Below are 287,120 nucleotides of genomic sequence, written 5' to 3' on the forward strand. Positions count from 1 at the left end.
ATTTGGCACGACAAGAAAAAGCTGCAGTCTCAAAATGAGCAACAAGTCAGATAATTTAAAAAGTGGTGAAATAAATGTTAAGGTACTGAAAGCAACTGAGAGCTAAACTACTGGTTTTAAGGAAGAAACCAAAGTCGTATGTTTAAAATATATTACACTTACAAACAATTATCACTTCAAAAGTGCAAAGGAATGAGAAAACTGATTTTTAAAAAAGCCCAAACCAAACAAAAACAAAACCACAAACAAACAAACCCAAACACGTAACGTGAAGTGAAACTCCCAAATGAGATTAAACCAAAAATATTGATGGCCAGGTGAGGCAAGTTACTTTTGTGCAAATGCCAGGAAAAATGTAGGAATTTGAGCAGAGATTGTTTCAAGTGCTTTAAATGAGTAAAACAAAAGGAAGAGGATAATATTTTCTTGTTGTGGAAGAGGATAATATTTTCTTGTTGTGAAGAAAAATGAGAGTAACAGACCTTGTTAAACTTTGAAAAATATGAGATATACAGAAAGAAAGGGATCAACACTGGCAACAAAATGGGAAAACAAGATTATGAGTCAAATTCCTAGTGTTAGTTTTTAGTGTTTTCAGGGATAATCACAACATGATGAGTCCTAGAGAGACTTTTTTTCCTCCCAGACTAATTTTGCACCCTTTACCCCAGGCTGGAACTAGGTGAAGGCAGTGGTGTGCCAGCATCTCCCTCAAGTGACTGAACTCTGCATTTTCCCCAAGGTGAGTGCCATAGCTCTCGCAGTGCTTCAGTGCTGCTAAGTTGGATCAAGCGGTAGGACATCTTTGAAGATAGAAACCTGATCAACACGCTTTCCTCTGAAATAATAGATACTGATTACTGCCACCACAGCATACCAAACAAATGATTTTGACCTGAGTCTGTGTAGGAATTCCTTTGGGTTCTGAAGGGCAGAAGAACATAACAGTTCCCTCCCAGACCTCCCCATTATCTGTGTTTTGCTTTTCCCAGCAAAGCAAAGGAGCTCAGAAGGAAAGCATATGGAAATCAAAATTAAAACAGCAGAAAACAAAATTTCATAAAAATAAAAGTGATAAGCATCACATTGAATTCTACTGTAACAAATACTATTAACAGAAAGAGAACATGCCAACAATGTGTTGTATTAAATGCTGTGAATTTTGAGGATGACAAGATGTCTATAAATAAATTAAGAAAAACTATTTGTACTTGTTTAAATGGCCCTCACAATTTCCTTCCTGAGGTAAGTGAAGAAGCCAGTCATATCCTGTGTGAAAACCATGTACAAACTGTATTCTTCCAGAAATGAAGAAAAAAGGTGAAACCCCCTGAGCATTTTTTACATCATTTAGTTAAATTAGCCAGAGGACAAGGCAAAATCACTCTCAAGAAGAATAAGATGCCAACATTTGGAATAAACTCCATTCAACTTATTTTTATTATCTATAAATTGAGAAGATTTGTGGGTTTATGTCCTTAGGTTTTTATTAGGAAAAATAAAACGGGTGCATAAACAGAAAGAGTTTCTTATTCCTAACTGGAGTATTGAATTACTCCAATTTCTGTCTAGTTTTGATAGAACTTTTAGTCAATTAAAGCGAGCAGCAACAAGTGGCAACTCATACTAGGTGTTCTATTGAGTCTCAAAGAGCAGGAAACCCATCCATCCTAGCAAATTCATATTTTATTTCCTTTTTTTTTTATTTTATGGAAGAAAACTTCCAGAGTTTTCTCCTATAAAACAGAGTGCATGGACTTTTTAAGATAGGCATTTCTAAGAAACACACAGGTCAATATAATTGCACTTTGATTGATACACCTTAGGAACTGCCTTTCTGGAAGACTGGCTTTATTAAATCCAGTCTTTTTGTGTCCAAATGGCATTCAGTTAATAAAAAAAGCACTTTGCCTTGCCAAAGCTGACAGGGCAAGGACCTCTATTCATCAGTATTTTTCTCTTTAAAGCCACATTAACAGAGCTGGTCTTAGCCAGGATCCCCAAAGAGAAAACATGCAGGCCTTGTACATCTCATCCTTGGACAAAAGAGAATCAGGCAGTAGGAACCCAGAGTATGGCAACATGAGATTTTGATGGTGGTTCAGTTAAATAATCCATTAGTTCCCTTAGTCAGGTTCAGCACAATGTTTTTTGGGTGAAGGAAGGATTGAGTAAGCGAATACTTTTACAAGGGTGTTTTCCTTGGATATTTTTTAAGTGTCAATATCGAAACCTTTAAAATATAAAAGGCAAAGGTGTACCAAAATAAGATGAGAAGAAGCTTAAATGTGGACTGACTAGTTATTTTAGTGATTTCATTGATTTCTGATATTTACTTCTTTCTCAATGCCTAGGTAAGGACAGCAAAAATCGGTTTTGGCTTCTTACTCATGGTCCCAGTACCATGCCCACTATGACTGGCCTGTTATTATCAGGAAAAGAATGGGAGAAAAACAAATTAAGGAAAAGAACAGTTAATATACCTACCAGAAGACAACTCTGCTAACAAGAGAATTTATTTCCTACAAGGAAGAACCAGAAACAAAGTTTTTTCAAGATACTCAAGAAGGCACTGTAGAAATTAGCATGTATTTCAGTACTCAGGTAGGACAAACAGCTCATCTTCAACGTACATCATTAAGTGCTTTTGAATCAAATTTGGTAAACAATTTACCACCTTTTTTGTTAACAACACCTTAAAATAATTAATATTGGCATCTGACTACATTCTGAGTTTACAGAAAGCCCACTGCATTAGAACACAAAAGTATAGCAGCAGAATAAGGAGGGCTACTGCTTACTTAAAAGATTTATGGTACATCATGAAATTTAGGGTGCTATTTTGAAGTGCTATCTATTTTATTTTCATACACAAAAGAATACATGCATTTTAGAAATAATAATCCTAAATAGTCAATTAGAAATAATAATCCTAAATAGTCAAATCTTCAAAACAGAAGCCTGGGTCTACTTGATTTCATACAGCCAGGTAGTTTTGACATAATTGTCCTGCCACAAGAGGTGGATGTAGTTGGATCTAAGTGGCTCCAACATGCCCTCCCTCTTCTCCCCCGAAAGGCAGGAGCACAAAAATGAGAGAGATCTAAATTATTACCAATAGTTTTGCATATATAAATATATAATTCCTCAAGATGCCAATTTCTTTTACCAGCAAAACAGCACACTTTAGGACTGAGGTTAATAGGCAGCCAAATCGTTTCTCACCATATACTTTTGGAAAAAGACACTTGAGTCTGCCAGAACCACTCAGAACTTTCTATTAATAACATTCAGATCCTGCACAGATAACTCCATATAATTCTCTCTCTCCCATGATGTCCTTTCTAAATTTTACTAAACTTGTTTTTTCAGGAACAAAAATAAAAACTGGAGGTTTTTTTCTTTGCTTATTGTTTTGGTTTTTTAGATCAGATTAACATAGATAATATTTCAATGCTGGTACAAATATTACAAGGGTTTATAAAGTCTGCCAGAGTTTCTATATATTTTTGGTAGTGTAATAATGGAAAAACCCATATTTGGGGTTTCTACACTGCAAGCAGTAACTTATATACAATGTACTAAGTGGCAACATTTGTTTCCTGACAGCATATTGTATAGACACAGCCATCAGAATTTAGAGTTAATTCAGTGCTCAAATATGAAATACAACTGTGTTCTGCATCAGCAGTAAGTCCTTTACTTACCAAAGTTACTGATTCATGGCCATCAGTCCATTCTACTTATGATGCTCACAGGCTTCAGACTTTAAAACACATTGTTACAATTGCATATAGACACATAACTCAAGACTTGTAAGAAACCTGAAATTCCTCAGTGACCTCTCCATCAAGACTGAGTCACTTGGCATCTTCTAACATACTGGAGACCTGCTTATCAATTTATGCTCATTATTCAAGTAAAAAGGACTTAAGCACAGAGATAAGATGCAAGTATTTCACTGTTGTATTCAGGCTTTGAAAGTGTAAGACACACTGTGCTACAGGGAGAGTGCTCAGATTTCACTCCGGCTTCCATTTTTTCACTGTTGTTACCAAGTCTGCACTCATCTGTTTTGCAAGTGTTGACCTCACATTTCAAATCAAGCCAAGTTTGATCTGTGAGGTCGGCATATTCTTCACATAGGCATACTTCTATTGCTACTGAGATCGTTTGGGAAATAAAATCCACTACTACAAGTCATTAGTGTCTTTTCTGGGAGTCTTCTGAACAGCCCAATTCTCCATGGAAAGTAAATAGCCCATTAAATGAAGTGCATGTAAATGAAGTAAATGAAAAAGATCAATTATCCTTCTGGGAAAAGTTAAATTTTTGTATTCCGTTTAGTTTCCATTTATCCTCACCCTGTAAGGACAGAAGCCGTGACTCCTGGGGCAGAGGTGAATGCTTCAGTATGTTAAGCCTCTTTGCTAACTCTGAATTATTCTTTAGATATAAGCTCATTTTTTGTGTTATTAATGAAATTCTAGTTCAGAGGGTAGTGCCAAAGAGTGACAGATCTTCCAGTTAGAGCTCATGGTACATCTTTACTCCATCCCTGTATGAACTAATATTCTCTTCCTCCCCCTTTCTCTTCACTTGCATTCACCATAGAAGACGCCCCAAAAATCTCATCAGTGAAAGAACCACACTAAAGGCAAAACCAAGTAGGTGTCCTTCTAGCCTTGTATCATTCTGCTAAAAGTCACAGAGTCAAACCCATGTGGTTTCATGCATTTCTAATTTCAGGACAGCTCGAGGGCTGCACACTGACTTTGCCAATGAAGATTGTAGGTCAAGTGTTTTCAGCTCTTCCAGCCAACAAGAGATGAAGTGGAAAAGCAAATATCAGGGATAATGGGGTTTAAGTCTGCACAAATATTTACATCTGCAATATTCCGATAAGCTTTGCTGGCTGTGAGAAATCTGAAGAGCAAACAGACCAGGTCTTGGAGGAAACTCTACTCTCTCCAGTACAACAGATAAATGGTTCTGTATTTCTATCTTAGGAACAGCCTGCTTTCCTTTGGTGAAGGCAAACTGCTGTAGCTGTGACACTTGCATTCCATATATTGTATTAATGATTTTTCTTTGCAGAGTAAGTACCTTAAAAATCAAGATAATCTTGATTTTTTGCTCAACATCTCTAAACTGACATTTTAAAACAAATAAAATTGACAGCCACACATTATCTGCCATGTCTAAAGTGTCACTGCTCCATTCAAGCTCTCACCCAGAGTCCAGGCAATCTGAGCTCCATGGAAGTCTCTGAGCTCTTCTTGAGGCATTCATCAACTGATCTTGGTTATGCATTTCATTCCTTAAACCAAGGTCTCAATATTTTTCTGCAAGTGATAAAAACCCCTAAAGATTTCAATAAGGCTCTATGTGGAAAAAAAAATAAATTCTGCACTCAGAACTTATCAATACTTTAGTTCTTTTTCTTCTTTTGTTATTAACCTTCAGTACTAATGTATCTGCAATGTATTTTGATATATGTGCAGATCCCCAAAAAAGTACCAGGACTGGTACTTGCATCAGAATTGAAAATAAAACAAAATAGAAATATGGTTAATGCTTTTCTGTTCCAGCATCATTTCCTGAACATCAGAGTGTATTTCAGGATACCACTTTAATTTGTCAGTGTTCACTTTTTGTATGTCTTATGTTTAAAAGTAGCAACGCATCAGTACTACGTGGAAAGATTTTCTTAAATGAAATCTCTGTATATTGAATCCTCTGTTTTATATACCAAAAGAATTATATGACAAGCACTGCATAATAAATTTTAAACTATAACCTCTCAAAAGAAACAATATTGTGAGCAGCAAATTGAACAGAAGAACAAGGAGGTGTTCTCTGTTACTGCTTTTCTGTAGGTTAACACTAAGTACTTCATGTTTTCATAGCTTACATACCTCTTCCTAGCATTTCCTGGTGATATGAACAATTTTATGAAATTGTCCTTGAAAAATTGTTTAAAAAAAAAAAAACAGTTTAAAATCTCAAGTTGGCTGACACTAAATATAGAGCTTCCCAAGGCTGCAGCTGTGGAATTGCAGTCCCCTGGGGCACAGAAACCTCAGGGTAGCACCCAGATGTAGGATGTCGATTTCCCTGGAGGTTTTCATATTACCATTTGAAAAAAAACCCAAACAAACCACAGCAAACCAAACCTAAATTCTAAGATAAAAATTTCTGTCAATTACCATAGCTTGAAATATTTTTCTTCCTGACAAAAAGCATTATTGGTAAATAGCCTACTCAAAGAAACAGGGTCCACCATTGTAGTACAACCAAGAGCTCCTTATTTTTATCAATAGCCATGGCTGAGCAAGCAGAAGCTCCTTTTAGGAAAAGACACATGGACGCCAAATAGGAGTTGTTTGCACTTCTCCTTTCAGACTTCAACCAACACAGCACCACACCAGAAACCACAAAGGGCTTGCCTAAAGACTGGTAAAATAAATATACCAAGGAAAACTTTAGAAAGCAAAAAAAAAAAAAAAAAAAAAAAAAAGAGATGGCATTTCCTTCACAGCACCCCAAAACATTAAGACAATGCATCAGTAATCAGTTGATTCTGCTCATGATGCAAAAATAGAAACCAAAACATTTGCAGAGATGTTTGTTAGCACTCTGATTAGATGTTTGCAATTCTGCTTTGGGAATATTAAAAAGTGTTTCTAACAAATACTCACAAGACAAAATCCTTTTTAAAAGAAAATATTTTTTCCTGAATGGAAGAATCAAACAAGGAAGTGTCTTTTTTATTACCTCCTTCATGCAGAATTCTGAGCAACAGTATATTGCCTGTACTGGAAGTTCATTTAATTCTTTATCAACAAGATAGGCTAAAAAGGTTCGATTGTCATTTAAGGAATATAGCTCAGCAAATCACCTAGCACATGCACAAGTTCTTTAGTGGCACTGGTAGGGGTAGGAGAGGCATTTTAAAAATTAGGTAATAGGAACCCAAAGGAGCAGATAGACACCTAATTCCTGACCTTACAAACCCTGCTGACATACTAGATAAATTTCAGGAGTGCATTGACTATGAAAATTCTGTTTTACAAAAGTTACTGAAGGCTTTTGAGAAAGAGAAATTAGAAAATTTCTACTGGGGAAAGCACAAGGCATCTGCTTTTCTTGCAAAGGAAAGATCCCGACCATTCAACCATTTTAATGTGTAAGAACTGAATTTATAAGTGGAAAACACTCCAAACACTTATTGCAAAGTTGAAAATATAATTTTGATCTATTTGATTCATGTCTTCACCTACTTCAGCCAAACTGAAAGGTGCAGACTTGCACTGCACTTCAGTTGTCCCATTACAGGATATAGAGTGTCAATTCCATTTAGATATTCTCCACTTGCCAAGTCTGTGTTTTGTTCTGGGCAAGTGAAAACAAGATGAAAATAAAATTACTCTTTGGGAGTTGTGAAAGCCATAATACATATGTAGTCCAAAAGAAATCAGAGCAGCCACTCTCAGAAGGGGTTTCCTGTGAAGAATGTGAAGAACTATCCAATCTTTAAGACTTATAGGGATTAAGTGAGATTCCATTAATTAACTGCAGATGTGTCCCCTTGGTTATATTAGATAATCCAAGGCAAATACAGTCTGTATTTTTCATGACTCTGAATTTTTGGAAAAACTTAAATTTCACAATGCTCACAAAAATTGATTTTTGTGGACTTACTCTACCTGTACGTAACACCTGCCCAATACAAAAACAAGCAATATGCATTTCCCTCTTTAAATATAACAAAAAAAACCAAAACAAAACAAAACAAAAAAAAACAGAAAAAAGCAGTCAAGGAGTCACAGTGATGGGCACTAGAGAGCACAGCTCACAAACACACTTTGCCAAGTCTCCTCTCAGAGCAGCAGCTCAGGCTGCTCTAACTTACACAAAAGCTGTATCATCTCCTATGGAAAGCTTATCTCCCTGTAATGCCAAGGTTACAGGCTCCTGGACCACCCCTGCCACATTCTAGAGAGTTCAGCAGACATAGATTCTTTTTAAACAATCAGTTGTTTCCACCCTTCATCTAAACTAAAAATTAATTCCTATAATGCTTGCACAACAGCAGCAATTCCCATGTTTTCCTTGTTAGGTCTTACAGCTTAATTGCCACATGTTACCTGAGTAAATAGGCACAGATTTGAGGAAATAAGTCATATAAATGCATGCTTACCAGCTGGTGCAGAACGTGAGCAGTGAAGTTGAAAACCATGATGAAAATCAACACACGATTGACTGGCTTTGCCTTGCTGAAAATCTGGCTGAATGGAATCCCTTTTGCTCTCAACCTCATCTGACGAAATCTTACCCAGTTCAATTGTAACATCTGACATTTTGATACCTTCAGTAGATATTAAATTTAAAAACAAAAAAAAAAACTGAATGGAGAAGTGAGTTTTAGTTCAGCTTGCCCAAACTTACAGTCCGAAAATAACTTCCTATCATAAAGAAAATCATAAAAAACCAGATTGTAACAGTGCAAAAAGTTCAGGTTCTTTTTTGTTTTGTTTGTTGGTTTTTTGTTAAATCAATGACAGAGAAACTCTAAATTCTATTTCCATGAAGCTGTTCTTCCAGCTCTGGAGCATCTGACAAACATTGCAGCCTGTTTCTAAAACAGAAAACTGCTACTTCAAAAAGTTCTTCTGTTCTTGGAGTGACAACCACGTTATGAATAGCTGCCAGGAAAACAGCCGGGATAAGCAGGGACATTTGTATGCCTGCTAAATTGGGGACTTCCTAACTCTGAGAGTCCAACTCAGATTTTGTTCCCCAGCTGGGAGGGGCCAGCACCAACGGGAGCCAGAGCATCCCAGCCCGTGCTGGCACCTGTGCCTCGTCCCTTGCGCCACAAGTTGTCCCCAGTCAACACCCAAGTCACTGCATGGCACATGTGCAGGAGGATAAATTACCAAAAGCTATGTAATTCCTTGAAAATTAGTAAAAAATACATCACACTTTCTCTGCTTATTATTTTAGAGCATTGAGTATAAAAACATGTCTTTCTAAGAAAATATTAAGTAAAAGTAATATTAAGGAAAGTGGTTTCATCTTTCAAACTTGTTAATGATTACTTTTGTTTCCTTAAATGCAACTAAATCTCAACACAAGGCATGAAAATGATCCAGCTCTTTGTAACTTGTCCCAGCAGAGTCTGAGCACTCTGAAGTGCCAGAGGAGGAGCCCAGCTGGAGATGCTGAGCTGGCAGAGCAGCAGGCAGGGGCAAGGAGCTGCTCCAGGGCAGGCACGCTGCACTGAGGGACCTGGAAGCACACTGCCAGCTCCTGAATCCCTCAAGGACAGCAGAGCACACAGAGCATGGGTTAGTGATTGAAACAGGCACACAAGAAACACTGCCAGACCTGAGCTCCAGGAAAGGGGATGTGCAGTTGCCAGCCATTAGTTTGCTATCCTTTTCTTCTTTTCTCTTTGCACAGTGAAGAAGAGAAGAAAAAAGTGCCAAGAAAAACAAAAGATCTATGCAGCTATGCAACTTTTACTAAGCAGTCCCTTGTCCAGCAAAAGCAGGACAAATCCAAAATCTTAACTCACTTGAAAAACATTGCAATTAAACACAAGTCAGGTTTTAAACTCAGCTGCTGGTGGTGCTGTCCTAAATAATCTCAAGGCATGCAGGGAGCAGGTGGAGGCTGCATGTGCTTGCAGCAGAAACATATCCTCAAACAGGACCCAGTTATATTTTAAAAGAAATCAATAAATCTATTTACCAGCAGGATACTTCTTTAAATATTTAGGTTAAGGGGATTTCTATGAGATAATGGGACATGATTGCAGCTAGGAACCCAAGTGAGGTAAAGAGGCTAATACTAATAAATAGAAAAACATGGAAATGGGACTGTAAATTCAGTCAGAGGGGAAGCTTTCCAAGGAGACCTGAAATATGTGACAGTTTTGCTTTCATTTCACTTCAATGCACATCAGGGGCAGGAAAAGCTTGATGCAAGTGTCACTAAACAAAACTTTACAAAGGGTTATATAACAGGAAAAACAAGTGTGGTTTTTGGAAGGCAAACCCAGCATGGCTTACACCAAGAAAGGGAAAAGGCAAAAATATCAGACAAAAAACATTGCATTTTTTTTAATAGCCCTCCATTCCAGTTCTTCTTAAATATGTTAAGTCTACTTGTGCCATTTATGCTGGCTGAAGTAATCTTACTTTGTCTTCCAAAAGAAAGTTCCCCAAATGAAAATGTTGGCTGCAAATTTTCCAGAAATTTTACAGGAGGTAAAACCCCTATCAATTTATTAAAAAAAAATAAAATAAAATCCATAGCTTAAATTGCACTTCCCTGCTCATAAAAATTTAAAACACATATTTTACGTGGAGGTGCTACATAAAGGAGTCCAGTGTAGTAAAACTAGTGAAGAAAGAAGCAGCTTCATCCTCTAAAAGAACATCTCAAATGCCCAGAGGCTGGATCATTTCTTCGATATTCAGAGTCCCAAGAACTTTATCTTAGCTTTTGCTGGATTCTTCTAACTTTTCCTGGACATGTAAGCAATTTCACTTCCTGTACCAACCTTTACCTCAAGGGTTTGTGTTTCTCCAGTAACATCAATGTCAGTGTGATTTAATTTTTTTTCCATTACCATGCTGCTGTTAACTTCCTCTTCTAACTCTGGCAGCTTCATCCTCTAAAAGAAGAACATCTCAAATGCCCAGAGGCTGGATCATTTCTTCAATATTCAGAGTCCCAAGAACTTTATCTTAGCTTTTGCTGGATTCTTCTAACTTTTCCTGGACATGTAAGCAATTTCACTTCCTGTACCAACCTTTACCTCAAGGGTTTGTGTTTCTCCAGTAACATCAATGTCAGTGTGATTTAATTTTTTTTCCATTACCATGCTGCTGTTAACTTCCTCTTCTAACTCTGAATATATGAATTAGTCAATATGACTTGACTTCAGCCAAATTCTTGACTGAATATGTAATAAGTCAAGAGCAGTCTGTGACTGTGCCACACCAGGGTCACTCAAACCCAGGGCTAAACCAAGGGTGTTCTGTTCTGGGTAGGTGCAAAGGAGAAAATTCAACCCAAATATTCTCAACTACACAAAAGTTTACTGGTTAACTGTAGAAAATGAAGGAGCATTGGCAAAAGAGTAAAAACAACATAACATCACTTACCACAGCACAACTTCAGCCCACTGAACACAGAAAACCTTTAAACTCATTTGATGTTATGTTCTCTGAAAAGAGTTAGAAGAAGAACAAAGGGGCAGGAAAGACAGGAATTTTTTTTGCAGCTAATTTTGACATAACTTTTCCATTAACCTGAGTAGGAAATGCAGGCAAATTAAATCCTCCCCTTGGGCTACACAGGGCATGTTCCTGCCACTGCTCAGCCCCACCTAGCACAAAAGCTGGAGTGGGAGAGCTGCAAAAAGGGTGTCAGGGAGCTTGTGCACATTACAAGAACCCAAACCAGCATGTGCAAGGGTCTGCTGCTCAGGGCTGGAGAGCCCAGGGGTGGGATGCTGTTACTCAGCACCTGATGCTCCACTTGCACTTCCAGCACGACACCTGGAGTTTGGCAAGCCTTGGAAATACAAGAGGTGTTATGGGGCAGCAGGAAAGGCCCCCAGGCAGTGCTCCCTGCATCCCTCAGCTCCCAACATCAGGGCAATGTGTCAGACTGCACAGGTAACTCACACAGTTCTGTGCTACTCGCTGCTTGGGAACAAAAACTCAGACTTCTCTGACTTTCCAGTCTGATTTTTCAGCATTATTTAACCCGTTTGCACACAGTAACTGTTGAGTCAGTTATTACTATGAGTCACAGGTTGATGTGCTCATCAGTACAAGCAGTGACACTGAAGGAAACAGTCTCACTCATGCTGTGACATCCAACATGAGAATGGCAAAGGAAAACTGCTCCTAAACTTCAGGGGTTAAAATAGAAGAAAATAAACCCATGATTTTTCACTAAGTGTGAGACACTTTTCAACTATAACTGTTTCTCATAATAGTAATCAGTCAAGTGATTGGTTTCAAATGTTTATTAAACTAAATAATCAGGAATTTGCTATGGTAGCACTAACATTTTTTTTTATAGTGAGCTGTATTACTACTGAGTGTAAAAAAAACCCCACACTTTACCTTTCCGTAGTTGCAGAACTACCACAAGAACTGAGAAAAGCCTTTTTAAAGTATGAACTTCTGGAACTATATGTTTCCAAGATAGAAAAAACAGCTGAACAGCTGTAGATATAGGACATGATCTACTTTGTAGTAATCACAAAATCGTAGAATAGCCTGGGTTGGAAGGGAACCACACTTCCAACCCCCCTGCCGTGCACAGGGATACCTTGAACCAGACCAGGTTGCTCAGAGCTCCCTCCCAACCCAACCTTCAGCACTTCCATGGATGGGACAGCCTCAAATTCTCTGGGCAACCTGCCTCACCACCCTCTGAGTCAAGAATCCTTTCCATATATGTAACCCAAACCTGCTTTCTCTCAGCTGGAAGCCCTTCATCCCTGCTCTGTCCCTGCATGCCCTGCTTAGACACCCCATCTTCCCTGGAGGCTCCCTTCAGGTACTGGGAGGCTCCCCTTGGAGCCTTCTCTAATACAGGCTGAAAAAAACCAATTCTCTCAGCCTTTCAATTAGGCCTTAAAACCAGAGATTTCATCTGAATAATAAGGGAGATTAGGTTTTGATGCCATGCCCCTTATGTCAATTTGTCACCCCATATTCTCTGCCAGCAAATCATTACCAGCCAGTCCTAGCAGGCTGACAGAAGGGAACCTCATGGCTAGCAAAGATAAACAAAGCATATTGTTTCCTGTTTACAGTGGACACGAGCTTTATATAATTATCCCCCCAGTTAGCATTGACTGGGCAATTATCCTGGCAAACAGAGGCACATTGATGGCAGCCAGACAAAGGCATCTCAGAGCAGCTCCTTTGCCAGGCCACTGCAGCAGAGCCCCTCGGAATTCCTCAGTCCTGGCTGCCATCCCAGCACCATCCACGCTCCAACAAGGGCTGCACAGTCATGGGGGAGCAGCAAGGGAAACAGTTTTCCTAACCTGGCAGAATTTAACAGCACAAACATTTTTCCTCACCACAAAAGGAGTTGAAGTCTGGAGGGAAGAGTGTGCACAGACTGAGTATTTGCAGCAGAACAGAGTGCCTGGGGAGAGCAGTTTTGCTTTCCATCCTTCTGAAATGTTTCCATTAGATTTTCACCTCCTTCATCCAAGTGAAAGCTGCATTTCAGCAGTGGAATGGAAAAAAGAGAAAGCATTAAAACTGGCATGTCAAAGGACATATTTTTTCTTAACCCCAAATCCGTACAGCAGGAGCCTCAGATACCTGAATCTTTCTTGGCAACAATTCCACTTCAGTGAATTTACTCACTTTGTCAGGAGAATTGTGAACAGACAGAGCCCACAGTTCACACAAAACAAAGGAGTAACACAGCAGGGCCATTCCCAGGAGCGTTTCCAGCAGCCAGGGCTGCAGGGAGGGCACCAGGCTCTGCAGGGGCACTGCTGCATCTCCTGCCACACCACACCCAAACCAAGCCTGAGACACAGAAGGGGATTCCTGACAGCCAAGTGGAATACGGGACAAACCCTGAGTGCCACCCAACCCACACAGCCATACAGCACAATCACAGAAATGAAAGGAGCTATTCCAAACACTGCTTCTCAGGCAGTAAAGGCTGCTCTGAGGTGCACTGGTGCCTGCTGGTCCCCTGTTAACCCAGGGTTTCCAAGACAGCAGAAGTTGAGGTTTAAGTCATAATCTGGCCAATTCTTTTTAGCCTTAATGCTTTCTCTTGTGCACAAAGAAAAAGGATATTTCTCTTATTATCTGAACACAAATGAAAAGATGGTTTTGACTGTAGAACATCTCACACTAAACATTAAAATAGCTACTACCTTATGTACTTAAACCCCCAAATCTCTAGACAAAGATTCAACTTCTACAGCAAAACTGATCTTTAAAATTCCCACTACTGAAATAATTCAATATTTCAAACATGGTCCCTATAGCAATACCTACAACCAGTGTCTTGAAGGAAACCAGAGCTGCAAATATCTTGATTATCCAAATTCCAGATTTCCTAAGGTAAGTGAACAGCACTGTGAGATCTGGTGCTGTGCACTTGTGGACAATGCTTATTCCAGCCTGAATAATTCCACTGCCTTACTGAGGCATAAGTAAAGCTCCAGCAAAACAACCTCATGCCTCAACAGAATTTAAAAGGGTACAAATTCTTTGTTCAGTGGATCCAAGTTAAGGATGAAATCTAAAACTCAGTGATTTCTAGGAATTTAAGTTGCTTTTATTCTGGGGTTTTGGGTTTTTTTGGGTTTTTTTTTTTTGGTTTTTTTTTTCCATTCTGGACACTTGTAGCCACAGAAAGCTCTGTAATCCTCTTCTCACCCACTGCAAATAAACACTAAAGAAAGTTCACTTTAAGGAAACTCATTACATAGGCACATTTTTTTCCAGAAATAGAAGAAAGGTGTGACAAGATAGGATGGTATTTATCTTCTCCCTTTGTCTTTTTGTGTTTGATTTTTGGTGAAACTTCTGAAGGTAAAAAAAAGTATAGCAAAAGACAGGAAAAAATTTTTTTTTTGAATCTGCTTCAGTTAGCAAAATACACTGGAGAAAACAAGAGAAAGTATTTTCACACTTCCCACTTTTAAGCAGGAAACAAGCAGAGGGTGGATGCTTTTTAATGAATGTGATGCTGCTTTTACCTTCCTGCTCCCTGGAGACCTGTATCTTGGTTTTGACTGATAATAGCAGGTTTTCTGTTACTAACAAGGAGGTTCCCTGTCCTCCCCAGCTCATCTGGGCCTGCCCAAGGCACCTGGCCATGCACACACGAGAATACCTCCTCTGTGCTTCTCCTGAACTTCTTGAACTCCAGTCCCTGGGTGAGCCAGAGCAGAGTGAAATCCATTCTCATGGGGCCTCGGTTAAACCGCTCAGCTGAGTCCTTGCACAGGCAACCCTGTGCAGAAATACATAAAAAACAAAACCAAAAGCACCCTCAAACCCAACGAAAAACACATTCCTGTTTCTGCTGGCAGGCTTAGAAAGCAAGGCTAGAGGATGTTTCCAGCTGTAATCCCTTGCTTCACCGTCAGGCTCATCAGCACTACCCAAACACTGCCCGTGGCACCGTGGTGCATTTTGGCCAGCGCTGCTCAGTGCCTGCTCCTCCTCTGGGCTGCTCCACACTGGAATAGTGAAAGGTGAAATAAGTGCTCAAAGCCAGTGTTTCTGACTTCCACAAACCCAGTAATGATGCCACCCTCTGGTGGTGACACATTCCAGCAAGGAACAGAACTGAGAATTGCAAAGGAACACATCCAAGTTGGGTTTGCTGTAAAAAGAAAGTAAGAATGTGCCTATATTCCACCAGAATATCAACATTTTTATCTCTTGTTTCAATCTGGTACTGTAATGAGAGAGGCCAGAGCTGTAACAGGAGACGTGTCACATTATCTCTGTTGTGCTTTTCCCTGGAGCAGAGAAGCACATTATGTTTAATTGTACTCTAGAAATTTTAAGATTAGTGCACCAAAAAAAACCCCAACTAAGTAAGATGTCTTAAAAAACTTGTTATTTGTATTGTAAACAGCAATTATCACACATCCAAACTCCTGCAAGTATGATAACTCCACCTCACCAAACTAATGCATTCTTTAATCAAATTTGAGTTAGAGTAACGGTGAGAAAAGAGGCAAGTCTGTGAAAAAAGATGGGCAAATCTCAGCTCTTTGTATTTTCATCTGTATTTAAACAGAACCAGTTGCACCAAAAGAGTAACAAAGTGAGGAACAAGCAGCCAAGGACACGCAGGAGATGGTGGAGAGGGACCCTCCCCAAAGTCTTACTCTGCAGCTTCTCACTGAGGGTTTCAGTCCTCCATCGACCTTGAGGTGCATCCCTGTGAGATCCAAACCCAAACCAGCCACAAGTGCTGGGACTGCAGCATCAAACCAGTGCTGAGCAGTTTATTTGCAGAGACTGAAAAGTTTAATTAAATCCTGCCACATTCTCCAGGGTTCCAGGCCTCCACACCCACAGCTCCTTGAAGAGCTGCACATTCCCTGCATCCCTGTGCATTATGTAACACTATTCTCTGTGACTTCAGCACATTGCCTCAGGTCTCCCTTGCCTTCTAGTATTTCTACATCAGCAGCCTGAGTTTCTACCAATCCACAGCAACACAAAATGTACTTTCATTCTGGCATTTCGTCCTGTTTTCAAAAACGCTTTTAGGAATGAGTCCAAGATAAATCAATTTTCTCAAGTACTGAGCAGTTTCTGATTTTGAAAATCTTAGCACATTATTTAGATGGCCATCCATGAGCCCACAGGCAAGTTTTCAGTACTGTGAAACAAAGACACACACTCCTTTCAGCACCACCAATATTTGATCATTTAACAGCCTTATACATTTTGAAATTAAGTCCTTGAAATTTTTACTCTATCCTCAAGCACTCTTTAAACAAAGGGTGCCTACATTTACTGAGTGGAAAGGTGATAGGAAAAACTTCTTACAGTGAAAACTACAGAAACAAGGAAAACACCAGTTTAAATTTTGAGCCACAGCTGGCAATGAAAGGGTCAGCACCTTCAGTAGAAAGGAATCCCTCTTCCACTCCTTATGTTATTTATCAAACTAATTCCTGGACTTCACTTAAACAAGAGCACCATTTCTCCATTTTTTGTTTTGTTTGCCTCTAAATTCTGACTAGTTTAGCAACAGCTGGTTTAAGCAAGGCTGTTATGACCCTAAGTGCCTCTATTTTCTTTGTGGCTCCTTCACCCAACAACCAACTGCTCTTTCCATTACCCAAAACTTGGACACACTATATTGAGATTAAACAATCCCAGTCCTTTCAATTACTCCAGTCTAAAAGCAATCACTGTCCTCAGTCTTTGTGAACTTTACAACTTGTTGGATTTTTCTTGAAATGTGTCTCCTCTCAAAAGCCGAAGCCATGGAAAAAGAACTGAAACCAAAATCCATGTGATCAGTCAACCATAACACACGAGAGCCCAAAATAACAGGGGAGGCTGTGGCCATGTCTGACCTTCTGAACCTGGGACTGAAGCAAACAGCTCAAAATCACATCCTACATGGGGCATACTGCTCGTTTATTGTAGTTCAGAGGATCTCAGTCTCCTGAGCCTGGATTTAGAACTTCATGGACTTGCTTCAGATGCCAGAAACTCCTTTACATTTGGAACAAAATTTAAAAAGGTCACAGTTGAACTTCATTAGCTTATATGGTCAAAACCAATTTAAGCAGGCAGTTTCAATGGCTGCAGACATTGCCTCTATCTCCTACTACATTTCCACTCAAAAAGGAAGGAAGGTGCATGAGTGGATTTTCTGTTCTAAACCTCTTTAAACACGGAGTTATCAGGCTGACCTCAAAGTACCAGGGCACAAATTTTTATTTAAAATATATATGGCAATTCAACAAGAAGTTTCTTACAGAGGTGTTACCAGCCTGCTCAGATCTGCACCCAGCCCTTAAATAATAACAATCTCAATCAGTTACGCTCTGATCATCCCTGTAGAAACTGAGCACTTGTAGCTCTACAAATTACTGCTAACCAAACACACAGATTATGTTGCTGCTGACAAAGATATCAGAGCCCTTCATTTAGAGCCATATATGCAGGGCATTATGCCACCAGTATACCTACTGACACAAAATAGTGACTTTTGTGAAGCTAAAGGCTCCAGGAAATGCCAATAAACTGTAACTTCAGGCAACAAAGCTTTGGCAGCTTTGTTGGGTAACAGCCCCCTGCAAAATTACCCAAATTACATGTACAGTCACTCAGGAGGTTCAGTAGCTGTTACTGCTATGAGCTGAGCTAAAACTCTGTGCAACCTTTAGTATAATAGCTTAAGTACTATAGTATTTACATTAGTATAAATGCTGCCCTCAATCCAGCCTAAACACTCGAGTTACAAAATCAAACTGCAGACATGTCACCTTCACTCCAAAGAAAGCATATTCAGGTTTGCCCAGGAATTAACAGAGGTGTTTCCTGTGAAAGATTTTTACCAGGCTGTGCAACTGTGACACCAGGAAAGGAAAAAACAGGGGAGGAAAATCCTGATCCCCTTGCAGCTGAAAGTTCTTCTACAGCTGGCAGCAACCCAGACCAGATTTTCTTAATGAGTGAACAGACCTTTACTTAGTTTCATTGGAGTAAAGAGAGGAGCATTACAAGAACTATTTACAGTCGTTTTCTCTCTCACTCCTCATAGGAGTACAGACATCCTTGTATGCCCATCCTTACAGGCCTCCTGCAGCAGAAGCTAACAAAGATCTTGGCAGAGGTGGCCAAATCAATAGGTAAAAAATACCAAAATTGTGCAGTTTGCCATTCCCTACTGGACAAACAGTTACTGAAATAAGCATTTTTTTGAAAAAAACAGTTTTGACAACAAAGTGAGATGTGGCAGCCAGACCATAGGGAAAAGAAAAAGTCAAACATGAAGTAAATTCCTGCACATAGATGGGACAGAATGGCCAGAGCATGAACTGTTCCAGCAGTTGATTTTGGTATGGGATCCTACTCCTCTGTGCTACTTCCTCCAGGTCCACTTCTGCCAGAAATCCTGCTGGGCAGAGCCCAGCCTTTGCTCTGCCCAGACTCACTGAGCACCAGCAGAGATGGAAAGGAGCAGATGAAAAATATGAATCACCACTTGTCCCAGGCCTCACAAACAGAACCACATCAAGATACACTTCCCTTGCAGGACCTTATTTAAAATCCGAATCCATGGAAGCGGATGTTTCTCACTGTAACAGGGATGCTTCTATTTCTGTTGTTTGGGGTTTTATTATCATTCATCCAGAACACTGATTTATTTTGTTTGTTACAGCCACAAGAGAGAAGATGAACACAGGGGATGGAGAGTGGTTCAAACAGGGCTGGCCCCAAGTGAATTCAGCTTGTACCAATAGACTGTTTCACCACCCTGTACTCTCTCTGCTGTTGGCAGCATCCATAATGCTCTCATTACAACATTGTAAAATGTTATTTTGCAGAAATGTAACTCTGCAGGCAGGAAAAAGAACAGTTGCTGCAAAGTCTTTCTTCTAAAGTATTAAATTGTAATGACAAGTCCAATAATTTAAAATGATCAGGACAGAAATCCTTCAGCTCTGACATCTGCCCATTCCTATGACACAAAGGATTATCGTGATCTTTCAAAAAAAAAAAAATCTCTCTTCATCTGCCTACTGTCCCACCCTTTCAAACCACCAAGTAATGCACAAACACTTGTACAAACTGGGAGAGGAAACTGAACCAAGATCAACATCCTCAGTTTCAAAAAAGATGTTCCCTTGTGCTGTATTCACTTGCTTTTTGAATCCTGATGAAGTACAAAACAGAACAAGAAGCATAAGCTTTGCTGATCCTCAGTTTTTAACACTCAGGTTTAATTCAGGGCTTGAGCTAAAGGGCCTTAATTCAGAGCACTGAATTTTAGAACCACCAAGGCTGGAAAAGTCCTTTAAGATCAAGTCTGTCAACCTACTACCACCACTGTCACCTCTAAGCTATAACGCCCAGGAAGTTTTACCCGCACAAGATTTTAAACGCTGTCATTTATGATTTCAACAAAATATTGTAACTCCTCTGTATACTGTGCCCTCTTTCTAAAAATAGCTCGAGCTTCCTGTCTCAAAAATTGGCCTGGCTTCAGACACTGAAATAGGATAATTCAGAAAATTTCTCCTGCAGTCATCTGATACTTCAACAAGTGCTAGAGGGCAGCAAATAACAGTGCTACTCTTCACAATAATTCTGATTACAGCTATAGCCTATGAAATAAAAATTAACAAAAATGCAGATGCACAACGACTCTATTAACAAACAAAACCAAACGGAGCCTGGATGTTTGCAGTCTAATGAGACATGTAAAAATGTAGAATGAATCTGACATCTCCTCTGCACCATACAGACTTAACACATGGAGTATAATTTTTTGTATTTCGTGTGTATATTGATATAGAAAATACAGCCAGAGCCTTTGCCAGACATTGAACAGCTCCCCTCTGCTGCTTTTCATATTTGGAACCTCTTTAGATGTGCAGATTCACTCTTTTGTAAATATTTCAGCCAGTCACAAATATTCAGCAACAGAAAGAACAGTAAGGTCACATTTTTGCTTTCCATAGCAGTTTAGTCTTCCCACAACAGTTTTTGAAATATTTTGTGAAAATCAAGCCTCTAACAATGTAATTAAACATAAGCTCTCTTTCTGCTTTGATTAGATTAAAACATACAGATGAAGATTTAAGCACCTAGTGAGAGGAACCCTCCACAGAGTTCAGAAGTTGCCTCCTTAATCTGAAGGAACCTGGAGAAGTATTTTAAAGCACATACACCAACACAAAAGTTCATTCATAGGGAATATCTACAGGAAGCGTACTAGTTCCCTGAAATAGGAATGCAAAGGAAGCCCACAGCAGCATCTGAGCACACATGCAGCTCAGACCATGCCAGAGTAGCTGATATCTCAGAATTAATGTGCTGCACATTAATTGCTGCACCCCTCCCTTGCACTGGCCTAGGGACAACAGGAGAAAAGTCCTTTTCTTCCCCTGCCTTCCTATACCCTGCCTGGGCTATCAGGGCTTACCTGGAACAGGAGAAAGAGGAGATAAAATATTATTAGGAGGTTCAGAAGTCAACTGCAGGAGAGAAGGCCTGAAAGGTATGAGGTGTCCCAAAGATGAAACATTTGCATTCCAAAGCACTTGAGGAGAATGAGCTTCCAGCAATAAGAGAACCTAGAGATGTATCTGGGCTCAGAATTCAACTAAATCAAAGAAAAATCCCATTCATTGCCACCATAATTTTAATCTAAACACAATAGATTGAAAATGTCTTTAGAGCCAAACTCCTTGCTATTTTCCCAATGCACTGATAAGTGATATTTTAATTATTTGCTTCACAATCTTCTTATTACTTAAATCAACTTGAACAATTCCATACTGTAAAAAACTAAGGTTAATGGGAACAGTAACATCACCTTCTACTGGAGTCAATAACTGGGCAAACACCACAGACATTTAATTGATGCTAGGATTGTTTTGTTTGGTAGAATTGTTCTCAGATTCAAAAGTGCCCATCCCTTCTTAAAAAGCAAAATTAGTGCTATAGGGTATCATTATGTACTATATAGTAATTCTATATATGTACATTTTAGGTACCTAAATCCAGAGAAGGTTCTCAAATGCAGGGGTGGGGGAACAGGAGGTTTGCCAATTATGTTTTTTATGTCTTGTCTCCAGCTCTTTTTCAAGACTTGGTTTAGCAAGGATCATACCGTGTCCAGGATATTACAGAGCACAAAGACATCTAGCGAGGGAAAGACAAACTGCAAGCAGAATTGTTGTGTGTTATGTAAACTCAGCAGAGCTGGTTTAGTTATGAGATGCAGGCAGTCTGTGGGACCACGGCTGCAGGTCAATTATTACCTCAGGACTTTTCCCTGTGCATTTCCAGTTCTGACAGCTCCCAGGGAAAGAACTGCCTGCCCCAAAACCCTCCTGGTGCAGGATCCCACTGCAGTGCTCTGGGCTTGTATCAGGTGCTGGCTTTAGCCAAGAGCTCAGAGAAATCAAGCCCAAGTGCAGATCTGGGATCGAGTCCTGCCCATCAAACACAAACGTGTCACACCAGCTCAGAGAAATCAAGCACACTGCCTTTGCCCAAGTGCAGATCTGGGATCGAGTCCTGCCCATCAAACACAAACCTGGCACTGCATTTAAATTACAGTTCAGACACTGGGATGAGCCCCATGGCACAGCACGTCTAAACCATCCTTTCTGAAGGAAACACAAGCTTTCCACAACTTTGTTGACAAAGTATAACAATAATCTGGAATTACTTAATTCCTGATTCAATAAAAAGATCAAAATAATTTTTCTCCCTATGGCCCTGGCAAACACAGTTCAAAAAATTTGCCATCGTCAGCTTCAAATACATCAGAACTGCTTCTTGGTGCTCACAAAATAAAGAAGATTAGTTCAGAGCAGATCCCTTCATGTTCTGCCAGGAAAATGTATGTGGAAAATGACGTAGGAAAGATGTGACACCAACACAGGAATAAGGCTGGAGAAACAGAAACGTACTCCTTCAAACTGAAGCTGAAATTATCAAAGGAACACAACAAAAAATTGAGGATAAAAAGAAATTGATCAGTGTTTTGTAACAGGATCACTAAGTTGCAATGTTTGGAAATTATAAGAAACGTTCAAACACCTTGAAATTGAAAATTTAGGTCAGATTCACCGATTTATGTCATTTTCTTTATCAATTTCTCTTTTTTTCAACCTAAAATAAATAGTATTCACTTTTGTACACAATAAATAGCATATACTTCACATTCATATTTCCCTATCTTTCACTTAGAAAAATATAATCTTTAAAGTAGGAGAAATAGTACAAGGATTTATTTTTTTCCTTCAACAGCTTCAGGGGTAAAATAGGTGTTTTCCCTGTCTGCTGACATGTAGGCAGACCTTGCATTACCCATATGCTGGCTGTTTTTCTGGCCACACATTCTTGGTTTAGGACTCTGCTTAGGTTTTAATTGCTTACGTTTGATCGGGTATTTTCAGATTTCTTGGTATTTAAACTTTGCTTTTTGTGATGTTGTGAGAACATTTTGGATTAAAAAGCATGGGAATCCTATAAATATTGAGTTCAGACTGACTTCAGCTATCTAAGAGATTTTCTGCCTCACACTGATTAGGATTCTATCATTAGTTATTTTTACATATGAAATTACTTTTTTTACAAATATCTTGTGTTACAATCCAGCCAGAAACTCCCCAGCCAGAATTTTTCAGAAATTTCTAAACATCCCACTAGTTGCAACATGCCTGTATTTAAAAAGGTGTTTGCACAGCTTCTGGAGAGGAGGAGAAAAGAGAGTTAGGTAAGGAGGAGCATTAGTGAGTCACAGGCTGAGTGACAGTGAACACAAAATCAAAGGTTATATACTGGATATTTCACTGTCATGAAAGAACAGATTTTTAAAGTACATTAATTAGATTTAGTTTAGAAGATCGTGTTTTTTTTCCACACACCACAATCTCCAGTACTGCAGTATCATTACTACCCAGCACTCTGAAAATTTAAGCATACCCTCAATTCCCCACCTCACCACTCTCAACTGCACAGGCTCCAGAAGTCTCCTACAGGCTTCTTCACAAAAATCATCTTCCAGACGATTTGCAGGGAGTTTAATTTAACAGAGTAAAATTTCATGAGTATTATTTTTTGCTGTTGTTTGTTTTGTTGCGGCAGGCAACGCTGCTGGGGAGCAGATGCACAAGCCACACTGTCCATTGCTCTGTGACCCATTCTGGTCCTGCTCAAGTGACACTGGAGACTCCTCAGCACTGAGGATCCTCGTGCTCCTGGTGACTCTGTCCTACGCAAAACCTACACAGCCACATAGACAAAATTTGTCTTTTTAATTTCTGAGTTTCCCAGTTTTCTCCATCTGACAGAGTTAAATTAACTATGAGACACTAACAACTGAAATCCGACAGACAGGGGCAACTTATGTCTGGGAGGAACTGGAACCCACACAAACAGAAATTGAGTTTTGATTGGCCGGCAGGGCTGCTTACCAAAAAGCACAACAAGCATTAGTTGATGCACAGTAAACTGCTGGAACAGTAGTTTACAAATCACAACAATAAACCTTCCTTGATTTTCACAGCAGCTTTAGAGTTCATTCTTTGCTTGCTTTTAATGGAAGTGGGATTAAACCCAGGATTGTTAAGGAAAGACTACCCCAGGTAAGGCTCAGAAGGCAGCTGTGACAGTGACTGCGACAGACACGGCTCATCTCAAGACCCAGCAGCTGCTACAGAAGCCATGGGCTGCAAAGGCACAGGCTGGCCCCGTGGGGCTGGTGAAGCAGCAGACACCTCCAGAAGAGCAGTGGCACAGCATGGGGAATCCACACACTTCCATCATTCATCTGCCTTTCCCAAAAGCACTGCTGCAGCCTGAGCCTGCCAGCGGGGACTCCAGGTACAGACACAGTGGGAGCAGCTCACAAGGCAGGCGGCTGGAGCTAGGCAAGATGAAAGCCAACCCAAGTAACTTTTATTTTCCCTTTCCCTCCAATTTCTTGAGAGAAATTTTAGGAAAGGCTCATCAGATTTACACTGCTGAGCAACTTCTCAAAAATCTACCCATTTTGCCACACATTGTAAACTCACTACCCAAGGGAAAAAAAACCCAGCCTTTAAAAGCACTCTTGAGAGAACAGAGCACTGCAAGCAGTGATGTTACAAATCCAGCTACATTTGAAATCTGTGACAGGCTCTCATCCCTCCCCTCCCTTCTCCAGCAACAGGGAGAACTCGTTTATCCAGAAAGCTGGATTACAAACTCTGCCTCGAGCTGCCCTGAGTCAAGGTTTCATATTAGACTGGTTGAGCTGCTGCTGGTTTTTTGTCTTCTGGTTTTTGCTTTTGATTCCCCTAAAAAACTACTGAGGCAATCTGGGGTGGACTTAAAGTGCAGAAAAGTAATCTAAAAGTTATCTTTTGTAACTGGGAGTAGAGAGGAAAACTTTAAGTAATGACTTCCCTGTACATAGCAATTATTTGTGTGGTATAGCACACACATAATTAGTTATAATTTACTTTACTGCCAAGGTTTTTTCTGGGGCTTTGTTTTTGAAAGGGCAATCACTTCTGCCTTTTAATGTTAGTTCCAGACATTGTTTGAACTTGGTTTATGCTCTACCAGGTAAGTTCTTAGTATATTATTTTTAAAAGTTCACATTTCCAATTGGATTTAGTTGCCTAGCAGAGCACGCCTTTAATCATAATCAACACCAACAACATGGCAGCAAAGAAAGAAACAAAATCAAACCAAAGTCATGGAAAACAGGTCATGATCTGGTTCCTAGATAATATTTAATTGCATTTGCTCGAGACAGTGCCTTCCACGGAGATGTATCACTGGAGCACTCAAGCACTCCTTCACATGGCAGCCACTACCAAAAAGCCAGATTGTTTCAGACAATGGAATCTCCCCTCACAGGGCTGTGCAGAGCAGCCCAGCCTCCTACACCCTGGAAATGCACACATGTGCTCTGCACCTGGCAAGCCAATGTGCCATTTATGAAAGCTAGCACCTTTCAGACATGCTGTAACTTTGGCAGAGGGAAGTTACTCAACATGTCCTTGATCTAGCAAAGATGCAGATATATAACTTGTGAATTTTAAATCAAGTTGTGTGATTTCATTACAAGGCAGCATTTTTCACCCATTATATATTGTCTCAGTGCTAATTAAAGAGCATACTGTGTAATTCTGTGAACGATGCACAGCTAGACAAGAATTCTCTTTTGAGAACATAATTCAAAAGCTCATGAAAATTCAATTTACTTCCCCTTTGTGCTAAGAAACTGAAGTAATACTAAAACTTAGCCAAATGTTTTTCATACATTTAAATACACACACATATTAAGACTATGAGAGAAGTATGTATGAAATCTCTATGCAAATAAAAAAAGTAATTTCATATATGTTTCTACTCATGCAAAAGTCCAAGATAAAACAGAACAAAAATGCTTCACAGTATTAGCAGGCAGGAGAGAACAAACCAATCCCCAGACAGGCTTTGTAGATCATATCAGCTCATGAGGTGTGTCTTTTGCTTCCCAGTGATTTGGTCTAGCAAGTCTAGACCATAAATCCTCCTCGTACAGGAATTGCACAAAGTTTACAACTGAACACATGCAAAATTAAAAGCAAACAGTAGCAGAGTATTGCAATACTTGTGAAGTCAAAATGCCAATTAAATGTTTCTCTTCCTAGCCAGCCTCTCTGCGGAGCACACAGGAAACACAAGTGCAGGGCACAAACATGATTTACCATCCACACGTCCATGTCCTGCCAACCAGCTGTGTGCAGCAAAAGCTTAACTCAGACACCAAGGGACACACTTGTAAAAACAATGTTTTAGCATCAGGATCATTTTCACTAGCATCATCATTTCCCCACCTCAGGTATTTCCATTGAAATATCACTTCCCTGAAATACCATTCAAACTGCATCCAAACCCAACCTAAAATTTCCCACAGAGAGCCAAAGACTAAAATATTGTCCACTCAGCATTTAACACACAATTTAAAAAAAATCATAAATATGATTAAAAGATTTTTCACAGACCTTCTGGAAAAAAAAATCAGAACAGTATCTCTCTACAGTCACCTTGCTATTTTCATTAATTTCACCCATGGTGCTCAGGTGAGACAACATATTACCTCAGCTCTTTAATCCTTCTGCTGAAAGTATTTTATTTTGAGGCTACAAGTAGAAGTTCATGGATCAGAGACTGAAACTCACAGATCTTATTTTCTAGGCCACTGGCTCTGGAATTACTCTTACCTGTAAGCTATTTTAGAAAAACCACAACCATTGCAAGAGGAATGCCAAAGGTTTCAAGAGGAGAGAGGTCAAATTCTGTGAATCTATTGACAAGGACAATGCATGAACAACAAATCACTGGTCTAACTTAACTAGGCATGAAGCAGATGAACATTTTAAGGGGCTGTACCAACCATTTAAACTGTTTTACAAGATGATTATGCCTCAAAAGTCTCAAAGGCTTAAAGGTAAGCAGCAATGACACTTTTCAATAGTTTTGAAAGGCACCAAGTTGAAGCTTATTATCCTTACTCCTGTTTAAGCACTTTAATCCCGAAATCTTACACCTTTGAAGCAATATTAGAAGAACCCTAACAATTTTACATAGGAGGAACACACCCAGACCACCTGAAATAACAAAAAAGTATGGAGTTCTTTTTTCAAAGATCTGTTTATGTTGGAATCTTGTGAAACATGATCAGAACATCCACTACATTCAGGAAATTACATAAAATATTTTCAATTTTTAAAGCTGTTCAGCCTAACACAGAAGCAAAAATACTTCCCTGGTCAGCATTTAAGCATGAACTGTACAAATAAATCAAGAATAACATCAGCCTAAAAACCCAGTTAAGAAAAAAAAAAAATAGCAGCAGCAGCACCTAAATCCTAGAGTTTCTTCGAATTAAGTTTTCTGTAACATTTTGTATAAGTAGCTGATTAAAGCAGCATGAAAATACATTCTTCCTAAATTAATTTGGGTTATATTACCCACTTTCCCTCCACCAAGAATGAAATTAAGTTTTCTGTAACATTCTCCTTCCTGAGAAGAACTTGGATATGAAACAGAGCCAAGGTCTGAAAGGCATTTGAGTTTAAAGTAGGTACAAGGAGGTTCCACACAGGTTATGTCAGCTGCAATGGGCTGGAACACTACAAAGAGCCAGCCAGAAACTCCAGTGTTCATCTGTGGATCAGTGCAGCAGCTTTGGCACTTAGCTCTATAAATATCCCTGCCCAGATTCTGCTGCTGAGGGCACCACAAGCTCTTGGCATGCACATTTGGCTTGGGACACCTCTGACAAACTGCTTACACAGAGTGGCAGAGCAGAAAGTGCTGGGTGGGCACAGGAACTCCCTTCTCCCAGTGCATAAACTTCGATATTGAGTGAAATAAATAATGCAGCAGAGGCATCATACTGTGCCCAGTCACAGCTGCAGCCTCACCTGCCATCCCATCCCCCTTTCATCTTTGTTTCCTGCATCTGGCATGGAAATGGTTTTGCAGTTTTGTTACCTTTCCAGCCAGCAATGCAAAGCACAGCACTGCGAGGATTGCTGTGGGGACATGAACTCCAGCTCAGCCAGACCCCCAACCCATCCTACAGATCTGCCACTGCCTCCCCCAGTGCACTGTGAGCTATGCCCAGCCTGGCACAGATATCCTAACAGAGAGAGAAATCCCTTCAGACCAGTGGAAATCAACCATTGCTATCAACCCTTTAAACCAGTTACTCTAGTGCCATGATTTTATCTTCTAAAATCTGAGAAGGAATGGGGTAAGTTATTTGCCACAACAGCATAAAATTATAGCCTTCTGTGGCACACAATCTGAAATTATGTTACAAGGCCAGCCCATTTTATAGTATAGTTGATACCTTGTTGGAAAAAATCCAAACTTTATTTCTCTTCTTTAGCAGAATCATTATGTGGATTGAACTTGGGCCAATATGTGCATTCAGCAGCTATCTTGCCTTAACCTTTTGCTGTAATTAATTAGGACAGAATTGTCTTTACAATGGTATGGATAAGCTATAGCAAGGGCCTCATTCTATTTAGGGGTTCTAAGCCCACTAGTTCATTTTATTTCACTACAAGCAAATAAATCCAAAAAGAAATACAAAGCCATGAACATACATGCAGATAATTATGTCAACACACCTTACTGGTGGCCACATTCAGAGAATCTGTTAGAGAAAACACTAAAATAGCATATGACTCTTCAACTAAATCAGAGTCCCAAGAAATCTCTGTAAACTAATACAAAATTAATCATTTGGATTACAATCAAACACTGTCCCTTTATCTTAAACACTCACAAGCTTCACACAGCTCACCTAATATCAGGGCAAAGGCAGAGCCACAATGACACCCAAGGAGGCTTCAGGCACCTGCTGCTTATTCCTCTTCAGCCCCCTTCAGTGCCCTGCTGTTGTGCAGGTGCCCCTGTGTGCCCTCTGCTCCCTGCAGGGTTGGGCAGCACCCCTGGGCACTCCATGGCTCCTCACCTTCAATAGCATTCACCTGTGCTGCACAGCTGCAGCCCATTAGGGATCAATTAGGGATTAATTAGGGATCAGCCCCACTCCCAATCACCACCAGCTGAGTACCTACAATTCCCCTCTTTATGTTTTCTCTTCAATAAATGCCATGTCAACCATTCCCCTAACAGGGCCCTTGCAGAAGAAATATCAGATATGACACAAATTTCTCTTGTGCAGGCTCCACTGACTCTGGAACGTGTTTTGACATTGATTCACTCCCCAAACTTGCATTTCATACCATCAAAAATTCTCATACCTACGCTTCTAGAACACCGACAGTATCAATACCTGTACAACTTCATAAAGCAAGACACAAGAAAAACAGTTCCAGAATCCCACCCACAGCCACACAATTTCATAAAGTATCACACAAGAATAACAGAATTCCATCCACAGGCACAAAATTCCATAAAGTAACACACAGGAATAACAGAACTACAGAATTCCATCCACAGCCACACAACTCCATGAAGTAACACACAAGAATAAGACAGAATCCACAAGCCCCCATCCTAAGAGCTGCAATTCCCAAGCACAACACACACTTCGACGTGCCGAAGATAATGTGCAGTGTTCTGTGTGCTTCTACTTAACAGACTCACAGTTTGATGTTTCATGTATTTTACAGATGCCAGACTTCTCCTAAATGCATACAGTAAAATTAAGACTTTGTGAAAGTCTAAATGCAAACACAAAGCAAATAATCTATCAGTGCAACTATAAGGTGTTGCAGTCTCGTTAGCATTTTCCACTATCTAGAAAGAACAGACACAGGCATACTGTATACACTGATTCACCCAAAGTAATGGTACAAGTATTGTATTAGGTATAAACTTGACATGAGATAGTTCAGTATTTTTTACAACTTGCTCTGAAGAAATTAAAATATAACATTAAGCCTAGAACTAGATCAATAGAAAACTTACATTCCAGAATATGACTTGGTGTGTTTTCTTACCAAATAAATTCATAAAAGTGCAATATACTTTTTAATACTGTAACTTTTTAAGGATAACAAGGTATTTCTCAAAGTGATTCAACTACAACATAAAAAATAAGTCTTTTTATTTCTGCTTTTTCCTTTTCACCATTAAAAACAGAATTGTTGAGATTGGGATGGATCTATTGAAATGGTCTAGTCCAACTCTGTTGTTCAATAGAGGACCAACTGGAAAAGGTTTCTCAGGGCTATGTCCAGTCAGGTTTTGAGTATATCCAAGAATGGAAACTCCACACCACTGGCCAATTTTTTCCAGCATTTGATGACTCTTCCTGTTAACATTTTTGTCTCACGTTTAAATGGAATTTCCTGTATTTTGATTTCCACTCCCCGCCTCTTCTCCTCTCGCTGGGCACTACTGAGAAGGGTCTGCTCTCTCTCTCCAGCCATCAGGGATTTTTACAGACCTTGCTCAGAGACAGTACTGGACCTTCTCTCCTTCATGCTGAACAGTCACAGCTCCCTCAGCTTCTGTCTGTCAGGTGCTACAATCCTTTCATCACCTTTGTGGCCCTTCACTGAGCTTCCTCCAGAATGTCAGTGTCAGTCTTTTCCTGGCACATTCCTGCCCAGGAATGGGCCCAGCACCCCAAGTGTGGTCTCACAGTTGTGGTACAGGGGACAGACTCTTCCCCTGCAGCCCAGGAGGCTGCTGGCTGCACTGGCCACATCCATCAGCTGTCCAGGGGACTGAGGTGAGGCTGACTGCTGGCCTGCACCCCTGCACACACCCCTGCTGAAGGCTGGCTTGACACTCGCTTCCTTCTAGCTCTCAGGAACCTCCCCTTATCACCAGACCTCTCAAAGACCACTGAGAGTATCCTTACAGTGACATGTGCCACTTCCTCAGCTTTCTCAGGTGCACCCACAGGTTCATGCATGTCATCACTGGCACCAAACCTCACACCCCTGACCAGCTCTCCCTGGTTTGTACATCAGGGCCAGCAAAGAGCCTGTATCCATTCCTGGCAGCACTCCAGCTATCCCACTGTATCTCTGCAATCACAGTGACATGATAACCCTGGAGCTGAGGCACGCCAATTCCTTCTGCATTAAGCCAAGAACTGTTTTAAAAATTGTTACAAATTAAAACATGTGGTTACAAATTAATTTATCTTTAAAATAACTTAGTGAATACTGTTGCCCAAAAGAATAACTACACATACAAAAGAACTCCTTTAACAACAAGAGAGGAAAGGAAGAAATAACCCTGTGCATTTTATTGGCATCAAGGTACACTCCCATTACAATTAATCTTCTCCTTTTTTTTAAACTAAAATGCAATATAGAAAAAAAAACATTTAAAGCCTGATTGGTCAACTAGCAGTAAACACAAAACCTGCTCACAAAAATGGGGAAAAAAAAGACACAAAGCAATCTGCACTGGACACGTAACTACACAGAAGGTCACATTTATGGTCCGATTTGGTCAAGATTGTAAGGACATTTCTTCTGGACTATAACTTCTTTCTGCACAGGGATCCAGTACAAGGGTTACTCCTGGGCTTAGAAATCACCACTGGTAAAGCTGCACGTGGCTGACAAGATACAGGTCTCTGACTCTTCTTCATGGTGAGAACTCTGTCTTCCTTTGGGGGAGGCACATGTACCGGCTTCCAAGGAATGGGGTTACAATATGCTGGAGCTGGATACAAATTTCTATCAGCACTCCCTGAAACATTTAGAAAATACACATAACTGAGAAGGAGTATTTCCACTACAAGCTTGCCAATGCAAGCAGTTATAATAATTATCTGGACTAAATACAACACATTTTCAGAGAAAGGCAGCACAGGCACATCACATATTTAAAGTGACCCAAAATGATAACCATTCCACCTTTTTGTTTTTTACACAGTCACTGGTATATTCTTCACCTCTACTGAAATAATAAGCAAGTTGAATGCTCAGTCCTTTGTGTTCTTAAAAACTGTCAATGTCTACAAATTTGCTACTTTGTTTTACCCAGCCACATGATGCCTACACTTCAAAGTTTGTAATACGTTACACTGAATGACACAAGTGCGTAAACAAATATTTTTCAAAAATCATTTAAATAAATGATTGCAGCTGTCAGTATATAATGCAGGTCCAACCAAAACAGGAAGGCAAGGTATATCACTATATACAAATAAATGTAAGCAGAAGAATAAAGGTTGTTCACCTGCTTTATACCTGTCTCTTAAACATTCAGAGATTCCTGTCTCTTAAACATTCAGAGATCAGAATTTTGGTCTCAAAACTATTTCTGTTGCAAAGTCAAACAGAAGCAATTATTTTAGTTGCACAGAAAAATGTTTTCAAACAAAAATGGACCAGGATTACAGAAGCCAAGGAGGTGCAGTGCAGGTGAAAAGCATAATTTTAACTCAGAACACAGATTGATGCTCCTGTCTCCTTTTTCAGACAGGACTTCTGCCAGCTTCTAACTGTTCTTGTGTCTCAAAACCCCACCTCTTTTCTAAGGGGCATTCAGATGTGCTGACACACATCTTCTGTAACACAAAAACTAACTTGAAAATGACATAAATAATGTGATTCACAGGACCCAGTACTTTGTTCTAGAGATTCCTATGCTTGGTAAGAAAAATCAGATGAAATCATCCTTTGGTATGCCACATAATTATCTCAGAAATGTCATTTTCCTCTCAAACTAAAAAAAAAAAAGGCTAAGAAAAAGACACAAAAGGTCTCAATCTGTTTCCCTGACTTATAGCATGAGTAACCATTCCTATGTGCCAAAACTAGGTATTAGATGAGTGTCTCAAACAGCTTTTATTTTACACTAAAATACTAGAAGGAAGGAACCACAAACCCCCATCACTCCATACTTGTACTGTACATACAAACCTGTAGACCTCCCATGTGGGAAACCATAACCATTTAAAGCAGGTTGTGGTTTATTTCTAGCATTTTGCAGCCATTCCTTAAAGATTTTCTCTGATCTTGTTCTCTTCTCCTGTAGCTCAGCCTCCCGTTCTTTTTCTTTTTCCTAGAAATAAAAAATAAAAGGTACTCCTAGACAAAGCCCTGTACAACATATACACAATAGTAAATAATTTTTTGCCCATTTCCAGATTGCTGAATACAACTCAAATATTGCTTCAAATACAAGCATCTTGTCCTAACAATGGAAAATATGCATTTTTTGGTTTAAGACTGAAAAAAACCCCAACCCCCAACCTCCATGTTACTCCAGTGTTTCCCTAAAAAAAATATCAAATGCTATTAACAAAAATGCACTAATATGCATCTTACTTTGCTGACCATACCACAGTGCCTTTAATGCACTAACACTGTAACTCCTGATTTTTCTTCATGTACAACACTGCCATTTGATGTCCATATATTCAATGCCAGATTTGAATATATCAAATCTGAATCTGCAAGAAGTTGCAGATTAAGTAACTCCATCCATATAAATGATCAGTTCATTAACACCTTCTCTTTTTTCTTCTTTTCTGCCTCTTCAGCTCTCTTCTTCTCTAACCATTCTTTATACTTTACGTCAGCCTTTTCTTTTAACTGCATTTTTTCTAGTTCCCTTGTGGCTTTTTCTGCCATTTCTTTGTTCAGTTTTCGTTTTCTTTCTCTTCTTTCCTATGTGAAACACATCAAAGAAATAGAACAGAATTTTTTTAGTATATTTCAGTGAGCAATTATTTTGAGGAATACAGTAAATTTTTTTACACTATTACAAAGAAAATTACCATAAACATGAAAAAATATATGATGCTATAAGCTTTTTGAAATCAGGACCTATTCACTGCTAGATTCCAGGTATGATAGACATATAAACTTGTCAAAAAAGACGATAAAAATTTTACTTTCAGATCTCCACAGGTTTACTGCTCTGTTTTATTTATTCAGAGATTTTTAAACACTTTAGACACATCTCAATATTTCTGGGAATGAAATACATATGTTGCAATTCTCAACAGTGATGTGTTAGCTTTACTTGTCAGTGAATCTAGAGCAAACTACAGTTCCAAATGCAAGTCGGGTAAACTGCCCCCTTCTAAGAGTCACCGAGATATGCAGATTGTTCAGCACAGTTCAGCATAAATTAAACAATAAAAAAAAGTCACATAAAAATACAGTTCATATTTTGTGGCATTCTCTTCGGTATTTATACCCTTCCATTTATTCACACAGGGACTACTTTAATAAATCAATCACACAATTCTCCTCTTCAAATTATGAAAAGGAAAATGAGAAAACACATTCTGGGGTAAGCAAAATGATAACTTGAGGGTAAAGTGAAATTGCTGCCTGTATGATTTGGAACAGAGAAACACCAGAGGCGTCACTCACTTCTACATCTTTTCAGTGTGTGTGTATCCAACAACAGTGTTCTGAGGATCCTGCTCTAAGCAACAACCACATATCTACTGGCCTTTGCTTGATCTGGAGAGGGAGGTGTTTTCATTTAAAGAGTGACAATAGCTCTCATTTCTGTTCCTTGTAACCTTTATGAAGTGTCTGGAATCTTTACCTAAGGGTTTATTGTATAAAAGACATGAAAATAAATATAGGAGAAAACTGAAAGAAAAAAAAAAGAAAAAAAAAAAGGGCTACTTCCATACTTAGGGGAATGGTTCCATAATGCAAAACCATTATAAGCAAAAAGTAGACTACAAATCTGTCTAAATACTACAAAAGCAAGGCAGGGAAGCTTCTTAACTTATCTATTTTAAATCACAATACTTAGATGAGTCTAGCTACTCTCTAGGCTGACTCAAAGTTAAATTAGGTCCTCTGTAAACAATAACATGCCACACACACTACCATGAAAGCCACGACTATTGCTAAGTTTTACTCCCAGTGAGACATCCCTAAGACAGGGGGACTCCCTGCAGAATTGCAGACTTTATACACTGCCTAGAAATTTTTCTGCAGACAAACCAGAAATGCTTCCTCTTTCTCTCACAATCAGAACAGATTTTCCTTCATATAGTTAGTGTAGACCATATCCCCAGCTTTAGTAACCCATCCTCATTATAGAAGTCTATAAAAAATGCTATGAATGTGCATATTAATGTCCATGTTCTTCACTGCTACTTTTCCTTTCCTTCCATGTATATGTGAATATTGTTTATGCTTGGTGTTGTTTAGATTTTTAAAATTCTCTTTGATCTTGTGTTCAAAACAGTCACAATCTATTCACTAAACCCCAGTAAATTTACCTACACTGCTATATGGTTGTGGTATTACCTAAATTAAGGTATTGATTGTAAAACATTCAATTAGTCACTGCAAGAAAGGCTTGTTCTCCTGCCACCCTGGCCAAGCACATGATCAAGGAGAAAGGATACAAATCTACCCTGAAGGTTCAGTGCTCTGTGCTGTGATTCTATCAGGTCTGAGAACGCAATGAAGCCTGGCTTAGGTGAGTCCTTGGAAATCCCCCAGCCCACACACATCCCCTGTTCCACAAAGCTGTGATGGTGACTCTGCCCACAGCAGGTGTCTTCTGCCGAAAAATCAGACCCACACAGATGTGGTGAATGGTCAAAGGATTTTAAAATTTGAAGTAGTGTCCTGACAGAAGGTAAGAACACTAAATAATTTTCCATGCAGGGAAAAAACCCCTAATTGCTTTTGAAACAGAGGCACTATATCCAGCTGGAAGAAAACTATAAGAATATGTATTTCTGTATTTTCACATCACTGAGCAATCGAGAGGCTGGAATGAGCAAAGTGCAGAGGTGCTTTCTGTTCTGCATTTTCTGTGTAGACTGTCCCTGAGTGGAAGCATTTCCAGAAACTAATATGTGATTGATATTTTTAAGATACTTCTCAAAGCAGTCCTTTCCATCTTATGATCTGCAGAATGTGACATGTTTCTTTTCACAGACAAGAGTTCTACTTCACAGCTGTTTGCTGACATCTTAGCTAGCATATTCTAGCATCAGTTAATGCTGACCAATGGCAAAATACAGGAAAAGCCCACATTGCCAACATCAGAACATACATCCTAATTTACTTGTTTATCCTCACAATAATTGTGGACATTAACTACTTCTGGCACTCTTGGAAATCAGGGACATTCAAACAGCTGTAATTATCTTTTCAACTTTGCTCCATAACACAACTCAGTGACCAGGCCTAGCCCACATGAATACTTCTCTAATCTCTCTAGAATTTCCATGTGAAAACAACAAGAGGCTACAAAGGAGATCAGCAACAGCCTGAGTTGAAAATGGCTCTTGACAAGCTGGTTTATACCAATTTACTGCTCAAGTTCACAGTCAGGGCAGACCCCACTGCAGCCTAGGAACTGGAGAATTACTGCATCTTTCTCCCAAACTGTGTTCATTTCATGTGGGGACTCGATGCATGTGACAAGCACAAAGATTTAGTGTACTTGTTCCTGGAACACTCCTGGGATCTTCAGAAGAATATGGACTCCATGAATGCTGCTGAAATAATTGACCACTCATTCACCTGTCACACTGAATTCCTCTTCCAAAATGCTGTCTAAAACTCATTCTAACATTCAACATGAGAAATTAGTTCATTCTACTTACAGCAATCTAAAGGAGATTAAGATTCAGGTACAACTTAAAATTATAACCATGGCATTGGTCATGCATGACACCACAGAAAAATTCTGTGTAAAGACCTTTCAGGTCCAGAGAGCAAAAGACCCACAATATGGGAAAAAAAAAATCTGTAAGAAATTAAGCCCAGACTCAGGAAAAAAAAAAAAATAGATATGTAAAGACAGACTTAGGTATGTAAACAAAATTTTAGTTCTTAAATGCAGTTGGTTCTCATGACTGGAAAGCATTTCTACTAGCAGCTTCCCTCACAAAAACACTTCTTGAAAGGCTTCAGTCTTAAATAAGTGGACATCTTAGCATCTCTTTCAAGTCTAAACTGTCAGCAAAAAGCATAGTACATCAGGCTCTCCATTAGCAACCAGTGTTTGACTCAACAACAGTTCAGCTGTAAGAATATTAACCCAGACAGGAAAGATCTGGATTTCATCACCTTTCTGCCAGAGGAGATTCCAATTAGCATGTCCCCAAGCTGCAGGCTGGCATGACAGGATTCCCCACCCATTCTGTGGAAGTGCTACTATTCCTCACAAAATCATTAACAACCCATTGGATGAAAGACAGAGAGCATGAGCAAGCACAGCTTTTGAACTTGAAAGTCATGCTCAAGCTGTGGAACAATCTGTGCTCTGTATTAACCATGCTGAGATAAAAGAGACATTAAACAAAAAGCCTTTGGTGTAAGAGTTGGCACCTAGGTGTCTCTTCTGGAGGAACCAGCACACCAAAAAGGGAAGGCTGCTCCAAGAACACTGTCATTCATTACTGCACACTGTGTTGGTTCTAGGCTTTCATACACTCCTTAATGCTTTTTGCTTCTCATAAAGACTACCAGCCAACAGCATAGTAAATGGAAAGAACAAAATTTTCAATGAAAAAACATTCCAACAGAACTTTTCCATCCTGTACCTAGTTTCCATTACAAATTATATTTTTCAGTAAGTAAAGGGGACTTATTGAAAAGAAAAGAACAATAAAAACTGTTGAACATCCAAATTCCATCTTTAATGCCTGCTTGGTAATATTTACTTTTATAGAAAAAAATTGTTGCCTTATTCTCTATTCAACAATGCAGAAAGTATTAGAAATGCTACAGTCAATTTTAGATTGGTATTAGAATAATTGTTTTTTCCAATGGAAAATTCTAACTTCACTACTTGTGCAGTTACAACTTTGCTAGGTATCACATTACTACAGAATAAAGAATTACATGCAAACATTAAATACAGGGATGTTAACAAAATGAGTTTCAGAATTGCAGTTATTTTGCAATGCAAGTATTCCTCTTTGGGGATTTCTGTCACTGTTGCAAACACATGCACAACACATGTACTGGGTTTTGGTTTGGATGGAGTTAATTTTCTTCATAGCAGCTCCTGCTGTGCTATGTTTGGATTTGAGAAAAAAATATTGTTTGTGATAACAAGTTACCACTAAGCAGTGCTGATAAAGCTTCAAGACCTTTTCTGCCTCTCACCCCATGCCAGCAGGGCACAGTTGGGGGGCACACGAGGAGCTGGGAGGGGGCACAGCCAGAACTGACAGCCCCCAGCCCAAGGGAAATCCCAGACCATCCTGCTCAGCAAGAAAAGCTGGGGGAGCAAGGGGGGCTCTCAGCTGCCTCCTGGGGCTAACCCACAACAATAATAATATAAACATTTATATGTACACTCACGTATATATATGAATTGCGTACTCCAGGTACTTCTAAGTTCATGCTCTATTGACATTGTAAAAATGCAGCAGCTTTGCAGAGCCAGTAAAGGTGGATTAAATATGATTTCAAGATACCATATTAGATTGTACAAGGTAGAGTGCACTGCATCAGAGCTGCTTTGTTTTTTTTTTAATATGCAATCAAAAACCTGTTGTCATCAGGCCTGAGCTTTAATGCTAATATTTTATTCAGCAATAATTCCTAAGAGGTTCTGACTGTGATGACAGCGATAAAGAATTAAACTGTCATGGCAGTTTACAGGCTCTCCACATTTTATGCATTCACAAGGCATTTCACAAAAGCTTTTCATACTTTGATTTGCAATCTGCAATTCCACAATTATAGGTACCTTACTGAAATTACCTTACTAAAGTGTTCAGTCCCACAGCTGATGACAGGAATGAAAGAGACTTCACATCACAAATTCACATAAAACAGGAACTCAATACCAAACTTACTTGCTCAGCATTTACAACCATAGCCACTTCATTTTATCACTAAAGCTATCAGTAACTCAGAAATAAACATTTTAGTTACATTAAAAAATCATGTTATGTTCATTTTCCTTCTGGAATCAAAAGCATGCTTAGCATTATTTTATATTTAAAATATTTCAATTGATACTTGCTAAAAAGTTAACAGACAATTTACTGTTTACCCACAAATGGCTCAACTTTAAGAGGGAGAGAAAGTAAGACTATTTTTGTCCAGGAGGGATTCAGTATCTTACTGAAAATTGTAAAGGCATTATCAGGTCCAAGATAGTTCCTAAAAATTGGTTTTATTAAGCTTTTAATTCCTAGTGAGCTGAAAAATGTTGCCATGAACAAATATTTCTATGAACATATTTCATGGCTTCAATGTTCTTTGACAGCTCGTATTTCAAAACACTACTTCTAGCTCATTTACCACCTTTAAGAACCACAAAAGCTATTTACATAGAGGAACACTAAATAGCTAGGATTCCTTTACTTTCAAAAATAGTTTCTGCAAAATATATAGAACCATAAGAAAACCACAACAGCATATATTTTTTAATCTATATTAAATAATAAAAAAAACCCCAGTAGTGAACAAAAACAGTGCTCAAGCTTTGCTTCCTAACCTCACCCTAAAGGAGTATATTTAGCAGTTAAAGAGAGCATCACAACTAAAACCGCCATGTAAGAATACTGGCTTGACATACAGAAAACCAGAATTCTCTTATGCATGTACAAACATTTTACTTCTCTCACAAGCATCTCTCACATTCCCAGGACAAAGACAGTTCCAGCAGTGTCTCCTGGTGCTGGATGCTCGAGATGAAGGAAGAAGTTTCATGTGTGCTCACGTGTGCCCTCTTTTCTTTATCACTACAGTACTGAGCAATGGGACAGGACACAGCCTTGTGGGAATTACAAAGGTAAGGCCCCTGAAAGTACTGCCACTTCCAAATAAAGCACTTTCTGCACACAGGGCTCAGAACCAATAACTGAGCTCCAAAAAGGTGAGTGCCTAATGCAAATTTCAGTTAAAAAATACTGCAAGCTTTGCCCCAAGAAGCATCTTTGGATACTTCTATGAGGAAAATAAGTGTTTTAAAAACAGGAGATATGTATACACTCCCCAAAAAAAGGATATCAAATGTCAGTGCTCACGACTATTACCTCAACTACAGGTGAAATCTTGATGCACCTTTAAACATCTTAGTCACTGATTTGACATACTTGTCCTTCAGTCTGTATCCAAATCCACAAATAATCTTGCAGAAACTTGAGGTGGGACAGTCTACACAGCACAAATGTTAATATCCTATGGACAGCTAGGCTTTTAAATTCAGTCCATCCTTGATTTGAGTGTGGTTTATAGAAAAGACTAGCCAATGAATCGTCTGATTTAAATGAAAATCAGCTTACTTTTTTCTAACCACTTGCTCTAAGGATGACCCTATGCTTCCAAAACATCATTTGATAAAGTCCAGACACAAGCATTTTTTTTCTCCTGTCTTCTGGGCTGGTGCAATTACCATAAAAATAACCTCCTAATCCCACTGACAACAGAATATAAATTGTTAACCACTAAATCCACAGAGTTCCAAGGAAAACACAAATAAGTAGAAATTTATGGAAGCTGAAGGAGGTGGTAGGGGGAGTGAGGAGGAGGCAGAAGGAAAACTCTGGTTTTGAACTAAAACTATTTTAAGAGGCAGACCAACTTCTTCAAGCCAATGAATAGTTACAGACAACCAGAATTTAATTTTCATTTCAATTTCATTTTGGAAGAGGAAAATGGAATTGTATATGCTGAAAAATAAATCTACTTTTACCTGTGTACTTTAATTAGTAATACAAGTAATATGAAATTAATAGAGCAGGATAGGTTCTGCAGAGGGTTTCTGCCGATTATCCAACCAGCACTGAGACTAAGATGAATTAGGTTAGATCCAAATATATGTTAGTCTACTGCATCTAGGCTGAATTTGAAGGAGTTCTAAATGTAGGAGGTCTGCCCATCCCACCCAGCTAGTGTTGCTGAGATATTCTGGGTAAATTTTCATCTGCTTTTGCTCAGAAGCAGAAGTGAATGCAGTGAGCAGCTGGTATTGCTGCAGACCACAGGACTGAACACACGAAGTGGACACGCCTTGGGCTCCCATTGCTGCCACCCAGGGCAAGTGCTCACCTGCTGTGACAGAGCTGTCACACAGCCCCACTGAGATCAGCACTGTTTCTCACCCTGGACCCAGGCACTCCCTCCTGGGGAGAACTCAAAAGGAAATTCCTTACTGGCTGTAGGAATTCCCAATTGCTAACTGTGTCTTCTGACAGTTCCCTCAATCTGGCCCCACACCTCAGTTACCCCTCCTAAACCACATCCTGTGGTAAATACTCCTTGCCTGCCCATGGTGATATTTAACTAAATCCTTCTTCTGGTTCTGCCTGGTGTACAAAACATTGCACACAGTCAAGATGTACACTTACCCAAAAATGTTTGGGCACTGAACCTGGGAATTCTGGGTGCACTGAAGACCAAAATCCCTGCTTTCACCAGCAGAAGGCTACTGCATAAGATGCACACCCATTGTCAATTATGTGACTACTCAGAAAACAAATCCCCTTGTACCCCACAGGAAAAAAAAAAATCAACCTTGAAAAAATGTTTAGCTGCTTTGGCATGTTCTTATAATTTTCAATTAAAGCAGCCATTTACTCAGCTAACTGAAAACATGGCAAACAGACTGAGTAAATTTTACACAGGCTTACTCAAGCATGCCATGTACTAGAATATTTCCAGTCAAAGCAATATTTACCTCTTCTCTCTTTTTTAAGACCCATTCCTTGTGTTTCTCTTCAGCTATCCTTTTTCTTCTTTCCCATTCTTGATTTTGTTTCATTTCCTCGAGTTGTTTATTCATTTCCTAAGTACAAAAAAGTATACATTTCAAATCTGTGGTGACCATTTACAGCAATACTGGCAGTAGTGCTGCAGTTAAAGCAATGTAAGCATTAGATTTTGGTATATTTTCCTTCATTAAGATTTTAGAGCAGAAGAATGGCAGTGAACACAGAAATGCTATGAAATACAATTAATGAAAATGTATAATTTTTAGGATATTAACTAAAAAACATATTTTAATTAGGCTTTGGAAGCAATTAAATGCATCAAATAATTCCTCAGCTTACTGAAATGCCTTTTTAGTCAGCAGACTCTTAATTTGCAGCAGTACTTTCCTACAATATTTAAAATTTACACTGTGTACTGCTCTGCACTGTGAATGGTATGAAAAGCTAAGTGAGGTATTATTCACCTGTGATTTTTAGTACCAGAACTATTAGAACTTTAGGGCTTAACACAAGGCTTACTAAAGCCAAAATTATTGCAGATTCTAGCAAATTTTCAAACAGGAGTTTTAATTGGAAGGTGAGAAGAAATTTTCCAAGTATATTTATATAACATACAGTACATATGCAACCCCATTTGTATCTCTCCAGTGAAGTTAATAAAGAAAAAAAACTAAGGAGACAATTTGAGGTGTCCATCTTCTCCAAAAGTAACATTAACACAAAGTATTAATTTTCAATGAAAATTTATACCTTCGAACACAGATGGAATTATTTCCATGAAACTGATTTTTTGGTCCCTACACTGCAGTCAGTTTCAGAGAGAACCCCTTTCTTATGACACAGAATCTCAGTTCAGTAGGACATCAGTAGAAGCTTACAGAAAGCTCAAACACTCACAATACAGACATAGTTTGAAAATACAGTTGTTGCTGCATTGAGGCAAAGTTACCCCAAGTAACATCTCTCTTGAGTTCCAAGACACCTGTAGTGCAGGGATCCTGGTTTCTGTAGAAGTTTAGAACACTTTTATAATGCAAACAGAGCAACATTTTTTGGTATAAATATCACATATCTCATTCTCTTCTGGCATCCTACAAAAATGTTGATTATATTTTTCTCCCAAATATAAGGTTTTCGCTCTGTCTTGCTGCAGTTTAACATCTAATGTTTTCAAAATCTTACAAACTGTATGACTATTTTCTACATGGCCTTAAGCAATGCTTGTTCTACAACTGTTCTTAATACTTAGTTGAGAGACATCAGCCAGTTTACATTTACATTACCAATCCAGAATACAAATGGGAAGTCATGGAACATTTGGTGGACGTGGATTAAAGGATCAAAGCATATTCCTCAAGTTTAGCAAACTACTTTGGTGTACTGCTGACCTGTAAAATTCTGTTCCTGAGCCTTCCAGTGGTAGGTGTTTTATACACAACATGAGGTAGCCCACATAAACCTTTACAGATAATCCCAGAAAGGCCAGGAAAACATTCAAGGTCAAGCAGTTAATCAGTAACTAAAGTGAGAAATTATCTAATTTTGATGTGATTGCTCTAATCACTACGCAATACTTCCCATTTGATGTTCAACAATGGTGTAATTTAACCAACTGCAACTACAAACAGAGTAATCAGGAAAAGATAGGGTGCTCTCACTTAATTGAGAACCAGCCCTGGTTCTCAAGAACTACTCATCTGCAAGGGGCAAAAAGAAAGAATAAGGAAAAAAAATGCTGTAGTGGGGATCCCTTTCCTGGGAAAGGACACCAAACAGCTGTAAAATTATGTGCTAAGCAGGTAACAACATTGTTCCTCAGAACCAGCAGTGTAGCTTGGCACACTTAGAACCAGCACACATCCCATCTTCTTCTACAACCTACATGTAGGCCTATGCACCCATGATGAAAATCAAGGCAGTAATTACATAAATGTTTTAATCTTCTAACATCAAACCATGACCTGACAGATAAAAAAATATTATACAGCACCAGTTCAATGAAGCGTAACACGCAGCAAAAGAAAATGCACATAACATGAATCACACCAGCACTGACAAACACCAACTCTATGGAGGCCTAAAGCACTAAAAAAACAACTACTCATGTTTCTACAACCAAGGAAAAGAAAATCCTGTGTCTGCTCTCTTCTATTAGACTCAGAATCAGAAAAGCTGGATGTGGTCACCTCTGCAGCTCTGGCCTGTAAGCGGGCACGCAGCTCCTTCTCTTTGCCAATGAACCACTCTTCCCATGGTGAAAGGTTATCTTTCAAAGGTGACACTTTTCTCCCCACTGCTGTTTCAGAGTGTTCAGCCCTCCTGAATTAGAAAAAAGAAATGAAGAGAGTATTATCTATAATGTATTTCACTGAAAAGTTAGTGTTATTGTCTTGAAAAAGTACTTTTCTTTCATGGCATAATGTGACAACAATGATATAAGCTTTCTACTTGTTTACTAATCTCCCTAATGGATAAATGGCATTTATAATACACTCTGACCATCCCCCTCACAGTCTGCATTTTACTTACTAAATTCTAGCTTGTTAGTGATTTAGACTGTGGAACAGATTGGAACACTACCTTTTAGGAACTAAACTGAAAGAATACCTGTAACATCAGTGTCCCTTTGCTTCTCACAGATGGAAGCCAAGAAAGAACAGAGATTTAACATTAACATACTGTCTGTAGTCACAAGAAGCTCCTTGTAGCCAGTGGTCTTCAGCAAAAGCAAAGCAAAAGCAGACAATGTTATTTTCTTTGTTCAAGCCTTACACAGATGGATTCATGGTACCAAGAAACCTCAGCACTAAGAGTCTATTCATTACAAATCCATCTGTTCAATCCAGGAAGTTTTCCATCTTAAAACACTTTCACAGCAAATGTGCTGAAGAAATACAGCCAGCATCAACACTTGATGGTATTATACAAGGTTCTATTAGATGTTTAATAGGATATCTTACCTAAGTCACTCATAACTTCTTTACTCATGAATATTGCAGCAATCCTAGCCCCAGGTCACAAATATCTTATACAATATTCCATACATGTACTATTTCCTAAGTAACACAGTGCATTAGCGTCCAAGTCAGCTAAATCTGAAAACAGGTAAAGAGATTTCTTTAAAAGATTTGTTTCTGTCTGCCACAGAAGTTTTTCTTGAGAACAAAGCAATGAAACTAGACTTCACTATTTCCTATGGACGTTCAGGCTCTGGAAATACCTACCTACATATATACTGCACTACAGTGAGGAATTCTCTTTGCTGAACCTAAGATACAGAAGAAGCACCCAACAAGCATATTATCCTAATGCTCCAGAAATCAAATTTTTAAATGTAAGACATCTGTATTTTATCAATACAAAAGTACAACATATTCAGGACACAGCAGTACTCCAACACTCAACTGCACAACATTTTCTGTCCCAGTCATCTTTAGAACACATTTCTGTGCTAGAAAGCATTTGGGGACAAAGTCAGTGTTACAGTTTTGTCCTACTCTTCCCTGTTGTTTTACCCATGTGTGTTTGCACTAACAGGACTTTGCTGGTCAGGTCAGGGTAACTGACTCGCACTGAAACCTACCTGGAGCAGGTTTATTTCCCCAGACAAACCCACTTCTACGGTGTGAAATGCAGAGTGACAGAACTGACAGGGACACCCTGACACACAGACAATGCAAGGTCAGAAGCAGCACAGACCAAACACACCAGTCCAGCACAGCCACACACATCTAGGGCTTTTATGCTACAGCATTAATAAAGACCAAAATTTTAACAAAGACAGCTTTTAAACACATACATATGGTAAGAGATGCCACTTAAGAATGCCTAATTATATATTTTATAAGAAAATAAGTCTCTGAAAGTTCATTAAAGGACAAAAGTATTATACATTCACATTCAGGAAAAAAAACCCATAACTTTGTACAGATTTGACATTTTGGGCAGGGATACTTCCTCAATACATTCATTTGCTTTGCATGATTTGCATTATGGCACCTAGTGGAACACAGCTGACAAATTAAACCAACCTGGAACAAGTACTAGGAGAATGAATAAATTAGGAAAAATAGTATTTATTATGTATTTTCTTCTATCAGTACTCATGAAATTCAAGATGTCAATTTATATAAAAAAAAAATTCATAGTAATAGATTGAAAACTTACTGCAGATGAGTAAAAAATAACACAAAATGAAGCTTAAACAGGAAAACACAAGCTCAGTACAAAGACCTGTGAGGAGACACACTTATCCAATACTGTGTCTAAAGCTCTCCAATTGCACCAGAACCCCGTCTTCCCTGGTGTGCATTCCAGCCACCAGTCACACTCTCCTGGCACACCAACCATGCATTTTAAACCACTCACACCTTGAATTTCACAGGACCATTTTCTGAAATTCTAGCAGCTATGAACTTCCTCAAAATAATTAAAGTAATAGATTTCTTAAAATAGCCTATTCTCACATGCACATTTAATTCTAAGTAAGTATCTTAAATCAAAGGAGAGACATTTGGCATTAGACCCAAGTGTGATTAATAGTGAGCAGTGATTATCGTTTGTTGTATATTCACGAAGGCGACACATCAAACATAACATTGGATCCACAACGAAAACATGAAAATGCCTAACAGCATTAACAAGGCCTTGCTCCCACCCCTTCTCTTTTGCAAATATTGCATTTCCCACAGCACAGCTGCCTCCAATTCTTGTGTACTTTTAAGAGGACAACAACAACAATACTCAGAGTGCATGGCGGGGCTACATAAGAAATGGTTTTTACTATCGTACTTCTGAGATCCTGGCAGCCACACACAGAAGCTGCTATTTGAACACAAGGTGGGCACTCAGTGAGACACAGCAGCAGTGCCCATACCAGCACAGTGTATTTAGCCCACGGTTTAACAGGACTGCCAGCTCACACCCTAGAAGAGGCTGTCTTCAGCTGCACCTCACTGTGCCAGAGAACACCGCAGCAACAGGCCCGACTTGGGAGCTGCTTCCAACAGCCTCTGAAGCTCAAAGACGTGATGTAGCATGAAGAAACTGCAACACAACTCCAAGGGGCATGAACAAAACTGCTCACTGGGAAGTAGCATACAGAGAGCTAACAGGAAAACGGAAAGAAGGGACCATGAACTAGCTGATCTCTTCACTCCAAAGCCTCTGGCTACGCTTGAACACTCCTCCCCTGGACTTTCAGCACTTTGTTCAAGAAATGCTTTTAAGTAAAGTGTAGTATGGTCCATGTTCCTTCACCGCTCTCCATGGAAACCTGCACCCCGTGAAGCTCTGCTGACCTTCCTTCACTTCACCGGGCACTTTTAGACTTTCCAAGATACTCAAAAAAAAACCAAAAAAAAAACAAAAAACCACCAAAAAAGAACAAGGCACTTAAGGCGCTCGTCGCTCATCCCTGCAAACAAGGCTATATTTATGTAAAATAATCTTCTGCCTCCGGCAGAGGGAAGCGAGTGCAAGGCAGCCCTGAGCCCCCTGGAGCCCGGTCCCTGCCGCAGGGGTTACCTATGGCCCGGCGGGCTCCGGGAGCCTCCGGGAGCCTCCGCCCGCTCCTGCTCCGGCTCCTCACGGCCCGGGGAGCTGCAGCGGGACGCGAGCGACAGCGGCGAGCCCTCCGACGGGCTGGGGGGCGGCTCGCCCTCAGCGGGCGGCGGGCTCGGGCGGCTGGCCCCGCCGCTCATGGCGGGGGCGCGGCGGGGGCGGGGCCCGGTGCCGCGGAGGGCCCATGGCCCCGCCGGGCCCGGGCTTGCTGCGGCCGGGGCCGGGCACGGCCTGGGGCAGACACCGGGCAAAGACCGGGTGACACCGGCGGCCCCGAGCCTCTGGTGAGCGCTGAGCCGAGGCTCCCTGCGGTGGGATCTGCCTGCCTGGCACCGCCAGGGCGAGCCCTGACACGCCTGTGCCGATCTATAGCGACTGCTCGCAGTTCTTTATTGCTGAACGTTTCTGCACAAGTAGCCGCGCAATAAACAGGAACCGGTAACCTTATCTGCAGGTGACAGTCCCGACGCATCAGAAGAAGGCATCTCAACATTCAAACAGCCAAGTCAAAATTCGTAATCTATACTGGCATTGAATTGCAAAACCCCATTTCAGTACTCAGAGTTACCATCTTGTTTCTGATTCACAGTTCTAAAGCTTGGTTTTCATACACCTCTGCTAGGAAAACTGTGTCCATTGCCCTCTCCATCAGTTGATTTTCCACCGAGTCTACAACTATCTGTAATAAATAGGTCAGATTATATATCTATATAGATATTTCTATCCCTGTTTGCCACTGCATTCTTTGTCAGCCTTCTATTTGGGTTCCAAATTCTGGGAACGTGGTCCCCTTCATTGCTTATGCTGGGCCACCCTTACCACCTCTCCCCCCACCTTTTAGCCAAATCTTAGGCAGGATCAGCAGCAATAAACATTTGCACAACCAAAGCTTTCCATTACCTTCGAATTTCATCAACCAAGGAGATAACTGCTGATCAGCAGTTGATAAATTTTTATAAAACTTTGACTGATTTTGCTGTGGCTGACTAAGCAGAAGCATTACTGATATTAACATGAGATATAGAAGTTTGAAAATTAGTGTAAATTTGGCTGCTGTATTAATTGTTCTTGTGGAGATTCTTCACGTAAGTTTAACAAGAAATGTATTTTTAATTGGATAGGCAAGTTGAAAAATGGGAAACAGCATTAGAAATGCTTCTGTCAATCAGGAAAATCAGTTGTGACATCTGAGGCAATTGACTTGACGTAACAATTGAATTTCAGTAGCTGAGTGATACAAAAAGGTCATCAAATCTACACAACCATTATGTGCACCTAGACACCAGCAAAAATAATGCTCCGAGGGAGGAAACATCTCAACACCATCATTAACAGTCCTAAAAGATGCCCAAAATGATTGTATTTGAAGATTTTAAGTGGGGATGTTTGGTGCTTGGGCTGCAGACTGACAGGCACCCAAATCCGTAATTTCTCTGACAAACAGGCTGCATCTCTCCTGTCTCTCAGGAGCATGTACTTCTCCCTCTCTCTTGCTCTTTGGACCCTTCATTGACACACAAAACCTTACTAAAGAAAAATATTCACCCAAACAACTTGTGGTCTGAGCAAGCTGAAGCTCAGGGTGCCTCAGACAACTGCTGAGGCCAAAGCCAGGCAAGCAACAGGAACACAGCCACAGACTCAGAGGCAGAGGTGGCAGGGATTTGGGATGTCCCCCTTCAGTGGTGGAGCTTCTGCATTTGGCTTACCATTTCACAAGGAACTGCACTTTTGACAGGCTGGAGAAATAACATGATGGCTCCTGTAAGAAAAGAACACATGTTATTGCATTGCTGATCACCAAATAATAATACAGAATTGTTTTCCAGCAAGCTGAAAAACACAAAAAGGACCTGAATACATCTCTCATCTAAGCACCCCCAGAACACTGAATACATCACTATGCACCAAATTGATGCTCATGATGCTTCAATAACTCCATCCAATTGTGGTAGATTGTTGATTGTTATGCTATGATTATCATAAAATAAAGAATCAAGTGTGATTTGCCATAGTATCTCACAAACAAATTATACCTGTTGAAATAATTTGATGATTCAAATACTGCAGACAACAGAGTATCACTAGAATCTAAATTTCAGGCCGAGTAAAGTTACAACAAGAAGAAAATTTGAAACTGGTCTGAATTCTTAAGATACAAGTTACACAATCCAATGCCTTAGCTTTGTTCAACACAAACCACCTATGGTTTTACAGGCATTTTTGTATACATGCTGCACTCAGCTGAGAAATAAAAGCACCATAAAAGTTGTTCACTCCATGGCTACCCAGGCACCGTGAGCAAATATCCATGTCATGGCAAGCAGCAAAGCCTCAGGTATTTCAACAGGCTGCAGACCAAAGTAATTTCAAAACATCTCAGCAAGGCTTGAAAACCTTGCCTGGCCTTAAAGCCCATCTCACAGTGTAGAGTGGCAACAATCATAAATTAATAGGAAAAATGAAAAGTCCCGGGTTGTCTCGGTGAATTGAGGAATTCTGGAACTTGCTGCACTGAGCATCTCTCACTTCTCATGGAGGCCCACATCACCAGGAATGGCCAGAAACTGGGAAATGGATGTCTCAAGGCGAGGCAGCAGCAACTTTGCCAAACATAAACATTTGAGCTTGTCTAGTCCCTTCCTATCCTGTTGTACCGAATATGATAATTTCTCAGGATGCCAGAGCAATATTGGGCAAACAGCTTATCTTAACAAACCTTAGCACTGGGACAAGCTAGAGGAGTTTATGCATGAAGACTGCCCATAGGGAGGGTGGCAAAAACCAGGTGACCCTTTGGGAAATTAAAGCATTGTTGCTGGAATGGCAGAAGCACTCCAGCTCTGAAGAGATGTGAAAACATAATATTGTTACTATCTTGCTTACCATTGTGCCCAACTTGTCAAACCAGCTCCACAGCCACTGTGCCCTAGTTAACACAGGAAAGGTATGAGCCCAAATAATGTAATTTTGTTAAAAAACATTGAAACAACAATCCTGCAGGTTCAGTACACAACTTCTATGGCCACAGAAGGACTGATAAGATAAATAGCATGCTGCAAGGATGCAAAACCTTAATTCTGTGAACTGAATGCTAGAAGCAGCTGCCCTGGCAAGAATTACATGCGAACACTGCTAAGACCCATAGGCAAAATCAAACTGCCACAATGAAGAACAGAAGTTGCCACAAACAACTGAATGAATTGAATAAATACACACACGCCTACAGTTGATACCAATGTTAAAATCATCCCAATTTCTCACTAAAGAAACTACCAAAACTACATTCAGTCTTTCAGTGCTAGCTCACTGTCACAGCCTATAGAATAAGCACTTAGAGCTATCTAGCAACAGCGAGAAAATTCAGAGTGCAACTAGCAAGATGTGTTCACAGACCCATACTTTGTCTGCATGCTCATGCCAATCAGCATGTCTGAACAACCAAATGCTCGTCACAAATTTCTCAGAAGTATTCCCCAAAAGCCACCCGCAGTATTTAAAAAAAACCATTTTACTCAATATCAAGAAAGCAATTCCTTAGATAAAAGACATAGAAAAGGTCTATATTCTAGACACAAATCAACTACTCTGAATCACTACGCACCTTGACTTGCCAACTCTTGTTTCTGAAATCATTCAGTTTTAGAAATTCAACTGTAATCTGATGAACTCAGTCTCTGAAAAGACAAGAGCCAGCAGAAGGGAACTTCTCAGTTCAACTTGATGAACACTAGCCAGGTTTAATGAAAAGAATGAGATCAGATTGCTTGTACATGTCATGTCTAATTCCCCACTAGATATTAAGGAACACAGAGGCATAAAAATAATGAAAACTGAAGAAAATACTAAATGTATGGAGAAAAAGAGGCTTAGACATCAAGCTTTAGGCTTGAAAAAAAGACTATTTTACTTGCAACCTCGAAAAAAGTAGAAAATTTGAACCAAATATAGTTGAATTCAGGTGTCCTTAAGTCTTCAGATTTTCCAGCATAAGGAAAAACACTGTGGCAGGCACAGGAGCAAGGGAGAAAGCTACTTGGCTCACCCTCCATGTCAGAGCTCAAGGAACACTGCCTGTACTTGTCTGCTGGCTATTTTTGTGCCTGGATGTGTAGTTCTGCTTGATTAGAGGCTGTGAAACCCGAGAGGTCCTGGATTGCCTCACTTTCCTCCATGGTATGATGTATTCTCATCCTTGCAGTGCACTGTACACACCGCCAGTCCCAGCCCAGGTTCTGCTGCCTGCAGATGTGGAAGCCTCTGCTTTAAAGGGACAGAGCCTCCAGATGGGAATTCCTCTTGTCTGGGGGAATGTGCAAGAGCTCTATGCAACACATTTAGGTTAAAATCATATCTTTGTCAATCACTAGCAGTATTCCCATTGAACCCAGCTGTTTTATGCTAGCTGGAGACCACAGCCCTCCTGCTTTTTAACAGCCTTCACTTCTTTAGCTACTTTATAGTTCTCCATAAAGTCTCTCTTTTAAAAAGCATCAGTTGCTAATAGATTCATTTTTGGGATGGAATTTTCAGAACATAGGTTATGCTTTTGTTACTGGAAACCAGTGAGGCACTTCGTATTTTGTTACCCTCAAATCAAAATTGGCTCCCTATAGCAAACACCACAGTGGCCACTAACTAGTATTTCTTAGGGAAAACCTACACTGTTACTTTGTACTGGAGTAGTGCCAAAAGTGCAAGGTATGAAATATGTCCATTCACCTTCCAAGTTCTTATAGTACACAACAGTACAGAAAACAGCAATCTGTACAGTGATATATTATCCCATTGCAGAATCCATTTCCTTACTTACTGAATCATCTTCAACTAAACCTTAGTGTTAAATCAGACTCTACTGTACAATATGTGAAAGGTAATATTGAAAAAACTCCGGCTAAGAATATTAACTTATGCTAACACTAAAAGATCAAAAGCATTTGTGTAATTAAAAATTATTGAGAGCACATATAAAACAAACTGTGCATTGTGCTTTTAATTAAAAATATTACCCTGTAAATTGAAACTGAAGGCTTAAAAATAGTAATCAAAGTGAAAAGAATTACTGAAGTATCTTTGTGTAAGTTTGAAATTTCTGAGTAAATTCACAAATAAACAGGAAATTCTACAGGAAATACAGCTAAAAAAGGCAAAAGGCAGCTAGATCAAAAAGTTGCAAAGCAGATGCATTATTTTTATAAGAGAATGAAAAAGCTCAATTTCAAACAAAGAGCTCTCACCAGCATATTGCCACAGAGCAGGCTAATAGCCATCTCTAAGAAATTGCTCATAATGGGGGAAAAATAAGGAATACATTTGGCAATTTAATTTGTGACCATCTCCCTGCAAAAAGTTGCTTCCTCCCAACAGCATAAGACAAGGAAGAAAAACAACAACAAAATGTTCTCCTTGCCCTGTGTTTTTCGTTTAAAGTCAACAGCAAAGCCTGTTTGACTGCTAAATCCAGCACTGGAGCTCAGTATAGCAGCTGTAGAGGTCCAGAGACAAGATATGTGACACTGCAACTGTAAGAACAGTTTCAGCTAGCTTTAGACTCTAGAAAACCAGAGGAGGCATTTTCTGTGGGCACCCCAGAAGGGTGCAACTTGAGGTTTGACTTGTTTTAGTCTGAAAACTGAAATTAGGAAGCTTTACCCACCTGATGAGACTACTGAGGTGACAGCTCAGAAAGCCACTGGTACACAGGTAACAAAAATCCCACACGTTGTTAACACAGAACAGCTTTAAGGCAAGCTGTCCCCATGTATTTGACATTGCTTTTGGAGCAGCAGCAAGTGGATGAGAACACCTGAACACTGCACTGTGCCCTGGCCTGAGATCAGCCTGACCAGCGAAGGCACAAAGGAAGTTGGCATTTGTTACCTGCATCTGTCTGGATTCTCCTGTGGCCATCCTCCACGGTCAGGTTGAGAGAGGCACGTTTGCAGCACTGCTGCTGAACAGGCTGGCTCCAGGAGCTGCTGCTCATACTCCTTCCCCTCCACCAGTGTGTGCTGCAAGGCACTGGGCTGACTGCATTGAAGAGTTAATTGCTAGGATAACTGAACTCCAAAAACATCCTGAGATGCAGTGAAATACCAGAGCTTCAAATGGATCACATCTCCTTTGTACACAGCACGGCAGCAAAGGCTCACTTGTAGAACAGAAGAAATAAATCCGTACATAAGAACACTAAAAACACCACAGGCTTTCTGGAAGCTTTGTGCCAGGATTCCCTTCCCCACTGATTATAAATAGCAGCTGACATTTACAGTCTTTCCTGAGAAGCATTCTTATTACCTTTGACAGGTTGGCCAACAGAGGGAACGTGGGACAAACTGTGACTCTTTTACAGTGATGGCTTAAAAAACGCCAGTTTTCAACATTACACAGTATAAATATAAAAATCATAATCTGTATGATTATTCAAAACATACTAAAAACATTTCCACTCAAACAAAATACAAAATACCTTTAATCAAGAGATTGCTTCATAAGAGGGCTAACACTTCACTTAAGGTTTTTAACCTTTTGCAAGGCAACAGTCAGCATTATTCTGAAATCATAAACCCACTGGTAAACTGGCAACTTTGTTGTTTTCCCAGCAGTTCTTTCCTGAAACTTTCACATCTGCTTCACAAGAGCAGAGGAGACGTAATTTATACTCAACAATTTTACATGTGCACTGTTTTCAGCTTTAACTTTTGAAAAACAGAGATAAATAACCATAGGTATTCATGTACCCTTTATTTGCTTTCAGTGTAACATTCCATGCTAATTGCAGATGTAATATTCATGAGTGTAAATGTAAGAATTAAAAACTCTTGGATGGTTTTCTTCCCTTTTTACACTTGAATGTTTTGGCTTACAAAATTAACAGCATACAGTAAATATTCCTCCCATACTTTGTACAAACTACATGATTTTGATATACAAGGATCCTGTTTTTATTATAGTGACAATATACAACCACATCTATTTACAAGGAAAAAAGTACATAAACCACATTTTAAACATTCTGCTACTGGCAGCCACTATTGTTTAGGAGGTAGCTTTAATTAACAAAATGAACTGAAGCCACATTTCCCATCATGGGTTCTATCAAATAACTTACAATACAAAGATAAAAATTCATTGTATGAACAGTATGTACAGTTTAATTCTCAAAACAGCAATCTAGCTTTAGATCTTAACAAGAATTTCTCCAGAGTAACTGGGATGGCAGTGGATTTATTCTTGATCTAGTGTATCGTCCAAAAACATTACATAATTACTTAATCATGCATTATTAAATTGTATTGATCATACTTCAAACAAAATAGAAAAAAGTGATCACTGGTTGTACTTAAATAATTTGGGTCTCAGAAGTTTAATGCTTTAAAAAGATTGCACTGATTTAGGTGAAAATCAGTGACTTTGCACAGTGTACTTCACTGTCAGTAAAGTAATTGGAAAAATACTTTCTTTTTCAGTGCCAAATTGCGTTGCATTTTCTCTCCCTTTCCTGAAGTCTCACTCTATCATTCCTGGAGTGCTGTGACACTGAGCAGGCTGCAGAGCACTGGCCAGCCTGGATGGCACAGACACAAGCTGTGCACAGGGCCAGTCTGCTGTCACCCCACAGTCTTGCCAAGGCTGTGACTCGACTCCTAATACTGAACAAACTTGCTGTGGTTCACCTGAAGTGATGCGCCATCACTGGAAAAATGTGTTTAACCCTACTGCTCCTGACAGCTGTTAATATTCTTATTCCAATAAATCTACACAGTACTGGATTACAAGTACTTTACTGCAACAAACTTTTTAAAAAAATTGAACATGAGCTAAAATACAAAACAAACACAGTATTCTGATATTGCTGTCACAGTTACATATGGGAGAATTAATCCCTTTTTTGGCCCTGCAATAAAATGCATCCTGAGATTCAATGCTGAATATAATATACAAAGCTAGCAATAGATTTTTTTGCTTAATTATAGAAAAGTCACATTTAAAAATAATTTCTATAGTATTAAACAGCTGTCCTTTATATTGTGCTTTCTCAGGGGGAAAGAAAAAAATCACCAGAACTTACCTCACCACCAGAAGAAGCAAAGTACAACTGCAATATGATGTGGAAACACTCCATTAGCATGTAAAAACTGTATAAAAGAAACATCTATTGTGTGAAAAGAGTAAAAATATTGGGTAACAATTTTGGTTTACCAATTATTTACAGTCAGGGCAATTGATTTATTTAATTTTTTTTTAAATGTATGGCTCAAGAAGTTACCGCCCACTTCCCTTCTTTACAAATGACACTAAATAACAATTACAAAAGTGCTTCCTGCTCGAAAGGTCAAAGCAGGCGACAGTCTGCGAAACACGATACCTCTTTATTGGAACAGCTGAGGGCAGAAAGCCTCCTCAGTCTTTGATTCTCGGTATGTTGTAGGCGTAACGCACCAGGGGAAAGCCCCTGCTTTGGTAGAAGCAGGCACGGCCGCAGGCCTGCACTTGGTCCGAGCTGTCCGACACGAAGGAGTCGTCCTCGTCCACGTAGTCCGAGTGGGCGGATGGCGTGCCGCAGTCTGACCAGGAGCCATCCGGCCTCGGGCACGGCACCACCGCCAGCGCGGGGCAGCTGTGGGACTTCATCAAATGTTTACAGGGCACGGGCTTGGACAGCAGGAGCGACTCGCAGCATTCACACAGAGCCACGTTACCGCCCTGCAAGTGGGAGTAGATGCCGCAGTCGTAGTACAAGTCCTGCGCCGCGTCCCCTTGCGCACCGGCAGCCATCGCCACTGCCCCGCTCCTCCTGCTCAGGTGGCGCCTCAGCAGCTTCCAGTCCTCCTTGAACTTCGGGTTGAAGAACACGTACAGGACTGGGTTCAGGCAAGCAGGCAACGGGAAAAATATCAAAGTGACAGACTTCATGATTTCAGGGCTGATAGAAATGGCCGTGATCAGCGGTGCAAAGGAGAAGAATGCAACAGGACAGAAGAAGATGCAGTTGGTGAAGATCAGCCAAGCGACATGCTTAATCGTGCTGGACTGGGAGTTCTCGGAGAGATCCTCCTTCTCCAAGTTGCAATAGAGCTTAGTGTAGATGACAGCCATCAGCAAAAACGCTAGTGAATTCAGCAGCACCAGAGTTACTGTGAAACCTAACAAAGGTGTTTCTCCGGTGGGGAAGGGCAAGCAAAGGGGTGATGCTGAGTACTCTGCTTTATAAAAAAGTGGCAAGCAGCCCGCTACCAGAGCGCACAGGAAAGCAAAAAATGCTGCAATTTGAAATTGTTTTTGGCGATTGCTTTTCCCCTTTTTAATAAATTCCTTGGCAGACAAGCTCCGTTCAACAGCTGCCAACATCAGGAAAAAAATGGCACTTTCTGATGAAAAAACTGCAAGAAACCCAGCAATTCTGCAACCACTGCCAGTCTCCCACCATATGCCAAATTCAGCAAATCTTCCCCAAGATACAGCATCCAAGAAAGTTAAAATACCGGTATAGACTCCCATAAATAAGTTAGAGACAGAAATCAGGCTTATAAACAGTTTGGAAGATGGCAATGTAGTACAGGATGCAAATATTGTTAACAAGACAAGCAGGTTGAAGAACAAAGCAACCAAAAAAATAAACCAGACAGTAAGGCGAATCATCCAGCTGCCCAATAAATATTCACAAGGCTTAAAAGCACCTAGAAGAAAACAAAAAACAAACAGAAGGACAACCAATTGAGGAAAAAAAATTCTGCCTTAATAAGCAAGATTTTGAAAAGGTCTTAGAAGTGTACTCCTCATTAATTCATGAGTAGAATATACAGCTGAAGTGCTAAATAGGTCAGCTGAAAGTAGCCTATTCTGCTGAAGTTATTTACTAATTAATTATGCCTGAAATAATAATTACTGCAGTGAATGGTCACTTGAGACTGTTTTGTATAAACAAGCTAGCTAAACAAACTTAATTACCTTTTAGCTATTCAAAATAGCTTTTCATAGTGTGACCTAAATACTTTTTTATTTTATGTACATTTCATACTTCATAGAAAAGGTTGGACAAAAATATAAAAGTCAATGTTCATAATCCCCTTGTAAGGGAAAAGAATTTTTTAGAAGGAACATGTTCTGTCAAAAAATTATTCACAAACATGCCTTCTGGAGTAACTTCTGGTGACAGGGAAACATTTGTAGAACAGCAGACAAATTCAATTTAAGCAGCTTTAATAGGAACATGAATTTACCACAAGCCCTGTCCCCCCAGCCTCGCCACTGAAAGGCACTGTGAGCTTGAAGAGTCATATGAGAAAATTATTTTCTTCTCCTTAAAACACCTTACATAATAAAAAATTCCAACAAACAAAATAACAGGAGACAAGACAAGCAACAAAGGTCACGACTATTGCATAACCTTCTCATGCCCCTATCTGCCATTTATTCCATAGGGAAATCCTACTGATTTTAAGTAACAATTAGAAGAATTTAACCTCTCCTATATCCCCATCAGGCACCTCTAATTGTCCTTAGCACAGCAGCTCAGGATCCCTCCCTGCAGCTGAGGGAGCTGATGAAAAATGCCAGACTGCAAAGGCTGGAGCTTCGGAGCTGGAGTCAGCCTGTGACTGAGGGCTGGCTCTGTGCTGCACATGCCTTTCCTCCAGGCAGGGGAAAGGGAAGGACAACCCATCCCTGCTGTGGACAGGAACAGAACTGCCAAGAATGATTCACTGTCAGTGCAAAGATCTCCCAAGGCCTAAAGCAACTTCCAGAAATTAATGAACTGACAAGGGAAAAAAAAAAAAAAATCTTTTTGTTTGTTTAAATGATCAAGCTTCATTTTTTTGGGCAGAAAATAATGAAGCCCACTGAATTATCAGAAAACCAGAAGTAAAACCCCTTTTTAGCAGGTATTCCCAAGTAAAACATCAATGACAGAATAATTAACAACAACACAATAATTGACACAACAATAACCTGCTAAGCTGATCTACTTAAAAATGAAAGCAACTTCCTACTTATGAAATTTTAAGATGTCAATTCTGTGCTTCCAAAAATCAATTTGAAGCCATTTTTCTAGTAGTTGTACTTTAGACAAATAAAACCAGTACCCTTTCCTGCCTTTCTCCCAAATCCTTTGGGTTAAAAGTTTCCCTCCTCTCACGCTAATATTCCCAACCCGTGCTGGGAGGGGGAAAAATTCATGCTTGGAAGCATGTTTCAGCAAACTTGAGCTCCTTGAGCACCACTGCTCAGCAATCCATTCTTTAGGCAAAATGTAAAGTGGATCTACAGGCTGAGCAGTGATTCAGAACTGACATGGTGGGTGGAGTATCCTATGACCAGACACCAGCATGACACAAACTTGTTATTACGAGAGGGACAGGTGAAAAACAAGGCAAACTGTGAACTTGTAGAACAAGCTCTTTCTTTTAGACCTACTACAGCATTTCTGGCATGGACAAAAAGAAAGAGCTAAAGACTTTAAAAATTTAACACACCATCTCAATTCTCACTCTGGAAACAGGAGATCAAAAGTAAATAAGCACCTTTAACAAATTAACTTTCAGATTACGTACAATTACATTAATATATTTGACTTTCTGATTACAGGGTTTTTTTGGCTGTGATGAAGAAATCCTTACGGTATTCTGGATATTAAAGCCAGAGCTAGCTCAAAAGATAAACAGGTTTTCCTAACATAAAACAGTAGTTAGGAGAAGAGAAAGAAGTAAGACTTGGAAAACTCCTGCTCACCCCAGAGTAACTTCATTGGAAACATATTGTATGTTCCTGTTTGTGCAGACAAAAGGGTACAAGCTGTAGAGAAGGAATCCTCTGGACAGGCAAAGGCAGAAAGCAAGAGGCACCACAGCAACTGCTTCAGGAGCTGAGTGGAACCATGTACAGAAACTGGCAGTTTGAGTAAGAGAAACAGAAGGGCAGAAACAAAGCTGCCTAGAATGAAAATATTCACTGCAAGATCAAAGACTTGCAACACTCCTGGACTGTTCAAGCCTGACTTGGAGTAAATCTGGTATGCCAATAAGACTATTCACTGCACAAGTGTCTTGAGCAGTTTGAGATGCTGCTGCCTGCTCCAGCTGCTTGTAACAGCCCTCTGCTCTCAGTTAATGCAGCTACAGCAGGCCTGGGGAACAGATCACATGGCTCCTCCTTATCCTCTCTCCTGGAAATACATCAAGCTTCCTTAAAGCCACCACTGACAGACAGCAGTTGGAGTTAAGCTTTTAAAGCACAGGCTGAACTCTCACTGAAACAGATGAGCATTGACACAGTCTGCTTCAGACATCTCCTTGGAAAAATAAGGCAGAATTAGGAGGCAGTGCATTAGCAGACTCCAAATATAAGCATTAGTCTTGACTATTCTGCTTATGGAAAGAAATTTTGGTATTTTTCCTAGCACAGTTCTCCAATGAAGGGATATGTATCTAAAGCTGAGTCAGATCTTTGTGATTGCTCATCCAAAACAACACTGACATCAAATCAAGTTTCACTGAAAGCACTGAAGAATTTAATCTTCTGTGTACAGAATGACTACCAGGAATGAAAGATCTAATTCTGCACTCAACCCCTTGCATAACACCATGCCTGAAGTTCAGTGTGACTAAAGCACATGATAAGATTTACCTGTTGCTGGTGTACAGTGAATAATAGTCTGTCCCAATTCCTCATTTTTCTCATTTCTTACAATATCTGCATTAGCTGTAAAAGTAAAAAAACATATTAGTTGCAGGAAGAAAAATAAGTGAAATGGCAGTGAAGCTGCCTAGGATGGAAATAGTTCACTGACACCTGAGCCTTGTGACAAGTGAACTGGTTCTGGTTTGCCACATAAGGTCAGATGCTCAGTGCAGAAATTGTTGCTCACAAAGCTTTGTAACAAAGCAACATCTTTGATCAGTGGGGAAGGATCTGTGGATCCTGAAGTAGTCAGGGGAAGGACAAGTCCCATCTGAACAGAAAGGCTGAAACACTGAGAACAATAAAAGCATAACAGAAGCAATACCTGCAGTTTGACTTTTTTGTTAATTGCCTTTTTTTTTTTTCAGACAGGCATGTCTTACAGTGTCCAGCACATCTTTCACATATTAAGAAGGAACATAGCACTGCTGATTTGTAAACAATTGCTAAGCACTTTGAGAAACCTCTTTGGTTTCCCTATAAAGACTTATATTTTTCCTATTCCCTTATTGAAAGGCAACACACACTGTTATACTAGCCTGGTACAAAACAGTACTGCTAGTTAAGTACATAAAACATTTACCCTTCTCATGATCCACCAAGGCACCTTGATCTTGGTGACTGGAATCTTCAGCATTGGAGTTTAGATAAGAATCACAACCCCAAAATGCACAGCACTGATAAGCATATGGTACAGAGAGTGACCTGAAATACAGGCAGGACAAGGAAGACCATTAAACTTTGTAACCAAAGTTAAGACTACCACTTATTAAAAATATTTCAGTAGCACACTTGAGTGCTAAGCTCAAATCTTCTTTTTCTCACGGTGGCTGATAAAAGCTGTTTCAAACTGGATCAGGTATAACCATTTCTAATGAACTCTTGCACTAAGATCAAGGGCAGGTGATGTATACAAGTGAGAAGTACAAACGTGTTGTGATGTTTAGCTCTCTACTATTCTTTCTACTCCACATACAAACCAAATTCTGATCAGGGTTAGTTTGTGGCATTGCTGCAGAAATTAAACTGAAAAATAATTAAGCAACCTAATTGAAGAGTAACTGTTTTCTAAGAAAGTTAATTCCCAGATGACCACAACCTCGTGTTACTGCTTTCCTTCTCACTCTTCATTCTGCGATACCAAAATAAGATTTGCATTTTTTGTGCATTTGGCAGAAATGGTACATACTGTTATTCTGGCAGAGAAGTAGTACATCTTCACACAGAGTTCTAAAAAAACCACATAAACAAGGAGGGAATAGCAGACCAGAATCTTAATTTTTTCCACTCAGGACTACAATATCAACTATCCTGAATTCTCTTCTTGAAAATATTTAGGAGGAATATCAGACTACTTCTTCTTAATGTGCAGAAAGATCTTTGTAAAATGGAAAAGAATTCATCACTGTCTGATCCATCTCCCACAAAAATCAATTACAGGTTTCCATTTGAATGATTATTTTTATTCTTATCATTTGCCTCCAAGAAAATACATATAAAGCATGGTGATTATGTAATCAGAGACCTGCCTGTCTGCTCCTGTTTTCCTCACTGTGAAAGACAGATGTGCTCAGCTCAGTAACAAATGGAAATCCACCCAAAGCACTACTCTCAAACCAGATGATATCTTGCCTGAAGAGTGGTGGAGAAAAAATATTTAAAAATCCCAAAAAACACTGCTGGGCACTGCCAGCACCCTGGGGTGTTCTTTACCAACATACCGCAGCTTGGCGAAGTTCTTGGCTGCCAAAGCTTCTTTCAGCTCAGAATTGCCTGTGAGTTTGAGCTGGTTCAGGCCACTCAGTCCTTCAGCTGGAACTGAACTGAGCTCATTGAAACTCAGGTCTCTGCAATGTGAATATTAACACCGTGTTACAAAGTAAGTTTGAAGACCCTCTGGCACACATTTCACTGAAGTAGGGAAGGGCTTTATCATAGGAGGCTGTGGTCTGGAAATGCCTGTCAGTGCAGCAGGCACTCCAAAGAAGTGTGCCCTGCATGTGTTCTGCTAGCAGGAGCCTTCCTGATTCACAGATATTAAACAGATGATGAACACATCACTTTTAAGGTGAAAACATTTACTATCTCAGCAGCTGAATGCTAGAGAGAGGAGGTGACTGCACAGAACAGCCTACTTACAGGTTAAGAAGGGCTCCAACAGTGATGAAAGCTCCCTTGTGGATCCGATGGATCCGATTTCTACTGAGGTCCCTGCAATGAATGTCAAAGGAGATTATTTGACAGTTTCACCAAAACTAACAGCCACTGTACTGAGAAAAAAGCTAAGGTGACAAATATATCATGCCTGTATCAGAAAAGCAGAACAGATCCCCTCTCTCCCCATTCAGCCAGGTCCAATAGCAGCCAAATTCCTTGGTAATGCAGCTGTATCCTGCTCCAGCTCATCTGCTATTCCTGCTCCCTCTCCCTTCTCTCTGACACTACAGCACAAGCTGTGCTCCCAGGGCAGAGGCTGCCCCTGGCATCTTCTATTCCCAGCACAAAGGTGCCAGGATGACCACTTGGGTGACAACTGCATCTATAGCAGGGCATGTTGGGAAAGATGGTGGAGGACAACAAAAGAACAAGCAGAGGAGCATCTGCTTTGCTGCATTTCAAACCCAGCTACAGCTCCTACTGGACCACCATGAGTTATAACATTCTTCTTAAAATACCTGTCTATTTCTGAATTGTTCCTCCTGCTAACTTAATATAGCTTGAGTTGTAAGGGGAGAGAATAATTGTTTACTTATCTGCTTCTCCTGAGGAAAACAGATAGGACCTCTCCAACAAATACTATATAATGGACTAATGTAGTTACAATGCAAAATACTAGACCGCTGAAAAAAATCTCATTTTTTAGACTTCATATTTATAAAAATATTTTTATAGGCCAGAAAAATAAAATTGAGAATAGAAGGAACAGGGCTGAAACTGGCTGCTGGCCTTGTACCATCAATCAAACTCGTAACACCAAACCCTGACACCAGTTTACACAGGAATCAAAACCAGGATCTTGTTTCACTCAGCATGCAGCTACATCTGCACTCACAGGACACGAAGGGAGGATAGTCCTTGAAAGGTGTCCTCTGCAATTTCGTGGATTTGATTATGCTGTAAGGAACTGCAAAGGGAAGAAGCAGAAACAAAACTTTATTAGCTGATTTCAAGCACAGGGATAGCTTGGTGTGTGCTAATGGATGGCTTTAGCCTTATCAGTGCCAAGTTTTACTCATTTCCCCTTGTAGACAGACTGTCAAGTATTCTGCATCAGCTATGTTCATACAACCATGGAGCACCTTCCTGGCACCTCTGCCCAATCCCAATTTACAAGTTATTTAATGTAGAACAAACTTTTAAGTGTGGACTGAATTACTTTCAAGCTAAAAGTAACACTTTGCAAGCACTGGAGAGACATACTGAAATACAAAGCAACTCTCCATTCTGCGTGGAGTCTTTGGGCATATTCTAACCATTCCATTTATGAGCATAGCAGTACTACTATGAAATGCAGGATTAGGCTGTGTCTTTTATTACTCTTGTGCCACAGGAATAATTAAGCATTCGATAATTAAGGAAGGCACAAGTGGTTGAATTCTCTGTCCAGAACACTTCTCATGAGATCTCTCTCTCTCTGTCCCTAATTTTTCAAAATTAGGATCAAACATGAAGCAAAAACATCTCTAGAGATGTGGACTCAGAGTACTAAAGAGTTTATAAAAATAAACGACACTTATTTCTACTTACATTTCTTCCAAGGTGTGGCAGCCCTTAAAACTTGGGAGGTCCTTTATATTGTTATAAGACAAGTCCCTTCAAAACAGAAAATGGGAGAAGGGTGCTTAGTTCAACTCCTTTCTACTTGAAACATCTCATCACTTTTAACTATTAAATAGAATGACAGAAAAATCATCCTGTTAGTACCATTCTGCTGAGAAACCAAGGGTAGTTTAGAGAAAAATCACAGAGGGAATCACAAGTGTGAACTCTGCATCTCAGTATACACATACCCTAAAAACATTTAGGACATGCTCCCTGAATTCAGAGAGTTATAATCTAAAAAAATTATTCATAATCTGCTTTTTTAGGAGAAACTAGGTAAACTGCATGTAAAGCATACAAATTTGGTGCCAATTTTGTTTAGTGTGCTGGTGATTGCTTAAGCAAAGCTAGAAAAACTCAAAATATTCTGTGAGACAATGAAGAAAAAAAAGACTAGAAACAAGCAAACTATGTTAAAATTTGAAAGGCAAACAGCTGTTAAAAAATAAATCCCACCTCGATTTTTTTCTCCTGTTTTTCTTCTATCAAACAGAACATATTTTTTCTCCTCCCTTTTTCAGGATTTGCTTTTGTTCCACATTTTCCTGCATGCATCCTTTGCAAACATGGTTTGTTCCCATCCCCTATGGTTTCAGTTACCAGTTTGGGGTTGTTTGCATTAATTTTAACACATCCTCACTGCTTTTTATGCCTAGCCTTTGCATTGCTATCTTCTTCCTACTTCTCATCTCCATTTCTTTGGTTCCTGATGATCTCTGCTCTGCTCCTGAACACAAGAAGTTGAGGCACTGTAACTAAACTTTTCTTTAACCTCTGAATGTAGCTGACTGAGGTTCTGTTAACAATCAGCGGTGGCAGAACAAATTTGAAGTTTGGTCTTTGCAGCATCACCTTACATATCTCTCTAACACATGACAAATGTAACATATCCCTATAAAGGAGACTCTGTTTAAGGAGTGTAAGGCATTACATCAAATCACAAAACAATCAAAAAACCACATTTCCAACTTTAGTAGAACTACTAGGACGAAAAATTGAAAGCAACACTTTTATTTTAAATTAGATTTCAATTTCTTTCAAAACATTCTGATGCATGAAGAGAGGCACAATATATACTTACAAAGTTCGAAGCACCTTTTGCTCTTGGCATAAATTAACAGGAATACTGTTTATCTTGGTTCCTGTAAGAGTTCTGTGGGAAAAAAAAACAACAAACCCACACATATAAATGCTGGTTTTGTTTCTGACAGATGGCATGACAAGGATATATCAGAACAGAATGCTATCAGGATGCTAGATTCACCCACCAAAATTTTTTTGGGGTTTTTTTTTTTTTTTTGTTTTGGTTTTTTTTAAGACCTGGTAAAAACTGTTTTTTATTTCTGGAAGAGGAGGTTAGTCTCCCAGGTATCACAGTGAGGAAAACTATCATTACATTTACTGACAGGAAGAGAACATATATGCAGTTGCTCTCCAGATTCACTAATCATATTTCAATTACTTCCCAAGAGGCAAACCCAAGAATTTATTTCTGCAGAAGGCACTTACAAGCTCTCCAGATTTATGGTTCCTGTCAAATTAGGAAACCACTGCACCATGCTGGCACCCCGAATGACCCTGGAAAAAATCCCCATGAAAATCAGGTGTGAACTACTATGAAATTGAATTGGGACATTCAGTCTTATTATCAGGTAGATATTTACACCAAGGAGACATTCTAACATTATTACTGCTTTTAAATTTTATACTTGAATAATGTGTGAAACACTATCTTTTCACTGCTTCTTATGCTACTCATTTGGTTAATAAATTACTCCTCCATGAGGAGACATTCTAACATTATTACTGCTTTTAAATTTTATACTTGAATAATGTGTGAAACACTATCTTTTCACTGCTTCTTATGCTACTCATTTGGTTAATAAATTACTCCTCCATGAGCAATAAACTGCAATTCATCAAACCGCAAAGAGTGCTATCAATACACATGAAAACTGCAGCTTGCAGTTCCAAATCTCTCTCCATTTTGCTTACTCATCACCCCCTGAAATGGTATCTTCTAAGGGCATACATGCACTAACCTGCAAAACATTCTCACAATGTACATCCCTGCTCAAAAAACCACCAAGGACATACTGCAGATTGTTTAACTAAGAATCTGAGCATTTGGCCTTGGGTTATGTATCTTATGAAAGGTAATTAAAAAAAACAAAGTTGTAGAGCATATTTAATAGAGCTTCTTAAAAAACTAGATATTCCCAACAATAACAATATTTATTAGAACTTACTGAAAAAAACCTCTAATATAAGGGGGAGTCAGAAAATTTATTTATTTAGAGTTCTTAGCCACAACATTTCATACCCGTTTGTACAGTATTGTCAAAAAGGTACTTACAGGGAATGCAGATCTGACAGATTCTGAAATGCCGAGTTCCCCACAAAAGACAAAGGATTGTCATACAAATGTCTGGAAAATGAAAAACACATTTCAGTGTTTGTTCTTACAGTCACTGGCTGCTAAAGGCCAAAAATAGACAGATGAAAATTACTTACATCGTTCTTAGAAGGGGGTTTCCTGCAAATGCACCATCAGGAATTATGGAAATGTAGTTACTGTGAAATCCCCTAAAGACATCAACAAAGAAAAACATTTCAACATTAGCATTTAAAACTATACTGCCAGCAGATTCAACCAGTAGTGATTTTCATCATACCTACTCAATTCCCAATCCTGCCATAGCAATAGGACTAAGTCCATCTGCAGGAATAATATGAATGATTTCTGTTCACTGCACAGCAGCTAAACTGCAAGTATTTCATAAGAAAGGAATTCTTTTGACCCAACACGATGCTGTACTTTTGCTTTTCTCACTCATCTGTTAAGGAGGGCACAAGGAAAACGTGCATCATCAATGAGTATCTAACCTGGAGGCCAGAACCCTCTCCTGATTCAGATCTATGCTAATGCTACTCCTGCTTATGTAACTCCAAAAACATTTTCAACACATGCCCTTCTCTAGATGATGATTTTATTTTCTTTTCATTATAGTCTCACTTAGCATAATTTAACCTAATTTAGGCTCCTGCACAATGAGACAAGCATTCTTAAATCCAGGATTTTTTCCCCTTTTTATTTATGAAAAGGAAAAAAAAAAAAAACCTGGTAAAAAGGGAGAATAAGTAATACTCACAACTCCTTTAGACTTGGAAGTGCTTTTATGGCTTCAGGGAACTCTACCATGTTATTATAATTTAAATCCCTAGAAGAAATAAAGCAAGAACATTATAAAATTTTTAACAGTAGCCATGAATTGTCAAAATAATTTTTAAGACATTCCAACACAAAAAAAAAGTTCTCAGAACATCTTTAACTATGGTCATAGAAGAACTTCATCTTAGATTTAATCTTCTGATGTTTTACATGCTTTATAACCAGCTAATAACTCAGGTAAAATATTTATTATTACCCAGAGGATTATTCATATCAAGTCAAATAATATTTCCTTACTGCAAAGCTCAGTATTTTTCAATACCTCATAGATTTTTCTTCAACAGAATTTACACAGAAATGGAGTATGATTTCAAAGATTTTTTTTAAGTAGATATAAATTAATACTCTTTATTATCATCTGACTAAGAATACATTTTGTCAAGGTTTTAAAAAACAAACAGTAAATAAACCATTGTGTAAAAGCAGATCCTGCAGCAAAACCAGTTATAAATACTGAGCAGAAGCATGGAAAAACCTCATGGCAGACTGGTGAGGGGGATCTGCTGAATTCTCAGTTAAGCTGTCACTCTCCCAGCAGTAATGTCAGGACCTCTGCAAAAGGGATTCTTTATAAAAGGCAAAACCCATTTTCAGAGTCCTGCATCAGCTGTATCTATTTACCCAGCACAGTAAATTGAGGGTGAAAGAGATTAAGTAAGCAGCATCTCTGGACTCCTCCAAGCTCCTCATGTTAACAGAGCTTGTCACTGCCTCACCCTTGCCTCCTTCATTAGCTCCACTCATTTAGCATTCCCCAAAGCATACAAAAAGGCACTGCTGAGGGAGGTATCACTTATTAGACATACCCTGAGTGAGCTCCAGGGAAATGGGATCAAGCAGCTGAAAGCCAGTTCTTGCCACTGAGGCACTCGGAAGTTCCAGGATGAGGAACAGTGGAGCCACAGCCCTCTCAGACCCCCTCAGAAACTCCTATTGTCACACAACAGCTTTGGCAACGTATCCTATATATGTTTAACCCTACAGGAAACCTAGAAACAAATATTTGTCCCTTATCACTCATGGGGCCACTCAAACACTTGTGATCTGTCCACCTGGCTCAGCAGAGTGCTGTGCAAAGGTACACCAGCTAGACCAGGGCTAGGAACACTAGAGCCACATCACCCAGCATGACATCTCAGCCAGGCCAGTGCTTACCTGCTGCTCAACGTAGTTAATTCATTTTTGGGGGGCAGGGCACTGATACCAGCCTGCAGTTCCAAAACTCAGCTGGACCTAAGTGCCAGTGCACACATGACTGATTTGCAAAACTTTCATCACCAGCATGGCAATCTTGATTAAGCTGAGACTGAGACACACAGACCACAATTCATTTTAAGAAACATACTTACAAGGTTTCAAGGTTGTCTAATCCATCAAAACAGTGTTTTCCTATAGTTTTTATTTTATTATTATGAAGATGTCTGAAAAACAAAACCAAAACAAGTGAATGATTTCATATAAGTTAACAAATTACCAGATATTTCTATGAAATCAAGAGAGTTAAACAGTTTAGGAAAAAACATTACATGGGGTGGATTACACAGAAGAGTATCTTTCACTTCCAGACAGAATATTTCATCCTCATATGGAAAAATAATAAGATTGCTTGCTATTTTAAATATTTAATCACTATTCAGAAATGTGATAAAAATACAGCAAACTCAGAAATCAAACATATTATTCTTATTATTCCACAGAGATTTTGAAGAATACAAAGAGACAGGTTTCAGATAAAATAATTTTTTCTTCTTTTCGTATCTCTGAAAGCTTTCTCTGACAACCACCGTTGTGAAGTATTCATCATATAATGAGATGTCAGAAATCAAATCCCACCACCCACAACCAGTGTGGCTTTTTGTTTAGGAGGAAGTCTTTAGCAAACCATCAGCAGGTTCTCTGCCATACATGGTATCATCTCAGGTTGGCAGTAGCCAGCTGAGCAAACCATTTTCAGTGCCACCCTGGATTAACCAAAGCGTAAATGAGGAGAAAAGCCAAGTGCCCTGTGCAACACAAGCACTCACAGAACAACCAGGCTGGAGAGGTTGGTGAATGCATAGTCAGGAATGTGAGTTATCCTGTTGAGAGCCAGCGTCAAGGCCTGCAGGGAGGGGAGATTGCTGAGCGGGGAGATGGGAACCTCGGTCAAGCTGTTGTCATCCAGCCAGAGGTGCCGCAGCTGCAGCAGCCCCTCAAAGCTGTCCTCTGGGATGGCAGTGATGTGGTTAGCATCCAAACGCCTGCAGTGCGACAAAGAACTCATCAACAAACTCACAGACCACACATCAGCAAAGTCCAGCTGAAGCCCTACTTATTCGTGAACATCTCTTTTCAAGCTTGTGTGTCTTTCACTGAAATAATTCAATACTTCAAAGTTTGAAGTTTTATTGAAAGATACATGAAAACCCTTTTCAAGGCAAATGAAGAGCCCATAAAATAAAGTTTCATAATAAACTTTTCAGACATTTTTAATAAAACATTTGAACAAATTGATATGCTTATAATCAGCTAACCAAATGAATTAATAACTCTATAAGGCATCTCCCACAAAACCCCTAGCTTCTAACACAGCAAAAAAACCTTAAAACAGTAGCTTGACATATCTAAGACATATCTAAGCATATCTAAGACTGCAGAGGCACTTACTAATTTGAATGGATTACCCCTACATCACCCTTGTGGGCAGCATTGTGTAGTGTTGTATGCTTTGTTTTGTGGCACTGCTATACAGTAACAAAGCACCTAGTTTGGGGAACAAGATTATTAAAAGCTGCTTGTGAACCAAGTCAGAGTTATGAATTATCCCAACAAATAAAACATCTCAACTACAACTGATTGCTCTCTTGCGCCCCTGATCTTTTCTAACATTCTCCAAAACAAAATAGCACATCAGTACTATTACCTATTGTACAGCACTGCATTTGCCATCATGCTTTTTCCCTACATGAATGCAAATTGCACAATTAGCTATAGTAACTGTCCTGGTTCCAACCATGACAGGGTTAATCTTTGCAATAACTAAGAGGGGACAAAGGGACATATTTAGGACCCAGAGATTATTCCATATGCTGGGAAGAAGCAAAACATTCATAGTCCGTGGCCCTCAGTGGGTCTGAGAAGGCACAGAGCAGACAGCACTGGGCAGTATTTGATGGCCCTCTGACCTAAAGGCTTCTCCAGGTCACCACACCATGGTGCTGCACCATGGTGACTTCCCTGCAGCCCCTCAAAGCTGTCCTCCGGGATGGCAGTGATGTGGTTAGCATCCAAACGCCTGCAGTGCGACAAAGAACTCATCAACAAACTCACAGACCACACATCAGCAAAGTCCAGCTGAAGCCCTACTATTCGTGAACATCTCTTTTCAAGCTTGTGTGTCTTTCACTGAAATAATTCAATACTTCAAAGTTTGAAGTTTTATTGAAAGATACATGAAAACCCTTTTCAAGGCAAATGAAGAGCCCATAAAATAAAGTTTCATAATAAACTTTTCAGACATTTTTAATAAAACATTTGAACAAATTGATATGCTTATAATCAGCTAACCAAATGAATTAATAACTCTATAAGGCATCTCCCACAAAACCCCTAGCTTCTAACACAGCAAAAAACCCTTAAAACAGTAGCTTGACAGCATATCTAAGACTGCAGAGGCACTTACTAATTTGAATGGATTACCCCTACATCACCCTTGTGGGCAGCATTGTGTAGTGTTGTATGCTTTGTTTTGTGGCACTGCTATACAGTAACAAAGCACCTAGTTTGGGGAACAAGATTATTAAAAGCTGCTTGTGAACCAAGTCAGAGTTATGAATTATCCCAACAAATAAAACATCTCAACTACAACTGATTGCTCTCTTGCGCCCCTGATCTTTTCTAACATTCTCCAAAACAAAATAGCACATCAGTACTATTACCTATTGTACAGCACTGCATTTGCCATCATGCTTTTTCCCTACATGAATGCAAATTGCACAATTAGCTATAGTAACTGTCCTGGTTCCAACCATGACAGGGTTAATCTTTGCAATAACTAAGAGGGGACAAAGGGACATATTTAGGACCCAGAGATTATTCCATATGCTGGGAAGAAGCAAAACATTCATAGTCCGTGGCCCTCAGTGGGTCTGAGAAGGCACAGAGCAGACAGCACTGGGCAGTATTTGATGGCCCTCTGACCTAAAGGCTTCTCCAGGTCACCACACCATGGTGCTGCAGCATGGTGACTTCCCTGCAAACACAAGGCAAGCACCTTGCACAGCTGGTGTGAAATGACTGCTGCACCAGCTATGGTGCAGGGACACAGAACACACACACCCTCCTCCAGTAGCAGGGATGCTCATTAAGATACAAATCAGCACAGCTCTGGAATTACTTAGCACTCTCCAGTTTCTAAAGCCATGATCAGATATGCTCTTGAAAATCTAGCTGGGCTAGTTTCAGAAGTAATTTCCTCCAGCCCTTCATCCTGTCCTTCTCTGGGCAGGCAGTGTGGACCAAGTGACTTCACTGCATTTGTCCCCAGGTACAGTCACAACAGATCTGATCCCAGCACTTAAAGGACATGCAGAATTCAAAGGGAGAAGACAACCCTGACTAAGAGTTAATGCAGAAGACAAGGCTGATCACAAATTTAACATACTTAATCTTTTTCCTTAAAACAGAGGTTTGTTGTTGTGATGCATGCGGTTTGCATATTTCAATTTATTATGAAAAGAAAGTCATCAGCTGAATTTCCATGTAGTAAAAAGTCTAAAAATACACCAAATTAAGCAATATGCTATTACAAATGGGAACTTACAATATTGTCTGCAGTCAAAGTTCTCTCCTAAGATGAGTGAGGTGTCATTAGCTCTAGAGGTGTACATCAGAGTCAATGCCTATGGTTCATACACTGGCATCCCCTCATCACTGGCCCATGGTCTGAGCATGATATCCTATTTGAATGCTCTTAGGCTGCATGGAGACTAGAACATCTCAGAGAAACTAAGTCTGATGATAATAAAGGAGGAAAGCAAAGAGGCTGGGGGAAGAGAGGAAAAAAGCCTGAGGCTCTGCTTCAGAAAAAAAAGCAATTAGAAATTACCTGTCTTTCTTCTCTCCTAAATTTACACAGCTCCCTCAAGATCAAAAAATTATTTCCAAATGGAATAAACATATCTGAGTCTTCTAATTTCTCCCTACCCCTCTCCTCCTTTTTTTTTTTTCTCCTGAGTTGTTTTTCTTTTCTTTCTTTTGGAGGAAGGAGTTGGTTTGGGATTTTTTAAGAGCAGCATACTCAAGAGACAGGCCTCAATCATTGCCCCCACTCATCTAGTCCATCTGTACTTCCACTGGCACCTTGCTAAATTCCATTTATTCTAGGAGATTTTGGAAAACAAAAGCACACAGAAAAGCCCCACGTCCTGCTCCTCCTCTCCCAGCCTTAAAGGAGGAGGTGAACAGAGGAAGGATGGATGCACACAGTGCGGAGCTGAGCTCAGCTAGGGAGAACAGAGACAGTTGTGGAGATGATGTCTCACCCTGATATGTGATTTTCACCCTGATTTTTGATGTCTCACCCCCGCTCTGCCAAGCCCTCTGTCCCCCAGAACAGGAGGATAGAGCACCCAAGGATCACACTTTCAACTGATGACTCTCCACAGCCATCCCAGCTACTGTGTTTATTTTCTACAGCCCAGAGCAGCAAAGATGAGGGGGGAAAGAACACCACCACCCACTACTGACATTACCAGGGAGATTTGGAAAGTGATATTTTTAATTTATTTGGCCTCATCCACAATTTTTTGTGTTCCTTCATTTCTGCTAAGAGCCCAATATGCCACAGTTGTTTTTCTTTCTCTTCCAAACAGTCAAAGCTTATCCACACGATACTGAATGCACAAAACACAGCTGAAACACTCCTATTTAGTGTGAAACGCACAAAACAAAGCACTTAGTGAAACAACTGAAAAGCCAACCTAAAATATTTGACAACCTTCACAAAACATTGAAAATTAAGGACCACAACTTTTCTTAAGGTAGATAAGGGAATATTCCCTAGCTCCAATAATTAACAAAAAACAAGCAATATTCTTTGCTTGGACTGGACTTTGTACAAAGTCTTTCTCCATTATATTGTTAAAGATACAAGTATTTTCTTCAAATTTGACCATAATCTTTCAGAAGCTACTTCAATTCCAGCTTTCTTATAGACACTGGCTTGAGAGACCTTTACATTTCAGCCTATAAATTAAGAGTTCAGTTGTGGAGCTGTCATCTTCACTTTCATTCCTCTCATGTCCCCTCCTTACACAAGCACCAACTTCAGAAGAAGAAAAGAGCAGAAGGATGATAGAAACCTAAATTCAGCAGCTCTCACATCAGTATTTGATATATTGTTAAAACAGAACATAGCAGGCTCTTCAAACAATAGACTCTGCTTTAAGGAGACCAGAACTAGTAAGAACGCCTACCCCAATTCATATGAATAGGAGTTCCAAATGTAACACACGCATAAATGAAATTTTACACGCAAATGCACACTCACTGCTTAGGGCAAGTGCCCTACAGCCTGCATCCCCCATAGGTAACACCTGAGAGGCCTCCAGGACCAGCCACACCAACCCTCATCTGTGACCACATTCAGTCTTCCAGGCTTCAGCACTAGGAAGTTTTAAAGCCTTGTACTAATAGCCTAATTAACAGCCTTGTACAGCAGGAGTTTACTGCTGATGTTAATAAAAGGCAAATCACTCCCAGCTCTTGTGTTAAACCACTTATGCTCAATGGCAATCATTAAAGAACATTGCTCTTTAAAGTGCTCCTTCAAAAACCACAAAGAACTCACTCCAATAACAGCGGAGCAGGTTTTTAGCCTGGAAGTTGAGTGCCGATAAGCCTGGTACCTGGGAATCCTGCTGCAGGGGGAAGCAGAAACCCATGTTAACAGAGGCACTTTAGAGTACTCGAGAGTTTGCTCACTGCATCCAGCAGTGCCTCTCTGGGCACTGGCTGTTGAGAACATCAACACAAGGATTTGCTTCATTCGAAGACCAATTTACAGCAGCCCTCAGGAACTAGTGATACATGCTGAAGCTGTTTCCATCACTTCTGTTTCTTCACATCTGTTCAGATGGTACCAGTAAAAGGTCACAGTTTGCTGCAAAGACCCCACAGAGGATTCAGACTATTTTGCCTACACGCTATTTAACTTTCACGACACGTAAGTTTCTAATCATTCAATTTCTAAAGAATTTCCTGCTTTTATTTAAACTTAGCAATTCCTTAAGCATGGAAGTTTTAAAAAAAAAGGGCTAGAATAATGCCAGAAATTCCTGAAGTTCACAAAAAAACATACCTCACTTTCAGGAAAACCAGAACACCTTCTAAAGGTAAAGATGACATAGAAAAGTAAGCGAAGTATACAAAGCAGTATATTTAAAGATTTTAAAGCACAATCAGATCTACTCAGAAGAGCTCTTATACTTCTTAACTCTAAAGAGTCAAGGAACAACAACATATTCAGTGTATTTAAGTCTGTAGCGGCTTTACAGGTTGAAGGGAAAATGGGAATGAAAGAAATGGACACATTCTGATTAATCCCGTATCTTCACACAGACTAAATCTGAGGGCTGATGCCCTTTAACCCCTTAGTAACAGCAAAGCAGGACACTGGAAAACCTCTGAATGCAGACCATTAAAAGGTGCTTACCTGAAAAAACACCTGCCACACTAAGGGGTGCATACTACATATAAAACCATTTAAAGCTTCTTAACTTCTTCTAGTCATTGCTGTTGATGAACACCTTCCACAGCCTCCCAGACACTACTGTCCCTACAGACATGTCCTGTCCTTCCAAACTACAATCCAGAATCACAAAATTATCAACTGGAGCCCTAAAGCACTCTTTAAGAAGATAGCAGAATTAGAATAGAACTACCTATTTTTGATATAAGATTATATTGCATTGTTCTCTCTGAATTCATGGATCTTCCCTTCTGACACATTTTGTGTTTATGGTTTACATTACTAAAATTGTCAGCAGCATGAACTATGGCTTAAAATTGGGCAGTTTCATTACCAGCAGAATGTTTCTAGATTTGACTTTTTAAATAATGACATATATTAACTTGATCTGTATAAGGAACCCTTCCTAAAATACAAAAAAGCTAGAAATTCAAGACTGCAGTTGATATGTGTTATAGCCTGTATTTGAAATATGTCTGAATTTATTTGTACTAATTTAAATCTCTATTAATTTATAATCAGACATGTTAAAAATTATTTTATAATCAGACATATTTCACTCATCTTTATATTTTTTAATGTGACTGAAATCTGCTTCCATTCTCTGTCCCCATGCTTTTACCACACATTTTTACCCTGCAAAGCATGATTCTGCTCTCATTCCTTCCAGTTCTACATTGGGAGCCCAGTCTTTCCCACCTGGGCCGAGAAGATGCCCACTCCCAGAAAACATTATCCCATGCCAGTTCAGCACATTCATGCCTCCTGCCTTACCCTGCCTCAAGGCTGCTCCAGCCTCCTAAGATAGGGAAGCAGGCTGAAGAACTGGTTATGGTCCTGCTGAACAGAGCAGGCTGCTGAGGGAGCCAGAAGCGCCAGCGGGCAGCGCAGAGAATGCCCGCTGACCACAGGCATGGAGACACTCGGCATGCAGCTCAGGTGAACACCCACCCACCCAGCAGCAGAGGCAGCAGCTATCACAGCTCAGGATCACGCTGGCAGCATCCCAAACCCCACACTTTGGGAATCTGGCACAACTGCTAAGCTGCAGTGCTTTGAACTGCTGCTGCAGAATGCTCGAGTATTCCCTGCATGTGGACAAGTGTGCACATGTGCTGGGACAGCAGAACTGCAATTACAATAAATCATGCCTAACACATTGGCAGGTATTGACAGGCTTTCAGAAGACTCCTGGATTTGATGGCAAATGCACATGGCAATTAGGTTTGTGGGTTTTTTATTCAAGTGGAATAAAGGTCTCCTTTGTAAAGCATCTGAAAGTCTTTGTTTAAATAGAGTATTTCCAATATTTGTCACACACTCGGGACTGTACTAGAATATTCCTACTAGTCCTGTGTTGCTGGGTTTCTAGGGTCAGTCAGAGCAGCCCTAAAGATTGCTGCAGTTTACAGACCCATTTTACAAATCCCCAGATTCTGGGTCAAAGCTCAGAATAAATACAAAATAAGTCATCACAGTGAAATATGCCAAGGCACTTAGAGGAGAGACTTTGCTCAATGGCTCCCTGGTGGTTCCCAGGAAGCAGCTGCAGCACTGTGTTGCTGCACCTCCTGATCTCTGTGTGACCCTGGGACTGCCCACAAACCTCACCAACACCATCTCCAGACCTAAAACACAAGGTACTTCATGGCCTTGTACTACCAACAACGTGCTTTGCAGTAACCAAAATGCACCAAGACACGTTTGTGACGCTCTCTGTCAGGTTGTTCTGCTACTGAAAGAGGCACAAGCTGGACAAACAGTGGCTTCTCCCTCAGCAGAGCCATCTCACAGCCACACCTTCACAGCACCCTGCAATGTGAGCACACATCCTGCCAGACAAACTTGTCTGGGGTACTACACAGCAAGCTTCCCCTCAGTACAACTCCTTAATTCTGCTAAATTTCACCTCCATATAAAGAACCCCATTCTAATTCTCTTTTGGAGGCCAGAGCTGGGAAAAAATATTCAATGCAAACAGAAAATAAAGAGTTGCCATTCAGTATCCTGAACCAGGCTGGCTACTCACCAGCTGCAATATAAACACTACAGACCATGAAGCTCCTACAACCATCTCCCTTATTTCCACCCAGGTATGTCTACTGAGTCTGTTAACACATACCACACTAGGGCAACTGCCTTCCTATGAACCTAAAAACTGGAGCACATTCAGACAGAAAACAGCTGTAAAGGTGCTTAAAATGAAATTATTATCAATATACTATAAAGTTTAATGAGGAAGTAATTTGTGCCTTCACCAAGGGAAAAAAATACCCCTAAGCCATACTTCAGAGCAAACTGGCAAACTGCCAAAAGAGGGACAGCTCAGTAACGTTTAAATTTGTAGGTTTGGGATGGAGGTCATATAGAAGAGCAGAAGCCGTTTTTTCTATCATAATCTGCAATGAATTATTTGTTTTAAAAGAGGCTTGCAGCAACTAGGGAGTTTTGAACTAACAAAAATTCCTTAGTGAGGGAAATAAATAACTTTTTTTCCTTTTTCTTTAGACAATAAAACAGGATGATGACACTTACGTTTCCGTGTTCAGACACAAAATTCAGAGGACCACTTTTACATTCCTTTGCCAGAAGGTGCTATCTACATTTTTTAGGGGATATGCATAGTCAGTGTAATTATGCATTAATAATGCTAACAAAGTTTTCCTGAAATTCATTAAAATCACAAAAATGCATTCTGGTGAAGTAAACAAACTGCATAGAAAAAATTATTTTGATCTCCCACTACACTTGTCTCAAAACCCAATTTATTCTCAAATTCCTGCCCATTCTAACACATTGCAAACCAAAAGCTGAGTCACATCAGTGGATGGAAAAAAAACCAGCCCAAGATCAAATCCTCCTGAGCTTCAGATGAGCTCAGTTGGTTAGAGCATGGTGCTGCTAACACCAAGGCCATGGCTCCAATCCCTGTGTAACTCATTTATTCATTAATTCATTAATTCAGCTCCCTGAGCATTCACTAGAGAGCTGGATGCAGTGATCCTCCCAGCTCAGAACTGTCTGGGACTCTAGTACCAGTGACTTCTACACTGGATTTGCCCACCATATTTCCAATGGTCATCTGGAAGTCTCAATTGGCTTCTCCTCAGAAAAAAGTAACAAGCAGCTTGCTACTACTTACTAACCTAATTTGCTCCTTTATCACCATCCTGCAATTGATATATTTTATCATTTGCCCTTGAACAATGAAGCTCCTAGAAGGGGAAATCTCACCACATTTTAAGGTGATACTATTTTATCTTAATTGTAAGGATGCTTTGGTCAAGTGATTATAATGATTACATCATACAACCTTACATAACCATAATTTTTTTCAAAACTAAATTGTTTGCTTTTTTAAAAATAGTTCTAACATAGTCATCTTTCAAAAAATATTAAAGAACACATGATTTCTTTAAAAAATAGATAATTACTTAATCTATACATTCATAATTTTTCTCTTAAATTTTGTTCCTTCCCTTTTGCACATGAAATTATCATCAAATAATCATCTCCAGCAACTGGAGACTTAATATTTTAAACTTTAATTAGAGAACAAACATTACTGTACATATGTATAGAAAGAAGAATGTTCACTGAACATGAAATGGATGATTTGTAGAGAAACATTTTTACTAAAGTAGTTTCTCTTTTTGGCATCAAAGAAATTCTGAAAGCCAAGAAGAAGCTTTTGTTTTGTTTTAAATTATTACTAAAGGTTTATTCTGATCATGCAAATTGAAGGGCTTTTATTACAATGCATAGTGTTTGCACCAAGACCAAGGTATTTTCTCTTCTCCACACACACTAGAACAAAAGTGAAATGTGGACACTGAATTCCCTGCTCACTGGAATATCCAAGCAGCTGCAACAAGCAGGGCCAAGATCCAAGATTAGGGAATGCAGAAAAGCACCTTTGCAAAAGTTGTACAGTAGTTTGCAAATCTACTTTGCAAAACTAATTTTTTTTTCCAAAATCCATAATCTGAAAGAAACAGGGTCTTGGGCCAGAAACCTGAACTTTGATACAGAGAGAACACAATTTACACTCTCTCTTCTCCTCCCTCTCTCTCTGGAGCTAAGTGGGAAGGAGGAAATATTTTGCAGCCCCTCCCACCTCCTCCTCCTCACAGTGATAGGCATCTACCACCTAGAGAACTGTAACTAACTATTAAGGTCTGATTAAGATGCTTTATAAAACATAATAAGCCATGAGATAGTATAAGCACATATGAAATACCTTACGTGCAACTGGCAATAAAGGCCGAGGTATTCATAACTGTCTGTGAGATTTCAACACCGTCCTGCAAAACCAATACTCTGCATGCCTCAAGTAACACATCTTCCCAGAAATCCCTTTTCCTGTTCTGGATACAACAGGCTTGGGCATCATTCATTTTTGCACAACATTCAAGAATTGCTTAAATACCTCAGGATGTGCAAGAGGGTTTAGAGTTTAACTACACCAGCACTGCACTCACACAGCAATCCTGTACCTGCTGCTGGAGTTTTGAAAGAGTTTGCATTTGGGTCACTCCACCAAAGATGACAAATAAAATTCCTCATGAATTTCAATTGTGAAACTTTGTTCCACTTGCAATTGCACTTTCAGAAACTCCAGGTACATTATGACACCTACATTATTACAGTTCATAACTCTATAGAATGAAGCAAAGGTGACAGAGTGACTGAAAGTGGAACTTGGAGAACAATCCCAAACCAAAAGCAACGTAAGGCAACTTACAAGGACTGCAAGCCACTCAATCCTCTGATGGCCTCGTTAGGTACAGTCTTCAGCTGGTTGTTCTGGAGGGTTCTGTAAAAATCCACCGTGTTAATAAAGTAGAATTGCACAATCATCCTTATCAAAGCTAGAGGTAACAAAAGCCCATAGTCCTGTTATGGTTTCCCAGATCTCTAGTGAATGTAAATGCATGTAGAATTCTCAAGACCAGATGCCCAAAGGCAACAATGAAACAATGGTCTACTTCAGTTTTATTTACAACTTGTTCATTAACAGCATTAATTTGCAGAGAACAAGCTGTGACACAATATGCTGAAATTCCCTTGGGAACTTGCTGAAGAGGTTAAACAACTTAACACTAGGACAAATATGCTAGAAGAGATTATATGTTATTGTTTTCTTGTGGAATTACCTTACACATGCTAGAAAATACACAAACCTCTAATTTTTCCTGAAGTTGCATCAATACACAATGCATCAACAATCTAATTTATGAAGTGTGCTCACAACAAAGCACCACTGGGCGAAGCTGAATTAAGCTATACTGTTGTGGGTTTCTTCAAAATTCTCTTCTAGAACAATCTATGTCATGTGGTAAATAACCTTGTAAAATCTTACTCAGTTTTGGTGCGTACTGGGGTAAAAATTCAAGTCACAACTTTTAATTAAAACCCATGTCCCACATTTTTCCAAGAACTGCCAGAATTTCAGGCACCTCCAGTGTTAGTATTGCAATGGATATGTCTTCAAGAACTTTGACACTTTGCATTCAATTTACAAAATATTGTATTGAATAGTATTGCAAATGGGCAGCTCCCTAATCTGTAGCTTGGTAATAGTGCCTGTGGTTTTTTTTCTTTAAAACCTCAAGGTCTGCTATTTTTTTTCTAACATCTCTTTAATTAGCTACCTAATACCCTGTTACCATTTGGAAGTATTTACATTATCAGAAATGCTGCAGTTTTCCAACAAAGTTTTTTAAAACCTTAAACAACAGAAAGCTTTTTCTATCCTTAGCTCTGGAAAAACAACTGCCACAAAAATTCTTATTTCAGAATGAAAAACGAAAGATTTTTTTTTAATAGTAAGGCATTTTCACCTAGAGAAGTACCAAGCTATAGCAATTTTTTCTATTGCCAGTAGGGAGTAAGTCAAGCCGTGTATTAAACCTCTAAGTAACAGTGGCACCTGACAATGTCAGGTACCTGACAGAGTATGCTGAAGGTGTGCAAAACAATAAAAGCTTACATGTCCTTTTTAGGATTTTTCCTCTGATTCTTCTGCTACAAGATATACTTCAGAAATAAAGAAGTGTTCTAATAAAATACAGTAATGACCATTTAGTCAAGTTCATCACTATCATCTTGACCATATCCAGCAGGCTTGATAAAGAAAAAAAAAAAAAGGAGAAGAGCTCTGCTTTAGAAGGACAGAGGGCAAAAACATTTCCTCCAGCCTACCAGTAAACAGTCTGGTTATGCAGTAAGAAAGCACAGAGCAAGCTATGAAGCTCTACAACCCAATTACTTACAGAACTTTGAGTTCTTTCAACCCGGACAAGGCCTTTGGGTGGATAAAAGTAAGGTCATTGCCAGCCAGTCGCCTGGAAAAAAATTGCAATAATAATTTCAGTCACAAAATACAGTACTTCTACAACCATCTAACAAGGAAAATCACTGCAATATCAGATCTTGCAAGCAATTATGCATTTTGCATTCAACTACACTACATCCACAGTCTTCCAAGTTTTTAACAGTTATGTTACTTACAGCACATTTTTAACCATGAGGATGCATTACTCAACCTCATGGATATTCTTTTGCAAAGGTGCTAGAAAAAGCACAGCCTAGAATGATGTAAAACCTTCTGATGGTACTATGTTTGAAAGGGCATTTACCAACATGATCCTCTGGATTTCAGCATTGCTCCACTGAAACAAGCTCTGAGACCCATGTATTTTTTATCTATACAGCAGCTTCTGAAGAAAGTATGAAGTTAGGTAAAAACAGATGCTAGAGCAAAGCAGCAGAAGTCTCTATGAAAATCCCAAATATGAAAAAATATTCACAAGCAAGTGGTATATTCACCCAGTGCTGACAATTGACAGGACACCTGCTGATATGACCAAGACATAATATTGGCAATATTTCATCTTTTTGGTCAGCTATTTGGAGGAACTTTTGAAGAAAGGAAACTCTTTTAGGGCAGGGAGAAATGGAACAGGATTCTCAGCCCTATACTCTCTCTCAAAATGTGTCTGGTTTCAAATCTGGACTGTTAGACAAGAACACAGAGTAAATTATGAAGATCAATATGATACTAAAAGTAATCAAGATGAGAGATGCTGCAGAATACAAAGCATGAAAGCAGAAGCAGCAGCCAAAACAGCTGCTTCCAAGCAATTTGTTCCCCCTTCCCCCACTCCTTTTCTTTCTTCAAGGTTTCACCTCTCCCCTGCCCAGCAGATCTGTGCAGTCCAGCCTAAGTTGAGCTGCTAATAGCTGTATTTCATCAAGGGGAAAGACAATAATGCAAAACACCTGGTCATCCATAACTGACACAAGATGCAAAATTTTCAGCCAAAGTATTTGGTTTTAGTCTGGGGTTTCATATCCCAGCTACGCAAAAGCAATGCTGGACAAGGCTGTGCAATGAAATCACCCATGGGAATACTACGTACAATCCAGTAAGTGTTAATAATCAAAAAACAATCAATGTGCCTTAACAAAGGTTAGAGAATATCAAAACCCACCTCTGCTGTTACAAGGCACTGTGAGGCAAGCCAGACACAGCAAAGGGAAAATAATATTTCAAATAGGCAAGCAAAGGAAATAACAAGAGGAACACCTAAAGGATCAGCATGCCAGAACATAGCAATGTTATTACATTTTTATCTCCTTCTATAACTACATAGAAGAGATTACCAAAGCACTTAAAGCTTACATAAATCTGCTTGCAACAGAACTAGTGACTTAATACAATGCTGCGTGATAGAGAGGATGCTAGTTATCTTTATTAAATCCATTTCTCAAATGCAGATGGTTATATTTATAAACCAAGGGAGAAGAGGACTAGTCCACCTTCATGAAAAACAAGGTGACAGCAGAAGATCCTACTTAGAAAACTGTTACTCTTGCTTGCTTGGTTCTAGTCCTGGTATTTTCACATACGCCACAATTGCCATTGTTCTGACATCGCTACAAGCATGTTTAAAAGAACCCCACATCTGCTGACTGCTGAGAAAAGTTTGTCTGCATGCTTGAGTATTATCAAACAGCTCTGAAACTAGAAGAAAAATAAGAAGAATCTACTTATGCTTATTCTTGAAATCTCCTGTCTGCAAACAACCTCAGAATTTCAGAACCAGGACATGACTTCTTCAAATACTTCGAATTTTTAACATTAATGGAAGTTTCCAGATGGCAACAAAACGGTCCCCTAAAATTAATTTTGTTGTCAGTAGCAGTCCAAATCGACCTGATTAACTTTATCTGGGGGGATGTGGAGGAAGGTTTGCAATATGTCATGTCTTTCCTTCTAATAATTTATTTACAAGTTCACTGTAAACAGAAAGAAGTACTGATGAAACGTGCTGGGTCTCTACAGCAGAGCCAGTAATCTGCAAAACACGTTTATGTTAAAATGTGTTTGAAACAGCATAATACAAATCCTTAAACAAAATTCAACTGAGGCTGTAGCACCTCATCATTCTGCATGCAAACACTACTATGATTACATATTACACAACTCAAGGAGTGGCAGCCCTGGTAAATGTGTCAGGCAGCTCTGGCTGCAGCTCTGCCAAGGCTCCCCATTAATCTGCTGTGTGTGAGGCTTGTCAGGCATCTGCTCCCTCTCCCAAAAAGACTGGGGATTGTTACTTTAGCTTTAAAAAAGCTAAATTAAATAGCTTTTAAATAGAGCTTTAAAAAAATATAAATATCATTTATAATAATAGATATTATTAATAATAGAGCAATTTTAAAAAATAATATACAAATAGCTACTAATAGAGTTGAATAGTCTCCCTCAACCTGAATGGCACTAACAACAACCTAGAGAGCACTGGAAACACATGACAGCTGAGCCAGAGCAATATTTGTGTGACTTCAAATAGCAGGACTCTGCTTTCCTCAAGGCAGCTCCAGCTTCTTCAGCCTTTTTCCAACCAACCAAAAAACCCCAGCCTTTGTGATCAATTACATTTCCATTTCTCCACTCTCTGGCAGTGTTCCAGGCTTTACTCCTCAGTTTGCCAAATGCACATTTATCATTCACATCCTAGCCTTGGGGAGCTGCTCCTGAGGAGGTTCCAAGTGCAGCTCCCAAGAAGGCAAAGATCAGTATATCACACACTGCTCTCAACACATTTCCCGTGCAGCAGCTGGAAGGATGGATATCTTTCTCTCTACACAACCAGGTTCATTTTAAAGAGAGAATTGAGAAATAAATAGCATAGCATACACATACAGCATTATAAACTGTCATTGAAATCATCCAGTCAGATTTTTCATGTTACCTTCTTTCAGCAAGTCTTAAAAATATTTATTATTAAATAACTTAAAAGCATATGTTTTTCTCTCTCTCACACACATGCTAAATGGGCTAAGGGAAATCACAGTTTTACCAAGGCCAAAACTCTAGCACAGCAGAAAAGACACAACTTTCATCTCCTTGCAGCAAGACTCACTACCCTGCTTGAGAGCAGCCCTGGAATGTCCTGCTCCGTGGCGGGACAATTTCACATTGTCACAAAGCAGCACCTTAAGGCAGCCCACATTTACACTATCAAGGGCTGAGTACCTATCCTTCCCCTCATTCTGAGTGGAAATGGCTACACAGACCTAGTCTGAAATCCACCAGCTGCCACTGAACCATTAATTAGAGCTCTTCCTCCAAAAGGCAGTGGGCTGCAAAACAGACTCACCCACAAAGACAGTAAAAAATTAAATTACACAGACAAGTGTAAAGCGTCCTGCCATGCTACAAGGCCACAGAAAACTTTGCTGTCTCTTACTTCTCAAGGCACAGACACAACAGCAGGCATCATAAATGTGTATCACACTGATCATGAGTTTTTCTGCTAACTCTATCCTGGCTCCCCTTGTTTGGAGGCTCTGCCAAGGACTGCAGCTATTATTATTATTATTAATTCTAGCTGGAATTACTGCATCTGAGTTAAATCTTAGAGGTTTCTCCAGTGGAGTCACAGATGCAATATATGACCACAATGGGTATATCTTTCTTGTAACTGCTTAGCATTGAACGTTCTAGTCTTCTATTTTGACTTTAAAAATACATATTGAGTGTTTTAATGGTAAATTTCAACAAATTCAAGTTTACAGAGTCAATTTCAGCATAGCAGGATAACAGAACAGGACACATGGAGAATAAAATCCTCCTGCTAGCCTGTCATACAGAGGTGAGCAATATCCTTTAATCATTCTTTTAGTGACCCAGTAAATAATCTCCAGATGTGGATGACACCTTGTTATTACAGACATCAGGATGCAATGTACCTGAAGACTAGCCTTTCATGGTGTCTCATTCCCACAGTACACACCAAGCCTAGGCTCTTGCACTGAACTGCAGCTAATACGGTTTCCTCTCCTTTGGGAAATTAAAACTTTTGCAATTATGAGTCTGGCAACCCAGCTGCATGTTAACCGAGCCAAGTTAATCACTGGTGTGGCTCCAAAAGTCAGGGAGGGTGTTCCAAGGATACATTTTGCCTGTAACAATTAAAAGCATCGCTCTTATTATGGCAGGACGCAATAAAACCTCTTGGAAACCTCTGTCCTTGTCTTGCATCCCAGATGGCAGTGAACCCTAGGACACTTGAGCAAAGACTTTCATCTCCTTCCCTCCATCTGAAGGTCTCACGCTCATAGAGAAAATGTTTTTCCTTTCCTCTTGGTAGTATGCTTCTAACCTTTCGTCTGTCTTGTCTCAGAGCAAAGTATAATGGCTACACAGAAAAAATTCAAAGAGTGACACAGACCGCAACCCTGACATGTCATAATAAAACACCTGACTTATTATTTTTACTTCTACATTAGCCGATTTGTAGTAAGAGCCAAGACTCTGTTTCAAGGTTTAGTCTAGCCTGAGCCTTCCATAACCCATCACTGTCTCTCTGCCTGGCCAACATCTGCTTTTAGCTATCCAACTTTTACCTATTTTCATCCCATTGGAAAACATTGCACTGCTTCTCCACCTGTACTTTCACAAACCCTACTTTTCATGCTGTCTTACATAGAATTGTCCTGCTATCTTTACATGCCTGTCCCTAACTTCCACTTTTTCTGGGTTCTCTGTGTTTTCCAAATACAAACTTGAATTTTATTTCAAGTTGTCCCAGAACAGAAGTAATCTTTGGAAACACCTCATAGATAACTTAACCCAGGATGCCCAGCAAGTGTTTCCTCAAAGCTGAAAGAGCTTCAGTTTCCATCTGTGCCAAAGCAGCAGTCACTTTGGAACAGAATTCTGTTTTTTCTCAACAGATTATGCCTATTTATGTGCTATAATTTATTAGTCAAGGCTGAAAGATCTACAGGAGAGGTACAGCCATTTGCAAGAAAATACAGGGTTTTGCTGCATGCCTTGTGCAGGGGTGGGTGCCCTTCCTGCAGACAGCTCCTACCCCAGATGGGCAGCTGCAGAAAGGAGGAGCTGGGTCTCCACTGAACCTGGCTTTGCTTATCTGGGAGCAGCAAACTTGGGCACTTCTGTCAGCTGCAACCTGCTGCATTGCTCGAAGCCGATCTACTGCCACCAGGTTACCCCAAATTCCTGCACACCAATTTAACAAAACTGAATGGATACTTTACTTCACTGCTACTAACAGAAAATGCATTTGTCTCCTCCTTTTCTTATGGCAGTTTTACTATTATACAGCCTTCACCACTGTTTATAAAATTGTGAGTACTACACCAAGACACATGATGACTGGAGAAAGACGAGTGTAACTACAACAGCACCAACTCCACTTCTTGTCACGATCTCTCTCCCTTTCCAGCATTTACAGCTTTCTCAAAGCTATACTGAGCTTTAAGATAATTGCTTGTTTTCAAAATGCATTTCTGGTCTAAAAAGCTAAAATATCTAAGTAAACAAAACTGACTGATTAAAAAGTCTAAAGCTCGTTCACAAGTTCTATGGTTAAATTGTCACCAAGAGTCACCAGCATCTACCAGAAGACAAAATATGCTGTATGGTAACATTTTTCATGGACTGTCAAAACCAGGAAAATAAACTACAATGGATTTTCAGGAAAGGAAGCATTTAGAGCCATGCAAAAAAAGCTCTATGCTTTCATTTTCAAGCAGTTTCTGTATTTGGGCAAGACCTCGAAGTAGAACCCACAGACTGCAACACATGCACCTATAGAAATAATGTAACATAAAACAATTATCAAACACTACAAGTTGTTGAAACAAGTGGTCTTTGTAATCTCAACTAGTATTCTGCAGCAAAAAACCCTCAGAAGTTTGCATAAAGTTCTTAACATGGACATATTTGTTGCCAACATAAGCAACAATACCATGGTATCTAGAAAACCTAGTGTGCAGCAGAAATGTTGAGTTGCTGCAGAAAGCAATTTTGATTCCTCTCACTTCCAAAGCAAAATCCAGAATATATTTTATAAAATACATTGTCCTCTCCCTACTTGCCTTTGCATATCTTGTATTACGTTATGGTAACTTTCCTTTGCTTTACCATAGGCCAGATAGACCTTTCTCTTGATAGCCATCTCAACGCTCAGGTAATAACGCATTTCACTTTCCTAGTCTGCACAACAGAGACAGAGATGAAAGCTGCCAAGTATGGTTTTGATCAACTGGGATGCAACAATTCAATTAACTACAGATTTGTGCTTTTAGCAGGTAGTGCTATCTGGATGCTCAGAATGTTTCCAAGATCATGAAATATGTTAATGGTCAGACATGAGAGGGTGAAAAAACTGCTGCTGATACAGCGAATCCTCAGAGTTGCTTTGATCTGTTCATACAGCCCTGTCTCTTGCCCTGGCATTGACTGGCTATCCAGGCATGGACACCCACTGCAAAATGGCAAAGTGGGTTAAGTCTACATGTATTTGGCAATTAAACTTTCATTACTGGTTTTCTAACCACTTCAGATGCATACTGGGTAAATGCAAGACACAGGTTCTGCAGACACCTTCACAATGAATGACCTTAGAGAAATTGAAGTAATTTTCAGTATGATTCTCTGATTCAGTTTAGGTTGACGGTTAGCTTTTTTCCAGCTGAAATAAAAACAAATATTTTAACAGAATAATATAGAATTTTACTTTTATATAAGAAGAGCAGGAAAAAGGAGTCTGGTTACCATTTCTGTGCCAGGACATCTGCCAAAGCTAATTAGCCAAGAATACCTCTGTAATAACAAAGAAATACAAGAATACTAACATCTGAACAGAGGGGAGGAAAGGAGCTAAAAGAATGGCATCACCACATCTTAAGGTAACCCAGCGTCGTACTGTGAAATTACAATGACAGCAAATACTCAGTTACCTTCTCGGAGGATAAGGCATTTACCTTCAAAATACAGGATTTATTTTTTCTCCTTTTTTGTCTAAGGTTTTCAGAGTTCATGTGATGACTCTTGAGAACCTGCCCTCAAACTGGCGACCTGGTCACTCACACACACACCCCTTTTGTTCCACACCAGTTTCTGAAACTGAAAGGAGAAGGATGGAGGACTGCATGGCATGAGCGCCATTTGGAAAACTGTACTTGGAGAGACATAGCTTACGAGCTCCTCAAGTTGCTGCACAGCTTCCAGAACTTTCTTATCTGGTTTATACCTTCAGACAGCCTCAACCTGGCAACTCAGGCAGCATAATAAATAAGGCTTGTAAGACTGGTCTTGAAGTGTAACACAGCAAAGTTCAGCCTTCAGGCCATTCAGCTAAGCCAGCTTCTGTGTGTGTGCATGTGAGCAGAACACTCAAACTCAAAAAAAGCAACAGATAAGGAAAAGGTTTTGTTGTCCTCTGAAAGTACTTGCAGCAGAATAACCAGTCTTGGGATCCTTATATACAACCACATCAACTTTGGAAATTAACATGTAGAAACCGAAACTGGAAAGAAAGAACTTCCTCATCTTCCAAAAAACAATGGAATTTACTCAATCTACTAGCATCTATCCCCACAAACAGGAAAAAACACGCAGCTGTCAAGCAGAGCAAGAACCTTCTAAGCTACAGAAATATTCTTGTATCAGCATGATTAAAACTCATCCAGAATCAAATTGATTTAGGATTCACAGAGATAAGAAAACACTAATTAAACACAGGTTGGCCAACATGTTTTGAAACATCATTTAGCATTTAATGCAGACCAAGTAAGTGATGTTTAAAAATATCTTAGCTGACTGTGGTTAATTCTACTTGGGAGTCTTTGCCTAAAGGTTTGTCTTGACTAGAATTTGAAGGTGCAAGTTACAACACGCTGATGGCTTTCTGAAGCTGCAGTGCACACAAGGCAGCAAGCGTTTCTAATGTGAGCAGGCTGGTCAAGTTGTTAGGCTTTTAACTTGCCACCACACGAGAAACCTACCCCTTACATTTTTTTCATTAACATTTTACCTCTTGGAATTCAGGCTGGATCAACTGAGGAAATCACCTCCTGCAGCTGTTCAAATATTCAGAGCTGGTAGATCGATGGAAGAGCACTCACTGGCTACTAACCCCATGTTATATGGCTCTTTTTGAGGAACCAACAGCTGGTATCTACACTGGCTGCCTTTGTAAAAAAGCAGCTGGAGAAAGATCTCTGCCTGTTCCTCAGACGCTGCTGGTGGGGCTTAATGGACAGAGATGGGGCATTAATGTCTCCAATTGTACCAGCCTGTTTTACAAGAGGACATTTAACCACAGTTTTAGTTATCACATGTGAGCTAACACAAGGCATCAGGACAACATGAAGATTCATTCTTACCTTTTCTACTCAAAACAAGTCCTTCACCTCCAGTTTCTAACTACAAACCTGGGGATTTCTCACATAGACAAAAGAGAAAAGAATGGCACCATCTCATCAACATTCACACACTGCCTTGAAAATCCTGCTCTTTAAAGACCCAGCACTGAAGGACAAGTCAAGCCTTTCCATCAAGTGTTCCACAGCCAGGTGAGAAAAGACACAGCATGTTCAACTAACAGCCTTGGCATAGCTCCAAGACATGTCTTATTCACAAAACTCAGGTAATAAAAAAGACATGATACTCCCTCTCCCTCTGCATGGAAGATAGAACTTGGTGCTGATTGAGAAATTAGAAGGAAGGGTACTATCTAAATTACACACTGAAACAGATACTACAAAAAATAAGCAGCTGTGGCATTTCAGCCAGGTGGTCATCTTCAGCTGCAGTCAAGAGGGAAAATAACTCTACACATCTCCCTTGCAGATACTTCCTGATTACAACCTTATGGCAAAAACCCACCTCATTTTCACTGCCAGTATACATTTTAATTATTCCTTATGTTCCTAAAATATACTTTGTCAACTAAAAGCCATGAGCAGAGACTCTGGAGATATTTAAGCAAATCCTCTTAAGGCTTGTAATCAACATGGATATAATTAAATAGTCAAGCAAATACTCAGTCACACTGTTTATTTTCTTGCAAAAATTAGTTGCACGTGTGTGGTCTCTTGTTCACTGTCTACTCATTTCTCAAAAAGCAGAATAGCATTGTGTTTCAGAAATGAGAAAACTCTTTATTTCCCCAACCATTTTCAACCAGCCATTAAATCAGAAAGTTTTGCCCTTGCCTGATAAACAGTATCTGAAGGTAGTGTCACAGGAGAGAGACTACTGCATATCATGTATGAGCAAAAAACAAAAACACAACAGATCTTGATATCAGTACACATCTGGAAGTTGACTGAGCCCTCGTGTCTGTTGGTGCCTTCAGGATGGATTATTTTCCTTGCAGCATTACTGGCTGTGATATGGTTTTTATACCCAATGGTCCAAAAGCGCAGAGCACCCTCCTCCCTGACCGCTGCTGGAGGAGGCCAGGGCCTGGCCCAAGGCTGACTGGCTGGGAAATTACCTGCGTCCCCTTCATACAGTCACATCCTTCTGTCACAAGCAACCCACAGACAGATATGGAACAGATTGCAGTCCTCTGCTTCTCGCATGGACCAGCAGCCACACAGCTAAAAGGTGATCATCTCAATCTCACCCATGAGTGCAGGCCAAATCAGATCACAACATTCTTAAGGGTTAAGAGTGGAAATCAAAACAAGCTTAAAAGGTCATTAAGTCAAAGACACTTCTGCGTTATTGGAGTGGTTCAAGTTTCTGAAGACAGACTAGAAAACTGGCCAAGAACAAAAATAATTTTCATTTTGCCTTCCTCAGTAAGAGACTGCCTTTTCAATTAATCTAGCAGATCATTCACAAATAAAGTCTAAAAACCTTCAAACTACTTTAGATAACTTTACATACTGGAAGGGATGCCACCTTTTAAAAAGGCCATCAAAACATAACACAACCTGGATATTCTAGTTAAAAAGTCACACTAGAAAATGGTTTCTACTTTCTAAAAACACTGCATTATCTAGTTATATTTTCCTCTTCTAGCTTTCTATAAATACTTCAGGTGTGGTTAGAAAACCACGGCCAAGTTCTTGAAGAATTTTTAGTTTCTATATCGTGTTTAAGGCAGCTGCATGTTTACGTTAGCATTTTCTGAAGAATACACATCATTAACTGCTAAGGCAAAACCCTTGGTGGTCTGCTTCTCCCTGACTCTGACCATTGCCATTCCAATAGTTTGCAAATGACTTCCAGATGGGTATCAGTTACACAGACACGGAGAATTTTTATAACATTTATAAACAGTGCTCACTCCTGCTGACAGATGGTGAGTGTGCTACGCGGTGACACGCACGACCAGGCTGTGAATGGGGGCACATGGGGCACTCAACCCAACGGGCACATTCTGACCCTGGACAAGGCAAAACCCCTCTGCTGGTACCTGTGAGTAATGTTCCCACAGCACATTACCTCAAAGTTACAAAATCCCACATTATTCCTGCGAATTTCATTCTTTAAATTTCATTCTTTAACATGGCCGTTTGGTGCCATTTCAGATGTCCTCTTCCACCTGGCCCCCACTGGTTTCCCATCTGTGTCACACCTGTCAGTCCTGGTGCAGGTGTCTTGGCTAATTCAGAACATCTAAAACCAGCCTGGGATGGTTTTGAATTGAAGCACCCGAGTTGCTTCCTCTTTGGTGATGCAGAGGACACTTCTGAATTGAGCAGCCAGCTTTTCCAAGTCAGGTGCTCTGCTTCTTCCACTAGTGCTCTTTTTAGGATTTGGAAAATGATCCTCTGAAGTCTGTGGACTACCAAATAATTCATGTCATTGAAGAAATGACAACTCCCATTTCAAATGGCTCCTACTGAACTTATTAATCTCAGCCTCTCCATACATGTAACTCAGTTGCCTAAATAATACATTCTAATTGTCTCCCATTTCCATTCCATTAAATTCTATGATACTATTTTGCAAGATTAATTAGCAAAATCTGCCAAGGGCTAATTGAACACAGCATTTGACAGCGCAAGGCTATGGCATGGCATGAAGATAAAAGTGTCTGGGGCTGTCTCCTTGATGGAGACCCACTAGACTGCGTGCTGGTGTAGGTACTTACTACATTCCCATTAGTTTGTGGGATTTTCATTTTCCTTAGCGTAATTCTTGGGAGAACTTCTCAATGAAAAGTCACTTTTAGCACAGGTTCCAACACCTCTTTAAGTCTTTTCTTTAAATCACTTTTCTTTGGCATGGACACTAACTCCAAGGTTTGCATGCTGAAAAAGCAACTTTTGCCTGGCAATCAGAATTTGGATCGGTTCAACTATAAATAAAAGCCAGGAAGAAACTTTGACAATCATAAAAAGGAAAATTGTGGTCGTACAGACGGAAGCATGAAAGTTCAATTGCTCCTGTTCATAACCAGCAAAAATAAAGAATGAAGTATTTTTGTACCCTGTCCCATAGAGAAAAGGGAACAGGGAGAACGAAGAAGAAACATTGTCATATCTGCTGCTGGTCATTTCTTTTAAGGAGGCAAGCTGTTTTGTTTGAACTTACTTCATTATACTCCCATTTAAGAATAACTTGAACTGAAACAAGGGAATCTGGAATTCTGTTTTTGTTTTGGAGGTTTCTTTCTCCCAGAAGTTGTTTTAACACATCAAGTAAGCATGCTAAGAATGATTTAAAGCTCTTTGTGTTCACACGTAATTCTGAGCTTAATGCTAACCTGATTTTTTTTAAACTGAAAACCTAGAATTCAGAGGGGCAATGAGGTACATGTAGCAAATGGCTCTTAGGTAATAAGCACAACAGATGATGGCTGAAGGCTCTGCCTTTCCTCCTTATCTCCTGACACACCCCAAGGTTTATGAAGTTACACAATAACACCCACCCATTAGGTTTTATTGCTTAATTACTCATTGAGGAAAAAAAAATGAAGTCTACCACAGTCATCAAAGTTGGAAAAACAGAATTGTTTGGGCTTTTCTACTTCTGGTGTGAAACATGCCTGTGAAGAATTAAAATTTAAAAAGGGGGTTACAGATCTAGTCTAACAAAACAAAGACATAGACAAGTGCATATTATAAAGCACATATGGAATATTTGCTAGTATATATTCTGAAGCCAACCAAGCCTTCCTAGTCCACTTTTTTTTTTCCAGCTGACTACTCATGCCATAGAGCCTTTCTTAAATTCTGTCAATTACACAAAAGCACCATCTGAAAACCTATTTTTCTTCATAAAGCATTCTTGACTATATCACAGACATAAGCAATAGCTTAAATCAGAGGGAAAAAAACCCAGGACCTGTTAAACATGAAATGAGATTTCACACACAACTTATCTGACATAAATCAACTCAACTGCACTTCACAGTTGCACTGACCTGAGTCAAAACTATTTAAGAACTGGGTAAAATGGAGTTATTTAAGTGCTTTAGTAATGGTAGCTGCTACGTTATCAGGATGTAAGAGAGATCAAAATTCTAAGGAGAGGTGGAACACCTTATTAGAGTAACCAGTGAGGCAGCAGTGCAAAGAAGCAGTCTACAGGAGCCCAAATCTTTCTTCAGAAGCAGGCAATCCATCTCTTATCAATTTCTCAATATCTTTGTTCCAGTGAGGTGCAGTGGTTGTACTGGTTATAACAGATAACCAGAGTCAAAGGGTTCAGGGCTTTATCTGCAGTTTTGCTACAGGGTTCATTTATTCTTTTGCCCTCTACAAATGGTTTTCATTCTTGGCTTGTTTCCTGCTTGGTGAAGTCAGAAGAACACTTCCCTACCTCATAAGGGTGGTCTCTTTGGGGAAACAAGCTGTTCTTCCCCTAAGGTAACTTACTGAAAAACCTCTCACTGCAGCAGCATCCATAGTCCTAGTCTTGCCAAAGTCACACCCAAAGACAGCTTTAATTTGTACTTGAAATGCTCTTTAATAAAAGAAATTCTAGTTTGTCACTGAAAATATAAGAGAGGCACAGCAAATTGCAGGGGTTTTGTCTTATCTGTTGCTTAGTACTGGAAGTTCTCAAAGCTCTCTTGCACAGGTTGAACCATTACCCTCGCCCTCTCTTCACAGATAAGGAAACTCTAAGGCACACAGAAAGCACGTGTCACCTAACAGCACTTAAAGCAGTAAGTGAATGCCAAACCTGCCTCCCTGTGTACTGACTGAAACCCAACCTAATTAAGGACAATGCTGCTGAGGGCATGCTTCAGCTTTGCAAAGGCATCTTAGCTAAGACTTCAGCAAAATACTGAGCACATGAGGTCAGGGATTCAGAAATCCAAGTATCAGTTAAGTAAAGCATAACAAAGAAAGCTAAAATAAGAGTAGGACAAAAGGGAGATCGGAAGTGGGGGGAAAAAATTTCTGCCAGAGAAATTAACAAAAAGCAGCCCTGTACCACAGAACTTCTGATATAGGTCAGGATGGGCTTGTGAGCATTGCATCTGCAGCCTATAAGGACAATGGAAGCCAGCTGCTCAGTAAATGAAGCAACACCTATTTTATGGAACTTATGCAACAGCTATACTGTAGCTCCTTCAGAAACAATGGTAATTACACAACTCTTGTGTTATCTTTGGATAACACTGTAATTAATATGTGTCATCACTCTAGCCATGATTAAAATAATCACTATAAAAAGTCCCTTGTAAGTAGCATTTACTGTCCTGGTTTCCAAACAGGTACAAGATTATATTTTTAAAGTATAATTGCTTTTTCTGTTCACAGCTCAACAGTGTTTCTCCACCCACCTCCCACTTTATACAGCCACGTGATGTTGCAGCAAAACTTTAACGTGTAGATTACTTACAGCTCTTCCAAGTAGGGAAAGTTCTTGAAGGCATCTTCTGGTAGTCTCGTGATGTTATTCATGCTGATATCTCTAGAAAACAACAAATACATATTTATCAATGACCAGGAAAGGATTTTTACACTGTATGAGGAGGATACAAAAAACAAAGTCTCATCAGAGAGTATGACAACAGAAAAAAAAACTACTCTCGCATCACACAGTAATATCTCTTTCCAGAAATTTGCATGCTAAACTTTCAAGTCACTGTAATTTGAGAATCAAGCTGCAGCAAAGACCTATAAAATGGGAAGTTGACAAAATAAAGTTTTCCAACACCTCTAAACAAAAATAATTACTGTGAAACTACAGGGAAGGCATGCATGGAAGAGGCTCTACAGTACTGTTATCTACAGTACTAATTTTTACCAACTTACACTTACATACAGTTTTAACTCAGATGATTAAGAATACTCTAAAACCACAAGCATATGAAAAAAAAATATTGTGACCACCCACCACGCAAATTTTCATCCCACAGTGTCTCTAAAAAAAATAATACGTGCATTAGGACTTAATAAATAGCTTCTGGCAAACAACGCTTCTGGAACAACTGGCAAGAATAGCAGAAACATGTCCTAGCTCTACCACAGTCTTTTTTTGTTTTCTTTTGTTTTCCTTCTATAAAACCCATAAAGTCCTCGAGGTAATAGTTTTAAGCAGATTTCATTCTCAGTCCCTGAGCAGAGGGAAGCTGGCAGCAAGTGCTTACATGATAGGTATGCGGACCTGCTCAGCTTTTTTCTCTACAAAGCAGCAGTAAGTGGCAAACTTGGTGCCATCACCTCACTTCACACCTACACAAGGATCACAGATAATCCAGTCCTAAAGCAAGTTATTACCCAATGTGAATAAAAGCAGCATGAAAACAATTTGGTTTGATAATTCAACTAGCTGCGTAACAGTTCATGACATAATCCAAGTTCTTACTTTCCACTCGGTCGTCGGTTTGGGTTTTTCCAGTATGCAGTTAATAAGCAATTCAGTAACACTTGTTAGTAGAGCCTTCCCTGCTTGCTGTCTTCCACATCTTGTTCTCTAGTGCCTGCATGCCACTTCTACATCATTCAGATAAAAAAACAAACAAACAAAACCAAACTCTCCTTTTATCTCGCTAATGGCCAACAAGTATCGCTGAAGCTCCTCCCTGACATTAACAAGTAACCGGCAGCTGATCTGCTGCACCACCTGTGCAGCAGAGACCCTCAGGTGGCGTGAAAACTGCACTCTAACACTAAATCCAGCCATTCCTGTCAAACTGCACTTACACTAAATCCAGACAGCCATTCCTCTGAACTGCACAGCCATTCCTCTAAAACTACCCTCCTACACTAAATCCAGAGACACCATTCCTCTAAAACTGCACTTACACTAAATCCAGAGGCAACCATTTCTCAAAAATAAGTGTTAATGAAACAGTAGTCAAAAAACTTCATTTCTCACTTCCCAGCATAAACGAAGAAAGTTACTCCTCAGCAGCTAATAGTACACTAACCTAACTCAAGAGCAGTGACATCAAAATAAGGTTCAGCATATATAAAACAAACCCAACTGTGGTAAGAGCCAAAATAAATCCACAAAAGGTTCACAAGGTACAAAAGGTTCCTTCACCAAGCTCCAGGAGATAACTGGAGGTGCTTTATCCCCAGACCCGACAGCCTGCATGCTTTAAGCAGTGTTTTGTGCCTTGGCAGCAGCCTGGTCACAGTAAAATGTTGCTGTTGAGGATGTTTTTCTTCTTGTGCAGAAAAGTAAATGAACGTATCAGGTCCATGACCTGTCATCTGTCTGCTCCATGGGAGACTGCAACATCTATTTTCACTCATTTTTCAAATTCTCATAAACACACATTTGACACATCGAGGCTTGTCCTCTCCTTTTTAGAGAGCTGCAAATCCACTTTTGTTATCAGCTGGGAAGCGTTTATGAATCGGGCAGAAGAGTAAGAAGAGAGTGGAGACCCTAATCTTAAGAACCAATAACCTCTGCAAGAAAATCCTAACTCTGAAAAAACATTCCTGGTGATATAAAACCTTACTGTCATATGCACCACAATAACTAGTGGTAGTAGAAATAACAGCACATAGCATCAGAAAGCACTGTATGAATGCTTATGCATCACCTTGGCACAGATTGTGGCTGCATCCACGTTTGTTCCACTACATGGCAGCTCTTTGACATGCAGTGGTCTTGAAATTTCCAGAGCTATAAATTTCCAGAGCCCAGTTTCAAAAGTGCCCTATGCAATCCTACACAAAGCCAATGGAAACCACGCAGACACACAGAATGGTTGACATCCAAATTCAAAGCAATTTTCATTTCTCTAGGATCTGAAATTAGCTAATAATGTTTTTTCTGTGTAGCTTCAAGTATTAGGCTCTACAATTTTAATTTGGGAAGTAGATTCTTTGGATGTAAGCATGAAACAGATCATCTTAATGACAACCATCATCAATACTGTCAAGTTCTACTGAAATCTATTTTCAGTGAAGCTGAATTTGTAAAAAATCCAGACAGAAATAGAAACTGTGATTGTCTTTATCGCGTGAATCTTCAGGGACTGCTTATCATGATGCCTTGCTAAAAAGCTGACATTTTTACGAAGTTTCTGCCTTTGCCTTCATTACATATGATAGTAATTCTTAATAAATAAACAAGTCAATCATTATAGCAGTGATTTGCAAACTTTGGGGAATATCCAAGCACCAGCTCTGTAAGTTTCCTAATGATCATCATACAAGTCTTAAAACAATTCCTGTTTAATGAAGAACATTATGCAAAAGCAGCTTTGCTGATATATATTAAAATTATTTTTTCTTTTTTCATTTCACTCTACAGAATCTCCTCAAAGAATGAGTTCATAAGCACTATACACTGGTAATAAAGTATTAAGCAGTTCATGACCAAGAATTTTCAAACAATATTAGGAACACCCATGACACTAAAATTAGATTACTTAATAACTAGTCTCTATGAAGTTGACCTAGTTAATTTGGGAAGATACTCCTAATAACACAAAATTAATAGAAGAATTGCAACAAAAATGGCAGAGCACAATATACTGTAACAAAATAATAATGACAAATAATCCCCAAAGCCACAGTCCAAAACAAAAATAGTCCCTGCTAAGTTTCTACTGTTTGCATTTAAGACATAGTCATTTTACTACTCCTAAACTTAAAAAAAGGGGATCAGTCTATACAGTATCAAGAAGGCTCTCTATTTAATAAAGATAAGTATTAGTATGCCCTTTGACATGTCAAAGAAATCTCCACTGAGAAGCTGTCATACACCATCTGTTTCTCTACTAAAAATCCCTCGGTAATATAAGCCCAGAAATCATTTAGGGTGCTAATATATTTAAAAAGTTCCTCAGAATGAATAAAAGAACACTAGTAGTACTATTCCATCCTCTAGCAGTGTTCATGGGAATGATGCTATCACACAACAGAAGGCAGCAGTTGCCTAAAGCCCCTTTTCAGCAGGACTAGGCTTAGAAGACCTACTATGGATTGGGTTACTACATCCAGATCTAAGTCCCCTAAAAGCAGCACAACCTCTGCAAACCTCTGAATGGCCACCAAACACACGAAACTCCCAACAAATAAAACACCAAAACATCCATACATTTGCTTTAAATTTTACTGGTAAACTGAAGTTCAGACTTGGTTCTTCCAACAAGTCCCCAGTATGGTCTGTCAGCCCAGCAAACTACACCTCTGCCTCAAAATTAAGTTCAGACCCACATTTATACTTGGGACATTTTCCCCAGAAAGTCAGACACAACAGCTCCAAGAGAGTCGAGATTATGGTAATACCATGGTTTACACTGCACATTCATCAGGAAAAGTGAGAACTATGGGTAGACCTGCACCTTTCACCAGGTAGGCATTAACTGGGTTTATCTGTGCTAAAGAGCCAGGCTAACTCTTCACTCATTGACCAAGATCACCAAGGCAGAGGTGGCAGATGCCCCGTTCCTGGAAATACTGAAGGGCATGAGGGGCAAGAAGCTGGCATTGAAACTGAAAGGATGGCCAAGAAGCTGGCATTGAAACTAAAATACGAGCTGCCAAAGGTGGTAACCTCTTCAGCAAGAGGCTGCATCTTGGGGGATAACATGAATCACAGCCTTATAATTACAGTCCGTGTCACTATTTCAGGTGGGAGAGATGTAACGCAGAAAATAAACACAGTTGCACTCTCTCCTACATACCATGGCTGCAGCTTTGAATGATAAATAAGGCTTCTTACACTCTGCCAGAAGCTTTGTCCTTCTTCCAAGAAGGTACTACAGAAAAGAATAAAACTAACTAAAATTAGTAGCTTGTAGCTATGAATGTTCTTTCACCATCCCAGGTAATGCAGAGATTAATTTTTACAGGCAAAAGGTGAAAAGTCAAGCCAAGGTACTCCAGCACTCATTTGCTGTCTCCAGCCTGCTCAGGTAGATCCTTTCAGTTTATTCTGACAACTACTTGAATATTCACTTCCAGCTGAGTCCAACAGTTTCCTGCTTTCACCTAACACAGGAACACTTTAAAGTCATTAAAAATACTTATACTAACTGGCAACCATGGTAAAGCACTGAAACTCTCCCTCTGCTGAAAACAGGCATCAAATGTGGTTTCTGTGTTCTTTTGAATATGAAACTGTTGGGTTTTCCCCATTTAAAGCTGTTGTGTCCATTTTCCTTGGAAGAGGAAGGCTAAGAGGAAGGCAGCTTTGCTGGACAATCTCATCTTGCATAATGCCAAACATTTAGTCACTTTTAGATCAACCAGCGGTGGAGGCTTCAGAACTGAACTAGAAAATATAACACACTTAAACTTTTTATTAAAATCCTTCTGCAAGAATTCTAGTTCCTGATGTGAGGGTTTTGTTACTTGGATTTTATTTTTTTTCCAAGGATTGTTGATTTTACCACTAAGCAAAGAGAAACACCCCCAGGCTTCAGGATGAGCAGAAATACTTTTGTCTCTTGGATGGCAACTTACTAATTCTCTCATATTTTAAAAACAGAAACTCTCATCTTTAACAGTGGCTTCAACCACAGCTTTCATAAGTGGCATCAGACAAAAGATCATTAGATGCAACGCATAGCATGTCCCAGTGTCTCCTGCAGACACAGGTAGCCTCCTCTGTCATTTTAAAGCACTGCCTCTGCCATAAAGGAGCCTGACCCCTGTTAGATTTCACTCTTACACCAACTGCCTGAGCATGATTCTGGCTGGAAAGAACAGATGACTAGAGATGATGGACAGGGAGGAGTGGGATGATAATTCTTGCATAAGAAGAAAAGCTGCAACAACAAAAAGGGACCACAAAATGGGAAGTACAGACTTCCTGTAGGGACAGAAAGGACAACAAAATGATAAATAAACTAGTCCAAGATATAAGCACAGAATAAAAGCAAGTGACCCAAAATAACTGATGGGTATTGAAAAGGAAAACAATGCCAGTCTCTGTGAACTGAGAGACATTTAGCTGCAACAGTCCTTTTTTTTTCTTTTTTTTTTAAAGACAATACCTACCATTCCTAACTGCTCTCTCCCAGATGCATGCACACCTCAGGCGAAGAAGCTTTCCGCACAGCTCTGTTGTACTACCCTGTCTCCTAAAACCCACAGGAGATGCCAGTGTTATACTTTCTGTTCTAGCTCACGCTCTCCTCCCTCAAACTTGGATCTGCACTGAGCTGGGGACACACACACCTTCCCACCACTGCTTGCTAATGACCTAAAACACTCTGCTTTGCTAAAAAGGTGCTAAGCCAAACCATGAAATACCTAGCTACAGAAAAGCCAAATTAAATCTCAACAAAACCAAATTGAGAATGGCTGTTTAAAACAAGATCCAAATACACCTCTGTGCTTCCCAGCACTTTATTAATAGCTATCTACTTTTTGGCTTTTTGATTCTGTCAAGTTTAGAAAAGAGAGAAAGGGAAGGAGATAGAAAAAGAGAGGGGAGCGTTGGTTGAAGGAAAGAAGATCATGTTTCAACAAGGCACCTTTAAATTCCTATAAAACACTGCCTCTGAGCAAGCTTAACCTGTTTGTTGATAGATAATAGCATGTAATACTGTAGGCTCCATTCAGTCTTTTCCAATGTCTGGGCCGTCTGCCACCGAGTTATTTAATTATAACACATAGAAAATTACTTAGGCAGAGCTATCTATATTTGAATAAAGCCCTCCTACCTACTTGTACAAAACTATTAGGTAATAGGTCTTAATATTATATAAAATTCCCCAGGTAGTAACCATGATCCAGTTTCAGCAGTAGGAAAAGCTGAGGCTGTTAATATTTTTAGAAACTACGTTAAATAAGCCAGGATATTACAAATGCACCTCAACACGATGCTGGGAAGTTCCCAGCAGCAATCAGCCATCCATTATCATCTGGACAATTGATAACACAGATCACGACCTGATTACAGTAACTGGTGAGGATAAAGACAAAGTGACATAGATTCTTCTTAGCATACAGACCAAAGGCTCTTCACCAGTTATCAGAAACAAAAAAACCCCCACAAAAACAAATAAAAACAAAGCAAAAAAAACCCCACCAAAACAAAAACAAGCAAACAAAGCCCACAAAGAAACAAACGAAAAGGACAGATTATACAGCTGCACGGCAACGGTCAGTACTTGAAGTTTTGTCCAGGTGATATCTGTGTTAACCAAGAGAGCCTTCCTGGTGCTGCGGCAGCAAGGAGAGGCAGACACTGGAACCAAGACGAGTGGGCAGGGGGAGAAAGGAAATCAGACCAACTCAAGCTGAGACTAATATTAAGCTGTACTGCAATACTACAGTCTTGAGGAAATACATTCAGTGCCCAGCTCCTTGTAGGAACATGTTTATATGATGAAAACCAATGTGATTTTCATCCAAATCACACCCCTCAGCAGCCAGTCTCATGGGAGAGAAGGAACTGAATTACATCTCTGCTTTAGATCTTCCCTCCCATTTAGCCAGTTCCTTCACGATGGTGATAAAACTACTGAAGGGACAGGATAAAGGAAGTCACATTAATACTGCCCCATATCTTAATTGCATTCAGTATGTAATGAAAGCATGGAAAGCCTACAGGATCGACAAGGTACTTTTCAATTCAATTAAAAAGAAACAAACTTGGTAGTAGAGTGTTGTTTTATTCTATCTTCATGATGACAAGAAGCCAACAGTTCTCTTCCAGAAGCACCACGTCACAACTGCTGCTTGGAATGGCAACTGCCTGCACTATGAACCCAAAGAGTGCAGCTAAAATCCAGTGATACGCATTACAGACATGCCAGCCCCAACAGTGAGAAATCATGAACAGCAAGAAAAGAAATATGAGGCCAAGGTGATGTTTACAGAGGAACCTACACTTGGAAAGTGTTTGAGTTTGCAATGATGTTTGAGTTGAAAATAAAGTTTAAATAACATGTTGAGAAATTAATTTCTTACCTTTTATCTACTACCTACATCTATTACTGCAAGGGAGTAGTATGACAGTATAATACCTATACCATTACCTAACATTTCTGTGGTGAGAGGACCCCAGTGTCAGTGACATTGTATTTAAAGCCTGCATTCTCTCCATTTCTGACAGTCACAACTACATGTGCCCATCTTCCAATGGGAAGGGTCCACTGGGTATTCCAACAGCCAGAACTCTGCAGTATTAACCATCCCTTATTTCCAATCCTTACTGCCATGTCCCAACACATTTTTTTCCTTCTGATACTTATCTACTGATCCTTTTAACACAGACAAAGCTGTTAATGTAATGACAAAACGGAAGATTTTAATTATTACAGATTTTTCTTCTTCTTTTTCCATCTCTCCCCAGCAATCTCAAGTATGCTTCTACTGCCTCTGTCCCTTATTTCCAATCTGCCATGTCCCAACATTTTTTTCCTTCTGATACTTATCTACTGATCCTTTTAACACAGACAAAGCTGTTAATGTAATGACAAAACGGAAGATTTTAATTATTACAGATTTTTCTTCTTCTTTTTCCATCTCTCCCCAGCAATCTCAAGTATGCTTCTACTGCCTCTGACAAGATCACAGGGACCTCCAACACTTAAAAGCACACAAACTTGTTCTGTACTCACAGGCCATTCTGGAGTAAAAGAAAGCCTATGAGACATGACAACATTTACAAGCATGCTTCATTTTCCAATTCTTCCAGGAAAACACTCTTACAAGAAAGAAAATATCCAAATATTTAAAGCCTCAGTCAGTACCTGCACTGAGTGGCTACCTAAGGCACAGGTTGCATTCCCACCCAGCAAATCCACTTGCCATTTCCTAAGTGCCCGTGCTATCTCGCTAATGAGCACAAGGTCTTATCATCTGTTGTTTGTATTGCAGGGGAAGCTGAGGGCCCTGGTGCTGTACAAATACACAGCTGGAGACACTCCTCACCTGGAGGGGTTTGCTGCCCAAATGCACTGAGCAAACAGCAGGGCAGGGAAAACAAGTGTGCAGAGTTACGTGAAGTAAGCTAAAAAAAAAGTCACCAACAGAGCCTGAAGCCCCCTCCAAGGCTGTTCCCATGTTCTATGCTCAGCTACCACCTATCACGACCTTTCCAAAATCAATTAATTACCTTTCCTCCCCTGCCCCTTTTGCTTGTCTAACAGGAAAACAGGACAGGAGACTGTTCTGTCAATTCTTGTTTGCTAGATATGTAGGTTCTCTCCATTTGGTAGCAGCAGAAAGGAATTATGCTCTGACTTACATACAACGTTTCCATTCACTTTTCTGTGGCTCGAGCTGGAAACTATGTGACAGCACTTGACCTGATTTTTCATAGAAATAAACTTCAGATCACCCACCGACCCTGGCTATTAAATAAGATTTTGATTACCATAAGTTTTAGTAAATAGTGGTACACAGAACCCTTTAAAAATTTTTTTAAAAAAGCATCACATACGTCCTGTAGATTTCAGTGAGCTTTTAGCATTTTGCTGAAGCAGGACCTACAGCGTTTTCACTGGCAGCAACTGAAAACTTGCAAAACTTCAGGCAGGCCTGTTCCTGCAAGAGAAGTAACATCTCCCTCTTTCTCCCTCCATATCTCTAAAGTTACTTCTCCTGCCTCCTCCTTCTCGTGTCACATCAACCTGTTGTTGGGGTTTTTTTCCTTCCAACACGGTGTTTTAGCTTTCTTTCAGACACAGTAACTAGCTCTAATGTACCCTATTCATGTGCCAATCAAGCCATCGTCAAGATCTTGGCGAGAACAATACCTGTATGCAAAGCCCCATTTTGAACTGGTATTTGAGTCACTGCGGGCCAGCCATTAAGCAATCACACATACAGTTAATGGCTTATGTTGACACACGGTAGGGAATTAACCTAGAAAAAAATTCCACTGCATTATTATGAAAGTGATCCCGTCCCGGAATAGGAATATAGTGCAAGTTAACATGCTCAGCAGTTAATTTTTAAGAGACACACTTTGAGTGCAGATTACAGCCTAAAGGAAGGGCTTATTGTAAACTGGTGGAGGGAACAAAATGTCTTTCAGTGCAGGAGCATTTCTTTTGCACAGAGATTTACAGCTACAGATGATTTACAGCAGAGTAAAATTATGTATTATTCACAGTTTCAGAATTATTTACTCTATGGAATACAGTAATGACAGACAATTGAGTACAAAAAAAAAATAAAAATCACACCATGTGACAGGTACACTAATCCAGCAATCTGAGGGCAAATCTGTACCAAGATACTTCTCCAATACTAGGAGTATTCATCACAAAATGCAAATAACCAGTAAGACCACAAAGAGGTCAAAAGCAGGTGGGAACTCGCATCATGCACATCCCTGATCTGGAACCAATTTGCATGTCCTGCTATCAGCCAAACTGCTGACAGAAAAGCTTTCAGCATGGTTACATCACAGCTACCCTCTGACTTGAGACCTTTTAAAAATAATTTATAAAAAGATCATCTTAGCTCAAAAAAAAGCATCTAAAAACCATACCTTACAACCACCATTTCTGGCAATACTTGACATTATTTGTAATAGCCAGTAAAGGAAAGCAGAAATATTTCTATTTCTTTTAAACCATGTCTCCACGCACAGGGGAGAGAGGAACGCAGCAACAGGTTACACACTTAAAAGTTCAACCAGCTATACCCTGGCTGTGTTTTTCTATGTTTTTTTTATGTCATCAGATGGTGTTAGCTGCCTTTTATGGAACAGCAGACTCCTATGGTAGTAGGAGAGGAAAGTATTGAAGAAGACAGTGGGAACTTGACACTAGGAAAAAACGTCACTAGTAGCTCATGCCTGCTATAAAATCAACAACAGAAAGCCTAAAGGAGTTTTACGGAAGGATATTTGTTATGTTTTAGGTACATAAAGTTTAACACTACACCAGCAACTAAGTTAAAAAAGGGTAGCATTGCCAGTTGCATCAATTGTCCTTACCATAATGGAATCACATGGAATGACTGGTGAGTCACTGAGGTTAACTATGTCATTTTTAAACAACTCCAACTGGCTTTTCTTTATTGAGTTGTCAGTTCCAGGTTTAATCCATATCTGTGTTTTAAGTTAAAACATACTGCAAAACTCGACACCAGCACTTCCCACACGACCAAGCCACAGCTTTGTTCATGACTGCTGAGAAGTTCTGGAGCCCTTTTCCCTTATCAGAGCCCTTCAGGAACAGCCCTGCAGGAAGCCCAGGAACAGCAGGCAGTATGTAACCAAACCAGTTCCATGAGATTTGGGTCCGTCTGTCCCACCCCCGCTCCAGTCTCAGGCTCCTGCTGCCAATCCCCAGCACCTACCAGGCACATTTCACCACCAGGCACAGCTCCAAGGGCACTGCCATAAACCTAACCCGCCCCAATGGCAGCGTGGGGAGTCACACTCACCCTCTGGACTCCGAGGACACCACATCCCTCTCCACACCCAGCAACACCGTCGTTAAAACAACAAATGCCTCACAGCGTAAATCGCAGCCAGCTCCGGCGCCTTGCCCTGCTCCAGCAGAGACATCTCCTGCGTTTCCACGGGTTGTGTTCCTCCCCAAGCCTGGGGTCCAGAGGAGACTACTTCTGCATCTCTGCGAGGTAGGAGGAGGCTAAAGCTACCCATGTCCCTGAGCTGTCCACACAGAGCCTTAAGCCTATTTACTGGTAAGAAAGTAGTGATATCAGTTCACACATATATTCACATAAAAATCTTCTGTTGCAGTTTCATTGTGTGTTTTTGCTCTGCTGCCAAGGGAACATAAACAGCTATAAATCAAATTTCATAAAAATGCCAACTTTAGTAACTATAAGTACTTGGAATTTTATTCTTTTTTTTTCTGGTTTATTTTGGTGTTCTAGTCTGTCCCGCCCAATGTTTTGAAAGCAACCAGAGCCTCAAAAGTCTGGGCAAGACCTACATTTTTAGAAGGCTAAACCAAAACAACAGCAAAACAAAACTGGTGTATGAACACAGTTACTGATACAATGAAGCCAGATGACAAAATCTAAATATTGCACTTAGTCCAAACCTATATACAACAGCTTTAGCGTTTAAGCATCTTTTTTCAATCACACAACATGTAACTTGGATTAACTAAAAACTATTTCTGGCAAAAAGCACTCAAAATATCTATACTGTGGGAAAACTAAAAGCACATAGTACAACTTCCTAGTTCCAAAATAGACTTCATGGCAGCACCTGGAAGGACCTTTTTAGAACCAAATGTGCTTATGTGTAGCAATTTTCAAGGTAACTTAAGTAAAATTATGAAAAACAACCAGTTTTGGTAAGATAAAACTTAAGCTTTGAACATTTTTGGTCATCAATTACTGCATAGCATTTTAACATAAGAATGATTTCTACTTTATGACATTTAAAGGATTAAAGTCTGCCTAAAGTTTCCCATGTGGCTGAGCTCATGGGTGCTAACACCCAGCCTGTGTTTCTCTCAGGAAACTGTACCTTCAACAAATGGCAAAGCTGCTGCCTATTGACAAGGAGTGTAGCTGAATAAAAGAATCCAAACAGCCTCATCAGCCTTCCTGCTCTGGAGAGTTATGATGGTTTCAGCTACATTTCGCTTCTTGATTTGAGGTCCATCTCCAAGTTCCTATAGATACATATGAGTACATGGGTTAAGCACAACCACCTTCAATCAGTGTGGGTGAGCAACACAGCAGGACCTGGCAGCAGCAGTCCCACCTGCAATAGGCCATTACACACAAACAAAAAAAATCTATGAAGGAAAAAAATCGGTCTGGATAAAGAGAAACCAAATGAAAGCATAAAACCTCTTGATTCACCAAGAGATGGAGGAGTGTACTCAGCATTTCCACTTGCAAAGGTCTGAGGACAAAAGGCAGACTCTCCTCTCACCTGCAGCAGAAAGCCACATAAGCTGAGGAACATCACCTTTGTCCCTTGTTGAACATGGTTATTGTGAGCTATGCCCAAATGCAAAGAGGCTACCAAAGCAGCCCACCTCAAGCACCCGAGAGGCCAACGAGCAGCTAAGATGACAAGAAACCTTCCGATGTAACAAAAGCAGATCAACTCTGACTGAGACGTTGGCCCTTGCTCTAAATTTTCCCCTAACTGGAGGGGACTTCTCCAGAATCCCAACAGTCAGAGAACCTGGTTCTTAGCCCACTGAGCCTCTTTACACATTTAAACTACAACCACTGAAACTAAGGAAATTTGCAGGGAAAAGAATACATTTTTAATTATAAAAGAAAGAGTTTGTGAAAAAGATTTTTATCATGTATTGGACCAAGCAACAGAGATGTGGGAGAAGGGGTGACAAGTTTCAGGCACAGACACTTCCTTAATGGTATGTTGATATGCTTTGCTGTTGTAGGGCTTCCCACCAACCTGCAGTGGTTGTCCCTCTATCACTACTGCACACAGAGGAGCCAGCACAGCCTGAGCTGGCAAGCCATAAGAGAGTTAAATGCACACTGTACACCAATTAGAAAAACGCTACAGTTAAAATCAGCTGCAATTTCACGGAAAAAAACAAAAAAAAAAAAAGGAGAAAAATAAATTAAAAAACCCTCACTCATTCACACGCTCACAGAAAAAGCTGAGTACACTGTCAGCATGGGGAATCCAGTCCCTCACACGTTCCCATTCCCTGCCAGCATATTCACAGTAGTTTTCAATAAACATCTACACAAGTCACTGGAAGGCAAAAAAAAGATCTGTTTTCTTTCCTACAATTACACAAAAATAACTGTCATCACAACCATCCTTGTGGTAGAAGAGTCCATATTTGCCTGCAGTGAAATCCGTCTGCAGCTGCCCTGTGGAAAAGACAGCCAATAATTGGCTTCTTTCACCTCTGTTAACCATGAACAAAAGTGTCATTCAGCTAGCAAAAGGATAGAAGGCACCAATGGATGGTCAGCTCTCTGAGCCAATGGGCTGGAATAACAATAACCCTGTAGCATTTTCTTTTTCCTTTTGTTTAGTCTTTCAAAGCCCTTAATTAAGTCCCTCACAAAGCACCCCTACAGGCTTCTTTCAATGAGGCATTACACGCCTGTTTTCTTGTATTGAAAGAAGAAAAGTAACAGGGATTTCTGAAACACATTAAGCAGCACACACAATTTCCACGTATTCACAACTGAAATACTGTTACATTTTAGCTTTTAAATATTATCATCAATAACAAGAGGTTCAAGCTTACTCTGCTCACTCTTTGCTGTACATCCCCTGCTAATACAGGTAGTCATAAGCCTAGCCTATGTGCAGCAGCTCGCTCAAAGGCAGCACAAGACGGCAGCTCCCGAAAGGAAAGCATGTGGAAAAGGCATGCTGATGGAACGTCCCTGGGCGTCCCGAGGCACACAGCTGAGAAAGGACCGGGAACTGCTGACACTGCACATGACACATCAGCATGCTCTGAAAATGCAGCTGCTGAAGGCTGAGTGCAAACCCTGCTATCTAACTGGCCTCTCACACACTTAAATGTCTACTTGCATTTAACATAATGGAGGTAATCTCTACTCCACTATTTAGGACCAAACCGGTGTAATACTGATGATTGTGTATTCAACAGGACATTTGAGGATTACATGTGCCTTTCAGCAGCGCAGGCAGATTCTGTTTGACAGAAATATAGAAACTTGTAATATTTGAGCCACAAACACAAAACAAAACAGTTTTAAGAAAACGTCATTGAAACATCATCCTCACAGATGCAGGCTGGTTGGAGGAAACCTAGCCATCTAATCCCTCGCCACTCCAAAGCAGCAGACTAATGCGGTCACTGTTTTTTGGGAGGCATCCAGTGCATGTGGTGAAGGGCTCAGGGGTGGGTAGAGAGTACCAGGTACAAGCACCACTTAAAGCCATCACTTGCCCGACCACGGTCCAAGCCCTCCAGCTGCTGCTGCCTCACTCCACCATCCTGTAAATGCCCTTGTCCTGTGAATACAAGCAGCTTCCCCGTGGGATCCTGGGCCAGCCAGTCCAGCCAGAAACTACCAGAATCATTACCAGAGGACATTTTTCACATTAAAGAACCATGGGCTGAGGCTCCGGTAATCTCTAAACCACCTTCTCCCCAAGAGAAAACTGGAATAGCCTTTTTGCCATTGACAGAAATCCCCAAAACATGAAAACCACAAAAAACCCCCATTTTTATTACAAACACCAATCTGAGTGAATGCAAAAAGCCATGTTTTAAAATCCTCTCTACACCACCTGCATATCAGGCAGGCACTATTTAACAAGCACCACACGTTATAAAGAAAAGCGTGTGTCTAGGCAAAAGCTGGGATTGTTCAGCTTGGGAAAGAGAAGGCTTTGAGGTGACCTAACTGCAGCCTCCCTTACCTGAAGGGAGCCTACAAAAGAAATGGATGAAGACTATTCACAAGAGTGTGTAGTGGCAGAACAAAGGGAATGGGATCCAAGTGAAAGCAGCAGGCTCACATCAGATATCAGGAAGACATTCATTACTGTGAGGGTGGTGAGACTCTGAACAAGCTGCCCACAGAAGCTGTGGGTGCCCCATCCCTGGAACATCCCTTGCTCAGGCCAGGGTGGATGGGAGCCTGACGTGCTCCAGTGGAAGGTGTGCCTGCCCATAGCAGGGGGGCTGGAACTAGGGGATCTTTGGTCCCTTCCAACCCAAACCATTCTACGATTTTAGGAAAACTCAACTGGGTACAAATCAATGTAGACCTTTTTACTATTTTTTAAATAATAAAAATCCTTTTTGTATTTTTTTTAAATACATCAGAGAGTCAGCTGCTGGTAACTCTGTTCCTGTAATCAAAGAAGCAACTTTCCTTTCAGCAATGGTAATCTAACGGTACTCAGTGATTTTGCTTTTCAAAGGCAAGATGGCCTACTTGGGTATCATACACCAAAATATCTTTCTAGTCTTACCTTAGACCACTGAATTAAGGGAACAACAAATAACATAGGTGGACGACCACCAATGGATGACCTCCTGTCTTAAATGGTGTTCCAGTTTCCTCCTCCTAAAAGAAAATATAATTTAACTACACAAAAAATAAGGAGGAAAAAACCACAGCAATGTCTACATGGTTTGGTTGGAAGGCCTAAGTCCAAGCATATATTTTTGGAAAGCCTATTTTCAAGCCTTTATCAGAACGTCTCATATCCCTGACCTTAACAGAGTTCAACATTGATAAAGGACTAATTGCACTCAAGTTCTGTTACACTGTTGACAATTTCTGTGATTATTTACCACAGCAGTTCAGGAGGAACTCTTCTCTAGCAGCAAAGAGCAAGAAAAGTAATTTACATACTAAAACCAAGCATGAAAGCTCATCCTAAGTGCATCCAATGCATCAGCTGCAATCCAAATTTCCATCAAGCTGATAAAAACACTGCTAGAATATCTGATACAACTGCAGTATAACATGAGAATATGCCACTGCAATATAATATAGAAAAGCTTAAGGAGACCCCATCCATCCTGTGCAACCCAAGGCCCACACTTCACCTCTCGTTAGCTGCATGGCTCAGGGTCTCATCTGCTGCTGTCAAAAAACAAACATCCCCTCCAACCAAACAACAACAAAAAACCAACAAAACCCTCAAAAAAACCAAAACAAAAACACCCACCCCAACCAAGCAATTATGGCCATAAACCAGAAGTCCCATTGAGGTAGCAACACGAGGAAGTCCTTCTCTACATTGAGGGTGGCAGAGCACTACAGGAGGCTGCCCTGGGAAGTCACTGGGGACATTCAAACCCCACCTGTGCCACCTGCTCCAGGTGACCCTGCCCTGGCCAGGGGGTTAGGCTGGATCATCTCCAGAGATCCCTCCAACCCTAACAATTTTGTGAAAAAATCAAACCAAACAAACACCTCAAAACTACTCGGACATCAGACTATTGGTTAGGAATTGCATCCCAAACTGAAAAGTTGTGCTAACCAAACTTAGTAGTTTACTTAGTAGGACACACAGCTCTGGACTTCTGGATTCTGCCCTAAGGTGAATAAAATTAGTGATATTTACTATTGCTGACACAACAACATAAGCTAATAAAAACTTAGCATATTTTCTAATTTTTAAGGAAAACGTATACAAATATATAAAATGGTTCACAGAAACCCTCTACCAAAAACAACCGACAGCCTTCCCTTGCAATTATAAAAGAGAGGTTAAAGAAGCAATCCCATTACTTTATTATTATTTTATTGAAAAGGTTATTTTCTTGAAAAGGTCAAGTTATCTCTTCAGTTTAACTTTGTTCTCAGTATTTAAATGACTACAGTTATTTAAAACTAATCAAATTTTAATCACTAAACTGTCAAGAAAAAAACAGCTTACTTAATGCAAACAATGCATTTCAAGTACGCACATGAAAAACAAAGACCTACCACACTGACCACCTGGTCCACAGTATTTGCAACAAAGACTAAGGCTTGTCAACTTTGATCATGCACACAGAATCAATTTTTATACAAACACACCTAATTCATGTGTGAGTGAAAAGAAGGAACCCACAGAAGGCAAAATCTGAATGTATTTCCAGCTTGCTTACAGACAAACAGTATGTGCATTTTCCCAGCAATATGCATTTTACAGATGAACCCCAACAAACAAACCCGGCTTATGAACGCTTGTCTCCTTGGTTATCTCCACAGGACAAACATGGCATATTTTCACACCATCACAGCTATTCTACAGGCAAGGAAATACATCCCAGCTCTTACCTAAAGACCACTGACCAACATAAATTCACACGAAGACAACTAAAATCGATACAAGGTGGACAAAACGTATCCTTGCCAAGCTCCATTAACAACATGATCTGGTTGGTCTTGCTCTTGCTTATTTTGAAGAAGTCTGGTTCCTCCTACCTTGAACAACTATGAATTTTACTGGATCAGTAAACCAAGGCCAGTAAAACTTGCCACACAGCTTGAAACTTGCTCCTAACACAGACACCTTTAAGCTATTGACACCTTCTTTCCTCATTACCAATTTAATAATTTACTTCCATTAACATACCCATTTTTCCAACTTATCACCAGCAAAACCATGAAGATAACATTAAAAAAATTAATTAACACACTCAAAGTTCAAAGAGTAAAAAGGTTTCTATTGAAACTGACAAACTATTTTTAGTGCAACAAATGAAATAATGCTCTATAAATACAGTGTCAGACTGCACAATAAGTAACTATCTATCTTATATTCACTACCCAGTGGTTTATTTTAAATTTTAGTTGAGGGACAAGTGATCAGATTAGAGATTTGAGAGATTACTTTACAGGAAAAGGCGAGGAAATGGGCAAAACATGATCACTATTTGTGTTTTTGAGAAACACCAGGGTATAATGAAGGTAATTTTATTTTAAAAGATTCATAGCTTTGTCAATTTAAAAGTTGCTTTTTTCCACATACAAAAAGACCATCAACTTCAAAAATATTTACTGCTGATAACCGTAGAGTTAAATAATTATTCCATCTTAATAAGAACACTAAATTTTGAAAGGTTCAAGACAAATGGAACCTTTTCCTGCTTTTCCTTATATTTACCACAAAACAGTTAGATATAAGGACTGTTTATAGTAAACATAGCAGAGTTAAGCAACCATCCCTTACATAACAGACTGTATTTTGTACAGCATACAGATCAACTAATGAAACAGCTTTTAGAAGTAATTCTGTACCACTCAGTTCAAGAAATTTTCTGTTCTAACTACCATTGAATTCAAATTAAAAGAGTTTTGACAAAGAATGTATGCACTTTGTCCCTGCTGGTCTTTACTATCTGTATTTTCTTTTTTTTTTTTGTATCCATACTAAGTATTAAGAAGGTCATCGTGGAAGGCAAACAGAAGAATATAATCCTGAGAAATTTCCACAAAATTAAATATGTATTTCTTTGCTACCACAGGAGCAATCTGTCTGGCAGCATTGCATCACACTCATCTCATAAATACATTTTAATACCATATGACTAAACAGCTGCCAGTAGAAAGCAATGGTTGAGTGAATGGATGTTGTTAGGTAACTTGAATGTCTTTGTGCCTGCATTGCCCCAATGGAGTACGGAAGGGCAGAGTGAACTGGTGCTTTCCTGATGAATTCACAGGGCCTCTAGCTCAGGGAGAAATGTTTAGAGCTTGCGTATTCAGTACATCTAGTCTTTTACTTTCTGCAAAATGAAGCTTAACATGCTATTTAAAAGGTATAATTTATGTTTCCAAGACAGCTCCAGGCACTGACTGCCTTGTTTGGAGCTGCTTACCAAGCAACTATGTCTCTCCAAACAAACTAATGTGCAGAAGGGTAAAGGGCAGTAAAGGTAATTATTGGAAGGAAATCTCTCCCTAGGACAGAAAAGAATAAACTTGTGCGTGTTAAATCACATGGCGAAGTGAACACTGAAATAATTGAGTCTAAGTGATAGTAAGATCTATCTACAATCTTCTTGAAAAGAAATTAAGGCAGGGATAATATAGAGTGGGATTGTGTAGGCAACACAAAGGCAATATCCCCAAAATTCATTCACAGTTCTTTGTATAAACGTTCACATTTTCCCTTACACACACACACACATTCCCCACAGCAGAGAAAACCTTCAGTAATCCAGTAATTAAATGAGTGTGCTGAAACCTAAAGCAGCTAAACTGCATTCTGCAGTCCTGATACTTATTGTTCATTAAACTCTCCCCAGATTTTATCTTTGTTACAGCTAAAAACCTTAAAATATTACCAAGATTTTCAATGTTTAAGATGCCTCTTGTGCTTCATTCACCACCTTGTCTAAATGCATGCATCATATGGCAATAAGTGTGCTGAGTTTCCAGCCCAGTCCTTCCCCAAAAGCCTTGGGCTACTCTGTGAAAACTGAATGAAAGCTATTTACAGTGAAAAGCTGGCAAAGCAAAGCTGTAACAGAATCCCCTCCTCCCAAGGAGGTTGCACACCTGGAGAAAAGAGCCTTTCCAAGGCATCTGCAGTGCCCTGCTGCTGCTGACAGGACACCAGCACAACAGGGCCTGTTTGTGGTTTACCTGCACATGCAGGAGTATTTGCTGAGGCTTCTTGGGTGATCTGCACATATTCTCTGGAACTCTACTATGTGTTAACTGTTTCTAAAATACAAAGCAAATAGGGAGCAATATCCTGCATTTCTAGGATCCTATGCACTTCAGGGAGACCTAAACCAAAGACTGACTATTTAATAGTGACAGGTTAAGAAGTAAACCCATTTAAGGCTAAGCTTGTATGGGTGAGCTCCCAAAGGAGTTAAGCACCATCTATAACACTGACAGGTCTTAAGACTTTCCCAACAGTTTTGCGGATATGAATTGTTAAGATGTCTGCTGTCAGCCTCAAAGGAAGCATCTGCTGGCACTGTTCTGCTGCAGGAACCTGCCTCTTTACCACACCTCAAAATTTTCTAAGTCACTCACTCTAAACATTTCAGCAAAGCCCTTAGATTAGGCTGCTATCCATATGTTCCTGCAGCTTTCCACTGATGTACGGCAGAGCTAAACAGAACACACCACTACCACACATAAGGCACAAACATGAGCAGGGCTCAAATCCCACGGGAGGGTGCTACTACTCAATGGTTTTTCTTTCTTTAAATTAGAGATGCAAAAGACTTGTAAGGCTGAAAATGGTCATATGCAAAACTACCTCTACACTTTGTCTGTTGATTCACACTGAGATTCACACTAAGAAACTACTTTCCAATTTGACAGTTCAAGGAAGGCACCAACAATTAAAACTTATTTAGTACATGGGATGACAGCAGGCACTGCGTAGTCCTTGTTCTGTTTCTCAGTAACAGCACAACACAACTAATGAATCCTCTTTTGAAAGAAATGGATTTTTTTTGGAAGAGGTACATCTATCATAAACACTGTAGAATCCTCAGTTTTTCCACTATCTCTACAGTAGATCTCGTGACGGGCACTTGCAGGCCAGAGATGAAACACAAGCTGCCTATTCCCACTGAAAACGCCAAAGGACAAACTGGTGGGAAAGTCAATTTTCACAGTAAAGTGGCCAGCAGTATCAACCCTGACATTTTTATAACAAAATAAATCAGACTGGGCACCAAATTCACTGAGGCAAATTTAATTACAAATGGCACGAGGGACAAATTTTTTTTATGTTTACATTATTATTCTGCTAGTCTCTGTTCTTGATGGCACTGAACGAACCCAGACCAGGTGATGCACTTTGCCTGAAGGACATAGGGAACATATCTGGTGAGGCAAATACCCAGGGTATTTGAATATTTATCTGATGTTTGTTATGGAATTTCTCCCATTCATGCTTTTAGACAAAAAAACCTATTTTGTGTAAGTGAAGATACAATCACAGTGCAAGGAGTCCTACTCTTAAATGGGATTTCAGATATATTATTGTTTTCATGCTAGCCTTTTTTGAATACACAGACTTGTTTCACTGGCGTGATTACTCAGGAGAGTTGAAGAGTTTTAAGGAGGAAAAACCGGTCTTGCTGCAATACTGCAAAGTATTCTGCTGAAGAAGTAAACAACTGCCACTTATTATACCAAAAACAAATTAAATCCTTGCTTAATCCTCTTGAACATTTGAGATATTGTACGTTTTTGGTCTGAAAACTAGAGACCTGCCTTTGCAGTAAGCAGGTTATGGAAAAAGAACATGTTGAAAAGAAACTAGTTGAAATTTTTGAAAAAAACGTCAAGCAAGAGCAAGTAAATTCTAAATAAATGACTGACATGATATTGAAGAGATATCATGCCTCCAGTAAACACTTAGCCATGGTAACACAGAGCCAGGTTTGCCCTTGCAAAAGACATGGATTTTCTACACCCAGCAAGACTCACACTAGGTTCTGTAAAATATTAACAGTTTGGTCAATATTAGCCCATCCACTTCCACTGTGGTTTTTTTAAACCCAAACGTTAAAACCAAGAGCAGTAAAAGATTTCCATAAGGTAGTAGCCTGTGCAGGCGCAAATCATCAGTAACTATATTCTCAGAGTAGGACTCTTTACAATCAACCATTTCCTTCTCTGTCCCCAGCTAATTCCAGGAAGACTACCAAGACCCCAAGAGGACACCCAGCACGGTGAGCATTTCATGTCTCAAGAGAGCAGCTACTTGAGTGAAACTGTAAATAAAGGAGATGAACATGAAATATGTAAGTTGCTGCTGACAGCGGCTTTGCAAAATTCCCTTAAAGAATGTCTAAGTCAGGCAACCATCTTCCAAATGGTGCAGAGGTCTGTTCAGTAGGTTAAAGGACTCCTAATTTGCAGGAGCAACTCACAGATCTGCTGAAAGCACTACTACAGGCAAGTCCCCCAGTCTGGGAAAGGTTTCCCTAGTTAAAAAAAAATCAACATATTCCTAGGGCTTCCAACCATGGCACCTGAAAAAGATGGCAACTTCTTCACAGCTTCTACATGCAGGAGTGGAGTAAAGGTCAGATGCAGCAGTTCTGCCACATGAAGAACACCATGCATGTTTTCAGACAGAATGACCCACTGCACCAGAGACAGGCCTGCACTCCAAAGTCACAGGCTTCAATCTCTTCACTTGTCCAGATGAACAAACTGCATCCACTACTAATCTGGATCAGCATTTAGAAAACAGCAAGGAAACTTCTCCAGTAAGAGTTATGTTTAAAATGACATGAGACTTAAGTTTTAAAAAGGACAGCCAGGATATCCCACATATCAAACTCTAATAACAAAGAAAGGACTGAGGCTATATATCACCAACTCCTTCTGACAGGTAAGGAGCAGCCAGCTTCCCCAGACATCCTTTCCTGACTTGCATCCCCTCCTCCTCCAGCAACAGGAGCTAACTGTCCTGTGCTTTCCTGCTACAACCCCAACGCCCTGAGTGCAGGCAAAACAAATTCTCCCTTTACAAGCTAACACACTGCCACGTCCTGTTTGGACAGCAGGGAACAGCGTTTGCATTTTGTGCTCTGAAAGGGGAAGCAATGGGCAAAGGAGACACCAACCCCCAGGTACATCCCAGCAGGACCCGGATCTGCACTCATGTCTTCTGCATCTACTGAACACCAAATACAAGCCCCACTGTGCCCAAACGGTTCAGAAAACACGCTGGATAGTATCACACAAAAGCATGAAACGCAGCCACGGTGAACTCCCTGCATGGTCTCTGCAATACACTGCATTACTGCAATGCCTAAACAGCATTGTTCTACATCTGGGCTTCTTGTACTACCACTGACCAGTGCCAGGCAAAGCACAGCAGCTTCGGCAAGAGCTGACCTGCTCCCAGGAAACCTTCTGCCTTACCAATGAGCCGTGAAGGCTGGAGGCCCAGCCCCCTGCCCTGCCAGCCCCACACATGGCTCTCAAGGAGGGGATGAAGCAGTACATCTGTTCTCACTGTCAGGGACATGGCCATTGAAAGCACAGCCATGCTGCTCTCCCCACTGGGCCCTGGGGCAGGCTATTAATCTGTAACCCTCACATGTCAACAAGGTAACAGCAAAACTCCCCGGTTAAAACACATTTCGGAGAGCAACCCTACAGAATAAATAACTGCATCTGCAGCATTGTTAAGCTACATTAAACAGGTTTAGTCCTTCCCTGTGTACCTCTGAAATAGTACATTCATTTATGATTCGCTACTAATCATGTGACCGTTTAAAAGTCCAGACACATCCGATTAAAAGTTTTGGGGTAAAAAATGTCCTTGCAAGACCTAGCATTTTACCACAACAGGTTGGAGAGAGAAAACGAGCAAGGACATCACTTTAAAAGAAAAAAATAGAAGCCTTCATATCTTAGTAAAAAAATGTTTAAGTGATATTCTTATTTCCCAAAATCAAACACATCCCTGACAGATGTCAGACCACAGTCCACCAGGGAACACCAACATCACCTGGTCAAAAATAGCTATCTGTATTTTTTTAAAACATGCCATTATATTGGCTGACATTATGCATAATCCCGTAAACTGGCTACTATCCATTCAAATTCAATAGCAGTTTTCAGACACCAACTTTAAACTGCTATTTTTGAGATCACTACAGTCCCCTCCGCAGTTTTGTAAGAGATGTATAATATCACTGTGCCTTCAAATTCTTGGTGAAGCTGAAATACAGATTTCCCTTACTCTTTCAGCAACAGGAGTCCACTTCTGGGAAGTGGAAAGTGCTGACGTTGTTACAATCCTGTAACAGTTAAATCATTGAAGAGTAAAATGAATGGATTCTGTTATGTCAAGTATGTATTTTAAAACAAATGACACACGATTTGAAAATATTGGAAACTTTCAACTCAAAACTCACTGGCAGGAACTTAGCACTTGAAAAAAAAACAAAGGCAAAAATGTCAACTGTTTTGCAGGTACATCGCAGGCCATTTTTTCATTATTTAATTATACTTTCCAGGTACCCTTATGTCTACTGCTGCATGTTTCCAATTTGGACATTCCAGCTTTATTTGGAAAAAAAGTGAATGAATGTGGGCCCGATTCTAAAGAAAAGCTCTCAACCAGATTTAGAGTGAGGACAGTATTTACACAGTAACACCAAGATCTTCCTGTTCTCTGTGTGAGCTCCTGTGACAACCATCCCTGCACGCAATTCCCGTCAACACCACCAGCTGCCCGCCTCTCAGCAAAGCAAACACCAATAGCTACCTCCACTTCTTCAGCAGGGCTGTGCAGGGCAAGCTAGAGGTGGGAGTGCACCGAGAACCAACACATGACTAGAAACCTCTTTTCAGACCAAAGTTTGAGAACATCTTGTCACAAACTGCAACAGTAGCTGAAAGGCAGGCATGAAAAACTGAAGAGTATTTCTCTGTAGCAAAATCCTAGGTCACTGTGGAAGCAGATGTGAAATTACCAGGTGGAGAGGATGGCCAGGGACTCTAAACCATGACACACTAATTGAGATCTCTGTAAGCAAAGGGCTTGTAGCATTTAAAACTCTGCTGCTTGAATTTACAAGTTTCTTCAAATAGGAATGGCTCCTTCTGCTCTTTCCAGCTTTTTCTCCTATTTCTAGAATTATATAAATCTCTTTGATTCTTCCTTAAGCTATTTTTGACATTCTGCTTCTTCCATAGAGAGACTCAAACCACAGTTTGGCAGCACAGAGCTGCTGCCTGAAACAAGTTCACCCTTAACAGAGTAACTGCTTCCATGAAGTTCCAGCAGCCCTGCTGAAATGAACCAGTCCCATCCATCTCACTCCCTTGCTTGTTTGTAAAACAAGGAACAGGCAAACCGGGCTGCTGGCAAATCCCCCAGAAGATAAACAGAACACCAGCTCCTACCCCTTCCCAACAAGAGGCTCATCTTTAGGAAGAAGCTTTTAGGAAAGGCAGAGGGGTGGCTGAGAGGGAGATCTGTGACATTCAGAGGTACTCCCAGAGCCCTGCAGCGACCACGCTCCCTAAAATGTGATATGGGTGCTCAGCCCTTCGGAAATCTAGGCCAGTAATTTTCTCTGGGTAAATAAGAGCTTGTGTTCTGCAAAAATTGCTGGCTTAGATGTAGAGTACAAAACAAACAAAGATCCTTGCAGAGGAGGTTTTTTTCATTTTGTTTTGTCCTTATATTACAGCTTCCATATTTTCCCTCTTAAGTAGATAGTTACTAGCAAATTCCTCTCAAGAACTGAAGTGGTAATTATTTACTAGCATAAGCTTGCTTACATTAAAGTCCAACTTTATTCTACGCTGCAGACTTATCTTAGTATTTATTCCCCAAAATCACACTTACAAGCCTCTGCCAGTACACATCAAACAAGAAATTACATATGATACAAATGAGCTCCGTGTACAAAATAAATGCCAAGTACCTGAGAATTACATGCTATGGCAGAATGTTGGGGTTTCTGGGGGAGGGACAAACAGTGATGAGGAAAACACCAAATTTGATACTAACAAAAACATTAAAAAGGCAAAAATATTTAACACTGAAACATCAACAACTTCACTTGGTGTACACTACCTAAAAGCATCTGCTTTTTTACGAGACTGACAGATAAATTGGCCAGCTTAAAATGAAGATAAAGACTCCAATCCTTGGGTGATATATGCTGGAAAGACTGTTGCTGAAATCACTGAAGGTTCACCAAACTGAAATACTCCTCCTCTCTGTGGGACTTCATGAGTCTATGCAAATGTAACAGCATTTTTGCTGACCTATAGGAATAGTCAAACTGAAATGACACGACCATGTTTTTCTAAAAGAAGTATGGAACTACAACTTGCCATCACATCACCAGTATGTAGCACAGGCAAGTAAGAAACTAAATGGTTGACCTGCAAAACCTTCAAACCTGTAATTAGATAAGGCTTTTCTACCTCAGAAGAACTGTAATCATGCTACAATTTCCAGACTCAAGGTCACATCTGGACATCTTCACTTTTCACCATAACAACTCTACCAGACAGCATTAACAAAACTCAGCCAGGTCCCTCTATACTCAGACATCTGACCATAGCAGTACACTAAATATCTCCTTCTTTGCACGAAAAGAAGACACCTCACACCTCCCTATTACATTTTATCACCATTCTACAAAAAAAATAACAGTGACAGATAAAAAAGACCAAAAGAAATGGGCAAGTTCTGCTCACTCCAAACAACTACATAATTTTGCCATATATACACAGATAGAGCAAGGGATCTCCCTCAATGGTGACAGCATGCAGGTACCTCCAGATAGCATGTATACCAGAATACAGATCAACTCTGTATTTGTCTCCGTGATTGTTGAAGCACCCTGTAGTAAAAAACAAGTAAAAAAAGGATCTCAACTGCCAGATTTCTCAACCTCATAAAGCTAGTGCACAACAGCACACAGAAATACAGCACTGTTATGTTAAATGAGCAATAAAACCCAAGAGATCAAGATGACAATTTAATCCTGAAGGTTTATCCCCTAGTCTAGGGCAGCCAGAACTCCCAAGCCCCTCTGCCTTTCACACTCAAAGAAAGCAAAATTAAAGCAGAGGACCCTACCCTTCCTTCTTGTGCAAAAATACACCCAAGAAGCATTAGAATGAAGACTATCTGTATAGTTTTCTTACTTGAAGCATCTAAAAGATAATAGCAGGCATGGAGAGGGGGTTTATATTCCTCATTGTTGTCTCAGGCAAGACCTAAGTCAGCCAGGCCAATGGAAGAGCTCTCCAAAAGTAATTACCTAGAATTCCTTGCTTTTATCTCCTGCACAAGACTCATACAAGTATTAAACCCTCCAAACTGGAATCTGAGTTCTCAAACTGACATCCATGAGAAGTACAAGCACATGTATGCCTTACCACACTATCATGAAGTTTTCTAGAACACGGCATGTGAAACATAGCAAAAACCAGGAGCATACAGCATTGAAAAGAACTCGAACAAAACCCATTTTTATATTCTAGTACAGGCACCACTTACTCATATTTGAAGGGTGGTGGAGCCACAACTGACACCAAAGGAGGCTTCAGGCATCTGCTCCTTACTGCTCTTCAGTGCAGCCTTTTACAACCTTCACCTTAAATGCAGTGCCCCAGTGTGCCCTCTGCTCCCCGTGTGATTGCTCAGCACCCCTGGGCACTCCACGGCTCCTCACCTGTAACAGGGTTCACCTGTCCTGCACAGCTGGAGCCATCGGGGATGAGGCCACAGCCCCACTCCCAATCACCACAAACTCTGTGCCTACAACACGCACAGACTACAGTTATTTTGCAACCAAGCAAACTGAACCTTCATAAACAGAAGAACTGGCAGATGGCAATTAAGAGTTACATAAACACCTACCTAAATTATACAAATGGTTGCCTACAGTAAAAGTATCAAGCAATTATCCTTGCTCATGTCATCCCAACTCCCTCCGAGCTCGTCCCCATTGATGCCATCCCCTCAGACAGGTCTGATCTGGCGCTGTCACCTGTCTTTTCCAAGCACCTGTACATCTCCCAGTAATCTCCTCACTGAGCTGACTGCAGCTGGGACAGCTTTATTCAAATTCCACCTCTCAAAGTTCACCAATGACTCAAAAGCTTTTCGAGCTGCTCGGTCTGAGAGAATTACCCTCAAGAGATCTCACCATACTCTGGTAATCATATAACCCCCCATTATCACACCAGCCCCTCTCTGCCTGCTTTCATACCACCACAGTAAGCAAGAAACAGCAGGGGATCAGTCAAGAGCTGAATAAACAGAAATAAGGAATGTGAAGGGTATTCTGTAAGGATATGCCTTTAAGGCTCTACAGAAACCTCTGTCTGACCATTCATGGCAGCACCTGGGAAGTTAGGCTAAATTATTAGACTTAACACAAAGAAATTAAGACTCTGGGAAAACTGAACTAGTAAAAATTAAATACCAGGCTCTCCTGACATCATTAAGGTGCCTGACATAGAGCACAGAAAAGTTTTGTTCTCTTCACATAGCTAAGGTGCTTTGCCATGACAAACATGTCACATAGGAGCATGATTTTATTTTTGTGTCTTCTTATTCCACACTAGCCAACTGAGCATCTCTGGCAAAGCTATCCATTGTCCAGTCCAAGCAGGTCAGAAGTTTTTTATTGCCTCCAAGACTGTCTTCTACATACCCTAAACTTCAAGTGCCCTCACTACAAGACAGACTGGTTCAGCTCAGAAGCACCAAGAAGCCATCCATTATTTTCCTTCTGTAAATAAGGAAGCAGGAACTGTACACAAATGGGGATCAAGAGTATCCTCCACTGCCACAGCACCAGACAGATTCTTCTCAAGTTTAAAGAGCATAAAATCAAAAGCTACAAAAACTCATTCCAAAGCACATTTCAGCGTGTGCAGGCCTCCTCTCACTTTTGCCATACGTGTCACATTGGCTGTGTGAAATTTACCTGCAGAGTAAGGAGAAACTTACAACTGGCTGTGTGAAATTTACCTGCACAGCAAGGAGGAACTTACAGGAGGAACTTACAACTGGTTATGTGAAATTTACCTGCACAGCAAGGGGGAACTTACAACTGGCTGTGTGAAATTTACCTGCAGAGTAAGGAGGAACTTACAACTGGTTATGTGAAATTTACCTGCACAGCAAGGGGGAACTTACAACTGGCTGTGTGAAATTTACCTGCACAGCAAGGAGGAACTTACAACTGGCTGTGTGAAATTTACCTGCACAACAAGGAGGAACTTACAACTGGCTGTGTGAAATTTACCTGCACAGCAAGGAGGAACTTACAACTGGCTGTGTGAAATTTACCTGCACAACAAGGAGGAACTTACAAACTGAAACTCTTCGGCAGTTTTATCTCTAACGGGTGTTGGCTATGGCAACTTGTGCCCACCAGACAACTTATGTCATGTTGCAGACACTCCGAGATGTGCCAGTCCATTTTATACAACAGCCAGACAATGTAGGAGCCATAAAATCTTATGCTTAAATGCAGCTTTTACCAGAGAGACTTCAAGCACTTCATTAATTTGGGTAACTTCCCTGTTTTATCTGTGATGCTAAGACTGTTTAGCAGGAATTCCAAGGGTTCATGATGACAGCGTCTAACTCCCTACCCCAAACACTCAGAAAAACACCATTTCTGCCACAAGAAAAACATCACAAAGTGAGGTCCCACTTAACACCTTATAAGCACAAAAAATGGAACAAAATATTTAAGCACAGATAACGACTGAGACCAGATCCAACTCCTACCATTCATCAACAAGAAAGCAGGCCCAGTAATCTTCCTCCACCCAGCCTGAACGACTAAGACACAACCCAAATACGTAGGGGAAATTGGAAACCTCCTCAGTAAACTAAATATCCAGTAACTATGAATCAGACTCCTCCTGCATATTAAGTGTAGGCAGACAAAGACAAAGAAGTGCGATTTTCGAAGGCAGGCACCACCGCTGCCTTCTGACAAAACAGCAATTCGGAAACGTCGCGCTATCGTTTGCTATCGCTTGCCGTGGTGCGCTGCTCTACACGCTGTAAACACGGCAAAGCTTTAGTAATACCAGACCTGACCACTGGCCCATACCAGACCTTGCTCCACCCTGTGAAATCTGCGCTGAGAAGTGGGGCAAGACTGACAGGTTTTATTGTGAAACTTAACAGGTTTGTGGATTAGCAAAGCTACCGTATTGAAAGCTGCAAATCCCTCCCCGGTCATGTCTCTACAGAACAGTGCTCATTCCTCAATTAAAATTTTATTATTAAAGTTACCAAAACGCCACACAAGACCTACCAGTTTCTGCCTCCTTTACAATATTATCATACAATATGGGATAAAATGTTCTAAGTGTTTACGTTTTTCTTCATTCACAAGCAAAACTCGACAAACCTTCCACGTTTGGCTGTGCTGGCTTTTTCCAAGGTTCCCCTGTGCTTTACCACAGTGAAGATTTTGCAAAAGCGAAGGCACCGTATTTAACCATTCTTAGGACTGAAAATACCTTAACTTTCGGGAGCACACTGACCGGCAATGGCAACCGGTTTCCAGAGAAGAACTGGGAGAAAGGCGACCCGGGGCGAGGACCCACGCTCGTGTGAGGGCAGCAGCTCCCCCCCGCCTCAGGACGGCACCGGCATCGACTCGGGCCCCGCCGAACCCCGAGCCGAGCCTCGCACCGCCGCAGCGCCCGAGCGGCTTCCTCCCAGCCTCTGCACCTCCGAGGCCGGTCCCTTGGCGGTCGGCCGGCTCCGGAGCCGCGGGGAGCCGCCCAGGCCCCGCCGAGCTCACCTGCCCCAGCGGCGCCGGGCCCTGCGCGGAGGCCGCACCGCGGGCTCGGCCTGAGCGCCGCGCACACGCGGCTGCCGGGGGCGCCGCCGCCGCTCCCTCCCCACGCCCGGATACCTGCCCGCCCGGCCCGGCCCCGACTCACAGTGCGTGCGTGAAGGCGCTGAGTCCCGGAGGCACGGCCGCCAGCCCCCGCCCGGAGCAGTCCACGCCGCGGTCGCCGTCGCAGCTGCAAGGGGCCGGGCAGGGCGGGGGGGACGCTCCGCCGCTGTGTCCGGCCCAGCTCCCCAGGCCCCAGGCGACGAGGCCAAGCAGAGCGAGGCACCGCATCGCCGACCCCGCCGGCCGCCGAGCCCCCCCGGCCCGGCTCGGCCTGCGGCTCTGCGCTGGCGCCCTCCGCCTACCGAGCCTGCCGGGAAAACGTATAAAAACCCACCAAAAACAACAACGCCAAAAAAAAAAAAAAAAAATCAAAATAAAGGGGCTCCTCCGCCCGGAGAGACTCCGGGGCTGCCTCAGCGGGAAGCCAGCCCTCCGCCGCCCGCCTGCCCCGTGCACAGCCCGCAGCGCTGCTGGCCGCCGCTCATCTCAGCCGCGCAGGCAGCGCTCGGGCGAGGCCGTGCCGGTGGCGGTGCCGGGCCGGCCCCGGCGGCTCCGCTGGCGCTCCCGCCCCTCCCGGAGCTCGCTCCTGCGGCCGCGGCGGCTCCGCGCCCAGGGCAGAGGTGCGTATGCTAATGAGGCAGCCGCACCCGCGCTCCCATTGGCGCGGGGCAGGCAATATGCAAAGCACGGCCGGGCCGCAACCAACGGGCGCGGGGGGCGGGGCCGGCGCGCGCAGCCCCGCCCTCCCTCCCCGGCGGCCGCCGCTCCCTCAGGGCGCCGGGACCCCCGGGGCCGCGGCCGGGCAGCGCCGGGCCCCGCACCTCGGGACACCATTTCCAGCCGCACCGGCCCCAGCCGGGCCCGAACAATGCACGGGAGGAGATGAAGCTCCGGGAGCGGAGGATTCCAGCCGGCATGGCCCACCCGGCCCCTAGGAATGAGCACGGAGGCCACGCCGTCCTTCTGCCCCCGGGACACAAAAGCATTTCTCACTGCTGTTCCCGAAGCTGCGGTGACTGCCGCACAAGCTGTCCTCAAAAAGAAAACAACAAAACCAAACCGGTTTGCTTTGGAAGAACTGTTTCCTCCTCACACAAAACACTGCCGTGGTACCTGGCTTTTGTACAGCTCACACATCGCAACCAAACCCGTGCCCGTCTAAGCGCTTTTCTCCTAACTACCTTAAAAAAGAGTACTAAACAAAACTGAAACCCTATCTATCCTTGTGTTAGTGCCCTCCATCATCTGACTTGCTTTTAAATGCTTTCTTTTCGATGCTTCTACCCTACAGCCACGGCCAGGAATGAGCCTGCTGCATTAGCGCAGCTCGCTCCTGCACCAGCACCACGAACCACTGCTTTCCCCCAGATTTACCCTAAACCAGGACAGGATGTCACCGCAGTCCGTGGGGGACCAGCTGGGAGCTCTCAGTGCTGGCCCGCTCTGCCCAGACCCCAGGAGAGGCTGCGAGCCAACAGCATGGGCTGGAGAAATCCCAGCAGAACCAGGGACACAGCCACAGCGCCTGTGCCACCTTCATACTGCCCTGGGCACAGCCACAGCGCCTGTGCCACCTTCATACTGCCCTGGGCACAGCCACAGCGCCTGTGCCACCCTGGGCTGCTGCTCTGAGCCTGCCTGGGCGCTGCCAGCCCGGCTCAGTCCCGCCCAGGCAGCTGTCTTTGAGCTCAGCCTAGAGCCCAGCCTAGAGCCCGCACCAGAGCTGAGCAGCTAAGCAGGGAGCCTGAGGAGACAAGGCAAAGGACGCTGCAGATTCAACGTGAGTCAAGCAAAAGCTCTCTATTGTGCTTCTAAACGTTGTTTATATTTGAAATAAGTAGGCAGGAGATCTTTCTCCTTTTTAATGCCTTTATTAAAAAGAATCAGCTCAGGTGGGGAGAAATCGATGGGTCGCGCCCAGGCCGCCGGAGCTCCCAGGGGTGGCACGGAGGAGGAGGGGGATGCAGCTTTGTCCCCTGGTCTGCAGGCAGAGCTGGGGATTCCGTCCTCACCAGAGATTAGGAGATCCCGCCTTTTCCCTCCAACCCCTCGGGTCCTCTTCCTAGTCAACATACTTTTAGGTTAGGGTGAGAAGCAAAAAGGATCCAAGCAGGCACTGGACTACGCTCCCATCCTTAGACATCACCTAGGTCCCCTAGTTCTATGTTGGCTCGTTGATTTTAGGGGTTTTCCTGGAAAACTGCAAAATTGGGTGCAATGCATTTCTCATCTGCATACCAGCTCTGATGCCACTCCCATTCTCCTGCTGCCTCCAGGATCTCTGACAAGCATCAGGGTGACAATGGTTAATCACCAACCATTAACAGGTAATTGAAGAAGAACTCTTAACAATGAACCTAACTTAACAGCAACTGGTCCAGCTTGTTTTAACTCTGCAACCTTAAAAAAATAGCTTTTTATTCATAACAATATTTTCTTCTTACCTTGGTGTACACGCGTTGTTGGATTTGTTGCTCCAATTTGTCCATGCATCTGCTTTGTCCACGAGGCAGCACAGACCTTTTTCTTATTCTAACTGGTAGAAGCTGCAAGCGTCATTGTAGTCAGGTTGACACACCTTTCTCTGTCAGCAACTTTTCTGCTTCTTCTTTCTTCTCACAACATCAGCTTTTTTATGCCCAAAGATTACCTTGTTTCTTTAGTTCCAGAAGGTGAGGCTGGTTCATTCAGTACACGTCCATTTTCCTGTAGATGTGATCCCACAACACCCTTGGTAGGTGACAGAAGCACAGACAGGGCTCAGTGGCTGCAGCAGGACGGGTCTTACCTTGGTGTACACACGTTGTTGGATTTGTTGCTCCAATTTGTCCATGCATCTGCTTTGTCCACGAGGCAGCACAGACCTTTTTCTTATTCTAACTGGTAGAAGCTGCAAGCGTCATTGTAGTCAGGTTGACACACCTTTCTCTGTCAGCAACTTTTCTGCTTCTTCTTTCTTCTCACAACATCAGCTTTTTTATGCCCAAAGATTACCTTGTTTCTTTAGTTCCAGAAGGTGAGGCTGGTTCATTCAGTACACGTCCATTTTCCTGTAGATGTGATCCCACAACACCCTTGGTAGGTGACAGAAGCACAGACAGGGCTCAGTGGCTGCAGCAGGACGGGGATGAACCCCACCATCCTGTACACACAGAGCTCTGCCTGCTTCCCTAGAGCCAGCAGCAGACCTGCAGTGGTAACTGAACCCTCAGTCCCAAGTAAAAGCACCTGTCCAAGGGTGTCACACGGCCTGGTGGCACTTACCTCAAGTTCCTGCAATTGCATATGCAAACTCCTCAACACCTGCAAGTACGTGCTAAGGGAGAGAGGTCAGCGATGAGGCAGGCCCCATCACACACTGGAGACAGTGTCCAGAGCAGCCCTGGCCTGGCACTGCTGCTCAACCACGAGGTGAGGAGCTCATCCCTTGCACTTCACCTTCCAAGGGCTGCCTGTGACAGCAGTGACATCCCAGAGCACACCCCGCGCAGGGCTGGGATCTGTGCTAATCACACCTTGCTCGAGCTGAGGTGGCGGGAAAAAAAGCAAAGTCTTTGCTTAAAAAATGGTCACTTGGTGAAAATTAAAAATCAGGCATGTCAATGGTGGGGACCTGAAGATTTAAAATCATCTGTGCCCAAGAAAGTAGAGAGCACAGTGAGGACCCTGAGAACTCCTCCAGCCACCATCACCTCCATCTCCTACATTTCTCATCATTTTTCTAATTTAACTCCCTTCTAAAAGTGTTAACATTACTTTATCTAGTTGCAAAAGTTATTTTCTTGCATTTAGGAATCCTGTTCTGATGCACTGATTTTATATTAACATTATCACTTACCTGTGAAAAAGGTCCCTTTAATAACAGGCTGTGTACTTGTCCTGTACCTGGTGAGAAATACGAAGTTCTCCAAGTGGAAGGTACCCACGTGTGCTATAAAAGTACCAATGTTTGCTGTAAAAGTACAGACACTGTTATCTTTTGTCCTCCCTGGCTGATCTTGGCAGAGAAATGCTGTTGTCAAAGCCACGTTGTTCTTAGAAATGTCAGGGCCAAAGCCACCATGCATTCATGCCACTTTCTGTGCCTGTGCTCAGGGAGAGCAGTGGAGGAACAGCAACCAGAGCAGAAGGGGAAAAAAACCCTCAGAGGAGTTCTCTCAGCTTCCTTCAGCAAAACAGATCCAAACCAATCCCCGTAAGAAAAAGTTACCTTTTCCTTCCACTACTGGCAAAGAAAAATAACAAAGCACTTCCACTCACTCTGCAAATAGTCTCACTTCACTAACCAAAGATAATGGGAGCAGAAATGGCCCTCGGTGCCTGCTTGGAGTTTGGAAGACAAATTGTAGCCTGGAGATTACTTGGTACCCTACAATGCTTCCAGAAGCTCTCAGGACCTAGTAAAAGCTGAATAGCAGAGCTTTTTTATTTTTTCTGCATGCTTCAAAGTGCTGGAATATTCTAGCTTTTCCTCTCAATCCTTGCCTGATTTCCATCTTTCTGTTTCTTTTACCAGCACCACTTCAGATTTCTTTCCTTAGTGCAGCTCTCTGAAGTCTCCACATTTGAAACTCCTGTCCTAGGAGCAATCCACTTCCCCTTTTTATCCAGTCAACACCGTTTTGCTGCTTCCAGTTAGTCTGGAACTTGTCCTGGCAAATTAATACTTCCCTTAGTTTCCAGCCTCTGCCTTTCCCTTGCTGGTACTGATGGATCACTGCTCTCTCCTCTCCATCAACAACTCCCATTTCTCTCATTTTCTGCTTAAGCAGACAGCTGCTTGCAGGAATTTATTGATATTTTATTTTCCTTTATAAATAAAACCCTAGCATCTTCTGTGAAGCTGGCTTATTTTTGTAAGAAAGAGCTACATGCTAAGATGTTTTACGTTGAAAAAATATGGCCATATTTTACTAAATGACCTATTTAACTAAAAATTATACCATGGATTTTGAAAATACCATAGTTTAAAAACCTAGTCTGAAACCTAGTCACAAATCCCAAGAAGCATCCCCCCAAACACAGCATAAGGCAGCAATTAGCTTATTTAATGAAAAAAAAAAAAGCCTGCAAAAGAGAAAAATCCTGAGGTGTGCTTTAAACCAGGTGAAGAAGATGAGGGTCAAACTACCAAGTCAATTAAAAAATAGATAAAACTAGCTCATTTTGGTTGAGCTGTGGAGAAACCATGCTCTGTTCTTCTTCAGGGAAAATGGGAAGCACCACAAACTTATTTATTACTGCGTATCTCTAGGATTTGGTGCCTGATGTGCAGGTACGGGGTTTTGAAACTTCTGTCAGACATTTGGTGCAAAGGCATCAGGAAAGCTGGAGAGACATAGGGGGAGACACAAAAGTATGGAAGTGGGATCTTTTTCTTCTATTGCCATAAAAATGTCCAGCAATGTACCTGCTTCTGACAAAAACCCCTTTTCAGAGACACGAATTCATCTGGATTTAATGGGAGCCTGATGTGGAAAAACATGCAGATTAAAACCTGAAACACGGACACAGAAATAAATACAAAGTGAACGCAGAGCACCAGAGCTCCTGCTGCTAGAGCTGTGCCACGAGAGGATGGCAGGGGAATGAGCATGTAAAGCTCATAGTCGTGAAAAAAACTTTGTAAGAATTTCTGAGACTTCACAGAAAGAAATGGGATTTGCATGGAGGTTTTCATTTCTAAATTAGGATAAAAACGCAGTCAGTGTGTTAGTCCTGCAAGGAGAGCTGTTTCACCCCTGGTTTCACACATCCCAATTTTCCTCCATCAGAAATGCTGATGTGGCAGGATGTGCCCCAAGGGCTGTTCCTCTCCCTAAGGATTGCCCAGACCCAGTTTAGTGTGCAGATGTAAACACAGAAATGTATGCAGTTCAGAGCAGCTTTAAATTTCATCTCTGTCTGGTGATAAAAATAAGCTTTGTGCTCCAGTGGGCTGGAAATGGACCTGAAGGATTCACCCAAACTGAAAGAGGCATCACATGCAAAAGCTGCCGCTGCTGTTATTGAGTCCACGCTGCAGGGAAATTCAATTACCACTGGGATTCTGCCTACACGGTGTGCTGGGCTTGGCTGGGGTTAAACCACGACACCAGGAAATTAAAGTTATGCTGGAGAACGTGACACAGAGCTGCTGTGTGTGGAAGAACAACAGTCTGGAATATCTGCACTGGCACAGCAAGCTCTCTTTAAAATGGAAGTACACTTCTTCCCACAAAAAACGCTGAAACTTTTACTCAGGTGAAGTAGAACTGAAAGTCACTTCAGAAAACAAGTGACAAAAGAAAGGCTCAGCCAAGTTCAAAGCTTTGTTAAGAAAATGAAGGTAAAGATCCAGACCTTGGTATAGCACAAATACAGAAACAATTTAAAGCTTCAGAAAAGTTATTGGGGAAAAAAAGTTATTTTGGTAGAGTCAAAAATTTGCCCAGAAAATTTGTTTCCCAATATCTACTTTATGCCTCTGTAAAACAAGAAAAAACAATGAGGACAAGCAAGACCACTGAAATCCACAGTTTAGAAACAGCACATGTAAAGTGAAGGAAAAAATAAACAAGGTAAATAGAAACCTGAGAGAAAATTAATTTTAGAATTGCTTATGATTAAATATTACCTTTCTGTGTAAACAATGCTTAACTTCCAATGGCACAGTGTCTCTCCCACCTGTCCCTGTGCATGGATTACCTAGATGATCCAGAGCAGAAAGCATTTTGCAGTTTGGCCTGATGATTGTATCCTTGCTCCATTATTCCAAAAGATGCCTCTGAACGGCAGTGAGCTGGGCTGCCGGCAGAAATGAGATGTTGTACCACAGCTAAAAGAGAATGACTGCAGGCAGCTTATTCCAACCTTCTGTAAATTGGATAGAGCAAAGCCAAAAGAGAGGACAGCTCAAAAAGTGTGTGTGTAGAGTTATTTTTGTTATTTTGTTCTTTTTTTGCTGGTGGAATTTTTTCAGCCTAGATGTGTCAGGTCTTCTACTGTCTAGAGCTAACTCTGGAGTTTCTCCAGTACTATGTGTTCCCCTCGAACCAAGAGGGACATCACAATAGCATCATAACAAATTAATTTTATCTTGTCACTCTAACCCGGTCATCAGCTGAAATTAGGTAGCTATACAGGAATTAAACAGCAATTTAGGACAGAATTGCTGGAAATTAAATTCGGGGTTTAGTCCAATATTCATGTCAGTCTGTATTCTAGCTAGAAAGGTTTTGTAATAAAAGAAGAGACTTTAATTTGTATTTTGTAAATTTTAGAGGCACTCCACTGTAAGCAGACAGCACAAAACATCTCAGTCTTACTGTATGAAAGCAGAAGGAAGGCAGAAAGCATAAAATCCATTTCTCAGGCACCTTCCCCTGCTTCCTACCCCCAGCCAACCCAGGGCAGCAGTGGGCAGCCTGCTCATGGAATGGTTTGGGGTGGAAGGAAGCAGTTCCAGCCCCTGCCACAAGCAGGGACACCTGCCATGAGTGCACCTGGTGGCACTTCTCTTACCTGAGGGGCTCTCTCCAAGGGCAGAGGCACCTGCACAGCTGCGCTGGGGAATGGATTTTTTTTTGAGGAGTGGGAAAGAAATTGTTAGCATGTCTCCATGCAGACTTATTTTAAACCTTTGGTTACCAATAAAATGCCCAATTAACTCATCCCCGCCGCCAAATATCCCAAACAACTACACAATTAAAGCTAAAAAAGGTGAGGAATACAGAGCTTATTTTACTTTTTGTTATTTTATCCCTTGAAACCTAACTTCTCTACAGCAACAGGAAACAAGCTCCAAATTATTTCTAACTTAATTTTAAAGGGAAGCTATATAGGGGTTTTAAAACTATTAGAACTAGCAATCACCTTTATCCTGAGGCCCACTTCTGAACCTCACAGTTAGAGCACACAGAGCACCAACACAGCGTTTCACAAAGCTCCAACCCACACACAGTAACAGCTGACCTCTTCTCTGCCCTTCTTGTCCTTCAGCCCCCCTGTGTGCCCTCTGCTCCCTGCGGGGTAGGGCAGCACCCCTGGGCACTCCATGGCCCCTCACCTTCAATAGCATTCACCTGTGCTGCACAGCTGCAGCCCATTAGGGACCAATTAGGGATTAATTAGGGATCAGCCCCACTCCCAATCACCACCTGTGTGCCTACAAGACTCTGTAGGCTCTGGACCATTCCTCTGTAAAAGTGAACACTGCAGCCCAGAGTTACCTCTGAAACCAGCTTCTCACCAGCATTTTAGGAGACAAAGAATTACTCAAACTGCACCTTGTCCACCATTTCCCTGGAATTCCACTATTTACCTACCACCCTTTTCTTGTGCCAATTCAATTCCAACTTTGCTTTTTGACTTAGCTCACTGTCATGAGACAGGACATGGTAAGTATCTGGTTGTTAAATAAAACTGAGAATGTGTAATTTCCTATCCTCTACATCAAGTGTTCATGTAACATTTCTCCATGTAGTTTCAATTCACAGTCCATCCTACTTAAATTTGAAAACAAAAAAAAAAACAACAAAACCCCAACTTGTTTTACATTCAAAGAATTTTGTGTTAATCTCAGTTCATAACTCCAGAAACACTTTACTGCCAACAAAACCCCAACTTCTTTTACATTCAAAGAATTGTGTTAATCTCAGTTCATAACTCCAGAAACACTTTACTGCTAAGTTGTCCTTTGAAGAACTTACTGAATTTCTGTATCTTATTACTTAAGATACTTGATTCAATTAAAATATCTGACTCCGAATGAGATACTTGATTCAAACATCTAAAAGGTAATATCTGACTCAGAATATTGTGCATCTTAAGAGTTTATGCAGCTGACTTGTCAAAAACACAAAAGGTTCCAACTATTACAGATGCTTTATAGCACTCTTTTTCCCCAGCAAATCACCAAACAGTGGGTAGAAAAGGGATGATTCAGAAGCCACCAGGAGATAAACTTTAAATCACTGCTTCGTTTTTCTCTTTGGATGCCCACACACACCCAGGTGTTTATGTTATGCCCTAGAGACTATAAACAGCCAATTGAAGCAGTCTGGAACCTGGACTCCAAATGGAAAGACAGAATTAAAATACACAAACACAATGTTGTCAGACTGAATTTTTATTTTTCTCTTGATGAAACCCAAAAATCCTTCACAGTAGCAACAGATGCAGAAGTCACTTGCAGAAATGATAGCTCTTCTTAATATGTGGGCATATCCATGTATGAGAAGTGTGAGGGGACTGCAGATTAACACAGTACAGGCACTGCTCAGTAGTAACAGACATGAAGTTTCTTGGAGTATTTTAATTGACCCCTCCCTTATTAATAAAGGGTTCTTCTAGCATCAAAGATGATTATTAATTAGTTGGATGTTATTGATTTTTTTGTTACTGCAATTTAATAACATTTTATCCAACTCTACACGTGCTATTTTATTTATATGCCCAGGTACACCTCTCCACATTTTTTAGGAGTCACCAAACCAGAACCAAATGCTACAATTCAGAATGAGAATGCTACTGCATTTAGCAGCTCTAGCTGCAGTGAAGTAAATATTTCATTAGAGTAACAAAACACACCTTGTTCAGTAATACAAAGGATACAGCTTGTAAAATGAACATTCCTATCTCATATCCATACCTTTCTGTAATATATATATTTATATATGGCTCTAAAACATATCTCTACTAATTAACAATTAAATTAAAACACATCCACAATTGGTCTAACTAGTGATTTTGGTCTCAATACTTTAAACATTAGTTGTTCCATAAAAATATACAATTCAACAACATGGTTGTATCAGCAACATGAGGCCTTCTGAAAGAGGCCCATGACATAAAACCAACCATGCAATTCAGTGCTCAATGTCATCTAACTGATAAATATTTATACTGCATTTTCAAATTACCAGTATCTCCCAAATGTCTCTTTGCAGGCTTACCATGCTTACAAACATGCAGAAAGCAATCACATTTCTCACTTGCCCATAGCAACCCTTTTTTTTTTTCAAATAGATCAACCGACAAAGCACAAGCTTCAAGCTGTCATTTTTAGATTACTAACTTTTTCCTTTCTTTCACATATTGCTTCATGTGAAATAAGACTAGGGATTAACCACATGGCAAGAACTGCACCTATCAGTTTAAGCCTCTAAAAATCAAATTACTAACAGTCAATTAGGATGTACTCATAGCTGCCATACAAGTGAACTGATACCCAGTAGACAATGAAGTCAATTCTTCAAAAGGTGTCACTTAAAAACCCAAACCCAGAACCTAAACTACACAAGTACAGCATCAAACCTGGCAGATTCCAAAAAGTGGATCTCTGTCCAGAAATTTTCCAAATGGTACACACACACCATGCTACCATCCAGAATCCATGAGCTAAGACAGCACTTGTCCACAGAGATGTCCTTATTTAGCAGGTGTGAAGCTGTACTTGTGCAGTACAAACAAGAACCCCCCAAGGCAGAAGCAGCCAAAACCCCAGACAAGTTCACATGTCACAGTAACCTGGCATATAAGACTCAACAACAATCAGTAATTTAGGTACTAACAATTCCAGAACAAATACATTCAACATGGAAATAAGACTACAATAAAAGATACTAGAAAGACAAGAATGGCATGACAATTAGAGATGAATAATTCTTTTACACAGCAGAAAGTCAGGGGAACATCTGGAATTCTTTTGCACTGCATTTAAATATCTTCTGTTTCTCAATATAAAAATACATCTAGAGAGTCAATCCAGAACTGCAAACAGCAATCATGTTATTCCCCATAACTGCTTTAAAATTAGTACAAAATAATGTAAATTACAGGAATGATTGTTGCAAATTTGTAAATGTTGGCTATTACAACATCATTATATAAGAACACCAACTGTAAATTATTTACAGGAGAGGTAATACAATTTCCAGAGTAGTGAATTATAATTTAGCAGAAGTGTAAAAACAATGTACTTACCAAAAACATTACAAAATCTGGTATTGTTATCAGCTACACAGTAGATTGTGATTACATTTTGTAGTTGACATACAACATATTCTTAAGAAAAGTGCCAAAATACTGCTACATAAGAATCTTTTTTCTTTAAAAAAATCAGTTAGCAAAACCCCCAGCAGATCCTAAACTAAGTAATGTAAAAAAAAAAAAAGGCAGGAAAAAAAAGGATGCTGATTGTACAAGTATGTCTTATTAAATGCCTTAGAAAAACCTGTAAATTCACTTTGTTGCTTAAAAGTCTGAAACAGGACTTACAAAAAAAAGCCAAGAGAAACATCACCACATATGCTTTCCCAGGGCATTTCAGGCCATTCTAAACCTACACATTCCTCCTGAACCGTGGAGCACAAGCAGCCTGCAGGCATTCTGGAGCTGGCTGAGCTGCTGGGCATTGCTGTGATCAGTGGCCAAGCGTCCTGCTGGGTGCCAGTCACCACCAGTGCACCCAGGGCCCTGCTGGGACCACACTCCTGCACGTTTTTACTCTCAACCCAAGAGCTGGCACACATCACTCTCAGCAAAGCATTCAAAGGGACTCAGCAGGCTGGAGAAATGGGCAAACAAGTCACAAAGGTCAGCAAAGAGAAGTGCAAAGTCCTACACGGGGGAATAGCCCTGTCCACCAGCACAGAGTGGGGACTGAGCAGCTGCACAGCAGCTTGGCAGAGAACAGCAGCAAGCCATGAGCCACCACGGGCCCCTGCAGCAAACAAACCAGGAGTCCCCTGGCCTGCACTGAAAGAGCACTGCCAGCAAGCTGAGGGAGGGGACTCTTCACTCTGCTCAGTCCTCCTGAGACACAACTCGAGCGCTGGGTCCGGTTCTGGGCTCCCCAGTCCCATACAGAAATGGGCTCACACGAGTGAATCCACTTAAGGGCCACAGAGGTGGTTAAGTGACTGGAGTATCTTACAGACAAGGAGAATTTGGGAGAGCTGGGATTGTCTCTCTCACCTGGAGAAGAGAAGGTTCAGGTAATCTCACCAGCCTGTGTCAATGCCTGAGAGGGAGGAGTGAAGAAGAGCCTAACTCTTCCCAGTAAATCTAGTGATGGACAAGAGGAAGGGAGCACAAGTGGAAATAACAGAAGCTCTACTTAGACATAGGAATGGATCTTCATAGTGTAAGGGAGAGCAAAACACTGGAACACACTGCCCAGACACCTTCTGGAGACATCACCCTTAGAGATGTTTAAAAACCCAGCTTGTCTCACTCCTGAGCAACCTGCTCCAGCTGGCCCTCCTCTCAGCTGGGCAATGGGGCATGGACTAGATCTAGTCCCTCCATCCTCAACTGTTCCACAACTCTACGGAAAGGACAGGGTCTTACGACAGGCATTGGATCAACTGAGTCACAAAGAAACTACAAAATGCAAAAGGAATATATATTTTCTCTTTAAGTTATTGCACACAGTGTTAATTTTGCTGCCTTCGTTTTGCTGATCTCATCTTTTCAAACCTGGACTCCATTTCTTCCAGGACTTTTGGTGTGTATCGCACAACTAATTTTACCTTCCCTTGAGCTGCCTTCAGCAGTTCCACTGCTTTCTCATGGTGCTCACCTTCCACGCTCTGTGAAGTACAAACCAGTGTTAGTAAAGACAAACTCAAAATTCATTTTTACATTCTTTGTACAATTGTATATAAGTATAAGCAATTATATTTATGTATTTATTTATATGTACCTTACTTTCAAGAACAATGTAACACAATTTCAAGACTTATATTTAAACAAACCAAGTGAGGTGATGATAAAAATGCTAATTAGTATTAGCAAAAGAATAGTGCAAAAATCTTTAGATTTATGCTAAACAATTAAATTCTGCAATGATAACTGTAGTCAATTATGAAATTACACTCAAATCAAAAGCTTTAGGAGAATACTCACTTAAAATTTACTATTACTTTTCTTCTTTTGCATGCATTTTAAATTCAGCAGTCACCCCCCTTTTGCTTAATAAATTGGCACAGCCAACTGCAGGACAACTGCCTTCTTGGTGTTACGTAGTCAATTATGAAATTACACTCAAAAATCAAAAGCTTTAGGAGAATACTTACTTAAAATTTACTATTACTTTTCTTCTTTTGCATGCATTTTAAATTCAGCAGTCACCCCCTCTTTGCTTAATAAATTGGCACTGCCAACTGCAGGACAACTGCCTTCTTGGTGTTACCTTGCCTCACAAGAAGGCAGAACGATGCATGCTGGCTGCTTGCAATGGAGCAGCTAACATGCAGTGTGCTGCTTATCTGAGTGCTGCCCCACGTGCCTCTCAGTGAACCCACACCATTGCAGTTCACTTCCTCTAAACTGATTATCAATAGCCTAACCCAGCTCAGGAAGACAACAATAAAAATGCTTTCCTATACCAACTCTCAGAATTTCTTAGAATTACATTAGATTCATCTCATTACAATTTTTAAGCAACAGTTCTCAAAAATGGCATCCAATACATTCCTGCACAGCATATATTTAATCTTTCTCCCAAACTTAGGAAACACAATGACAGGACTACTCCAAGCCTACCTCCCACTATTAGAAGCTAGAAGGCAGGTGATGTACCTGTTGATTGGAGGGTTTCCCCGTTACTATAAGTTACTTACAGAAAGAAAAACAACAGTTAAAAAAACCCCAAGTTATTTCTCTTCTATCAGATTTAGACAACCACATACATCTGAATGTCTTCATTTTTGTTATTCAAGTGGATATGCAGGCTGTTCTGTTTAAAACTGGTAACAAAAGGTTTGTAAAGCTCTGTTTAATTCTGTGAAAACACCTAAGTTCTGGAGTATGCTTAAGATCTCCCGTCTGAAAAAATGAACTTGTTTCTCAGTCATATTCCCTGCAGTCTTAGCAGTGGCATTTTCTTTTATTATTACTGGAGTATAAACTACAATCACAAGAAAATGCCTGTCATACATTATGGTGACAGGATTCCATCTGTAAATATCAGATGACAAGGATTTTTCTGACTACATTAGCATTCTTAACAGCAATTTCTGCACTCACTGTATTCTCACAAGGGCTGTATGTATTTATACATGTGCGTGCACACAGAGCCACTGTTAGCTGTACCAGCTGCCTGATGATCAGGGTCAGTTTTGGGTGGAGTGGTGGTTTTGCTGTCCTTAAGTCTGTGGGTGATGAAGGACCCATCTGAGGACAGTCTGGCACCAGTTTCTCAATGCTCCCCAATAGCAGAAGGCAAAGGCAAGCACAGTTGCATCACTACAGCTGATTTCCCTTATGCCTCTTGTAAAGGACAGCTGGACTCCCAGGTAATAGTCAGAGATTCGTGCCAGCCAGGAATCCTTGAGTACAGACACCCTGGATCTGTACCCAGTCACTATTCCTTTCAAGAGTCAAAACGCCCCAGAATCTAATTTGACCCTCAGTCTTAAAATAAAATTTGGTTAATAAGCATATTAATTTTAAGCCTGCATAGAGCCTCCCTGTAAATAAAAGCAAGTGTTTGGGAGATATTTACATGCATTTGACTCAAAGCTGTCTCAAGTCAAAGCCTGTCCATAACCTTTCCTTTCCAGCCTCTCTTTGTTTTACTTTTTATATTGTTAATTCTTCAGAAGAGGATACTTACTAAAAAAAACCAAAAAAACACATCAGCACTTCAGACACATAATTCTTAAAATACAGTAAAAAGCTTGCTTCTGAAGCTCAGTATAGTGGAAGGAAAAAAATACCATACAAAGTAACACCACCTTGTAGATCCATCTCATTACAGCTTTCATCATACAGTAGCATTTTTACTATGGGAAAAATGAGAATCTGGTCAGCCAAAAGTAACACAGTGTAATTTCCTACCTACCTTAGAAGGTGCAGAAAATTCCGTTAGTAAAAATCTGCATCATGAAACTTCAATGAAAAAGGAAGGCAGTTTGTATTTTACAAAATTCTCTGACTACATTTATATAACCCCTCAGAATCTGAAATACTGATATAGATAGTACAGTTCCTTTTAGAGACAGATAACCAAAACAATCCTAAAGCCAAAATTTGGGAGGACAAAAACAAAGTGTTTTGCCAAGATGAGAAGACACAAGGAGCTTGTGCCCTGTGTTGTCTGTGCCCCCTCAAGTGGAAACAAGCAGCCACTGCTACATAAGAAGAGAAAAGCAGCTCCTACCACTCCGTTTACAGAAAGCAGCTGGTCTCCACGTTTCAGGCCTCCATGTCTGTCAGCTATACCTCCAGGGATAATTCGAGAGATGTAAATTGGAGAATTTTGTTCTTTGCCTCCCATAATGTTGAAGCCAAGACCTTCTTCTGTTTTGGGTAGTTCAACCACTCTGGGATGAGAATGGCCTTCACTAGCAGCAAACGCAGCTACCGTGGCCTGTGAGAAACAAGACTCATTTACAGGAAATTACAGTCCTGTTAGCTAGACACAGTGAGCAGGCTGAAAATGTATTTCATCTCAAAGTACTTACAGGCTAAGACAAATGAGACAATTAATTCCCTACATACCAACACACCAGCATGAAAAATTCATAACTCTAAGAATAAAACTGAAATGAAAGAAATTTAAAAGCCATGAGAGTCTTGTTATACCTTTTAATATCCTGTTAAGCTTATCCATTTTATCAGACATCTAGATAATAGCCTTCTGAACTTGACATACTCTTCTGCTTCTGAAGTAATGAACTAGTGTATTTTTTGCAAGTTGTGGTTTGGCTTTTACCTTTGCTGTTGCGTTAGCTCTGACTTCGGGGCTACTGCTGATGTCCACAGTTTCATACACATGTTCATACACCTTTAGAGACACAACAGTTTCAGTATGAGTACAACCCGTATTTCCCTGCTTAGGTCATGTAACAAAATATCAAGTGCAAGTCAAACTGTGTACATTGAGAGCACACACCTCTAGTGTTACTCCCTGACTCACAACACCAACAGGCCGTCTGACACTCTCCGAAGAAACAACCCTCTCAGTATTTTTGCTGCTCAGTCTCAGCCTAAGGCTCCCCTCCTTGCACAGTGCTCAGACCTCACCGGGACTTTGGGAATGCTCATGGCTGGGCTGCCATGCCTCACTCCAGCTATTTTCTCCTGCTTGATTCCAGCTGTTCAACACAGATGCACACAGAAACACTTCAGGGCAGCTCTTCAAGGCTTTGCTGACCACCCATCCCTCCCAAATTTTACTTCAACTTTAGCAACAAACTATCTAAAGGAAAAAGAAGGATTGAAAACACAGAGGCAATAAGAACACTAATGCTAAGGAGGGGCTTGCACTGCAGGCTAACCCACATCTCATCTCCCTGCCAACAATTTGTACTTGCTAAGCACCAAGTACAGTGTCCTCAATAGCATGAAAATAAGATGACCCGTGTCTACAAACAGGTTTTTTAAAAATCTATCCAGCTGTTATCACTAATATTAACATAAGCAACAGCAATAGCAAGGCACATCCAATCACCTCAAAGTCTCCAAAACAATACCTAGGATGAAGATGATGTGGCACTAGACTCCACCTAAAGGTGGCATGGATGTGGCTTAAAAAAGCATTTGGAACTTTGTCTTACATGGGCAATTGGCACTTTGTCTACTCTTATATACCAACTGGATGACATCCTGCTAGCTGCCAGTAAGGACAGACTCTCAAAATAACCTTTAAGAAGTGATTTGCTACCAAGCCATTATTTTGTACACCTAAGGTGTCCCAAATTATTTTCTTTTGAAATTACTTAAAAATAAGGCTTGTCCTGTTAAGCTCTGTAAATTAAATGCTGCTTTATGAAGTTCAAAATCAGCTTAACGCAATGAGTACAAAAGGAAAAAGTAAATCATACTGGTCTTTAACTGAAGATAACTGCTTGCATCAAGTTCACTTACCTCTCTTACAGCATTACAGAATTCACTCTGCAGAACCCTTTGCAATGCCTGTAGCTTTTGCGGTGGCACCTCTCCACTTCTCTGTAATTTTTCCAGCAATTCAATTGCTCTGCAGATGTCTATGAAAAAAATAAAGCACTAGTAATGAGGAATGCCTGAGGAATCTCAAGGTATCTTTGTTTTGTTGGTTTTTTTTTAAATTAAGTTAATGGAGCAGTTTGTGTGTGTGCACTTGCATACACCTTAAAACCACTCTACGTTTTGCTAGCCATAAAACTATGTCTTTACAAAATGCTACAATAAAACACCACTTCCAGCCTGTTAGACATCAGCCACAACAAGAACCCTGTAACATATCTGGAGCTATCATGGACATATGCATATTGCAAAGACCATCCAATTTTTCGCCAAAGGACTGAAATATTGGTATGAGTATTAAAGTACTGGTAGTGCACACTTCATGATACTCTGTGATGGCATTTTGTTAACACCAGCTATAATATTATCAAATATGCTGTCTAACATGCCTTTTATATTCAAAAATTAGTTCAGTAAGGTATTCTCAATACTGCCCATAGAAGAGAGCTGAAAATGATCTGGCCTATTTTTTTTCCCTCCTCAAATGCTTACAAAACCAGCAGAACTCCCTTTGATATTCTCAGCTGAGAGACATCTCTATAGTCTAGAATCCTGAACCCCAAAGCTCTTTCAGTTCCTTGAAATTTGCTCCTAAGAGTTCACATTGTCCATTTTCTCATAAATGCTGCTCTGTGTAATGAACTCCATGGAGGATTTGACTCCAGACCAGAATGGCTCAAGAGAGGCACCAAATGCAACATGACATTCTCTTGGCAGCACAGAAAAGCAGAATACATTCACATCCCTCACTTGTACTTTCAAACTGTTACATCAAACTGAAACACAGAAGTCCTTGATCAGAACTAGAACAGCCTCTTAGAAAAGAAGATAGAAAGGATTACTTTCATTATCACAAAGACAAAAAAGCAGTGATTAAACTACTATATAAAATTATGCACAGATCATTTTAGAACAGGATGAAGTCTGGAACATAGCTAGACCAAAGACATGACTTCCTTTTTTCTGTAATTAACCTCTAGGTACTCATTTTTCATGTGACTATCTGGCCTCTTTTTTTTCCCTCCTCAAATGCTTATAAAACCAGCAGAACTCCTTTTGATATTCTCAGCTGAGAGAGACATCTCTATAGTCTAGAATCCTGAACCCCAAAGCTCTTTCAGTTCCTTGAAATTTGCTCCTAAGAGTTCACATTGTCCATTTTCTCATAAATGCTGCTCTGTGTAATGAACTCCATGGAGGATTTGACTCCAGACCAGAATGGCTCAAGAGAGGCACCAAATGCAACATGACATTCTCTTGGCAGCACAGAAAAGCAGAATACATTCACATCCCTCACTTGTACTTTCAAACTGTTACATCAAACTGAAACACAGAAGTCCTTGATCAGAACTAGAACAGCCTCTTAGAAAAGAAGATAGAAAGGATTACTTTCATTATCACAAAGACAAAAAAGCAGTGATTAAACTACTATATAAAATTATGCACAGATCATTTTAGAACAGGATGAAGTCTGGAACATAGCTAGACCAAAGACATGACTTCCTTTTTTCTGTAATTAACCTCTAGGTACTCATTTTTCATGTGACTGCACATCTACTCAATGGTGTCACAGCAGCACAGAGGACATGCAAAAGGCACAAACTTCTAAAACACGAGTGTAAAAAGAGTGCACTTCCATAACAGGATGAGCAGGCAGCAGGGTGCACGTTCTGAAATCAGGGTGAAGGGCACTGGCAGGACACAGCCCACAGCAGTGTTCTGTCCCCTCACAGGAATTATCAGACACACCACAAACCTCCAGATCCAGACCAGGTTGTGCAGCTGACTGAACAAGGCATACCTGAACCACACAGACTGGTCATCCACACACTGGAAACAAACCCCTCGTGGGAAAACACCCAAGTACCACAGCCCCAAGACTCAAATTATTTCTGATGATCGTTAAAGTTTCCATGTGCCACGAGAACTTGGAGCTTTCTGGCAAGCATTTCCAAGATTTACAAGCATCAGCTATCTAGAGCAACACAGGATCAAAACCTAAGTTATCTCCTAATAATCCCATGTTCTACAGAGAACACATTTTTCACAGCTACTATTTGAAAAAACCTCCCACATTTAAAGCTTATTTCCCAATATATATTTTGTATTTCATTCAAAATCCAAAACAGCTGGTGAAACTAAAGACATTCTAGATGATGCAAAATCACCAACATTCTTAGTAACCCCTGTGTTCAGCAACAGCACTACTGATTAACATAGCACTTCATTCACCAAGATCAACTTGAAGAGCTATGAGCAAATGGCAGCACTTCCAACCTGACAACACTCCACGTGTTAATGACAAATGTCTGCCAAATCTATCAGCTACAACACCACTACCATTTTAATACTTGCAGATGTTTTCAGACAAATGATTGGCTACATGGAGCTGTAGTCTTTATGTGCATGTAACATTCTTGAACCTATGAACCACGTTAAGATGTAAGGGGTACAAACCTGTTATCAGTTTGATTAGGATTCTGCAAGAAACTGTAAATGGTGACAACAATGTACTGTTACAAGGAGTAGCTGTAGAAATGAAGACACCAGAATTCTGAGTGATAATTTCTCTTTTTCACCTTCATGTTCTGTCATCAAGTCAGACATGCTTCCTACCTCTATCTCTTTATGGACAAAACATTTAATGACACAGCACTTTTTACCCTAAGGTAAAATTGGTTTGTTTGGGAACCAGCAGTGTCTTTCATTAACTACAGACTAAGAACACACAATCAGCTTTTCAAAAAGTGATTAGGACACACTGAACTGGATTTATTTTAGATGAAACTAATGCAGAAGACACACTTGACTAAAAAAGTGTTTTCAGTTTGAAGGACCAAACTATTGCTATACTTTTATTTTTATAGTTTTATTTCTATAAACTCAGAGCAGTCAGACACAGCATGGAAGTTAGATCCTCAGTACTCAATAAATCATCTACCATACCAGAGCTCTTTACTCGGGTAGAATAGAGACAACACATCCCATCAGCAGGACACTTGGTTCCCAGCAGCTGTTTTGCTGTGTGTTATTGAGAGGATCCCATTACACCAGCATGGAAGCTCAGCTTTCTTCTACTGAACTGCACTGGGCACCAGTCAAAAGCTGAGTATTCCATCTCCCAGCAATACTGCCTTAGGAAAAAGAGTTTTGCTGGGAATAAGGGACAAAACACATGCCTCATTTTCAAGAAAAGCTTGTAGACTACTGTGTTGAGGTAATTTGCTTCCTCCTGAATGACTAGCTGGAATATGATCAGCTGAAAGCTGTCTTCCTCACAATATGAGCACCATAGCTTAGCCAACTGTTCAGCACCAGAGACCAAAATGAATGTACACAAGTGATCCAACAATGCATTTCAACAAGGATCATGTAGATGTAACTCCAAAGATGGACAATTAAAACCCAAACCATAAAACTAACTGTAAGAAAGAATTAATGCATAATGGAAAACTTGCTTTTCTCTTCTTTTTTATACCTAACTGCCTGCTCTTCACAAATCATATTTTGGGATCACTAGACTGAAATCAAGAAACATGTAAACTAAAAGAATGTGGGGGGGGCAAAAGCCAGCAGGATGGCATGTGTGACCTAAACACAGAAAGAGAAAAAACACAGCATCCTCAGGGATAGTCCTGATTAATCAACCTTCACTGATTATGTCCAAGCATTCTAGATGCTGAGCTGTGTGTACAGTTAGCACATCACCACTAAAGTGTAACAAGAACTGAAACATTAACTGTGGTTTCATGCCTGCCCTCTGGTGACTTTGGGCGAACAGTGTTTCTACCCAGCTCAGAAGAGAAAAGACACAACAATTTCTAGTTGCCCTGGTGGTAAGACTTAAAATCAGCCCATTTCTACAGGATTCTCCCTTTTCTTATGCTGTATGCCAACGCCCTTAGGGACTTTCAAGCTAATTATGACTCATCATCAGGTTAAGTGCAGCGAACCCCACACAATCCACAGTTACCTAGGTCTGTAGATAAGGCTCTTGCTTTTGTGGGTCCATTACAAGGGGCTCTCTTTTTCTCCTTTTCCTAAAAGGAACAATATGCCTTAAGACCAAACAGCTCCTTTGTTTCACTGATCCCGAAGGAACTCTGCAGATTTGTTTGTTTTCAGGGACACAGCACAGTGCCAGGGCAATGAGGTGAAGGATGGGACCTGAGCCTTGAATCTGCAGACCTCCCAAGCACAACTAATCCACGGCTGAAGCAGCTGCCCTAATTAACAAGCTTTGGAGCAGAGAGGGGATGAGCTGCGCAAGGCAGAGACCTTACATAACTCACTATTTACAGGCCAACTCACACATTCCAAGGGGTTCCCGGCTGGAATGGGAAGCAGGGCTAGCAAAAAAAGAGAAGCTGAACTCCTCAGCAGGTAACACGGCAGTACCAGAAAAACTAAGTGGGTATGTACAGTGTGTTATACACCCACAAAAATACATCTAGCACCAAGAGCGAAAGGGGTGGTGCTAGTGGGAATGGTAGGGGGAAAAGTCAGAGCAATCAATCACCTCTAATTCTCCTGTTTTCCTTTTCAAAAACATGATTTCTAATTATCAATAATCACTTCCCATGGAAATTTCATTTTCCAGTCCCTATTGTCCTAAATCCATACCAACGAAACAATAGTCTGTATTGTAATAAAAACATCTGTGGGCCTTACACAGCACCAGATCATCACATTGAAGGAAATTTGGAACTGTTTCTTAAAAACTGAGGATAAATCTCACAAACACACTACACAAAAATACCCAGCGACATGCTATACTTTATCCGTTTTGTTCTTAATTTCAGTTACACACTGCATGTATTAACAATAAATTAAGACTACATACTAGAAAAATGGGGTGAAAACATGAATCTGAGAGCGTAACAGGAGACAATCATGAACAAGTGTAGCGGGACCCTTGCATGTGCCAGCCGTCTTCTGTGAAAGAAGTAAACTCTTATTCCTAACCCACAGCTAACCAACGGAACTCGGAACTCTAAGAATTCTGCTGTGCTCAAGATGAAGTTTTCCCATGAGAGAAGCAGAAACCAAGCGACAGCAAGCTGAGTAAGAGCAGGCTGAAGCGTTACCAGCAGAGAAGGCAGAGCAGGCACAGCTACACAAGGCCCCAGGCGAGTGCCCCCATGGAAACTCAGCCGCAAACCGAAACGGAGAGAAACCTCCGGTGGCTGCACAGAGGAAAGCCCAACAAGTCGGCCCCACCGAAACGCTTCCAAGAGCCAGAACCGGCGGCACCCGGTTCAAATCCGATCAGCCGTTCGAATCAGCCGCGGCTGCGCCCGGCGGAGAGCAGCGGCTCGGCTCCTGCGGCAGGCCGGGAGCGCGGCACGGCACGGCCACTGCTGCCGCCGCCCCGCGGCCCCCGAGCGGGGCGGGCGGGCCGCCGGTGCCGGGCGGGCCGCGGGTCCTGCCCGGGCCCGCCGCTGTGTGGCTGCGTACCTGCGCATTGTTCCTCTGCACCGCGCGATGCCCGAATCCTGATGGGAATCTCAGTGGAAATTGTCCTTTCCGTTTATGTTCCCGGTCCTTCAGCGTGACCGAGGACACAACACCACGCTGCGAGGGCAGATCCGTCTGTGCACCCTGGAGAGGAGATATACGTATATGTTAAATATATAAATAATGTTAAATAAACGTACACATACAGACTCACTTAGAGAGAAATGTTGACTACCCGGACTTCAGAAAGGTTTTTGACACTGTGGAAAAAACTGTGTCCACAAAGGAGACAGAGGAGTTCTGCAACTTCATTCAAACTCTATAGGTCCACTATACAATATTGTACTATATAATTAATATTATAAACAGTACAAACTTATACAATATATAGCAAACAGCACCTATATCATGCATAATAGATATATTTTTATATCTACAAATATACACACATATAAATACCCTTCTGCCCGTGTGAAATGCGAGACGTGCTTTATATTTCCTGTCTGGCACCAGTTTAATCTCTTTGTGGGGCTAAAGCATTGAATTCACCATCTGTCTCAAATCACTGCAAGTACAAGCATGACATAGTTACTGTGCGAGTTTCTTCTGGAAAAGAGTAGGGGACTCCTTCAGAACATGTATTTATATGCTCCTAATTTATTCTGAGGGTATAACTCTTCCCATTTGGCTTTGATTTTGTCTGCGTTCTCTATTTTTTGCTTTGAAAGAGAACAGTTCTCAGCAGGTCTCAAAGTGTCCGCCAATGTGGCGGTGATGTACTCACTTCTCTCTGTGATTTATTTCCATGTCAGCTCCTCTCAGGCTGAGGGCTGCTGCATGTGCATTTCAATGGAAAGGTCATACCAATGGAATTTTGCAGGTGAACAAAATTAAACCTTCACAGACTCGTTTCCGGTAAGAAAAAGTGTTTTAGCAGCAGAACTGTAAAATGCTTCCGGAATAAAATGCAGATGTTTCTATCAGTGGTGCAGGAATGACCATTCTGTTAGAAGTGGTTGGAATTTTAAATAACCTGCTCAGACTTTGGACAGATTAGCCTATGGAGAAAAATGAGTGTTCAGCAATAGCTCATCAATCCCAAGACTTTCCAAAGGACATCTACAACAGTACATGTTTAAACATACCTTTAAAGTGCCATTATTCTGACTTCAGTGAAGACTAAAGATCCAGAGGTTAAAGTGGCTGCTTTAAATTTCCTGTACACCCAGTGACCTGGACAAGGACATTACAAGAATAAGAAAGTGAGAAAAGCAAATTTTAAGCAGTGCTGCCACTGTCTACTTGATAGCACTCTGCAGCTGAAACCCCATCACTCCAGCGATTTGCACTGATTTATACCTGCAGAAAAAACCACAGCAAAACAAACAAAAAAACCCCTGAACGAGAACAAAGTTTGGATTTCCAGGTTGTGATCCTTGAAGAATATTGATCATTTAACAGTTATCAGAAGACAGGGTTCAAATTCCAGTTGAAGAAGTGGAAAGCCAGGGCAGGACCCCAATGGAGGGAAGAAAAGCAGGGCTACAGGTTGCACAGAAAAAGAAAAAGCCATGCATGCCCACTTGCTTTTTCCTTTCTCAGGTAACATTTAAGCACACTGCTGCATTTTTACAGCACTGCCTGATTTTTGCACCAGTGTCTTAAGCTGCAAAGGTAGGCATTGCTATGGCAGAAGTATTTCAGTGTGGTTTTTATCTTCAAACAAAAAAAATGTACTTAAAGAAATAGCCACTGTGTAAGTTCCAAGTCTGTCTTGATGCGCTGGAAGAGAGTGAACTGCTGAGTCTACAGCATGCTGTATTTTTGTCAAGAAAACTTCAATCCATAAATGGATGCTGACAGATTAAGCATTGACATGACAAACTCTTTGTAGTCAGGAAAATCAGATCCCAAACCTGGCACTCCAGCCAGAGCCTGATGTATTTAGAAGTGAATGCAAAGGAGCAGACTTGGTTGGAAAAATTGTCATCTATTTTAAATGAGAAAAAGAAGGGCTCAGTACTTATTTTCACTTGCATCAAGATGAAACCAGGATTAAAACTTTTAATGACCAACTAGAATGAGACAAAGGCTGCAGAATACCTAGGAATTTTGTGGCTAGGAAGCTCTTTAGGAGATGTGATGCGAAGCAGGGAGTCAAACCCCAAAGATGTCACGTCTGAGGTCAGCTCACTAATCACAGGGCTAGTGTACTTCCTAATATTTTTCTGTAATCTCTTGGCTTTTTGTATTTTGCCCCTGCCCCTTCAAATGCTTGCTTTTGTTTCAGTCCACATCAAAACCAACTACACGAACCACAGGTTCATTTCTTCATTCTTACGGTAAAAAGAGTAATTTGCAGTCTTTGCATGAATGTATATTGACATGTGAATGCAAAATAAAACCGTTCCACTCAAAGAAAGAGGCAAGTGCATAATCAGTCACAGAAATCATAAAACTATCTGTAGCCCCCACTTACCTCTAGTTCCAGATTAATATCCTAAGCTACCTCTTTCAAGATGAATAAAGTAATCATGAGGACATTGCCTGTTCTGGAACTGCTCCAGCATTTCCATCTCTTTTTTTAACTAAATATTCTTGCTTGAGCCCAGGAACTTGGTGGCAAACGTATTTCTAAGAAGCCTACTCCTATCTGGTCAATAGCACACTTATGCTTTTCATTCATTTCTTTTCATTCTCTCTTCAATGGATTTGTGCAACGGCTTCACAGGAAGTTCCCTTAGCACAACCAAATTATTGCATACCTTTAGCCTTTAATGTCTTCTGATGACGACATCTGAAGCCACAATTTGTTCATTTCTGGAAGTGAATATTAAAAAAAATTCAGCTGAAGGGGTGCTAAAGATTTTGTTTAAATACTTGAGCTGAAATACTAAGCATCCATGTACCCATTAGCAGGTTTAGAAAATACAAATAAAAACTTCTACATTGGTAGGCATCAGACTATATTAATTTTGCTAAAAAAAGGACATATCTTTATTTTCAAAAGTCCGGCTAAAAAAACTAACAATCAGGTAATAAGCAGCTACACTTGTAGCTCTGCTTCAAGACCAAGTTTTCTAGCCTTTTCCTGTAGCCTGCCCCAGGTGAGTAACGAGACCCTGGTGAGGTAATTCAGCCAGGTTGGCTCCGAGGTACTCGGCCCCTGCCTCGGGCCAGAGCCTGGCTGTGGTGACAGATGCCTGGGCCTGCATGTGTCAGGCTGCTTGCTTCCCAATGGCTCCTTGACATGGCATCCCCAAAGAGTCTGTAATCCTTGTCTGCTTTGTTCTGCATTGCTTAATATCCAGTGACTCAGCAGCATTCCCTGCCACCCACTGCCGTATCTTCCCTGTTATTTGATACATTGTGAAACAGCCACTGATTTAATTTCATGGGTGAAGAATGAGCCTGCCACAGAATTCCCTAGCACGTTATGTGGGATCTTATCTGGGAATGGCACAGCCCCAGGAAAAGTTTAGCTGGCATCTCAGTGAAGGCTCTGTTTTGTGGAAAGGCAATTCTAAAATGTCTATCCTAGTGATCATACAGGGCCCAGGAACCCGAGGAAGAGGCAGGGAAAGCACCAAGGGACACTTATTGTGTGAGTGATGAGCAGATGCTCCAGAAGAGGCACTGAACCAGCTCTGGAGCAGCACTGCCACAGCATGGAAGCTTCTCCAGCCACAGGCAGCTGCAGGTGTGTCCCTGCTCCATGGACAGGGAGCAGCTGACCCACCTTCAGCACTGAAGAGACTGCAGAAAGGTTCATGATGCTCTGTTTGCTTGCTCCAGCTGATTTTGAAGACTTGGTTGGCATATTCAGCTGTGTAACTCTCTCCTGTTGTTTTGAAATGAGTTAAAATGTTTGAAGAACTCTCTCTCTTACCAACACTTCTGTATGGATGGAGCTCTCTGCTCTGGCCCTCAGGATTTTCCCCTGGGAGGAACCAGCTTGATAGCTTGCTAGTTTGAGTTAAATGACTTAAACGGTAAGTGGCATTTTGTTCTCATTACACTAAGAAAAGTCAATCAATATAAAGCCCATCAGCGCATTAATATAAAAGCAGAAACCAAAGAAAACTGATATTAAATGGAAATTCAGGATCCATTATATTGAACACTACAACTCAGTTTCCTGAAGTGGAGTTGACAAACCACCAGTAAGTGTCCAGCAGGGAGCAGTTCTCCTTGATTATACTGACTAGATGATTTAATAGGTCTGCTTCCTCTCTAATACCTATGACCATATGAAAATCAATGGCAGCCCACTTAGTGCAAGTACCTTCCCTCTCTTGCTCCAGATGCATGGTTTGAGCTACCTGTGCAGAGCAATGCTAGCAGAGATGCCAGCTGGCTGTCACCTCCTCGTACTACAGAAACTCTAGGCCAAAACCCAAAGGATTTCTTCTGAGCTCTGAAAAACACTCACCTCCTTTCCTTTGCAGGAACTTCAGGCATAACCCAGCCCCAGGAGAGGAGAGAGTGCCAGCTGTCCTTGGCAGAGCACGGTGGGCACCAGCTGGCAGCAGAGCTAGCTCTCTGCCCTGCCCTGCTCCCTTTTGGGACACGGCCCTGCCCGGTGGTGGGGAGGGGACGGGACAGGTGTCCCCCTGCAGGGACATTTCCTCCACTCCACAGCCCCAGGAACACCTACCTGAGCAGTGTGCTCCTACCCAGGCTGAATTCTCCCAACCGCCTTGTCCCGCCGGCTGTGAAATGCTGTGTCCAAGGAGGGGAAGCAGCTGTCCCCGCTGTACTGCCGAGGTTCCCTTGTGCTTTTCCTTTCATCCCATTTCCAGCAGATGCTACTCTACCCCAGATGCCTGCTACCCAAATGCCAGACCTTGACAGAAACATTTCTTGGTGTATTTTCAGAACACAGGAAAACAATCCATCCAAAGTGGATCAATAGTATGACATGTCTAATTAACAAGCAAAAAGGAAGGAACAAGGCCATGCCTACCCAGCGAAGCCCATGGTGATAAGCCAGTGCAGAACCAAGCTCAATAAGCTAAAAACATTTTAGTAAACAGTGGCAGGACTATGGGAAATCACATTATACATCAGTAGCGCTGGTAAACAGCACAGGTGTAGGAGAAGCAATAAAATCTTAGGGTTTGCTAGTGAAATAAGGGAAAATGGAATAAAACATCCTTTCTGAAACAATCTTTATGAACTAAAACAACAAATACGACACAAATCTCCCCGGGTCCAAAGGGGAGTTGTTTGTTTCTCACCTGAACTTCAGGTAATGTCAGCAGAAACCCCAGAGGAGGGGAGCTTTGTGAGCAGGGCGCTGCTGCCTGGCCTTTTCGGAACATTCTGTGTGAGGGCTGCGAGCCGCCCTCAGGAGAAGGCGCCTCAGCAAGCGAGCACGGAGACGGCTCGGTCCCGCTACACCGGCGGTGCCACAGGCACGATGCCGGTGGGAACCACCAACATACGGCTCTGCTGCCACCTGCAGCTCCTCACGGCGCCTCCCGAGCCCCAGGGCTGCGCTCGCCGGTGGCCGCGGGCAAGCGGGAGCGCCGTGAGGGGAGCGCGGGGCCGTGAGGGAGACAGCCCGCCCCGCCCCTTTTAGGGCGTTTGAACGGCCCGCTCTGCGCTCTCATTGGTCCGCTCTGCGCGCCCCCTCCCCTTGGGAGAGGTCTGATTGGCTGAGACAGCTGTCAATCAAACGCGGGGTTTGTTAATTAACGAAGCAGTGACGGCTGTGGAATTAATCACGCACATCTGTGGTAATCCCCAAGAATACGGGGAAATTCACAAAAATTCTCAAAGATCTGTGAAATCCGCCCAAGTCTGTTACAGTTAATAAAGTCTGTGATATGTGAAATGTGAAATCTGTCATCTGTGAAACGTGAAATTCACACAAATCTGTGATCTGTGAAGTTTGAAATTCACAAAAATCTGCGAAATTCCCACAAATCTGTCATCTGTGAACGTGAAATTCACACAAATCTCTGAAATTCACACAAATCTGTGATACATGAACCATGAAATTCACAAAAATCTGTGGTAATTCCTACCAATTTCTGAAATTCACACACATTTTTTGATCAGTGAAATGTCAAATTCACACAAATCTGCAATAATTCCCACAAATCTGTGATACGTGAAGGAGGAATTTCACACCAATCTCTGAAATTCACACAAATCTGTGATAATTCCCACAAATCTGTGATGTGGTACGTGAAATTCACACAAATCTCTGGAATTCACACAAATCTATGATAATTCCCACAAATCTGTGATGTGATATGTGAAATTCACACAAATCTGCAATAAATCACACAAATCTGTGATACCTGAACCGTGAAGTTCACACAAATCTGCGATAATTCACACAAATCTGTGATCTGTGAAACGTGAAATTCACACAAATCTATGATAATTCCCACAAATCTGTGATGTGATACGTGAAATTCACACAAATCTGCAATAAATCACACAAATCTGTGATACCTGAACCGTGAAGTTCACACAAATCTGCGATAATTCACACAAATCTGTGATCTGTGAAACGTGAAATTCACACAAATCTTTGATCTGTGATACGTGAAATTCACACAAATCTCTGAAATTCACACAAATCTGTTATCTGTGATACGTGAAATTCACACAAATCTCTGAAATTCACACAAATCTGTGATCTGTGAAATGTGAAATTCACACAAATCTGTGATGATTCGCACAAATCTAGTGGTATCTGGGATTCACACAGTGCTGTGATATGCTAATCAGGAATTGATGATGTGACATGTGAATTGATATGTGCTACATTAATTGATATGTGCTATGTGATTATATGTGCTATATTAGTTGATATGTGCTACATTAATTGATATGTGCTATATTAATTGATATGTGCTCTATTAACTGATATGTGCTATGTGATTGATACGTGCTATATTAATTGATATGTGCTATACTAATTGATATGTGCTCTATTAACTGATATGTGCTATGTGATTGATACGTGCTCTATTAATTGATATGTGCTACATTAATTGATATGTGCTACATTAATTGATATGTGCTCTGTCCCTGCAGCCCGGGCTGGGGCTCAGCTCTGCTGGCTCCTCTTTGCCAGCAGAGCCAGCTGCCTCCTCATTCCAGCTCCGTTTGCTCACTGAGGGCAGGAAGGAGCCACTGGGATTTCTGGGCTCTCTCCTGTCCTTCCCGAGGAAAGAGGCTGGGCCAGCCTGCTGAAGAGAGGGGACAGGGGGATTCTGTCCCCTTCTGCTGCTGTGAGATCCCAGTGAATTCCTTCAGCACCTCATGCTGAGCTCACCCAGCCCTGGCACCTGCAGGAGTGCTCTGAGGAGAACTGCACTTTCCAGGGCGAACTGCTCAGACAGAACTGTGACTTATTGATGATTTCTTCTGCATTTAACATTTTCCACAGCCCGTGGTTCAGGGAGGAAACACGGAGATGATTTCCCTTCCATGCAAACGGTAACCCAGACAATATGCAAACACATCTGCCTAAATCAAAGCAGAATTTCCATCCTCGCCCGCCCCTGCTCAGGCACAAACCTTGGCAGCAATTAGGGAGGTTCAGAAATCAAACACAGAAAGAAAGATGAGAGGCACACAACTGCATGTTTAAATGAGATACAGTTGGTAAAGGAAAGGAATCTTTCCTAAAAGGTCACCTAACCCACTAGGACAAAAAAAGTATTTGTTATTATTTATTCCATTTTCATGAAAGAGACACTTATTCTTTCACCTTCTTTGGTGTTTGTGTGAGTCATTAATTCTCAGGTAATGAGTGATAAACCGAGTGAGACTTTTCCAGAAAAACAGAAGACATGGGACTGATGCCTCAGTTGTGCTATAATTAAACCAGCAATTACTGTCTGCACTATCCAGACCCCACAGGTCTGGGTTTTTTGCTTTGCAGCTGGGTGCAGCATAAGCAACATGCACTGAGTGTTTCTGACAGTGGTTTTAATTGATCATGGCATTGATCATCTGCTTGCAGTGGCTGGGGGTTTCTTCAGAGAAGTTTTTGGTGTCTTATGCTGCTGCTGATGGAAGCACAAGTGCTGATGGTGGCGTGACTAACATTCCAGCTTTAGTTACTGCACGCCACCCCAGTGGTTTCTTGCACCCTTTCCATCCCCTCAGCTGAGGGCGTGATGCTGAACACTGGCCAGTTTTGGGGGAGAGGGATGGGACTGCAGCTCTGGAACCCCACGTGCCCTGCTCTCAGCGCTGGTGGCCTTGCCAAGCCAGCATCTGGCACTTTGGAGCCCCAAATCTGAGTTTCCAGGCGAGGCGGCAGCAGCAGCAGGATTATTTTTATTTTTAAGCTCATTTATGTACATATGTTGGGCTGTCAGGAGCAGCACGAAGCAGATGCTTTTGCATAACTGTGTGCTGGAGCCTGGAGCCAGGGCTGGCGCGTGGGTGGGGAGGGCTGGTCACACATCTCCAGCAGGAGCCCGGCGGATGTCGTAAGAGCCACACGGAGAACATCTGCTCCTCTGCAGAGCTGCTGCTCCTCTGCAGAGCTGCTCCTCTGCACACACTTGGGCACGCAAGCACCAGCAGGCCCCGAGCAGGGGCTGCTCCTGCCCAAATCCCCGTGTCAGCCCCGGTGTTTGCCCCAGAGCCTCTAGCTCACCCCCTGTGCTCAGCAGCATCCAAGTATGCTCTGCCAGTCCATACAATACTCCAAGGGGAGTTTTCCCCCTGGCTGGCTGCACTATTCATGTTTCTTTCTCTCCTTCTTGCAAACACACTCACTCAGCCAACGCCACCTTCCCCAGTTTCTCTGACTTTTCTTCCAGTTGTTCTGCCCAGTGCCCTTCAACTTCTTAGCCTTGTCTTCCCAAGGCCAACGGAAGGGGATTTTCTGTCCACTTCCCCTGTTGCTCCTTCCTGGGGCAAATCCCACCCTCTCTGCCAGGAATGGCTTTGTCCCATTTTTTAATTTGTGGGAAGCTGTTAATCAGCCTTCCTTCCTTCCTTGGTGAAGCACACACCCACCCAGCCCCTGCCTCCCTCCAGTGTCCTGCAAGCTGCTTCATCCATGCAGGGCTCTCTGGGGGGTTCTGGTGGAGGGGGAGCATCCTTGTCCTGACATGGTCTGTCTCTGGGGGCACGTGTCTGTGGTGGGCCTGGCTGTGCAGCAAAGCTGAACTCACCCCGGGCTCCCCTTCAAGTGAGGGGTTTGAGAAACAAACAGAGGGAAGCAGAACGGAGAGAATGAGACCAGTGATGGTGTGACCACCATGGGGATTTTTGGACAGGTAATACTGATGCCTCAAGTTTCAGCTTTTCTATTTTCCAGATTCTGTGCTGCTTTAGTGTGTGGGTCTGGGCTTCACATGAGGGCATGGTGAGCTCTGTGCACAGAGCAGGGAGACAAAACAATTCCTGCTCCAGCTGGGCACCAAGGACAAATGATCCAAATCTCAGCCCCAAGAGCACAAACCCCGTGGGCTGCAGAGAGAAAAACAAGCAGGATGGGACTGCAGGGGCTGCAGCTGGAACTGGACACTGAACTGCAATGTGCACATGGAGCAGAGCTGAGCCCAGGGAGAGACCCCGGCAGCGCTCGTGCATTTTGGGGCCATTTGGGTTCATCTTGGGTGCAGCCCTGGCTGGGCTCTGGTGCTGCCCAAGGTGCATCCATGGAGGAGATCCTTGGAATGAATCCCTGCTGTATTCTGTAGCTCTGCCCAGCCTCTCCTCTGGGGCAGCTTCCCAAGGGATCCGTACAACTCCTCCTGTTTCTCCCAGTCCCCAGCTGAGGGTCAGACACTTGGAGCCCCGTGTGCACCCAGCTGGTGCCACAGCTTTGGGCTGCACTGTCTGTGGGAAGGGGGCACACACGGCCCTGGGCCCTGCCTGGGCTGGGCCTGGCTAAACTCCAAGGGCAAGAGCTGCTTTGTCTGCTGTGGCCAGCTCTGCGCAGGGGCGGGCTGCATCCAGGACTTCAAAGATGTCACATTTGCTTGCCAGGCCAAAAAAGAGAAGTCTGGAGCCCATATTTTCCAACATTTCAAGTCTGCAGTGTACTTGAAAAGTCTGAAGTCTTTGACAGGGTTTTATACTTGCAGAGGGGGATTTTATTTTGAACATCCTTTAAATACTTTGTGGGTAGGAGTATTTCCAGTTTTGGAGTGGTGCATGTATTCTGATAAATAAAATCAGCCTACGGTGTGGACCTTTGCATTGGTAATCAATACAGCATTTATCTGCATCAGTGACTCACGCAGCCTGCCACATAGGCTTTGTTCAGTTATTTAATGAAAGGTTATATTCATATCACCAAATATTTACATTGTAGATAATTTAACATCAATGAACAGGTATTTTGCAATATGTAATTTATTAAAGAATAAGAGTTTTGCATCCCGTGATGTGCTGCAGTCTTCATAATTACGTTTCTCAAACCTAAAAACCTTTTGGCTCCATAATATATTGCCCATCTCAAAAGACAGAAAACTGTAGGTCAGAAGCATGGTGGTAATAGTTGAAAGAAACACTTTTCCCAGTCAAAATGGTGTTTATTCAAACCCCGACTTCCCAACCCAAATGATGCCATTTTGCCCAAATTCTTCTATTGGGTACACTTTTTATTCCCAGAATAGCTCTGAGGAACAGCTCTGTGTTTGCTGCAGACCAAGCTGGCCAAGAACACAGATTGGTGTGGCTGCCATGTGAGAAGAAGAGGCAGAGTTCTGTCTCTGCAGCTTAAACTTGGTATTTGAATGACTTGAATACAAATAAACTCAAATAAAACTTGAATACAAATTCTTGTAATTTCCTAGTTACTACTCACAGTAATCACAGCTTTGGCAGAAGATCTTTTCTCTGTGTGCTTTGCTTTTAAATATCTGTGTTCAGCAGAGTTCCACAAGAACACGTTGCAAAACACTGCAGGAGACTAAAGGGAAATCTTTAAGTGACTTGATATTGGGACCCAGCAATGCTTTGGGGCAGAGGGAGGAAACCCGTCCTGGGTAATGGCAGAAACCTCTGGGTGCAACATGTGGCACACCAAGAGGCAAATCCAGCTGGTGGCCACAGAGCTGGGCCAGAGCAGAGAGCCTGTGCTCTGTCTGGGGGAGAATGAGATCTGCTGGGTGGAACAGGCTCATCTGCTTCAAAGCAAAATGGCAATTCCCAGCTGGCCAGGCAGCTGCGGGAGCCTGTGGCCAGGCATGGAGCTCAGCCTGCTGGAAAAACATGATCAGCAACACTCAGAGCAACAGCAGCAAAACCTGGTGGGAGAGCAGAGCCAGGGAGCCCAGCTGTGCCTGAGGCCATGGAAGTCTGCAGCACCTCGGGGACACAGCAGGTTCCTCATCCCTGTGGGATCCCTGTGCTGGCTGCACCTCAAACACGTCCATGTGAACCCAAAGCAAACACATCCATGGAAATCCAGAACACGTCCATGTGAACCCAAACCAAACATATCCGTGAAAATCCAGAACACATCCATGTGCACCCAAAGCAAACATATCCATGTGAACCCAAACCAAACACATCCATGAAAATCCAGAACACATCCATGTGCACCCAAACCAAACATATCCATGTGAACCCAAACCAAACATGTCCATGAAAATCCAGAACACATTCATGTGAATCCAAACCAAACACATCTGTGCAAACCCAAACCAAACACGTCCATGGAAATCCAGAACACATCCATGTGCACCCAAACCAAACATATCCATGTGAACCCAAACCAAACATGTCCATGGAAATCCAGAACACATCCATGCAAACCCAAACCAAATACATCCATGGAAATCCAGAACACATCCATGCGAACCCAAACCAAACCCTTGGCCTGGGAGCATGAGGACCAGCAGTGGGAAGAAGTCACACGTGTCACAGGGCCCCCAGGAGATGGCTGTACCCCCCTGTCCCCTGAGCAGCCTGCAGAGCGGACCAGGTCCCACCCTATCCACCCCTGGGGCTGTGCCTGGTATCCTCTGCCCAGGCTCCCTGGGCAGTGCCACGGGGTCTTTTCCACCTCACTCTGCAAGGGAAGTTTCTGAGGAGTCCACACCAAATGCAATCACCTGTGTGGCCACCCCCAGTTGAGCTCCGGGGGTGGCCAAGTCCCAGGATGGGGGTAGAAATGGGGCCATTTTACAGCAATTGCCTTCCAGACTGCTCCTCTGCCAGTCTTCATCCCAAGTTTCTCCTGATTCTGTCCAGAATGGCTTCTGCTAGACTTATTCTCTATTGATTTATTGAGTACTCTTTAATCCTCCAACTAAATTCAGGAGACACTGTGCTTTTCAAAGGCAGAATTAGGCTCTGTGATTACGGAAAAATTGTCCTATTTAAAGGAGAGAAAAACAAAAGCTCCAAGAAAATATTTGCAGAGGTCTCTGGGCTTGCAGCTTTGTTCTGCAATGCCCCAACTAACTGCAGAGGTGGTCATTTCATTGGCACCAAACTGTGAATTACAGCCCTGCTCAATACCTGATCCATATTTATTGGAGAAATTGCACCAATTCTTGGAAACCATAGATATCTATAGGAGGCACAGAACAGTGTTGTGTTTCCTAAGGGGAATTTATGAGGCAACCATTGCATGGGTAGTGGATTGCAGACCCCCACAGTCATCCTGGGCTGCAGGAACCCTTCATTTCAGGATCGCTTCCTATTGACACACTGCCTTGAAAGTTCAAGCAAAGCAGCCACTATTTTCAGTGATATGCAGGGCTAATTAGCTCATGTAACTATTGTTTGCACTGCTTCATCTTCATGGCTCCTCTGACTTTGCATGCAGGCAACAATTACAAAGCCGTAGGGACATGCAGAGTTATGCCAGGAATCTCAGGTTTAATCGGAGAGGGCACAGACAGGAGCAGCACTGCCCACTGCAGGTGCCCACCTGACGGGTGTGCAGGGGGATTTCACGTGTCTGTCTGTGTCCCACACTGTGCAGGCTGAGTTTAACAGCTGGCACAAAGGGCTGTGTGCTCCCTGGAATAAAACCCCTGACTCTCAAGGCCTCGATGCAGACAGCCACGTGAAGAGTGCTGTATTTTTGGGAAGCTAACAGCAGTGCATGTTTACGGGAGCACACCAAGTGATGCTTTTCTTCCATTACCCTCTTCCAAGCCCTTGCCCTATTTTCCCCTGGGAAGACAAAGCTGCTGTCTGGCACATCAGGTGATGAATTTCTGTTTCACTAGACAGCCTGTTTGCAGCAAGGCTTCTGAAAACAGGGGCAAGGCTTGTTCCTCCTGCAGCACCGAGCTGAGAGTGCCCCTGTCAGGCTGGAGCTCAGGGCCATTACCTGTGTGCTGTCCTGCAGGGAGCCAGCAAGGAGCTGTTTGATGCCTTCCAGGGCAGGGCAGGGCAGGGCAGCAGGACCTGCTCTGCTCCCTCTCCTGCCTGGAGAGCTCCTGTGCAGCTCAGCAGAGAGCACAGCAGCCAGGTGGGATGGGCGTGCCTGGGCTCGCATCCCTGAGAGGGAGCTGAGCAGGCACACAGCACAGCTGGCAGCAGGGAGGGGCAGCTCTCAGCAAAAGAGGGCTACGGGAACTCAGCTGCAGCTGAGTGAGGCTTCCTCTGGACCCTTCAGAATGAAACAGGCAGGCAGCAGCACGTCCAGGACTCATCCACTCACACCCGGGGGAAGAGTGGTCACAATCTGTAACAAGCTGGGAGGTGATTTGAGCTTGGGTGACACAGCCATGTGTCCCCTCGCTGCTGTAGCCCAGCCCTTGCCATTGCCTGTCAGCAGAGATCTGCACATCCCCTTGGCTCTGCCCTCAGGAGCAGCAGCTCCCATGAGGCAAAAAAAAAAAAAAAAAAAAAGACAAAAAAGAAAAGGTATCCATTTACAAGGTGATGTAGTGCTTTTATTTTTTTAAAATAAATACTTGTGTTGCTGAGGCTGTTCTTGCTCACCAGGTGGCCTGCATCACACAGGGACATCCAGGACAGACATTTTGCTTAGCGCAGGAATAAAGCAAACCAGAGGGACTAATTAAAAAAAAAAAAAAAAAAAAAAACAAACCAACAACAAAAAAAGCTGCAGAGTTTGAGTTTCTTGTAGCCAAACAGGAATTTAGGCATGCATTTGTGGCTGAATGGCCAAAGTGGGGATGCCCAGCCTGCTACCAACAGGGGAAGCAGCACCACATCACCTGCTCTTTGCTCTCAACAAAGCTGCTAGATTTATTATTTTTGTATTTCTCCAAGCTTTTTTGGGTATGTCTTTCCATTCAATTTTACAGCTGTTGCAATCAGAGCAGACATCTGGAAGAGAAAGGGCCTCACTGGGCTGTTTCATGGCAGCAAATGGTGACACTGGCAGCACTATTTTTGTAACAGAAACATGGTCCCACATATTTTATATTGTCTTGAAATAACAGTTTCCCAAGGTTGGAGTCCAAATATAGAGGAACTTCAGTGAAGGACCATGTTGGGGTTAGAGAGAAAATGAGTCTCCCAGCAGAAAGCTCTTTAAAGGTCAGGGAAAACTGTAACTGGAAACCTTCTCAAGAGAATTGAAAACCCTCAGTGCAGATGACAGTTGAAGGAATATTTAGTCCACCAGGTACCTGCACCCCTGTTTAAGAGTCTGAACAGCTTTAAAGGCTGTTATAACCAACATTACACAGGAGGAGCAGGCAGCTTGGTTTACACACGTGAACTGCAGTTTGAGCTTCACAGGCTTAAGCTACACCAGATTTTTTTACTAAAGGGGAGGAAGGGACAGGAGAAGGAAAGGAGTCTTCTAGCAAAGGAGAACATTTTCAGAGTGTAGACTCGGGAGATGGCGTTTCTGGAAGTGCAAAACTGCACTCCCAGCAGGACATCTCCTTGCTTGTAAGCCATCCCTTGGCTGGCAGAGGCAGGACAGGGGATTTAGGCAAGGAGCCTCACAGCTCTGTGCCAAATCCTGCTGCCCATCCCTGCCCTCCCTGCCTGGCAGCTGCTGCTCAGGTGGGCTCTGAAGTGAGGCAGGCAGGACTCTGGGCTGCAGGGAAGCCCCTGCTCCTGCAGGCACTGCAGTCCTGGGAAGTGCCTCTCTCTCCTTGCCCTCCCTGCAGAGCAGGGACCTGCAGCTGCAGTGCTGGCTGGGGTCACCACCCCAGCCTGACCAGCAGAGACACACCAGCAGCACCAGGAGTGATTCAGACCTGGATAAATGCAGGTGCACGTGGGGGACTGCAGCCTGGAGGATGGAGCAGGTCACAGGCAGGTTCCAGAGACTGCACAGCAAAGCAAAAACCTGCAGTTCTGTGCCACTGCCTCAGTAGAGACAAAGAGCAGCTTGACCCCAAGTGCTTTCTGCCACTGTCTAACAGGATTTAAAAGACTTACCAGAAGCATTTCAGATTCCACAGGTGAACCCAGATCTTGTGTGCAGGATCACTTGTGCTCTCTCCAGTCCATCTCCCCTAGGCATCAAAATAAAGCTACACCCTAAATGCTCTGATTTATAGCAACACCACAGTCTCTGAGTACTCAAAATGGTAGCAAGTTGTTGTAAAAAAACAAACTACCAATAAAAAAAGTTCAGGAAAAAAAATCTCCTCCTCCTCCAAAACACCACCTACAGACAATTCCTGACTTTCCAATTCCTTCATAAGGTCAGATGTCAGTGCTCTTTATATTTAATCAAAACGAGCACATCAATTACTTCTTCATTTTAACTGACCTGCCAGAAGGTGTCTCCTCAATGAGCACCTAACTAGGGGAAGGAGCCTGTGGAAGCCATGTATTAGATCCACCTGGGACAAACTGAAATAAACATCCTCCCCCTCTCATTGTAGCCTTCCCTTCTCTTCAAAAATCTTTTACTGCTTTCTATTATTTTTTTGCTGAGTAATTTTAAAGTCTAGCTGTGGATCTTTTTTTTGTTTGTTTGTTTTTCTTCTCCAAGTGAGAAAAGCCATGGGAATACCTTTGTTTTCCCCTCCAGAGCTAGGACCCAGTAGAATGGCTGGCTGGCTGGTTAGCACCTGTATCTTCCTCTGCAGCTCAAATCTGTATTTTGAGCGTGTGCGTTCCATTCCCTAGGCCCCCATGTCATATCATCAGCACATATTTAACGAGCTGAAGCCATTCTCTGCTGCCTCGGGAAGGAGGCAGGCTCCAAGCAGAGGCAGGGGCAGTGGTGTGGCCAAAAGGCAGCTCTGCTCACCCCAAGGTTCAGCACCCATCACGGCTTCTGCTGGCTCATGAGGGTGACAGTAAAAAAGCAATGTGCATGCAGGCGTGTTTAACATCAGTGACAATCTGCAGAAGCACAATTTCCTCAGTTTTCTGTGAGATATTGCTGGCACCGGGCTTCTGAAAAATCTGCAGCAATAGGATTTTTGGTGAGAGTCTGGGTTTGTTCTCCCCTCCCACCCCCAAGTTGTATCCAAGTTTTCTACTCATCATGAGATTTATTGATTATTAAAGGTCTCTGGGATAACTAAATATGCAGGCTTGGCAGTTGTAGTAGAGAATATTACTTTAGAAATGCTAACAAGATGTTAAATCCAAGGAATCCCACTCCTAGTACTCTGTAGGGTGACAAATCAGTGCAGGGGATATAAATATAAATTTAAAATCAGGTACATTTAAAAATCAGGTACATGACTGTAGATATTTGGTTTATGTGTCACTTATCCCTTAGTTACTGAGGGTAGAAACTCCCACCCCCTTATGCTCTTTATTTTATACTTGAGTAAAACCATATATATGTCATTCACGGGCTTCTAGTTCATGAGGACTTTGTGCTAGAATTCAATGGAAATACATCATTCTGCAAGTATCCCCAGCTTTCATGTGAAGCAAATCCTTGCTATCCCTCCCCTCCCAATGCTAACTGTCCAGCTATGAAACAGGGGGCTACCTGCCCTCCGAGTGAGATTTTATTGCTAAAATAGAGTAAAAATTGTTTTAAAACAAAGAACACACATACTTATAGTAAAACTCAAGTTTGTTTTACAATTAGAGAAAAGTCACATGGTCCCCCAAAAAACCCCATTTTATATATATATATGTATTTCGAAAATATATTTAAAAACATAAAAAACTCTAGTTAAACATATATTATGTTAATCAGTACACTTAAATATAGCTCAATTATATTTACAATATGACGCAGTTGCTTTTAAATTTTAATGCCAATTTCAGTATTTTCCCAAAAAACCATAAAATTATATAAATATACAATAAATATTTATGTTACACAAGATGAATAAGAGAGAACAAGGCCACAGACATGAACTTACAGTTGCAAGAGTCCTTTAACACAGCACTAGGCCTGCTGACATGCATGGAATACTTCTGTCACCAACAGACCACAGCAAGAGTTTAATGAAGTTTAATTAAGAGTTTAATCAAGTGATGTGAAGGAAAACCAACCCTCCTCTCTCTGTCTCTGTGTTAACTAAAACTGCCCAGCCTGTGACTAAAACATCCCATTTAACTAAAACATCCCATTTAACTAAAACAGCCCAGCCTATGGATTGTAAGGTCAGGCATGGCAGAGCTGTGGGGCTGCAGGTTAATTGCCAATATCAATAATATCAATATATCAATCACTATTGCAGGTTAATTGCCAATATCAATAATATCAATTATCGATCAGTTACTGAGCACAGAGCTGCCATGTTCAGGGGAATATCGCTCTGCTGTAGGTACCAGGCACAGTTCTCCAGGTTAATTTTCAATATCAATAATGTCAATAATATCAATTATTGATCAGTTACTGAGCACAGAGCTGCCATGTTCAGGGGAATATCGCTCTGCTGTAGGTACCAGGCACAGTTCTCCAGGTTAATTTTCAATATCAATAATGTCAATAATATCAATTATTGATCAGTTACTGAGCACAGAGCTGCCATGTTCAGGGGAATATCGCTCTGCTGTAGGTACCAGGCACAGTTCCCTGGGCTCCCAGCTCCACCCTCAGTGCCCCCAGCTATGTGGGCTGTCCTTCACCCCTCTGAACCCACCATCCCACTGCTCTCATTCTGCCACACCTGCACCACTCTCACTGTGCCAGCTGATGATTTACAAGTAAAGGACATAGCCACAGTTAACTCTGGGAAGTAAGGAGCTTTATTTCTAGCATCATTTGTGCATTAGCTCTTCTCTTTTGGAAATTTCTTTGAGATGGTAGTTATTTGATTCCTGTATGTGAATTAAGCTACTGTCAGATCCTAGCTATCTTTTCTAGTCTAGATGAGTGATTTGTTTGTTATTCACACATCAGCATCATCCTTTCCTCCAAAGCAGCCAGTCCTTGTTTTGAGAGGAGCCAGCATTACAGCACTTCTGTGCTGCAGGTGAGAACAGCTCCTGAGCCCTGCTGGGTTTCCTGAATGCAAATTACTGCACACACAGAGGTGTGGCCCCAGGGGAATGAAATGGTCAGGTGGAAGGTGTACCAGCCCATGATAAAAGTGATCATTAAGGTCCCTTCCTTGATTCTATGATTTAATTTGCATGAAGAGTATCTGAGATGAAATTTTGAGAATTTCAGTAAGGTTTTGGGTAGGTTTTGTTTTTGGTTTTTTTTTTTGTGGTGTGGGAAATGCCCATCAGCAATCGATGAGGAAGGCTGCAGTTTGAAGCTCAGGTGGGTCACACAACCCTCTCTTTTCACTCACAGTCTGGTGTGCACATGGCCACTGGCACTTTGACAGCCAGTTACCCTCAGGAAGGGCTGCCCTTCTACTCCCTGATGTGAAAGGGTCTGTTAGCTCCCAGCGATGACACAGAATCAGTGTTAAATACGCTCTTCAAAGAGCATTACTGGGGCAAACATATTTCTGTAAGCTTTGCCCAGTCAAAGTTTATTTAAACACAGATTCTACAGCATTCAGAAGCAGATTATGTTTTGCAGTATTCTCCTACTTGTTCAGCTATTTTTTTTTGTCTCCAGGAACTACAGATATAGCCTGAGCCTCCAGTGAGCTTACCAACAAATTTTGCAGTATTCTCCTACTTGTTCAGCTGTTTTTTTTTTTGTCTCCAGGAACTACAGATATAGCCTGAGCCTCCAGTGAGCTTACCAACAAGGTATTTCAGCTCTCAGCCCACTGTGGCCAGTGTGCTGTGCACAGCTCTCAGCCTCACAGCTGCCTTTCAGCAGCCCTTCTGTCAGGAGAGGGGGAGCACAGCATGAGCACATCCCTCAGACCTAAGCAGGCTCAGCCAACTCCTCCAGCACTCACTCCTCATTTCCTTCCAGAGTGGGTTTTTAGTGCCAGTATTTGTTTCACAAGGCAAGTCGGCTGGCAGAGGTGGAGCCACAATGCCAATTGCTCCTGCTGGAAGCAGCTCCTCTCTGTCCCATTCCCAAGCTGGTTTCCAGGTCTCCTGAGGCACAGATGCCTCAGAGTTTGCCCACCAGCTCTGCAGGCCTGGGGCTGCTGGCATGCTGTGGAGGAGAAGGGCATCCATGCACATGGCCAAGCTCTTGCTCTCTACCACAATGCACAGGACCACATTCTGTAATGACTGCAGCTGGGACAGCCTCAGCCAACCCAAATCTCTGTTACTTGTTCCCAAACTGGCTGAGCTATGAAGTCCCACAACCAGCCTGATTTCAGACCCGCCATCCTCTTTTCTAGACCCTTTTTCTAGTGACACTCTCACCGTGCTTCACCAAGACATTTGATCCAAGCACAGTCTTTTATTATATGAAAATAATTGCTCTGAACACTATAGAATATTCTCTATATGACAAGCTCCAGTTCTATGGTAAGTGAAATACTTGAAGATCACAACCAATGTCCCTCCAGAGGGAGAAAAGGGGGGGGAAAATTCTCAAACGCAAGCAAACATGGTATAAGCAAATGCATGTCTCAAAAGACTGAAAATTGAAAAAGAAAGACAAAAAAAAAAGCCCAACAACAACAAACCACCCCCCCAACAACCAAAAAAGCATGTTGCCATACAGTTAAATAGGCGTTGTCTTAAAGCCTGAAGTTCAACAATGTGAAGTGGAACATCACCATTCTTTTTCAGTTGCCTCTTTTTATTATTTTTTGTCAGTAGTCGGACTGCTATTGCAAACACCTTCACAACATACAAAAACCAAATTTTTTTCTAATCCAGAATAAGGTAACGATTTTTTTGTTTTTCAATCTGATGGGAGTTCAAAAGTAAAAGAGAAACAGTAAAACTATGACAACAGCACCTTGACATTGTTTTAATTTCAACGCTATCAGAAGTTAGAAGCAGTAAACATATATACTAACAGACTAAAGATACTTACTGTCTAAAATGTAAACAGAATGTTTTGGTTCAATTTATTTTTCTGAAAGAGGACAGTTTATCATTAATTCACAATTGAAGCAGCATGCAATTTTATTATTTTTTTTAAAAATTTTTTTCTATTTTCAATTCTTGGCAACGGCGACAAACCACAATGTTATGGAGGAATGTAATGCAGACTTTTTTGTTAGCTTGATTTTCTTTTTTTTTTTTTTTGTTTTTTTTTTTGTTTGTTTGTTTAAACTTGTGCGCAAATGACTATTGTTCCCCTTCAGGTCATGGATATGTTCAATAAATAGATTGTGTAACCACTGTACTGTATAAACTTCAGTCATACATGCAGTCCATAAAATTATTTTTTACCGAATAATTTACCCTGTTATGTATATATACAAATAGATAATTTTGTCTCAATATAATCTATACAACACGAATGCACTATCTTCCCCTTTTAATGGTCAATGTACATACACAGGAAGTGTCTATCCTTATGAAGCGCCAGCCAACTCTCTTTTTGTTATCCATGGTGAGAGCTCTCACGTAAGACTGCGTAGTTCGGCACTGCGAGTTCCAGTGCCTCTTGTCTATGCCCCTGCAGCCCTCCTTTGTGTACCCCTTGGGGTTGCATTTGGTCTCGTAGAAGTATTGCTTCAGCTGGCCTTTGGGCACGGGGACTTTCTCCAGCACGGTGACGGTGGCCCCGGACATGTCCACCGCAGTCTTTTTCTCGGCGGCCGTCACCCACTCGCTGGTGCTGTCGCACACGCTCAGCTCGCCGCGGCGCGCCGGGTCCGAGTGCCGCCGCACCCGCATGGACATGTTGGCGGCGTCCAGGTAGTTTTTGTACTCCTCCAGCAGGAACAGCAGCGGGGGTTCCAAAGGCACTTGGCTGCTCAGCATGACTCGGGATGTGTACAAGTCTGCATCCTTGTTTCCCTCGCTGGGCTGGATGTCCTGCTCCTCGTCTAGAAGCTCCTCTATGACGTGTTCAAAAGTGTCTGCCAACGACGTCAGGCCCCTGGAACCAGCACTGGGCCCATTGATGCTCTCCAGAGTTCCGTGGGTCCGGAGCCCCGGGTAAGCCAAGCTGCCTTGTCCTCTTAGACTGGCTTCTTTCATTGGGGCAGCTTTCATGCAAGTGAAGTATGAGATAACCATAGTAAAGAAAAGGATGGTCATCACTCTTCTCACTTGGTGGAACTGCAAAAACCAAGAGAAACAAATTAACTTACAAGGTCTGGAGTAATGAAAATTCACCAAGTTGTCACAAGACTGTGCATTTCCTACAGAGGTGTTCTGCGTGCGGTTGCAACTCATCACCAGTGATAAAGCATACTCTTGTTAAAGAGTGTTCTTTAATTTAGGGTTTCAGAAAAAGCAGAGGCTGCAGCACAGGCAACATTGATCCCAGCAACTCGGTTCTTACACACTAAAATCCCTCTGTAGCAAGTATTAGATTAGATACCAGGCAGACTCCTTCTTTATTGACCAATTACACCTATTCCAAGAAACAGCAAAAGCAGAACTGCTATTTAGCAATACAACATTTCAGCAATAAAAGGCAGCTTCACGGCTGTCAAAGGCAAGATTTCCATTTCAAGCACAAATGTAAATACTTGATTTTGAGGATCTCTCTGGTGAACACAAAATAGTTCACCATTCTGCCCACAAAAAACCACAAACAAACAAACAACAAACAACTGAGCAGCACCAGGATAAACTGCATTTGTGTTTTGAAAGCAATCTTCCAAACACAGGAAGAAGCCATACAATTTTGAGGTCTCTGTAGGTCAATTTCTCATCTAAACCTAGGAGGTAAATACACACAAATGCAGAAGAAGAAAATGGCCTGGAGCAGTAAAGTCGAGCAGGACAGATGCTTGCATCATGTGAACAGCACGGAAAGGGCGTGCTGGAACACAGAGCTGGCAAGAGCCACACTGAAGTGACAGCAGCAGAACCACTGCTCTGTGCTTCTCCAGGGCCCCACACCACCTGTTCTCAGGTGGGCAAAGCATTTCCCTACACCTAGTTAGAGCCCAGAGGCCATCATGAACCCCAGCATCACCAGCCCTACTGCCATGCTGAAACACAGCAGTTTGCCTGTGTTTGCTCTCACATTCTGCCCCAAAATCTGGCACACGTTTATGGGTATGCTCATCTCTGCTCTCACTGAGAGGGGAGGGTAGCACCAGAGAGGAGTGCTGGTAAGGCAATTCCTCACCAGGCTGGAATCAGCACAGCTCTCTCCTGTCAGGACTCCCAGCCGTGGGGAACATGAACTCCTTCCCAAGTGCTTTGCTAAGGCTGCTCAGGTAGAAACTGTTTCCTCAAGAGCAGAGTAGATGCTTTAAGTCCTGTTACAAGAACGGCCCCCAAATCCTGCAGTGACAGAGAGCCACGCCTTCTGTCTGACCCCCAGCACTACTACAACATCTATCACACCCAGCTGTTATTTTTTTTCCTTCAGATCCCTCTTCTCACCAGTTCTGTTTGCTAGAAAGCAATGGCATCGTTCACATTTTTGAAAAAGCAGCTAATGCATGTTTCAGAGCTTTTGAAGTTCATTTGGAAGTACCTCATACTTGGCAACACCCATTGGAGTAAATGCTATTTCTGTTTGCCAACAGGGTGCTAGGTAAAAAGACTTACTTTATCTCCAGCAAATGTACTGTGGGAAATGAGTACTCTTACGACTTAACATGGAAAGGCAATTTATCATAAAACATACCAATAAAATGAAATGTGCACTACAAAGGCAATGCCCAAAATGTACTTAATGAAGGCAGGGTGGGAAGTGTTCAGGTTTATGCCCATGCTCCCCTCATCTCCAGGCCCTCACTAAACAAGATTTTGGCCAAGAATCCTTTCTAACCCAGCACAGCTCTTCCTCCATCCCCCTTCCTGTTTAATAGTGTTGTTGTGGCATAGATTTATTAAGATTAAACAAACCTGACATCTGTGACTCACAGGAACATAGTGTTTGCTCTAACCATGCAGAACATTAATATTTTGCAGGTTTTTTTCCTGTTGGGATTTTTAAAACATTCTGCAGGGAGTGTCAGATTTCTTCCTCAAAGGGGAGGAAAAGAGGCATTACAGAGGTGATTTACAAAAGAAGGAAAAAGATTGCTAGTCTTCCTTTACCAAATGAGACATGAGACACCTCTTCTTGTCTTGACATGGGTGGCTCACTAACATACAAATGCAGAGCCAGTGGGACAGAAAAATAATATTTATACACTCTCTCTTCAGAGAATTGTTTAATATAAAACCTAAAATGAAAAGAACCCCAAACACTCACTCTGTGGCCACCAGAGCAATGAACAGAAAGCAGATCTTCTGGCTCCTGACCAAGTTGCTGTTATTTTTATGGAAGCAGTGCCCAGAGGTCCTGGCCAGCTCCTGACTCTGTGGGACAGAGTCTCTCTGAGCACGTAGGGCACAAGAGAGAGGGCACAAGGGGCACCACAGAGCAGGGAGGAGTTTGTCCCCAGCAGGCAAGCACAGCAGCTGGAGCTGATCAGGGCTTTTCAAGTTAGACAGGTGAACAAAGGAGAGATCCTTCACTCCACATCCTTCACTGCTGTCACTGGGCTGTTCACCTGGCACAGGGCGAGAACAAAACAGCCTGTGCAGCTTCACTCACAGCAAGCTGCAAGAAATTGTGTACAACGAGACTCTGGAAACCAACAATTTTTAGACAGGCATTACCCACACAACATACCGATGATACACTGCTTAAAAGCCAATCCCCTTCCTCCCAATTAAAACTGTGGAAGAGCATGTCAAAGTAAGGTTTAGCAGCACAGATAAAGGAGTATTGCCAGCAAGAAACCACAGATCAAACATCCACTGCTCTGCAAGTGAGCCCCAGACTAAACTGAACTCCAGAAGCAGGATGTAAAAACATTCTTCTCTCTATCTTGGCAGCGACTTGAGCACTATACAGAGTCCTTATCTTTGGCAGCAACATTATATCAAGTGATTTAATACAAGGGTGTAGTATTTTATCACCTGGGAAATATCTTTATTTTAGAGACCATAGCAATTTGTATTAGCAGTTTCTAAAAATCAACTAGTTCAACATGCTGTAGCAGAATAAGATATCTCACTTCATGGGTAGAATCCCACAACCTTTCAGCTATTGCTGAACTGAAACACGAATGCATGTGTGTTGGTCTTACCTGGCCTAATTTTTGGATGAGGAGGAAATAAGCCAGCCACAGAAGTGATTTTTTTAAAATACCTTTTAAGTTTTGAGCCTATTTTGCCCTTAAAGTGTTTCTTTCCAATCCTTACCTCAACTCATGAGCCTCTTTGGGTTTTTTCTCCCACTCCTCTGCTCAACTGTATCAGAGGAGAATGGATGAAGAGTTTTTTCATGGGTGCCAGCATTTAGCCAGCATCAAACTACGACAGCATGGTTCATCTCTTTCTTAATGAAGCAGGACTAATATCCCAATGTAGCACCAATAAGGTCACTGGAACACTTTGGATGGCAGCTTCCAGTCCCTTTTCCTCTCTGTTCTCCAACCACCAAACCTTCTTTATATTGCATTACATAAAAAAGATTAAGGATACTGCCTGTCCTGTTACATTAAGTGTCTTGTAAACCCCAAATATTAGCATATTGTGTACATCCTTCTGATTATGAGACAGCCATTGTGCCACACTGTGTGGAAGGGGAACTGGGCTGGGAACATGGGAGAAGACTATTTTCCTACTTTCCCAGCCTGCTATTACTGAGCAAGAGATTGATCCTCTCTGTGCTGGGCATACCCACCACTGAGAGGCCCCGCATGGAGATGCCCCAGCATTCCTGTGTACATCCATGCCTGAGGCTCTGCTGGCAGACTGAGCCACTATTTCCCATGGAGGCTCACCAGTGCTGAGTTTTTCTTAACTGGAGCAACCTGGCTGATAATGCATGTTCTGAGGGCATCAGTACAGCTGAGTGCCAGACAAACAGTGTAGCCATGACTACTTGTAGTAAGATGTGCACCTAGAAACACACAATAAAAAAAATCACAGATGTTACAACATCAGCCTGTAATCCTACAATACACTCATTTTCCCTCCCTTCTCAGGTGTAGGAGGTTCAGGTCTCCACACCTTCTAAAAACAACAAGTAAAGGCTGAAACCCTTCTGCACTCCTGTTCAGCCGCACCTCTGGGCATAAAAGACTGCAGACCCCTCTAGGAGAAGAGATCTTGGTCCAGCTGTTGTCCCAGGCACTGCACACCCACTAACGTGTACAACACAGACACACAGCAGCCTCCCTGAGGGCCAGCCTTGAGCTGCTCCCTCGGGACACGAGGTGTGTCCATCAGAAACCACACCTGAGACCAGCGTGGTGAACACTCCGTTCTCATGGCCACCAGAATGTCCCCTCTGCTTTCACTCAGCACAGTGAAGCTGGGGCAATGGAAAGAGGTCACCCACTGGAGTGGATCTCAGGAAGATGTGACCTACTTCACACCCCAATAAAGTCCAACAATTACAGCTAGAACCATGGCAGGCATTTCCACTAATGGGAAGCAGCTCATTAAATGAAGGTCATGTCAATTAGCTACAGCCACTTTACATATGCAGTCAATTACCTTGCCGTACTATTTATTTCAGTATTTGTATTTAATGAAGATTCATCACTTAATTGTTTCATGTCATTATTTATAGGTATTTTAAGCAGAAATCCAGCAGCTTAGCAGGTTATATTTCCAGCAAAGGGACCTAAGGAATAGCTGTGAACGTGTACTTGCTTTCCTGCATCCCAATATGTGCCATGTGAGTTGAAATAACTTTCAGTAGTGAAGAGATTCATGCTTTAATCTCCAGAAAGTAGTGCGTGAAGGAAGATAAAATTAGCAGCAAGTGACATTCGTTTTGTGCCTTACCATTTTCTAAGCTCTTTACACAAAAGTTCAATTTACTAAACCCTACTGAATGCCACAGGCATGAGTTTCTGCTTTATGCATCATTACCACAGTGTGTGAACAGATATCAAAATAGGATGCATGTCAGCACATGATTTGCAAAGACTAAATGTACTGAGAACAAATAGTATTAACCTTTATCACATGCATAACTGGATGTCTGACACACTCTACTTATCCTCAAGGCTATTTATGCAGCAAACTATATAATTATGTTTTATTACTGCAAATAAAGCACCCACCCCCCAATACATACACATGCACACCCATATCCAATTTGTATTCTTCTAAGCTGGTGCTTCTTGTCAGGAAGAATAAACCTATTTTATTCTCATTCTCATGTTGGTTTTCCCTGAGGTAATGAAATCTACTTAGTCTTAATGCCAGAGATAGCAGAGACTATTTAGTATTTTCAAGTCCAAGATAAACAGCAAGCAAATTTACAAGTAATGTTAACTTTAACTACAACTTTTAGCATGAGAAATTTGCTTTCATCTTATGTTGCTAAATATTGTCTGTGGTACAGCTTCTGAGAGCAAAGAAACTCAAGCAATGTCTGTTTTGGCTCTGGAAAAGCATGCATCTGTCTGAAGGAATACAAGGCATATTTTTTTTTGGGGTTCCAAGGTTTTATTGGACTCTCTCCTCAGTACATACAGGAATCACAGCTTCTGACAACCAGAGGTGAGAAAGAACCCAAAGAAAATAATGGCAAAACAATAATGCCATGACATCACAGTCCTGATCCTTCACAGAGCCATGTATCAGAGTTTCCTACAGACTTTGCTCATACCTTCCCAGACACTCAAACAGACCTCAAACACTCGCTGAGTGAGAATTCAGCTGCTTTAATGAGTGCAGAGCAGATTCACTGCAAACACGCCTAATTACACTTAAATTCGCTAAGTGCAGGACTGCAAGGTGTTCCCAGCAGGATCTCTCTTGGACACATCTCAGACCCAGTCTGCCCATACCAGTGGACAGGAAGGATGAGTTTGGACAGTAGGCACAAGTGAAGAAACAGACCAGAATCACAGATGGTATCACGTATTTTCAGAGAGACAACATCTTTAGAAAAGATGTGCACTTTTTTAATCCTGTGCTAATGGGAACTGATGATTGATCCAGCGACACACTTACTGCCTTTGCAGCTGTTCATGCAGCATACCACACTTGGGGCACCCAGGCCACAGGAACTTGTGATTCCAGCTGTACTCAAAGAAGCTCCCGAAGGAGCCTGTGTGTGCCATTTCCATCAAACACAATGTGCTTCACCACAACATGTTTTGCCAAAATTTCCCGTTGAAATCCCAAGGTATTCAATGAATATCCTCCACAAATAAAAGCACTACCAACAGGTTTGTTTCTGCTTTTCAGAGTATCATGGGTAGAGCAACATCCTGCACTTCTATTCCTATGCCACAAATACTATATAGTAGGGATGTTACTTCTAAGCCCAAAACTTGTGCATTAGCAAATTCCAATTTCAAAACTGACTTCAGGAAACTACATTTATGTCTTTAGAGTGTACATCAAGGTACGTCCATGCCATTACTGTGGTCATTCAGAAGTAACATTAAAGCAACCTCTGTGAAAGGAAGGTCCACCTATAGAACAGGGCACATAGTTCCCCCCACCCTCCCATGAAACCAATCCATTTTTTAACTAATTACTCCATGCCAAGATGCCCCCTCCATGGGGGAAGATAATTACAGTTCTCTGAAATAATTTGCTTCAATAGCCACTAGAGCTTTATAAAATATGAATTCAACCTGTGTGCAAGACAGCATTAAGGCAGAACCTCAGACCTTTGAGCAGCATCTGTAGTTTGTCTTCTGTTTCACTAGGGTTCTTTGGTGTGAAACACTGCACTGAATCATCACAGGACTAAGCTATTCTGCCAAGTACACACATGAAGCTCACACAGAAGTCAAGGATAATTGGCACCCAGAAGCAGGAACAGAATGGATCATGTTGTGCAATCTAGCACGAGCTGGATCCCTTTTGAACAGTGACATGTGCCCAGCACCCTGGAACAACCCAGGAGCTCCTGCACCAGTTGAGCTTGGATCTCAGAGTGCCTACAAACTATTGAACAGCATGTAAAGCATCCCACACATGCATCAGTTCTGTGGCAAGTGGCAGCTTCCTAGGACCTATAGAACACTAGGCACCCAACAGGACCAAAAGCGAAGATTTGCCAAGGAAAAGAAATGGTTAAAAAGCATGATGATCAGATGGAGCAGCCAGCAGTGGTTTGGGCAGGCAGTGCTTTCACCAGGGTGAGGAGAGGACAGCAAGGGCTATTCCTGCTTGCTGCAAGACCCTTACCTGTGCTGAGCCCCTGACTCTGTGTGGCACCGCTGTATGACAATACCTCACTTTTAGCCATAGCCAGTACTTGAAATGCAGCTGTACACTGTGATGTGCATGAACCAGAAACCAGGACTGCTTGTTGTGAGAGCCCTGACAGGTATTAACAGTCCTCCTGCATTTCCTAGTGGAGTTTCAGTCATCTTTTGGCTGTCTGCCCTTGTGTGTGGATTTTTCTTGCCACATGCTCAGTCCAGCTGTCAGCACAACATCTCCATGGAAATAATTTCTGTACACAGGGCAAGGAAGAAAAGCTTACTCTAAGGTACCACAGCATTTCCTTGGAGTATTCAAGTCCAAAGTTACATGGGAGCAGAAGCAGAAATCTGTAGGCTTGCAGCCACCTCAATCAGTGTTAACAGAATAACCAGGACTTGTATAATGATATAAGGATTTGCTTATTGGGAATCCACTGCACTGGGCAGCCAGCCCTGCATCTGTCTTGCTGTGACAACAGCTTTATCTTTGGAGATAACACTACTGGAAAGTTATGTCAGTATGTTAACATAACTGTACTGAAAACACTTTGGCAAGAAGTGCTCTTTCACCAACGATATCTTACAATGACAATACAGCTTCCTACAGATTTCAAAGCATTACAATGTTCAGCCTTTTTTCCCACCTTCTAAGTGGTTTCATGTTGAAACAAGACTTTTGCACTTGTGTACTCTATCCCTAATCTGTTTTAAAAAATCTGGGGGCCAACTTCAGGCAGATTCAGCAGAGGGACACACAGGGTCACGTCGTATAACCAGCAAGCCCGAGAGTGACCCAACTAAGCTCTTCTCCTCCATCCTTGGGCAAACACCCGTGTACAGGCTTATGGACTTAGAACGCTGGGTTTTCCCTTTCATTTCACAAGCTCCACAGAGGGAAAAGGTTTGGAATCCCTAGAAGGAGTGAGGAGGGGACATCTGGCAAAGATGCAAGGGTTTGAAAACAAGCTTCATTAGTTGTACTGCTCAAGGTACACACATTTAATGGAACATATAGGAAAAAAAACACCTGCAGTCTTACAGGAAAAATTAATTTATCCAACTCCTGCATTCTCCCAGTGGTATAATGATGTACTTTCTTTCACCAAGGAGTGTTACACTGTGATTTCTGTGAATTACACAGACATTGGGACCTTCCCTCTCCTAATTAAAAATGAAGTTACATGGTTCCTGACTTTTCATACTTGCCACCAGATGTAACAGATTGTGGTATCATGGGGAATTATAGCCACAAAAATTATGGAAGCTCCTTGAAGCAGTAAGTTCCAGTGGACCTAATTCTAGTGGACACAGTCCCTGCCTGGTATAAATCCACAGTGTTTCATTCATAGATTTATATCAGTTGCAAAGGTGACCAGTGTTTATGTGGTCAGAAAATCAGATGGGGTCACAACCTAAACTACAGCTAATAGCTGTATCAGAACAAAATGGGACAGGTTCCAGCAAAGCAGCTCCCTCAGGACTCCTGAGGGATACATGGATATTTGGTAATACAGTTTAAAGAGAAAGGAAAAACCTTTCTAGGTGTGCAGGCTAGCTCTTCTCTTCCCTCACTGATACAAGCACATAAACAGCCTGGACATGTCTATAAAGAGAAGTATGCAAAATCCAGCCCAACACCACCTAATGTTCCTCACTTGGGTGTCCCATTTCATGCACAACCCCCCACTGAAGCAAGTGGCTTTGCTGCCAGCAAAGCACTGTTCTCACTGTAAGAGCCCTTAAGCTCCAAAGGGTAGGTTTGTATATGAGATTTCAGTCTTTAAATAAACACGTCTCTAGAAAAACTTCAATACCTGTCCCTTCATGTAAGCAGATCCCACTATGCTGCAGGGAAGGACAGCTTCTCTTCTAATAGCTGGGGGTGGGGAGGAAAGAAAGTTAAAGCAAGAAACATTAAATTACACAATTAGTCTTGGAAACAGCTAAGTATTCTCCCTCTCCCAGACATCTCCACAACATAACAGAATAGCTGTAGAAGTCACCATCCTATTCAAAACCAAAAGCAAAAATGTCACACCAGAGATAATTAGTAGTTATAGAGAGGAAAAGAGGTTGCCAAAGCTCAGAAATCTGGCACTTAAGCTGTCGTGACTCTCCAATTGTGCAACACTTTTTGGAGAACATGCTATCAAAGCCTCCAAAGTGTTTTGCAAACACTGAATCCCAACAACCTTAGGTGAGAAGGAACTGCATCAGAAAATGTTTTCCCTCTGGATAGCCTAAAGCCCACAAGTATTTTAAACATTTAACCCCAGATTGCAGCAAGTCTCTGCTGAATCAGAGGAGAACAGGGGAGCTCTTGCTCAAACCATCTCAGTTCAGCCACTGCACAAAGCTGCCTTTACCATGTGTACCACAGGCATATTTTGCTAATCTCTCCATGGCAATTTAGATGCCTAACACAGAAAGATGCTGATTAAAACCTTAGGGGTATTACTTTGAATACATACGCTAGCTCACTTCCATCTGTGTCATTATTAGTTCCTGACTGTAGGTTAACTATAGGGCATGTTGTCACGAGCCCAAGGCGGGGTGGCACAAACTCCTGCTATTGCCATATGGCTTTTTGCTTCTTCTTGCATTTCTCAGCTTTTAGCCTCGTGCTTCCAATTTGTGGGCTCAACCGCTACCTGACAAAGAGCAACAAGGAAAACAAAACTAGTGTTAAAATACAAATATTCTCTAAGTTAGATTTGAAATGCAACACAAGTTCCTATCTCATCCAGACCGGAGACTGCTTTTACCTGCAGCAAACTTGCTATGAAATTTGGGAAAGACCTATTCCCATAAAGAAGTACTACTGCACAAGCAGGTATTTACCAGCCCTACAAACACAAAGCAGGCAGCTTTGTAAGTACCAAGGGTCATCTTTAATTTAGATAAAACGGAGAACAACAAGGTTATGCCTACCTGTAATATGGGTAGCAGCACCATCACAGCAATAAAAGGAAAAAAGATGACTGAGTTCCAGTCATCTTTATTCCCAACGCACATCCACAGATCCAGCTTTATGTTAAAATACCAATGGCTCAATACAGTCCTTAAAAAAACTACGGGTCGTGTTTTGACGTACGCCTGGTCATGACAAATTACAAGATATGCAGAATACCAGCAGTTCCCCTGCAGCCATTTTCTAGTGAGCACAATTTGAATACTAAAAGGTCTGGTGGTGCTTTGCAACTGAAGACTTGCTCCAAAGTGTTTAATTTAAAGTAGACATGTAAGTTATTTATTGTGTTTTCTAGGTCTCACTGCATACCTGTCCTTCCATTAGCTAAAGGCAGGGAAAATGATTTATAGTATTTCCAAGAAAAGAGTCTGTAAGTTTTGTAACAGTTACAGGAATCAGAGCAGGTTAAAAATACACAACCATTTCCACATTGGACAAAACTGATTAAGAAGTAGGTGATATGACTTCATGCTTGAAGTTTATGGACTTCAAGATGTTTCCTATGGGTTTGTCACTCTCAAAGATAGACTTCTTGAAGGCTTAGACTTCTAACTAACTTACTCTTAAACATTATTTCTGCCTTTTTTTAATGGAGGCGCGTGGAATTCACTCATTCTTTTGCCACAACCTTGTTCATTGGTGACATTGCTCCTACTTTTGCAGTTACAATGGCAAAAAGTTTTGCACAGGGGACGGCAGAAATTTATCATCAGTGCAAAATCAAGAGAGACAACGGACTAAAATGAGTCTTTGAAGGAAGGCATCTCCATTCCTTGTTTTAAATTCATGTGCCAATCATTAGCCTTTAAGGGGAAAGCTCATTTCCAGACATCTCCTGCTAGTCAAAAAAACCCAGTATGTCTGTGGAAGATGTAAAGAAGCACCTGCTTCTTCTCTTCGCAACTTTTCATTGGCATCCATTTGCCAATGCCACTCTGATGTTGTAAAACCATGTGAAGCATCCTTCTTTGCCTCCCATAAAACAAAAACAATCCTTCACCAGTCTACGACACATAAGCTGATAACAACAACAAATGATATTGACATAAATGGTAATGTTTATATCTGGAAAAGCAAAAAATGCAGAACTTCAGATGTGTTTATTTCTGGTTTTGGTTCAACCCATTATAAAGATAAAGGGTGGTCATGATGTTCAGGACATTCATAGCTCACCACAGTTTCCTGGCACAGGTTCTGGTTAAATCACTCTTGCCAGCTCCAACTTGTTATTGAATTTGCTTCCTCCTCACACTGGCTCTCTCCGTACAAATTCTATCAAACAGCATTTCTCTCAGCATTTACGGCTCAGTCAAACTGGATAATCAACTCAGAAGGAATGTAAATAGCAAGAAATTATCCAAGTCTTAATGGAGGCAGCCAGCAGGCAGAATTACCTAGAAATACTTCAAAACAAGTCCTGTCACTCATCCCAACAGCATCCACGCACTTCTGTGTCGGAAATGGCGGAGCCACAACCAACACAGAAGGAAGCTTCAGGCATGTGCTCTTTATGGTTCCTCAGTACAAGCTCTCATACTCTTGATCTTGCATGCATTCCATCTGTGTGCCCTCTGCTCCCCGTGTGATTGCTCAGCACCCCTGGGCACTCCACGGCTCCTCACCTGTAACAGGGTTCACCTGTCCTGCACAGCTGGAGCCATCGGGGATGAGGCCACAGCCCCACTCCCAATCACCACAAACTCTGTGCCTACAACACTTCTGTGGTACAGTGAGAGCTCTGACTAAGGGGAGAGCTTGGCTTTACTAAGCCAGCCTTTCAATAAAGTTTAGATTTCATTTCTTTTCTTCTCAGTGTATCATGTACTGAACACTCTACAAGAGCACCATGGCTAGTGTAAAGATGGCTAAACTAAAGCATATAGATACTAGATGTTGCACCAAACTTAAAAAATGAATGGCATAACAGACTAAGGAATCCAGAGATCAGAACCTTTATTTTCTTGATCAAGATGAAACGCATTTCTCCAGGAGCAGTTTTAAAAAAACCCCAGGGTTTAGATCACATTAGATGAGGCACAATACGCACACAAGATTAAGTTTAACTCACTTTTAAAAGATATATAGTAAAGGATTCTGGGCTGAGTCTTTTACATGCTGAATTAATAAAGAGCACATAACAGCATTTTGCTCAAGGTTTTGCTTAGCTCAATTTTTTCCCAGATTCCTCCTGCATTCATGCAAAGCCTACTTGTAACTCAGTGCACATACCAGAAAGGTTGAGGCTGATGTGGAACTCCAGTGAGCCAAGAATAGTTTTTCAAACTCTAGTTTGGTATTACAACTCTCACGCACCCTGATAAGGTAAGAAGAGTTCGCAGTTGCCTCCTGACTGGTGGCAAATATCCCTGCATCACAGTTTCTCAGTTTCCCACATGAAAATTCTGTTCCCTCAGAAGTTTTGCCTTAAGCTCTTATCCCAATCCCACTGACAGACTTCAAAGATCTTAAGAAATTTTTAAATCCATCACCTGGAAAGTTATACAGCACATGCAATTAACTAGGGGTCACATTTTTGGGGCTCTGTGAGATGATGTTATCAGCTCCAGGTTTAGTTGTGTTGGTTTGCTTATTCCAGTAGGCATTTGATAGCTGAAAGCTAGCAATTATAAAAGCCCCAAAACATACCGTGTCTCTGAGAGTCAAACAGAAATAACTGAATATGAGATTAGGAGTTCAGGGGGTAAAAAAGGCTCATTGTTTCCCTCTGTAATCAGGAAACAAATTAAGTAGGGAACACTGCTTTTCTCTCAAATGCAAAGGAAAAAACTGCTATAGCAGGTTGATGTACAAAACAAAAAAACAAGGAGCAGATACTAGTGTATTCCATGTTGTTTGATTTGAGATAGTAATAAATAGTTACATATTCAACTTTGATACTTAACTTTTAAATTGAGAAAATTCTCAATCTAGTGAAACCAATCTAAAGGCTGCTGAGTTCATACATTCGGGGAAATAACTTTTTTCCTATTCCAGCAAATATATACTAAAGGACAGTCCCCAACCAGCAGATTTCAAAGATGGGATAGGGAACAAACCAACCTTCAACTGAACTCAAATCCTTAAATCCTAATTCTACACTGCATATTATCGGCGTAGGCTTTACAAAGGCTATGGAGCCTCAGCAGCAGCTGCACCAAACCCTTATAAATTTGACTTGCAAATACTTCTTTGGGTGCAGTCTAAATTAAATCAGCAAATGCTTTACTGAAAGTGATGTTTCTTTGCTTACCTACTTAAGTTGCACGAGGAAGACTGTATAAAACTTAGCTACCTGCATCACTAGAACAGGATTCACAGGTAATCATTCACAGGTAATCATCAATTACAGGGCACTCATGCACTAAATCTATACTGTGGAGTAAGGACTGGGATTAACTCCTTCTCAAGGTGCAGGCTCCCCTGCCAGAGGCAGCCCGAGCACCCTGTGGGGTTCGTGCATCTCTAGGTGGCAGCAGCTGCTCAGATTTTGAGATACTGTAAGATGCTTATCTCAAATTTAGCAACCAGTATCCTTCCATCCTCCTAGAATTGCCTTTCCTAACGTGAAATGTGACCCCCTCCCCCATTTCTTCATAATTTATAGTAGTCTGTAGCTGAGTCACAAGGATTTCTGCATTTTCCTAACCAAGTATACAAGAAAAGAAATGAACTGCCAAAGGATTGAGGTAATTTATAGCGTAAAGCATTGAGAGCTTCCAGTCGATCAAAGGACTCAGAGAAACAAATATAAGAACAATCATGCCTTCTGTTCTCTACAAATGCCACGGCCAGAAATAACTGTCCTAATTAACTGGTTTCAGAAAATGACTTCTCTGAAAAATACAATATTCTTACCAAGGAAAGTATACAACTGCTACAGCCTTATGGTAGCTTTCAGCAGGACATGAAAAATCCCTAAATGAAGTTTCCTTTTGCTTCCTCTGGTTGTGCATGGTACTCATCTTTAGACAGCTGTATCTATTGATGGTGCTGAAATGATGCTGTAAGGGGACATTCCAGTATCCCTGGTATCAGTGTTACCAAGAATTGCAATCACATCAGGTCAGTACCATCCCAGCCAACTGGTTATAAAGGCCAGACATTATACCTGAGATGAGGTTGGCTTTTTTTTTTTGGTAAGACTGTTGTCTGGTCAGTCATGCCCATGGCATTTCCAGTATTCCAGACAGTTTTGTGTCACTATTGGGTGTAGCAGTTGAACTCCACCAGTCTACAGCTGCCTGACACTGAGGTCCTGAATGCTGGAAAGGAGGAAAGGCTGAGCCTGACCCTACAGATCACCTACATTCACACAAAAGACTCTTCCACATGGACAACACCTGCAAACAGTGTTCACCCCTGGACTGCTCAGCACCTGGAATGGGTAACATCCAAGTTTAAGGTACCATGGCAAAGTTGCCTGTGTGCACTGCATAGCAAAATCTGTTATTTATTCTTTGTACTACAACAGAGTTGGTGAATTCTTGTTGGGTACCTTGGATATGCAAGACTATATCTGCCTCAAAGAGCCTGCAGCCAAAGATAAGACTGGATAAGGAAACAAAGTAAGATTTGTGAGCTGACAGAGAGGGGCACAGCCTGCCAGCCCCATCCCAACTCATGTGCCAGGCAGTACACACCTGTGCTGCTTCCTAATGGGGTATCACAGCATGCAAGGGCTGTCACAGACCCTTCCCTGCTGGAACTGAAGACAACAGGTTATTGGTTAACAGTTCACTTCAGCAACACACAAAACCAGCTTAGCTTCAGTGCCCTTAAAAGCTTCCTTTTAAAGGGTGTTTACAACTAAGGATTACCAAGAATGCCAGTGTATGAACTGATCTAAGAAATGATTGAGAGTTTCCCAATTAAGCAGCATTTGAGCTATTTAGGAGAAACCAAGCACTCACAACATATGCTTGAAAACAGGTCAAGACAAGTTGGCAATTAACCCATTGAAAGCACATATCCCTTCTCTAGTAGAGCCTCCAACAATTCACACAATGCCTCATGTGAGATTTCTAGCGTAGGCACGGGGCACATTCTTAGAAAAACTTTTCAGCCTTTTATGCAAACCAGGAAGGCAGGTATGAGAAATACCTTTTTTTTTTTTTTAATAGGACCATACTTATTGCACAAGTCACTCAGTGGGGTGACTTGTTTCTCCTCTTCATGCAGTGCTTACCCATAGAAGGGTTGAGAGGGTCTCCTTATTCCAAGTTTCTTGTGACCTGCTTTTTTTAATATGTGCACTCCCTGAGAGAATTATTATCTGAGCAAAATGCGCAGCTTCTGTGTTTTCCTTACAGCAACAGCAGAGTAAGAGTTGCACAAACGCTTCAGCTACTGCAAGGACTTTTTAAGTGCAGCCACTTTCAGCTCAGCACTATCACGTATACAAAGCTTTTAAGCAAAAGCACAGAACCTTATTTTCCCCTGTATTTTTTTCACATGTTAACAAGCCTTTAAAAACCTTTGCATCCGTGCACTACATTTTGTAGTATTCCAGCATACTGCAGTACTTCCCGAGCACTACTGTTACAACATAATGCCTTGCTGCTTAACAGCTTGAAGTTACACTTTTTTCAGTTTAGTCTTGCTCTGTCCAAGATAAAAGTCCTTTCCCATCTTCCTCCACCATTATATCTGGATTATTCAGATAAAATGTTCTTCATCTTTCTGACCTGGTTTACCCTGATTTCACAGCCACATAACAACAGGATCTACCCTGCAGTTCCGGAAAGCAGAGAGCACTTGCAGCATGCACAGAAGGCACGCTGCTTACAAATGGGTTTTCCCAGACAAGGTTCAGTGAAGCTGAACATTAGCGGTAGTACTACAGCAGAAAAGAGATGTTTTAGAGTTGAAACGGAGGTGCTGCTTTGCTCTGAGACCCAGGTGAGGGACGGCACTCATCCCTGCAGAACATCACTGTCTGTCTGCTCGCTTCGCCGGCTCTGTTTACACAGCCAGTGCCCTGGAACTCTGCACGCAGGAAGCCGCAGCATCCCCCAGCAGCTGCTACCTCCTCTCACCCGCCAAACTCCGGGATCCGCAGCGTGCCTGACGCCAAGAGCATCCCCTCTGCTGACGTCCTTCCATCCCACACCGCCTCTGGGCATCGCTGGGCTGCAGTTTTCACCTGAGGGCTTGCAGGCAGCAATCAGCTCTGCGAGCAGAGCCTCCGATTTACACAAACGCACTACCCAGCACAAAAGAGCAGGTAATACAATGATGTCCTGCTTACTTAGGACAGCCACTCGTGCTAACAGAGCAGAGTCCTCGCTTTTGTGACCAAAAAGCCATTAAAACTTGGTGCTCTGAACGTTCCTCCTGCCCACAAGCAGGCGGCTCATTATCCCTTTGCTCGTATCTACAGCCAACCAAGGAAATTCATTTCATCTATTTATCACCATGAATTAAAGATTACAGAAATACTGGCTGAAGAAAAATGTATTGCCAGGATAGATTCTTTGCATTCATTAGAACTGTGTTACTAGAAACATAAATAAGTAATGACTTATTGATCTTGCATAACCTCAGAAGAGCAAACTACAATAAACTGAGAGGAAAAGGACAGATCTTAACTGGAACGTACAAACCAAGACACCAACAGCACCTCTTAAAAACAACCAAGCAAAGCAAGCGTGGCCCACAGCTGCGACACCTCATGCTTTTAATCCGAGGGGGGAAAAAAAGAATAAATCCGTGGGACAGCACAAGGTTCCCAAAGCACAACCTCTGCCCAACAAATTTACCATTTAACCCCAGGGCTTTTTCCTGGGCGCGGGCGTGTCTGAGCCCCGGTACGAATCCACAGCCGGTGGGTCGAGGCCAGCCGCCGCTCCTTCCCGAGCCCCGGCACCTCCGTGCCGGCTCCCCTCCGCCCTGCCTTCCCTCGCTGCCCTTCCTCCGGGCTGCCCGCTGCACCGGGACGGCAGAGGAGCAGGCGCCCGTGGCACCGGGTCCCGGAGACGGTGCCGGGCATGCTTCACATTCCAGCGACGGTCCAGCTTCAACAAGTGCATCGCGCCCCTCCCTGACGGCGCCCGGCCCGCCCCGCACCCCGCCCGCCCCGCGCCCACCGACAGGTGCGGGAACAAAGGGGCGCGGGCTGCGCCGGCCCTCGCCCGCCCTTACCGCTCCCCGACGCCTCTCGCCGGCCGGCGCCCGCCCGGCTCCGCGGCCGCCCGCACCCCCTGCGCCCGGCCCCTTAAGTTTCCCGGCGGGGCGCCGCGTACCTTGTCGTCCACACAAAGCCTGTCCGGGTCCCCTCCGGGAAGTCACATCCTCTCCCGGGCGCCCAGTCCCACCGACCGCCTCCCGCCGCCTCGACAACACAGGCGGCGTCTCAAGTGTCTCATCAAAGCTTTATGAGGGGCGGGAGGGCAGCGCGGCCGGATCCCACACTCCGCCGGAGCCTCCCGGCCCAGCCCCGCCGCCTCCTCCTCGCCGAGCGGCTTCGCCCCCGGCCGGCGGCTGCGGCGGCCGTAGGCACCGCGCTGCCCCGCTCCGAGTCTCCGCACCGCCTCCCGCCCCGCCGCCGCCCCCGCCGCGGGGAGCGGGGCGGGCGCGGGGGGGGTCGGCCCGCCCGCGGCGGGATATTGGTTTACTCCGCCGGGTATTAAGCAAGCCCAATCCATTTAAATATCGCTCCCGCGCTGACCTCTCCGTAGTTCGCCTATTAAGAATGCAATCAAGATAATAACAGGCATTGCTTATTAATGAGCGCCCCAGGTAACGTTACACCGGTGACTTTCTGCAGGCGCCCAGCGGGAGCTCGGTCCCAGCGGTCCCGAGGCGGCTCTGCCCAGCCCGGGACCGGGACCGAGACCGGGACCAGGACCGGCAGCGGGACCGCCCGTCGCATCAGCGCCCGCCGGCGGAGACGGGGCCGACCGCGGAGCCCGGGGGTGCCGGGGGGAACGCCCGGCTCGGCTCTGCCCGGCCGCCCGCGGGGCGCATCCCGTACCCCCCGACCAAAATCTGTTTGGCCACCTCCTCCTCCTCCTCCTGCGCGTGCAGCGAGTACAGTAAATTATTGATAGTGGAAATTGAATGGCGGAGGCAATAATGGTATCCCCTGATTGACTGGCTCCATTTGATCTCGGTAAAGACAGGGAGATGGCACGCTCCGGGCTGCGGCGAGCGGGAGCGCACGCGTGTGCCGGCGGCAGGAGCGAGCTGTGCGGGAAGGGCTGGCTGCACCCCCTGCCTGGCACGGGCTGTGGCAGCCTCGCCTCTTCCCTTCCCTCTTCCCTCCCAGGCAAAATTGGAAACAGCTGATTTCAGAGGAAGCTGGCACAACTCTTTCGTGAATTGGTTAAAACACGTATTTTTCTACACCTCAAAGCCTGACTGCCATCTAATTGCAATTAATGCCAAAGGCCCATTCACTCCACGCACTTGTGAAAATTTATTTATCCTAGGAGAAATGTGTGCAACTCATTGCTGCCCTCAGACAGTCTGATTGCCTGTGTGCTTTTGCTATGAAACACCTGCATTTATCAGTAAAGAAAATAACCCAGGTGTTTGAAATTCGAGTACACCTAAGGCCTTCCATATAAATCAGCTTTTAATATATATTAAAGGAAAGGTTCCTGGTGGTTAATAACCTTTGCAGCTTTAAGAACTTTTTTAAAAATCCTGCTTGAGTACCACATCACCATCCTTCTTGCACTTGGGGGTTTGGTTTCACGTGTTTGAACTAAAAATGTCAGTGAGCGTGAAGACAGTTCTACCTCTTTTTGTCTCAGTGTTTTCCAGTCCAAATCTATCCAATTTACGAGAAAGGAGACATTTTCAAAGCCCTCGCTAACAGCCTGGGCCTGAGGAATCAAGTCCAGCCTTTGCTGGCTGATGGATAGTCACTAATCCAGGTAGCTCTTCAGGTCAAGTCCTGCTCTGCTATTTTTATTCAAATTCTGCCATTGGGGTGCATCAACCATTCCTTTCCCCACTCTGATATACCAATATAAGCTTACAACTCCCAGAAACAATGCCGGGTGGATGTTCCAGAGGCGGTTCAAAGGCATGATTGTACCTGGGATTTGCTAAGCTAACGTGTGCATTTTATTTTTCTGTTTTAGCCTTCGCTCCACAGTACCATTTAACTTTCCAGGTACGGCTGTGTTAGTGTGGGTACCTGATTTCACCCAGGCAGCGTGTTTCCAGCAGCCTTTTTGCACAGTCACAAAACAGCACAGTTCCAATATCCTGTGTTTATAAGATGGTGCCTGCAAGTATTTGGATGATCTACCAGACAAATTAAACAGCAGCAGGAGAGGCTACTTTAATCAGCTGTAATGTAATACACTGCACACTTGTTATTCCTGGAGGAAAGGCTCTTCTGCTAGGACACTAGACATGCAGATGAGCAACAGCAAATACCATGCTTTGGAAACACTGCTGGCTTTTTCTCAGGAGTGAAGGAGAAGGGATATACTCTGAAAAAATCTGCTTGCAATCAGAATTTTTTTCTTTTAATTTTGGAAAGGAAGCATGTTACAGACAGCCTGACAAGTCCTCACTCTGTGGGAAGCGCTTCAGCTCAGCTCTGCTGAGAACATGAGGACCATTAATTCCATGCAACCATGAAATTCCCGTTTTTCTCTGCTACAAACGTGTTGCCTTTTGCATCGGTGTAGAGATTTTCCTGGGGAAAAGGTGTGGTCAGAGGAGCTGCTCTTTCTTGCTGGTGTAATCAGCCCTTGGAGCACTATTACCAGCCAGCGCTTGATTACTCGGAAAATGAAAAAGTAGCGTAAATAATTACTTGTTTGGATTTTTAATGCACACGCAAGCTGGGCTCCATATTGTTAAATCAGACCCTGACTTCCAAGAGAATTTTTATGAATGAACCCCTAAAAATTGTGTTCAAGGTATTAGTTTGTGAAGCAACTGCTAGTCCTGGGGACATGGGGACACTGCTCTGGTTGGAGATCCACTCCTTAGTCCATGAATTGCACTATAAATTTGGAGGTTCCCTTTGGGATTTTTGGGGTACATAGGATGCAAAGGCAAGGCATCCCAATGTTTTGTGGGTAGACCCAAAAGGAGTTCTCTCTTATTGTGTCTTCCAGCTATGTTTTCCCCCTGTGGAATGTACAGATGTCACACATAAGAGGCACTGGAAAAGAAAGCCACCCCACAATTGCATGGGAAAGAAAAGGGCAGGCAGACCCTTTTCAGGTGCTTTCAGATAATTCAGCATATCAAGCCTCTTGGTGCTGTCCCAGTATGCCCACTTTAAGCATTCACCTTGGAACCAGGTGTTTTTTCTATTCATGACTAATTAAAATAATTTTTTGCATACACAAATCATACTTCACCGTTTTCCAAACAGCAGCAGGGAAAGAGCATGAGTTGTCAATCAATAAAATGTTGATTTATCCCTGAAGTAATGTTGCTTGCAGGAGGGTAAGACCATTGCTTTTTGCTGAATTCAATTTAAACTGTAGCATAGGCACTAATGATGCTGTAGATACTATAAAGTAGAAAGCAGAAGCACGCACACCTGGTTTCTGTCTCAGTGGAGGTTATGCATTATAGTGATTGATGTATGAGGTCCAAATTTACTGATAAACTAATTATATGATAAAGTAGTTTGTGGGGCTCTTAAATTCCCCCTTTGCAATTGTAGGAGAAGCAATAAAAAAGTCAATATTTGAAAAGAGTAACATTCATAAAAGGTACATAATTAGACAAAAGGCAATGGGTGATTGAGTCTCCCCTCCCCCAGACTGTGTCCTTACACTCCCCATTTTATTCACGTAGTATCTTTGCCTGTTTTTGAATGAGAAAAAGGTCAAGAAGCTGTAATTTGGAATTCTTCTCACTTGGCTGTCAGGAAATATAAACTAATCCTGATTACAAAAAGGACAATGCTATTGATGTACTCGGGTTTTGATGCTACAGGGTTTTTTTCTGTTTAAAATTTTAATTGGCTGAAGTAATTCCTTATACCATCACAAGCATTTTATGTTTGATTATGTTTACTCATGTTTCCTAGTTACCTTTATTTGCTATTTCTTCACATTAAAGAGATGGAAAATTAATGTAAATAAACTTTTCCAACCCCAGCAATGTTAAGAATTGCAGTGGATCATATACACAAGTTATGTACACAGCCAGGGTTGCAGACATGGTGCATTTGTAGGATGACTGGGCTATGATGCTGCTCTACAATGATTCAGTGGCTGCAGCACACACAAGAGAGCCTCTTGTGCTCCACACCAACACCAGTGCACTGGAAAAACTTCAGCATCTTTGAGGAGCAAAGCCAAATTCTGCTTAACTTTGATAAATCGCTGTATTTTAGAGGCTTTGACTGAGAGATGGTGAGAGAAAGATGGTGGTGGTCACTTGCCCAACTTTCCCCTTGCGTTCAGGGGTTGGCCAGGCTGTGGGCACAGCCCCTCCCAGCCCTCAGTGTTCTCAGTGCCCTGGGGCTGGTGCCTCAGGGTCTCACAGCCCCAAGATTTACATTGGTTCAGCCCACAAAGAGTTGCTGCTGTTGTGGTCTGCAAGCAGCTTGCTGGGTGACCAGAATAGACCCTTAATGTGCCTTAAATAGTGCAGGGTAGCTGCTCTTAATTTCAAGCATAATTTCACCTTCAGTGAACAGCATTTCTTGAGAGGCCTTGCAGCCTCATTTTAGCAGGGCAAGTATTAAGTGAAACAACAAAGATGGGAATACAAACCTAAAAATCTTAGACATGGTTTGTAGGCTGCATGTACACAGGATAAAGCAGGAAAACCTACTCTTAGAATCACAGGCACCGAAACCACAACATTTTTCCTGGAGAAAATCCACTTAATAGCTCAGAATTGTCACCCTGAAGCTACAGCAAAAGTAGCTTTAAAACTCTAACCAACAATTAAAATAATTGTTTTCTTCTCATGTCTGCTAAAGGTATGCCAGCTTTCCATCACATGGCAGGATCTGTACCCTGAATCTTGTCCCATGCCTTCTAATCAGGGATTTCAGCACAGTTTATGTGCATGAAACCACCTCTCTGACAGAGTTCTGTGGTAGGTGCAGATTAGCCTTTTGCAAACAAGGAAATCCATGTGTCTATCACACGTACATCTATTCAGCTGCTCATGAACATACTTGTTTGGTGAGCACACCGGCTCTGGGTTTGGTCCTTGCCACTGCTCGTGTAGTTGTCTCTACTGGCATGAAGTGTTGTTGAAACAGAACGTGTGATATGTGGCAATTCCCACCTGCAGTGACGTGCACACACACACACACACAAAATCCTCCCCATCCAAACCTCTAGGCTTTTCTTTTGGGGTTTTGCATGAACTCCATGCACTGCTTGGACAGAGGGACTCCTAAACCACACGTGAAGGGCTGGGGTAAGCCAGGAGGACAACTCACCCTTCCCCTGGTCCCATGGCCAGTGTCCAGCCACGCCAGGCTTGCCCCACACTCCAGGGTGCAGGGCAGCTGTTCAGGATGATGGCACAGAAAAAAAAGGTGAGAACAGGAAAAAAAAAAGTAAGGAGAGAATGAATCCAACCCCACAGAAACATTAAAAGTTTGGTTTGTCATTTCCTGATGCTTTGACATTCACTAAAGCTAGCAATTCATCTCCTGAGTGTCTCTGCCTTACTGCCGTTTTGGAGGCATTAAACACCCACTACCTGAGCAAAGAGGAAAGTATCTGGGCTGTGCCCAGGAGTATCAGTGTACCAGGTGTCTGGCGTGTGGTGTGAGCCTCCCTCCCTCACCCCTGACCCTCCTGCTGACAGCCCAGCCAGGGCTCCAGCACAGCAGGCAGAAAAGAGGGCATGGAACAACAACAACAATGCAGAGTCTGAGGGAGCAGCAGACAGGGAAGGGAGAATAAAATCCCCTCTTCCCCAAAGAGGTTGTGTGTGATTCCTTGGGATGGTGGAAACCTGAGCCAAGTGGGGAAAGGTTAGATGGCTAGAGATGCACTCCTGTGACGAATCAGGCCATTGGAGCTCTAGGATTAAAGAAGATCAGAAAACTGTAGGTGCACTTGTGGGTGAAAGGTGTTGGGATTGACTCATCTCTCCTTTCCTCTAAGTATTCAGTGGGTTTCAGTTAGATGCAATATAGTGGATTATTTTTAATATTTAAAGGGATCGGATTCCAAGGGCTTTATAAACTTAGCCAGGCATCTTATCAGAACAGGTTTATGCCTAGCAAACCCTCCTCAGTGCATAACTTTGGAGAGCTTATTTTGAGTGTGTGCTAAAAATAAGCAAGCCCCAAAATCCCAGGTCCAGAGCCCTATGAATGCTCTTTTGCAGCTTATTTCTGTTGAAGCAGCTGAGATCTCGTCTGGCATCGAGCTGGAGCACTGCCTTGGCCAGGTGCAGCAGCTCAGCGATACTGCCCCAGGGTGATGGGCGATAAGGGATCTGCAGCGATGAGAGGAGGGGACGCGGAGGTGGAGCTTGGCACCAGGGCCGGTGGCTGTCCCGGGGTGCCCACCACCCACAGGGTCCCACTCTGCCAGGAGCTGGCAGGAGGGATCCTCCTTGGGTACACAGAAATCCTTGGGAATGCAAAGCATGTGTAAACATTAAATAGTTCTGCTGGCTCTCCTGCCCTTCAGGACTTTCATATTAACATATTTTATGCTGCACTTAGATGGTTGTCTTCATCTTCCCGAAGGGGTTAAGGTACTTTGGCTCCATCCCTTTTCAAAGCAGAGCCACATTGATGCTTTAAGCAAGCTGATATGTTTAAAGATGAATTCAGGATATTTTTTTCTTTAAATAGCATATTGAGCTGTTTCACCTAAGAAACAAAACTTAAAGGGTTCAAAACATTTTCTATGTTAACCACCTAAAGCATTAAAGAGAGAAGCATCTGCGAAAGAGTAGATATTTTTGTTAATTGCAAACTAAAGTTACCAGTGCAGCAATAGACATTAAGAAGAGTCCTCAAAATGAAACTTAGACTCCATTAGGTTCTCCTCCTCCAGTCACTGTGACTTGTGGCTGGAGAAACAAGTACTGGGTTAGTCAGATTAAAGCAAAAGTTCCCCTTGACCGAAACATTTCTTTTGCATGGTGTAATTTCTGTGCATTGAATACTTGGGATTGTTAGTCCTTTGGTAATTTAAAGGCTGGAAGCACGTTGTGTGTAACTACATTCCACTCTGGAGATCAATGTGTCTGCCCAGGAGTTTCCATTTGTCCAAGTGAAAGGAATGGCCTGCTCATCCATGGCAGAAGGGTGGTGCTCCCACTCCTCAGGGCCTGTTAATACACAAAAAATACAGCAAAGATGGTGCAATCCTCACTTCCTCTGTCCTCCCACTGCAACAGCCAGCTCCAAGGAGGAGGAATTGCACAGGGGCTGTCACTAACTCTGCACTGGCCAGATGAAATTATTTCATTGACTTGCATGGCAGAATTGCTTTAAGTAGAGCCAGTGCAGCTGGGTTTTTGGTACTACGATTAAAACACGATTTTCCTCCTCACTAGCCCGGCATGAGGGTAGTTGGATGCATGGCTGGCTCTCCCCCTACAGCAGGTGATGTGCTCAGACTATCATTTACAGATGCAGAGAGAGGGGAACAAAACACAGGGTGGATGTATGACTGCTCGGGAATTCAGAAATCCTGAAATATCGATCCACAGAATCAATACAAATTTTAAGCTATTTTAAAATAACTTTCCTCACGTTCCCACAATTTCTCAAATGGGAAAACATATTGATTTCTCTGCCCCAGCCTGCACAAGGTCAGGGTGGCTTTTGAGGGGTAAGGGGTGGTTGGGGTGGGCACGTCCAGCAGTAGAGACATAGCCACCACCACAAACCTCATTTGAACATAATTTTAAGCAATCCTGCATTCTGATGCTTCAAGCCCCTGTATTTTTAGTGTTGGATATGACTCAAAGCCTAGCTTTGGCAAGGCATTTAGTGGGGCCTTGGTGGTTCAGGACTTGTGCCATTAGAGTATAAACTCATAAACAACATAATATACATTTATTTTCTGGACAATGTTTATTTTTCATGTAGTTTATACATCTGAAACATAAATGCTTACAAGGGAGTGTTTTAAACACCTCTTTGTATTTCATTAGCTGGCTGTTTAATCTGCTATAATTTATTGCAAATTGCAGTTGTACTATATGGCCTCATGGTGCCTTTACTTATTTGAACATAAACACCACTGAAGTCAGCAGGAATGCAAAGTTTTTAAATCAGAAGGGAGGCAAATGCTAGGTTTTCAGCAAGGACTCTGCACCAAGGCATTAAACCCCTTATTTCAGACTTTTGTTATGTTTCTGTTTGATGCTTTACCCCGCTATGTGCTCCAAGCAGAATCATTTTCCCTTACAGGCATGTACAGCTCCTTCCCCTTTGGTTTCTTAATTTGGGTTAGATCCCGTAATATGAAAAATATACTCAGATATTGCACCTAGAGCACATTGATGAGACCTAAAGAGCTCTTCTGTGAAGGGAATTAAGATCAAAAAGAATGTGGAATTTAAATATTCAACATTTCTTCTCGGATATGAAACAGAAAAATTGTTTTGATGCAAAAGTTCTTGTGACAGAATACGTTACTTAGACTCTGAGACCATATTAGGATAAAATGGCTTTTTTATATAGGAATCGCACTCCTTCATATGGAAATTATGACATTTTGTCTATTGCCTCTTACTACAAATGTTTAAAGGATCTGTTAAAAATATTCTTTTAAGAAGTTCTATCAAGATAAAATAAAGTAAATAAGAGCCAGTACAATTTTCAGGCTTATTTCTGATTAGTTTCTTGATTTAGACCCCATTAGCTGCCAGAAAATTGCACCAACTACCAGAGCTGGGGAAGCATGTAAGCGACACCCCAGTTCACTTTGCAGTTGGGGTTTGCTGTGCTTTTGTCAGACCCTCACCCTGGCAGAAAAGGAGCACTGTGTTAATTCCAGGGACTGATGGCTTACAGAGACTCAGGCAAAGGGCTCAGCCTGAGTGCTGACACAAATGAAAGCCAAGCAGATGAAATACACATTCTCACGGTCTGACAAACTGGTACTAGACCTTCATCTACATTTAGCTGATCGATTTCCAATGAACCATTCATCTTTACTAACACCCCGTGAAAAGCATGGACTGGGAAGGCAGTGGACAGCTGCCCCCACCAGGGCTTCAGGTACAAGGGGCAGGACACTTGCAGATGGCTGAGGGATTGCCAGATTGCTGTTGGGAAGGCAAAGGCAAAGGGAAGAGCCTTCACCCTGTGCTCTTCCTCACTAGGCAAGTCTCACTGCTACGTCCTTTCCATCCAAGCACTGCTCCCCAGGGCGGGAGGGCTCCAGCCAGGCCTCCAGCACTCTCCATCACTTGTGCTTGCCCTTCCCAACCTCCTCTCTGGCAGAGCCCCACGGGGGTCCCAGGAGCCCTGCAGGGCCATGAGAGCCCCAGGCAGCTGCCACGCCAGGGCTGTGGAGGTCCAGGAGCTGAGTCAGCACGCTGCTTTGGCCCCACCCTGTTGCTCTTGGACAGGCTGATGCTCCCAAAGAAAATAATTTGGAAAGGTCCATCATCTTTGGCTTTTCTCCTGGCCTGAAGTGCCTCACATCAGTCTGAATTTCTTCCCTGTTTCTCCCTACAGAAAATGAATAGGAAATTCTGGCTGTTCCAAATGAACTTTCTAGGTTTGTCTTTTTAAGGACTTGGCCTTCTTGTCAAATGTTTTGGCTTCCTTAGAATTTGGGAGCCAGCAGAATTTTCTTAAGGGACTGCTGCAGAAATACTTTGATGGGAAAGTAGATGACAAAAATAACTATTAGGTGCCAAAGGCGTTGGACTGGGAATTAAAAGCTCTTCTGAAGTCTGAGAGATTTGTGTCTTTAAAAGAGCTCAAAGAAGAGGTGAGAAAAGCAGCGGGTATGCAGGGCTGTGACCATGGCTGGACAGCTGCCTGAGTCCAGGTGAAGGATTTGGGAGAGGAAAACAACAGATGGCGGGCAGGAAGGGCCTGAGAATCAGATCTGCCTAGGGAATACCCCTGGATAGAGTGACTGGGGCAGGAGCAAGAAAGAAAAGAGGTGAATCTATCATTAAACTTTATCTCCTGGTACCACCAACACCTTCATGAAACCCTTTGGCACAACAATTAAACCCCTCAAAAACCAAAACTAGGGAAAAATCCTAGGGTTGAGTACTTGTTCCTTCAGAAGAGGATGAGAACAAAACCTGTGACCGAGGTTATTCGTGTCACTTACAAAGGTGTTACAAACAGTGATCAATGATGAGTGTGCTGCAAGCACTTAAAATAGCTTAGTAAATAAAACAAATTTAGGATACCAAAAGCGATTCATGTGGAAAATACTGTAAGATTCACTCTTTCTGTGGATGACCAATAGATGCAGTAGGTTTTTTCCCTCTCTGACGCAATACATTTTCAGCAATATAATAAAGGGTATCACACTTCAGGCTACAGCAAGAGATTGGTACAGTAGCAAAAGACATTTGAGATGTATCATCATCCACTGGAAAATTTCAAACCTAGAATTTAGCCTCATTAAAAAACTGCTAAGTCTTTTTGTTTTCCTGGTCAACACTATATTATCAGCTCTCTGCTCACAAAATTCAGCCAAATATTCTCTCAGATGGTTTTACAGACTTTTGGCAGGTGTGAGTGAACATGTATCTTACAGAGAAAACCAACACATGAGCAGCTCCAGCCTCTTGACCTCTGCTCGTGTCTCTTGCTTCATCCCATTCTCAGTAGAGTTGGTTGGGTTTCAAAAGGTATTTGCTGTCAGAAAACAGCTGCCTTTTTTTTTTTCTTTCCTTTGGTAGCCACCTGTTTACCTGAAATCCATTAAATCTGTTGTCTTTTCATTATATCCTTTGGGTTTGAATATTCAATATTATTTATCATTTGGGCCTGAATATTTTATCAAATGTCATTACCAGATTATTGATGATAGCTTTAGACAGCTAAATACTGAAAGCCTCTTTGAATACTCTATTAAACAATATAGAACTCAGTTTGTGTTGAAAATACTGGAAAAAAATTAATTTTGAAATGTCAAATATTTTCCCAGCTCTGTCTGCCTTGACAATGCGTGGCCTTTTCTGATTCCTGAGAGGAAATCTGAATGGGAGCTAAGTGACAGATGCAGAACTGCTTGTGGGCCACCATACAACCTCCTCCTCCTGCTGCTGTTTCAAAGGGTGAAACACGTAAAGGAATAAAGAAACCTGAATGCAGGAGCAGGGCTGACGTCAATATTTTGATATTTCCATAGCTGTACAGGTTTAGTGGCTCTAATATTAGAATAATGCACTGCAAGAGGTAGTATGTTAAGCTATATTGTTTTGCCTTGTCTTAGACTTGAGCAGTAACCATCTAAACAGCTTCCATCATTCTCTTTCCCTTCTCAAATGTTTCTTTAAAACAAATCCTTCAGATAAAGGATGGTTAGCCCCGTGGTTGGGTTCTGCTCTGTATTAAATTGATGGCACGTTTCTCCTTGTTCAGTGCTCCGAGGGGAGCTTGGTACCATCTCTGTGCAGCTGCTGAACCAAGGGAGTTGGAGGGGCTGGGAGGATCTGCCACCCAGCACACACTGTGCAGGAACTTGGCTTTACTGAGGGCTGTCAAAGGAACCAGCCTGCCTGCTCTTCCCTCCTGTTTGCCTCTGAGGAGCACAAACACACACACAGGAAGGGAGACCCCTGTCACAGACACTGCCTGTGTGCCAGTTCTACTCCTGCCAAGCACATGAGAGAAAAGTTTATCCTGAAGCCTTCCCACTGCCAGGGCCCCTTCCACCTCAGCTTTTTTTTTTTAACTGCTTCAATTTGCAGCTTACCATTTGTTATAATAATGGAGTCTAGTGAGAAGCTTGTGGCCCCATAAACTTTGGACATAATTTTAACTGTGTCAGCTTTAAAAAGTCAGTATCTGCCTCATCAAAGGGCAATCATGTCCAATGTGGGTGTCTCTGTCAATTGTGTTCTGAACTGCAGCAATAATCCAACCAAACCATGCAAAGATCTTTTCTACACCCACATTTCTTAATTATCATCATGAGACTGAGGTAGCTGAGACCAGATCTATAATGTTTTCTGGATGTCAAAATGCCCACACACCTTCTGTAATCCTTGTGCTACCAGCCCCCTTTCATATTGCTTTTAGCTGGTCCATCTAATTATCTACTACCATAACTTTTTACTGCATTATTCCCAAATCCCACAAAGGCTCTGTTTAACAAAAAAGAAACAACTGGCCTGATGAGACCTCCTTAACTGAACAATCCTATTAACATTTTAGTGGATGATAAACCCCTCTTCACCCCTTTCAGAAGTGAACCATTTTTCTTGCAGTCAGGGAAGACCTAGGGCCTTAAACGTCTCTGCATCCATTGCATCCATAAACAATGCGATTTCTTGGGAGCTTTGGGGTCTACTGTCCATTTGGAGAATAAATAACTTTGTTATTTTCACATGTGCTATAGTCAATAAGGATCTGGAATGAGAAAGTAGCGAAAATGTTGTGACTTAATGAACACGTTGCAAAATCATTCTTGCCAAATGTCAAAATAAATTGGAGGCCAGAGTGCATGGTTTATGCTTGTTAAATTGGGGGTTTGTGCGCTATTTTGGGAAGGAAAAAAAATTAAAAAAGACAGACCACACCATGAAAAGGCAGGGGGAAGAGAAAGTGGCCACTCATGGTAAGAGCTTGGTCCACTACAGCCCCAGCAGCAGTGCTCCCCACAAGAGATAACACAGCAGCCTGTGGCTGTGGGGAGACCCCTCACTGAGAGCAGAGCTGGCTCTGGGGCACTGCCCTGGCCCCAAAGCTCTGCCCCAGCCCAGGGAGGGCAGGGGCCAGGCCCCACAGCCCAGCTGGGGCCACAGCCCTGCCCTTCTGGCAGCACCAGGCTGGGCCAGGGTGAGGATGCATCACACCCATCTGCCATTTCTGAGACTTTTCCCATCAGGGAACTGTGAATTGCCATGAAGTTCAAATGACAACAGGAATAAACGTGACTGGAACCGGATGTGTTTCTGCTGGAGACTCCTGTGTCGCGTCTGACCATTGCCACAGCTATCCCACTGATGCCACTTCTGGCACAGACGTGCTGAGAAGAGCAGGTTTTGCCAATATTGCAGAGAGTTTTCTGTTTGTCCAAGCAATGAGCAGCTTGAAAGGTCTAAGTTTAGAAATACCTACACAGCTGAGGACCTGATCCTTTGAACACCAAAGCGTGTCACAGCTATTTTCCCTTTGAGATTGCCTCAGGAAAAGACCAATTAGGATTACATGATAAGTAAAATTATTCCCATACTTACATGGTTGGGAAAATAGGTCTCTCCAACTGCATATTCAAAAGGACATCAAAGCAACATTGTTCTTTTGCAGTTAGATTTTGACTTATTTACGTTTTTCCCCATTATGTGCCTGTTCCAGCAGCATCAAGAGGCCACAGGCATGTGCTTCTTACTTCCCCTCTACATCTAGTAATGGGAGTGCCATGAAAGTGCCTCTATTTCTGGCTGCCTGCATGAAAATGTGTGGATACATATATGTGGCTTTCACTTATTTTACTTCACGACACAAGGAGGGAGGGAAAATCTTTTTCATACACCTACATCTATCACAAAGCAACTAAGAATAGAAGCAATATTGAGACAGATGGAAATGTTAATGGTGACAGCTCACAAGCAAGAATCACACATTTGTGAAATAATGAAATGGGTGGGCAGTTGTTATATGAACTCCATGTCAGTCGGCATGGTTTCCTGGCTATAATTTTGCAGAAGTATGTCTCAGAGATATTTTCAGTTCATGGGAGAAGCCTGTGCCCTGCCCTACACCTTGCTGCTGGCACGTGGGTGTAGGAATTCACCAAAGGTGGCGAGCAGCTTGCCAGTGACCCTGCTCATCACGTGCCCTGGGGGCTGCAGGATGTCCCCTGACATTTCCCTGCCAGGGCACTTCACTACTCCTAACAATGTGGTGGGAGAGATGCAGAAAGGAAGTGTAAAAATATTTGGAAAACCAAACATGAGAGAAACATGGGATACCCACACTTGTTCCAAAATCTCACTTCCAGGCATACAAGTATTAGCTTTTCTCTGACATTTCATCTGCCCATATTCTGGGGCCCTTATTAGTAGCTGGACTTGCTGACCACAAGAGAAAATGAGCATTACAAAACCAGCCCTGCATTTCTCCACTCTTCCTTTCTAGTTCTTCATGCCCCAAAAGCCATCAAATCCATTTTAAGGACCACTTTGACAAGCCTGCTTTTGCTAGCCCCAGTTTCTTAGCCCCAGTCTAATGTTAGCTCAAAGGGGAGGGAGCTGTGAAAGTGTCTTTTCAGACATATTTTACCTTGCACTACCTGTCTCATTCCCAAGGTCTGGGGAATCTACTGATTTTCAACAACTTTGATAGGTACTGTTTCTTGCAGATGCTGTTTACTGCACTTGACGTTACTATTTTTTGCCAGAGGAATGAACTAGTTCTCCTGAAATCTTATGGATGCTCTCTTTGTTTGCGTATCTGATTAAAAAAATTCTAGCAGCTACATCTTCAAGTGCTTAGTGGTGATTTACTACAATGATTCATGGTAAGACTTACAGCTCCGAGGAAATCTGTCCCTCAGGATTTATCCACCTTTCCAGAATTTCTCATGGCAGGGCAACCATATGCCGCTGTATTTAGGAAGCAACTTATGGTTACTGAATGGCAGCCAGTCTTCATTTTCTTAGTGCATTTCTAAGAGCTCAACAGCATTAATGTGATAAAGAAAAAAAAAAAAAAAGGACTTTCTGTACAAAGCCAAATGTATGCATCCAGCCACCTCAGATTAATGAAATGCTAGACATTAATCCACTGGCATACATGCCTGTGAATGCTGGCCACTAAAAATAAATAGTGAGAAATATCAGACCGTTTGAAACAGGAAATTGTTGAGCAATCCTGAAAATCAAAAGGTTATCCAAATGGTGAGGTGCTGAGAATGGCAAACTCGCATAGAGACAACGCCTGTGTCAAACACCATATATTATAAAAGCCATCCCGTGCTGGGCACAGACACCTGACAGACACCAAACCACTCTAGACAACACTCATGGTACCAGGTAAAAGAAAACCTTAAAAAAGAGGCAAAAAAGACTGCCACACCAAAACTTTGGATGATGAAGACATAGTCCAAGGACATTGGCCATTTTACAGTACCATAACTGTGAGAGATGAAAGGTGGTGATGAACCACCACCAAAGCAGTGACAGCTCCTGGAGAAACAGGAGATACTAAAATCAATAAAGCTACTTGCAGATTAAGGTATGAGTCACCACAATGGGACCAAAAACGGCCCGTGTCATTTGTTAGCAGCCGTCCATCCCATGCGTCTCTGCAGAGAGTGATTAGAATTCCGGAGAAACATGGCAACAGAGGCAGAAAGGGAAATGCTGGAGTTTTTTAAGAGCTGGCAAGAAAGTAATGGGTGCAAATTTAAAATACAGGAAGATACACAAAATTATGCATGGAGTGGAAAATTCATATAAGTAGAAGCTCCTTGACAACCTCCTAGATAACAGAAAAATTTATTTTGGGAAGTGGGTAGATTTTTAGTAGGGCTCATCAACCTCTAGTTCAGAGTGTATGTATTGAAATATTAGCTCTACCACGTTACTTCTTCCTTAGTGAAAAAAGGTCAGAGGACGTTTCGTTATGAATTTAATGAGACCAATACTGCAAATTATGAGTGTCTAAGTGTCACCCAGCCTCCTGAGGAGGGACGCTGCTGAGACCTGGCTCTTCTCTGGCTCCTCTCTCCTCGCCTTAAGAACTGCCTCCTATGCCACCCTGACAGGTATCCCCAGCAAGTTCTCCAGGTGGAAATGGAAAAATCCACGGAGGGATGCCGCCCGCTCCCTCCTCCGGCCGGCCTGGGGGGTGGAGGGGGACGGCGCAAAGCCAAGGCCGCCGGCAGCGCATCCCCGGGGCGGGCAGAGCGGCCGCTCCCCGGTGCCGCTGGGACCCGGAGCCGGCACGGCCGCAGCCCAGGCGGCAGATGACCGACTTGGGAGCGAGCCCCTCCGGAGCCGTCCTGCGCCGCCTCCATTTTGCCCGCGCCGTGTCCGGCGCGGCTCCGGTGCCGTCCAGGGGCCGCCGCCGAGGAGCCGCGCCCGGGCCGCGGGGGCGGCACTCCCGGGCCCCATCCCCGCGGTGGGGAGGGACGCCGGCGGGGGCGGCCCGGCCCGGCCCGGTGCCCTGCGCGGCGTCTCCGCCCCGCTGCGCGCCGGGGAGCCGCCTCCTCCCTGCCTGCCTCCTTCCCTGCCTGCCGGGGGCTTCCCTGCCCGGCGGCGCTACGTGCGAGCCGAGCGGGAGGGAGCCCGGCGGGAGGCGGGGGGGCCCCGGGACCCGCCCTCGCCGCCTCCCGGCGGGCCCGGCTCCGCAGCGGGGCCGCGCTGCCGCAGGGAGCGCCGGGGGCCCGGCCGGCCGCCCCTCGGGTCCGGAGCGGGGGGCTCCCCGCGGCCGGGATTCCCCGGGCGGAGCGGCGCGCTGTGTGTGCTCCGGGCGGGCTCTGCTGGCAGGCAGGAGCGCGGGGGAGGGGGCGATGCACAGCCTCCGTGCGGAGCCGGAGACCCCCTGAGCCTCTGTCTACCTGCGAGCGCTGCTGCTGCCGCCGCTGCTCCGCCAAACTGCTGACTTTCCAGAGCTTATTTTTAGCCCGGAGACTAAATATTATTAGCTACATTTCTACGTAGGAAGAATCGGAAGCGCGGGGAGGGGTGGGGGGAGGCACTAGAGATAGGGAGGGAGATGAGCAGAAAGCTTATCCGAATGATCTCCAGTTGGGGGGGCTGCGTTTGGGTTTCAGCCTTGCCAAACGCGCGCACACACACACGCACACACACCATTAATTATAGCAAAATAGATGCGGATATTGGATCATCGGCAATACATGCACGGCTCTCCCTTTGAGCCGTAGGTTGCGTATACGGAGGGGTCAGCTAATCTCCGTGTAGGTAAAGATCAGCTGCGTCCCTTTATCTGTGAAAGATCGCTCCTGCACAGTGCCAGCTAGAGCTCAGCTGCATCTCTTTAGCTATGCAAAATCAACTTGCATCCTTTAGCCAGGGGGAAAAAAAAAAATAAAAAAATCCGTCGCATCTGCTTCTCTTGGTAAAGATCAGTTGCATCTCTGCCCAAAGCATGCACACACACATAGACGAGATTCCCAGGTTAAATCAGGCACAACTTCAGTTAACTCGTAGTTAAATCTCATCCAGCTTTTCATTCCTTCCTCCTCTAGCTCTCACACACATCAAGCAGCCAGCAAGGTAACAAAACTAGGCGAAGAGCAGGCACCCATCCCCGCAGCACAGAGAGGGAGAGGCAGGAGCCAGAGGGGCCGCCGGGGGTGTCCCCCTGTGCTTACCTTGGTTACAGCTAACACCACGAGCAGTGGCTAGATCGCGGAGATAAATACTGGCATTTCCCAAAGTTGACACCGTCAAACCAACCCCCGGAGCTTGCAAGACTCTTTTTTTTTTTTTTTTCTTTTTTTTTTTTTTTTTTTTTTCCTATCCCTCCTCTCTTGCTCCTATTCCAGTCCGCACCGCTAGGAATTCAACTTAGCCCAGCTCCAGCGGGGCGAGAGGGCGGCGGGCGGGGAGGGGAGGGGAAGGGAAGGACCGGGGCTTGGCGGGGGAGGGAAGCCGGCTCCCCGCGCCCGCCGGGTCGCGGAGCACTGCGGAGCGGTGCGGGGCCGCCTCCGCCGCCGCTGTCCAGGGTGCTGCCGCCGCCTCCCCCCCCGGCCCCCCCGGTGCCCGCCGAGGGACGGGCGAGCGCCCGGCGGCAGCCCGGCCGCCGCAGCTCCCAAGTTTCTCTGTCAGACGCGCCGTTTCCATCGCAGCCCTAAATCAAAGAGCGCCGCAATTAAAGTTACACCGTCTAAAACACAATTCTCCTCCCGGCCTCCGCGGGTTACGCTCTTTGGCGTATTAAGTACTAGAAAGCCGAGCCCGTGGTATCAGATCCTGTCGTTAAGCAGCATCTCAAGCTTTTTGGTGTAGTTGTTTTGTTCCTCTCTCCAGGTATTAAAAATAAGGGGTTTTTGTAGGTACTCACCATTGTTTCTTTGCTGTCCTGGAGACAGAAGTGGTTTAAAATCCAGTCTCTCCAACAGATGCTGGAAGGTAATGTGTCTTGTTTGAAGTCATCATGTGAGAACTTCTGCTTTGCTCAGTGGATCGCCCACCACTTGGTGTGACTTATGAATCTAATAACCCTTTGCAATATCCGCAAGCTTAAACTCTCCACCACCTTGGTGCCTACAGAAGACAGAAAGCGACTGGCAGGGAGTTTTAAAAACCTATAGATTTACGCAAACGCCTTAGCTCAGAGTCACGTTTCCCTCCGAGTTCTTACGTGATCTTAATGAATGAGAGGGGTTACCAACCAATACAGTATAAAACGTGATCGCAGCCGCCTCCCAGGAAGCCGGAGCGGGACACGAAGTTCCCGAGCGGAGCGCTGGCCGGCCGGGCGCGCTGCGCGGCGAGCCCCGGCTCCCACCGCCCTCCTTCCGCCTCCCGGCCCGCACCCGGGGCCGCGCACGGCCAGCCGGCTCCGCGGCTTCACGTTCGGGACAGGTAAGGCAGCATCTGGGGGGTGGCTTGTTTGTTTGTTTGTTTGTGTGTCACGTTCACCGCGCTCTCACGGGAAGTGCTCCGGGGACTTGTTGCATACTAGGTCCTGCCACAAGAGGAGCGTGGCACGGTTGCCAAGACGAGTTCCTTTCCGAAACCCCTGCCTTTCCCGAGCTGCAACTTCCCGCACGCTTCTCCTCCCCCTCGTCCCTCCGCCCTCGCCGGGAGGCGCAGCCCCGGGGCGGGCTGCTCCGCCGGCCCGCAAGGCAGAGGGGAGGGCAGCGCATCCCGGCAGCTGCCTCTGCTCTCCCCCTCTCCCCTCGGGGCCCCGGCAGCGCCCCGGCTCCGCCCGTGAATTCTATGGCCAAGTCAATTCCGCTCTGCCTGCGCCGGGTGAACGCCCGCACACCTGGGCGCCTCTGCAGCCCGGGAGAGGTGGCCGAGCCCCAGGGTTACTCCTGCCGAGGCTCACAGAGTCCCCGTTCCCATTTTGTCTTCGCACCCGGGGTTCATTCTCGGTGGCTGCTCGCCTCCCCGGCTCCGAGAGCGCCGCGGGAGCGCCTCGGGAAGGGCTGTGGGAGGTGGTGGGAAGGGTTTCTTTGCTTTGAAGGCGAATTGCAGTCAACTGAACCTGGACTTGCCAAAGTTTGTGGGTACTGTCTCTCATAAGGAAAAAAGAGACCAAGACCGAGGAGCTCCTCGACCAGTCCCGTTCTCTCCTGACTGAGTGTTGGGATTACACTTACAGGTCATTTCTCTCCCATGCGCCCGTTTCTCCCGCCCCCCAGTCCCAGGTACCTCTGCCTGGGAGCCAAAGCAAGCAGCCTCTTCCATGACAACCATCTATGTTGATCCATGCAATAACCAGCAGATGCTGCCCTAAGACTGGTACAGCTGGTACTTTCCTGCCTCGGCTGTCCCGGGGACAAGGTGTTAGAAGAAAAGTCAAGTGGCATCCAGCAAAGCTGCCCTGAGGAGAGGCACGGAGCCCCCTCAGAGCATCGCACACCGCCCGTGTGCCATGTGCAGGCACAGCCTGCCGGAAAGGCTGCTGCCGAGGTAACGCTGCACCCGGCAGATCGCCCTGTCACTGACACGGTGTCACCCGAGACACGTCCTCAAGTGCTGATCCTCAGGCAGGAAGCTGAAGTTTTCTTCCAACCGTCGGAAGTACTCATAGTTAGTGTTAATACTGTTCAGGAATACCAGTTTTAAATGGCATTAAAATTGATTAAAAAAAAAGCCTAAGTGTTTCAACAAGTGGACTTGCAATGAGTTCTGCTTTCTCCCATTCTTCTAAGCAATTTGCTCCTGCCTCTTCCTCAGGGGAATAAAGTAATTTATTAGTAGTATTTACTTTGGGTAGTAAGTTGCACAATTCACATTTGGACTACATAAACACATATCTAAATCTTAAAAGTTTCTGACTCTGTGGAGTCCTCAGGGTTTTATAGAGAGAACATTACAAAGATGCAATACCATTTAAAACTTATTTCCACATACTTCTTTTAGAGCTCAAGAAACATAGTCTTTCATTGAGAAAGTAATTCCCTCTGTAGCACTTGTAAGAAGGTACTTTGCAGCACCATACCTCCCCTACTTCTCATTTCATTAACTTCTGTGTATCTTCATTTTCTGAGGAAGGTCTCAATTGTTAGAGATGCCCAGGAGAAACCTTCGGTGGGTCATGGTATCACACTGATGTAATAACGTTAAATTTACAACAAAAAATCCTTCCACAAAGCTTCCCAGGAGGTCCAGAGCAGGCAGCAGCACGGTGTCATTTCAGCCCTGTGCCGATGCATTTTCTACAGGAAGCTGATGGGGTTTGCCTGTGGTGGCAGGGCAGGGTCCTGCCTGGGAGAACTCGTGTTTGCTGGGGATACCTGTCGGGGTGCCACATGAGACAGAGCCACGAGCAGTTACTTCTTTGGACAGCTAACTAGAAGAGCTCCTGGTCAGCATTTCTGCTGAAGGACCATCCACCTCCCTGGGGATAGGTGCCGACTGAAAACACACCTCATTTTCAATAGACCAAATTAAGCACGTGTTTGCTGAAGGGATTGCTTTAGATAGCATCAATGTAATCAACGAAATTAACTGGGAATAAAGGGAATCAATCAATCAAGGGAATGGTACAAAACTATGGGAAAAAAAAGGTCATTGGTAGGGTAAGAGGGGGTGCTATGGAAAACGGGGATTACCTGGTAGAAGATGAGGAGGCAGTATGAAACAATCAGAGTTCTTTCCTTGTAGTGGCACTCACAGGTGAGAGAGTAGCCCAAGTCATTCTGCTGGACCAGAGCTGAAGTTGACACACCAGCCAATGCACCAGTCACTCCTCTGTCAGGGATTCCTGCTAGAAGGGCATTAGAAAGGGGATGACTAGAATTAAACCGAAATGCCTGTTGAGTTTCTAGACATTTCTTTTCCCAACACGTCTTGTTTCCAGCTATGTTTTTTTTTTTTTTTTCTCTAGAAGATCTTATCCCCAGGCCATGGGAGACCCAGCCATGAAAAATCACTTGATGTGAGTCGGTGTGGAGGGCTTTTTTCCTTAGTACCCTAGAGGGGCACAAGTGACTCAAAGTTACTCACCTGACAAGTCATACACTTCAGTAAAAGCTGAAGCAGTGAGTAGAGTTTGGCCCATTATTTAAAACTAATAATCAGGCTGTTGAAATAGAATAGCTGCTAGCATTTGCCAGAATGACATGGCACAGCATTTGCTGCATGCAGGTAGTTCATACATATAAGGCAATGTACATCTCTTGTTCCAAGTCTGTTTATCTTGGAATCACATTGTTACCAGATGAAGTATACAGCTGCTGGACCTGACTTCAGTGGGGACTACTCCTACGTAAATAGTGACATAACTGTTTAGCAGATGAGGCCTAATTAAGTGGGAATCAGCCATACATTTTCCTTCTCTTAGACAAAACAAAGTGAAGAATACTGCAGGAGCATTGCTAGAAAGTCACAGTGCCTTAAATCAACCTGTGAAAGCATCCCGAAATCCTAAGCAAGCTGCAAATGCTCTTTCCCTGCCTTAAAACACCTTAGAAAATGATGAGCTGTTACTGGTTGGCATTTTCACATAGTTGAAAGACTACCAAAATATGTGGATAACTGCTAAGCACCTAACTGCTAAGGTGCTAAAAGACACCTTCCATTCATTAGGTACAGCTGCTCCCCCAGGGACCACTGAAAACCTGCCTCAGACATCAACATTAGCAATCTGAGCAGAATCAGAGGAGAGCAGGAGCTGTCAACTTCACAGAGATGCTTCTGAAATAAGAGCTGTGTGACATCATCGCTGGTGTGAAACGGGGCTGCCAGCTTCTCTCCGTGCCAGCAATCTAATGGTGTGTTTGCAAGAGAGGTCCCCCAGGGTTATGGTGTGCTAGTTCTGCTGGTAACCTCCTGCTTCTTCAACAGGCAGATCTGGCACCTGCCCTGCTGCTGCCTGGAGGGTAAATACCAGCCTCCCAGTGGGTATTTAGGGTAGCCTCCCATCAAGTGTTGATTTTCTGTGCCTGATTTCCTCCTCCTGCAGATTATCCTGCTCTGGTATTTCCATCTTTCCCCTGATCTTCACGCTGCAAGTGTTAGCAGTCTTTCACTCTGCCTCCTCCCTCCCTGGAAGTTTTCCTTTCTTTCTGAGCCTACTTGTCTTCAAAGTGCGTATATTCCATGCTGGTAACATGCAGATGAACATCGTAGTCATGATCCCACTCAGATACTAAACAAGCCTCCCACCAATGCCTTGTCCTCCTTTAGAGTGCTGGAACATTTCAGCTTGCTTTCAGTCTCCTGCAAGCAGCAGGAAATCCTCTGGAGCAGACAGGCAGCAGCACACGTGCTCGTTGTGGTTGTACCTCCGAGCAGGGGTGATCACCGACTCCTCTCCAAGCGTCTGCCGGGAAGGGAGGCTGACATTCCCACAGGAATCCCACAGGAGGCCCCAGAGCCAGCACAGATGGAGGCTGACATTCCCACAGGAGGCCCCAGAGCCAGCACAGAGCTGGGCTCCAACCCACCTCAGCCCACAAGAGAAGGGCTTCAGTGTCACCATCAACGGGAGGTATTGTGCATGTTGACTTCTTTTAAGATCACAAACTGTGCCAAGCTCATATTCACATTGGTAAGAGAGGAGAGCTCAGTACGCTTAAGGAAAGCCAGCCCTGCTCCAAGCCAGGATAAATCAGGGTTTCCATCATCCATACTGTCTGAAGCAAACACCCTGAGACAGATGCCTTGGCCAGCATGGCTAATGGGTGGAGGCAGCAGCACAGGTCACAGGGGGAGGACATGCATCAGGGCTGACAGGGGGTCTGGCAGCTTTGAGCCAGCCACCGATTTCTGATCCTGGGGAAATCCTCTGTTCTGCACTCCCAGCTGTCCATAGCTGAGATCTCACATCCCTCTCACAGGGGAGTGGGACTGTAGCAGGACTTCAAGGACAGCTCTGAGAGTTTGGCATTAATGGTTTGCCATCAACTTATAGTAAAAAAGTGCTGTTGTAGAAAAGTTTTGCCTTAACTGTTTCTGTCACTTACAGAAAAGGTGTGTTTCAGGAAAACTTGTGTACCAGTTTCAGGAAAACTTCTAGAATTAAGGTTTTGTTTTTCTCAAACTACCACACATGCAAATGTAGGTTCAGTACTTGTATGGCACTCATTTAGGTTAGCTGGAAAAGACAGGAGATTAGATAAATGTAATGGAAACTCTTGGCCCAAGTTCTCCTGCCTGACCTGAGCAAAATGAGACACCGGGTATCTCTTACTAGAAGAAAACCAGAGATAGGGAGAGAAATCAGAACCTGGAGAAAAAGAAACATGACAGCTGTAATCTGTTACTATTGCAACCTGATTATAGGATTCATTGACAAGGTGGGGGACCCTTTCTTTTGGCATTAAAGTCTACACCTTGCTTCAAGTAACCACAAGAAAACATCTCCCGGCATCAACCTTTAAAAGAGATTCTTTCTTCAACCTTCTTTAAAGAGAAAACATACAGCATGACCATGAACAAAATAAGCTACACTCCTCATCATATTTTTAAATGCTGTTATGTGCAGACCTGAGTTAGTAAAGAAAACCAGCACTCCCAGTACAAATATACAACTGCAGGGGATTAGCCTTAATTGTACTTACAGGTGAAAAGTAAACACCTTAATTCTCTTCCAAAGTTACTGTTTATAAGGAAACTACCTTCCAAACCATATGAATGTGCTTCCTAACAGTCAAATACCCCCTCAGCCTCCATGGGAGCTCGCAGTCACAGCTTGGTGTCCGAACCCTGTGGAGCATGGCAGGAACATGTTATTGTTGAGAACAAAATATCTGTTGGAGGAATTACACACTGAGCTAGAGAGAGCAAGAGGAGCTGCATGCCTGTCATATAAGGGTTATTAAGCGATGCTGGCAAGCTCTGAGCAAGAGTGACCCTTGGCTTTGTCTCTGCACTCACCTGATGAACTCTTTCAAATGGAACTGTATTCTCTGCAAGGACCCTGTGTGAAAGAGGAAGAGGGTGAGATGACAACAGAAGAAGAGAGGAACTGGGCAATAGTTGCATGGGGTAAAAATGCTGAAGGAAAGCAGAAATACAGATAAACTCTTACAAAGGTACCACTGAACTGGGGGGCATTTAGTGAAATAATAACCTCCATCCAGGCGCTTGCAACAAGTTAGCTAAAAACACCTCCCTACCAGTTAGGTATGAAATTGTCCCATCTATTTTTATCCTGGCATTTTCAGACTAAAATGACAAATTCTCCCCTGAGATAGTATTCACAACAACCAGGAAACAGTGCTAATGTTGACCTAAATAAATAAAGCTGCTCCTGTGTAAGAATTCCTGCAAGGATCCTTTAAAACAAGATACTCTGAAAACATTTGCTGCAAAATGCATGTGAAACCCTGGGGGACAAGCATCCTGCCAGACACTATGGTCTCACTATCCCAGTTTCCAAACAAGTCTGAGAGCTTTACAAATGCACTGCTGAAGAGAACAGGGGTATTAGAGCAAGCCAAAAACACAGGGTCCTGGTGTACCTTTCAGTTAGGGCACAAAGAAATTTTCAAAGAAAAAAGTGTTATTTTGTGGGGTTGTTCACATTTTTTTGAGCCTAGGTGCACATGAAGCTTTAATTATACCTTATGACAATTTGCATGATGCTTTCTGTCTCAGGTGGTGCCATTATTCTGTCTTAACTTTTTGCTAAGGTCATTAATTACAGCTAAAGAGAGCAGATACCCACAAAACCAAACAGATCTCTTCAGATGCATTGCTTACTGAGATGAATTAGATCTACTGTTCTTATTCAATCTGAAGCTCTAGAGCTAAGATCTGTTTCCAAAACTAAGCTTCACAAAGAGAGGGGCAAATCTAGATGAATATTTTGTGGAGGTTTGTTTAGGATTTCGTGGCAAACTCACCAAACAGAGCAGTGTTAGAGGTTTTTAGTAAAAGTATTATTGCCACTCATACTTTGTATTTGCATCACAGGTTTGAAGAATGTATTTTCCATTGGCAGCCCAGATACTGCTGCAGCATCCTTTCCTTTGCTCCACCTGATAACCTGTCCAAAAGGGGGCCATTAGGAAAATCTCCACTCTGCAACAATTAGCAAATCTTCTGTTCCAGCAGACATGAAAAAACTGACATTTTCCCCAAGACCTGAAACTAGAATGGCCAAAAGGGACCATCATTTTCCTTTAGTGCCCCCTGTAGTGCCATCCATTTACCTTGAGGATGTTCTGCATGGACTCTAGGAGTCAGTGCCTTTCCTAACTGCCATGCACATGTGGAGACTTGGGATGCACAGATGTCATTATGAATTAATCCACTTCAGCCCAAAAAGGCCTTTTTACCTTTCACACCTCCACTGGAATTGAACCAGATACAACCTATACATTTTCTCTTCCACTTTATTCTCTGATGTACTCTCCTGTTCTAACTACTCCTCATAGGAGCAGGAGTAACTTTTGTTTGTGACTTGGGGAACTTGATTGAATAAATATATGTAGAAGTGTTCCTAACGCTGAACAGCACACAAATTGCATGATTACTTTTAGTGTCTCTTATTGAAATGAAAATATTTTAATAACTTGAAAGATTCTTCAGTGAACCATGCTGGATCTGTGCAATTTATAGCATATTTAAATATTTTTATGTTGGTACCCGAGATTGAATTCCAATACTTCTCTTTTGTCTCTCTGTGCATTTTAATACACTTCTGGGAACACTTACCTTTTATGATGAAACCAATATTTGCTAAGGTAAAGTGGTGATTTCAGCTTAAGTGCAACCATATGTATCTTAGGGCACAGGCTTTTGGTTCTAAATAACTGGTTAATGTTAAGCATCTCTCACAATGAAAATGTCACAAACTACCATACACCAGCTTTCTCAAAGAAGCAAAGATAAAACACAGAAGATCAGAGCTTCTATAGTTAAGGATAAATACTTTGAGGCATGACTAAAATTGAATTTTTTTTTTCAATTAAAGTGGTATAACTATGGAGTTATCAAGTCTGCTTGATTTTGTGAGTCTGTCTCTCTTGGTATGAATTAGATGATGCCCCATTTTAGTTTACCAGTGTGATAACTGATGGGTAATAACACCACTGAACATAATTCTAAAAACTATGCACATAATTTATTCCTGAATCTGTACAGCGTATATCCCTCATCAGTAGCTGCACACATTTGTTTATTTTGTTTCATTGCAGATCTCTCAGAAACCTGAATAAGTCCTTACAGCTTTGAGGGACATTTTTGTGTCCATTTTACAGAAAGACAAACTAGGCAGAGAGCATTTCAGCTGCCAGGAAATGACTCTGATAGTGCAGCTTGGTCCCAGAGCAGTTTACCCACAATAATAATGCCGGTCAAGATTTGGCAGTCCCAACACTTTTTTCTAAGAAATTTATAATGACTCTTCTCCTGTGCCTGCTGAGTATATTACTTGGACACTGGGAAAAGATCCATGTGAAAATATTTGTATCATAATATCAAGGATATGCCATATCATTCATATGGCCTTACAGCAAAACACTGGCAAAGAGGAATTATTAATACGGGAGTAAAATTACTTATTTTTTTGAAGTGCACATAAATTAGAAGAAAAAGCAGAGAACTTGGGCAAACAGTGAGAGAACAGCAATCAGATTTTCCATCTCTTATGCCTTCTCAGGCTCACATTGTCTACCCTAAATGTTAAGGGTCACAACATGCTTCTTGTGCATTTGCTACATGGCCTGCACCCTGGAGTAGTGAATTTGGAAGTTTTATGGAAGAGCTTTGAAGTCATAGAATAGAATCCTAGAATTGTTTGGGTTGGGAAAGACCTTTAGGGTCACTGAGTCCAACTGCTCACCCAGCACTGCCAAGCCCACCATTAAACCATGTCCCCAAGTGTGCCACCTTTTAAACACCTCCAAGGCTGCTAACAAAACCACCTCACTGGGCAGCAGGTTCCAATCCATGACAAAGGTTTCCATGAAAAAGTTTTTCCTGAAATCCAATCTAAACCTCCTCTGGCCCAGAACTGAACGTGTCATTTAATGCATGGCCTCAGCAGTGCCAGGTGCAGGGGAACAACCAGTGCCCTGCTCCTGCTGCCCACACTGTTTCTGACACAGGCCAGGACGCCCCTGGCCTTGGTGCCCACCTGGGCACAGCTGGCTCATGTTCAGCTGCTGTTCCAGCACCCCCAGGCCCTTTTCCACTCTGCCCCAGCCTGCAGCACTGCAATGGGCTCTTGTGATCCAGGGACAAGACCTGGCACTTGGCCACACTGAGCACTCCACCAGCCTGGGGCCATGGATCCAGCCGGTCCAGGTCCCTCTGCAGAGCAACTGTCCCACCCAGCTCAGGATTGTCTGCAAACTCACTGAGGATGCCCTTGATCCCCTTGTCCAGATCACTGATAAAGACACTAAACAGAACTGGCCCTGGGGAACCTGACCTGTGACCAGCTGCCCGCTGGGTGTCACTTCACTCACCTTTCATCCTATGTAACTTCACTCACCATCACTCCGGGCTCAGCTGGCCACTCAGGTTGTACCAAGCAAAGAGTAAATTCATGTGGGCCACGAGCAGGCAGCTCCTGCAGGTGTCAAAGGCTTTGCTAAGGTGCAGGTGAGCAATATCTGCAGCTTTTCCCCAATACACTGAATGGGCCACCTTGTCACAGGACAGCAGGCTGGGCATGGTCTGGGAGCTCATGGAGACAGGATGCTGCTGCCTGCGAGCTGGCAGTGCTCCTCACCTGCTGCCTTCCCTCCCTTTGTGGCTGGGTGTCCTCCTGAGCCCTGCCCTGCCCCAGAGCTGCAGGAACCTGGTGCCCAGGTGGGCACAGGGCTCACCCTGCAGAGCCAGGTGGGCACAGGGCTCAGCCCAGAGCCAGGTGGGCACAGGGCTCACCCTGCAGAGCCAGGTGGGCACAGGGCTCATCCTGCAGAGCCAGGTGGGCACAGGGCTCACCCTGCAGAGCCAGGTGCTGCTGTGCTGGGTGGCACTGGCAGCAAACCTCACCTGGGGAGCCCTGCAGTGCTGGGGCCCTCCCTGGCACAGCAGCACCCCGAGATGTGCCACCAGCCTGCTCTCTTCAATCTTTATCAATCAGCACTTGGGTCAAAGCACAGGCCTGAGGAGCACATCACGCATGCCAACATTTTCTGAGCTCTTGAGTGAATCATTTTTTGGGCAGCCTGCCTTCTGTGAGGAGGAGAAGGCAACCCCGATACTACCAGGGAAGGAAGATGGGCACATTCAGGTAACTACAATAAATAAAATTCCAGATTATCTGATGGCATAGCAAGATGTTATCATAATAACATTATTAATAATCTGAGGTCTGCACAGTTATGCAAGACCAAAATGAAACTTGGCCTAAGGTTTCCCTGGCTTTCAGTGGGTTTGATTGTTGGCTTAAATGTGCAGTTCCTACGAGATTGCTGTCTCTCATAATCTCCTATTTATCTTTTTTCATGTATTTCTCACAAGTCTTTTGACATTCCTTGCTCAGGAGTAATCCCCACTAAACCTGAATGATGTGGCAATACTCAAAGGAAAACAATTGTGACTAAAATCTAGAAGATAAACCACAGGGTGGAAAACAAATGATTAATTGCAAGTAAGTAGTTAAGAAGAATGTAATGGAATACTACTACCTCTCAATTACTTAATTAGGGGCATATAAATCACTGTATCTAAACATGACACCTTCCTGTACTACCAAGTCTTTCTAAAATAATATATGGTTATTGGTCTAAAGAGCATTCTTAGAGATTAGAGAAACACAAGCCAAAACAACAGCAAGATGAAATGATTACAAAAGAAATTATGTAGTTAAATAACATAAAGAGCCTTGAATGCATTTTGAAAAGTGCAGCCTGGATTCTTAGTTGCTTAAAATGATGTAGCACCACGGCTTTGTGGAGCTCATCCACCTTGCCCAAACCATCTTGTAACCTTGCATCTTTTAAAGGAACTTAAAGGCCTTTTAAAGGAACAAAAACTGTTCAAATCAGTCCAATGATGGCTTGACTATACTGATTACTTAATGAAGCTAATGAAGAACCTTTTCTCCACCTAATTCTTTATTATGATAAAGATTTTTTATTTTGAAAACTGATTAGTAGGGCTTATTCTCTGTCACTTATGTTTACTGATATAAATAGGCAAAAAGTGCTGATAAATAACCCAGAGGCTCTGAAACTCATCAGTGTGGAGAGGCCAGTGCTCATAGTCACGTGAAGTAAATAAGTACAACGTGCTCTGCTGTCAGCATTTCCCATCCTTACAGCTGCCACCTTATAAATTGGATGTCTTTAAAATTATTGAGGCTACATTGGCACCACCAAAAGCAGAAACACTGAAATAACTGTTCCTGGTGTCAGGGTGCACACTAACTAAGCCCTGGTGCTGTGTTTTATGGAGGGAGGTGGGAAATTGGCTCTTCCTGCTGCCAGCATGCAGGAGGAAACAGGATGGGGCCGTGGAGCCAGCAGGGCTCAGGTGCAGCTGCTGCCCTCTCTGCAGGCAGAGGAGGAGGCATTTCCTGCCAGGCAGGAGGTAGCAAGGAGGTGTTTGCTGGGGGCAGCAGCACAGAGCACAGCAATGGGGCTCAGGGCAGCTGCTCCCTGCCCCTGGGGGATGCAGGCAGGCCGTGGTGTCCCCTCTGTGCATCCCTGTCAGTGCCTGGGGTGCAGGCAGAGGGGGTTCCTGACATCTGCAGGGATGGCAGCAGGGCTGTGCCAAGTGAAAAGGCTCAGGGCTGTGGCTGTAAAGGAGTACCACAGCCCAGAGTGAGAGGTTGGGCATCACACTGACCATGCTGCCTCCCAGTCTCTTTGTACACGGATACTTTTGGATAAGTAATGTAAAATTTACACATACTTGTCTGCTTCTTACACGCAGACCAAGACTGACTATAAACCAGAATAGAAATATGGCAATTTAGAGAATAAAAATGACACTTTAGAGAATGACTGAGAGCAGTGGCACAGGAGATAGCCCTCCTCAGCTCCTGATGTAGGTTGAAATGAGCTACCTGAAGCCTTTCCTTGGAGGAACACCGAGGGGCCGCTGCCAGCATGGGTGCTGCAGTGAAACCATGTTGTTTGTATGAGATAGGGTAAAAAACAGTCAGGAGGACTCCATGTCTCTGCCATTCTCTCCTACAGATGTGACCCTTTAACGTGCAAAGCTTTTGGTTTGCAGGAATGAGATTATGAGAACAAGATCTGAAATGATCAGCATTTATCCCCAGTCTTATCAAAAGCAAAGCACCATCAAAAATTATCATTATTTGCCACACATAAATTATAGCTAGATTGGTGGCCATAATTTATGTGTGGGGAATAATTATAATATTAATTATAAACATTCTTACTTCACCACTGTCCCATATGATACACAGTTCAAGGGTCAACTGCTAAGTGAAGAGGTGACCACTGTCACTAAGAAGCGACAATGCTTCTCCTAACAAAGCTAGAGCAGTTCAGGGTGTAAAACCATTGTAGCTCTGCAATCTCAGACTCCTTTACCCTCCCCTTCCACCCATGCATGGTCTGTAGAGGACACAGGTGAGATAGGCATGCAGGGTGAGGCTGGACCCAGGAAAACTCTAAACCCAATTTACTTCCTAGCTTCCCACACCTTCCTGGATGGGAACCTGATTCCTCCTCCAAAAGGTGTCAAGAGCCAGGTGAGCTCCTTACCTCCTGGAGAAGTTGGGAGGGTGCAATCAGCAGGGCACACAGTCCCACCAGCATGGGGAGTCACTGGTCAGAGCCAGCAGGGAGCAGAGCAGCAGGTTTGTGCAGATGTGAGGTGCAGGTTGTGTAACAGCCAGGCGATTTACGTGAGCTATCTGCAGGCAGGGTGAGCTTTGGTGCCTGCAGTGCAAGTTTGCAGGTTCTGCAGTGAAGTTTGCAGGCTCCTGCACGCACAGCCCGAGGGAGCGCGGAGCAGAGCCCTTGGAGCCCAGTCAAGGCAGTGATTCAGAGGCACAGCAGCACATGCAGGCTGAGCAGCTGCTGAACAGGGACTTGCTGGGTGGGCTTGGCCTGATTAGGCTGATTGGAGAAAGGCATCAAAGATTCAGGATTGAGAAGAGAACAAAAAGGCAAGTTAAAATTCAGTGTCCGATAGCTTGATGTGTAATCTTATGGCAGTTTACAGGCCTGTGCATGAGAACAAAGTGGGAAACATCTATTTTCATGTTGTGGAGGGATGCTGAGCTGAAGATGAGACAGTTCACGAAACATGGTTTGGCTTTTTAGTCTTAATCCACCTCCTGTTACACACTCCTGTATTCAAAATACCCCACATCTTCATAACATTGCTTGCATGCAGGGTAATGTTGTTTTTTTACAGGACTGGGATCAGGGAGAAAATTGGTTTCTGATGCTTGGAATGGCTTTGTAAATGAATGATGAATGAAGATGCAGGCAAACTGGGAGGTACAGGGAAGAAATTGATAAATAGAAGAGAATGCTGTAGAAAAAAACCCCAAGAGTATCTAAATTACTTACACAAAAGGCACTAGTAATTTGTGTGCTTGTTATTAGGTATCAATGGCATCTCTCTCCCTGCTGCACCAAAACATGCTTTATATGCACAAATAAAGGAAACTGCCATCCACTCCAGCGTTTCTGTTAGTTTTAGAGAACCCCCACATTTAATTTCCAAGCTTAAAGGGAAACAAGAAATCTGGAGCTCTAGAAATCATTGCTGTTTCCTTTCAGAGCAATTCTGCATGTTTGACATCCTATCTATTGTTTATGTCAGGCAAACAGAGGCTGGACAACACAGAGTGGGCTGCAGTGCTGAGACAGGGAGTGAATACCTATGAGCCTCGGTGATTCATGCTTCCAAGGAGCTCTTGCTTTAATCACAGAGGGCTGCCAGATGAGGAAAACCACCAGGATTTATGACTTTGGGGCAGAGTGACAGCTGTCCTAGGCATTTCAACCCAAAACTGCAAATCAAGACTTTTATTAGAAAGTGACGGTGAAGGGCTGAGCAACAAAACGTCCTCCAGGACAAAACTGCCATGTGAAAGAGCAGCCCTGCTTAACTCATGGAAAAATCAATCTGAAATCCAACCTTTTCAGTGGCTGAAGGATCCACCTGTAGGATTGCCTGTAGCTAAGGTAATTTGGCCTTTCTGGGTGTTGGTCTGCCTGTTTTGTCACAGACACAAGAAGCATTAAATTCAGTGCTAGGACCTCGTAAGCAGCAATTAACCATGGAGCATCACTCAGCCCTGCCAGCATCCCTCCCTGGCCACTGCACTTCACTGCTCCACTTTCACAGAGACCTTTTCACCCCCGTTCTGCTGCTTTAGATGATGTCCAGTGTCCGTTTTGTGGTTTACATAAGACTGATGCTCCCTTCACAGCTGCACTTCTCCCCTGCCACCATCAGCTGTGTCCTGTCTGCAAGCAGCAATCCCTACAGGCCATGGAAAAATGAAAGCTTGCCTCAAAACTTGTGGCTGGATTTTATGGCTGGAAAGTAAGAGACCTGGGCTCTACTGTCCCTGACAGCACTCACATGTGCAGGTGAATAATTTTGTTATCTATGTGACTTAGTTTCTCCATCTCTGAAATGGGAAAACTGCCTTTCTGGAGGGATTTTTCCCAGAAATGGATTTGAGTCTCAGTCAGGAAGAGACATAGAAGTACGGAGTGCTAATATGAGTAGCAGCAGGTGTAGCCTGATTTGTGGCTACACCTACAAATAAAGAGAATGAACTAAAGGAGCAAATTCCTTCAAATCTCCTACTGCTCAAGCCTCTACCTAACCCAAGAAATACTTTTTATTTTAGCAGAGGGACCTGTCCTGGATAGAGCAGGGGAGCCTTGAGTAGAGCCTTCTCCCAGACTGACCTGCTCCAATAAAGGTGATACCTGATTTCTAGCCTCAAAGTACTTCCCACAGGAATTACGTTCCCTTTCCAGTCCTACTTTAATCACTTAGAGCTGAAAGACTTTTCCAGCTTGCAGACACTCAAAGATCAAGGTGTTTCAGCCCATACCTGCCATGAGGACTGAGCCATGTGGTTGCTGAGGTGGCTGTCAGAGTTCCATCAGAGTAGTTTAGGACTGGCTGATGGGTCTGCTTGATTTCAGTCCTCAGTAGCTGTGAAAACAGCACAAATTATCTAAATAAGGGGGAAGGGGCAGAGAAAAGCCCTCAAATTCTTCCTTTCCAACTGCACTTGCTTCCCTGCAGAGTTATTTGTAGAAAACAAAGTCAAGAGCAATTGTGTTCACAGGCAATGCCCATTTTGCCAACACAAACCTGTGGAGCTGAGAGCTGGTACAGGAGAATGGTCATCTGGTGCTGCAGAGGCAGGGCTTTTCTGCAGAGAGAATGGGGAACCTTGTGACAGACACTGTGGTGTCTGCCTCACTGCCTCTGAGGAATGCTCAGGAAGAGGAGGGTCACCTCTCCCAGAGGCTCTGGAGGCTGTCACTTGTCACTCTGCAATAGCTGACAGGGCTGTCATTACCTGGTGGGAGACCCAGCAGAAAGCTCACCTCCTCCTGAGAAATGCAACCCACTCGAAGCCTTAGGGCTGGTTGTAATAACACTCTCCTACCAGACTCCATTTGCTTTCAAGAGTGATAAATGTAGCACCGGGGGAAGAGAGACTTTTGAGAAACTCATTAACCACTTGAGGTTTTGTTGTATCTCCATGGTATACCTTTACCATTTCATTAGGAAATCCTGCTATATTTTTCTTGAACTCTGATCCATGAGAGAGGTAACATCATTAGCCAGAATCACCATTCAAGCTTCTGTATGGAAATCTCACCTGAAACTTTCAAAATGTTACACCAAGATGCTGGCATCACATTTTCCTACTTCTGCTTTCTCTTCTGCAGCAGGTCACTCTACCCACCAGATCAAGTGTTATTTCTGAGTATGTGAATTTTCCATCATTGATGGGAGAGATGAGAACTGTCTTCAAGTCATTGCTGTGTCTATACTCAGTTATCAAGGAAAGACTTTATATATATTTTGGCACATATAGAATAGAACAGTATCAAACAACCTCTTCAAAATGAAGAGAAAGTAAAAATAACAAGTCAGCAGCACACTGAAATTCCTATAATAATATGAAACACTATTCTACCATTTCTTTGGAATAAGATTTTCTGTGCAGTTGCCTCTATATGTGCAAGGCAACTGTTTACATGACTAGGTCCTAAAGTCCATGCTTTTCCAGCTGAAAGATCAGAAAAAATGGACAAGTTTGAGATTGTCATCTCAACTGGGACTTGTGATCATAGAAGATTCTTAGTAACAACAATGGTTCAGGGGGTAAGATGAGAGTGTTTGAAAGGGACAAAAAGGTGATATTGTCAAGATATTCCTGGGGACTCAAGGAGAGTTTTGCAAAAATAAAACAAATACTGACATTGTTGTGAGCTGTGAGGCTCCAAACCATCCACCTGCTTAGCACTTCTGATCTGCAGAAAATTTGAATTATGACTGTTTTCCTCTGTCCAAAAGGGGATGAATAAGCAGGCTTGGAAAACAACAGATTCCAAGATCTGCCATTAGAGAATTTCTAACATTTTTAAGACCCGGGAGCCAACAATTTTTCTAATTTTTAATTTTTTTTGCAGGGGTGGTTGGTTAGTATTTCAGTAACATGCCTCTTATGTTCTGCTTTACTCCTTAACCTCCAACATGGCACAGCACAGCCAGATACTTGAAACACATATTGCCACAGACAGGCATGAGGAGTGCTGCATATACAGTGGGAAAAACACAGCAATGACACACACATTTTTAGCTAAATGCACACTTGTTACCATCCAGGTGAGCACAGGCAGCCTGAATCACCCAGGCTGACATGTTATTTTTATTTACTCTTCTCCCAGCTGTGGAAGATTTTTTTTCCCAGAGCTCATAACCTGCTCCCTTCCACCAAGCTTGCACTTGGAGAATGGACCTTCAGTGAGTTTCTTCCCCCTCCCACACCAGGTGAAATTAGGTAAACACTGGCTTTTAACCCTTAAGGAATTGAACTTGACCTTTGCAACTACTGCAAATACCTTCCTAAATAAATGCTTGAGTAACAAGGGAGGAGAAAATGAGGAAGGATTTGGGAGAAAAATAACACATGCAGAACTCAGCTGAGCTGCTTGGTGCCTGCATCCTCACACAGTGGTGATTGGGAGGTCCTGTGATGGATGGCATTCATTCTCCAGGAGCTCTGTGTGTAGCTGTCAGCACAGAAAGGAGCCCTTCACTCCATGAGCTACAGCCCTGCTATAATCCTTCAGGAGAGAGCACAGACACCCACCCTCCCCCTTGGCCAGCACACAAACCCAAATGGCAAGCATAAGTCGCAATAAATTTGTTTGCACAAAACTCCCTGGCCATGAATTCCCAGCCTTGGGAACACACTACATCCTTACACATGAGAACGATTGATTTCATAAAACATCTTGGACATGAGACCACTGCTGTTCCAACTTCCATTTGTAGGCATTGAAGGACTATTGTAACTCAATTTTTTTTCCCTTTTAATCGTCACCCATTACATGGTGTGCAGAGTAGAAAATGTTTTTATCTGCCTTTGTTTGGATCTCAGCAGCCTTAATTTTTAATTGAAAGCCATGCTCTTACACCAAAAAACACATGAAACTGATTTGAACTGCAGTCCTTTCATTGAGCTTTGAGAACTTTACATTAGTTTAGACTAAAAAAAAAAAAAAAAAAGTGCAATGTACTCACCCTTCAGAATACCTGGGGAGTTTTTCAGATTTTCCCAGCTTTTCACCCTGCAGCTCTTGGTTACTTGGTCTGATTCCCATACTGCCCATTCTGGCTTAATGCAGACTAATTTCTACCAGAATAAATGGCATTTCTCAGTCAGTACAAAAGCATCTGACTTCCTTGCCTGAATTCTAAAGTCTCCACGGGTTACACCTGTGGCCAATATGGCCTGAGGGATAAAGCAGTAGGAAAGCAGGTCATTACTGGGGTAAACATGGGATGATGCCATGAGGAAGTGTTTGACTCACCAGGTGGCAGAGAGAAACAGCAGCCTCCCTCTGCTGCTCTGCACTTCTTCCTCAGACTGGGCACCCCTGGCCATTGTTCATCTCACACAGCTGCCTTGCCTCACCCCCTAGGGCTGAAGCTCTGCTTCCAGGGGTGACAGAATCCAAGCAGGAACCTGATCTCAACAGCTCTTTCTCACGTTGGTTGGAGGCACCAGCTGGGGAACACCTGTGATTAACAGGAGCAGCATTTCAGTGCAAGAACACGGGGCAGCTGACAGAGGATGGTGCACCTCATCCCCCTGGGACTGCACAGGGTAACCGAGGGGAGGGGGTTGAGGTGAAGCAGGTTTAGTGCCAACCAACACCAGGAGCTGTTATTGACTGTGCATACACACAATCCAACACCAAGAGCTGTTATTGACTGTGCACACACACAAAGCCCAACACCAGGAGCTGTTATTGACTGTGCACACACACATGCCAACACCAGGAGCTGTTATTGACCATGCACACACACACAGCCCAACACCAGAAGCTATTATTGGTGCCTCTTCCCTGCTTGCCATCGTGACGTCCAACCTGGAGGCAAGTGCTCATGCCCTTATAAGGCTCTGTGCATACATTTGAATATGTTATCCTTTGGCCGATGATACAAACTGCTATCTCAGTAGCATACGGCATGGGGAGGTGGGAGATTTTCTTGGCTCTATGGTGAGAGAGAAATTAAAAAGGAGCCTACAATGCTGAGTCACTGTGACAAATATCTTACTATGGAATGCATTCAGGCTTTAGCAAGGAGGCAGCTGATAGTGAGTCAGTGACTGACTAGTGCCTCCTAGATTTTCCTCCTTGGGAAAGATTCAATTTAATGGGATGAACTGCCAACAAAAAGTCATTCTCACTGTTACTGAGACAATATCACTAATTATACACATGGTTAAAACTGTCAAGTTGTGTTATATGTCACATAAGATGTGCTTTTTTTTTTTTTGTGAGTACAATATTGCCCTGTTATAAAACAGTTTAAAGTCCCATTAAAACCACTGACTTTTAGGAGCTAGAAATTTTGTTAAACTTCAACTCTTTGGCTGTGTTAATTCAAGAATCTCCTCTCTTTTGGTTCAACTTGGCAGGCTTATGGATGTCCTATTTAGTGTTCTGGTTTAGCACTCCATGGCACAACTTAAACCAAAATAGATAATTCAGTGTTAAGCAAAAAACCCTCTAAGTGCAAAATGGGTAAGGATTTGAGGCAGAAGGCAGACGAATGTCACAATTTTATGGTTATAAGTAAAGTAAAATTTGTATTTGTTTTATCATTACCAAATCAGTGTCTTCTCCCTTCTCCAGTTTGACAGACCTATCCTCAGTCAGGGAATCAGGATCTTGCCTAGAGATGCAGCTCGCTCAGGACCATGGACCTAGAGGAGGGAGGAAGAAAGGAGGTCTGGGCAGCTTTGCTCTCGCCCTTTTCCCTGGACACCTAGTCATGTACCTGCCAGTAAAACAGCACAAACATCAGGAAGCAAAGCCTCCCAGTATCCGAAAGCTGCAGCCAAACACCCTTCCTGTTCACGCATCTTTCTGTTCATGCTGCCTGGCACAGCTGCCAATTGTTCTCAAATATTCATGTAATCTCCTACCCTCACCTGATTGAGGCTGCTCCTGACAGGACACTTGCTGCCTTGATGAGTGTAAAAAACGTGGAGAAAAGTTAAAGGGCAAAGCTGTCACCCCAAAGCCAAGCATCTGAGCCTTTTCAGCCAGTCTGTCCTTGGCAGCAGGGGATCAAGGAACCAGAACAACACGATTCCTGCTGTGTTTCCATCAGGCTGCTCATCCAGCTGATGTTCCTTTTTCACTTGCATGTGCTCTTGCTTTCCGAGAGACCCCACAGCATCAGCCCTGGAATTCCTCAGATGCCATGCTAACCATTCCATTATGGGGAAGATTATAACTGTTCACCAGCAGATCACAACCAGAGGAAAGAACATTCTGCCTCCACCTGCCCTCCAGGAGGAGACAGGAGGCTCAGACTGGCAAGGGGAATATTTTCCCTGAAGTAATTCCAGCTGAGACACTGCAGCCAGGATGCCTTTTCTGAGTATGTGCATCACAAAGGCATGGAACAATCTACTGCTTGCACAAACTGTTGTTTGGCAGGTGAATTATACTAATACTGTTCTGTACTAAAGGTTGGCTGCTCAAGGACAACACCTGTTGCTCAGCTCCTATGAATTTCAGTGGTCCACTTGCCAGTGAACAGGGCTCATAAAGCTGGTCAATTATTTTTACATTATACTTTAGTCAATACACTTTTGTAAATACACTTAAAGTGTGTTTTTTTCTCCACCTAAAACAAAGCTTTTCTTGAGAAATGGTGCTTTCATCAACAGTTTCATTGTCCTTTTTTAGCCCAGTGCACCTCTCCCCAACCCTGTGGGACAAAGGGCCTCCTTATTTCCACCTCAGCTCTATTAAACCCCACTATTAAAACAAGTGGCATGCTTGATAAAAGAGCAGAGGGGCAGCCAAGAGCTCTTCCAGGCCAGGGGAGAGGCATGTCTAACAGGGCTGCAGGGAACTACTCACTCCACCAGTGTCAGCATCACATAATTTCTGGTTGCTGAAGGACTTTGGAGCAGGGCTGTCACTCACCTTGAGATGGTGAAGCGGTCTCAAAGCGGACAGGAGCATATAGTTATGATCAAAGGAGTCGTCTTCTAAGGAAGAATCATCTGTGAAAATCATACACATACCCTGTTTTTAAAGGGATCAAGTTCATACCATTTCAAAGAAAGAAAGGTAATCACATTTTCCTTTGTATTCTTGTGAAGTGAGGCTCTCAGCTATGACCTTTCCAAAACACCTGTCAATGTTCAGCTGTAAAACAAGAGATCCCAGTAATATTTTTTCTAATGCAGAGTAAAGAGCAGCCAACTTCCCATAGGAAGGGTTTTCTCCAGCTAATTTTATTTCCTTATATTTAGTCATCTGTTGAAAAGAAAACACTAAATATACTCCTCAGTCTACTCCTTCCAGTGATAGCTCGAAGGAGTAAAGAACCATATGGTCCTTCAGCTGATCTGTACTGTCTCCATGACAATGCACATTTGCAAAGTTTGCTCCTAACAACTCGGTAGTATGAGATCCAACTGCTTGTAACTAAAGGCACGAGAAGCTTTTTGGGAGGGAGGGGCTGCTGCTGCTGTGCCTGGGCTCTCCTCCCAGCCCTGGAGGGGCTGCCTTGGGGCACAGGGCTTTGGTAAGGCCCCTGCACTTCTCTGCACTTCTGTGCAGAAATTCCCATCCCTTCAGCTGGAGGAAATTAGTTTATCTTCAGCCATGTCAGTGCAGTTTCAGCCAAGAAGCTGATAAACTTAATTCCTTCAAGTTCCATACAAGTTTTAATGCACAGGACACCTCAAAAGAGATTTTGTTTCCCAGGAAATCTGGGATTTTCAGAGTCTCCTCCTTGCTAATGCTCATGCATTGTTTTAATTCAGTGAAACCAGATTTCCCACAAGTTCTCCACACTAAGTTACAGTGGGGTCTGGCAGCCACGAACTCCTGGAGCAGGAGAGAAGAGTGGCACAGCAGGGGCTGAGCAGGGGCTCGTGGGCACCCACCACAGCTGAGACACAGGCTGGGGGAAAGGTGGGAGCTGCTTGGCAGGGAAGGGAAGCAGCATACCAGAAAATAAAAGGGCATGATGTTCTAGACACAGACATATTTTAAACTAGGGAAAAAAAACCCAAACAACCTTTGTTTGATATCTTCCCTTTAGTTAAGGCAGAGTGAAAGTTAGAAAGCCCTGTATTTAAGGGTTTTACTCCTCTCTCTGGGCCAGCCCTCCTCACCCCAGTACAGTGGTGCAGCATTTCTTCCCAGGCTCAGGGGCAATGCCAGGAGAGCTATTTCTAGCTTAGGAAGCAGCTCACACCCTCCAAGGAGACAGGACACAGCCTGCCCTGCCATAGCACCCCTGTGCCTTGCAGGGGCTGGGTGTTGTGAACATCCCTTGGGTTCCTGCCACTGCCTGCCCAGGGCCCAGATCCCAGCAGTGCAGGCTGTGTCCTGAGCCCTGTGACACTGCAAACCCATGCCAGTGTGGATTCACTTGGCTTGCTGAATTTTCCTGGTGTGCCTGTGATGGGCAGCGTGCTCCCTGATGTGCACAGCCACCTGCAAAGGGCGGGAGCACTCAGCTGGGGCACCTCCACAACGTAAGGGCCTTTCCAAAAACAGCCTTTGCAGTGGCCAGGAGCAAGGGATCACTTTACAGCTCCAAACACATCACATCAGGTATGTCCTGTCAGTAAATACATAACCTGCACAGTCACCTTCTCGCAAATAAAATGAATACAGTTTGCCCTTTGCAAAACACTGGGCAAGACCTGTTCTGGAATAGCTGGGAGCTACCCAGGAAAGGCAGCAGCCAACACAAAGTCAGCCACTGGCACTGCTCCTGCCCCACAGCTCTGTCAGGGCAGTGCCAGGGAGAAACACACGAGAGGTGATGGGGCAGTGGCAGATTTTACATTTTGGCCCCTTAGATATTTTGTATCTTTCTTGACAAGAGTAAAGAAAGGCTCTGAAATGCCAGCAGGTGGGCAGCAGAGTGACAGTGACTGATGCTATCTTGGTGGGCACAAAGGAGTGAACTGCCCAGGATGGGAGCCCACTGCACATGGAGGTGCAGGTGACACAGATGAAACAAGGTCTCACCACCAAAAGCATGGGGGACCTCTTAATTCTCCTTTAAACCCATTATATTTATGTTTTTTCCTGACTTTCTTGGGTTTTCTTCTTTTTTAAAAAAAGTAGTAATAGTTTAAATAATCTAAATAATATAAATTTAAATAACATAAATAAATACAATTCAAATAATATCAATATAAACCAATAAACAATAGTTTATTGGTTTATATTTTTCATCTACATTAAGAGGGTTTTTTTCCTATCACAACTGCAAAAATAGCTTCCAGTTGAATACCTCATTTGCCAGAACGTGTTGACATATTTCAATACTCCCAGAAGCCACTTCACATACCCAACAGTGGACAGAAGTTTGGATTTACTTCCAACCAAGCAGGCCAGAGTGTCCCACTACTTTAACGGGCAAAAATAACCTTATACACCAATATAACAGCAGAAGAGAGTTCAGACTGCGTCTGGGCCCCAGGCTGTCCACTGGCAGCCTCCACCCAAGCAAGTGCAGAGGGATATTGTTATATTGATATTTTCAGAGCCTCTTGTTTCACTGTTCCTTGGTTGGTACAATAGCTGCCAATAAACACTCTTGTTTTGAATTTCACATACTTGCTTATCAGAAACCAATAGAAATACTCCACTTGAAGTGGTGCACAAGGCAAATATTATTATTTTTTTTTAACCAAAGAGTGGCCTAAAATATGGTTTGCAGATCAGGTTAACACACATAGTTTCAAATGGACCTATAGCAAATATTTCAACTCAATAAAAACTCCAGCTGGCTAAGATGTGACTGTAATAATTAAAAAGTATTCAAGAATAATGATACAATCACTTTGAAACAAATCTGACACATTTATTTGTCAGAATGAAACATTTAGAGCTTTTTCTCTTTCTGTAGTTTGCATTCCCACAAACTGACCCAGGCAGCAAATTCCTGTGAATTTATGAGGTATCTATATGGATTTTTTCTAGGCTGGTGATATTCTCTAAGAAACCACTACCCTTAACATTTTTACTGTTTGTACATCACATTTAAACACAAAGAGGACTTCCAAGACCTGGTAAAGCCCTGCTCCTCTGAGCAGCTCCCTGCTGACTGCTCTTCCCAGAGGTCAGAACACTGCTCACAGGTCACCACCACATCCCCTTGGCCCTGGGAATACATGCCAACTTCTACTTACGCTTGACAACCCTTTGGAAATTCAAATTTCTAGAAATTTGGGTTTCCTTTTCTTGCCTGCCCCGAAATTGCCAGGTTGCTCCTGAAGCCTATCTAAGGGTGGAACTGTTTATTATTGTATTATTTATTATTTATTTAGCCTATTTAGGGGTGAGGCTTTTTTCCTGCACACCAGGAGGGAAGGCAGAACTGCCAGCAGTCCCCTCCAGACCAGTCTGCCATCACCATGCCATGGAGAGGAGCAGCTGCTGCTGCAGGGCGAGACAGCTCAGAGGCACAGCTTCCTCCCTAAGGCTCCAAGGCTCACAAAGAGTTGGTTTCTCCAGTCAAAACCACTCCTCTTTTGGGGGAAAACACAGCCCTGCAGGGGCTTTGCTGGTCTGCCTGTTCAGTGGGACGGCACACGAGGTGCCAGGAGCTGGGGAAGCAGCTCTCAGGGCTGGTTGGTGCCTCTGGGAGCTCCCTGGTGAAAGACAACCTAAGGGATTCAATGTGTGCCTCCAAGTGTCAGCAACTGCTGTAAGGACAGGAAATGCTTTCCAGACTCACCGGCCTGTTCCAAGGGAATTGCTGACTGTGGGATGTCAGACACATCACGCCAATGCCATGGGTGTCACCAGACAGCAGTTTTCATTCAGAGGACAGATGATTGATGGCAAGGAAATCCAAAGAAACACATCTTCCTTTTAATTCCTCTTACCCCTTTTTTTTTTTTTTTTTTTTTTTTTTCTTTTTTTCTGGGGATTTGGGAAACAGGCTTCAGGAGAAGCTTTGAGGAGTCATGCAAAATCAATTGTCTCCAGCTTTCAGAGGGTGGGGAGCAGCTAAAAACTTGCCACATCTTTGGTGAGCACCAAGAAAGGGGTGCAGAGTCAGCACAGAGCTCCAGCAGAGGTCGGGTGCCTGGCCCCCTGAACCCCACAGAGCTGCCAGCACAGCCCCGGGAATGTGGAGCTGCTGTCCCAGGGACATAGCAGAGTTTTTCTGCTAAGAAGGATTTCAAAGCAGCAGCCTGTTAGGGAAAAGCAGTGAGGGCAGAAGAGCTGCTTACTTCCTGCAAGAGTATTTTACTTTAGGAAACAAAAAAAAAAAAAAAAAAAAGAAGGTATTTTTTCCTATCCTGTTTGGGGCACACACATAACAAAGAGCAGATGGAGCCAGGGGCATCTTAGAAGGCTGTGGTGAGACAAACCCCAAGGGGTAGGTGTGCAGGGATGGCAGCAAACACTGAGCCCTGGGGTCAGCAGCATCTCTGTTCCTGTAACTTTGACTTTATCCTGGGACTGGAATGCTTTCCCTCACTCTTCTCACGTATAGGAACCCCCTTCCATTCCCTTTCCCAGTTTAGAAGAGATAACCTATTCTTCCTATTCCTGTTTCCTATTTGTTTGCTCTACATTTCCATAAACCAAAAGCACTGCTATATTTGCTAGTTTTGGTGCCAGAGGAGCTTCCCTGGAGGGGCAGGGTAGGTGGCCATGGACACAGCACCACAGCCCTGGGAGGAGCACTCCTCTGTAGGGAGGGTCAGATCTTGGTCATGTTTATTTAAATGCCTCCAGCTCCAGTTTATTTAAATGCCTCCAGCTTTGTCAACAGGGAAAGGCAGCTCCAGGGGTGACCCCAGCCAAGAGGGACTGAACATCACAGAGGTGAGTCTATCCAAGGCTTTACAGCAATGGCCCACCTGGTTTCATGTGCTGGAGAAGAGGGTTTGATTCAGGTTGGCTCAGGGCTGCATCCAGGCTTGGCCTCAAGCTGGAACCTGGAAGAGGAGTTGTGCCCAAATCCTTGAAAACTCAGACTAAAGTCTGGACTGAACTGTCACCCAGTCCCTACTTTTTACCGCTCCTGTTGCATTTTACAATCACCAAGGTGACTTTCTCCCCTCAGCTCCCAAGATGTGACTCCCCAAAGTGGGCTGCTTGTCCCCCCAGCAGAAAATAGTCACAGCAGCAGCAGAGGGTGTGGGGGCAGGCGCTTTTTGGGCACAAGAACTGGCAGTTTTTAGAGCCTCCAAATGAGTAGGTGACTGTGCTGAGGCTCTTTCTCCCACCACAAATCACGAAGCCAAATATCTCGGTGGCGCTGCATGTCTGCAGCAGTTCCTTTTCCAGGGCTGGCTAGTGTGGGAAGGGCTCTGTTGGCACACAGCTTGCCCAATCTCTCGCCTGTGTGTGGTCAAACTTTAGGGGACCATGTGTTCAAGATGCACATGTGGGCAGGGCCCTTCTGCCACTTATAGCCTGCCTGGCTTCACAAGGACACGCAGAGCAGACATCAGCCTACCTGCAGCCAGCCAAATCCTGCAGGGATGTGGGCTCCTGGAGGGCCCTGTTCAGGAAGGGCAGCAGCGGGGAGGGCTTGTCTGCTTCCTAGAGGAGGGAGGGAAACCAGTCAGCTGAAGGTGATAGAAATAGATGAACCTGCGTACCCTGTAACCTACAAGAGAAAGGCCTTTTCCAGTGAAACAGATGGGTTTAAGTGCCATTTAAAGCAGCTCCTGCTTTACCCAAGGAAGCCTCACAAACTTTGAATGTGGATTACACAAGCAGTTTATAAAACAGAGAGTCTGGCAACACGTCTCCAACACCACAGAAAGCCTTTTTAAGCAGAGCTGAACAAGAGGAGTCAAAACCAGCCCCTGTGTCCTTGAAATACAAGCAGTGCTGCTGACTTAAGCTACCTGTGGCTGAACTGAAGTCTGAAACTGCTGCTTCTCCTTCTGTTCCTCTGCTCCCACTCCTGGTGGCTCAGTCACAGGGAGACTTTTTAGGAACATGTAACAGCATGGCTCCATTGCTCCTCATGAACTGTAAAGACCAAAAGTGCACAGGCAAAAGGTGAAGAGATTTCAGAAGAGCAGTCACACAAGCAGAAGTTACCATTGGTGTCATGACTTTAAACCTTTCAGAGTCTAGGCACTGATTTAGCATGTACTGCCTCAGCCTCCTTGCACCTCTCTGTAGATGGTTTTCCTTCAGGGACCTGACCAATGAGAGTTAGCAAGAGCTGCCAGAAACTCTCTTCCCCCTTTCTTTTGCAGTCATGTGCTGAACACCAGAGTTACAACCAACATGTGCATTAGACCTGCAAATGGTCACAAGTGCAGAAGACCGGAAACCCCTCATCATGCTTAGTGAAAAGGCCCTACACACAGAGAAAAGATGGAATAATTTGTTCCCTTCCAGTCAAAAAAATCAAAGCAGTGAAAGTGATAAGACAGTCAGACTTTGTTAGAATAAACGGTATGGACAGATGAAAGATTGGCTTGAATGAAAGAAAGACTGAGAAAGAATGAGAGGATATCTTTCTTTCTCCACACAGAGTTGTACAACCACTGCTGCCATTTCAGAGGGCATAGCTTTGAGAAGAGCCAGGGCTGGATTTCAATACTGGGCTGGTGGAAACACATGTATGCAACAGGTGAACACAAAATGCCGAGGAAATGAAAACATTATCAAGAGGAGAAAAAAATAAACCCAGGAGTACAAAAAAGAGTGGAGGGAATAGAGCAGAGTCAAGGCAAAAGACTTCCAGCAGTGAAAGACAGGCTGCAGGTTTGACTCACTGCTTAAACCAGGGCTTAAGAAAATCTGGTTCTGACAAAGGGACATCTTCAACTACATCAGGCTGCCCAAAGCCCCACCCAACCTGGACTTGAATCTCTTTTTCCCCTTTCTGGGGATGGGGCATCTACCCCATACTCTGGGCAATCTGGGCCAGTTTTTCACCAGCCTCACTGAAAGAACTTCTTCTTCCCTAAATCCAGTTCAACTCTCTTTCAGTTTAAAACCATTATCCCTTGTCCCATCACAGCAGGCCATGCTAAAACGTTTGTCCTCCTCTTTCTTCCAGGCCCCCTGTAAATGTTGCAAGGACATGACAAAGTCTCTGCAGAGACTTCACTAGGTGAGTGCAAGGCCCTGGGGTAAACATGGGTAAGTCAGCAAAACTGATGAAGCAAACTGTTCTCACACATTTGTCAGCAAAGTGACTGAAATGTAGCTGCTGTTACAGGATGGGACTACATGTTAGGAAGGTATTTTCACACCTGGAGGTATTTTCACAGGATAACAAATTTGTGCAAATTTTCAGTCTCTGCATTTCCCATTTCTCAGCCCAGATTTTTGCTGGCTATTTTTGGGATGGAGTGTTTCCACAGGTGTTCTTTATCTTTCCAACCTTCCTGCTAACAGACAGAAAGAAAACAGAGGGAAATAATGTCAAATCAAGGATTTGCAGGGGTATAACTCTTCTTACCTCAGCGTGGCTCCTTGTGTTTTGTACCCTGGTGACAGTGAACTGGGGCTGGAGCTTGGTTACAGCCTGCTGGGTTTGGTCAGGCTCTGAAGATCACTGCCTCCTTCCAGGAGAGCAGGAGCAGAGTCCTTTCAATGCCTGTGTCTCATGCCATGCAATTCAGAAGTGCACGCACAAGTGCAAATACCCAACCATCATTCAGACAGCCTGAAGGACCATTCCTGAGGAGATAAAGGGTGAGAGAGAAGCATGAAGATGAGGGCAGTGAATTTTGAGTGTAGCCTTAAAGTAAATATTTGAACAGCAAGCTGGAATTCAGCCAGCTGGAGCATTTTATTCAAAAGGAAGTATCTTAGGGATAATTCTGCTGTACCACCCTGAAGCTGGCATCAGAGTGGTACAGAAGAATTAACCATGTCCTGGCCAGAGCCAGGACTGAAGGGTTTGGGCAAAGCAAGGGAAATGACTGAAACTACAGCATGAGGAGCAAAGATGCAGTCATAATTAGATGTCATTTCAGCATGATGCTGGTTTGCAGACCAAAAATAAAACCAACACATCTTCCAATTGGGTATGCACAAAACATAAAAATATTAGAAAGATGTTTAGGCAACAAGAAGCTGTATGAAGGCAGAAGATGACTTCATTACAAAAGAAATATGTTTCTCTGAAGGTGGTTGGACAGCACCCAGTGGTTTCAGTGGAGCAGGCATTCAGGCTGTTTGTTGTAGCCTCAGACTCCCCATAAACAGGAGGATGTGGTTTTCATGTCAGGGATGATGAATGGGGAATCTCTTCCTAGAGCCAATCCACCCCATCCCTTCCAGGGAGTCAAAGAGAGCAAAACTGTTTTTTTACAGTTGAATTGGAAAAGGTGCCAGTGTTGGGCCATAGGGATGGTGCTGTTTTGTGTGCTTGCTCTCCCCTGTTTGAGAAATGCTGGGGAAACAACGTTCCTTGGTTTCTGGGTGCATTCCTTTAGAGGTGGAGAAGGATGGACCTTGCAGCCTTTGACAAGGAGGACAGAACAGAATCTACAACAAGAGGACGAAACACTTGTACGTGTTTTTCCTTCCGGATGCCCATTCAAACATTTCAGCTAACACAAAAAAAAAAAAAAAGCTTAAAACAGACTAACCAAAATCACTTTTAATCAGGTTTTGTTTCCATGGCACCTTTGATGTCATAAGCTTAATGGCTCTTCAGTGATCCATAGAGTCTTCCAGGAAAAAAAAAAGGAAAAAGAAAAAAAAAAGGCTAGACAACCTGAATGCCAAATGTTGAATACACCTTTAAAAATATATCCTTTCTTAAAAGTTTTCAGGCCTCCCTTCTCTTGTAAGAGCCAATAGAAACCAAAAAACCCAACCAGGAATTTCCCCCTCCCACAAACTCCCACCCTGCACATCAATGGAAATCTTTGCAGGGAAGTAGGAATATATATGGAGACCCACAAATATATTATTAAACTGCAACGGAAATGCATAAAAACACTGCTATAAAAATAGCTGTAAACCTTTTTTTTTTTTGTTCTACAGATGCAAACTCTCAAGAAACATCTTTCTGTCAAAACTGAAACAGATTGTGGTGCTGAGCAGCACATTTCTCTGCTCGGGAAACATTCTTGGTACAGTATTTTTGCTCTTTGTCTGATGTTTTTTCCAAGGATTTTCTGATTAAACATGGTGATGATGGATGACAGCAGTCATACTATGGTTGCTACTAACATACACAAGCCTTGCCAGAGGTGAAGTAGATGTAATTTGCTTTTATTTAAAAGCTTTTGCTCAGTAATACTTTCACAGCCTGATCTGCCACTTGCAGTCAAGCAACATTTCCAGTTCCATCAGCCCTTAAGGTCCTGGTCTGATTTTATATTATAAAAGGGGCAGATCTTTGGCTTGATGGTTTTCTGGGATTTCTGCCACAGTTTGGAGAGCAGCATATTCCTCTACCTGGTGGTTTTGGTAAGTGTAGGAAAGGAAATGAATCTTAGATGACTTGCTGCTGGACACCAGCAGTATCATTGAATGTACTAAAAAAAAAAAGAAAAACCCTAATCCTGATTACTTCTTTGAAGGTAATGATTTTTGTATGCTGATAGTAAAATACACAGCAAAGGTACACTGTACTAACTTCAATGGAAAGAACAACTTAAACATTCCAATTTGAAAAGGAAAACTTGATAAAACTCTGAGTAAGAGATATAAAACATGCATATCAAATGATATTTATACAACATATGAACAAAATAAAATAGTTCTTGGAAATGGCTGGTGGGAGAAACATGGCCATTGGTTCCCTGACCTGGAACCTGGACAAGATCGACCTCTGGGGCTGTGGGAGCCTACAAGAATCTTGGATTGGTGGAACTCGTTGGCAATGGTACCTACAGGCAGCAGATCCTCTTTGAGTCAGAGGAGAGGAGGAAATGAGGACATGTGAGGGAAAACAGCCTGTGACACCAAGGGCAGTGGAAAAAGAGGGGGAGGAGGTGCCCCGATGAGAGCCAAGATTGCTCTGCAGGCTGTGGTGAGGACCATGGTGAAACAAACTGTCCTGCTGTAAGGCACGAGCTCAGGGATCCAGGGGGGATGCGGGGATCCACCTACAGCCCATGGGAAAAGTGCTCACACTGGAGCAGGTGGATGCCAGAGAAAGCTGGGTTCTTCTAGAGAGAGAGGGCCCTGCTTGGGACAGAGAGCCCTTGCTTTCAGCCTAGAGCAGCCCACCCTTGGAGGAATGCACCCTGTGGATGAGTGACCCACAGCCCAGCAGTTTTGGGAGGGCTGTGTGCCCGTGGCAGGGACTCACGTTGCAGCAGTTTTGGCAGGACTGCTGCTGATGAGATTGGAGCCACGCTGCAGAAGTTCATGGAGAGCTGTGTCCCATGGGAGGGACACCATGGCACAGCAGAGAAAAAACTCTGAGTGAACAGAAGGTCTCGAGTGATGAACTGATCAAACCCCCCTGCCCTGCCTCCCTGCACTGTCGGTGGGAAGGAGAGAGGGGCTGGGGGAAAAAGGTGTTTTAAAGGTTTATTTTACTTCTCATTATCCTCCTCTGACTCGGTTAATAATAAATCTACTTTACACCTTAAAACTTGAAGCTGCTTTGTCCTTAGAGTGTTGTTTCCCAGTCCACACCTCAACTCATGAGCCCTGTGTTAATTTTTCCCCTCTCCTCTGCCCAGCTGAGAACAAGAGAGGGTGAGAGAACAGCTTTTGTGGGTGCCTGGCATTGCGCCAGTGTCAAACCACGGCATCATCTCTCTAACCTTGTGGCATTATGGAAAAAAAAGAAGTATGTAGCTACAATGTATTAAAAGACAGAAAATAACCCCTTCTTATTCTTTGATAATGCTTCTTTCTTAGTGATTTTGTGTGGCTTGTGTTTTGCACAGTGGACGGATTTATTTAGACATAAGTACTCATGTATGTATAAGCCCTTATTCAGAATTATGTTCTTTAAGAAATGGCAGCACTTTTCTCACTGGGAACTTCTCCAGAGAAAGTTCCCCAGTGAACCCTACAGATATTCATGTTCATGTACATCCATGTATATTCATGTTCATGTGCGTGAATGTACTGAGCCACGGTCAAGTTTTAATATGTTCCTATTGTCCTGTTTCAAACCAAATATTTCCAGACAAAAGAGATGAACAGACACATTAAAGTCCCAATCAATGCAGCTATATGAAGTGCCTTATAAACTGGAGCATGCTTAAGTCACACTGCAGACAGCCTTAGAGGGGTGCTTTTCAAAACACTCTTGGATATGAGAACATGCCTTATAAATTACTTTATAAGAGATGGATAATGAAAAATTATTTTATCTCTGTACCTGATACGGGGAACCACTGACAGCTGAGCTGGGTGAAAGCTGGCTGCTGATATGCCTAAAAGCTCTGTTAGATATGGCACTTACAAGGCAAACCCAAGCAAAACATGCCTGCCTATTAAGTTAGTAAGAAGTGCATATAACTATAAATCTTGTGAAGTTATACGTATCTGTCTTCTATTTGGAAAGTGAGTACCTGATTAAAGGCAGGGGGCAGGACCCTGTAGGAATCCAGATCCATGAATGGAGCAAGTGGAAGCCCCAAATAATCCAGAATTTTTAAGAGCATGTTTTTATCATCATTACAACGCACCCACATCTGCACACACTGACTTATACTAACTTTTTGGGGTTTTTTTTTTGGTAATTGTAAGTAAAATAAGAGTCTTTTAAAAGGAAAAAATTAAGACTTACTGAAAGCTGCAAGTTAACTTTTCCATCTTGAAAATATTATCCTCCTTTTTTTTCTTCTTAGTCATGATTTCTGCCTCCTCAGACTTGTCTTAGCCACTCTTTCCCTCCTGCTTGCTTTCTGTCTTGGAGATGAATGGGTTTCAGGAATGAACTTCAGAGCAGTCTGAAAGAGAAAAATCTCTTCCAGACTGGCTATTTTTTTATTAAATCCAACAAAAGCATATTGCAGGCAATTCAGAAAACTGGCCATAAAAGACACAGACTTTCATCTTGTGCTACCTTTTCGGCTGCAGTTTCAGCCAGATCAGAAGCAGTTGGCAGACTTCAGTCAGCACCACTTTCTTGAGGACCCAGGACTTTCTGCAACACAAGTTCACCTTTGTTAAAAGATGTTCTTACAAATATGTCACTTTTCCCCATTCTTCCATCACTTGTTTCTGCTGGTGATTTGTTTTTTTTTTCTTTTTTTTTTCCCTTAAGAGCATATTAATTTTCTTCTTGTTTAAATCTTCTCTTGAACAGAACAGAGTCAACCACCCTCTGGTTTCATAGTCAGTGGAGGGATTCCTGCACCTTTTCTCTCTGCATCACTCAGGTAACAGCACTTTTTGTCCCCTATAGCATGTTCTTTTGAAGATCCCAACTCGGTCTGCAGCAATACTTCACCTTAAAAAAACCCCTCTTTCCTCTTATCCATTCTCCACCCCTGCCTGCCTTCCACCCAATCAGAAGAGTATTAAAAGTAACCATTTTTTCCTCAAGCCCACTCGGCATTTCTGCCCAAGTTGGATAAAGAATATAAGTTTTCTATTCCCATTTTAAAACTTTCCCTTTAAACTACTATTTCAGAACCTTTTCACTTTGTCTGTTCTAGGGATGCAATTTCTCTTATGTTTAATTATCTTCTGTCCTGAAGTTCAGTGTAAGATCAAATATTCAAAAGTAGCAAGCAGCTCCCAGTTATCCCAGATTTACATCACAGTAACAGAGAAAATCTGGACTCAAAGCCCCAGAGAGATGTCGGTGCCACAGATGTCGTTGTTTGCATGTACTGTGGTGCCCTGATAAAAAACATGTGGCTCTCACTTACACAGTGACCTCAGAACTGGTTTTTTCTTCCCCAGACACATAAAATGCACATAAGGAGAGAATAAGGGCACGGCTAACATGGAGGCAAGCTGAACAACAGCAGCTTCAGGCTGAGCAGTTTCTGTTTGCTCCACTTTTGTAGGAGATGAGTGGCCAAGTGGAAGACAGAACACACCAGCTGTACCACAGCCCAGCCAGCAGCCCAGGAAAGCCAGACTATCATGCAGATTTTTGCTTGTTTGTTTAGAAATTAAACCCAACAAGGCAATAAATACTCAGCTTGGTACACCTCAGATCAAATCCTTCATTGTCCTCCGTAGGTATCATCACAGGGTTGATCCCAGCACAGCACTTCACCCATAGAAAGGCACCTTGTGTAATGATTACAGTAAGGAATGAGGAGCTGAGAGCCCTAGGTAATGGTCTTAGCTCTGTTTGAAATTCCTCCCCAAAAAGGGAAAAAAGAGTTTGGAGAGTTTGCTGGCAGGCACTCTGCTGACTCCTGTGATTGCCCTAGCTGGTATGACCCAGGCTCCACTTCCCCTGCTTCACAAACCCTGCTCTATTTACTTTCCTAGCAAGAAGAATGTCTGTGCTTCTTTGCTTAAACCTGCTAGTTTGAGGAAAAGTACAGGCTGGCCACTCTCCTGGAGGAATGAGACCACAAGGTGCTGAGAGGGAAAGGGGTCAGTCTGTGCTTCCAGCTCACACCTGCAGTGTTTGTCAGGGTGAGGAACAGGATGATACATCCTGCAGGGAGCTTCCTTTTCTTTGTGGAATTGAGCACGGGGACAGAACTCTTCTGAGCGAGACCTTCACAAAGGTACTCAAAACCAACCATTAATAATGGACTAAATTGAATGGAACATTGCCTGGTGTACTGCTACTAGTTTCACCCTCCTAACACTTTCCAAAAGCTTGAGTTTATATAAACCCTCTTGATCTGACTCATGATTGCTTCAGATCGATCCCAACAACCTTTACAATATTTGAATGCTCTGAAATTTCATTAGTCTGGCTTTTTTCACAGATGTTTTTGCTGTGTTCTGATGATATTAGAGTAAATCACGCAATGTTATGCTGGCTTTTTGGTGATGACCATCCAGAAAGTAAAACAACTACAACAACAACAAAAGAAAAACCAGAAGTCAAGAGACTGTGATTTCTGCTTTTTCAAGTTTTTTATACCCAGGACGTCAGCCACATAACTTCTCCCCATGTTAATGGCCTTATGTAACTAAAGCCCTTTTCACATGTTTGGGACAGTACTTACAGTGCTGTAATGTATTTGTGGGACTGCTTGTCCACACAACAAATATTCCCTAAAATGTGCTCAGGGGTCTGAATCACAAAAGGGAATGGTTCATTTTATGACCCTTTTTGTGGCTGCTGTCTCCAGCTGTCCTTTGAACATCTCTGCAGAGCTGCCTCAGTCACCAATTTGCAGTGGAGGAAATCCAGACTTGGTACAACCTCACCTCAGTGCAAGCCACAGACTGTGAGCAGCTGCCACGTGGAGAGAGGAGACAACACCACAGCAAGTGTGGGAAGGAGGGCAGCGTGGACCTCTGCCTGAGAGATCACTACTCATCATGGACTGAGTCATCTGTGTTTATCAGCCACAGCCCTTGAGGTCTAAGTTGGCATTTAACATACTTTTACCCAGCTCCAGGGGTCTTTGGGTAACTATAAATAGGAATTGGAGCTATGGTAAAGCCCCCTTACTTTGCTAAAGAGGTGAAATGAGGTTTACTGTAAATAAATATTCAGGTGAAAGCTTTTCAAAAAGGCATGATCTCTGCGATTTGTGACAAGAGATATAACTTAAATAAAGTGAGTACTTAAAAACCATATTATCTTGTTCTCTGTGTAAGGGCAAAACATGAATAGGTCACTTAATAATGGTAGCTTTGGTGGAATTTGCTTTTTTTGGATGGATGCCCAAGTAGTCTAAATCATGTATACACATGCTGACATCACTGGATATGAGATTACAGAAGTGGAGACTTAGATCTGCCTTTTTAGTAATTAAAATTTCTATTGTATTAGGTGTTCTTATTAGGAGTCCCTGATCCCTTTTAATTCCCATTGTTAGAGTCCCTGTTGCCTATTTTTAATATGCCTGCAATGTAGATACATTTTCACGTTGCTTTAAGGATCTTATGAGGATAATACCCAAATAAACAGAAAACAGTGAGCCATATAATTTCTGGACATTCCACATGCAAGTAGTATGAATTCAGGTCATGGAGAACAGTGAATTTATGGGGATGCTACACTGGCTTGTAAGACCAATTAAAGAAAAAGGTAGAGATTGCTTTAGCTGGTTTGCAAAGAAAGCTTTGAATATTTCATTTGCATTTTGTTTACCAGGAGCTCCAAGTGAGTTTCAGGCAGATGTGTGTCCTCAGGAGCTGGGCCATCCCATTTGCATTTCAGCGCTGCCACGCTGCTGGGGCTGGCACAAGCAGAAGGAGGGGACCATTCCTGTGAAAAAGGCAAAATTCAGTATTGTAAAAAGATGGAGGTGGGCTGGCCTTGTCACCTGCTCCAGTGCAAAGGGGCACCTGCATACCCTGGGTAAGGGCATCAGCAAATGACTGACCTGGTGAATAATGCACATGGTTCTTACACCTTCCTACCTTGGAAAACTGTGCATCCAGCTGTCCATGGAATCCCAGAGAAATTTTATCAATTATTTTAATATTTTATTTTTTAAATTTCTATATTTCAAACTGACAGAAGTCCAAAATCTCACAATATAACTGAAAGTGGGATGTTTAGATAGGCAAGAAAGGAGGAGGAGCAAGAACTTTGTATATGCTGCAATTGCACATCCAGCTGTACATTAAAGCTCAAGTTAAATATCACTGTTAGCTAACCCAAGAGAAGTGTTTCACTGATATTTTGTGTTTAAATTCCATTCCTCTCACATTTTCCTTGGCAGATATCTGGAATGCCCATCATACTAACTTGGTTTTTCCCTGCACCACTCACTATTGTGTTTTCACCAACAGAAGAACTGGAGTTGCCATAAATCCAGCTGGTACTACCTCTGGGAAAGGCCAGTCCTGGTTATTAAACTTTGGCCTGTTCATATTTTACCTTGCAAAACTGAGAGATGTCCTGAGAGGGGAGCACTGAAATGTTTTACCTTGCAGTTTTAGGAGCAGGTGCTCTTCTGGGCCTTTGCATTTCCCAGTAAGGTGGGGAAGGCTCAATGTTTTTTCTTGGCTTCAAGGCAGGACAGAAGTTTTGTCCCAATGAGAAGGACATACCTACAAACCAAGATGTGACATTGTATATTTTTCTTTCAGAAAAAGCTCCATTCTCCACATTCAGCAATAACTCCTGAAATCTAAAATATTCCAGTGAAAATAAATGGTCTTCCCTGGTTTATAAATTCCCCCAAATATGCTGGATGTATGCCTCAACAGTTGGTACAAAATTTCAGTTACTGAAAAAACAATTCAGAATACTGGATGAAAGCAAAAACATGGAGAAAAAATCCTGTGATATTTTCTTCTTTTGATCAAATCAAAAGCATTTTGAGGGATACTACTTTAAATAACATGGAGGAAAAAATATGTTACCAAAATCTCCAATATGCAAAACCTTTTTCTCAAACAGTTGCATTTCTTTTGGCATTGGCTTGCTTTCCAAAAGAGTTAGAAGCAATAGCAAGCAATGTGAACATGTTGAACATATTTTTTCAGGTGTCTACAGACACAACATCATCTGGCAAAAGGTTTTGCTGGGGAGGTTTCAACACTGCATGTTTCTGCAACAGTTCCAAGCATCTGGATACAGAACATTCCTGGGTAATTCCTGGTACTTCTATTGGTAAAAACTGCAGAGGAGTGCTCCCACAAGGCTTGCAGATGACTCTCACTTTTGTCAGATTTTTCATCCAAGTTCAAAAGAAACTATTCCAGGGTCAGAGAGTTTTATTAGTACAGGCTTTAGAAAGCTCAAAATAAAACTGAAAATTTTCTTGTTGAGCTATTTTGTCCAGTATGAAACATATTAATTATTAACTTTGCAGTCCTTTGATTTTTAATTTTTTCTTTTTTGTGAGTGAGCCAGCAATTCCAGAATCAACCTCCTGAAGGCAAAACTTGCCCTTTCCAAAAGGACTTGAGAGGCAGAGAGGCAAATCAAGTGTTCCCAGATTGTTGAAGTGACCTAGCAGCAGTATTATTTTCCTTCACCTCAGGCAAAAATGTACACCAAAACACCTGCATGTGTGCCTTTGCATACCATGCAAATGCTTTGGGGTCAGGTGAGGGCTCTCCACAGGGACAACAAAGCCTTTTCCCTGAGCCCTTCTCTTTGATGCAGTTTGTCTTCCTGCCTCACCTGTACCTCTCTGGTCCCCTCGGAGAGGGAAGGTGCTGCTGGACCTGGGGTCCTCTTGAGCAATCTGTGTTCTGATCCAGTTTATGAGATACATTTCCATGCTCCTCAAATATTAAAGAATAGGGGGAGCTATTAGCTTCCTATTACAGAGATTTTTATGTAATAGAAGACTGTCCAGCCTTAGTCACTCCTTGCTCTTCAGCATGACAGCTCACCATGGAAATGAGAAGTCCCCAGCACAGATGGCATCCATTCCTGCCTCACAAGATGAACCTGCCCACAGGTGGGACTCCCTGCTCATCACACAGGACCAGCAGAAGCCTTTAAATCATCAAGGGAATTATGATTTTAAAAGGGAAAAGCAGAGTCAGGAATAGTGCTGACATAGAGCTGTCATTAAAGAAGAACAGAGAAGCTGACCCAAGGCCATTGACAATGCCTGGAAACAAGTGCATTGCTTGCACCACCTGCTCGCCAAGCTTCAGCAGTGGCTTCCCATGTTGTAACCAAGCTGGAAGTGTCAGAGCTCCAAGAAACATCTCCCAAATTGTGGTAAAGGGGAAAGACAGTGCCACAGTTTCAAAGCAACAGCACATTCACCTTCCTCCATCTCCTATTCTTATCCAACTTCTCTATTTAGTCACAACTGTTGTGGAAGCAAGATTGTGCATTAAGCAAATTCCCTTGCCTGTGTACATAGATTTTCCCTTTTTGAGCTATTACACCAAAGTAATCCCTTTTCATTGGCCAGCAGGAGCAGGGAGTGCTCGACACTGGTTGGGCAGCACCTCGAGTGCTGTGTCCAGTCCTGGGCCCTCACTTTAGGAAGGACTTTGAGATGTTGGAGCATGTCCAGAGAAGGGCAACAAGGCTGATGAAGGGCTTGGAGCACAAGTCCTCTGAAGAGCAGCTCAGCTGTGGAGCCTGGCGAAAAGGGGGCTCAGGGTGACCTCGCCACTCTCCACAGCTCCCTGAAAGGAGGTTGTAGCCCGGTGAGGGTCGGGCTCCCAGACAACCAGTGACAGAACAGGAGGACACAGACTGAAGATGCACCAGGAGTGTCCAGGCTGGGCATCAGGAAGAATTTCTTCACAGAAAGGGAGGTTGGGCATTGGAATGGGCGGCCCAGGGAGGTGGTGGAATCACCGTGCTGGAGGTGTTTAAGAAAGGCTGGATGTGGCGCTCAGTGCCATGGTTTAGTTGTCAAGGTGGTGCTAGCTCATAGGCTGGGCTTGAATTTTAAGGGCCTTTTTCAACCTAGTTAATTCTGTGATTCTATGTTTTTCAGATTTTTATCCCTTATCTATTGCCATCTGATTAGATAATTAGATTGATGGCAAGCCTGATCAAAGCTCAGGTTTTTCCCCTCCCCCAACACAGGGGCAGAGGCAAATATAACTGCTTCCATCTCGTTTACAAACAGAAAAGCCAAACATTTTACATGTAGGCTCTGGAACCATAATTTTCCAGTGTCAGAGTTCACATGAAATACCTTTCATGTTGTCTCAGCCCCTTTCCTGGCAGGGAGCTGTAATCTCCGAGAACACATAAATGTTTCAGTATTAGTACTAAGAAGCCACATGAGGGAGCATTTGGAGAATTGAAATGCTTTCCTTGTACCATTGTAAATAAGGGAGGGAATCAAAGTTGATCCCTCTGGGACCTATGGAATTCAGACAAATCTAGATGTTATTATTCATTTCTCCACTCTCACCGGGATGCGGAAATTGTCATTCCCACTGAAGACAGAGGGTTTTTTTAAGAAAAAGCCCATTAGTGTCTGAAACAGACAATTTCTCACTCTGGCCAAGGTATGCTGTGACTGGTATACCTGAAAGGGAGCACAGATAAATGGGTTTACATTTCAGCTAAATGAAATTATGGGACACTCTGTAGAGGTTATTCCAGGCTGAGTGTAAGTACCAGCAGTACCAGTTTTCCCAGATTATCAGCAGCCTTGGCTGACAGTGGCAGGGAGTGGTAATTTCTGCAATATTCTGACTGGCAAATAGCTCAGCCTACATGCTTCTAAATTACTTTTACTTTTATATCTTAGAGCTTACTGAAAACCCAAAATCCACAGGTGTATAAAGTTAAATTAATCCCACTGTTTTTATAAGTTGACTCACAATTTTTTGAATATTTGGGGTTGGCAATAGTGAAACTAGTCAAAATGGTAAATAAAAATTTGTCCACATGAACTGTAATGGGAAATGTGCATAAATTTATGCTCTGTATTCTTATATCAGAAAAAAAAAATAGTCAGCTGCCACTTGGGCTATCCTTACTGATAGAGCCAGCTCAGTCAAATAACATCATATGACTTTACCAAAAACATTTTTGTCAGTAGTGCTAAACAGGTGTTCAATAAATAAAACATTTAGCACTCTACCTCAAAAGTCAACATTCATAGGACTTGCTGTCAATCAAAGAAACTCAAATTAAAGGTAATTTTGAAATCAATGGAAAAGGACTCCACCAAGATCCTATTTTCCCCTCATTATTTATACCTAAACATCAGAAAAAAAATTAGTCAGCTGCCACTTGGGCTATCCTTATTGATAGAGCCAGCTCAGTCAAATAACTTTACCAAAAACATTTTTGTCAGTAGTGCTAAACAGGTGTTCAATAAATAAAACATTTAGCACTCTACCTCAAAAGTCAACATTCATAGGACTTGCTGTCAATCAAAGAAACTCAAATTAAAGGTAATTTTGAAATCAATGGAAAAGGACTCCACCAAGATCCTATTTTCCCCTCATTATTTATACCTAAAATTGGCTAAAGAGCAAGTAATTAATGAGCTGCATAAAAATCAGGTTGCAGCTATGATGCTATGACCACACATGGCTCTGAATGTTTGACTGCAAGATTTCCAACTCCTGTTAAGGGGCAGAAGGTTCCATTAGTCTCTTTCTGCGTAAATTATACAATAATCAACTCCAGGGGTGGCAGAGAGGTGGAAGGGAAGCAGAAAAAAGAAAAGAGAAGCACAAACTTTTATCTTTGAAGTAGGTTTGCTTGGAGCTGATGGAGGAGGCTGGGCGTGCTCTCGCTGCAGTTTTGGGGGCAGGGGGCTGGGTGCCAGCTGAGCCATGCCAGCAGCCCAGTGGCCACCTCCAAGGGGCTTGGCTGCCTGCCTGCAGGGTGGCCCTGCAGATCCCAGTGGGAACTGATCCGCCCTGGAAATAATCCCTGTTTTTCAAGGGATTAAACCCAACCCAGATGGCTGCAGCCAGTGGCTGGGGCTCAGCCCCCCCGGCCCTGTGGCTGCAGCCGGGGGGAGCAGGAGCTGCAGCTGGGGCAGAGCTCTGCAGGTCCCCTCTGCTGCCAGACCCAAACCCTGCCCATGCACGGCCTGATGGGGCAGGAGAGGCTGGCACTGCTCCCCTCTCACTCCCACCCTCTCCCTGCCTGCTGATTTCTTTGCACGAAGTCATCTGACCCTTTTCATCAAGCCAGAGGAGCTCTGGAAGTCTGGTGCTTGCCGATATCCTCATCTCCAGAGAACAATTCTTTCCAGCTCCAGTAAATAGGACTTTAAAGGTAAATGGTATTATAGTGTTAATTTCAAAGTGAATTATTCAAAAAGTGCTCCATATATCAGCAAGCACCATTTTGTGGAACTATATTAATGTCTTAAATACAGTTCTCCCTTTCTAAAAGCTGTTTTATAGATCCAGGAAATATGTCTGGTATGAAGTAGTGCTTATTGTAAAGGATGTTTTAGCAGTTGTGTCCAATTAATTGAGGAAGGCAGGATGTAGTCCTATATAAGAAATAGCACAACAGCAATAATTCCTTGGGGCTTGAGAATCTTCACACTTTTAGAACTTGCACAGTTATCCATTCATTCAAGATACCAGATCAGTTTTGTTTCATATTCTTATTTTAACCCATTAAAAATAAAAGAAAAAAAAAAGTGAGCTCTCCTTTCAACAAAGGCTCCCTGTAAAGAATTGAGAAGCTGAAAATAAGAAGCTGTTGCTTTTCAGCAGAGATGCCTCAGAGTAAATGACTCAAAAAGGACCTTGAAGCTTCCAGGATTAGCTGAAACAAGCAGAAAACTCCCAATGCTGACAACAATGGCCATTCAATAAGGAAAGGACCAGACTTCAAAATTCCATTTTATCCCTGTGATTCAACCATCAGCTCCCTTACTTCAATTTCTCAAATTTGAAAGGTGGAAAGAAGACATATGAGCTGCAGAAGGCCCCCTCCCAGATTTCTCCATATTGACATGTTATTGAACACGTCCCAGCAAACAAACTATAGGGAGAATCTCTCTAAGGGAGAATGTATGTTCTCTCTTATGTAATTCTCTCTTTAAGGGAGAATGTATGTGTTCTGTGAAATTGTACAGCAATAGGAATCTGAGCAGAAATCTTGGTTTTCTGGATTTTTCCCATTCCGATCAAAGGGCCAAAACTTCCCATCTCTTATGTCCCACATCCATTACATGAACTCTATGGCACTGAGGATTAAAAACAAATAAATGCAAATATTAAGAGGATTTAAAATGTCTGTGAGGTGGCGGTGTCCCTGTTGTCTTTAGTAAACAATGGCTGAATCTATCTTTATTTGTGTGACCAAATTGCTTAGGGGCTCAGCCAGGCTTGGAGTCCTACAGTGAGGGCCAGTGCAGCCTGGGACTGGAGGTGACAGCAGGCAAGGATTGCTCTCATCCCTGTTGTGCTGCAGATAATTGTGGTGGGGGGATTACACCCAGCTGAGCAGCAGCAGCACTTGCTGCCACTGGTAGCTCAAGGGACGTGGCAGAAAACTGGAGCTGCTGCCTCTGAGTCTAAGCAGTGCCATGGCTAAAACTGTGAACATCAAAAGGTCCTCTTTAAACATCAGCCTGCCCCTTGAACTCATGATTAACTCCCTGAGCCTCTCCAAAACCTTCCTGCTCTTCACAGAAGAGCTGGTGACTGTGGTGTGAGTGCTGGGAGCTCAGGTTCACTGGGGAGGCTGGATCTCAGAGCCAGGCTTTGGTCTTGGCTCTCCAGCTCTTGCCATGCAGGTGAAAAATCTAGTCAGAATTTATTTATATTTTATGTAGGGTTATATTTATATCAAATACTACCCAGATTATTGCATTGTATTACAGGGTGAGTGCTATTATTCTGCTCCTTACTCTCAAATTTTCCTCTCCTGAAGTGATGAGTTCATCTACACTGCTCATACTTAAAATATAGAGGAGAGAACATTTGTGGTGACACTTTTCACATCAATTAGAAGCCCTGTAATATTCAGCTGTCTTGCACACTGCACACACCTGACAGTTCCTGCAACCAGAAACTCCTGCAAATCACATCCTGCTTGTGATGGAAAACAAAAGAATGAGATATCTCCTATTCAGTGGGTTTCAGACTGTTTCTTTTTAGAGTGAGTTTGACATATGATGCATTTGAACTGACCACAGTGTTGTCTTTTCACACTGACAGTTAGTATACATAAGATATTAGTGCAGTATTTTTTCATTAGGGATGACTTGACTTTAAGTCCTCAGGTTTATAAAAAAAAAAATAAAATAATCCCTCTCAAAATTCATGGTAAAGAATAAATCTTGAACTGCTCTTTGTGAAAAACCCCCATTGGCATTCAGCTACCTTGTGAAAATCACCTGCATGGCGAGCAGCCAGAAGGAAACAAAGCCTTAAGACATTTTCTTATGGACAATTGAAGGATGAGAGCTTAAAATCCAAAACTCATCCTGTTGGCTAGCAAATGGAACTGGTTCAGACAAGGACTTGTGCCACACATTCAGCCCTGGGCTATGCTAGCATTATGGTCTCTGGACCATATTTTATTGCTATACTGCCAAAGCCTAACAACTACTGCCACCACCACTGCTACTAATAATAATTATTATTCTGGAGATTCAACAGAAGGAGAACTTGATGGGGGAAAACTGGAGGACAGCCCACCACAACCCTGCCCAGAGCTACAGGTGCAGCAGAGAATTTCACCGCTGCTCACATATGCTGCTGAGCACAATCAAACAGGATTTTTTTCCCTGGGATTTACAAGTTGGCCAAGTTTCAGCAGATTTTCATGAGGCTGGCTAAAAGAACATCATCAACATGAGGCTGACAGACCTGCTTACTTACCAAATAACACTTAGCCAATTTTTGAATTCCTGCTCTCAAGCAGGAAGGCACCATAAATGAAACAAGTTTTCCCAGAACAAAAATAAAGTACTAAACTAAAACATTTCTTGCTATCTTTACTCCAAAGGTTATTCTGATTTCTTTCTCACACATACACAAATCATCTTTACACGATCTTCAGCAGAGAAAATGCCATTCCCTGTAACAAAACTCTACTAAAGTTAAAAAACAGATAAAGATGGTTCTTACTGGGCCATGTCAGGCAACTTTCATCATGGTGCTCCAAGCTGAGCCAAAAAAAGATGTATGGTTAAACAGAGTAAGAGCGACAACTAGCAGGAGAAATGTATCTGAGACACGTCTGGAGGTGAGATATGAGCAAGAGAGGATTGCAAAGAGCTTTGGCTCTAAAAGTAACGAGTGGGGTGAAGGATGTTTGCTATAATCATACCTTTCTTTGCTTCTTTTCTTAACCCACACGTGTTCCTCCTTATGAGCCAACATCTCTGGAGTGAGGACTGCCCAAAACACAACTCTTCCAGTCCTCAGTGGTACAGGTATTACTGAGTGCTGCCATGCCCGTGTTGTCTGACTGGAGAGAGGTGCCTGCTCTGCAGGCAGACTGTTTATACAGCTCACCAAAACAAGCATTATTTCAGTCAATCCGGACAAAGCCAGCCACAAGCCCAGCTCTTGCTGTCCCTCCCATCCCATCCTGGCCCACCTGGGGAGGGCACAGCAAGGGCTGCTGGAAGGAGGGTTCTGAGTGCCAGGGCTCATGGCTGGGCCAGTTCCATGGCCCTGCTGGCAGGGGGGGCACACACCCACCACAGACCCCATGGTTCTGCTGGCAGGGGGGGCACACACCCACCACAGACCCCATGGTTCTGCTGGCAGGGGGGGCACAGAGGCACCACAGACCCCACAGACCCCATGGCCCTGTGGAGAGGGTGGGCACACAAGCACCACAGACTGCAGGGCAGCCGGCTGTGCAGGGCGGGACTGGGGCTCAGCCTTTCCAAAAGCATCCACTTTGCTCAGGAACAGTTTTCACAGGGCCACACTCTGTGCACTGCACAGGCTGGCTGAGGTTCAACAGAGAGGCTGTAGCACTTCTCTTTGTGCTTCCTTTCATTAGAAAGGCTCTGAGGAAAGATTTGCCTCTTTTCCCCAGCTTTCTTGGTCCCTTCTGCAGTCAGAGGTGTTTGGAGCCTGTTTCTGTCTCCTGAGCACCATCCCCAGAGCTTTGCTTTCACTGTCCCAGCTCTCCACCTCTGCCCTGCTGGGAATAGAGTGACTGGCCCAGCAGCCAGCCTGGGCTTTGTCACAGCTCTTGGCTGTGGGTTACAAACTCAGACTGGCCCAGCTGAACCTGCTCACCACAGCTTTGCCTCCTCCCCACTAGATGCAGTCATTTCCATGAAACTTCTCCTGGAGGGAAAATAGGTTTTCCATGGTGTTACTTGTAGTTTTTCCACCAAAGCAATAGAATGTGACCTTGCATCAGCCCTTCCACCACCACTGGAGAAAGCTGCACTGACATGCTTAACCAGTGCCACAGGCTCTGACCCTCTCTCCCACCACAAACTCTCGTGGACCACAGGAGAAAATGGATGAAAGCAAAGCAGAAGGAAGGATAATGTGCTGCAGTCTTCAGTTTCCATCATCTCTTTCTTGCTCCCTGCAAAATAAACCCATTTCTACATGGTCTGCTCAGCAGATGGGTCAGCAGAGGCACTCCCTGCCCTGAATGTTCTGCATGAGGCAGGGTTTGAGTTCACATTTACTGCATGTGAATCTACATTTTGGAGTGAATTCACAAACCTGTGCCCTTACAGTACCAAACACAACCACATCAAGTAAGCTTCTGTCCCAACAGCTGAATACCAGCGTCAGAATCGTAACTGCTGTTGTGTTTTCTGTTGCCAAAGCCCAGAAAACTGGGAGTTTTGTAGGCGCTGGAATTGCCATGCATGTCCCAAAGCAAGGGCAGGTGTTCAGTATTTCCTACCATGCATGACTTGTTCACAGGACAGCATCCTTAACTGGAATTTGTCTAGTGGCTGCTTAAGGGATGGAAGAAAATGACTGCACAGCACCATGGCAGCTGATCAAAAAAGGGACAGCTGATCAGATCATTCTCCACTCAGTTATAAACATATAAACCCTGTGGGCTCACTGGGATGAACACCTTAAAACCCCTACCATGGCTCTTCCCAGACAGTGCAGATGAATCAGTTCTGTCTGTCTGTGCTCCATCTATCTGTCAATGTCTGTGTTCTGGAAGAGCACATTTCCTTTCATTTTTTAATCTAGATTTTCAGCTTTAATTAATGGAAAGCTGGCAAGAATTTTGTTACACTTTTTTGTTTGTTTTTGTTAGCTATCTCCTCTTCCAACTCCAGAATTGCACCACCAAGACAGCCCAGCTGCCATTCTAAATGCACTCTAAGGTACTGAAAGATGCTGCTATGTCAGTTCTAGATTAATGTGGTTTTGTCTCAAAGTCCATAATTTTCCTCTTTCATATCTAAATCACTTCTACTTCAGCTGTCTCTTTTTTCACATTTGGTGTGGTGACAAGAAATAAAAATGGCACTTTCCAAAAAAAAAAAAAGGACTGACTGATTTCTAAAATAAAATCATATATTTATACTTTCCCCCCACATGATTTATATTGCCTGTTTTCCTCATCCCTTTTGGGCACAGCTTGCCAGGTTTAGACTTAGGTTTAGATTTACAGCAGGTTCTAATTTTTGGCCACTAGCCTTTTTCAACTCAACAACACTTTACTCTTCATTTCGTGCTTTCTCTACTCCCTTAACAGTCATTTGTGAATACAAAAAATCAAGATATTAAGGAGGCACATGCTCCCTTCAGGAAGAGGCTGGTTTTCCTTTCAGCTCATGTTCCCTGCTAAACCTTTTGAACATCCATATGATTGGTTTTACAGGTTTGCCTAGAGGTAACAAACAGCAACTTGTACTTCATTGGGATCATCATTCCTTTTACAGGACACTGAAAAACACAGCTTTAATTTCCCTGTAATTATATATATTGTACCAATCGTATCTACTACACGTGGATAGATGTAGTACAACATACGTACAATATGCATCCAGGACATTTTGGTACCTTAATGTTTTGAGGCTTTACACCCAGGCTTCTCTGGAGCCCAAGTCCTCAGGTATTTCCCTGACTAACTCTGGTGTTTTGTTATCCACAGCTGATTACTCTTTTTCAAAATGAATTAAAGCAGTACCTCAGCCCCGGAACGTGTCATCTTTGTTGCCTGAGGAAAATTGGTGCCTCTCCAGAGCCTCCCCAGAGGAGACTGACAGAAGCACATCTGTGAGGTCCTCAACAATATTCTGTAATTACCTCTCACCTTTATTTGCTGGTAGCCTACTTGTCACAATACAATCTTTACTTTCCTCTTCCGAAGAGGTCCTTGCTTGTTTTCACACTTGGACCTCCAACTTTCTAAATCTGCTCTTACATCACTCAGAATTTGGCTTCACAGTCTGCCCAAAGTACTTTTGTTATTTAACCGCAAAAAAGTTTTTTTTTCCTTATTTTTTTGGTGGTTTTTTTTTTGTTTTGTTTTGTTTTATCTGCCCAAATACATTTGAGGGCCAATTAGTGGCTAAACATTTGTGCTGATAACTCTGCTTTACTCTCCCATCTTCCCTGATTTTTGTTCATCTTTCCCATCCTTTGTGGCTTTCTTTCTGATGTTTGCAGCTTATTTTTAGACTGGAATTCCTGGCTCACACCCAAAAATAAAAAGATTGACCTATTTTTGCCTGCCCCAATACTCTGACACTGGTTACTCCCCTCCTGTTTTCTGAAGATTCTCAGCATCCAATATACACTGTGTAGTTCAAACACTTCCACACCTGCTGCCTTAGACATCCAAGTTTCACTGCCAGAGATAAAAACCTTTAAAGGGGGATTAACACCTGATAACAAGCTCTGAGGAATGGACCAGTCCCAGCCACTGAGCTCTCCCCCCTCCACAGTGATGAAATCTTTAAAATGATGCTAACATTTAAATTACACATTTGGACTTACAAATGAGACAAAGATAACATTGTGCATGGCTTGACTGAGTGGATTTCTGAATAAACAATAAAGTGATGGGGTATATTATAGAAAAATCAAAATCTCTGAGGTTTTCTCATTTATCTTCAAAAACCAGAAGCAAATACTAAGCTCATCCAAGTGCAGCAAAAATTTCTCTGCTTCTGAAAATAAAGAGCTCATCAAGACTGATATGAATCTATATGATTTCCAAAGGATTAGGGAGCTCTTAAAAGATGTTCCAGACATAATGGATATCCAATTCTATTCAATGTTCATCATAAACAAAGTAATTTTATGTCTCGAGGTACATATAGACAGAAGGGCTGCTGGTCTCCTAAATGTTTTTACCATACAAGATTTACAGGAAGTGTTCATATTATACTGGGAAAGACAGGCCCTGGTATTTAAGATATATTTCTAGGTTGAAGGACAGTCTAGAATCTGAAAATTTGATTTGTTTTCAGGCCAACCAGAAAACAGTGGAATTGTTTTAATGCTTGAATAATTTCCCCTGACATAATTTGATCCATAGGAAGTTTTGCCGAGTAAATTGCAAGGGAAGAAGAGTAAATGGTGGTGTTAATTAAGAGGGACAGGGACATGGATTATGCTGGTTCTTGTGTATATATCACTGTGCCATGTACATTAGCTCAAGCACCTACAGTTACCAATAGGTGGCAGAATATTAAAAAATAAAAAAAAATAAACTTGCCTTTAAGTAGAAATTCAAATTTCAGCACATTTTCCTCCATCTATTGCACATCTGCATGGAATTAGATGCAAAGAGAAATATTTGTGAAGGTAGCAGATTACTTGCCGGGATTTCCCATATTTTTAAATGATCCCAGCAATTTCCCTGGAGCGTGTGAAAGCCCACAGTGCAAATTATTTGATCCTTGTCACTGTTTATATAATTAGCCATAAATACCCCTCAACTATTGGGTATATTGGGATAGCAAAGTACTGTGACTCTACAGTTTTCTAACTTCTCACCTCGACCAAGAGATCAAGAAAATTTTTTACAAAGTGAGGAAACTGTAGTTAATGAAACCTAGGTCCATAAGTATTTATGGTTTATTTATTTAAAAAAATAAATATAATGACCATGGTCTTCATTTCATTAGTGGTAGCTATTAAATCTGCACAAAACAAGCAGAGCTAGATGTACTGATGAGAGAGGTCTAGGATATCTAGTGGCAGGTAAAATTGCTAATGCAACATTTTTAGCACTAAAATGCATTTATTAAAGTTCTTCTCACATCTCCTATCTGTTCCCATCACAGTCAAATGGACAAAAAAAGAGATTGGGCTAATAGGATTTAACCTTCAAATCATCAGGGACATTACCATCAACTGTAAAACTAAATGAAAATATTTATACCCACAAATGTAGGCTGCATTTTCTTTTTTTTTCCCCCAGAGAAAAAGGCGGCTCTGAAATTTCCAGTACTTGGCATTTCTGAGCAGAAGTGGACCACGTGGCTGTGTCAGCTGCTGGAAATCACAGCACAGACCCATGAGGAGTGAAGGAATGGGAGTGCTCATTCAAAGAACTAAAGCCAAATAAACGTCAGGCAGTTAGGACTAAATAACCCCTTGGGAGCTGAGGGGGTGATAGACATGCATGCACCATCCAAAAAGCTCCAGTAAGCATGGGAAGAAGGGAGATGAGGAGCACTTGTCACCTCCAAAAGTCTTCTTGTGAGCCCAAGCCTAGAGAGGTTTAATGATCTTGGAGCAGAACACAGTCAGCCTCTGCCTGATTCCTCAGGTTTCAGCTTTTCTATTTCTCACATTCTGTGCTGCTTTAGTGTGTGGGTCTGGGCTTCACATGAGGGCATGGTGAGCTCTGTGCACAGAGCAGGGAGACAAAACAATTCCTGCTCCAGCTGGGCACCAAGGACAAATGATCCCAATCTCAGCCCAGGAGCACAAACCCCGTGGGCTGGAGAGAGAAAAACAAGCAGGATGGGACTGCAGGGGCTGCAGCTGGGGTTGGACACTGAACTGCAATGTGCACATGGAGCAGAGCTGAGCCCAGGGAGAGACCCCGGCAGCGCTCGTGCATTTTGGGGCCATTTGGGTTCATCTTGGGTGCAGCCCTGGCTGGGCTCTGGTGCTGCCCAAGGTGCATCCATGGAGGAGATCCTTGGAATGAATCCCTGCTTTATTCTGTAGCTCTGCCCAGCCTCTGCTCTAGCTCAGCCTCCCCAAGGCATCACTCCCAGCACCCAGGCAGGAACACTCAGGCAGGGCCCACCCTTCTCCTTGCCACCAAAGCCAAGGGTGCCAAGGGCTGACCTGAGTCCAGAGCAGGGTTTTGGGATTCATTCTCCATTTATGAGGCTTGAGTACAAAGCTGAGCCAAAAATTGGTGGTGAACCTCTGTCGGTGTCCTGTGCCCTGGTTTCCTTTTCCCCATGAGTGGTTTGGGTGTGAGCAGAGTGTGGAACTGGGATGAGCAGCTGGAGGTGACCAGTGCCAACCCAGAGAACACACACTAAAAAGAGGGGTAGATGACACCCTGTCAGTCTCATTCTGACATTCTCATTTCTCAAAGTTTTCTCTTAAGTTCAGCAGGTTAATAATGCAGTCATTCATTTCTGAATGAGTATGTCAGTAACTTACTCCAGGTTCTGAAGTTTCCCCCTTCTATAACTTTCCAAGCCATTAAGCGTTATCGGGCTACATTTAATTTCTTTGGATATGCTCAATTGTTTAATCTGATTTACCACATTGGGGCATTAGGCATTTATTCTTCATTATTGTCTGGTTAGAGCAGTCTGGAAGTTGCTCTGGACTGGGGGGAAGCAGAAACCTGCTGCTCATGGAATTGTGATATTCCCAGGCAGTCACTGGGAGAAAGTGCAGGTGGAAAACTGAGTTCTGAGGGGAATGAGAGATGAAGGATGCCACGAGTCAGACAATAATGGCTCTCCACATGCTTGCAATATTACATTTCAGGAGCAAAATGCTATCATTCTGGCAAGTTGTTTTAACTGACAGACCTTTCAAGGTAAGGAAATGGGCTGGGAGCCATGCAGGGCAGGTTTTTAGCCACATTAGCAGGCACCTTGATCTCAGCACAGGATCATTGCATACAGGTTAAAGCTGCCACAGGTGACAAGAGGAGGCTGCAAATAGCTAAGAGGTGTGCTTGATAAAACAACAGCATACCTGGAGGAAGGACATTAACATCCTGCTAGGAACTTTTCTTTCCAAGTGTCTGCAGCTCTGCCCCCAGCTCCTGATGTCCTCATCTAATTTCCAAGTCATGCTTCTGAGGCCTCAGCATCCTTTTGCAAATGTCAGTGTCAGATTTTCTGTCTGCAGAGGAGAAAGGCACTAAATTTGAGGGTACTGCAATGTGTTTGGGTAGTACCACTGAAGCATGGACGTTACCAAAAAATATAATAATAACAATAAAATATATAACAACAACGATAAAATTAACAATCTTAGATAATTTAATTTATAATTTATAATTATAACGTAATTTGTAGTTATAATAATAAATATATAATAACATTTATAATTATATTTAAAATAATAGAAAAATAAAATAATAATGTTAACTTATAAAATCAATAATGTTGATTCATGTTACCTGTAGGGCCAAATATCCAAGTACACATGAACCTTTTAGTACCTAGGAGAGGTTTTACATCTTTTCAGAAAAATGTGTGCAAATCCCAAGGCAAAAACAAGTGTGAAGGCAGGAGCTCTCTCAAACAAGGATTTTTAAAATAGTACTCACCAGGCTCACCATTATTGTGTGGGTTTGGCATATGCAGCCTCTTGTGTCTAAAAAAAAATTAAAATTCCAAGATTCTTCCCACCAAGTGAAATTCTTGTGCCAAGAGAAGTTTCTACCCTGTGTGTGGCTGTGACAAAGACACTCAGAGCACGTAGGTAGTTCCAGCAGCAAGGCAGTCACAAAGTTTATCTCCACCTCTATTTAATCACAGCATTAGGAGCCAAGCCTGCTCAGAGGATAATTTTCCCTATATTAGTCAAAAGCAATAAACAGTAACAAGCATTTAATTTTTTTACAAGGCACAGACAATCTCTGAGCCAGCCTCTGTTTCTGCAAGCTTACACAAGTGTCCCAGCTAGATAATAAAAATAAACATTTTAGGGGTAAATTCCTGCAGGTGAATTAATTTCCCAATAAATCAAAGTACATGTACCCAGATGATATTTCACTTTATCACTGATCAGCACAAAGACATTTCCTTCAATGCCTCCTTCTATTTTCTCTGCTCCAATTCCAAATTATGATTTTACCTACATTGCAGTGTGGGGCTCTTTCCTTGTCATCCTCCCCTCCATTTCACTTACCACTATGTATTTAAATTGAAAGGGAAAAAAAGTCCAATTATCTAGAATAGGATTGGACTTTCCCCCTTAAATACGGACTCATTGGGTTGGATAAAGCAGCAGCTAGAGGCTCTTTGGTTTGGTTCTTGGGGTTTATAACTACACTTTTGATGATTTCTACCACTTGCTCTGGACTTTGGCAGTTTGATTCCAAGAGCACAGCTGAGGAGAGGGGGCCTCTTTCCTGCTGCTCTGGAGCAATAGAAATAAAGACGTTTCCTCCAGTTATCAGCATGAACCCCATGTTGGGGTTCTCCTCCACTGGTGGAGCAGAAGTTGGGAGGTAAGATTAAGACATTTCACCCCTTCCTTTTATGAGGTCATTATGTTTTCTCAAGGCAGTTTATATCCCCTGCCTCTTCTAGGAAAGATGGATCTACAGCAGTAGGAGACAAACCCAACCCAAGGCAAGAGCTGTATTTTCAGGGTAAAATAATTTTGAATATTCAAGCCAATTTTCTTTGTCAGTTAAATTAATAATATCCAAATCAAAATAATTTATTCCTAGCTTTTGTGAGGTCCTTGAGCAACCAAGAAAATTAGTGATGTTCTGTGTTGACCTATGGATTTGATCTGCAAGTAAGCTAAAGAATAACTAAAAGGGAAGCCATTAAATATTATTTTTTCATGCCGTATAAATCTCCTTTCCACAAAATCACAACCCTCTACACAAAGCTGTTTAGCAGGAATAATTTATTATTTATATTACGTTACCAGCTCATTAGCTCACTTTGACCACACCAAGTTTTACTGTGCAGGGCCCTGCACAAATGTATATAAATGAGATTTCCTGGAGCTGTGTGTGACACACACCATCAGTCACAGGGCACTCCTGGACGTGGGATTACATCCAGCTGAAAGCACAGGGGCTGTGCCACTGTCTCAGCAGAGGAGGAACTTCACTCACATAAATTAAAACACAAAAAATTACAATATGTACTTCCTTGAGGTGAGGCAGGAGGAGTCTCAAAGCCCAGTGAGGGGCATTTTGTTTTCATTCTCAGGTGGAATCCAGTGAACCATGGATCAGACCAAACATTCAGTTTTATACACCCCCTTTTTGATCAGAGCCTGGGATTATCCATGTAGTATAAGTTTTCACTCAGAAACACAGAAACATTCCTATTACACCACCTAGGAATGGAAAACATTTTCTGTGTTCATCTTCGCGGCACACATATAAACAAAAATATAAAAAATGTAGTTAGTAAATGGAAAAAAATTGTTTTTGATGATGAATATATTTATTTGGTGTTTGATGCTTGCTAATGAATATATTCATGATGCCCCTTAGGGATAGCTTAGAAATTCTGGACATTTGTTGCTTGCCTGTAATAAGTGTGTCACACATTGAATACTGTGCAACAACAAACCTCTTAAGCTAATACTACACAAAACAAATAAATAATTTTCTGTGCTTATACTTAGAATAGAATAAAATATATTACTATATAAACAGAAGTATTTTTATGTGTTCTGTTATTTTTTAAATAACAGAACTTTTTTCTGGGTTTGGTTGTTTTTATTTTTTTGTTATTGAGAATATAATTTATATCTTTTTGCTAATATGCTAATTTGCATTCCAACCTTGTACCTTTCCCGTTTCCTGTTCCAGTAGCCTGAATTTGATTAAGGTAGGAATTCCAGTGCAGAAGTCTTACCTGCAACCCCTGAAGATGTGCTGCGTAGGACACCCATATTAAAACGATTAATGCACATGACAGAATAATTCAGGCTTTACAAAAAATGATCCCAAACACACAACTTAAAATCCTGTTTCAGCTTTCTGTTGTGGTGCAATGGTGCAAAAAGCTGAGATGTGTTTTTGGTTAGATCTCTTTGTGCTGCTGTTGGTTCAAACACAGCAGCGTGCTCCGAGAAAAGGAGACCTGTGGCAGGAAGGAATCTGCCACAAATCCCAAAATCCCACGTGGCTGGGTGACCTCTGTCACATCCAGGGCTGAGATGAAAAATCCTGGCAGGAGGAATAGTGCCAGGGTCCCCTGCCAAGACAAAACTTGCAAAGAAAACAAAAGTTCCATCTGAAATCCGCATGCAATTGTCATAGCATAGGGGGAAGTCTCATGCTATGAATATTTCAGTACCAAAGTGAGAAAGCATTTTCCCCTCAAGCAGATTTTGTTAGTTAGCACTTTTCATCTCTAGCATTTGCAGCAAAATCCCAGGCTGAATTACATGCTCCCTGAAATATGTTGAAGGAATTCCCCTCTGCTCACCACAAAGTCATTTTCTGTGGCAGAGCATGGAAAGAAGGATAGAGAAAGAAAAATCAAAGACAATTAGAAGGGGGAAAATGAATAAAATATCACTAAGGAAATTCCTGCTGCGGTGCATCAGGGAAATCAAGGAGGAAATCAGTACCTCAAAGAGCTCCTTTTCAGCCTAGATTCTTCCTTATGAAGAAAATATATAGCCAGTAACCCATGGATTGGAAGTAAATTGCTGAATATAGCATGCAAATATAAAAATAGTACTTATTTCACCATTGATACCTGAAGAATTCAAGACACTCTTACATTTTTTCTCTCTTCCACTTTCACACATGCAATATGCAATATTAAAAATGCCAGTGACCATTGTCAGAAGAAGGAATGAAAGCATTTGGCCAGTTGTACATTCTCCTATTTTACACAAAATTGTATGAGCACTGTCAGTGCACAGATGTCCCAAAACTTTTTAAAGACTGCATGGTGTAGAATTTTAAAGAGAATTTTTAAAATGGACCAAGCTTAAATATGCTCCAACCACCAAAGTGTACAACAGTTTTTCCACTTAGACATCAAAACTAGGAATAACTCATATCTATCTTTTTTTTTTTTCCACTAGACAGAGGCTTCTTCAATAATCATAAGCCAATAGTTTTTGTTTTTTAGATTTCATTTGGGTTCTTATATGTATGCTTAAGAAAATGTTTGTATAAGTTTGAAATGCCAAGTTACTGTATGAGATGTGGAGAGAACAATCCTAATTAAATTATAGGGTTTTTTATCTAGAAGGTATGTGCTCTGACAAAGATTTCACTGCATAAATTATGTAATCATCTATTGTTTTGTAATTATCTGCTTATTTTTTAATCTACACTGCAGTTCTCATCATTTAGGGTTTTTTTACTTTTTTACTTATAAACTTTTCCAAGCCTTAACGAAAAACATTAACAATAGGGTCAAACTTAAAAAAAATAAAATTGAAAAAATAAGAATGAAGGGTGGCTATTACCACGAAAGACATTTCAAGGAAAAAGAAAAAACCATTCAGGAGGTGTAGCTTCCTCTGGAAACGTAGATTTCTGTATGCAACACACAAGGGAGAAAAGGAAACCAACAGTGCTTCCTTCTCTGATTTGCAAGTCATGATAAGGCCATGGGGAGCAGCCAGTTTTTGGAACATCCCTGGCATAATTACATTAACCTCATCTGGCGAAATTTGAATGTAAATTACTTCTTCACTCAATAAGAGGATTTAATTGAAGTTGTTCTCAGCCGTTATGGCAGATTTCTTAGGGAAGGTTTGATATGATACACATTTTAAATGGTTCTTGGGTTTAAAAAAAGCCTGTTGAAAAGGAATTTTACGTCTCAGTGATTTTTAAGAATGAACTTCAAAGAAAGCAGGAAATATAAGTATTCCTGTCCTCACTGCAGCTATAAATGGTTGGGCTCTTGAGTCACAGTAAATGAGAGCAGGCACGGGGATTTATGAATTAGAGTCTCAGCAGCCAATTAGCTGCAGAAATAACATCCTTCCCCTCAGGATGGAGTCATCTCCTCCCAGTTACAGCAGCTCAAATGTCAAATACCTAGTAAATGTTGTGAATGAGAAAACCTCAACACCTCCTTGCCTCATTTCAAAAAAAACCAGCTCAGTTCTTGGTTTTGTGGTGTTTTTTAAAAGTAATTATATTTTTGATCACCCAGCCCAATTTGCTGCCTCCTCTGACCTGTCAGAGGTGGAAACAGGGGAGGGAGCAAAAGCACTTTTCCAAAGGGGTAAAAAACACTGTAATGATTGGCTACCAATTTTCTTCTCCCACCACTGAATTTTTAGGCGCCTTTTTATAACACTTTATTAGTGAATGCATTTAGTGGTATTTATTTCCCCTTAATGAGCCTCGAGGTGATGACAGACAAGAGAGAAAACTATAGCAGAATTTTCTCTAGCTCAACACTTTCAGCCTCACAGAAAATATAACATCTTGTATATTATTTTTATACCTTTTAATTTTTACTTATTTCTGAGCTGAACAAAACTGTTAATAACTTTTCCCACAGATTATTTTTATCAAAGGAACTTTCTTTTTGCTACAAGTTACTTAAATATTCTTTATATAGATTTTCTACCCCTGTTTTGTGAAATATTGCAAAAAAAAAAAAAAAGGAAGACATGTAAGAATTTAATTTCTTATTAAACTGAATACTTAACAGTTGGTCACGAAAACCTCTTGGCATCTCGGGAAAGGCTTATGTGTCAGTTTTTTGTTCCATATCTCCACCCCCTTCCTCCCCAGTCTGGATCAGCTGGTCTAATAAAACATACGAATACTCCCTTATGATCCTTATGTCTCTTATACTTTTGGATTATCAAAGCCAAATCATTACCACTCTTTTAAAAAAATAAAATATTTTAAAATGCTTTAACAATTCCAGAATGCTTCTTTATTGTAAAAAGAAGCATTCTGAATGGGAAAAAACAGTGCTCAAGTGAAAAGATTGGTGACGTTATCACTAAAATCTTACTGAAGGGAAAAAAAGCCACACTATGTTTGATTTCAAAACCTCCAAAGTAAAAACAGCTTGCTGAAAAAACAACACAAAGATAATAAACTATAACTGGAATCTGACACTTGACGACTTTCAGCTAGAAATGAGATGCAAATGTTTAACAGTAAGAGTAATTAACCATTGGAATAAGTACATTAAAAGGAAGACAGGATGTTTCCTAAGAGGTATCACTTACTTTAGCCATATTTATGGAACTGGAAGCAGGAATTAATTCAGGGAAGTGCATCCATTAGGTGCCATGGGTGAGTCAGCAGCCTCTCAGAACCGGCAGCATCAATCTTCCCATGAAAATACCATGTAGCACTTTGTCTGCTCCAGGCAGGTCCTTGGCCACAGGCATCCATATCTGCCTTGCTCCGTGCTGGAAAATGTCCTGAAACTGAGCTGATAATGCCCAAAGAAACCCAGATGGGCTCTGAACCACACCATCTCCACCACGGCTTCTCCTAGCTGGGAGCACTAATGGGAAACATTTTGTTAGGGTTGTGAGCACCAGGTGATGGCTGTATTGACCAACCTCTCTTATTTATGGGGAGCTGGCTGCCCCAGAACGAGGCACTAGCAATGCCATAGCAAAAACCCCAAACCAAAGTAGAAAAACAAATTCAAAAAGAAGAAATGGAGGAAAAATCCATCCTCCCCACACCCTGTTACACTGTCACAGGCACAGGCCAAAAGCATGTGCCAGTACTATACAATATAACATTTTTGGGAACCATGAATGCTGGTTTTATTTTCCCTTTGTGTACCAGAGCTGATCCAGGTCACGAGTGCAGCAGCAAGGAGTTTTCTAGGTGCTCAGCTGTGGGATGAGCCATGATTTCCCTTCTGAGTTCTGCCTGTGCATTCAGCCTGTCAGATGTCTGAGGCCAACCCAAAATCTCCTTATTGCTGCACAGTGACAGCTAACAGGCATTCAGAAACCAAGGTGTGGTGGCACAGATGCAGCAGTGAGACACGAGGTTTGCAGTGTATATTTCTGCAGAGTAACACACCCCTGCTCTTCATCCTCCCTGTCGCCCCTGGGGGTTTCCTGTCACATTTTGCATTGTCTCCTTTACTGCAAAGAAGTTACAAATATCCCCAAAGTGCAGTCACGCAGCAAATGATATTACAAATTGGTATGCTAATCTAAGAGTAACCAGATCCCTTTAAAATAATGCTTCTCCTCAGAGTGAGCTCTTCCTGTCTCATCCCTGGTTCCACAGATGAGCTCAAATAAGTGATTTTTTTTTAAAGTTGGAATGAAAGGTTTTGTTAAAATGGAATTTAAATAAACTACCAATCAAAAAAATCTTGCAAAGCATGTGAGTAATTTAATTTATTCACATGCTTTGCAAGATTATTTACCTTAATTCCCTACCCTCCACAGTGTAAACTTCTACATATGTGGGCAGAAACACAGGATGAATCAAATGCCACTCAAAACAAATAATATAAAACCGACTGTGCCCCTTTTCCAGACATCTTTATCCAAGACCTGGGGCTCCCAGTAAAATGAGACTTTAGGGGGCTGACTAAAACATCAGAGCTGCCCTTTCATGAAATCATCCTGCAGGACGTGGCACTGCCTCTGCTGGCCACTGCCATGGGATTCTGTAAAGCCAGGCTTCCTTTTCAGCAAGTGAGAACCTGTGAAACACCCATCCAATTACTATTATTTTTGGGTTTTGACAATACAAAAAGTCTGAAGCAGCACCTTCGAATTCCTTCTGTTTGCTGCAGAGGGATTATTTTATATTCAGGTACATCAGCAATATTGTTAACTTAGAAATAATATGACTAAGACTTTAGCAGCAATATTGATGCTTCCTTTTTTTCTTTTTCTTCTTGCAATCAGATAACTGAATTCCAACTACAGCAATATGTGCAACTAAACAAGATTATGTTTGTAATTTCTGAAATTATTGATAAATCTGAGCTCCCTTTAGTATGTTACTTACAACTTTTATTCACATAGTTTCAGTACCAGTAATGGAGGAAAACCATAAACAGGGACAAATATATTTTTATTCTCCTTTTTTGTTTTTTTTTAAACAAGACTTTATCATGATAGCTACATAATTTTAACATCATCCTCTGACATGAGATCATTGTGCTGAACGTTACAGAGAAGTGCCTTGTGAAGGAGCAATTACCCTGACTAAATGGATTTCTAAGCAGATTCAAAGAGAAAGATATCAACAAGCAACAAAATGTACATTAGTGAAATCAAGCTAAATCAAATAAGGATTTGAAGATGCTGCTAAATGATCCTCAAATAATGCAGTACTCTAACTTCTTAATTAAACAATGGCTTTCATGTTCAAGAGACTGTGTTCCATTGGGGTACAGCCATAGGGTGTTCAGAACTGGCTGAGGGAGCTCCTCTGTGTCTGCCTTCTCCAGCTATAACAAATAATCAAAGGAGAGGCCACTAAGAGCACAAGAATTTGAGTTGCGGCCCATGTGCCATCACCCTGGGGATAAATCAGGGAACTGGGGACTGTCTCACAGCCCTCCTTGCAGGGAGTGTCCAACCTGGCCTTGGACATTGAGGGATGGGGCAGCCACAGCTCCTCTGGGCAGCCTGGGCCAGTGCCCCACCTCCTCACAACAAAGAATTTCCTCCCAATACCTGCTCAAAAGCTATCCTCTGTCCTTTAAAACACATTCCCTCTTGATTCCCTGAGAGGGAAGAGTTCCTCTCCAAGTTTTTTGGAGGCCCCCTTTGGGTACTGAGAGACCAAAATGAGGTCACCTCAGTGCCTCCCCTTTTCCAGCTGCTGCTCAGTTCTCTCTCGATGAAATGAAACACCCAACATTAGCAACTTTAATGTGCTGTGCAAGTTCCAAAGCCTTGGAACTTGATGGAATATATTGTAATGCTTAGCAAGTACTTGTAGAAGTGCCATAGTGCTGCTGAAGAAAGGCCTGCAAAGTTTCTATCAGCTGTTCTGGGAGCAGTGTTATCACTGCACAAGTCATTGCACTTGCTTCCCTTGAAATTTGTCTTTTTACTGATGGGGAAAGCTTTGTTTTTGACACACCCACATTTTCCAGTATATGTATTAACATGATGTTTATTACCTTAATGAGACAAAGGAAAAGAGCTCCTTGAGAGGAGCTTCTATATCCAATTCATGAATTTTCATCAGACTAGCCCAAGGTGGACAATTCAATTGTTCTGCTCACAGACTGAACACCAAATCCTGCTTTCCTCCACCATTTGAGAAGCCCCACTGCCCAAAATGAGACAAACTTGGGCTCTACACGTAGCAGCTCAGGTTGATGCGGGAATTTTGCTTTTGCAGGTTAGTGGCTGAAATCTTGAGAGGATAAAATACTGATATTAAAGTAAATTTAAGGAGTTTTGTATCTCCCTGCTTCTTTCAGGCTTGCCATTCCCCAAAAAAGAGAGATGTAGCCTGAATTTTAGTGAAAAGGAAGGCTGGGTGGCCAGCCTGGGAAAGCTGAGCCTCCCGAAACAAAATGTCCAGGTGACAAAGCAGGAATTGGGAATTTAAGCTCCAAGACCAAGTAATGAGTAACACGGATTATATCTGATCATGTTTTGACTCACCAGCTAGTGTAAGAGAGGGAGGCTGCTGGCTCCACAGCCACCTCTGTCATGAGAGCTTTAGTTGGAGAGGTTCTTGAAAGACTGCAGGACTTCACTGAGGTTGCAAGAAGTTGGCAGACCACGTCATATCTGTGTGACCTCGGTCCAGATTTAGCAGAGGAGAAAATGTCAAGAGCCCCTCCACAGCCACTGACCTCACTGCAAGTTTAAAACTTGATTTGTTATTGGAACTGATGGAATGAAATTCTCAAACTGAAGTAGCACAAGAGATTCATGCAGCTGACTTGAATCAGGGCTAGGCTTTTGCACATGCTGTTAATTTACACAAAACAGCTGTTGTATAGTCACAATCAGGATGCATTTATAAAATGAGACTTTGGAATACATTGCAAAACCTCAGAAGCAAACGCTCAAAACACCAATTATTCAATCACTGTGAAACTGTGCTCATTTCCAAGAGAGAACATTTTGTTTGACGTGCCAGCTCAAGGCTTCTGTGTGCTTGACTGTGTTGATCCTTGAGAAATTACATACATTAGAGGTTTGAATAACATACAACAGATTAGCTAGGAATTGGAAAGCATTGTTTGGAAATGAATTTCAGACTACAAAAGGCTGAGTGGCGTTGGCAGGCATCCTTGAATCTGACAGCTGATGCACAGAGGGCAGGAACAATACACTATTTTTTCTGGGGGGAAATTCTCTCAGGGAGTTCTCGAAGAAAGTGTTACAGAGAGTACAATAGTGACAAAGTTGTAACTACATCTTGTTATCAGTGTGAAAGCCAGGAGAAAATTAATTAGAGTCTGTTCTCTTTGTTGTTGATGTGACAGTGGCTCACGGAGTCTCACATCCACAGTGCATATGGCACTGCACAGACACAAGTGGTGTGGGGCTGGGAAGGAAGGAAAGAATTTGCTCACAACCTCCTCAGCATCCTGCAAGATTTGACTCAAGATTTTTACCTGAAGTGCCATCCTTAAAACACTGTGATGCTCTTTGCATATCTGAGCAGCAATACCAAAAGTTGACTCTAAAATACTTGCATTTCTCTATTCAAAATAAATATTGAAACCACATTTTTGCAGCTGTCATGTGAGCTTAAAGGGGTTTGATGAGAGAGAGGAAGGACAAGATGATGGAGGAAAGGGATAGACTTTTGTTTACTACATTCCAAAATTATTGCAAACAGCTTCCTCTGCAGACCTTATTCCTTCACTTAACCCTCCTGTGTTAGCAACTGATCCCCTGAGACAGGATGACTTCTGTAACAAATTTTAAAAGATGGAAATCTACAGAACCATTTAATGTCCCAAATTCCATGAAAGACGACTGACCTCCTGTAAGATATTTTCCTGCCTTATTGATCTTCTCAGGTTTTGATGGAGTCATAGAATGAATATGAGCTTAAACTGTATTTTAAATTTAGCAAATTGTTGAGTCTACAAAGGCAGTGTTCTAAATTTTAGCTGCTTAAACTCCATACCATAAACTCCTTTCTTCTTATTCAGGGCACCTCCCCAGATTAACCCCTGCATTGCTTGCCATCACTCCATTCAATTTCTCTTGTGAAGTGCTAGCTCCTAATCAAATGGCACTCTCATGGATGGGCAGTAAATCACCTTCCCACCTCTTTCCACTGCACAATATAGTCAACCACTGTCCCAGCACATGTCGCAGTTGAGACAGCCACAGCAGCTGGAGTGTCACCATACAAGAAGGCTTCAACCCAATAAAAATAACAACACACCTCTTCAGAAGGCTTCAAGTGTCTGTCCATAAGCAAGATCACATCATTTCAGGAGATTGCAGGCATCTGCTTATCTTTGTCCTTCAGCCCCCTTCAGTGCCCTGCTGTTGGTGCAGTGCCCCTGTGTGCCCTCTGCTCCCTGCGGGGTTGGGCAGCACCCCTGGGCACTCCATGGCTCCTCACCTTCAATAGCATTCACCTGTGCTGCACAGCTGCAGCCCATTAGGGATCAATTAGGGACCAATTAGGGATCTGCCCCACTCCCAATCACCACAAACTGAGTGCCTACTAACCACTCTATGAGAATTCTTAAACAAACTTCTTAATAGTCATAAGAAAAGGTTTCAATGAATCCAAGGAGAAAGAATTTATGCTTAACTTATTCTATACATAGAATAAGTTCACTAACAATGCCAAGGGTGATAAGGAATAAAATAAACTGAAAAGTTGTTGACTTGTACATCTTAGTCCAATATAAGTATTGTTGCACTTGCTAAACCTAAGACAACAATTCTAGCAAGTTTAATTTTATTTTGTCAGCCCTTACCCTATTAAGATTTCATCCTTTCAGCTCATTTGTGACCCACTTCTGCCTTTCTCTAGACCTTTTCTCTGGCCATGGGCAGCACCAGTGAGGAGGAGATGAGTGAAACAGCCCAATTTCCAGAGCAATCACTGGGTGTAAGAGATCCAACCCATGGGTTTCATCTTGAGTCCACAGTCTCCTGACACAGACACACCCTCCAGTCCTTCTGCTGAAGCTTTCTCTTAAATAATGAAGATTGGGAAACAAAAGGTACGGGAACAGCATGGAGCAAACCCCCATAGCTCCAGCCACATCACAGGGTAATGCCTCAGGGTTCAGCTTTTCTATTTTTCACATTCTGTTCTGCTTTAATTGCAGTTCTGAACTTCATGTTAGGGCATGGTGAGCTCTGTGCACAGAGCAGGGAGACAAAACAATTCCTGCTCCAGCTGGGCACCAAGGACAGATGATCCAAATCTCAGCCCAAGAGCACAAACCCCGTGGGCTGCAGAGAGAAAAACAAGCAGGATGGGACTGCAGGGGCTGCAGCTGGAACTGGACACTGAACTGCAATGTGCACATGGAGCAGAGCTGAGCCCAGGGAGAGACCCCGGCAGCGCTCGTGCATTTTGGGGCCATTTGGGTTCATCTTGGGTGCAGCCCTGGCTGGGCTCTGGTGCTGCCCAAGGTGCATCCATGGAGGAGATCCTTGGAATGAATCCCTGCTTTATTCTGTAGCTCTGCCCAACCTCTGCTCTAGCTTAGCCTTCATAAGGCATGGAGGGAGCAGTTCCTGGCTTTCTTTCCAAAACCCAAGTGTTTAAAAAGTTGTGTGATGAGGGACCCTCAAGTAGACCCCCCCTGTGCCCAGCCACTCTGAACTCCACCTGTCCTTTTTTTCAAAGCTCACATTTTCAAGGACACCAAAATAGATCTGATATTGGCATTTTTCATAATGCAAATCATCAGCAGTGGTATTTCTTTTTCAGTATTCAGTCACTACCATTCCTTTTGGAAGTGGTGACTAAGAGGAAATAGACATCAATGTGAATTAACTTGAAATTAAAGCAGCTCTCCAGTGGGGCTCTGGAAGTGTTCCTTACAGATACAGCAGTACCAAGACATTAAGGCAAGTCATCCTTGTTTTAAAGCAATGTGAAATCCCATTCGCTCTGCTTGTTACATCACCTCGTGTTCTTTCAACATGGAACTCAACAGAACCATAAAAAAAAAAAAAGGAAATGAAAGGTTTTAGTACTAATTTCTCTGGTTTTCAACATTTATCTCAGAGATATTTTTCACATAATGAGATATTCATTCACTGCATCAAGATGACTTTCACAATCAGACAGCAAACTGGGGACAAGATGCTTTTCTCCCAGTGACCATTCCAGCAGCTTGGCCTGTAGGAATTACATCCCCAAATTGTCTGCCTGCTCGCATATTACACTGACATGTTTTACAGTGACACTGGGATGGATTTTATTACCTTTTTGGATAAAATATCACTTGCTTAAGTCTTTCTAGTTTTGAAACAGAGCTACTTCAGAGAAATTTACATTCATATGGTATATCACAACCAAATAATAAGATTCTATGATACTATAATATTTTAAATTATATAACAAACAGCTATATTGTCAGAAGCATAGCATGTACAGCTGGGGTTAAACTCTCAAAAGACCTCAATTGTCCATTTGGGTGCACAGGTGACTCTTTTTTTCACTCTCCCTCCTTTTTCAGACAGGTTTTAAAACCCTGGTCCTTGGTGTTTTTGGAATATATTTGGCACATGGAATACTTAAGAGCATAATACCCAGTAAGAAATACATTTGGACCTGACAGTTGTGAAAAAGATGAACTTGGGGCAGCAGCAGATTCATGTTTAGCTATGTATTTTTAAGTAGGAAATAATACAAATTCTAAGACTGAAGCTGCAGGTGTGAAAATGGGGCAGGACATAGGGTAGGACAGAATGAGTTAAGTTATGAAACATCCTTTTTTTTTGCCTAGATAAAATGACATTTCCAAGTCAGGTACGTGCATAAATCACATAATTTGTTTCATATGAATTAAGCAAAGAATCTTAATGAAAGTAGTCATGAAATCTTCTCTGTAATTACCATAGAAAGATACAGCCTGCCAATTGACATTAAAGGGCCAAAAATCTTTTGCATATCTGATAAATCAGCTTTGTTGTTAAATCCAGCTTTGAGGGGGTTCCTTTTGCCCCTTGATATTTTATATTACTATAAATTACACTTCAGTAGAACTCTTTCAACTACTTTTGGTATTGGCAAATGGCCATTTGAAATCAGAGGAGCTGGAAGGAGATTGGCATCCCTTCACAATCCAGTCTTCTAGAAATACAAACACTCAGAGTTCAGAATAAAATATGAAATGACAGTGTCTTCCATAGGATAAGTTTCAAGGAATTTTAAAACATAATTTAAAAATATTTCATATGGATATCCAAACTAAAAGATTGAAGATACACATTTGTCCAGTGTAGATGATATTAAACTTAATACTTTTTAAAATAATGCTTGTCATAATGGAATTAATAAACAGGATTACCTTACAACCTGTATCATTTTTTTAAGCTTGTTTTTTAAACACTTATTCTAGGACATAATTATGAAAAATAAGTATGGGTTTTTTCTCAACAAAAAAGGAAGCACAGTGAGTCAGAAGATCTGGCTCTGGCCCCAGATACATCCTGTGATTAATTGCTCTGAATGCATTCTCTGAGTATCAAGGTTCTTTTCTCTAAAATGGGAATAGTTACCTAACTCTGAATAGTTCAGGTTTTGGACAGCATCTCGAGTTGCTGGTGAGTAGAAGCTGGGGGAATACCTTTGCACATTCCCTGAGCATTGTTTGTGATGCACAGTGATGAACCTAAAATAATGCATTTTTTAAATGGTGTGAAATGATTGCTGTTAAAATAGTTGTCTCATTCAGATTTACTCCTCAGGGCACTTCAGTGTACATTAGGAGAGAGGAAGTTTTCAGTTCCCTGCAGACAGAAATTTCCTGAGCATGCCTTGCAAACACATCTCTTACATCCAGGTCATGGTTCAGGGCACACTTTTCTGAGAGATTTTCTCTATCAGTTTTTGATCCGCTCACGCCATCCCCACCCAGCAGCACCCTTGGACCTCCCTGCCACACGCAGCCCAGGGGGCTGCAGCCCACCTCCAGCCAGGGGGGACTGCTCTGAGCACAGAGGTTCTGTCTGCTGGTTCCACCTCACACAGCTTCCTGGCCCACCGGGAACCCCACCTCTTGTACCCACACATTTTGGGAGGTGGCATGGACCAGGGGCAGGCACTGCTGGAATACATGGTGCTGCCACCAAACACACAGCCCTAGCTCTGGGAAACACATTCCATTTCTGAAACACATTCCACTGGCACCTGTGAAGCAAGGCAGATATAAACCCCCAAGTAAAACCTTACCCAGGGGCTGTGCAAGGAGAAGTAACTAAAAGGGGTTTACGGAAAAGAGGGGGAAGGATTTTCTCACAGGCAGACAGTGAGAGGGGAAGGGGGAGCAGTTTCAAACCAAGAGAGGAGAGGTTTAGAGAAGATGAAGGAAGAAGTTCTTGGCTCAGAGGGTGGTGAGGCACAGGGTGCCCAGAGGAGGTGTGGAGGGCCCATCCCTGGGAGTGTCCAAGGCCAGGCTGGATAGTGAAAGGTGCTCTTGCCCATGGTGGGGGCTGGAACTGGATGGGCTTTGAGGTCCCTTCCAGCCTGTTCTATGGTTCTAGGAAGAAGAAGGACCCCATGGAAGAGCTAAAGGGCAATCACAGCCTCCTGCACCTGCAGGATCTGGTGTCCTGCCAGCTCTGTGGGAGCTGCGCGTGCAGCAGGCACTTGTACACGTTAATATTGCAACCATGGGATTGGGATCACAGGCACAGAAACTTATACATTTTATCACACCCTAAATGCTGTGCCATAAGCTGATGGCTTCTGGGGTAATATATTTCTTCTCATGTCCAGTGTTAGTTGACTGGCAGCAAAGAACATAAGATCTGGTATTAGTTATTATTTGAAGACGAGACTTTTTTTGGGTGGATGTTGAATTAAGTTTCAAGTGGGAATTAGAGCTTTTTGTAACTAAGAGAGGATTTGATTTAAAGTACAGGATGTGTATAAAGGTCATAAGAGAAAAATGAGGCAACTGTAGATGAATGGCAGCAAAGAACGTAAGATCTGGTATTAGTTATTATTTGAAGACGAGACTTTTTTTGGGTGGATGTTGAATTAAGTTTCAAGTGGGAATTAGAGCTTTTTGTAACTAAGAGAGGATTTGATTTAAAGTACAGGATGTGTATAAAGGTCATAAGAGAAAAATGAGGCAACTGTAGATTATGTATTATTTATGGATATAGAGAGGAATAAATATTCATAATTCAAGGAAAACAGATAACATGGGGCTAAGTTATTGAGTGTTGTCTACTAAGAAAAAGAAGTCCTTTTAAATGAAGAGAGATGATTCCTTCCCGTATGTGTAAAGACAGTCAGAAAAGTGTGATTTGTTTGACTGTGACTCATCCTTCCAACATTTGACGGATATGAATCAGATGACCTTCCCCTGGGAGCATATGCTGAAAACAAACCCAAGTTTCTGATTGTTTAGAACTCTTCAAAGATAGTTCTTGCAGTCAACAGGATCATCTTCATTTAGTGCTCATTTTTGTGCCTTTTCCTTCTCCCATCAGGCACAGACAAAGAGCTTTATTCCCTGATGATTTCTCCAGCACAGGGTGAACAAGGTGCTCAAACAGGTTTTGTGCTGGGCCCGAGGATGGGAGAGTGGAAGGGGAAGGACTCCAGCTGGATGTGCTGATGGTTGGTTTGACACCACTCTGCCACATCTGGGGGCACCAAGTCTGAGTGAGAGCACTTGAGCAAATCAGTACATTGCCCTGTGAAAAGGTCTGGTCTTCAATTCACCAACAAGTCACGTACTGACAAGGTCTCCCTGGAAACCTGTTTTAATTTTTATAAAACATTCTCCATCCACCCAATGGACAATGACAGTTGGTTTGTAACCACTTCAGTTCCACTGAGGCATTTAATTGACCTTGGGAGGAGGTCAAAGGGTCAAAGCAAGGAAGCTGCTAGTAATGAAAAAATATTCCTTTTCTTCCCACAGTTACTGGTTTTTCTATTGCACTTTCTTCAACTCAGCCTACCATAGCTGATAAATCTGATTAAAAAGCAGACACAGAAAATTTTCTGCTCAGGCTGGGATCTCCCACAGCAGTGAAAAACACAGCTGTGGGACTAGAGAAGTCCATGAGAACAACAGCTCAGCTTACATTCAACAGGTACAGGCACTCCTGAGCTCTTCCACAGTTACTCACAGTGATGTGGCTCTGAATATAGATACCTTTCACTGGAGGAACTAAATCCCAGCTGTCCTGTGAGCTGCAGAAGGCTTCCCAGCTCCATCAGTGACATTTTAGATTCTCTTGGTCATAAAACACAAAGAGCTCTTCTGCTTCAGTGCTCTTAATTTAAAAATGAAGATGTCCAGAGACTGAAGCACAGCCTGAACAGATTTCATTACTGTGGATAAGTCCAAAACAGCAAAGTACTGACATCTTACTCAGAAGGTTGGGGGGAGATTTGAAAGCAGGAGTCCTGCTTTCAGGACCTAAGAGAAGTTTGGAGGGCTGATGGAAGGGGAGCTCACAATGAAATGTGGCCAGGGAAATGGAGAAAGCCTGTGTGCACTCGCCTCTGCCAAGGCACACTGTGCAGGACAGGGGCTCTTGGGAGTGCTGCAGCTCCCATGGAGGTCTGCTCAGCCTGTGCTTGCTGAGGGGGATGCTGCCCCAACTAATCTTGGCTAAGTTTGGCAAATTCACAGGTGCCAAATAACAGCCTCTCTTGTCTGAGTGTCTGAAAGGAGAAACACAGTGGGACAAGAAGAATTAATGTGTATACAGCCCTGTCTGGAACGGGATGCAAAGAAGAGAGCACCATTTCCCTAATTTCACAGGGAAAATAGACCTAGCAGTGAATATACCTAACACAGGAAAATATACCTAACAGTGAGATGTTCTGTATCACCAGCTCTGAAAGACACGGGATCTCTCTTCATTGAGATACTTTACACGGAATGGAACAAAATACCAATAAACGTGCTCTGGGAAATAGATTTCTTCAAGCAGGAAGATGTACAAATGTAAGAATTCTTCACCAAGTTTGATGAAAAAAAAAGGGAGATACACAAGATTTAAAAACAAAGTGCAAAAATGCTCGTTAATGAATTATTCTAACAAAATTTAGGGATTTTCTGAAGCTTTTCAGAAGTGAGGAAACACATCATTAGTTATTCATCTTTGACAATTCATTCTAATACAAATCCCAGAGCATCACTCTCTCCCTTCCTTTCTGACAGCAGTGCCTCAGCTTGTTGCTAGAAGGTGATGAGATCTTGCAGGAAGCCCAGAAACAGAGTACCATAAAAGATGTGGAAACATATAAATAATTTACAGCCAAAATAATGCTGAAGAGATTTCTGAAATTAAGATTCAGGAAATTCAAAGGCAACAATTTAAAAGATAAAGATAAAATATTAAATGACTGTTTTCCTCTGCCTTTCAGATCCTTTTGTCCTTTCTACGTTGCCTTTTTTCCCTTCCTACTGCAACAGTAGCTTGCTACTAGGGTGAGAGAATCAAGTTAACTTCTGCTTTATCAATAAGAAATAGATTAACCTCTCATTTTAGTGATTGTAAAAGTTGGCATCTCTACTGCCAAGCAGTGCTGGTCAAGAACAACAGCTTTATTTCTGACCTACCAGATGAGGCTCAGCTCACAGGTAGTCTCTGCTGATGTCAGGTTGAAATGCTAAATTAGTTTCCATTACTTCAAGACATCAATCACCATTGTTTACATGTGGGAAGCATCTAAATCCAGCTCTCCTCCACAGGCTTTACTTTAGTCATTTTGTGGCAAACTGGTCTATGACTGGTATCCCTGCCCAAGGCAGGAGGCTGGAACTGGATGATCTTTAAGGTCTCTTTTAACCCAGCCCTTTCAATGATTCTACAATTCTTACTTTATTTTGAATCACAGGGGCAAAAATAATTAAATATGAGTGTGGCTGATGAAAACTGAGGGTGAAAGAGAGGAAACCTGCATTGTTCCTATCCAGTCCCCTTGGAAAGTGAGAAAATCCCTGCACCTCTGTAGCCGCTTCCTGTGCTAAATGACCCAAGTGAAACAGTTCCTAAAGGGTCTTTCTCAAGGCACTGGTTTGCTGGAGAGCAGAAGGCTGTGCTCACAAGCCTTTTGGCAGACAGCAGAGTTAGAGAGAGCAGCAGGACAGCCCCTGCAGCTCCTGGCCCTCTGCAGAGCAGGGTCAAGCACCACAAGTGCAGTGGTTTTAGTCAACACTGCAGCTGAGAGGATTTACCAATGGACTGCAATTTCAGGCCCTGCCATGCGAGGTTAGGGAGCACTCTGAATCCAGAGCCAGATGGAAATGGTACTGGATTAAGATGGTATTGAATTTTTTTAGAAGGAGGTTAGAGCAAGAGGTGTGAAGTACATAAAAACCTGGTGTTTAATAAAGTAAAACCATAACCTTTAGTGGCATGCAATCACAAGCAGCTTCCAGAGGTCAAGAAGTCAGTTTACACAACCCAGGCCATGTGTGGACTGCCCAGCAAAGGTGAACTCCTAACTGGAGTCAGTTGAATAAATATCCTGGCAAAGGCAAGGCGGTCTAAAACTTCCCTGTGAATCACTGAGCAGAAGCCAAGTTTCTTATGATGTGAGCTTTTGACTCAACCTGGTAAATCACACAAAAATTACACCATGCTTCATTGTCCATACCTTGTCTACCTGATGTTTAAACCCATAACTTCTCAAAAGTGAAGCTAGAGCTCACTGTGGAAGATGAGGAGGTGGCTTTTGCAGGGATCTAGAGAAGTATTAACCGGTCTCATTTCTAAAATCTGGAGATTAAACCATCAATTCTTGACCAGATGTGGGCTCCCACACAAATATCTAAGTTTTGTACAAACCTAGCTTTGGAAAAACCTGGGCTTGCCTTTCAGTTTTGCTGCCAGTTCAGAATAGAATTAATAAGCAGATTAATGAGATCCTCAAGTAATTTACAGCTTAATGGTTCATTAGAGATTAAGGTGCCCCAATCTACTAAATGCTAGTAAAGCCATTTCTTCGGGGGTAAAGTACCAGGAATATCTGGGGAAGCAGCCTACACTGGCTAAGTGCAGAGACAGAAGGGTGGGTGTCAGGAAAAAGTTCCTCACCCAGAGTGGCTGGGCACTGAACAGCTGCCCAGGGCAGTGCTCACTGCACCAGCCTGGCACAGCTCATCAAGTGATTGCAAAATGCCCTCTGGCACATGATGGGATCTTTGGGGTGTCCTGAACTGGGCCAGGAGCTGGACTTAATGATCCTGATCAGTCCCTTCCAACTCGGCATATCCTGAGATTCTGTGAAAGCATCTGTAGCTGTATAGCACAGTGTGAAGCTGCCAAACATTCTTTTAGGAGTTTGTATCTCCAAAACAACAGTATCAAAGTCATACTGGCATGCTTGGCTGGAAAGCACTGATATTTATACCCTGACCTATTCTCCTAATCCTATCTCACAATAAAAAAATTAATACACTAATAATTAACCAACACTAAACTCATCACACTCATTAATACGCTAACCAAAAAAATCTCAAAATGAATAAAATTTCAAATTATCAAACCAAAACCACTGCACTTGTGCAAAAATGAAACTGGCATTGCAACAAGGTCAGTTGGCAAATAACAGGGTTATATAGACAGATGTACAATGAGAAACAATGCTAGCCTCAAGTACTCAGTAACCTCTACACGCATGACAAAAGTCACACAAGTCACTTAAAAACTCAGGAGTTTCATCAAGGAATAAGTGCCCACTTCTAATTTGTTGCACAGTTTAGCAGTGTTTTTGAGCTTTTAGTGAAATCCCCAGTGCCAGAACTTCTAAAAAAAATTATTGCTGATATTCATATGAAGTTTTGTGTTTCTGGCACGTCATTTGGAAGTTTAGACAGCAATGTTCTGAGTTTTGCCATAAAACTGACTCTTGTCAAACCAACAAGATTAACCCAAACCAATATGATAATACAGTGGAATTGTGCTTTTTCATCCTGAGGCAAAAAAACAAAATAAACTAACTCATAAATATTCTTTTTTAAATTTAAAAATAGAGGTTAGTGGGCTCTCCTGACAAAGGAAAGGCAGACTCATTCCAACTTTGATGTTCGGTTAATGTAATGATACCTCTCTTGTTTTTTTCTGTACAAGGCCCCTGAAAGAGAGTTTATTCAAACACACTGAGCTTTTATCCAAACACTTTTCTTTATCTCAAATACTCCAACCTCCCACCTTGACAAATTCAGCCTTGCCCCACTGATCCCACCTTGAATGTTCCACCACCAGAGCTCTTCTGACTCATCTGCCCGTGCTGCTTCTCCTCTGCCTGCTCCTGCTGGACACTGCTCTTCCCTCCAGCATCACACCCAAGTGGCCAGCTGCTAGGGATGCCTGGTTTGCCTCCAATCCCCCATCCTCTGGAGAATATCTGCTGCCACTCAGCAGCAGGGACCCTCCTTGTCCTGATGCCTACAGGACCAGGGTGTGGGCTGCTGCTGTGTGCAGCCCCAGCTGCGCTGCCTGCTTCCCTGGGGTACAAAACCACAGAGCTCCTGAGGCTGGAGGAGACCTGCAGGGCTCTCCTGTCCCCTGCCACCTCACCTCTCAGCCATTTCCAGGCAGGGCTTTCTCTCTGCTGTGTCTTACACTGGGTTTTGGGTCTGGCTCCATGTTTACACCCCCAAACACAGAAAAACATAGGTAATAACAACAGTTATTCATGAGGTAACCAGGGAATTTCAGAACACAAAGGGATGCAGAAATGTGATAATGGGCAGTGTTCTATCCTTTCCTGGAGACCAGTGCACAATGCACTAAACCTCTGCCTCCACCCCAACCCAGAGTGGGCATGAGAAACTTTCTGCTGAAATGCTTGTAAAACTTTTCAAATCCTTGCAGACTGTAAGAGCACAAAGTTCTTGGTGCTTATTAAGAACAGGTAGTAGCAGAAGTTATTAGTTTTATGCCTTCTGTTTTCTGTCTAGGAACACCCATCCATCCAGGGTGCAAGGCCAGGCAGAATGTGCTGGGTCTCCCTGAGAAAGGCATGTACCTGAAACAGAGCCAAACTCTGCACAGCTGCTGTTCCTGTTGAGCAAATCCTGGTTTTCCAAAACGCATAAATATAGGACTTGAAAAATCATAATAGTGGGTACAAATCCATAATGCGATTTTTGATGTTAAATTATTATCTAAATGCATAGTTAGTGCTTATCCTTTAAAGCTTGAAGTCTGATTGCATCGGATTCTTTTTCCTCAGGGAATTTTTCATAATCATTAATATGAAAAAAAAATACAAAAAAAAAATCTTTTACACTGATAAAGAAACACCTGTTTTTGTGATGAGAACAAAGCTAGTGGGCACCAAAACATTGAAAGTTTTAATTGCAGCAAACTCTGCTGTTCTTAAATTTACTTATCTTTCCCAGAGATGAAAATCACCTTATATTGCTTTTACACCTTACCCCTTTTTTGACACTCTGAGGCTTATAAAATCAACTCCACTGCGTTGAGTGTCCATTAACAAAACCAAAAAATCAAATCAAACCATACAACAGAGCTACAAACAGCAGAAGCTGAAGTTCCAAAGTTCTTAAGACTGAGCAGTCAGGTTCATCTTTAACTTCTTAACTCACATTTAGGTTTTAAACATTCTTCTTAATTCTGAGATGTTTGAACTCTGGGATTACAGAGTTAGTTAAGATTCAGGGTCTAAGGCTGAAAACCATTTCCCCTGGAAACACATTTACCTCAGAGTGTAATTTCTCCAAGGATGGAACTTCTTGTTGAGCTTCTCTCTTCTGCTGCCAAATTGGAACTCGAGCAATGCTGTGATGATGATATTGTGATGAAGCTTTACTTAATCTAGTTAGGACAAATTAAATTTGAAAGGAGAGAGGTGTAGAATGCTGTGCCAAGTAATTTGCTCAAGTTACTGAGCAGAAAAATGAAGCACCTGTTAAAAACGTGTGGTGTAACCTTTGAATAGACGTGCAGAGTATTCATGGAGGTGTTATTGCATCCTCCCCAGGCTCAGGTAAAGCAGAGCCATGGTTCAGGAATGGCATTCCCCAATTTAGTGCTCCTAGCAAAAAGATCAGTCAACGTCTCTCCTCCCCAGCACTCTCCAGTGGGAGGCACAGAAAGCAGGGATCATGGGTTGAGATGAGAACAATTTACTGGAAACAGCAATGAGATAAGAACAGCAACAATACTGATAACAAAAGTATGCAGAAGAGAGAGTAATTCACATGAAAAACTGCTCACTGAGAACACAGTGAACAAATGGCAGATGGCTTCCCCTTCCACTCTTTGTCCCCTGGAAGCCCTGCCCTTCTTATCAGTAGCAAGAGAGTCCCTTGTCCCCAGCAAGGAAGGGTGTGGGGTGTTATCAAACCACATCAGGGTCTGGACACACCCCTTGGCCACTGCCAGAAATGAGCACTGTCCTTGGTGGCAACCAGGACACTGAGCATGCTGTGCTAGGGGTGAGGTGAGGGAAGCACAGCCCCTGCTCTCTGCATGGAGTGGAATTGTCACTGCTCACACCTGCCTGCACTAAATCACTTCTCCTACTCATTAGTGCCCGTGTCACAGAGTGTTCTGGGAAGGCTTTGGCCATAAGATTGGAGTGTTGGAGCCTGGACTTGCAGGCAAGGTGACAGAAGAATGAAGTGTGTGAGCTTGTGGCAGTGCTGAAAGCCTGAGCTGGAGAGGATGCTGACACCTCAGGGGTGCAGAGAGAGGATCCCTGCAAACAAGCACAGAGTGTGCCAGGGCCTGCCAGCCATCCAGCAGAAAAAACACAATTCTGCCCTGGGTGGCTTCAGGCTCCACCAGGCACCTTGGGCAGAAAGCCAGAGGAAGACCACAGCTCCTGACAATTTCATATTTCCACAAAGGCAGACAAGATGTTGCTGCACTACCCTATAACTCAGAAAAAAAAAAAAAATCCCTTGCGAGGAAATAAGAGAGAAATTTCTCATGAAGGGATATCATATAGACCCCTTCCAGAGGGATCTAGATGTTCATGGGAACATCTAGTTGCACTAGAGGAGCATTTTTGGTCTTTTCCAAATAAAATATTGTAATCTCTTCTATCAAACTCATAAACCATAGAATAACAGACAAAACATTGCATATCTACAACTCTTGTGTCTACAACTGCCATGAAGCACAAGCATTTCTTGACATGAATACTCTGTGTAACACAGCCTTCAGCAACTGATCAGAAATAGAAATAAAGGCTAGCAGTCATTTCAGTCCCTCATGTCTTTTACTCACATTCCTCTCTTTCCCTGTATGCAGGTACAAGTGCACACAGGCAGGTACTCAAGCCCTACATTTATATGGAATTGTGTTCCCATCCAGTCCACAGCACTGCACCTCTACCTGGTGGGAGTAAGAGCAAGCCATTTCAACCAAACCACATCCCTCATCGCCCTTCCCAGAGATCTTGTGCTGTGTTGGCACTGTTGGAGGTGTTTGACCACAGCTGTTTCTCCTGTCACGTTCTCTTTCCTTCCAAAGGCACAGAGACCTTTTCTTCCACGCACATGAGACTTGGAGACACTCCACTTCCCTACACTCCCTTCCTTAGACTTCCCTTCACTCCCCTAAATGTTAGTGAAGTCACATTCCCTCATTGCCCATGTGATGGGTTTAAGGACGTGTCAGAGGATAAAATATTTTGCAAACAATTCAGTCCATGCCACTGAGCACATGTCAAATCATGGCCCAGGCCAGTGAAATTGTCTATTATAACACTTTTGACAGCAAACCCCAAATTTGAAACACATTTGTGTCTGCAAAATTTGCCCTAGAGAATCACCTAATGATCGAGCTGTGCAAGGAATCTTGTATTGTACTGCTGCTTTCATGTTATATTACCTAAAGTGTTCAATTATTACCTTACCAGATCAGGTTTCTCTCACTTTCATTATTTACAAAGGCTCAATCTACAAGGGAAAACAACCCCAACATAAAATTTGAGGAATTTGAGGCCTGAACCTGAAAGAGTATGAGGCAGCACCTCATCTGAGGCTGCCTCAGTGTCCTTCAGGCTGACCCACAGCGATCTCCAGCAGGCAGAGATGCTGGCAGATAACATTTCACTGCTCCTTTGATGTTCCACATTTCAGTAAACCATGGCAAATGGTCCAGAGGCAGCAGGACTGCAGCCCATGACACACTTTTCTTCCCAGCACGGGGAATGCCACACTCAGCAGGACCGTGCAGCGGAATGCTGGCCCAGGATCAGCCCAGCAAGGGGAGCAGCAGGTGCAGTGCAAACACATCCCTCCCGTCCCCTGGATTCCTTGTCTCATGGTGTGCTCAAAGGGAAAGGATCACAGGAGCATTTGGAGCACTCCTGTCCCCAGGCTGTGCTGTGTCTGAGAGCACAGAAAGCCTTTGCTGCTGTGGAACAGGACAGCCAGGAGCAGGCGTGCCTGCCATTGCAGGGACAGCCAGGGACAGCCAGCCCCCTCCCAGCCAGGGCAGCTGGGCTCCCTTTGCTCATCCTGGGCAAGGCTGACATCTGAAATCAGGGAGCAGAACTCTTGCACAGCCACACAGGGAGCTTTTCTCCTCTGCCAGGGCCAGCACAGCCCAGGAACACTCATGTCCTTATGACTCCAGCTCCCACTGCGGACCCATCTGAGCTCAGGAGAGGAAGTGTGAAGCAGATGGACAAGGCTATAGGTCACCTGAAAGTATTCCATGGACTGAATCCCTCCTACAAACCAGAGTCTAATGCTGAGGGATATTTCTGCCCTGCCATCAGACCCCTATGTGGTGATGCTCTGATGTTACAGATCAGTGCTGAAAGCAAAATCCTCGCCACAGAGTGAGATCTGTCATCAGGACAACAAACACGACTTTAAAGCACATCCTTGCACAGCAGTTATTGGTGCCAGGGGCTGAAGCTCCCTGGTGTTTCTCCCTGAGCTGTCACAGACCCCGTGCATGCTTTGAGATGCACAGAAGCTCCTGCTCCTCCCTTGCCCACACACACTAAACCCAGCCTATGCCACAGCTGTTCCTTCAGGAGAAGAAGGATAACTTGGGCAGAAACCCTTGCACTTGATGAGAATTAGGACTAGAGACCTTCCTTTAGGCCAAGAGGAAGATCATTTTCCTGAGGCCAGCCCAGGAGGCAGCACTGCCCTGGCACCAGCAGAGCCCAGCTGCTGGCACAGAGGAGCTGGCCACACAGGAAGGGGTGTCTGTGGTGGGCAAAGTGTCACTCACTGCTCATGGGACAGGGGAAATGCACAAAACCTGCACACTAACATTACTTCAGCGTTATTTTGCCCATTACATCCTAAAGATTCCTTTATGACTTTCAGTGCCTTGCTGGTTAGCACACCTTCATCTTGTCTGCATTTAAATTAGAATTAAATTTGCTGTTGAGCACTAACCCTAAAAGAAGGGAGGTAATGTCTCCTCAGCCATGTTAAGAATGTCAGATGCTAAGCTCTCCTGACTTACCAGCAATACTTTGTATTTGATAAGAGTGAAACCAAATCCATTGACCTAAATCTGATCAATTATTTTTCAATGCTAATTAACAAAAAGTAAATTCTGAACACTCTAAACAGCATTTAGATATCAACATTTGCTCTTATCATAATGGTTTTATAAAATAAGCATGCTTGCAAAGTAAGGCAAGATCTTGGGTGACTTTTGAGAGATATGAACTCCCATACATATATATATATAAATATATATATACACACACTATCCATTAGTTCTAGCAAGCCTGTTCAAACAACCCCCACCTTCAAGGATCACATTTTCATTTTCCACGTCAAAGCACCAGAAAAGAGTGAGAAGGGTGACATATATTAGAAACAGGGTTTAGTGTTTTCAACGTAACATCCTGGGAGACAAGGCCTGGTACTCACAACAGATGAGGGAAATGCATTGTGGATGCATTAAAGGTCTGCTCTTCTGTGGCCTTCTGCTGCCTTGGCCAAGCAAGTTTCACCTCCAGAAACCACACACGTATCCAACTTCACTCCCATCAATAAGATCTCCATGAAAATGACAAGAAAAAACTTCCTTCATTTTAGTAAGAAGTTTATGGAACAGAATATCCTTTGGGGTGAGGAATATAACAGCCTCAGAAACAGGCAGCCAATGCTCTCCTCCTCTTAATAGATAAAATTAAATAGATTCATATTATTTAAATATTATTGAATATATATATAAAATATTATTAAATATAAATACTATATCTTAAATAGATAAATATTAATGATATATAAATAATATATGTTATTATTAATATGTATCTATATAAAATAAAAATATAAAATAGATAAATATTATCTATAAGAATATTTATTACACTACTGATAAAGGGGGGGTGTCAGTCTTATTGACACATTTGCAAGAAGTTATTGATGATTATCCTGATTAAAGAAGACAAAGAACGCTATTAGCCCACACAGAAACATCATTCTTTAACACTATTGGCCACTTAAAAGCATACCAAGGTCCCAGACCAGCAGCCAAGACAAGAAATCAGCCCCTTTTCCTCTTCTAAGAGGCAACCAAAAAATACAGCATAATAAGATGGTAAAATTCCAGGCAAACTGTGTTTGTATAGGGAATGCAGATTAGAAAATTGGAGCATGCTGTGAAATACCTCCCAGTATGAGATAGGAAGACAAGACAGAAGTTAAGCAGTCCTCATTAAAAAGATTTAATTACATCAAAACTTAGTAACAATTTAGCTGTTTTTAAAGTATTTTTTCATTATATCCAAATAAAGAGATTGCAGTACTAACAAAAAATTAATTTTGACATTTAAGAAGATTTTGAAAGAAAGGTTTATTTTTGTGATGACAGACATGAGAGACCTGCTTTATGATGGCTTTGTTAATGGCAATGAAAAATACTTTCTTTGTGAGAAAACCAGGTGAACAAACCCAAGAGGGGACCATACACTTGTTGCACTTGTGCAACTTTTCCTGTGTCTGCTTTAATTCTGCTCACTGCAGTTATTCCACACAATCAAGATCACTGCCCCAGCTCAGCCTGGGTACTATTTTCCCCAGTTAAAACAATGAGACAAAAAGGCCAGAGAAGTTTAAAGAATTACAAGTTTTAAATGACAGATTTCCCTCAAGGTTCCCCCAAAATGAACTGAGTGTAGTCCTTTTAATAAGTGTTAATGGATTAGAATTCTGCCACTGATGTCAGTATTTAACTTTTCAAGAGTGTGGCATCTTCAAATGATTTACACATTGCTAGAGCCCAAAACCATAGAATTCAGTTCATTATGCAAGCATACTGTGATAATGCATGTAGATTTCAGAAAAAAATCAGACCATAAATGTCCATCCATAATAACTCTTCTATATACAGAATTTGGTACAACAAAGAGCAGAAAAACTCACAGTAAAGGATTAAAAGACTGTTAGTATTAACACCCAAGTTTTACTGCAGCATTCTTTCCTAAAGCTGAATGCATTTTATTCATGCCTTCCTGCCCAAGATGAAACATTTTACTACTTCTAAAAGTACTCCAAAAATGTAACTATTGTTTCACACGCTTTTTAGTGATGTATTTTATCAGCAAATTCATGTCAATGGATGCCCTGTTAATCATGGGGAACATTTCATTCAGTGTAAACAGTTCTATTGACTGAATGCTGTCAGTATAGCTGCAGCTTTAAAAAGGTTTTGCCTGGAAGGACACGATTATGGGAAATGCTGTGGGAAATGCACAGTGCATTTTCTTTCACACATGTACACTAAGGGCTGACCAAAACCCACCCCCCCCAAAAAAAAATTTCTGAAAAACTATTTCAATACAAAGGATCTGAAATTTTCACATTCTCTTCTGCTGTTGCCTTGGTTTTAAACCTTTTAAATCTACACGTGTTTATGAATATTACAAAATACGTTTATAGACTTTGGCATATTGAAAATGTACTTTTTGGCAAATTAATTTTAAAATTATTTTGATTTAAAAAGAATTTCAAAAATTTTAAATTTGAAATATGGACAATTTTACCTTCACAGAAAAAAAATGGAAATGGAGGCTATTAATCTATACCCCCCTCCTTTTGTTATTCTTTCTTCAATAGGTCCATGTATTATTTAAGGACTTCTGCAGAGATATACTTACATGAGTTCTGTATCACATTTCAGCTGATGAATGCCCAACACACAGGTATGTTATGAAAGGTCATCAGCTGCAAGTGAAGCTGCATAATGCATGCCTGCTGAACACAGCTGCCAGTTCTCTGCAGCAGTTCTCTGTGTCTGCTCTGGCAAAGCAAGCAGGGAGCTGGGAACACCAGCTGAACTTGTTTAATTTTGGGGAGCTACTGGGAGCTCTCATGCAGCACAGGCAGGGTGAGGTCCAGTGGGCATCTGGGTTCCCCTCAACAAGAGCCAAAGGAAATGACCCCAAAGTGCTCTAATGCTACCTCCTAAAATGACCACTAGAGAAACACCCAAAGATTTCCATAACTGCTCCAAAAATTTCCCAACTCCTAAATTTTTCAGGTTTGCTTAATATAGAAAGAACCAAGGAGCCATTCTGCATACAGATGAGAATGGAAGGAGGATGAAAAGCCCAGGACTTGTGCTGTAATTCTGTTCCACAGCAATTCTTTTGTGCCCTGTTGATGAGAACACCTCGTAGCTTGCTCCTGACATCAGGGATATGCTCTCTTTTGCTGTTCAGCTCTGTTAGGAACAAAAAGCCATTGCCTGCACTCTCTCCCCTGCCTCTTGCCACTGCTAGCACTCCTATAAACATCTTCCAGCCTGACCTACTGCTTCAAGGAGCTCTTGCAGCATAAAAGGGCAGCCTTAGGGAGCTGCAGTCACTCTTGCTTTAGTTGGGAAGGATTTCCACATGCCAAGAAGCATAAAAATATGCAAGTAAACATATGCTCCATCATTCATTAGAAGATCATGTTTGCACACAGTATTTAAAAACTGGAATTTGATTCTGGAAAAAGACCCTTGGAGTATTCTGCAGAAGGCTGGATGAGATGAAGCGCTGTGTGAAGCTCTCCTGCTTGTTTCAGCGAACGCGTGCAGCCCTCCCCAGAGCCCAGGTGAGGCTGAGCACGTGGGGAGAAGGGGAGGGCAAAGCCAAGGCACCCTGCCTGCCCGTGCTCATCTTACCTGTGACACCCCAGCCCGGGAGGGTGCACGGCAAGTTGCTCTTTTTCCAGCCTCTGTGGGCATCAATCCCATTAGGGCTGCGGAAGCCTGCTTCGTTCTCCAGACATCTATTTCATTATGAATATCTGTCTAGACGTGGCAGAGATCAGAGTACAGAGTGCTCCTGGTGCAGCACACAGCCAGGGCCACGAGCAGAGCTGAGCAGTGCCCTGAGCTCACCCTGGCAGCTGCTCCTGCACAGAAACAGCAGCAGAGCAGCTGGGGACTCCCCACTCCTCCCAAAAACCAAGGGAAGGCCTGGCAGTCTGTCTCCACATACCCTTGCACTCAGCCAGAGCAGGGATTTAAGGGGTTTTCACCTGGTAACAAGTGATTTGTTTTCAAAGGAGAAAAAATTAAACTCAATTACAGAAGAAAGCAGATTTCATTGCCATAACACTTCAGTTTCCTATGGATTTCTGAAGGGTAAAGATGAAGAAATATGGGTTCATAGCTCAGCATCTGAGAGGATTAGCAGCTCCTCAGAGCAGTATCTGCCAGCAGCAGGGACACTGACAGTGGCAGTGTGCACAGTGAGCGTGTGACAGTGGCAGTGTGCACAGTGTAGGAGCAGTTGTGCATTTTGTCACCTTCACTGTCCCCAGCAGCCAGCCCAACACTTTGTGTTAGTTCCTTGTTTTACCACACAGGCTTCTTCCAAACTGTGTGGTCAAAACAAAATCCTGGGACAGTCTGGCAGCCTTTTTTAAATCTCTTGCTTCATTACCTTCTGGACATAATTGAATCGAGTAATGACAAATTTACTTTTTTCGCCTACCAATTTTAGAAGCAAACTGTCATTGTTCCAAGTCTACTCTTAAAGTCATACCTACACACTTCCAGAAATGCCTTGCTGTGGATAGCCACCAATTTATTGCACATATTAAAGAACACAAATTAATTCTCCCTTTGTTAACTTTTACTTCCAATTTAGTTAACTTTTAAAACTTAATTTACTAGGTGATATATTTTGGTGCTTATTAGTTAATGGGTAAGACACTTTAAACAAGCCAAGGAAAGGCCATCTAAAAATATTTTCTGGGTAACTGAGGTGGCCTAGTGTGCAAAAACAAACACTAAAACACTTTTAGAAAATAACAATGAGGATGCTGAGAGCAAAAAGACTAATTGTGCATGAATCTGTAGGGGCAGTGTCTTACGTGATCTAATTCTCTTCCTAAAAGTGAACAGGGCCTAGAAAGCATGTTCCCTTTTCTGCTCAGTTCCCCTCAGGAGCTGAAAGAGTTGAGCTTTTCTGGGCTAATCTTTTTATAACATAATTTAGTAAAACTTAAACAAAAATTTAAGTCCCCAAAGCGAAAATTAAATTAGGGCACTTGGGCTCCCAATTTTACTCTTTCAGTCCTGGATTCAGATGCATTATACAGCTATTATTCTTATTGAGTGGAAAGTTTAAAGGAACAAACGTTTTGTCTTCAAGAGAAAAAAACCCGGAATCATTGAGAAATAAATTTTGCAAAAAACCTCTTGGTTTCAGATTTGTCCTTTTCCTTCCCCCCCTTGTATTTTTGACATCTCTATTACTGAAAGTTGGCAGGGGCAAACACAATGCTTTACAATCCTTAGCATCTGCCTTACAGATGAAAAAGGCACTTGTTCTGCCACAAAGCAGCCTCTTCCTCCTCCTGACAGCTGGCAGTGCCCACCACACA

General features: G+C 42.4%; 4 protein-coding genes and 1 long non-coding RNA gene across 14 annotated transcripts; all 5 read right to left on the reverse strand.

Annotated features, from left to right (window-relative positions):
• Positions 1-30,905: 30,905 nt before the first annotated feature.
• Positions 30,906-53,269, reverse strand: CCDC34 (coiled-coil domain containing 34). Of its 4 annotated transcripts, XM_039725027.1 has the most exons (9): positions 52,852-53,269; positions 50,576-50,648; positions 49,858-49,900; positions 48,681-48,733; positions 43,596-43,728; positions 41,376-41,483; positions 33,248-33,406; positions 32,657-32,798; positions 30,906-31,478 (listed from the first exon to the last, which is right to left on the reverse strand). In XM_039725027.1, the coding sequence occupies exons 2-9, from the start codon at positions 50,605-50,607 to the stop codon at positions 31,264-31,266; spliced, it is 885 nt and encodes a 294-aa protein (XP_039580961.1). In that variant the 5' UTR covers positions 50,608-50,648; positions 52,852-53,269; the 3' UTR covers positions 30,906-31,263. The 4 variants fall into 4 exon arrangements, with proteins under 4 accessions (XP_039580961.1, XP_039580962.1, XP_039580960.1 ...); XM_039725028.1 differs by lacking the exons at positions 49,858-49,900; positions 50,576-50,648; XM_039725026.1 differs by lacking the exons at positions 48,681-48,733; positions 49,858-49,900; positions 50,576-50,648; positions 52,852-53,269 and adding an exon at positions 46,936-47,127.
• A 426-nt stretch (positions 53,270-53,695) lies between these two features.
• On the reverse strand, positions 53,696-125,498 carry LGR4 (leucine rich repeat containing G protein-coupled receptor 4). The gene is made up of 18 exons (XM_039725025.1): positions 124,926-125,498; positions 94,579-94,650; positions 80,711-80,782; positions 79,180-79,251; positions 68,731-68,946; positions 68,056-68,127; positions 66,627-66,695; positions 65,989-66,060; positions 65,831-65,902; positions 64,984-65,052; positions 64,556-64,627; positions 63,400-63,465; positions 62,705-62,776; positions 61,792-61,863; positions 61,374-61,499; positions 60,236-60,357; positions 59,599-59,673; positions 53,696-56,651 (listed from the first exon to the last, which is right to left on the reverse strand). Exons 1-18 carry the CDS (start codon positions 125,108-125,110, stop codon positions 55,375-55,377), a joined length of 2,853 nt encoding a protein of 950 aa, XP_039580959.1. The 5' UTR covers positions 125,111-125,498; the 3' UTR covers positions 53,696-55,374.
• An 8,477-nt stretch (positions 125,499-133,975) lies between these two features.
• Positions 133,976-144,484, reverse strand: LIN7C (lin-7 homolog C, crumbs cell polarity complex component). Its single transcript, XM_039724971.1, has 5 exons — positions 144,457-144,484; positions 141,740-141,858; positions 140,586-140,657; positions 140,031-140,240; positions 133,976-137,457 (listed from the first exon to the last, which is right to left on the reverse strand). Exons 1-5 carry the CDS (start codon positions 144,482-144,484, stop codon positions 137,302-137,304), a joined length of 585 nt encoding a protein of 194 aa, XP_039580905.1. The 3' UTR covers positions 133,976-137,301.
• Positions 144,485-147,349: 2,865 nt separating this feature from the next.
• Positions 147,350-152,803, reverse strand: LOC120509822. The gene is made up of 4 exons (XR_005629350.1): positions 152,575-152,803; positions 150,100-150,154; positions 148,480-148,567; positions 147,350-147,478 (listed from the first exon to the last, which is right to left on the reverse strand). It is a non-coding gene; the product is annotated as an uncharacterized LOC120509822 (long non-coding RNA).
• A 13,488-nt stretch (positions 152,804-166,291) lies between these two features.
• BDNF (brain derived neurotrophic factor) lies at positions 166,292-204,233 on the reverse strand. 7 transcript variants are annotated; one of them, XM_039725192.1, is made up of 2 exons: positions 203,919-204,233; positions 166,292-168,757 (listed from the first exon to the last, which is right to left on the reverse strand). In XM_039725192.1, the coding sequence occupies exons 1-2, from the start codon at positions 203,919-203,921 to the stop codon at positions 167,996-167,998; spliced, it is 765 nt and encodes a 254-aa protein (XP_039581126.1). In that variant the 5' UTR covers positions 203,922-204,233; the 3' UTR covers positions 166,292-167,995. The 7 variants fall into 7 exon arrangements, with proteins under 7 accessions (XP_039581126.1, XP_039581124.1, XP_039581128.1 ...); XM_039725190.1 differs by lacking the exon at positions 203,919-204,233 and adding an exon at positions 203,227-203,354; XM_039725194.1 differs by lacking the exon at positions 203,919-204,233 and adding an exon at positions 186,815-186,871.
• Positions 204,234-287,120: the final 82,887 nt, after the last annotated feature.

The sequence above is a fragment of the Passer montanus genome, unplaced genomic scaffold (assembly GCF_014805655.1).
Source record: "Passer montanus isolate IOZ18808 unplaced genomic scaffold, ASM1480565v1 scaffold54, whole genome shotgun sequence".
Taxonomy (NCBI): Eukaryota; Metazoa; Chordata; class Aves; order Passeriformes; family Passeridae; genus Passer; species Passer montanus.

Bases quoted from the DNA above. Each gene is read 5' to 3' on its own strand.
- CCDC34 (XM_039725026.1), bottom strand. From the start codon at position 47,111: ATGAGCGGCGGGGCCAGCCGCCCGAGCCCGCCGCCCGCTGAGGGCGAG. The intron at 43,729-46,935 runs GTAACCCCTGCG...TTTCTAATTCAG, and splicing joins CGGAGCCCGCCGGGCCATAG to GAGGGCTGAACACTCTGAAA. The intron at 32,799-33,247 runs GTGTTAATGAAC...TTTTATTTCTAG, and splicing joins AAAAGAAGAAAAAAGAGAAG to GAAAAAGAAAAAGAACGGGA.
- LGR4 (XM_039725025.1), bottom strand. From the start codon at position 125,110: ATGCGGTGCCTCGCTCTGCTTGGCCTCGTCGCCTGGGGCCTGGGGAGC. The intron at 79,252-80,710 runs GTAAGTAATTGG...GGATTTTTACAG, and splicing joins TTGAAAGAACTCAAAGTTCT to AACCCTCCAGAACAACCAGC. The intron at 65,053-65,830 runs GTAAGTACCTTT...GATTTTTTCCAG, and splicing joins CTGTCAGATCTGCATTCCCT to GGTCATTCGGGGTGCCAGCA.
- LIN7C (XM_039724971.1), bottom strand. From the start codon at position 144,484: ATGTCTGACTTGATGACAGAACATGAAG. The intron at 141,859-144,456 runs GTGAAAAAGAGA...TTTTTTTCATAG, and splicing joins CTTGATGACAGAACATGAAG to ACATCTGCAGAGCAATTGAA. The intron at 137,458-140,030 runs GTAGGAGCTGCT...TGTACTTCACAG, and splicing joins TGCTTTCTGTAAACGGAGTG to AGCGTGGAAGGTGAGCACCA.